This window comes from Panthera onca, chromosome E2 (genome assembly GCF_046562875.1).
Source record: "Panthera onca isolate mPanOnc1 chromosome E2, mPanOnc1 haplotype 2, whole genome shotgun sequence".
NCBI classification, from domain to species: domain Eukaryota; kingdom Metazoa; phylum Chordata; class Mammalia; order Carnivora; family Felidae; genus Panthera; species Panthera onca.
In genome coordinates this window covers 54,253,387-54,468,643 of record NC_138353.1, presented here as the reverse complement: position 1 = coordinate 54,468,643, position 215,257 = coordinate 54,253,387, and the positions used below count along the sequence as shown (strand labels likewise).

The window sequence follows — 215,257 nt, the reverse complement described above, 5'->3', positions numbered from 1 at the left end:
CCCTTTCGTTGTCGCATAGATCCTAGGAGACGGCTGCTATTCGAACCCAAACCAAGTAACTCGGAGACCCTTTCTCTAAGCATCATAACCGTGTCCTGCCCATGACCAATTAGGCTGTCAGTGTGTGGCAGCTATTGGGGGTGTGCCAGTGATCTGCTCATGTCATTTCTGATGCCACTGGCCAGCCGGGTGGATTGGATGACTCTGGGTGCCTGGGAGGCTGACCCCTTCTGTTCTCACCACAGCAGGAGAAGGTCTTGCCCAGAGAGAGGAGGAACATCCTTCATTCAAGGGTTTATGAGTAGCATCCTCTGCCTGAATGGCCTGCATCAGCTCAGCTAATTCAGATTGTGGTGACTAAGTGGCAGGCACTTCTTCTGAGGACTTTAAGAACCGGGATTTATTTCATCCTCATGGTACCCTTATGAGGTACATATGTTCTGTTCTTCTCCTCATGTCACAGATGAGGAAACAGAGGCACAGAGAAGTTAAATAACTTATCAAAGGTCCCGAGACTTATCAGGAGCCAAGATTCAACCTCTCGACTGTTTTAAGGCTCATTAATACAACGGCTACAGTTTATTGAGCAGCTACTATGTGTCTGGCACTCTTCGTGTACGTGTCACAACAACCCTTCGAATGAGGTACAAGTACTATCTCTATTTTATGGATGGTGAAACAGAGAGGATCAAAACCCAGGCAGTGAGCCTGGAGCCCCTGTGCTCATCATTGTCCTATTACTTGTATCTTCTTCGTCCCAGGCACTGTACTAAGCCCCGAAGGTGGAGAAGTGAGTAAGATTCAGGCAATAAAAGTAGTGGTCAAGAAGTCGGACTTCGGAGTCTCTGGAACCATCTGTGTGATCTTAGGCAAGTCACTTAACTGTTCTGAGACTCAGTTTTCTCATCCATAAAATGGGAATGGTACCAGGATCTACCTCCGGGGCATTATGAGGATTATATGAGACCCAGCACACGCAGTGCTTAGGCTCAGTGCTTGGCACAGCATGAGTTGTCAGTACATGTCAGCTGTTGTTATACAGTTGTTGCTGTAATAAGAAAGCTCAGTTCCTGCCCTTGCCTGAGAAGACCCATGAGTGATGTAGCCATCACTGTTCCTCCCATGTTCATTCCAACGGTAATTTAACAAACTTTGAACTAGGCTAAGTCTCTTTGCTCAACCCAATGGCGGACTGAAGACAAAATGAGGGAACTCATGCTTCTCACTAGCTTCAAAGCCGCCCACCATCTCTTTTTCCTCCTGGGATGGGCTAGGACCTCTAGGAAGACCAGTCACCCTCCGCCCTCCTGGAACACAGTGGATGTACTTAAAGAAAGAAAATACTGGAAAATCCCACCAGAGCATATGACTGTGAATTGAACACACATATGCTAGACTTACCTGGAAGTTTGCCAAGACCCAGTGATGAAGACGGAGGGAGGATATTAAGCCTCCAACACAGAGGAGCCATGGGAACCACCACTGACTGAGCCCTTCCATCTTGGCTTCCCTGTTTCTGAACCCAGGCCTCGCTGGGGTCACCGGAGAGCTGCCCTACAGCTCCTTCTTGCTGGCTGAAGGAAACATCTTCTACGGAATGATGGAAGAAAAGGAGACACAGTTTTATTTCCTGCCTGCCAGATTTATCAACCCTAAAAAGTGACTTTGATGCTGGCACAACCGGATATCCATACACATCACACTGTCTGCGAAAATTAACTCAAAATGGATCATAGACCTAAATGTAAGTGCTAAAGCCATCGAATTCATAAAAGCAAACAGTAACATATCCTTGGGACCATGGGTTAAGTAATGATTTCTTGGATATGACATCAAAAGCAGAAGAAACAGAAGAAAAATTACATAAAGTAGACTTCATCAAAATCTTAAAACTTTTGTACTTCAAATGGCATCATCAAGAAAATAAAGATCACCCACAAAATGGGAGAAAACATTGTAAATCACATACTTGATAAGGGATTTACATCTATAATATATAAAGAGCCCTCACAACTCAACAATAAAAAGACAAATACCCCAGTCTAAAAACGGGAAAAGATTTGAGTAGGTAGTTCACCAAAGAAGATATACAGATGGCCAATAAGCACATGGAAGGATGTCTAACATCATTAGTTATTAGGGAAATGCAAATCAAAATCACAAGACACAACATCATTGTATCCAGGATGTCTAACAGAAAAACATCAGACCATAACAAATTAGGAAGGATGTGGATATACTGAAATGCTCATATATTTCTGGTGGAAACTAAAACAGTGCAGTCACTTTGAAAAGCAGCTTGGCAGTTTCTCTAAATGTCAAATATACAGTTATCATATGACACGGCAGTTTTGCTCCTAGGAATATACATAAGAGGAATGAAAACATAGGTCCACATAGAAACGGGTCCATGAATGTTCATTCACAGCAGCATTATTCATGACAACCAAAGAGACTAAACAACCCAGATGTCTATCACCTGATGCATGGATAGACAAAATGTGGTCTATTCATAGAAGGGAACATTATTCGGCCACAAAAGAAATGAAGTGTTGATTCATGCAACAATACAAACAAACGTGAAAACATTATGCTGAGTGAAAGAAGTCTGTCACAGAACCTCGTACACTGTGTGATGCAATTTATACGAAATGTCTGGAACAGGGAGATCCATGGAAATAGAAAGTAGACTTGTGGTTGCCTAGAATTTGGGGTAGGGGTGTGGAAGGAGGAGTGATAGCTAATGGGGACAGGGTTCCTTTCATGGGGCAATGAAAATGTTCTAAAATTGGTGGTGATTGTTACACAGCACTGAATATACTAAAAACCATTGAGTTGTATACTTTCAATGAGTGAATTTTATGGTATATGGATTAGATCTCAAAAAAGTATTGTTAAGAAGAATGACTCTCAGTCCCCGATTGTCCTTGAAGAGGCTGCTGGAGATTTCTCCATTTCTTACCTCACTACAGATGAATTGGGGATCTGGCTGAAAACTTGTCTTTTCTGCCCGCTTTCTACTCCAAAGTTCAAGTTTTTTTCTAAATTCTCCAACTTCTCTTCTGATTCCAGGCCTAAGCACAGGGCTATTTCTTTATCTGGATTTTGCCCATTTCCCCTAGTTCCCTGCTGCCATTCTTCATGTATCAGCCAAACCAGGGGTGGGTAGGGATTTCAAGGTAGCATTGGGTGTCCCCGGGGGTGTTCCCTTTTCTTACCACCGTTCCACTGAAGTGTGTTGGTATGTTCCCCGAGGACAGTTCCCTGAGGACAGTTGCCAACATAGGCTTGGTTATCACTGAATGAATGAATAAATAAACGAATGAGTGAAGTGAATACATGCCGGAAAAAGAACAAGTGTCTATACAGAATGGAAAGATACAGAGAAGATAGAACAGGGAAAAGGAAGAAGGGAGGATTTGGATGAAAGGTATATTACCATGTACCCCTTTTTTTCCTGTTTGTTGAGAAATGTGGATTTCCCTACAGCCACTTTGACCATGTGAACCTCTCACATTCTATAATGGCTTCTCATTTTCCTGTGAATCAAACCAAAACCTTAGGCCTGTCAAAGAACACCCAAAACCTTGTTTTTCTACTCTTTGGCTCAAGAAATACCAAGTTGGGAACCTAGCCAAAGAAAACATCATTAACAAGCATTTGAATCCAGAGTGGGGAGAGGGGTGAACTCTGGAAACACGTGCACAAAGTTACCGATCTGGCATGATTTCTAATAGTCAGAAATTGGAAACAACCTAAATGTCCAGTGGTAGGATAGCACACATCATGCCATGTCCCAAAGATGAAATAATGTGCTCCCATTAGAAGAATTTAGTAGTTTGGGGCACCTGGCTAGCTCAGTAGGTTAAGCATCTGACACTAGATTTCAGCTCAGGCCATCATGGTTCCGAGCTGCCAGTGGGGAGCCTGCTTGGGATTCTCTCTTTCCCTCTCTGTTCCTCCCCCGCTTGCGAGCACATGATCTCTCTCTCTCTCTCAAATAAATGAACTTAAAAAAACCAGAATTTAGTAGTTTGAGAAAATACTTGTATCATATATTAAATGAAAGAAGGTTATAAACTGGTAGGTAGGTTATAAACTAACTGCTACTATATAATTTGTGTACAAAACTATTTTAACTTTTTTTAATGTTTATTTATTTTTGAGAGACAGAGAGAGCCAGAGTGCGAGCAGGGGAGGGGCAGAGAGAGACAGGGGGACACAGAATCAGAAGCAGGCTCCAGGCTCCGAGCTGTCAGCACAGAGCCTGATGTGGGGCTCGAACTCATGAACGGCGAGATCATGACCTGAGCCGAAGTTGGAAGCTTAACTGACTGGGCCACCCAGGCACCCCTGTACCAAAATATTTTATTTAATTAATTAATTTTTTAAAATGTTTATTTTTGAGACAGAGCATGAGTAGGGGAGGGGCAGAGAGAGAGAGGGAGACATAGAATCCGAAGCAGGCTCCAGGCTCTGAGCTGTCAGCACAGAGCCTGGCATGGGTCTCGAACTCACAAACCATGAGATCGTGACCTGAGCCGAAGTCAGATGCTTGATTGACTGAGCCACCCAGGTGCCACTGCACAAAAATATTTTAAGTATTGAAAAACAAAACCACAGCAGAATGATTTCAGGGGTTTTCCTTTGACAGTGGGACTACGGGTGTCTTTCTCATTCCTTCTTCAATGTAACCAGGTGTTCCATGATGGCACATGTGACTTTTATAACCCGAGAAAAATATTCACCTAATTCTCTCACTCTTTCAACTGCTCTTTTTTGGGGAATTCACTCTCCGAGTGCTTTGTTCACCCATCTCCAACTCTTTTCCTGCACACACCCTCCGCCTGCAAGGACAGCTGTCTGCCGCGAGCTCCCTCCAAACACTCCGCTCCTGAAGGCGCCCGGCTCCGGGAAGCCTTGCCTGAGCACCAAGAGGAAAGAAGGCTGGCCCATCCCCACCTCGCCCAAACATGGTGCCTCCACGTCTCTCTCTGCTCGCCTTGTCCAAGAAAATCCTCAGCCTCTTTGCTGGAGCTTGCCCTCAAGAGACTGTTTCCCGATGTGCCCCAACAGCTGGTACAGCCGACTGTTTGTGCGTCTGCACCTGGCAGCTGAGTTAAACGCCTAGAAGGAAGTTGAGGTAGAGGCCACAGGCCTCATGAGCGTTGGACGATGAGGAAGGTGGTGATGACTCTTCTGCATGTCCTGATTTGCCAAGGGGAAGACTTCTCTTGGCCATTTAAAAACCACCCAGTCTTTAAACAACTTAAGAAGTGATCAAAGGTGTGTGTGCTTAACCTGGACCAGCAACCCTTCCTAATGGCGTCAGCCCCATGCTGGGGAACTTTGGTTGGGAGGAAATGAATGTGAACCAGTAACGCGGATGTAGCACGAAAGCGCGAAGATTTCTCGTGAGTTGATTCGTCCAAGTATACACCCAGCTTATTCCTGAATTGGAATCAAAGTAGAAAAACCTTTGAAGGAAAAAGTCAGTGGGTCTGCAAACATCTGAGGGCTTACCCAGTACCCGACACATCTCAGGGCACTTGTGAAATGCTGTGGCTTTATCAAAGCAACAAACAAATCTGAGTGATTGTTCCTGTAAAACTTCCTGGTCATGCGTTACACCCACATGAAGCATAACAAGGAAGGCTCAGAGGATAAGACGGACCGCCTCGTGGCACCTTCAAGAAAGGCGAGTGCATCTTAGCTCCTGTGACATTTTGAGCTAATTACCCTGGCCTGTGTATGAAACACAATGGAGTTGAGGATCAAGATAAATCGGGTATCCTGCCACTGACCTGTGATGTTTTTGAAACTGGGGGAAAAAAGATTTGGTGCGCCAGCCTTCCTCATCAGTCTGGTATCTCACCTGTCATCTTGAACAAGGTAAACAAACCACGGACATATTTTTCTTCCCCGCAGAACTGCACCCTTTTTCGTGAGTAGGTCTGGATACTGTTTGGCAATTGGCATTGAGCAGAGTGGGGGTGGGGAAGCACTTTTTAATTCCACCCTCTTCTCAAATATCTGAAGTAGAATAATGAGTAGGTGAGTGTCACATCTGTTGACTCTTTTCCGTTCGTGCCATCTGAATGCAGACCTCAGTCGTACTGGTCTCAGGCCACCATGGCTGGCATTTCCTCCCAGCCCATCTCATGAAGGCTGGAGGTGCTGGGATCTCCAAAGGAAGCGTAGATGGTCTTCATTCTGCCATCTCCAGGGGTCACGTTTCTGTTTAATGGGATCCATGAGCTGAGGGTGAAATGGAAAGACTGGGGTGGTGGAGGGGATTTGAGGAACCAACAGGGAAAGAGAGAGAGGAGGGGGTCAGGGATGGCAGGGCAGGAACCTGTGTGTCGTCATTGGGGTCCATGTGAACTGTCTTCCTCGTCTTCCCAGGAGAACATTAGTAAAATATCCGTTTCTTGTTGGTACATTATCGACCAACAATCTGTGTGTTGAAGGAATTCACTCGTGCAATCACTCAACAAATATTTATTATTGAGAGCCTGTGAGGCACCAGGCAGTGTTCTAGGTGCCGAGGATACAGTAGTGAACAAAACACACCCAACATAGAACAATGTGGATGAATCTGCAAGCGATTCTGTGGAGAAGAGTCAATCCCCAACAGTTAATTCTGGTGATTCCATTGATACAGCAGTTTTCAAATGATAAAATTTTAGAAATGGTGGTTGCCATGGGTTAGGGATGGGGGAAGGTCATGGTGGGAGACAGGTAGGTATAGTGATAAGAAAGCACCCCACGGAATCCTTGTGTTGATGTGCCATTTGGTATCTTGATCATGGTGGTGGAATAAGGAATCTACACGCATGATAAAATTGCGTAGAACTAAGCATGCACACCAACGAATACAAATAAAACTGGGGGGATCTGAAAAAGATCTATGGACTGAATCAATGTCATATCCTGGTTGTGATAACTATACTATAATGTTACCATTGGAAAAAATGGGTAAAGTCCACGAGGGATCTCTTTTGTATTATTTCTTACACGCGTACATGAATCTTCAATTATTTAAATAAAAATGTCCAAAAAACACCCCCAAAACAAACCCAACCCCCAGTGGGAGCTAAGTATGGCTTCATGGTGTTTTTGCAGGGTAAAAGTCCAGACCATCCTTCAGAGCTCTGCCCGCTCTGGGGTATTCCATGCAATGTCACTAGAGATTCATTCCTTCCCGTCTCAATACAGGTCACTGAATCTCTACTGGTGACTGCGTGAAATCCAGATTTAGGAGAGGAGGCAGGTGCAGAATAAGGGTGGAATCCCAGCTGGCAGGGCTCCCTGCCCTGGTTCTCAGCATTAGGCAAGAACTCCTCATGCCAGCCCTGGCCTGGGCCTTGGTCCTGGATTCTAGCCCCTTGGCCATGGCTAGTTGGGTCACCATCCAGCTCCTTAACCCTCTCCTGCAAAGGGGACTGCCACACCAATCTGCTGTCCCAATCTGTTGTACTGGGGCATCTGGCTGGCTACGAACTGCACTCTATTTTATTGCCTTAGAAGAACTTCAGAGAAAAGAAGCCACGTAAAAATTAAATAAGGTTGGAACAGACTTTAACGCTTTTATTATTTTATATTATGCCATGCCTTGCATGGAATGACCACAAGGCAATATGCCTTCCTGGCCACAGATATTACTAACAACACATGGTTGGGAAATCCAGATCTCCCAGATGCACAGTCTAGTCTACTGGAAAGAGGGAGACGAGGGGCAGGAGGAAGGAGCAATGACAAATAGTTACCTGCCTCTTCTCTGGCACATCAGTGGTTGCTCATTCTAAGAAGGCTGATTATGTGCCTTAATACAATTTCTGGGCATGGTTTTATAAGAAAGGAAAAGGGCTTTCTTGGAAATGCTTAAGCTAATCAATACATATTTGATCCACTTTCAAACAATGGTTTTAGGGCCAAAATAAGACGAAAGAAAAGACACTATTTCCATACCTGTGTCTCAAAGCCACCGCAGAAAGCATAAGTGCAAAGGGAAATGAAGGATCCCCCTTCGCCCAGAGAGGAAGCGAGCCCACAGGCCCAACCCACTCAGGTCCGTGGGGCCACCTGGCAGTCTGGAACCCTGTCCGGCTGTTCCTGGGAAGGGGCCTGCTCCCTTGCGTCCCCATCTGCGTCCGGGATGAATAACCCGTGAAGATCCAGGTGCACCTCTGCGTCAATGGTCGCACGAGCCAGTTCTGTGAAACTTTTGGCATCCAGAACAAGCAGAAAAGGAAGCTTCTGGGGATCGGTAGAGACGATGGCCGATAAGATAATTCCTTTGGGGAAACAAAAAGAGACGTTTTGTAGAAGTGCAGACTTGAACTTCCTCCAGCTGGAGGGATACATTTCTCAGCTGTATCTCCCCGTCCTCTTTGAAGGTAAGGACGTAATCAAAACAAAAGGAAGGCAAATTTGATGTTCTGTGTGAGCAGGAGGCAACTAGGAATGAGGAACCAGAATACCTGGCTCCAGCCCTGCTGGGGGCCAGTTCCTTGACCTCTCCGACCCTTACTCCGCTCATCTGCAGAGTAAGGATGATTCTCGCTACCCTTGCAGGGCTGCTGGGACGATCTCTTGCATGGTGAATCGTGAAAGCATTTTGTCAAATATTGTGTGCACTGAAGAATGGCTATCGGACTACTGTTTAGAAAGCCTGATCATCGAGGATTAGTTTCGAGGCTACATTGAAGCTAATACATGGCACTTAGCTAGACTCAGACTAGTTGCACTCGATGGCATTTGAATGAGCCCAAGGGACTTCATGCCCAAAGCAGCACACTAGTAGCCTCCGCCTTCCCCTCTGTAAAGAAATAAATGGAAATATTCTAAGTATTCACCCTCAAGGGAGGTAGGATTAAATGAAAGAATGCACATAAACTTACAACAAGTGTTCGTGAGTCCTCCCAAAGCCTTCTGGGCTTCAGGGTGGTTCAGCATAGTCCAAGTTAGATTGGCGTGGATTAAAATTCTAACTCGGTAGGTACGGGGTGTGTGGCTGTAGGTAAATCACATCATTTTCTCAGCCTCTCCTTTGGTGGAATGAACACAATGCCACTCCCTGCTCAGCAGAGAATGTAGGGGGAGCACTGGCCCAGCCAGTGGGAGGCCAGCCTCAACAGGAGGTGCTACGAACAATCCCCCACCTCAGAGATGACAGCAACCTGGGCCCCCTGCCTGGTGCGCTGTGCCATGCATGATTAGTAGGAAGACACAGCCCAGGCAGAAAACCACTCCCCACCTCAGGGAAGCAGCTGGCAGGCCCAGTGGGGCAGCTCGCCCTCCCCTGCAGGTGTGGACAGCCCCACCCGTGGTCCTAGATGTCCCCGCCTTGGCATCCCCGGAAGTGTGTGCAGAGGATTCTGGGGCAAAGACCGAATCAAGGAGGGAAAAGACCATTTGGTCATGTGGAAATCTACAAAAGAGAGGTGGGCCACAAACGTGCATTTACCGGTGCTCCGAACAAAAGGTACACGCTTAGAGATGGTTAAGAATTGTGTCCCAGCCACTGCAATGAATTCTCAAGTGGAAAGGAAGTGGGCTTTGTGTAGTAAACAATTTAATGTCCCGCAAAGGGAGGTCTGACCTTTCCTCCTGGGAGGTGACCTCTAAGCCCCTGTAATGTCCTGCCTCCTAAGAATATCTTTATTTACCTGGGGCCAGTCTGATGATCTATCCTAGCAAAGCAATTTGGACGTCATCTTGACCTCCAGAGGGGCTGAAGGCTAAGGATCAACCACACAGCCAACCACCCATGTGTACACGACCAGGCACCTAAAAAGCTCTGACCCCAAGGCTTGGGTGAGTTGCCTCGGTCAGTGATATTCCATAGATACTGTTGGAGCTGGGGTGGGCCATGACCTCCTGGGACAACCACACACTCCACGAATGGAAATCTCCTGGATTCTGTCCCATGAGCCTCTTTTCTTTCAATCTGCATCCTTTCACTGTGACAAACCGCAACCCTAACAGTTTTCAGTGTGTTCTGTGAATCCTTCTATTGAAACCCAGGGACTGGGGGACCCCTGAACTTGCAGTTGGTGTCAGCAGCGAGGGTGTTTAGAGGGACTCCCTAACTCACAGCTTTGGACTCAGAAGGACCTGGGCTTCGAAGTCTGGCTCCACTGGCAGTGTGATGTGGGGGATGTGGAGGGAGGGTCACTGCCTCCACATGACGTCTCTGACTGAGGGGTGATCACAAGCAGAATGCAGCAAGCGGGCTCCCCTTCCTGGAGTCTTACCGTCATCCTCGTCCTTGGCACCCGGCATGGGGACAAACAGGGGTTCTGCTGGCCAGCAGTGCTCCTGTCCCCATTTTAAGGATGACTTTGTGAGAACGTCATATTTCAGGATCTGTATACCCAAAGAGGAGAGACATGTGAGCAAATTATTAGAGAGCATGGTCTTCCCCTGAAAACACACAGCAACAATTCCCACAGAGAGGATTAAGCCCCTCGAGTGCAGGCTACAGATGACATCTACCTGGGGTCCGTATAACAGCGGACACGAAAGCAGCTAGCTTCCTCCTCCACCTGTAAGCAGAGATCCTCCTGCCAAACCATAGCTAACACTATGCACTGAATTCTTTTAAAAATAAAAATCCTAAATTTATCTGGTGTTTGACACTACATTGCGACTTTTGTGTGTGTTAAATAAACTAGTGAACTCAATGCAAACATTTAAAGGATAATACTATCCTTTTGTTGTTTTAAAAGTGCAAGTCCCTAATCAACAATAGCCAAAGTATGGAAAGAGCCCAAATGTCCACTGATAGATGAATGGATAAAGAAGATGTGGTATGTATGTATGTATGTATATATATATATATATATATATATATATATATATACACACACACACACACACACACACACACACAATGGAGTATTACTCGGCAATCAAAAAGAATGAAATCTTGCCATTTGCAACTATGTGGATGGAACTAGAGGGTATTATGCTAAGTGAAATTAGTCAGAGAAAGACAAATATCATATGACTTCACTCATATGGGGACCTTAAGACACAGAACAGATGAACACAAGGGAAGGGAAGCAAAAATAATATAAAAACAGGGAGAGACAAAACATAAGAGACTCTTAAATATGGAGAACAAACAGAGGGTTCCTGGAGGGATTGTGACGGGGGGATGGGCTAAATGGGTAAGGGGCATTAGGGAATCTACTCCTGAAATCATTGTTGCACTATATGCTAACCTGGATGTAAATTTTTAAAAAATAGTAAAAACTTTTACTTAAAAAATACATAAAATAAAAAACTGAGAACAAACTGAGGGTTGATGGGGGGTGGGAGGGAGGGTAGGGTGGGTGATGGGTATTGAGGAGGGCACCTTTTGGGATGAGCACTGGGTGTTGTATGGAAACCAATTTGACAGTAAATTTCATATATTAAAAAAAATAAATTAATTAAAAAAATAAATAAATAAATAAACTAAACTAAACTAAAATAAAATAAAATAAAATATGAAAAAAAAAACCAACACTGAAGTTTGAGGGGCGCCTGGGTGGCTTGGTCAGTTAAGCCTCCAACTTCAGCTCAGGTCATGATCTCGCAGTTTGCGAGTTTGAGCCCCGTGTTGGGCTCTGTGCTGACAGCTCAGAGCCTGGAGCCTGCTTCAGATTGTGTGTCTCCCTCTCTGTCTCCCCCTGTTCATTCCCTGTCTCTCTCTGTCTCTCAAAAACTGAATAAACGTTAAAAAAAAAAAAAAAAAAGTGCAAGTCCCTGGACTTCTCTTAATCCGTAACAGACCTGTTTCCCCTCAGGGTGTGGGACAAGTGGGGAGTGGCTAGGGGTGTGTGTGTGTGAACTTTAATTGTTTGCTCTGTACATTTTTGCACTGTTTGCATTTTTTAAAAAAGGTATTCCATTTTATTATTAAAAAATGAAGATGTTAAAGACAAGTGACGCGTGTATAACACTGAGTATAGTCCCTGGGATACAGTAATTGTTCAACAAATCGTAGTTTAAAAAACAAAATAAATGCTCCGAGTTTCAGCCCTCTGCTCGAGAGGGTGAGTTCCTTGAAGGCAGAGGCTGGGATCCCCCTGTTCACTTCCTTATCCTCAGTGCCTGCACGGTGTAGCACATGGTTGGTGCTCAATAAACATGCTAAATAAAGAAATCAATGGATGAACCACAGCCGTGACCTCCTTCCTGAGCTTCAGCCCCTCAGGTATGGCTCCCTCCCTTGGCTGGCCTATCATTGCTTTCCCTGTATTTTGTCCCCCTGACCTCACTCTCTGATCTGCCCTCTGTCCCCAAAAAGACCTCCCTTTTCTGATCAAGTTCACCCAGTCTGAGATCCTGGAGTTCAGCTTTGCAGGTGGACACGATCATTGTTGGGAGCACCAGCCCAAATCACACAGGGATTGGTACCTTGGTTGGGATGGGACTCCAGTGAACTTCGGCCGCAAACACATAGCGGTAGGGCTTCCCGTTGTGAGCATAATTGATCCGAGGCAGCTCTAAGCCTGGAGAGAAGGACACGGCTGATGAAGTCCCCATCACCGCGGGCTGGGAACATCTACCCTTCATGCCAGGCTGGGCATCCTTTCCACAAAAATGGCTCCCTATCCAGGATCCCTAAACTTGCTTCAGGCCCTGTATTAGATCAAGGTTGGTAGCAGAGCAGGGGGAGGGAACCTCTGATAATTACTCTGGCTCTATTAGAAGGTTCCGGAGCAAGGTAAGACAGACCTAGTTTTTTAAGTGTGTAAGCATCCTTAATTATCCAAGATAGAAATCAGAGAGAATTGCATGATTAAAATCAGAGGCCACCGCAATTTTTTTTAAAGCTCTTCAAAAAAAAAAAAAAAAAAATACTCATGTGCATGCACATGTGTGGGGGTGTAGACCAAAAAGAAAAACCCCTGAAACCGTGGAAAGGAGTCTCAATGGGGAATAGTCAAACAAATCTGGTGAATTCACGTAATAACATACATAAAACTAATGTTTACAAAGAATTTTAATAATACAGGAAAGTGTCCATATCATAAGATAAAGTGTAAAAGGCTGGTTATAGAATTATCTCCACTATGTTACAAAAGAAGAGAAAAGGTTCAGAAGCACTGCTGGGGTTAGAACTTCCTTGTAGTTTATGTTTCATAGTGTATACCTATGGGTTTCATGTTTCATGAAATTTTTTTTGTACCTATTACTTTTGTAATCAAAAAGACCTGAAAATTTTGTCAATGTACATGCATACATACATGTCTGGTGTGTCAGGTTGAATCTCTAAGTTTAATGTTTATTTATGAGAGGAAGAGACAGACAGACAGAGTGTAAGCAGGGGAGGGGCAGAGAGAAGGAGACACAGAATCCAAAGCAGGCTCCATGCTCTGAGCTGTCAGCATAGAGCCCGATGCAGGGCTCGAGCCCACGAACCATGAGATCATGACCTGAGCTGAAGTCACTTAACCGACTGAGCCACCAGGAGCCCTTGAATCTCTAACTTTAAGTGCTGGGATAAAAGTCCCCTTTGTATGAAATATTCCAGGCAGCTGGAGCCAACTGCTGGTGAAAATATAATGTCTGGGAAAAGAGGAAGCAGGCGGGGAGCTTCAGTTATCAGGCTCTCGTGCCCCTGCATGGCTGGGAGAGGTGGGAAGATGTCCAGTCCCACAGGCAAGTAGTCGGGAGAGTTCCAAGAGATGTCCTGGTGAATGTGAAGAGGGACCACCCACATACAGAGATCAGAAAAAGATGCCCACAGTTGGCCCCAGACTTCCTGTGGTGCTCCTGGGCCTCAAACCTGGTCTAGGATCGCACCCCGCCCCCCCAATCTCCACCCTGTAAATGACTTGGTTATGTAAAATATGATTCATCCCTGCGAATTCCGTGAGGCTATTGAAGCCACGCTCTTGAAGAATCTTCAGGATGTAGGGAAGTTCTCAGGCTATATCCATTAAACGGAAGAAGCCATTTCTAAATATCCTGGATGGTATGGTATGCCTTTTGTAAAACTATAGATCCAGAGGGTAAGGGCTTTGGAGTCTGAGAGACCTGGGTTCAGATCCTGACTCTGCTGCCTATCTGTGGGCAGGTTACTGAATTATCCTCACCTTTGCCATCCTCAGCTCTAAAACAAGAATAACAAGTGCCAACACCTGCCTCCCAGGATTGTTCTGGTAACTTCTACTTTGTGCTGGACTCTCACTGGGGGCCAGGTTCTCGGTGAAGCGCTTCACGGACGCGAACTCATGTAACGTCAAGGACAACAGGATGAGACTGTCGGGGTGAGATGAGGCGATGTCTGGGGAGCCCTAGAAGAGGGCTGGCATATGCCAAGGAACCCACACCCGACAGAAAGACAATGGGGATTTCCAAAGGGTTGCCATGGACGGAGGGATTACAAGGGAGCTGTCTATTGCCATGCTTCTCAGCATTGCCCAAGTTTGCCACAATAAGCGAGCATTCTCTTCTCAGATGCAAAAAGACCCAGAACGTTTTAAGCCTCCGTCTGCCCATGCCATGTGGCGGGTGAGCAGAGATGGGGGTTAATGCCTTAAGAATTGGGACCAAGATCTATACATTCACTTCTAAAGATGACTCCCAGCGGTGGGGGCCCCACACAGAGCCTGTTCAAACATCCATAAGATGCCGTTTACAGCAGGGGGTCTTATGGGCAAAGCTGGGGTCATCCTAACAAAGTCCCCAGGACGGTGTCCCTCTAGATGCCTGAACCTGGTAGGGGGCAGCTGACGTGGAGAGCAAGGCAAAACCGCGCCCTGCCACCGTCTAGCACCCTCGTTCCTTGCCCATGTTGAGCACAGACCTCCCCCTCTAAGTCACGCTTTTGTCACGTGCTGGTGATACACTGAGCACAGGAACACAGTCCCTGCCTCATAGGCTCCTAGGGCAGCGGTTCTCAGTCAGGGTGATGGTGCCCCCAGGGACGTTGGCGATGTCTGGACATGTTTTTGGTCGCGCCAATTCAGGGTGCAGGTGCTACAGGCATCTGGTGGGTCAAGGGCAGGGATGCTGCTCCACACCCTAGTGCCCAGGATGGCCCCCGTCACAGAGAATGACCCAGCCCCCATTGTCAGGGGTGCCCAGGTTGAGAAGACCTGCCCTTACGGGTACGACTTTTATGGGAGGGGTTTACACGCTGTGTCGAGCCCAGCCTCTCTGAGCCATTTTCTCCTCCATAAAATGGGGCTGATGGCCCCTGTCCCGCAGGGTATTTTCAAGGGGTACAAGCAGAAATGCAGTAAGTCAGTAAGTCAGCCTTTGACAAATTGGAGCATTTACAGAGGCCAGCTGTGAAATCATCCAATGAGCACCCCCACTCCCAGTGCCCTCCTGGGAGGCGTTTGAAGATACGCGAAAGAGAACTGTCCCCAGATGCTTTCTACCGGGGCACTCCAAGAGCCTTTCCGTTTGCCCCGTGTCCATGCACAGCTCTCCTGCATCAGAAGGAGGTACTGAGAGGCCTCAGGGGATTCCTGAGGTCCTGCTCCTTCCCTGAGCATCCGGAAGGGAGGCATTTTACCTTCATAAAGCAGCTCCGGCTGGCAGTAGACTCGGTCATCTTTTTCCTTCAGGGCTCTTGCCGTTGTGGATGCCAGTTTGACTACATTTGATCCCACTTCTGCATTCTGAAAGAATCAGTTTTCAAGAAAAAAATCGACCACTTGTTACCCAGAGCAAACAAGTGCTATACCGTGTATGTTTAACAAAGTGGTTTAGGGGAGCCTGCTTGGGATTTTCTCTCATCCTCTCTCTTTCTCTCTCTTAAAGTAAATAAATAAACTCATAGCATTAAAAAAAAGTGCTTCAGAGGATGTCATCTTTCAAAAAAAATTTTGTAATGTTTTTAATTATTTTTGAGAGCGTGACACAGCACGCAAGCTACGGAGGGGCGGAGAGAGGGGGAGACACAGAATCCGAAGCAGGCTCCAGGCTCTGAGCTGTCAGCACAGAGCCCGATGCGGGGTTCAAACTTGTGAACCACGAGATCATGACCTGGGCTGAAGTTGCTCAGCCAACTGAGCTAGCCAGGTGCCCCTAGAGGATGTCATCTTCTTCTGGCCTCATGTAAACCACAGGAAGCAGCTATTATATTATTGGTATTCTTTTTTTTTTTAATGTATATTTTGAGAGTGGGGGGGGAAGGAGGAAGAGTGAACACACATGCACAATGGGGAAGAGCAGAGAAAGAGGGAAAGAAAGAATCCCAAGCAGGATCCACAATGTCAGCACAGAGCCCAGCATGGGGCTCGATCTCATGGACCCATGGGATCGTGACCTGAGCTCACATCAAGAGTTTGACGCTTAACCGACTGAGCCACCCAGGCGCCCCTGTATTACCAGTATTATTCTCATTCTCTGAGAGGGTGTAGCTGGTAGGTGGTGGGGTGAGCGTCCCTAAACTCCTGGCTCTTTTCTACTACTCTGGGCTACATTATCTTTCACAGGTGAAACTAATGTGCTGGTAGGTTCTCGCTTTTTAAATACTAGGTGATTCACCTGTACAAGGCTGCATCAGTCATTAAAAGGATGTTTATAAAGAGTTCATAATAACATGGGAAATGCTCATGAGAGAGTACTGAGAACCGCAGCAAATTGTATACGCAGCCTGAGCTCAATCAGGTCAAAAAAAAATGACACTGAAAAGAGCCTGGGGGAATACACCAAATACTAACAAGACAGCAGGCAGTGGAATTATGGGGACTTCCTTTTTCTACACTTCCCTGTATTTTCAGGACTTTCTTCTATGAAAACCACTGCTGAAATGAAAACAAACAGGCAATCATCATTACTTGGGAGTCAAAGATCGACCAAGGACATTCCTTGGTCTCAACTTACAATCGGACTTTGTTTAGGGTCTTACCTGTCGTGGTTGTAATCCAGGAGAGTGATTGAAAACAATCGATTATTTATTGAGCTTCTACTACTCCCCATTTCCCTACGTAGGAGCTACGGGGCCTTGAGCAAGTTACTTAGTACCTGGGAAGCCGCTGCCTCATCTTTATAGTGAGGTACAGCAGATGTGTATATGTGTAAAGAGTGTATATAAAGAGTGTATATGTGTCTCTAAATTATTGTGCAGGTTGAATAAAATAATCCCTGAAAACGGTTTACAGGAGGGTCTGGTTAACAGTCAGGGCTAAATAAATGCTAGTTGCAAGCTGATAACACCATCATTGTTTTATTATTACCATTGTTGTTATTATATTACTCACTATACCACTGGGGGCGAGCGCAGGTCAGAGAAGCAAGACGGAGTCCCTGCCTTCACGGAGTTTACAGGGCGAGAGTTATTGTTATGGCTGACTTCTCCTCATTTAAACTTTTCTCTACTTCCCAAATTTTCCAAGATGGGATTTTATAATTAAATGAAACCTGTCTGAGGGATAGCAGCTTTTTGCCGGGAAGCGGATGCTAAGGTACTGCATCCTATAGCAGCCGGGCTGCAGGGGCCCTTTGAGATTTGCTTAGTTCAACCCCTCAACTTACAGAAGAGGAAGCAGGCCCGGAGAAGGAAGGTGATTTGTCCAAGGCCACAGAGGGAAGAAGAGTTTGGGCCCTTCACACTGCAAGTCTTTCGCTCCAAAGCAAGAGCACTGCAGGCAGTAGGGCAAAGCAGGTACAAAGGCCCTGAGGCCAGTCCCTTCCCATCCTGCAGGTCTCTGCTCAAAACATCCCCTCCCTTGACCACTCAATCTGCAATGTCGCCAAGGCACAGCTCCCAGGAAGGAACAGCTGGATGAACGGAGTGGATGCATAACTCAGTAAGCTTTTCCTTCCACTGTCAAGGTGCAAAACATGTGCTTCACAGGGTGGCTGCAGGAATTCAAGGAGATGAAATGCGTGAAAAAGTCCCGCCTGGCACCCGGCACCTCGGTGCTGTCTTGTAAACTGAAGTTCTGGAATGCCTCCTCCTGCATCGAGCCACAAATCGGCAGAGGCTCTGCCTGGTGCCTTATAGTCACCCGACAGCAACAGGCCTGTTGTGCATGCCCTGGGCTTGTGTCTCGGGGAGTCGGTCTGCAGAGACTTATAATTCTGGCCTGAAACTGGTCAGACTGGTTGAGGGATAAACTGAATTTTTCCACATAGCAGTCACCAACGTGACTCAGCTGCTTTTTGTGGCCGGCGTGCTCAGCTTTGGGAAGAAACAGCTTTCCAGCCAAAATTCAACAAAATCCTACAGGTTTGTTTTGAAATCCCCCAACTCGAGGCAACTCTGTGCGAAGCAGCCATCTCGGTAATTCCCCGAAACACTGGCTTTGGGGTTCAGAAGCCCTGTGTGTGAAATCTGGCTCTCTGGCTTTCTGTGTGAACTTGAGGAGCCTCCCCCCCACCCTCAGCCCCCAGGCCTCCCTGAGGCTGTTCGGTAGTTTGTAAAATATGGGGGCGATTTGTAACTTTTTGAATGGGTGGTGAGCACAAGTGAGGTTGCTTTGACCTGCAGCTGAAGACTGTAGTTACAATTAAACAATGGTGATGAAAACACCTGGGCCAGGGCCAGGCACATTGTAGTTAGTAACTTGGAACCACAGAGACACGCATTCAAATCCCAGCTCAAAATCCCACTGATATTTCTGCAAGTTGGGCAAGTTACTTTCTCTCTCATCCGTAGTCATGGGGATAACAAGCAACTCAGAGGGGCGTCCTACTGATTAGATGAGAGGCTTGCAAAGCATTTAACAGTTCCACAAATTTTCAGGACCAAGAAGTAGAGTGGAGACCCACGTACCCTATGTCTAAATGCGTTGAGCAAACTGTTACATGAAATACCATTTTCTCCCCCTCCTCGATACACAGACCTTCATAACGCAGAAGTGCGCTGTCCGAGAGGGCAACCGCTAACCACATGTGGCTATTTACATTTTACTTACACTTAAGAACAATTACACATCTTCTTCCTCAGCTGCACAAGGCACATTTCAATGGCACACGTGTCTCGTGGCTACTGCCTCAGATAGAGAATGTGTCATAGCCGCAGTGGACTCTTTTGCATAGTGCTGGTCTGGAAGGATGTGTGAATTTGGAATTCTAGGACTCCTTGAGTTCTGAGTCAGAATAGGGTGGCAGACAAGGGCCAGCCTCTGGGCCCGGGTTCTTTGTCCCTGTCCCCCTTTCTTCCCACTGCACAGAAGCCCCAGCCAGCACGACCGAAGCCAAGAGCCAAATTCTGGCCACCTTGTGGGTCTGAGGCCTGTACACCAGGGGCACGGCCTGCCTTTAGGAAGACAGAGGCAGGTGCTGGAAGCAGTGTGGGGGCTTTTGGGGGAGGGAATTCACGGATCCCAGGTAGCTGGTTCGTGGCTGGGGAAGGGGAAGGCACCTGGCTGGGTGGGCATGGCCCCTTGGCCCGAAGAACCCCCGACTCTGTGAAGGAGGGACACTGCCAGAGAAAGTCTGGATTAGGGCCCCCCAATGCCCAGGCCAGAGCAGGGGCCCCTCTTGCCGGGGTCTAAAAGCAAAAACGACATCTAACACAGGTCCCGGCAGATAATGAGCTCTCAATAAATGGCAGCTTTTGAGGTAGGTGGGGGGGGGGGGGGGGGCGGGTCTTTGTTTTCACATTTAGGATCAAGACAAAAAACCAAACTACTGAGCCAGGAGTGGAAGCCACCCCTCGTAGGTCCACAAAGCCTCCTCCCACGGTGGCGGCTTATGCAAGGATAGCTGCCGAAAGGGAAGGCTAGTGCTCACGAACCCCCCTGGAGGCAGCCCCCCGGAGCCCCGCCGGATGCCCAGGGCGGCCACGGAGCTGTCTGTACACGCCCACGCCCCTCCCAGCCCGGCCCCGCCTGGGACAACCCCTGCACCGCCCTACAAAAACAGGCCACCGTGCCAAGGGGCCCCACCTTCCTCTGACCCCAGCTGGCCCAGACGCAAGAGAATCTGGGGCAGCCGGGACATCCCAGACTTTTAAGTATACTTCACTCTTGCCCATTCTCTGTGGAGAGCACTTGCCACTTGGGAAATGTTCCCAATGTTAAAGACAGACCCGCGTCCTTTCAGAGACCCACTCATTTCTCATCTGCACGTCACGCGTTCATTGAGTTCAAGTGGTTAAAAGCTTAACGAGGACCCTCCAAGGACCAGGCCCTGTGACGCGCGTGGAACAATCAGCTGACAGGAGGATGGGCTCTGGCTCTCAGAGCTTCACGGGTCCGGTGACTGAACAAGTTCCCTTGCCGGGGACAAGGGTTCAGCAGGAGCTGCAAGTGCCATTGGCACGAATGAGGTCCTCTGAGGGGAGCAATGACCCTGACACCTGTAGGGCCAACAGGAATTTGCCAGACTGAGGTTGGTTCTCCCTGGTTGCAAATCGAAAGCCTCTGTGGGCCGAGACCACGCCCCCCCCCCCTTCCAGGTCCTCCACCTCCACCCAGAGGTTCTGCCTTCACTGGTCTACACCGGGGTCTGCCCAGGTGTGGTCTCAGAACCCCCAGGTGAGTCCAACCTGCAGCCAAGTCAGGAGCGGAGGCCTGATCCGAGTAGGACAGGGTTTCAGGCAGGGGGACAGCCATGAGCAATGGCCCCAGACTGAAGGGTGCCAGAGGCAGGTGGTATCTCCTTCGGTCCGTCCTAATAAGCCTTTGGGAAGAACGGAATTGGAGCTGCCAGACTGGGACATGTCTGCCATGGGCATGTGCTCAGCTTCCCGATTTCAATACGCAGGCAGGGCAACTTGAAAGTGAAGCAAGGAGCCTTTTTAAGGGACAATAAACAGCAATTAAAAAGCGTGGCCAGAGCTACCCTTCCCAGGGCTCACTCTTCTTTGCTGGTTTCAAAGCAGTAGATGGTTCACACGGTAGCTTTTCAAAATCTACGTGCTGAACTTCTTAGCTTGGTTCCAAGGAAGCAAATCATTTTTCAAGCACGATAAAAGGCTATAAAATCCCTCGGTGTGTGGGCAGTGGGAGGGAGTGTTTCCTGTCCAGGTTTCATCCCCAGGCTGAGGTCGGCGTGAGGCAGGGCCGGGCCTCGGGATGTGCACCTGTGTGCTCTGTGACATCACCTCCCACCACTGCTTCCCGGAACCAGGACACCAAGACTGGCCCTGCTTGGCCCTGCGGGGCTGCCCAGAGTGGAGACCGCAGAGGCCAGGAGCCCATGTGACGACTTCGTGGAATGTGGCCACTCACTCAACAGCCCTGAACCCCGTGAGGAGAAAGTTCACTCCTTTTTCTCTTCCCGATCTTTCCGACCGGGTCAAGGAGAGTCTGAGTCAGGTGCCATTAGCTCTTTAACACCTAGTACTTTTAGGACTTTCTTCTTAACAAAGAGGTGAAGTCTTGGCAAGCCGCGGAGAGTAAGACCTCTGCTTTATTGCCACTGCTTCTCCCCGGCTTGTCTTCCGTTTGCAGTGAGCGATGCTCTCTTTCCAGTGACTAGTGTCGGGTTACCTCTCAAGAGGGAGATGGTTTAAACAAAACACGACTTTGTAAGGGTTAAATTGAGGTGATAAAAATGAAAATCGGGACAGAGATAAACCAATGACGGCAGATGGGGAAATGCCGACAAGACAGGAAAGAACCCCGACTCCGGGACCAGAGAAACCTGGGTGCACACGCAGGCCCCACTGACTGATGGGAGCCCGGCAGTGAGGTGGGAGGAGGCTCCCTGGGCCTTCTGTCGGAGCGTCTTCCATTTCCCAGGCCTGCAGAGGGGGACCCGTCTGGGCTCTTTCCAGGTGTTAGGCCTGCTGGGGAGAGCAGGAGAGTTGCACCTTTACCAGCTACGAGTATGCATGGAGAGACAGGCAGGTGCCAATCATGGCTCTGCCACTTGGGGCATGTTCCTGAACCTCTCCGGGCCTCGGTTTCTCCATCTGTAAAATGAGGCTAATGTGAGGACCTCTCCCATAGGTTGTTTTGCTCATTAAGTGAGGCAAGGAAAATAAAACGCCTGGCAAAGTACCCGGCACATACAGCGCATTTAGTAATAGGAGCCACCAAAATCGAGGTGAATTGGATTTGCTTTCATTTAAATTAATTAAGTCGTGAAGTCAGTGAGTTCTGGAGCCAGAAGTCTCTGTAGCCTCTGGGAGCATCACCCTAATTGAAGATAATGTCTGGCCTCGTGGTCATTTTTAATGCAAGACGCAGACGATTCAATAGCAGGGCATTAGGTGAGTGAATAGTGACGAATCCCGGCCTGGGAACGTCACACGAATATTTAAAATGATGTTGCAGAAGAGTATTTAATGTCATGGGGAGATGTTTAGATACACGTGTAAGTGAAAACAGTCGCACACAAAACAGTATGCACATAATCCTCCGTGAAAAGGAAGGAAGGGCTGACACACGCTGCAACAGAGACGGACCTCCGAAACACCGTGCTGAGGGAGGGCAGCCAGCCGCAGGGGACCACCTGGCGCGTGGGTCCACGTACATGACGTGTCTCCAACAGGCAGATCCTCAGAGAGAGGAAGGGGATGAGTGGTTACCTAGAGCTGGGGGAGGGGCGTGGCTTAAGGGGTGCAAGGTTCCTTTCCAGGGTCGCGAAAATGTTTTAAAATCCATCGTCGTGATGATCACACAAGTCTGTAAAGATACTAAAGGCAACTGAATTGTACACTTTAAATGAGTGAAACGGGTGGATGCTATGTGAAATTCTATCTCAATAAGTCGATTGAGAATTCTGCGATCTCCTCTAAAATTAAGCAATATATAAAATATACGTATATATTTCTAAATTTTAGAGAAGTCATAGTACACAGAATTTTTAACTGCTTTATCGAGAGACATATTCATGTGTATGTGTGTTAGAGCCACATATACACAGATACATCGACAGATGTACCAATATGTCTGTCTAGCGAGAGACTTTGGAGGCAATACAAATATATCTACAGTAGGTCTGTGGGTTTGTTTCCTTTTTATCTAATCTATATTTTAAGTTTTTTTTTTTAAATGTTTATTTATTTTTGACAGAGAGACAGAGCATGAGTGGGGGAGGGGCAGAGAGAGAGGGAGACAGAATTTGAAGCAGGCTTCAGGCTCCGAGCGGTCAGCACAGAGCCCGATGCGGGGCTCGAACTCACAGACTGCGAGATCATGACCTGAGCTGAAGTCAGAAGCTCAACCGACTGAGCCACCCAGGTGCCCCTTAAGTTTTTTTTTAACTTATTTTGAAGGCAGAGAGGGAAGGGGGGAGGGAGGGAGGGAGGCAGCGAGCGCGCACAGGCACAAGTTGGGGAGGGGCAGAGAGAGAGGGAGAGAGAGAGGGAAACCCAACCAGGCTCTGGACACTTAACCAACTGAGCCACCCAGGTACCCCTCCCTAATCTATATTTTCTAAGGCTTCTGCTATAAACACGTATCATTCTTGGAGAAACAATGAAAAGATGTCTTTAAGAACAGCTCACTTTGGATTTCAATGTCAATCAAGCCGACGCCAAAGTAACTGCCCACTTGGGCTCACGACGCCCCAGGAATGAAATGGGCCCCCGTCCCGCCCATTACCTTGTCCACATCGAGGGGCACGGCGAACCTCTGGAGGGTGGGAACGGAGGTGAGCCTGGAGTTCTCCTCAAAGTCCTGGTTCAGGTTGGCCAAGTGGAAGAGCTGATAAAGGCTGCCGTCCTCGTAGGCGATGACGTCAAACACAAGGCAGCCATCCTCTTCGTAGGCGTTGACGTGATGAAACACCACCACGGGGTCCGTGTAAAACTGGGTCGGCACGGGCTTCCCAGTCCTTTGGTCGATGATGTGAATGTAAGTCTGAAAGAAGACGCGCATCCAGGGGTCAGCCTTCCCTCTGCTGGCCTGGCGCTGTGGCATCGGGTACGGGACGGGATGCGGCCCTGCCCTCCACTAGCTCGTGACCCTGAAATGTCCCCTGTCCCAGAGCTCGGCCACGCAGAAGCTGAGGACACGGGAGCTGCCTGCCGTTACACGTCTGTGATCACCTCGTTCAGATGGATCGGAGGGAAGCTTTGCCGCTGGAGCCTCTGCACCACCAGGAGGACTGCCTGGAGGAGTCCCCGAGGGTGCGCTGTCCCCTCCCCACCCCCTTCACTCGACTGGGACTCCAGGTGGGTGGCAACTACCCAGCTCCCTGGCAACAAATGGCCAAGCTGGGGAGAACTGGCCAGTCCTCTAGCCCTCTCCGGGCTCCAGCCACAGCTGGATCCCCTAAAACCACACCAGCCCTTCGGGGGCCCCTCTCCCGACCTCCTGGTTTGCCAGCTTGTCGCAGCAACCTCCTTTACCCTGGGGGCTGCAGCGGGAGAGACCGTTCTGGTGAAGGAGCCCCCACGGGTATCTGCACACGCCTCCGGCTGTCATGAGGTGGTATCACTCTGGGTGGTAATTAGCCATATCTGCAGCCCCACTTGCCTAATCCAAAGTATGTGTGGGGGTTCTTCCTTCTGGCAGCTTTGGCCCAGCCACCCTCCTTCCGAAAGGCAGGGCGGGACTGCTCCAGGCTGTTCCCTGGTCACCTCCTCCCAGCGTATCCACCTCTTTCTCTCCTTCCCCAGAATCTAGCTTTGAACATTAAGTGGGAGTGCAGAAGAGGAAGGCTTTGACAGCCTACGGGCGGGGGGTTGGAACGGGCAGGTGACTACAGAGGTAATTATTTTAGCTCTTTTCTTCTCCATGACCCCAATTCCTGGGGTCAGGCACAGGAGCTTTTAAGAAAGCTCTCTTCTGAAAAAATTTTTTTAATGTTTATTTGTTTTTGACAGACAGAACAGGAGCAGGGGAGGGACAGAGAGAGAGGGAGACACAGAATCCAGAGCAGGCTCCAGGCTCTGAGCCGTCAGCACAGAGCCTGACGTGGGGCTCGAAGCCACGAACCACGAGATCATGACTTCAGCCGAAGTCAGATGCTTAACTGACTGAGCCCCTCAGGCACCCCAGAAAGCTCTCTTCTAAATGCATTCTAAAACCCTTCCCGGGGCTTTCTGCCCTGCCTCTGGGGGCTCGGTCTTCCCACTGTGGGATTCTCTGAGGGCCACGGGATATCCAGGGGCTGAAGAGAAAACCCAACTACTGCTAGCTTCCCTGCTGGCCCCCTTGGCCCACTGTTCATTCCAAAAATAGAGAGAGAGGGTCTGTGACATAGGAGACACTTTTTCAGTAAAAAGAGAATAAAAGCAAGCCCCTGCCTTCATGGAGCTTCTATTCCAGTGGGGGGAAAGGCCAGCAGTCAATGGTCAAGTAACGTGCCAAGGACAATGAGCACCACTGAGAAAAATGAAGCCGGGTAGGGGATGGAGAAAGCCTGGAGTGGGGTCTGTTACAGATTGGTTCATCACGGAAGGCCTCAGGAATCTGGACTCTGAGGAAGGAAGCGATCTGGGGAAGGATATTCCAGGTAGAAGGGACAGGAAATGCAAAGGCCCTGAGGCAGGAATGTGTTAGGCTGGTTTGAGATACAGGAGGACCAACAGGGAGGCTGGGTGAGCAGGAAGCCAGTGGTTGGGATGTAGACATGTGAGGATTTGCAGGCTGGTCAGTGAAGTCTTGGATCTTATTCTGAGGAAGGTGGGAAATCACTAGAAGGCTCTGAGCAGAGGAGGGACCTCACTCTCCTCGTGGAAAAGGACAGGTTTTAAAGAGGTGTCCAGCCGCAAACAGGATGCATAGTTGCATACGTACATAAAGACGTCCATAATGGGCAGAAAGGGGAGAGGGATGTCAGGGCATTGTAGTGGTTCCCTCTGGAGAGGGCACTGGCCGTGAGTGGGGGGAGAAGGGGCTTGATACGTTGCTTTCTATACTTGGGTATTGTTTGAATAGAGGACACTAAGAATTACTGGATATTTATCACAAGTAAACGTTGAGTTATTTCAACAGGAATTAAGTACACACACATATCCATGCATAGATATATTCATACGCATACAAATGTACACACATATGCAGACATCCATATATACAGGCCTGCATATACACAAGTGCAGACACACACGTGTGCACACATCCATGCTTTGAGCACGCAGGTGTGCCTGAATGGAAGCTGTTTCTGTTTACCACTGCTGGAACGCTCTATCAGTATGATGTCTAAATCATCTCTGGCTCTGCTTCCCTGACATTGTATAGTGGCTGCAGGATGCTGAAAGGGACAGTGGAAGCTGCAAGGAGCCCGGACATGGGTCAGGACTGAGGAGTGGCCCTCGGCTGAGGGGGCCGCCTGGCTGATGAGAGCCGGCTTGCCCAAGGGCACACACTCACCCAGGGACAGTCCACTCTACTGACTCAGTGACTTGGGACTTGGCTCTCTTGCCCTAACTCAAGACCACTCTGCAGGACCATCCAGCTTCAGAACTCTCTGGAAGCGTGGCTGATGCTTCCGGGGAGACTGCCCGGTAGCTCACTTCCTCCCTCCCTTGGAAACCCCCTGCATGCTAACCTCCATCTCAGCCTGCTTCCCGGGATACCCCACTCTGGCCATCCTGATGTTGTGGGCTCGGCCGACCCAGTGGGGGCTGGGGGTCTTGTCCAGGCCTTACCTGGTCCTCCCTGTGGAAAGCCAGGCAGGAAGCCCAGTTCACTCCCCGGATGTACGCAGTTGACATCTTGAGGACGTCCAGCTTGAAAGGCTGCTCGAGGAAAACGATGTAGTTCTCGGTGACTCCGAAGCTGTGGTAATAGCTCGGGGAGAGGAGCGAGCGGGAGGTGATGGAACCGAACACCTCTGTGTGCTTCAACGGGTTCTTCCCCTTCGCGTCCTCTAGAGAAAGGTAAGCCTGAGGAGCAGTGCGGGGCCTAGCTGCCCCCAGACAATGCCACGATCACCTGCAGCTGAGCCTTTCAAACTGACCCGGTCACTAAGAAGAGCCTTTGGGTAAGAGCCAACAAGTAAACCGATGAAGGGGTTGCTGTCTGACTGACGCAGGGGCTCTGGTCGGGGGTTAGGGCTTCTCACCAAGGCCTACCCGCCTCTCCTGCTCTGTAAGACCCAGTGCTACAATCTGCAAACACTGAGCCACAGAGCTAGGCTTCTGGGCCACGGCCCGCAGCGCAGCCTGGGGGCTAAGCCCAGCCTCCACCTGCTTCTAGCATCGAGGTTTCTTTGGAACACAGCCACACTCCCTTCTTTCACAGGGTCTGAGGATGCTCTTGCTTTGGAACTGCAACGGCGTTGTTCAGTAGTTGTGACAGAGACCACACAGCTGCACAGCGTCAGGTATTTACTCTTGGACCCTCTATGGAAAAAGCTTGTCAGCCCCTACCCTGGAACAATGCCTCTCGTGCACACGGATTATCCGGGATTGTGATGAAGTGTGGAGTTTGACCCAGTAGATGGGGCCGGGGCCTGAGGGTCTGTATTTCTATTACAGCGCCTGAGGGATAGGGCAGCTTCCCAGGCTTCAACTTTGCTTTTTGCCGGGGACCATCATCTGATACATATTTCGTAGGGTTTCCATGAACTTCTTTCGGCACTGCGCATTCCCAAACACCTGGGAGACTAAGTACCCGTTGTGATGTGGGGCTGCTATATACCTTCTGATGATCCAAGCAGGCTGTAGGGTTCCCATTTTACAGATGGGAAACTGAGGTGCGATGGAATGGGCCCATCATTATGGCCAAAGGCACAAGGTTAAGCCAAGAAGACCCGGCCCCCCGCTGAGCCTGACTGCCTCCTCTGTTATTAGCGAGAACAACACTCCCAGAGTGAAGAGAGAGAACAGAATGCAATAATGGGGCAGCCCAAGCTCCAGCGAGCTCTTATTCTCCTGCAAGGGTGAGTCACCATTGGCCAAAAGGTCTTCCCACCCAGGCCTGGGGCTCATTTATAATGAGTTACCTGCAAGCGTCCCCACCTTTCTTGTGGCCACCTGTGCACACCATAAACAGCTGGCTGGTGGGAGGGGTGCTGTGGGGTTGTGGGGTGGTTCTTTTCTTCACAAAACAAACGGAGCACAAAGCAGACCGAAATGAAAAGTACCCTGGCCTGGGAGGCAGGAGGCGGGCGTGAATCCCAGGGAAGCCGCCAGCATGGAGCAGGCGATCAGAGAGGAGCTGTTGGCAAGATGTGGGGGCTCCTGTGAGCTGTGTGGTGGTGGGCATGTCACCTGATCCCCCTGGGCCTCATCGTCCTCCTTTGAAATAGAAGGTGTTAAACTCAAATGCCTAGACCTCCCCTAGGTCTGACGTTCTAGGATTCTGACTAGGCCCTATATTCCTCTATTGGCTTAATTCCTGGGAGTTCCATTTAACAAGAATACACTCATTGTGCCTTCTGACCTTAGGGGCTCCCATCTGCCTGGAGCCTGGTAATTAGCTCAGGAGGTGCTACAGGACTATGACGGAGGGCACCAGCAGGGGTCACACATGGAAGCCACTTGCCCTAAACTTGTAAGTTCTGCCCTGTCTCCTGAGTCCTGTGCAGCCACCCTCGGGGGCCTGGTTTCCTGGGTGTGGTTCCCAGGAGGGTCCTGGACAAAGAAGGGCCAGGAGCCTCCTCCCTCGGGAACATGCAATCACAATGGGCCTGGGCTTTGCTCCACATTCCTGGCCTTAAATGGAGAAGGTTCAGAAGGCCCAGAGAATGGGGTGGGGGTCTGAAAGGCTGACAGTCTGAAGCAGGGCTGAGCCCCCACAACGACACTGGGAGCCTGGCTTCAGGGGCTGGGATGAGAGTGGGCAGCACAGCTTTGGCATACAAAGTTTTGTGAGAAAACTAAAAGATATCAATGGAAGGAAGGAAGGATGGATGGAAGGATGCTTGATGGGTGCGTGGATGGACAGACGGACAGTTGGATGATGACTGATAGGTGGATGGATGGATGGATGGATAGGGAAATGGGTGAATAATGGGTAAATTAATGAATCAATGAACTGGAGCCTAAAGAAAAACAGGTTAGAATAGTAAAGGAACTTACTTCTTTCAAAAGGAAGTCCAGCCACACCTCTTTTCTCCTTTAGGAAAAAAGATTCAAGGTCATCTGAATCACCCATGTAGGAAAGTGTCAGATTGAGTCTCAGGTCATCAACAAAAATCAGAACTCTTTGGAAGGAGCCACCCTTGACATCTGTGTTTCATCATATCCCCAGAATGACCTACCTGGTACTGTGGCAGGGATCTTAAAGATCACATATTTTGTCTTCCCCTTGTCCATGATGGATGTGCCCATATTAAGAACATTTCCAGCCGCATCATAATGAGGATGCGATGTTGCCAGATTTACCGCCACGTAATTGCGATAATCCACCTGCAAAATGACAAACACCTGGTTTTAAAAAGGAGGTGGGGAGGGTGAGATGATGAAAAGCTGGCCGCTTCTAGATTCGGAGTGATGATGGCTACGTTTGCATACCTCTTGGTCTGAAGGTAAGGCGACTTCACCTTTCAAGAGGATGTTTACTCTTGAAACCTGATATGACCTCAGGGGGAGCCTCCTACAGCAGAGAGGCTGCAGGGGAGCTGGTGAGCTGTATGCTCTTCCCTGCCCCCTGGCCCTGCCCCCTGGGTGTCCTCAGCATGGAGGCAGATTGCCTGGCCAGAGTGATGACCTAGGCAGAGAGGCAGCCTTAGCGCTAATCTTAGCCACTGCTCGGTGTCTTTCTGGTTACATCATTTAAATTCTCCCCTTTTGCATGCCACAGAGGCATAAATCTCCAGGCCTCTCCCATAGGATTATTCTGGGAACAGAGTTATAAAAACACTTGGTCGAAGGGAAACTCAACTAACGAGCTCCATAATGACCCCCCACTCCCAACAGGGCACAGCCATAGAATAATGTGTGGCCGGGGGAACAACTGTCTTCCTTTCCTCTCCAAGAATAGCACAACCTCCGGCCAGAAGTCAGCCAGTACTTCATGCTCTCTTAGTATTTCCTCTCTGAGGCTTTGTGGAGAGCATACGTTGGTTGGACCTATGCTGCCCAGCTTCAAAGGTGCTGGCCATAAGTTCGCAGCTATGAAAAGCACTCCCTTTACCAGATCGTTAAAATGTACTGAGGAGACAATGAGGCTTTGGCCAGCCAGCTGGAGAAGAAAGTGGGTCTATTGATTTTCGTGAAAATGTTGACTTGATTCTGCCCGGGAAAGGCATCTGCTTGGGGATTTATTTCCATCCCCTTGCTCTCTGCCTAAGGCCTCCCTCTTCAGGTCAACGCCAGGTAGGGCTGCTAGAGTCTGGGCACTCTGGTGCCATCATTCATTCCGACTCCCATTAAACTTCCCACTCAGTGCCAAGACGGTGGACAGTGTTATGGGCTGAATTGTGTCTTCCAAAAAGATCTATGTACCAAGGGTGAGGGCTTCAACATATTTGGAAACAGGGTCTTTGTAGATGTCATCAAGTTAAAATGAGGTCATTCTGGATGGAGGTGGGCCCTAATCCAATGATTTGTATCTCTAGAAGAGATTAGAGTGATGCATCTACAAGCCAAGGAGCACTGAGGATTCCTGGCAGCCACCAGCAGCTGGAAGAGGCATGCCAGAATCTTCCCCTAGAGCCTTCAGAGAGAGAGAGAGAGAGAGAGAATGGCTCCACGGACACCCGGATTTCAGACTTCCAGCCTCCAGAACTGTGAGAGGATAGATTTCTGTTGTTTTAATCCACCCAGTTCATGGTACTTTGTTTGGTAACCCTACAAATAAACAAGATGAACCCACAGAGTCCCAACCCTAAGGGAGCTTAGAATCTAGTGCTAAGTGTTGTGCTGGGGAAATTCAAGATCCAATGGCTTTAGAGGAGGGGATGCTCCTGTGAGTTCCTGCAGGCCACATGACCCCACTCAGGTCCCTTTCACAGACCAGGAACTGATGCTGGTTATACATTCACTGGTACCTTCTCCAGGGTTTCCAGAGTCTGTGGGTTGATTTTCCTGATGTAATTGGTCTCTGTGGTCGCATAGAAGTCTTCTCCACACTTCATGATGTTTATCAGGCAGTTGTCTGTGAAATCAGGGATGGTATGGGACAAGTAGGAAAAAGCTCTGTGGAGGAAAGCAGATCAATAGCAAATCACTGGCTGTGTCTACCCAGCTGGAAAGTTCTGCATAAGATAGCTTTAGTTTCCCTACCATTTAAAATGCTCTACTTCAGGGTCTCAAAGACTTGAGGAGTCTGGAGGGCTTGGGTATCAAGTTGCCCAAAGATACCCCCACATTGAGTTAGCTAAGACATGAGTCATCTGGGGAAAAGATGGCCACCAACTGAACCCTCCTGGGCTCTCAAAAATCCATTGGTCTCCCACACCACAGATATCAAGAGCTGGTAGGTTGTTCTGAAGTGTTATAAGAAGCTCTACAGAAATCGTATGTACCCATCCATAATGGCTCCCAAAGACTAGAAAAACAGCTAATTCTTGCTTTTGGCAGGAACGAGAACCCTCTGAATTTGTCCAGGAAAATAGTTTTCTTTTATTTTCTTTAAAGGAAAGCAAACAAATTGTGAGATTAAAAACTCATCATTAGTTTGATCAGAAGATCCGGGATCCATGTATTGGTTAGTGCTCCCCCTACTGGCAAGCAGTGAAGCAGCAAAGATGTCTCACAGATGCTGGTTTTGCATTCATTTCCTCCCCCTCCCCTGTTCCTGCCTGGTTCCTCCCCACACCTGCAAACCTGAGTTCAGTGCTTGCTGTGCGCCAGCCCCAGCACTGGATCCTGGAACTGGAAAGATGAGGTCAGTTCCGGAAAAGGAGAAGCAATCTTCTGTCTCTGGGCCAGCGTACTAACACATTTCCTAACTCTCCTAGATCTGAAGAATATCAGGAAGGAGATATGGACAGCAGGTCTGATTCCCTGGCCAACAATTTAGTTGTCAAGGGTGTGACACATTCAGAGTCATCAGAGCGCAGATGATTTGAAATGTAGTCAACAACAACAACAAACTCTTCCGTATCTCTTTCTCCCATTTGCCCATTTCCCTCCTCATAGACCCTACGAGTTTCTCTAGACACATTAGTACAAATAAATCTACATTTCTTCCTGCTTTTTTTGCACACTACACCACATATTATATGCTCTTTCTATACCTCATTCCGCCCCATGCTCACCACTCAACAATGTATCTTGGAAATTTTTCCATTGAGTACATAGAGAGCATCCTTATTCTTTTTTTTACTTCTGCCTGGTATTTTCTTGTATATTTTCACTTTTATTTAACTACCCTTCTGTTGATGAACATTTGGGGTTATTTTCAGTTCCTCATCACACAAATGACGCAACTGTGAATAATATTGCACGTTTGTCGTTCCAGATGTGAGCACGATTATCTCTAGATTGAAGAGAACACACGTTTGTGATTTTGAGACAGAATTCCAAATTGCTCTTCTACCAGCCATATGGAAAAAATACCTAATCATCTGTCAGACGCTCACTGCCCCTCTTGCTCTCAGTGATCAAGAATTGCATAGTATAGACGGTCAAAGCCCGGTCAGGTGGTTTTCATGTACCCTAAAGATGACTCTCAGGGAAGTGAATGCTGGTTGTTTTGACCACCAAGGATGTCAAAAAGCATCACCAGATTCAAAATGGACAGTTACTTAGAAAATATGTTTTTGCAGGGGTCTGGATGGGCCATCGTTCCAAACTCTGACACCACAATCCTGTTGGCCTTGGTGTTGGCATTGTAGGTATCACTTCTCAGGTATTTGCTCCTGTAATAGACTTCACCTGAAAAAAAAAAAAAAAAAAAAAAAAAGATGCGGAATCATCCCAGGCTGACACTTTTACAGAGTTTTAAGGTCAATTTCAGCCATTCTAGGGGTATTATGGGGGGGGTGGTACAGGAGAGGTGAGTTCAGTAAAGCAATGCCCTTTAACGTGTGCTGGATATAAGAGCATTTGCAGAGAGCTCTCACACACATTTTCTCACTTGAGACTCACAACTGTATGTCAGGGTAAGTATCCCGATGAGCTCCATTTTACATGGCAGGGAACAGGAACATTCAGTTGCCCGGCCAAATGTCACCTAACCAAGAGGTGCTGACCTGGCCTATTGACCATCTCTTCTACCATGTTGGTTTCCCTCCAGGGAGGTCCAGATTTGGAGGACTGGTTCAGAAGGCCTCATACTTGGGGGCTGGGTTTCCCCAGGGTCTGGTTCAGCCCTGGAAGCCTTTTAGCCCCTGGAGTAGTATTTGATGCCTATTACAACCAGAGGGTGACCTAGGGCCCAATTCTGTGTAGGTCAGTACGTGTGTGGATGTCTAATTCATGCAGTTACTGGAGAAAATCTAAGTCACTACATAAAATCAGGGACTCCTGGGGACCCTTGGTGGCTCAGTGGGTTGAGCTTCCGACTTTAGCTCAGATCATGATCACATGGTTTGTGAGTTCGAGCCCCGCATCGGGCTCTGTGCTGACAGCTTGAAGCCTGGAACCTGCTTTGGATTCTGTGTCTGCCTCTCTCTCTGCCCCCAACCCACTCTCATTCTGTCTCTGTCTCAAAAATAAAAACATTAAAAAAAATTTTTTTTAAAGCAGGGACTCTTGACCAGTTCATCAAGACGAACTGAAAATGTACTGGATGGTTCTAGACCTGTATTAGGTTCCTATGGCTATTGTAACAAATTACCACAAACTTAGTGGCTTAAAACAACACAAACTTGCTATCTTACCATTTTGGAAGATATAGGCTGAAATGGGTCTTAAGGGCTAAAAAGCAAGGGGTCAGCAGAGAATCCTTTTCTTGCTTTTCTAGCTTCTAGAAGTTGCCTGCATTGCTTGGCTTGTGGTCACATCACTCTACCCTCTGACCCTCCTCTTTCCCTTGTGATTACACCCAGCCTACTGGGATAAACTCCCCAACTCAAGGTCCTTAACTTAGTCACATCTGCAAAGACCCTGTTACTTTGCAGGCTGACCTGTAACATATTCACAGGTCCCTTCTGGGAGACAAAGGGGAGCAGGGGTGGGGGAGAAAAGAGGAGAGAGCTGAGTAGGCCCACCTGGGAGTGGATGGATCAGGAAAGTCTTCCTGGAGGAGGGAAGCACTCGAGAGAGCACTTGGAAGACGAATAAAATTGTTTGCCCACAATAGACTGGGGAGGTACAAGTAGGAGAGGGAGTAAGGCATTTGCATTCACTCTTCCTGGAAAGTGTGAAAGCACAGGCCTGGCGGTGTAAAGGCCAGCCCACCTCCTGTAAGAGCTGAGTCAAGATGGGCTTGAGCATGCAGGAATGAGATGAGGTCAATGGATGGCACCCTACTGGGCTACAGGAGGCCTCTGAACTTCATTTGCCAGACAACTTGAAACCTGTGGGTTTTTAAATTTTCATTTAATTTTGCTGTTAATTAGCAAGTGACATGTTGATTTTTCCACCCTAAAGAACACATTCCTTGCTGTAGTCAAATGTAGGTTTCCAATGCTGGTACAATTATATATAATATGCAAAAAAGGAGGGTGCAGGTCATACTGACATTTCATCCCCATAAAAAAAGTTGATCCGAGAAATGCCCATCACATATCCACTGCGAGTAATGGGCTTGGGAACACCTTCCCAAGAAATTCTGGTCCGGTGACTTTTTATATTCAAGAAAGGAAATCGTGCTAAGAGCTAACATTTATTGAGCATGGGTGTGCTAAGTGCTGTGTGGACATTAAAAAAAAACTATTTTATTTTTTTACGTTTATTTATTTTTGAGAGACAGGGAAAGACAGAGCACAAGTGGGGAAGGGGCAAAGAGAGAAGGAGACACAGAATCTGAAGCAGGTTCCAGGCTCTGAGCGGTCAGCACAGAGACTAACGTGGGGCTCGAACCCACAAACCACGAGATCATGACCTGAGCCAAAGTCGGATGCTCAACCGAGCCACCCAGGCGCCCCAACTGTGTGGACACTTTATGTGTATTTTCTGGTTTAATTCTCAGAACAGTGGAAGTGTATAGAATACATCAACTAGAAACGCGTTCTTTAAGGGGGAAAAAAAAAAATCAACCTAATGTCATTAGCTAATTAACAGCAAAACAAAATTTAAACAATGCAGGCAGGTTTCAAATTTCTTAGCAAATGAAGTACAAAGAGCCAAGGCACTCATGGCCCTGCAGACCCATTTCCAATTCCTAAAACCGAGGCACAGAGAGATTAAGTACATTGCTTGAAGCCACACAGGTAGTGAGGGGGTAAGCTGGATTCAGATCCTGACACAGCCACCACCATCAGGTTGACCATTCTGTCCGATGGTTGTTATTAAAAATACACTTAGAGAAATGTGCTACCGTAACTGCATGGCTTGATGAAGCCTCACCAAATGAACCTACCCATATGAGCTACCTCCTAATTGACAGAACAAGAATCTCCTTGGAAGCCCCTCATATCTTGTCCAGTCACCAGCTTCCCCCTACCCAGAGAACCACTATCTCGCCCTCTGATGGCCTCAATTAGCTTCACCCTCAGGATTGTATTGTATCCAAAGGATGGGAGTGTCCACTTCAGTGGTAATGATTCCCATCTGTGCGCTTAGATGGATGTAACAATAATGGTGACACTAGGCTTCATAAAATCGGAAGAGATCATGAAGAACCTTCTAGTTCTTTCTCCAGTCTTCAGGAGGTAAAGGGTGTGTGCCCAGGGGCAGATAACCATTCATTCTGTCCTCAAACATCTTTTCAGAGGTGGCTGCTGTGAATAAAGACCACTGAGATAATTCAGGATGGAAAGTTCTGTTCTGGGGCAGCAGGAAGAAATAGAGAGGAATTGTTGGGAGCTGGGGCTTTCGGTTAATCCAGCTCTGGGTTCACGTGTTCATCTACTACCCAGGAAACACCTCTGTGGGCCAGGAAGCGGGGGGCATGCAGGGCAGGCAAATCTCCACCCCTGAGGGGATTCAACTCTGCTTGGTCATCCACCATCCATGCCCTTGACTTGTGTCAGAGGCAAGGCTCTGTCTTCTCTGCTCTGATGTGAGGATCTTGGTATGTTCCTTACAGAGCTGCTATAACACTTAAGGCCTGTAAAGCACGCAGCACATAGTAGGTGTTCAGTAAAAGCTACATATGCTATTGAAATGCAGCAGGTAGAGTGGGCAGGGCTTTGGCTCCATGTTTAGTCCCAGTCCAAGCTGTGTGACCCTGGGTGAGTCTCTTTCTCTCATTGAACTTCAGTTTTCTCAACTGGAAATTCGGGATCACCCAACCCTTCCCCAGATGGGATTGGCTGTTTGAAATGAGATGGAATGATACAAGGAGTTCAGCCTGTTGGCACACAGCATGCACTTGCCAAGTAACGACTGCTGAACTTCTGAATTATCCAAAAAAAATCCTGGAGGCAGGAAGACTCAGCTGGGGGTTGGTGAGGCCACATGTACATTGGTCTTTGGTCACGTGTTACACAGAATCTGCTACAGGGCCATCCTGGCCTCCCCCAGAGCCAGCCTGTCCTTCACTGGTCGCTCTCTCTGAGGTATGCCACCCACAGACACTAGCTAAGGTGCTTCACCTAAAATGCTGAATTATGCTCACTTGAAATGTAAACATCCAATCCAGGCTGGCTGTCGGCAGGAGGCCCATTTCGTATAAACAACCAGTCCCAGAGCACCGAGGGCTCAGGGGCCACAGGAAAACGGGTCTCTGGAGTTGCTCAAGGCTGACACTCAACTCGGAGGCTGAGATTAAAGGCCACTGCACATTCCCCAGCACCCTGATCCCTGGTGAGCCCCAATTAGCCACACTCTTTCTAAAGGGACACAAGTAAACAGCTGTGCTCCTGCCTGGAATCTTCTAGAACTGGGTCAAGTTTGATATTCTGTGGGGACTGGGATCTTTATATATATATATCTCCCCATTTTAAGCAAACTTCTAAAAGGCTAACTTAGGGCTATAATAATTCAAAAAAGTCCGCTTCAGAAAAGGTTAAGTTCTCAAGAGCTCTTTTTGTCCCTAAACCTTGGTGATGCTGGCTCTTGGAATTCACATGTTCAAATCCTCATGGGACAATGACCTTGCCTCTTATTAGAAAAGTATCAAATGTACTGCTGAGGGAGACTTGGGTTCATTCTCCTCTATGCCTGCTTTATAAAAAATTTTTAATTTTCAAACAATTTTAGACTTACCAAAAAAGAGCACTCCTTTGTCCGTCTGGTTTCTCCTGCACTCTGCCTCCTTTAGTTAAATCTTTGTTAGGTTTTCATTTTATTTTATTTTATTATTCTTTTTTTAATGTTTGTTAATTTTGAAGGAGAGAGAGAGAGAGAGCATGAGCAGGGGCAGGGCAGAGAGAGAGGGAGACACAGGATCCAAAGCAGGCTCCAGGTTCTGAGTTGTCAGCAGAGAGCCCGATGAGGGGCTCAAACCCATGAACCGTGAGATCATGACCTGAGCCAAAGTTGGATCCTCAACCAACTGAGCCACCCAGATGCCCCAAATCTTTGCTAGGTTTTCAAAACATTAACTTTCACTGGCCTCTGCTGAAGGCCACAAACCATTTTTCTGTCTTTTTGCTTTCTTACTCCAGTCTCTTCTTACTGGTCTGGCTGATTCAGGTTCTCTGTGCTGGCTGCACACTAAATCACCTGGGGCTCTGAAACAATGGCAGAAGCTTGGGCGCCACCTTGGTCTTGGGTGGGACAGGGTGGCTAGGATACAGGTCCACTGTGGTGGTCTGCTCGAAGTTTTTTTCGAGTTAGGGTTTCTTTTGATTGATGTGATCTATCATCTAGGAAACGCATTAGAAACATTGATGCTCTGACCTTACTCTTTAGGATGATGACCCACTCAGGCCTGGGTGGGGTCTCAGGATTTGCAGCTTTAATCCTAGGGGAAGCTGATGTGAGAAGCACACAAACCACCTTTTGAGAAATACTGGCTCTGTGTTATCTGCAAATCAGAGAACCCTGCTCACTCTGTGTATGCCCTCTTGAATCATGTATAGTAGTATGTAATATATTTGGTTTACGTTTCCACTCTTGGGGAGTGGAATGGGGAGCCATTGGGAGTTCTATAAGGAGGAGACATGAGGCCAGGCTGTGCCACACCAGGGTTGGCAATCTGGCAGCCTTGAGAGGACTGAGCTGGAGAGATGAAGAGTGGGGGGAGGTAGCTGGCAGGAGAGGGAAGGGGGACAGAACTGCATAAAGCTTAGGTCTTTGGATTCTGGATTATACCTGCCCTCCGCCACTTCTTAGCTGTGTGTATTTGAGTAAGTTACATGTCCTCTCTGGGCCTCAGACTCTTCTGTAAAATCGAGAGGTACCTTCCTTAGGAGCTGTAGAGGGGGCTGAGTTGTGGGTAGACCTGAAGCACTTGGGCCAGTGGCCATCAAGCACTCCCTGTAGTGAGTGGTGAAGAGATGGGCTGGGAGATTGCTTCCTTCTTCCAAAACAAGCTTTACCTCGTTCATGCTATTTTGGCTCCATAAAGAGTTTTCTAGTGTCCCTTAGGGCCAGGCCCTGTGTTGGGTGATGAAACACAATTTGAACAGAAACCCTGTGCTCTGGGCTTCCAACCACAGGCTGGAGAATGGCGAGCTGACCACTGCAAAGCAGATCAAGTCATGTACGCTTGACACCAGGTTCAAGAGCAGCATGGGGAAGGGTGAGTAATTGGGTGGACTCTCCATACTTCGCATTTTCCATAGTTCCAGATTATGGATACAACTATGCTATATACATTTTTATTTTCTGTATATTATGATGTTTAGACATCTTTAAAAAAAAAAAAAACAAACCTTTCTGGTTGGGGGAAACTATCTTTCCCTGGACTAGCCAGTTCATAGAGGTAGCCAAGGGCCCAGCATATCTTTGAGATGACATGGGAAATGACCCAATCCAGAGCCAGACCTCCTCTGTCTGGCCCATGTACTCTGGAATGCAATCTACCTCCACCTTAATCACCCCAGGGCCAGGTGCCAGGCAATCAGGGAGCACCCCTATAGTCCAAAGCCCACCAACCCTATTCACACCAGCCATTCTATGCTATCTACTCTGCCCTGTCATGTCTTTCCCTCAGAAACCCCAGTATACAGCACAACAACAGACACTTAGATCAATGGGACAGAATAGAGAACCCAGAAACGGACCCACAAACGTGTGGCCAACTAATCTTTGACAAGGCAGGAAAGAACAGCCAAGGGAATAAAGACAGTCTCTTCAGCAAGTGGTGCTGGGAAAACTGGATATCAACATGCAGAAAAATGAGCTTGGACCACTTTCTTACACTATACACAAAAATAAACTCAAAATGGATGAAAGACCTAAATGTAAGACAGGAAGCCATCAAAATCCTTGAGGAGAAAGCAGGCAAAAACTTCTTTGACCTTGGCCGCAGTAACTTCTTATTCAACATGTCTTTGGAGGCAAGGGAAACAAAAGCAAAAATGAACTACTGGGACCTCATCAAAATAAAAACTTCTGCACCGAGAAGGAAACAATCAGCAAAACTAAAAGGCAGCCTGACAGAATGGGAGAAGATATTTGCAAATGACATATCAGATAAAGGATTAGTATCCAAAATCTATAAAGAACTTATCAAACTCAACACCCAAAAAACAAATAAGCCAGCAAAGAAATGGGCAAAAGACACGAATAGACACTTCTCCAAAGAAGACATCCAGATGGCCAAATGACGTGTGAAAAAATGCTCCACATCACTCATCCTCAGGGAAATACAAATCAAAACCACAATAAGATACCACCTTATACCTGTCAGAATGGCTAACATTAACAACTCAGGAAACAACAGATGTTGGCGAGGAGGCGGAGAAAGAGGATGTCTTTTGCATTGTTGGTGGGAATGCAAACTGGTGCAGCCACTCTGGAAAACAATATGGAGGCTCCTCAAAAAACTAAAAATATAGCTACCCTACAACCCAGCAAGTGCACTACTAGGTATTTATCCAAGGGGTACAGGTATGTTGTTTTGAAGGGGCACATGCACTCCGATGTTTATAGCAGAACTATTGACAATAGCCAAAGTATGGAAAGAGCCCAAATGTCCATCGACGGATGAATGGATAAAGAAGATGTGGTATATATATACAATGGAGTATTACTCGGCAATCAAAAAGAATGAAATCTTGCCATTTGCAACTATGTGGATGGAACTAGAGGGTATTATGCTAAGTGAAATTAGTCAGAGAAAGACAAATATCCTATGACTTCACTCATAGGAGGACTTTAAGATGAACATAAGGACAAAACAGATGAACATAAGGGAAGGAAAGCAAAAATAATATAAAAACAGGGAGGGGGACAAAACATAAGACATTCTTAAATATAGAGGACAAACAAAGGGTTGCTGGGGGGATTATGGGAGGAGGGATGGGCTAAATGGGTAAGGGGCATTAAGGAATCTACTCCTAAAATCATTGTTGCACTATATGCTAACTAACTTGGATGTAAATTAAAAAATAAATAATTAAAAAAAAAAAAAAAGAAACCCCAGTACAGGCCATGGCTTATGTGCTTCCCCTGCTCAGTCTTCTGCTTCTGGATCCCCCTGGTGCTGTCCCCTGTGGGCCTGTGTGACATGGTGCCTCCTAAGACCTGTGAGGATAACAGCCTTTGTCCTCCCAAGCCTCTCTGGGTGTCCTCTTGTGGTCACATCCAACTGACCATCCCATAAAAGAAAACAAAATGACTACTTACCTCTGACAACAATTTTTGAGTTTGAAAATCTATGACAAACTTCTAGAGTGTCTAAGCAACATGGGACAACTTTGGTCACTTGCCTGTGTAGCCCACTCAAGGGTCTGGGTGGATGGCAGCCATGCTTCTGCAAGACGGCCATAGCTTGGTCATCCCTGCTGGGTCCCTTGTCCCTGGAGTCCCTATGGAGGGATGTGGAAGCCACCACTCAGTAAGCTGTTAGGGGTCACTTAGGCTACCTGCCATTTCTCGGGGAGTGATGTGGGGGTGGGGTAGGGACAGCAGGGATTGTTGCAAACTTTAACCCTAGAGAACACAAATCAAATCCCAGCCCTACCTCCGTAACCTCAAATAAGTCACTCAACCTTTCTGAAGTTCCCATTACCATGTCTGCAAAGAGGGGACAAGAACATCTCCTACACAGCGCTAACGGGCCACAAGGACCTGGCAGTCCAGCCAAGCTGGGCCTCATGGGAAGGAAGCCACTGTACCTTTATCTTTCATGCACCTTTATTTCCCTAGGAATCACTGGTAACTGTCATCTAGAAAAGGGGATTTTTAGGCTTAGGGCTGTCAGGAAATATGGAACCATCCACTCTGTAGCTCAGTCTTGGCAAAATCTGTTCATTTTTGTAAACTCAGAGCTCATGGTTTTCACACACGGGGTCTCTATTTGTGAAATCTTGGAGCAAGCCACTGGCATAGAGTCTGCACTCAAAAAAAAAAAGTAATTGCTGAATGGCTTAAAAGAACTAGTAATTAAGCAAAAATAATGGTAATGTTTACTGAGCATATGTTATGTGCCAGGCATTATACAATGTTCCTTACACATATTAATGCCTTTAACTTGCACAGCAACTGTATATATAAAAGATCCCACTGCCCGCAGAATATCTATGACATATGCTGACATCTCCATTTCACAGATTGGGGGGGGGGGGGGATAGATACAGAGAGGGTGAGTAACTTGGCCAAGGTCACACAGCTTGGGTCCATGTTAGTTAGGAAGAAGATGGGATTCAAACCCAGCGACAACGATGGTGGTTTTCAATCTATTTTCTACCTACCATGTGTCACACGCTTGCTAGACACCCAGGACTTCTTTTTTTTTTTTAATTTTTTTTTATTTTCTTAATGTTTGTTTATTTTTGAGAGACATAGAGCATGAACAAGGGAGGGGCAGCAAGAAGGGCAGACACAGAACCTGAAGCAGGCTCCACACTGTGAGCTATCAGCACAGAGCCTGACTTGGGGCTCTAACTTATCAACCGGGAGATCCTGACCCAAGCCGAAGTCAGATGCTCAACCAACTGAGCCACCCAGGTGCCCCTAGATACCCAGGACTTCTAATGATCAGACAGCTCTCCAGAGGGAATCATCAAGCTCTTTATGCTGAGGAGGAAACTGAGGCCAAGTGAGGTGAAGTGACCAGTTTATCACGCTGGAATGCAGGGGTTCAAGAAAAATGTCACCAAGCTGAAGAAGCACTTGGACGTGAACATGCCCAGCATGTGACTCTGAGCCTGTGAAAGCCTCATGCCACCCATCCCGGATGTCCGTAAGAACTCAGAGTGTGCTGTTGTGACAGCACGGCCAACAGCAAATAGCCTACAATCCACCTCTCGAGCCAGGCACCTGCACTCAGAATTCTGCCTTGTCCAGCCATTTCTATTTGCCCCCAGGGAAGAACCACTGAGCTTGGTGTTGAGCGACTGGCCTTGCCTGGTGAGCAACAGACTGACCTCTGTTCTTTTCAGCTCTATGCTCTTCCAATTTTGACTTGAGGCATGTCTGATTCCAAAGCCAGTAATCTCCTGTTCTTGCCCACCTTCTTGAGAATGCATATCATTTTGCAGGTTGGAATCTTCGAAACAGAACTTTGGCCACCTTTCCAGGGAGGTTTGTGCTTTGTGGTTGGCTGAATGATGGCCTCCCCAAGATGTCCGTGTTCTAATCCCTGAAATCTATGAGTATGTTACCTTACAGGGCAATGTAAATGTGATTAAATTAAGGATTTTGAGAAGGAAGGTTATCTTGGATTATCTGGGTGGGCCAAATGCCATCACAAAGGTCCTTATAAGAGGCAGACTCCAGGGTCAGAGAAGGAGATGTGATTATGGAAGCAGGGGGGTAGGGTCGGGGGAGAGTGAGGCAGAGAGCATGCACACAAGATGGCCTGCTGCTGGCTTTGCAGATGGAGCTGGGGCCCCAAGCCGAGGAACGCAAGTGGCCTCTAGAAGCGGCAACAGGCAAGAAGACGGACTCTCTCGCTGGAGTTTCCAGAAGGTACACAGCCCTGCCAATGCCCCGTTTCGACTTCTGACTTCCACCACTGTAAATCTGTGCTGTTTTCAGCTACTCCACTTGTGGTGGTCTTTCATCAGCAATAGCAAATCGACACGGTACTCTTACCGTCTCTAATCGTGAAACTGTGGAGCAAAGCCAGGCCATCAAACCAGTGGTTGTATCTGGTCTCCCCCACTGTGTGCATTCCGGGCCCATTGCGAAGCAGAGTGCCCTGCAGCCATGATGGAATCCTGCCTGTTAAGACAAAGAAAGTTTTGTTTCTTCGTCCCCACCAGAAAACTACGAGACATGGCCACGGAGAGGAACGGAGGCCATAGTCCCAGTGCCGCTCACCGCACCCATTCGTTCATAGAGTAGTTGTTTCCAGAATGGGTAGGACATGCCCAGATTGTGCTAGCACTGAGGATACAAAGATGAACAGATATCACCCCTGTCCTCAAGCTGCTCACTACTCACAGAGGAGATGGATGAACAGACGCCCAAACCACACTTGGATAAAGGTGACGTCACCAGCTCTACAAGAGTGCTGCATGGAACAGAACCTCACCCCAAGGTGGGGTGAGAGCTGGGAGGGTACCTCCTGAAGGAGCCACTGGCTGGGTCTTGAGGGAAGGTAGGTATTTGTCTCACAAAGGCACAAGGAAAGAACATTCTAGAATTGTGCCGTCCGATATGGTAGCCACCAGCCTCGTGTGGCCACTGAGCATTGAAACCTGGCTAGTCCAAACTGAGATGTGCTGTAAGTATAAAATGCACATTGGATTTCAAAGGCTAAGCGTGAAAAGAAAATTTAAAATATCTTATCAGCAATTTTATTTTTTCATGTCTTTTCTTTTAAATGATGTTTAGTTTTTGTGGGCAGGGGAGAGAGAGAGTGTGTGAGCAGGGGAGGGGCAGAGAGAGAGGAGGACACAGAATTCAAAGAAGGCTCCAGGTTCTGAGCTGTCAGCCGAGAGCCTGACACCAGGCTCGAACTCACGGGCCGTCAGATTATGACCTGAGCCGAAGTTGGACGCTTAACCGACTGAGCCACCCAGGCGACCCTCATCAGCAGTTTAAAAAATATTGATTACATGCTGAACTTACAGTATTTTGGATCTGTTAAGATACACTATTAAAATAAACTTTACCTGGTTTTTACTTTTTTGACTGTAGCTATTGGAAAACTTGAAAGTGCCCATGTGGCATGCATTTTATTTCTGTTGAACAGCTCTGCTCCAGAACTAGGGTGCTGGAACGTGGTTGGTGCCCCACCCTCGTCCTCCTGGCACAGACCTCTCCCCGAAGGCTGCCATCTGCAACTACCTGCAGCTCTCTGCCGGAAGGCTTTGTTTTCACTGCGGGAGCTGCCCTGCCCACACGCTGGGCAAGCTGCAACACCTTGGAGTCGATGCCCCTGGAAGTGGCTGTCACCCGGTGATGGATGGGGAGGAGGGCGTCAAATGCCACCACTTCCTTGCCCTCAGTCGGGACAATGTGAGGCATGCTTTACACTGCGTCCAGAGGGTTCAGCTCTGATGGCTCACGGTGGTCGGTGGCTTCACACTGCCACCTTTTCCGGTTTCCCTCCCGGTGTTTCTTGAGATCACGTCCCGGATAAACTACCTACATCTGAAGTCTTCTCTCTGGAGGAACCTGAACCAAGAGATTCCAGACCAGCTGAAAAACCAGCTGGTGTGTCAGTATTTCGCAAGACTGGACTGTAATTTTCGAGTGAGGATGCCCCAAATATTCAGGCTGGAGAGTTAAGCGGGGGCCCCATGATAAAGGTCAACAAGACCATACCGAGGGCTTTGCTTTAATGCTCAGAAGAATAGGGACAGCTTGGCAGGTCAAAACAGGGTACAACAGGATCAGAGCTTTGTGCATTTTTTTTTGTTTTTACTGAAATAAAATTCGCATAAAAGAAAATTTTAAGATTAAAAAAATTTTTTTAATGTAAAAAATTTAAAATTTTTAAAAATCTAAAGATTTTTTGTAACGTTTCTGTGTAAAAAATTTAAAAATTTTTAAAATCTTAAGATTTTTTAAAATCTTAAATCTTAATGCTGTGTCATGTTTGTGTAATTGTAAGGTTTGCAAGAATGCAAGTGGGGGCGGAGCACAGAGAGAGGAGGACACAGAATTCAAAGAAGGGTCCAGGTTCTGAGCTGTCAGCACAGAGCATGACGCGGGGCTCGAACTCACAAGCAGTGAGATCGTGACCTGAGCTGAAGTCAGAGGCTTAACCAGCTGAGCCACCCAGGTGCCCCCCAAAATCCACCATCTTCAAGTGTACAATTCAGGCGTTTCTAATATATTCACAATGTTGCACAACCATCACCATCTAGTTCCAGAACATTCTATCACCCCAAAACAAAGCTCTGTACTCCTGACAACCACTAATCTACTTCCTGTCTCTAAGGATCTACATCTTCTGGACAGTTCATACTGATGGGATACGCTCAGATTTGAGGTTTCAAAAGTTGTTTCTGACTGTGGTATGGAAGGTAGCAGCAGGAGGAGCCCAGGGGCGGCGGCAAGACCAGACAGAGGGAGGATGGAGAGAACCAGCAGAGATTTGGAGGACCTGGAATGGAGAGGACTGGGAGTCTGGGTGAATATGGAGGAAGGGGAGACACCACAAAGGGCCACCGAGTCTCCTGCCTTGGACAACTAACAGAATAGCAGGGCTATTCACAGAGACCCAGACGCAGGAGGAGCAGGTGAGGCAGAGAGAGATGAATCTGAGCACACAGTTAAAGCCCTCGAGAGAAGGAAGACACTGAGCACCACGTGCCAGGCACTGGGTTGCCGGTGCCTTAGCTCACATAGCCCTGGCAGCAGTCCTCTGTTGGACATAAGAGGGAACTGAAGCAGGAAATTCTTAAGTAACTGGCCAAGGAGGGTTCAGAGCCAATAATGCATAGCCCGACGTGAAGCCTGGCTATGGCCTCTCTGGGCAGACGTGGCCACAGAGACAGAATCTTTAGTTAGCGGTTGGCCAATGGACACTAGTCAACTGATTAGACTTGACCCAGGACTGAAAGCCTGGAATGAGGGTCAGGAGCCCGTCCTCCCTCTGCTGGCTGCCTGGCTTTGGGCAAGTTGCAGCCCCTCCCTGGTCCCTCAGCTTCCCTCGAGGAGGGAGGCGTGATGTACAGCAGTTCTCACACTTGGAGGCAGCCAGAGAGCGTGTAGAAACACAGATTGCTGGGCTCCACCCGCAGAGGATCTGATTCAGTGGGTGTGGAGAAGGCCCAGGATTTCCTGATTCTAACCAGTGCCCAGGTGATGCTGAGGCTGCTGGTCTAGGGTGGAGGTGGGGAGAACAGCTGATCTAGATCGAGGGGTCCATTCAGATCTGTATCAACAATTCCGGTTTTCCAAAATTTCCAAGGTTTCCATGTAGTCATAAACAGAAGGTGCATGAGTGATGTGTCCATGGCAAACCAGATCATAAAAGGTTAGGCTCTCATTTTTAAAACAGAAAATTAATAGGGGCGCCTGTGTGGCTCAGTTAAGCGTCCGACTCTTAGCTCGGGGCACGATCTCAAGATTGGGGAATTCAAGCCCTTCATCGGGCTCTGCGCTGACAACGTGGAGCCTGCTTTGGAGTCTCTCTTTCCTCTCTCTGCCCCTACCCTGCTTGTGCTCTCTCTCAAAATGGATAAACTTAAAACAATTGTTTTAATAAAAAATTAATAGTAAATATACTTTTGTTTTTAGAAAAAAAAAACTTGCAGTCCATCTTTGTACAATCTAGATCTTTTAAAACCTTAAAATCTTCCAATATTAAGAGTGCTTAAGAGATGGAAATACAGCTGATTTCACTCTGTGCTCTCATGGGTACCTCAACTTTTTTATCTGTGTGCATATAGACTGAACACACACACACACACACACACACGCACACACACTGTAGGTGACTTTGGTAATCAGAGAAAAACATACACAGAAGCTGTTTTTTCAAGAGCCTTCCAAGGCCATCCCTCAGTTGAAAAGCTCCAATCTGACTTTCCTTACGGAGAAAAATGCTCACTTGTGGAAAACCTCCAGTCTGCGTATCTGAGGATGAAACCACTTGTGTGGCCTGAGATGGCCAGCTCGCGGTTCTCAGGCGGGGGCAGCACGGAAGAGGAGAGGGCCAGAGAAATAAGGGATGAAGAAATCGAGACACAAAGCCCACTAAAGGAATTTCCTCGTTGTGGGTGGTGTGGGGGGGCTCCCACTCAGGTTCTGTTAGGCTTATGGCTCTACAGGAACTCAAAGGCCAAGATGACACCGTGGGCGCCTGGGAGGGAATCCCGCCCTGTGCTCTGCATGTCCTCTAGTGTGCACGAGTCCAGGGTCACCTACGCCTCCATGCCACTTTGAAATTAACTTAGGAGGTGCACAGTTTCATGAACGTGTCGCCCACTTGTGACGCATCACATTTTGCAGACTAATTCTGCTGTACGTAGGCCCGTCACAGCATCCCCAGATGCTTCTCCTGTCAAGAGGGAGATCTGCTCTCTCTCCTTGGAAAGAGTTTCCGTGTATAAAAGCACACCTAGATGTTCACAGACAAGATGCCTGGGTTATGGATCATTCCCCTCTATTGTTTTCCAGGGTTTCCAAAAATAATGCGCAATACATATTACTTTTATAAACAGAAAAAAGTGCACGTCTAAACAGGATCAGAAGAGCCAGTCATCTGTACAAAACACTCACCTGTCACTTGGGCCCTCACAGGTTCCAGCTGCTCCTTCTTATTTCTGCCAAATATGACATCCATCGCATGGGGCGCTGGGCGGTGGCGATGGGGACGGTGAGCAGACACTCCGATGTGTTCCAGGCAATTGCTCGGCTCCTCCTTTTCTCTCCTTTCTGCTTTCCTGCAGCTTCCTTCGTTTACATCTCTTTTCCTCCAGATGCCACAAGAGCCTGGTGTCTCTTCGCACTGTACTGGCCTTACTTATCTTTGGTCAAAGGTCAAATTCCCCAGCCGGGAGTCCTGGTCAGTCTAACCGTCTTACTCTTATCTCCAGCTCCCTCTCCAGCTCGGCTTCTGGCTTAAACAGGAAAAGCTAGTGTTTTTTGCTGGGTTTAAATCGGCGGGATAATTGAGTGGGTGCATTCAGCATAGGTATGCAGCCTGAAATACCCCAACCCAGGAGGTGAACACGATTTACGATCAGAACAACAAGAGAAACGATCAGGACACAGGACACCTGGGATTAAGGGAGCTGAGCGCATGTCAATCATGCGAATTCCTGCTGCACGTGGTGGGAACGTCTTTGGCAGAGAGAGGATTTTTGCTTTGTTTTGAATAAAGATCCTAAACCTCCCCTTCCTTAGAAAAAAAAAAAAATCATATGCAAAGAGCAACTTAATTTATTATATTTCTTTTTTGGAACAATAAACATAAGGAACCAAAAATGCTACTCAAGGACATTGGAGAATGGTTAAAAAAACAAATGTCAGTTCGACTTCTTGGTCTAACAGGAGGAAGAAACGATGCCTGAATGTGATTTCAGCGATGCTCATATGTGATTTCAGGGCTCCCCTGTATTTGTGCCTCTTGCCGTGATGCCCAAAATCCATACCCAAGTGGCCAGAATGTTGAGTGATGAGTTAATGGACTCCTCTCTACTCCTATTGCTTACAGAAAGGAGCAGCTATTTCCCCCCCCCCCCCCCCCCCCGGGGTAGAGGAAGGCAGGGTGTGGTGCCTGCCTCCCCACAGCTGCTGAGGACAGTTCTTGCCAGGTCTGGGCTGAGACCACGTTCCTGGACTTCAGAGCCCAGTCGGGACAGCCTCCTGGTCTGGCTGTGTGCCCACCCCTGGCTGGGAGCTCCCGAGGGTCCAGCACCCGGCCTCCCTCCATACCCACTGAGGCAGGATCTCTGTGGGAAGCCCAGCCCTCACTCATCTTACAAATGTCTCAGATGATTCTAATTCTCAGCAGGTGCTGAGGGGCCCTGGTCCAGGACAAGAGGTGGCATATTTGAATTGTTAAGAGATTGACTCTTCCTTTTTCTAGGGGTCTGACTTATCCTCTCTGAGCCTCCATTTCCTTAAGTGTAAAATGGGGGTGCAATGATGTCAAAATCCCCAAGTGTTTGGACTCAAGGGCCTAGCAAAAGCACCTGGCCCCAAACAGCTCCCAGTCAGTTATTAGCCTTTCTTCCCCAATCACTCAGGAGGCAGTTCCCTTTGACCCACATTTTCCATTAAACCCCATTACTTGCCAGTTTATTCTCCTGTCTGGTCTAAACATGTGTATCCATGTCGGGGTTATTATTCTTAGGCTGTGAAAGCTGTGTCCTCATGGGGATTAAGTGAGAGTTTCTGGCATAAACTATGGGCTCAGGAAAAAATGCACCTCCAGGGGCAGCTGCTCTGGTGCAGGAAAGAAAAAAAAAAAAAAATCAGAAGACCCTGTTGGGATCCCAGCCCTGCGATTAAAACCTGTGACTGTTGTGGGGCACCTGGGTGGCTCAGCCGGTTAAGGGGCCGACTTTGGCTCAGGTCATGATCTGGTGGTTTGCGGATTCGAGCCCCGCGTAGAGCTCTGGCTGACAGCCTGGAGCCTGGAGCCTGCTTCGGATTCTGTGTCTCCCTCTCTACCTGCCCCTCCCCTGCTCACAATGTCACTCTCTAAAAAGAATAAACATAGAAAAAAATTTTTTTAAAAACTGTGACGTGTCACCTGTCCCCTCGGAACCTCACTTTACTCTTTGAAACAGGATGGCAATACCTAGGTCGTAGGGTTTGTGGGGAGGACAATATTCAAATTATGGAGAAACATGGCTGTGCCTCCTTTTTTGTCCATTTCATATACCCATCAAAGCAATGGCTGCCACCCACCCAATGTGTTCTCAGAGTCAAGTGCTTTGCCAAGCACTCTACGTGCACTGGCTTGCTCCGACTTTATATAATCCTAGGAGATGGGTACTCTTGGCCTCATTCTAGAGATGCAAAAAGTCTGGAAAGAACCAGCTTTCCCTTAGGTCACATAGTGACTAGGAGACAATTAGGAAGCCAAGCCAGGCAGCCTGACTCCAAAGTACACACTTGGTGACAATTCCACACAGCACGGACACACGACGGATGTTTGCTAGATTCCTGTTGAACGAAGCAATGGGTGGATGTGTCCGTGGGTGGCGGACCCAAGAGGGCCAGTCATGGGTTGATTTCACTGCCTTGTTATTATAATAGTGAGGAGCTAAGTCCAGCTTTCTTTATTCAGCCCTGTACCCTGGGGGCAATTAGATGGCGAGGTCAGGATTTTTTGATAATGGGGATAATAAACTGATCATAACAATGGGTAATCTGTATTAGTTTTCTAGGGCTGCCATAACAAAGTCCCGCTGGACGGCTTGAAGAGCACACGTTTGTTTTCTTACAATTCTAGAGGCTGGAAGTCCAGGACCCAGCTGTCAGCAGCACTGGTTTCTTCTGAGGTTTCTGTGCCTGGTGTGTCGATGGCCGTCTTTTCTCACCGTGTCCTCAGGTGGCTGTCTGTCTGGGCTCATGCATCCCTGGCTGTGTGCCCAAAATTCCTCCTAGGAGGACACCAGTCAGGGTAGATCAGGGCCCACCCTAATGGGCTCATTTTAATGTTGTCACCCCTAACAGGCTCTACCTGTGAACACAGCTACAGTCTGAGGTGCTGGGGCTCCAACATAGGCATCTTGAGGTGGGGGAGGGGAAGACACGATTCAGCCCACGATAATGTCATGAAGGTTCAATGAGTTAATAGAAGATGCTTTGGCTGGAAATAACAATATCTCTGGAAACCCTAAAGATGTGCATTTATCTCAGACATCAAGTCGTCTGGGGGTCCTGGGTGGCTGGGAATTTCATCGGGACCCTCTGGCCAGGCACCCCTGTACCATCGTCAGGGGGTTGGCTTCCCATCCTTAGACTTGCTCAGTTTTGCTTATGAGCGACTGCCTTCACTCCAGGAATGGTGTCCCCCCACAACGAGGTGCCAAAACAGAGACACAAGGTGGGGAAAAGAAGGCATTTCCCTCTGACAGCTCTCTTTATGCTATGGAACAGATTTTTCTCTTCGTCTCATAGGCTCAGTGGTGTCACATGACCACCCCTAGACCAATTCCTGGCAAGGAGGAGCAGGTGTGCCCTGATTTTCTTAAATCCATCGGGAGTCCTCCCGGGCAGCACGTTGCCACCAGATTCACCCCAGGATTCCATTAGCAAGGAACAAGGAGGGGGTGGCTTGGGATAGATAAGCTGCAGTGTTGGCTCCAGGCAGTACGACGTTCATGCAGTCTCACATTCACTTACTCACACAGCACATATTTACTAAGCATCTACTGTGTGCTGCAAACACAGCAGCAAGCAAAGCAGGAAAATAATTCTGTGCCTTCTTTGAACTTACCCTGAACTTACGCCGAGTTCCGGGATTACAGAGGTGATTAATGAGACTCAGTCTCTGCCTTGTTCTTTTCCGTTGGGAGGCGGAGTCTTTGTGTCCCAAAGGTCATATATTTCCCAAAGGGGTTAGGGATTCCTGCCGTGGTTCACGGGACAGCTTCCATGTTGAACCTCCATCCTTCCTTTTTGTAAACAGAGATAACAAGCAGCAGCTGCTCTTTCTCAAGAAGCTCTGGCACTGCTCTGGACCCATGGGAGCCTCAACCCTGCTTTCTAGGTCTTTGCTAATAAGGGGAGAGTGGGACACGAGACTCGTCGCCAGTGGGAGCCGTGTCCTCCAGCCTCTCATAAACACCATTCGCTGGATGCCTGACATGTGTCAAGTGCCATGCTAGGTGTCTGCTTAGCAGTATGTTATTTAATTCCCACACATCCCTGCAAGGGAGTCATTAACAGCCTTATTTTTACAGCCTCAGAGATGTGAAGGAACTTGATTCACGCACTAGGCAGTGTTAGTTCCTCCCCACTACACAGGAACGCTTACCACTTTCTGAAGTTGCTGGCTGAGGGACAGGAGTAGATATGAGAGCAAAAGTGGGTGTTCCACAGACCACTTTTAGAATGCATTTGCTGCCTTCAGATGGACTGAAAACTGGCCAGCGTGTAAGAGAGCAGGGCAGTGGGAACGTGGACAGGAGTAGCTCATCTTACACAAGAGTTTTGTTCATCTCCTGCTGTGTCACAAAGTGCTCCAAACCTTAGTGGCTTCCAATAACCACCACTGTCATTATCTCTCTGGGCTCAGTTCTGTGGGGGGATTGGGCTCTGTTGGGCAGTTTTCCTGCTTTTGCCGCTTGGCGTTCCTTACATCGTTGCAGATCTGCTGGTAGTTGACTGACACACTAGGAGGGCTGGGTCTGGGCCTCTCCCTGTCTCCATGTGGTCTCAGGGTCTGTCCTTGACCCTCTCCATGGGATCTCTCCAGCAGGATAGCTGGACTTCTTCCATGGCAGCAAAAGCCTCCAAAAAAGGTTTCTAGAGAGGGGCACCGAGGTCGCTCAGTCGGTTGTGTCCGACTTTGGCTCAGGTCACCATCTCCCAGTTTGTGAGTTCAAGCCTTGCGTCAGGCTCCCTGCTGTCAGCCTGTCAGCACAGACCCTGCTTCATATCCTCTGTCCCTCTCTTCCAACCCGTCCCCCACATGTGCTTTCCCCAAAATAAATGATAAAATTTTTTTTTAAAGTGTTTCGGGGGGGTGCCTGGGTGGCTCAGTCGGTTAAGCGTCCGACTTCGGCTCAGGTCATGATCTCATGGCTTGTGAGTTCAAGCCCCACATCGGGCTCTGTGCTGACAGCTCAGAGCCTGGAGCCTGTTTCGGATTCTGTGTCTCCCTCTCTCTGCCCCTCCCCTGTTCACACTCTGTCTCTGTCTCTTTCAAAAATAAATAAACATAAAAAAAACTGGGTGGGTGGCCCAGTCAGTTAAGCTTCTGACTTCAGCTCAGGTCACAATCCTGCAGTTCATGCGTTTGAGTCCCATGTCAGGCTCTGTGCCAACAGCTCAGAGCCTGGAACCTGCTTTGGATTCTGTCTCTCTCTCTCAAAAATAAATAAACATTAAAAAAAATTTTAAATAAGTGCTTCAAGAGAAAGGAAGCAGAGACTACCAGTCTTCTATAAAGGTGAACCCAGGACTGGCATAGTTTCACTGCCTGCTATTGGTGAGCACAGATCCCGGACTAGGTGAGAGTGTGAATACGGTGTCTAGATGGTGTGGTCCCTTGCTGGGCCACCCTTGGCCCTAACAACCCAACAGATCCGTCTGCATTGGAGCCTCAGCTCTTGTGCTTACCAGCAGAGTGTCTGAGCCGCTTGCTTAAATCTCAGACCCTCAGTGGTCTGATCTCGAAAATAGGAATTATAATACCTATCTCGCCGGGTGGCTGCAAAGTTTAAACTGTAAAGACTCCGATCATGTCCGTCGTGGTGCTCAGAATAGTTCCTTGCCTTTCTTTTCTTGGGAAAGAGAAAAATTGGAAAGATCAGGTAATCTGATAATCAGAAATATCAATCTTTTTGACCGGTGATGACGCACACATCTCTGGCCTGCCAGTGAAGGAGAAGAGACGTCTGTGACCTAGTCTAGGATCTTGAGTGGGTTCTAGTCTGGCTGTGAAGACGCATACACAGTAAGTAACAGCTAGGTGCCCGTTACGGCTGCTCTAGAAGAGGCGTGGGTAGGAAGTATCATGGGACTCCGAGGAAGGAAAGTTTGCTCAGGCTGGGGAAGGCTGGGAAAGAAGGCTTCCCAGAGGATGGGTGCCCAGCGGAGCCCTTGAGAGTGGGACGTGTTTGTAGGCAATGAGGAGGACGAGTGTGAAAGAAGGCATGGAGCTGGACAGTTCTAGTGGGGGGACAGTGAGGAGGACAGGCTGGCTCCACCAGGGACACGAGAGAAATAATGATCTTTATAGGTGCCACTTATTGAGGGCTCCCCAGTGCCAGATACTCTTCTAAGCCTTTGGCACAGGGGAGCACACATCCTCCTCACAATACCCCCGAGTGTGGGTATTCAGCCCATTTTACAGACAACGAAAGCGACACGCAGAAGAGTTAACTCACCAGCACCCCGGAGCTGAGCTTCGAACCCAAGCTGCTTGGCCCCCCGAGGCCATACTTGCAATCACGGTTGGTCTCCACTACTGCCAAGATGGGAGCGGAAAGTGGTTCAGGGGTTGGATCGCACAGGGATGTAAGAATTTGGGCTTCATATTGTGGACAGTGATCTCTCAGTCAAGAGACCGTGTGCAATGAAGGCATTATCGTGGGAGCTTAGCTGTGCTGTCCAGCACAGTAGCCACTCGGAGCACGTGGCTGTGAATTTAAATATCAATTAATTACAATGAAATTAAATTCCTCGCTCATCCTAACCACATTTTGAAGGTTCCACAGACACACGTGGCTAGTGGCTACCATACTGGTATGTGCAGACAGAACATCTCCGTCACCAGGGGAAGTTCTACTGAGTGCTGAGCTATAGCAGGAGAGTTGCTAAGATGGCATGTGTATATGACCGAGGTGGACAGAGGCAGCGATGGCCGCGTGACGGGCCAGCGTAGAGGGTACAAGTGTCGGAGGAGTCCATGGTTGGCAGGATAAAAACGCGAATCAGCCCACGTGTTTGTTCATTCACTCATTCGTTCACCTGTTCCTCAAATACGGAATGCCACTCATCCAACGGGAGCAGTGGGACATCCCAGGTGACACAGGAAGATCCTCCAGGGCCGAGGGGCATGATGAAGAGAGGCGATGTCCACGCTTCCTGAAAACGGTGATGCTGAGCCAGAAGCTTAAGGGTGGCTGGGAGCTGGCCAAGTAGAGAAGCCAGGCAGCACGCTCCTGGAAAGGGGGCAGCCCCAGAGGTACCACACGGCATTCCATCCCACACGGCTCCGGATTATTGGAGGGGTGGGGCTGTGGCAGGAGAGAAGCAGGAGAGGCGAGGAGGGGCCAGAGGAAGAGGGCACGCAGGAGAGGGAGAGGGGGGATGTCCACACACTTGGGGCCTGCAGGCTGGGGTTGCTGAGAGGGAAACAGGAAGACGCAGGGAGCCAGAGGGCAGCAGGGGATCCACGGAGGTGCTGCCCGGCAGGGCTTCGGCCCCAAGTCGGGTCAGGTATCTCCCAGGCTTCCTCCCAAGTCACACACGTTTGCACAAGTTGGCCATGCCCACTCCGGCAGCGATGCAGAGCCTGTAGGAGAGGATTCACTTCTAGACAGTGCATGGTCTGCCCTCTGAAGGGTCTGAGATGCTCAGTGGGCAAGCAGGAAGGCTTCGTCTCGCCCCTTCCTTGGGGAGAAGGAGAGGCATTCGCTGATGTGCGCCCCCTCATCTGTATTTTGCACAAGCCGTACCTTCTAATGCTGCCACAAACCTGGCAGGTACTGTTACTATCCCTCCCCCACTTCCTTTTTTATCAAGGAAACAACTGACGCTCAGTGAGGTGGTGTCCCTGGGCCACAGGTCACACAACATGTAGCAGAGGTGAGAGATTTGAAAGTGGGATCCTCTTCCCATATAATTTAGGGAAGAAGCACGGAAGAGAAGGCTACCTTTCCTGAGGCCACTTTCTCCATGGAATGTGTTGCATCCACATACAGTCACATCCACAAACAGTCCACAAAGCAGTCATGAGGCGAAGAAGTAAAACCTGAATTCAGAAAGAAAAGTTGTGCTATTAAAAAAAAAACAACAACAACAGCAAAAAAACCCAACAATCTTATTTTGCAATTCTGTATCTCCTATTACAAAGTTACTGTCTAGAGTGAGTTAACATTTCCCTTTTGGAGTTAATGTTATCATATATGAATTACTTTGCAGTTTTCTAATTAAGTTGGCTTCCAAATGGTGCCTTTAGTTAGCCAGGGTGAAAAACCGAGCAGGTAAAGTGGAAATCTCCGGTGGCGGGTTTCCAGGGGACAGGCAAAGCCCCAGCACCGGGGGCAGCTGCCTCCCCAAGGGAGACGGGTCAGTGGTGAGATCCAGAACACCATGCTCTCCACGGCCCGTCCCGGAAGCAGGATGCAGGGAGTGGAGGGAGAACCGTGCTAGGATTCCTGGAGGGCACACTTCACCGCTGAAACCGAAGACCACAAATTACCCCATTAACATTGAGGAGGGTTCATTAATTCCACTAAGCCCTACAAGAGGCCAGAGACTAGCGTCCTGTTGGGTATTAGAGACAGAAAGACAGGAAGTCGTAACTCCGGGACTCCATGAAATGCCAGCCTAACAAGGAAGGAAGGAAGGCAAGCAATCATTATTATAATAATATGCCACGCTTGGGAGGTAGAAGGGACAGAGTGAAATGCAGAGGGCACTACTGGGAGAAAGGGGAGTGCCTTCTAACGCCGAAGCAGGAACACTTTAATTTTCCACCGTGTTGCACTCAGAGCCTGGTCAGTGAGGCTTCACGAAAATTCAATTTAAATAACAACCACCAGGTTAGAGTCTGGACCGTGGTCCTGATGTTTCTGCTTCCTAAATAATCTTTCAGATTGTTCCTCTTTCCTCCAGCCCCACCTCCCCAGCCACCATCCTCACTATTGCTCACCTCTTGGGAGCAGCCTCCTCACGACCTCCCTGCCACAATCTACCCTCCCTGCTGCCACTAGGTGACCTGGCTGAAATGCAAGCCTGATATTGTCACTCTCCTGTTCCAAATCCAGAGTTTAGCACAGTGCCTGGCATGTAGTAGGTGCACAACAGATATTTATTGAATGAATGAATGACACACAGCCTCATTGTGCTACGCCATCATTGTATTGACTTGCTAAGGCTGCCATGACAAAAATACCACAACCTTGGTGGCTTACACAGTTCTGGAGGTCAGAAGTCAGAAATCAGAGTGTCTGCAGAGCCAGGAGCCTTCTGAAGTCTCTAGGGAAAACCCCTCCTCGCTTCTTCTAACTTCTGGTGGTCACCAGCAAGCCTTGATGTTCCCTGGCTCCAGGCTCTTCTTCTGTTGCCACATGGACGTCTCCCTCTGTGTCTGTCTCTGTGTTCAGCTCGCCTTTTTATAAGGACATCAGTCACTGGGTCTGGACCCACCTTAACCCCAGCATGCCCTCATCTTGATTAGATGTGCAAAGGCCCTATTTCCACGAAGAAGGCACATCCTCAAGCACCAAGGGGTAGGACTTCAACATGTCTTTTTGGAAAATGCAAATGAACCCACAAGAGCCATTCAGCAAAAGCAAGTTAAAAGTAGAAATTTAAGCCTGGATAGCTCAGTCGGTAGAGCATCAGACTTTTACTCTGAAATGTCCAGGGTTCAAGTACCTGTTCACATGTTTGTGGCTTTGGGATGCTTGGATGGCTCAGGTGGTTAGGCATCCAACTCTTGGTTTTCGCTCAGGTCATGATCTCATGGTTCATGAGTTCCAGCCACATGTCTGACTCTGTGCTGACAGCGTGAAGCTTGCTTGGGATTCTCCTTCTCACCCCGTCCCAAGCTCATGTTCTCTCTCTCTCTCTAAACAAACAAACAAACAAACAAACAAACAAACCTTAAGGAAATAAAAATAGAAATTTAAAAGGCTATCAATGGACTTAATTTTACAGCTAGGTTCTCATAGTTTCTCTCTCATTCTCTCTTGCTCTCTCTCTTTCTCTCTCTTTTTTTTTTTTTTAGGGCTAAATACTCCTAAACAGTAGTAATGTGGAAGCAGATTAAACTCCTATGAGAACAAAGAAGACACAGCATTTAATTCCTGGAGACCGTGAGGCAGCTTCAGAGAAGCTATTCTTGAAAAAAGGATACAGGTGTTCAGGCAAGCACATAAGAAGAGGCACTTTTGTAAAGAAACAGCACATGCAAGACTGGTGTGACGGGCTAGGGCAGACCCAGGAGGGGGGGATAATGCTGGGGGTTGTAGTTTATGCTGGTTCTGGGGGCACTGACAAGGATTTAGTATTATAAGGCCCCTCCCTGAGACGCCCCTTCTACCAGCTCTCCCCACCCCTACCTCCACCCCCACCCCTTTCTTCCTGGCTAATCTTTCAAGATCCAGGTCACCAGCCACTCTGGAGAAACCAACAACTTAGCATTTGAGAATAACACAGAGGACCCATCTACATACACGTCTACAAAACCAAGAGAATATCACCCACCATCCCAACGACTGAGGTCATTATTAGTTGCTCAGAGATGGTCCCCAGGCACAGAACTGAAATAATCAGGGAAGTATGCAAGATACAGCTCAGCTGTGTGAGCGTGTTTCTCGGGATTTCATCTGGCCGTCTGAATCTTCAAGGGGGATCAGCGACACAAAAAACCAAGATAATTGATCTGGTTTCAATAGGCACTGAGTCCATAAGCAAGAATCATGAAGATGTTTGCGCCCTGTGGGCCCAGGCCTTCCAGTCTGGGGAAGAGACCTGTCTAAAGTTGGGCTCTCCCAGAAGCACACCCCGAGACAAGGATTCAAGTGCCAGTGGTTTATTTGGGAGGCGAATCCAGGAAATGCCAGCAAGGGCATGGGGAAGTGGAACAGGGAGGGAAGATATTGACAGTGCATTATCAAGGCTGTTACATCATGGCCAACAGCAGCTCAGCCTGACTACTGGACTGTGAGATGGTGTGAGCATTCTTTAGAGTTATCTTGAGGGATCTGGGCGATGGACCCACCAACCCTGGCCAATCAAGGGTGAGAGTTTCTCCCAAGAGGCACAAACTGCCAGGCACTTCCATCCTGTCTCTTATGTGCAGGGAAAGGCAAGGAGTTATAGGTGCTCGTGTTTAGAAGCCTTACGTGGTAAGTGTGAGTGGTTAAGACGGGCCCTTGACAATGTCTGCTGCAACCCTCAGGAGATAAGTCCGCTCAGGCTAAATGGCAAGTGCAAGAAGATGTTCATAGCAGTGTTGACTGAATTGCAAAACTGAACACATAACAAAGAGATGACAAAAACCACACAAAGCATCTAGCACTGTGGGAATGGTTTAGTAAATATCCATTCAGGGAAAGGAAGCCCAGCCCTCACCATGCCAATCCCAAAGCCCTTTAACATCATGGAAAAGGCCTACCATCTAAAGTTAAGTAGGAAACTGTAATACGAACTAATTACATGCACGCTATGGTTGTGTCTGGGTAAACATCTATCTCCAAAGCAAGAAGCATTTAAAGGAAACGCAAAGAATGAAAATGCTTTGGGGTGAGGGAACCATGAGAATTCTTTTGCTATGTTGTCTTTTTAGTTGAATGGAGGGCAAAGATTCAATTCAATTTATGACCAATAAAAATACCAATTCATATAAAGCAATGTAGTCCCCCCTCCCCTGCGCCTGTTTCCTGTATGCCTTCCCAAACAAATTGTTTCTCTTGAATTCTTGGCTCAGTTAGCTTCTGGAGGAACCCAAACTAAAAGAGATCCATTCCCAGGATTGGGGTGACTGAGCCACAGGGTGTGAACATCTTTATGGTTCTTTTCATGGACTCAAGGCCTCATTTAAACCAAATTTGCTCTCTGTTTTCATTTGCTGGTCCCGAAAATCAGGGTTTAGAGGCTTAGGCAGCTGGATCAGATCACTGGAAACAGGCTCGCACGGGTCCAGCCATGTCCTGCTTCCTTTCGTCACGTACACAGATTAGTTTAAGCCACATTGGGAGCTGACATCACCAAGATGAATTCTGTGCCCAGGAGTCTGAAATCCATCAGAACATAAAGACTGCAAAAGTAGAATTCAGCCTGCACATTTGCATTCATTATCAAATGTCTCCAAGCATGTTCCATGAGGGACATAAATTAAGCCTTTACCCAGGAGATACATTATCACTGCATGAGGGCTTCCACATAGTTTTCTAATAGAAGTCATTAGAAGCTTGGCCCCCAGAGATAAGAGACCAGTATTCTCTGTGCTCCCACCAGTGACTCAGCAATGACATCGAGTCCTACCCTGGGCTCTGTCTGGCAGGGCTACTCCAGAGGGCTTGGAAGGGCTTCTGGAGAAAGCGACAGGGGCCATGGGTCAGTCTCAGTGTTGGTTTGAAAACTGGCCTCTGGACACATAGAGCAGGGAGAGACCGAAGAAAAAGCAGATCACCCCAGGTTGGTAGGTGGCAGGTTTAATAAGCAAGAGAACTTAACACACAAGCCTTGTCTTGGGTGCTACAAGACAAGTAGATCTCTGTACTCGCTGGCCAAGTCTTAAAAGTTTATATATGGGGCTTTAACTGGGTTCAGTTATATATACTGTCCAGATGATTTCAACACCACATCACTATCTCAAGGCTGTGTCCTTGGGACAGCTTCTGGGAGCCAGGAAGGCAAACAGAATGCTCATTTCAAGGACAGGGCAGGGGTGAGGATCTTCTGATTGCCTGGGTCCCGTTCATGGGTCAACCAGCAGTCATAGCCTCTCAACCTCCCCCAACACACAAGGACGTGGAATATGGGACCAGGCTGGCAAATGTTCATTGAGTCCTACTGTGTGCCAGTCATGCGATGGACAGAGATTAAGAAATATTATCCCTTTCCTGCAAGAAACTCATAGAATAAAACAACCTAAATGTCCATCAACGGATGACTGGATAAGCAAATTGTAGTGTATCTATACATGGGACATTATTTAGCTATAAAAAGGAATAAAGAGCTAATAATGCATGCTCCAACGTGGATGACCCTTGAAAACATTATACTGAGTGAAAGAAGCTAGACACAAAAGGCCACATATTGTACAATTCTATTTATATGAAATGCCCAGAATTTGTAAATCCATACAGACAGAAAATAGTGCTTGCCAAGGACTGAGGGAGAAGGGAATGGAGGGGGGAAAAAAGATGAATTATGTCAGAGCAGGTGAATAATTTAAAGCCAGATAATAGACACCTGTGGTTCTCTACAGTCTTTGGCCACTCTGCTGCAAGAAACAATTTGCCTAATACCTGTTTTGAAGGTTCTAGAGTCCCACCACATTGCAAACGTCCCTCTCCAGTTTCAAATCACTAACTTCTTATACAGACCCGTCATCCAGTATTGTGTTTTATTGTTAACAGTATAAACCATACCCTTGGCATCTCCCCTGTCCCAACCCAAATGGCCTATATAGATATATCTCCAAAGAGAAAGAGCTCCCAAGAGGAACTCTGGTGTTAGTAGTTAAAACAATTTTTCCCACCACCGATGGGACTTAGTAATTTTGTCAAACTCAGTTAACTTTGAAAGTTATCATGAACAACAAACATTCCTCAAACATTACTCGGCAAACAAGGAGCTAAGGTGGGGAATATATTAGTTATGGAAAACTCTTCATCGAACAGTTATTCTATAAACTTTTACTGAGTGCCAAAAAAGGAAGGGAGGGGTGAAGTAGTGGAATAATGGTCTGTGCTACAAGATGGATGAACCTTGAAGACACTATGCTAACAGAGCCAGTCACAAAGACCACATATTATGTGATTCTGTTTATATGAAGCATCCAGAGTAGGCAAATCCACAGAGCCAGGAAGGAGATTAGTGGTTGTCAGGAGCTGGCAGGAGGGAGGGCTGGGAGTGAATGCCAGCAGGTGAAGGGTTTCCTTTTGGGGTCATGAAAATTTTCTAAAATTGGTCATGATGAAGGTTGCACAACTTTGTGGATATACTACAAACCACTGACCTGGAAGTTTTAAATGGGTGGGTTGTATGGGATGTGAACCGTGTGTTAAGTGTTTATCAACAAAAAAAGAAAAATGAAACTCAGAGGAGAGAGGAATATTATGTGGGGCAAGTTCTACAAAATCCACAAAGGAACTGACCTTTGAGTAGAGTATCAAAGGTGGACAGGGCAGGACTGAGAGAAAAGGGCTCCTGGCAGAGGGAAGAACACAGGCACACAGAGGTATGAAGCAAGGTTGCTAGCAGTGAACCAGGATAGTTAGAAAGAGCTGTGTGTGACTTTGACCTAATGGGGGATGATGGGCCCATGAGATTTAAAAAAAAAAGTTTTTATTTTAGAGAGGTAGGAGGAGGGGAGAGGAGCAGAGGGTGAGCGCGCACGAGAGAGTGAGCGCCCAACACAGGGCTCAATCCCACCACCCTGGGATCATGACCTGAGCCGAAATCAAGAGTCAGATGCTCCATCAACTGAGCCACCAGGCACCCTGCCATGAGATTTTTTAAAAAAATAATTTATTATTTTTGAACAGGTAAGATATTCACCACATGGTACAAGATAGAAAAGTTTCAAAAATGTGGCCAATGAAACAAAAGTCTTGCTCCTTCCTCTGTCTCCCACTCACCTAGCTCCCCCAACCCCTGACCCAAGCAATCACTACTGCCAGGCTCTCGTAAGTCCTTTATGAGATACATTCAACACATACAAACAAATCTTCATAGATGTTTTTGTGCAAATAGGATTGGACCATTGGGGCACCTGGGTGGCTCAGTCAACTAAGCGTCTCTTGATTTTGGCTCAGGTCATGATCTCATGGTTGGTGGGATTGAGCCCCACACTGGGTTCTGTGCTGACATCACAGAGCCTTCTTGGGATTCTCTCCGTCCTCTCTCTCTGCTCCTCCCCCTACTGACACACATGCGAGAAAGCTCGCTCGTGTTCTCTCTCTCTCTCAAAATAAGAAATTTTAAAATTAAAAAAATAGGATTGGACCATCAACAATGTCTCATACTTTGCTTTTAATATTAGCAAAAATCTTAGATATCCTTCTAAATTTGTATATAAACAATTTGATCATTTTTTGTATGTGGGTATAGAGGACGTACCACATTTTGTTGACCACTTTCCTATCAATGAACATTTAGGTTGCTTCCAATTTTTCCTTCTTATAAAATTCTGCAATAAATAACTTTATATGTATGAGATTTTGTGCATGTATGAATTTATTTATCAACTTCCTAGAAGTTGAACTGCTACATTATAGAGCTTGTACTTTTAAAACTTTGAGAGATATTGGGATGTCTGGCTGCCTCAATCAGTAACGCATGTGAGTCTTGATTTCAGGGTTTTAAGTTAGAGCCCCACAGTGGCTATAGAGATTAGTTTTAAAAATATCAAAAAATAATAATTAAAATTTTTACAGATATCACCAAACTGCCCATAATGGAGGTTGTACCAATTTACACTCCCATGCAACGAGTGAGTCTGTTTCCCCACATTTGGGGAGTGTGTTTGGAAATATGGTCACTGGCCAATTCATACAGAGCCTTGTATACAAAGCTGAGAAGCTTGAACTCGATCCATAGACCATGGACACCCACTAGAGGGTTTAAGGCAGTGGGTGAGGATGGGCAGGTCTGAGGTTTTAAAAGCTTATTTTCATGATGATACTAAAACAATTTTGTAGGAAATCTGTACTCTCCAACAGGCATGAGTGGTAATGTGATGAAGCAGAGAGGGGGAGACATATCCATTAGGATTTAAGCCACGTTGGGGAGAATGTGATTATCATGTGGGCACAGCTGTCGCTCTGGACAATAGGATTGCGGATGAGTGCTACTTGGTTCCTTGACCATCTCATCACTCCCACTTTCCTGCCATTTTTCTTTTATCACATACTTCTCACATGCTGATGGCTTCTCGTGAGACATGTGGCCCTCCAGGGTAATAACATCAAACCAATAGCAAGGAATTGTTATCAGAAGCTAACAGTTGATCGAATGACAAGCAGACAGGTGAGATAGCGGCTTTATGTTTCTCTTGAAGACTGTTTTGCAAATTAATTGGATTTGGAACAGGCATTGAACAAAGAGCTGGGGAAAGCAGAAATGTAGACACATTCATCCTGAGCCTTTCGTCTCTTAAATAAGAGGCAGGAGCTATTATTGGATGCAAAGAGAGAAGGAAAGATCTCTGGCAGACAGCTGTGAGCCACAAGCATAAGAAGGACCTGAGCACCAGCTCCATCCAGATGCTCCAGTGGTGGTTCAAGGATGAATGCGGTGGGCTTGCTCCTCCTGGGGCTTGCTCTGAGGTTTAGGGCTGCAATCGCTAAGCCAGAAGAATCGCTAAGCAGCTTTTGCTCAAAGAGCCAAGTGGCTTTCAAAGACTCTTGCTATGAATTTGTGCCTCTCAGCCACACCTTCTATGGTGCCCAGAGCTGGTGCGAGGGGCAAGGGGGCCATTTGGTCTTTATTCGTGATGAGGACACCCAGAAGTTTCTGCAGAAGCATATCTCCCAGGACAGGGAATGGTGGATTGGACTTGTAGGAAACTTGGCTCGGAATGGAACCACAGAAGGTAGGTGCTGTGGAAGCCGTATTTTACAGGAAGCTGGTGGCCGTAATTCTCACCATTGCTTCTTAATCCGGAACCGCATGGAACAATGTAGTATATCCTACTTCTCATGGGAAGGACACCCTCCTCTTTTGTGGATCAAATGAAATGATTCATGTACAGTATCTAGCACGGAATCTGACACGTAGAGGACACTCTGGAAACGTTCATTTGTTTGAATGTGTCTAATAATAATATTAGCTATGGCTTCTTCAGTTCTTGCTAGAATAGTGCCCAGCACTATCCTTAGTACTGCTTGCCTGTTATCACCTCGAATCCCTACAATAACCAGTGAGATGATATTGTTGCTTCTGTTTTACAGATGAGGCAACGGAGTGTCAGGAAATAATGACTAAGCTATTTTCAAAGCACCTCCATGTGGCTTTCCCCATTTCTTATGAGAGTAAAGCAGGTTAAGAGCTTGGCACCACCCCATTCACATTCGATGGTCTCGTTTTAATGGTCCTCCTAGAAATCCTTACTTACCTTTGACTCTGTGAGGGCAACTTCCTCCAACCCCAGCACGGTCTGCTGAGTCTTCTATGCACCTGTAGGGCTTGTCCACACCTCTGTGAGGGTATTTTTGGCATGACTTTAAGTTTTTAGGTGTCTGTCTTCCTTCCTAGACAGTGAACTCCTCGAGGGAAAGAACCACATTCTGGCCACTTTTCTTTTCCCAGTGCCTGTACATAGCAGAGAATGGACAAATGAACATTTGTATTCAATTTTTGCACCTGTCCCACGAGGTATACATTGCTACTCATATTTTATGGATGGGAAAATGAAGTCCAGGGGGAGAAAATGGTTGGCTCAAGAGAACACTGCGAGAGGACTTCCTCTTGAGTCAGCAGCCTGCCACATCACATTGTCCTGTTGAAGCCACTGGGTTTCAGAAATGCGTAACTTGGTCTGGGCTAAGCACTTAATACCAGAGTGGATGGAAAGGCTGAGAGAGCAGTTGGGAACACTCATTTTAGGAAACTCATAGCCACTGGATTTGAATTCTAAAACTCATTTTCAGGCAATATCTATTGAATAGTTTCTTGATTTGTAGATGTAGCAATTGTGGATTTCTGTATATTGAACACCACTTCCTATACATTTAAAGGAGTTGTGTGTATTTGAAATCACCAAGGGATACCACATGGCTCATTTTACATAAAATGAGGTAGATCTGTGTAGGCTGACATGTAACAACCCCCAATATTTAATGTTATTTAAGAAGAAGCAGAGCGTCATGTGGAGTATGATGGCATTTGTGTAGATTTCAGGCACTCAGAGTTGCTGATATAGGGATAAAACTCAGTCTGGAACAATTCATAAGACACATAATAGTAATGGGAGTAACCCATAGGTTGGGGGGGGGGTGATGTTTTCATTTTATGCCCCTTTTCACTCTAAAAATTTTTTAACCATTCATATGTATTTTAAAAAATGAATAAATACACTTTTGAGTCTTTAAATATTTGCTTTTTAGTGTTTTCTACATTTCTAGTGTCCTTGAAATGCCTCTGTATTACACACACACACACACACACACACACACACACACACACACACACACTTCTTCAAGAGTCACATCAGTGTGTTCATGGGGCTGAGGAGTTCTGGACATAAGGAAAATTTCCATTTTAAGTGAGTGTGCCCAAATATGTTTGACAAGGGCCCCTGCTGCTCTAAGGAACACCTTCAAATGTCCCGAGGCACACTTCTGTGTTCTTTTCTAGGTTATGGTAAGACAGAGCTACAAGCATCATGTCCTTAATGAAACTATTTTGTCTGGGCTCCCTGACTTGGCGCCCCGGTTTCTAGGTTGAATTCTTACGTCTGGGTGTTGAAAGGTAACAGCTAGCAACGCCCCTTCGTTGGCACGGGAAAGAGAGGCCGTCAGCCTGTCGGTCTTAACCGGGCACCTCCTGCAGCACCAGGAGCTGAGCTGAGGCAAGCCCTGTGCATAAAAAGGGCCGGAGGAGAGTCTGTAAGTCCTGGTGCTTGTGTTCCCATCCCAGGGCTGGGGACCTGGCTGGACACCTCAAACGTGAGCTACAGCCACTGGCGCGGAGGGCAGGCCTCTCCTGCCCCCGACGCCTGTGGTTACATCGGGAGAGACGCTTCCTTTGGGTGGGTGGCCTCAGACAACTGCACGCAGCCGTCTGCCTTCATCTGCGAGTTTGGTGAGCTGGCCTCTGTTGTGGGGTCTCCCTCCTTCTGTCTCTCTGTGCCCCTCTATGTGTCTCTGTTTCTATCTCTTTCCAGTGTCCCTGGGTCTCTCTCTCTGTCTCCACGTCTCCTTAAATGCCCGCCTGTCTCTGTGTCTGTGTTTGTGCCCCTCCATGTGTCTCTGTTTCTCTCTCTTTCCAGGTGTCCCTGGGTCTCTCTGTCTCCACGTCTCCTTAAATGCCCACCAGTCTCTGTGTCTGTGTTTATTTCATCTCCCCAGCTCACAACCCCGACTCCCTGTCCACTTACCTACCAGCCTCCCCTGCATCCCTCTTTTACTCTCAGACACCTGCATCTGGGGGCAAATACCCAGCCCTACTTACTCTCCTTTCCAGTCTTCCTAAAAGGAGACATGGTCCCAGGAGGTTGGTCTCACTCACCCTTGACGACTACCGCCCTGGCCGGCCGGGTCTGAGCCTCCGGTGCTCACCCTCCCTGACTCCTGAACGTCCCTGCACTCCGTTCTTGTGTCCTTTCCAGCTGCTGTCCATGGTTGACCCCCTTTGTGCCCTGGGAACTCCTCCCTGGGGACTCCGTGTAAGAGCCCCGGCATGAGTGACCCATGGCCCCACGATGGGTCCTGCATGCCATGCAGGGACCCTGGCATAGGGGCCTGGTCTTGGAACTGAGCTACCCCATGTTCCCCTGACTTTCAAGCGAGGCTTAAGGGAAGCTTCCAGGCTTCCTGGGCTCAGCCCCTTCCGTATCCCCAAGCCCGTCAGTGAAGAACCCCAGCTCCTGGGGGCCCATTCTGGATTTGGGCACTTACAGGCCCCGTGCCTCCTTTCCCCCATCTGGTTTTAAACAGGTGCCATGTAGGGTTCACTTCTCCAGCCTGGCCGATTTTGGAAACTTGGAGCTTCGGGGACCTATGGGTCATACAACTTCCCTCTCTTTTTATCACAGCTCCCCAGTGCCTCGCCCTCTTGTGCACCCCAACTCAAGAACCTGTCTCAGAATCTGTCAGCCCCAGGGCCTTGGAGCCACTGGTACAAGGTCACATCATGAACAGCTAACACACACCAAGCAGCACTTCCAAGAACAGACTCGCGTGCGTTTATTCATAATAGAAGCGCCTCTGCTGTTTGAGGCGAGGCCTGTGATAAAGCTAAGAACAGTGGGGCTCAGAAAGGGTAAGCTCCTTGCCCAAGACCACACAGCTGGGAAGTGACCATGGTAAGACCTGAACCCAGGTTTGCCTGTGGTCAGAGAGAGACTGGCAGATGCTGGCTGCTGCCGGCTTTGGAAAGGGAAGAAGGGGTCACAGTCCAACAACTGTAGCTCCTCTGGAAAAGGCTCGGGAGCAGACTGTCCCCTGGAGGCACCAGAAGGAGTGAAGTCCACACCTTGATACTAGCCCAGGAAGACCCACTTTGGACTTGTGACCTTTATAACTAGAGGATGATAGATTTGCACTGTTTTCAGCCATGAATTTGGTGGTAATTTGTACAGAGAGCAGCTGTAGGAAACTAACACAGATTTTTGGTCTCATCCTCTACCCTGTGGTGTTCCCACCAGGCAGATGGGCCGGAGTTTGGATCCAGAGTTTCCTTTCTGGCTGTGCTCACCTGAGCCAAGTCATTGTTTTCCAACAAACGTTCACTGAATGTAGACCACATGCCAGAAGCCGGGCTGGAGGCGGTGGGGTGGGGGAGGGTGTCTCGGCACAGCGGCCCCCCTGAGCCTGATGTTCCTACCGGGGAGGACAGTCGCCCAGCTTCTAGGATTGGTAGGAAGATGCACCCAAGTCACTCATTCATTCAACAGGTGCTTGTTTAGCATCTGTGACGAACCAGGCATTGTTTTCAGAAAAGACTCAAGTTGCCACTTACAGCTCTTACTCTGCATGTATGAACTCATGTAATCCTCTTAAAGACCCTGTGCGGGTGCAGTACGGACACTCCCCTGTGCTGAGGGGCGCAGAGAAGCTAAGGCATTTGCAGAGCACACAGCCAGTGTGTGGCTGGTGGCACCTGAGCCCAGGCAGTCTGGCTCCAGAGCCACTCCCACGCCCGCCCCGTCTATTTCTCACTCCTGCCGGGTCCCTCCACCTCAGCCCTCACCTCCGACACCCTCCCCCTCCCCGTCAGCCAGGCACTTGCCCAACCGTGACCATGATTTCCCCCTAAGTGTTGCCTTCCCTTTGTCACAGGCGTTGGCCAGAGTCTGGCCTGTGACGGCCTCAATGCCACCATGCACTGTGGCTCAGGGGAAGTCATCCAGATCCAGGATGCCTTCTACGGGCGCCAAACTCCCCATTACTGCATCCAGGATGCTGCGCGGCCCTCGGACCTGGAGGAGGGATGCGGCTGGCTCAGCGTCAAGGACGAAGTGGCAGGTAGGCCCCAAGGACAGCTCTGGCTGTGGGGGCAAGGCAGCTCATGGTGCCCCATGCCTAGCAAAGGGTTTTGGAAGGCTTGAACCATCTTCACATCTGACCTTGGGCCTCCAACATTAGGAAAATGGGGCCGTCTCTGCCCACAGCACCATGCAGGGAAGCAAGGGGGCCAGGGCTCACCTCCTCACCCAATGCCACACCCTCCCCTGCGGGCCAGGGGGGCATTCTTCTCCCCACTCCACTTGGTCGCAAGAAACATTGCTTGCTTGCTTGCTTTTTTTTTTTTAATGTTCATTTTATTTTTGAGAGAGAGAGAGAGAGAATTGAGAATGAGCTGGGGAGGGGGAGAGAGAGGTGAACAGAGGATCCAAAGCAGGCTCTGCACTGACAGCAGAGAGTCCTATGTGGGGCTCAAACTTAAAAACCATCATGACCTGAGCCAAAGTTGGATGCTTAACCACCTGAGCCCCCAGGAACCCCACCTTCTTTCTTAAAAAAAAAATTGTTTATTTCTTTATTTTTGAGAGAGACAGAATGTGTACGAATGAGCAGAGAGAGAGGGAGACAGAGAATCCTCAGCAGGTTCTGTATTGTCAAGGCAGAGCCTGACTTGAGGCTCAAACTCATGAATCATGAGATCATGACCTGAATGGAAATCAAGAATCAGATATTGAACTGACTGAGCCACCCAGGCGTCCCGCTTTCTTTTTCTTATTTAATTTTTAAAAATTTCTAAATACTCCAAACATATAGACAATAAAAGCATTTTGGGGTACCGGGGTAGCTCAGTTAGTTGAGCACCCTACTTTTGGTTTCAGCTCAGGTCATGATCTCACGGTTCGTGGGTTCGAGCCCTGCATTAGGCTCTGGGCAGACATTGAGAAGCCTGACTGACATTCTTTCTCTCTGCCCCTCCCCCACTCACACATACGTGTGTGTGTGTGTGTGTGTGTGTGTGTGTGTGTGTGTACATGTGCTCTCCCTCTCTCTCTCAAAATAAATAAACTTAAAAAAATATCGCGGTGAATTCCCATAGACCTCCTACCCATTGTTGTTAAATCCTGATGACATTATTCCATATTTGCTTAATGTCTCCTCATTACACAAATGACGTGACTTTGAATTTTGTATTATCCACAGTGATACACATACCAGTTCGTTTCATCTATTGTATAACTACACCGTAATTCACCTCTTTCTCTGTTGAGAGTTGAATGGGTTGTGTCCTAATCCCTGGCTATTGTGAATAATGCTGAAACACACAGTCGTGGTGGCATCTCTTGTCCATGTGGGAGAGTTTCTCTATGGCCTTGTTTCTCTAAATCACATTAAATCTGCCTGTGAGCTGCATTTGCCTGGTGACAAGGGCTCAGTTTCAGAAATTACAGGGGCTCCCTGCACCCTCCTGGGGGACACAAAGGTCTTAGAAACCTTTATCGTCCAGGACGTAGGGATTCCCCTCCTCTCTGCTGTTATTAGTGTTGGGCCTGCAGGGTCCCGGAAAGGCATATGGTCTGTTGCTTTCTTGGCCAAGTGAGGACACAATAGTCTGTGCCCAAGCTGGGAGCTCTGGGGCCTCAGGCTGAGTCTCCCCACATACGTCTCTCGGCAATTCCCTGAAGGCCTCTGCCTCCACCCAAAGGCCCTGTGAAGATTCCAGGAGGAATGCCCTGTATTCTCAGAACCTGCCAAGCGGCCTCGTCCCCGACTTGGGGAAGATGCTCCCTCTCCCTGGAGAGCGACTTGCTCTTCTCCCCCGACGTCTGGCCTGCACTGTCCCTGGCCCCCCGGGGCAGGTGTGGGGGAAGGAAATACTGACATCAGCCATGTGACTCCCACTCACTCTCCTTGTTGCTCTGGCCTTCCTGAGGCTGTGGCCCCTCTGAGCGGGAAAGGCCTGGGCTGGATGGGCTGACAGATGTGCCTCCCTCATGGAGGTGTGGAGGGAGCTGAATGGTCTATTTCCCCAAAGGCCCAGATGCAAGTTTCCAAACCTTGCAGCCATACCCCAGAGAGCAATTGGAGGGGAACCCTGCATCCTCTTGGGAGAGGTCAGAGGAACAGATGTGGGCAGGGTCTGGGGGGATCCGTTTGTATCTAAGTGGTAGGCTCACTCATTCATTCAGCCAGTTAGTCAGTAAACATTCGTTCAGCCCAATCTCATACCATGCTCTATCCTGGGCTCTGTGGATAAAGGGATGAATCAAACAGTTTGTTTTTCAAAGAGCTTGCAGTCTAATGGGGAGACAGATAATGAATACAAGCAACGGCCTAGCACTGTGCTCCATGCCATAACAGAAGAGAGCAAAGGTGCTTTGGATTTACTCATGCAAAACTCATTTTGTACCTGCTAGGTGCTGGGTACTGTTCTGTGTGCTGGAGATACAGCAGTGAACAAAAACAAAACAAAATGCTCCCATTCTCTTGGACAGTGAAGTACACGGCTGTGGATGCACATAGTAGGGGCAAAGAACTCTGAGGGGTATATCAAGCCGAGTCCCATTAGAAAAACAGAAATCATGTTAGGTCTTTCAACAGAGGGAATTTAATGCAGGGAGCTGGTTGCCCAGTCATGGAAGTGCTGAGAAGTCAAACAGGGGATAATGATACCACCCTGACACAAGCAGCCGCGGAAAGTCACCACTACCCCTAAGGGCCAGAGGGACAACCTGAGTGGATGGTCTCACCAAAACCAGAAGTGAGGGCCATCCCACAAGGGCTAGAATCATGGTGGAGGCTGCCCTGTGGGAGCGAGGTCCATGAGGGAGGGCCTATTCAGAGGGAGCTGCAGTCAGAGAGAGGATGAAAACACAGGATAAAAAGCCCTCTGCCCTCTTATGTCTTCCTGTCTGGGGAAGGCAGAAGTATGGCCCCCAAGATTTGCCATCCTAATCCCTGGGGCTCTGGGTGTGATGAGATACCTTGCCTGTGAATGTGTTAATTTGCACGGCAAAGGGGCTTTGCAGATGTAGGTTCCTAATCTGGATTATCCAAGTGGGCACAATTTAACCACATGATCCGTTAAAAGCAAAGAACCTTCTCTGGCTAAAGGCAGAAAAGAGATGTGGCCAATGGAGAAATCAGAGTTTAAGTGTGAGACAGGTCTGATACCCTATTGCTGGCTCTGAGATAACAATGGAGGGCCACGTGCAAGGACTGGAAAACGGCCTCTTAGAGCTAAGGGCGGATCCAGCTGACAGCCAGCAGGAAATGGGAACTCATTCCTACATCCTGGGGCACCTCACCCACCTGTCGCTCCTCCCAGGCTTCTGTGTAGGCATGTAACTCATCTGCATGGGCAGGAGGGAGAGACGGCAGGTGACCTGAAGTTTCTGGTCTGGGCTCTCCACACTTCTCCTTCCTGTGGGCACCTGGACAGGATTCCTCATCTTTTCCCTCTTTGCCAGTTCTCAGGATGAAAGTTCCTACTTCAGGCCATGTGACTGGATGCTACTGGACCAGTGGTTCTCAAAGTGGGGTGCCAGGGCCAGCAGCATCAACATCACTTGGGAGCTTGTTCGAAAAGTAAACAGTTTTTCATAAATGTTTACTCATTTTTGAGAGAGGGAGGGAGTGAGGGAAGGAAAGAGAGAGAGAGAGATAGAGTGTGTCAGTCAGCAGGGGACAGGCAGAGAAAGGGGGACAGAGGATCTGAAGCAGGCTCTATATTGACAGCAGTAAGACCGATTTGGGGCTTGAACTCACTAACTGTGAGATCATGACCTGAGCTGAAGTCAGATGCTTAACCAACTGAGCCACCCAGGTGCCTCTAGAAATTCTAAGGAAATTCTTAAGCTGACATCTACACCCACTGAATCAGAAGCACTGGGGGTGAGACCTGGAAATCTCTATCTTCCAGAGCCTTCCAGAAGATTCTGGCATATTCTAAGATTTGAGAACCCCTGTGCTGGCCCCTGAGCTGCTTGAGAGAAAGAATCCTACTTCTCTCTCCCCCTAGGACCTCGGCCCCTGCCTGGTCTTCAGTGGACACCAGGACATATTTGTGGGATGGAAGGTGGGTGAATGAATGAATGAGAGGCCATTCATCTCTGTCTGAACCTGTCCCTTTCTGTCCTTCCTGCTGTTCCTGCTCCTTCTGGGATTCGGGCACTTCCCAGGCCAGTGCCAAGGGCTGCAGGTGTGCCAGGTGGCCGCAGATGGGACCTACTTCGGAGACCTGTGCCCCACCCAGGGCAGCTACCTGTGGGTGCAGTACGAGTGCCAGGAAGGTGAGTCCCCAGCTTGCCTAGCCATGGGAATTCCCCATTTCCACACCAGGTCCAGCCCCACTTGGAGCACTGGGACCAGACACCCCTGGACGTCGATCTGTGTACTAAGACTTCCTCACCCACCACTGCCCTGCAGCCTGACCTCCCCACCCGGCTTGGCCTCTTGGGGTAAAGAGTCTGAGGCTCCTGTTGCAGAAATGAGCCATCAAGCCAGAAGTTCAGTTTCCTGGAGTGGCCCAACAAACACATCAGATAAGGCCAGCATTGCTTGACAGAAGAAAGCCAAAAGATGTCTCACTCCCCGACCCCACACCCACCTGGGCTACCGCCCTGCCCTGCCCGTAGGCTGCATTTTAGATCACACATGAACTTTTAAAAACTTGAAAGATCTAAATGTAACACGTATAATCACAATTTATAAAACTGTCATAAATCAAGAAAGAAGAATTCCTCCCTTCAATTCTCCGGTCCTACTCCTCCTAAGGAAACCACTGCCAAATGTTTACTGTAAGTTCTTCCCTGCTCTTTATTTTTTTTAATGTTTATTTATTTATGAGAGAGACAGAGAGAGAATGAGTGGGGACAGGGTGGGGGGGTGGGGAGAGAATCCCAAGCAGGCTCCGAGCTGTCAGCACAGAGCCCAACATGGGACTTGATCTCATGAAACGTGAGATCGTGACCTGAGCCGAGATAAGAGCTGGATGTTTAACTGACTAAGCCACCTGGGTGCCCCTCTTCCCTGCTTTTTAAACTGTTTTCAGACATGGCTGTGTATGAGTGTATATACATAAGTTATAATCATTTAAAATATATTAGTTTACAGCTCAATTTTTTCTTTTTTTTTTTTTTTTTTTACTTAATAATATATTCTGGACATCTCTCCAAGTCACTACCTTATTCTTTTAATGACTGCATAGTATCCCATCATAAGATCATGTCAAAATTTATTGAACCAGTCCCCTGTTGACGGACATTTAGGCTGCTTCAGATTTTCTGTTGTTAGGTGCACCCTGCAGCACTCATTCTCGTGCGTGTATCTTGACATGTGCCGGATTCCGTTTAGAGGAGAGGTCCCTAGTACAGGGAATGCTGGGTCACAGGGTATGTGCACCTTAAATGTTCAAAGATGCTGCTAAATTACACTCCAAAGTGGCCGCGCTGATTTGCACGCCTACTAACCGTGTATGAGAGCTCTGCTTCCCCCTAAGGCAATGTTCTGCTACCGTCCAGGGAATCGGTCACAACACACTTTCCACTGAGAACGTGAGTTGACGGTGCAGGGAGCTCTGAAGGGGAAGAGCGAGTCAGGGAATGTTGGGGTCCCCAGGGACGATCCAGGACAGCAGGGTCCATGGGTGTAGAAGGGGGGGGGTACTACAGAGAGAAGGGGACAAGTTTTACCAGCGCCATTAGTGTCTTGGAGATGCCTGGGTGGAGTAAGAGGGAGACGGACGTCTTCATTCTATTTTCTGGGAAGAAGAGGCCACGTGTTTTGGCAGTGCTTTCCGGTTGGTGGTTTTGCTAATGGACAAAGGGTGCCCTTTGGAGATCTGCCAGTCGCAGTGTGGCTGTCATTGGACAAATGCATCGCTTAGGCCAGGGGGTGTATTGGTCTGGCGACCCCGGACCAAATTTTCTGCCCCAATTTTGATTTCAAATATCCTGCCCCCATGTGAACTGGTGTGCTCTAATCACAGTGTTTCTGATTTGTAAAGGGAGAGATTCTATCCGGCAGTCCCCCCACTGCCATGCCCCCCCGCCCCCCCGCCACAGTGCCCAGAAAGGCCTCACTGCTGCCTGCGTGTCCTCAGGCAGTTATGAATGAGGACCACGAAGACTTTCCGACTAGCTCTGGAAAGTCCTTTTGATGTGCATTCAGCTTCTTCTATCTTTTCCTTCTTCATTTGTGCTCAGAAACTGAAAGATTCTGCTGTGCAAATTAGCCGGGGGCTGTGTGAAGCCTCAGCAAATTCTATGCCCCTCCCGATCCTCCATAACAGTTTTGAAAGCTCAGGTTTTGTAAAATGTAATGTGCACGAAATGGCTTACAATGAATCTTTGGCCACCTTAGCCAAGTAGATCTTCCTAAAGGTGCTTGGCTTTTTTGTCTTTTTAAACATGATGAAATACATTTAGACAATCAATAGAATCCTGGTTAAATAAATTAGAGTACATTGTGCAGCTATTAAAAAGAACAAGGCAAGGGCACCTGGGTGGCTCAGTTGGTTGGGTGTGTGACTTCAGCTCAGGTCATGATCTCACAGTTCGTGGGTTCGAGCCCCACGTGGGGCTCTGTGCTGACAGCTCAGAGCTTGGAACCTGCTTCGGATTCTGTGTCTCCCTCTCTCTCTGCCCCTTTCCTGCTCACGTTCTGTCTCTCTATCTCTCTCAAAAACAAATAAACGTTAAAAAATTAAAAAAAAAAAAAAAAAAGAACAAGGCACTTCTGAGTTTATACAGAACCATCTCCAAGATATACTAGGTGAAAAAAAAAAAAAAAAAAAAAAAAAAAAAAGGAAGATGCCAAGTAGTGAACACAGCATGAACCATTTGTAAGAACAGAAAAGTATGTCTGTGCTTAGAATGTGTAGGTATCCCTGGAAGGTGACCCTGGATACTGGTAACAATGATTGCCTGTGCAGACACTGCAGGATGGCAGGGGAGGGGGGCTTTCTTCTCACTCTGTACCCTTTATACATTTCAAATTCTGTACCTTGGTCATGTATTACCTATGAACGAAAGATAAAATTTAAAAGAACTTTAAAAAGTAAAAACAGGGGTGCCTGGGTGGCTCAGTCATTGAAGCGTCCAACTTTGGCTCAGGTTATGATCTCATGGTTTATGGGTTCGAGCCCCATGTCGGGCTCTGTACTGACTGTTGAGAGCCTGGAGCCTGCTTCAGCTTCTGTGTCTCCCTCTTTCTCTGCCCGTCCCCTCCCCTGCCTCTCTCTCTCTCTCTCTCTCTTTCAAAAATAAATAAACATTAAAAAAAGTAAAGATAAAATTATAAAAATTTTAAAAGCCCCACCTAAAGATAAAGGACAGGTGGATAGAAGAGAGTATGTTTTAAACAGAAGCATGCAATTTTGCTTTGTGATGGCATATAGCATTTTCCTTTTTGATCTGCAGGCCTACAGCTGACGGTGTCCAATGGGAGTTTCACCTTTGACAATGTCACCATCTCCCTGACATGGCTCCTCTCTCCTTACATTGGAAACCTTTCGTGTATAATTAGTACAGGAGATGGCCACACTTTTGATCCCTACTACCCTCCCAGGTAAGAGGAATCTCTGAGCCTTGAGTCAGGATGTATCAGTCAGCTTCTGCTGCATAACAAAACATCCCCAAACTTAGTAGCTTAGAATATTATTTATTATTCCTCATGGTTCTTTGGGTCAGCTAGGTGGCTTTGCTTATCTGGGCCAGCCTTGCTGGGGGCGGATGGCCTCAGAAGTCCTCACGTATATGTCTGGTGGTCAGCTGAGTGTTGGCTAGGGGCATGTATTGCATAATAATCACCCAACAGGCTAGTCTAGCCTCACTGGCATGGTGGCAGAGGGTTTCTAGCAGCAACTGAGAACAAGGCCTACTGTGCAAGCATTTTTAAAATCTCTACATGTATCACATTTTCTAATGTCTCATTGGCCAAAGCAAGTTCCATGGCCACACCTAGGCTCAACAGGTGGAGAAAGAGATTCCACCTGTTGATGGAAGAAATGGCAGAGCCACAGTACAAAGGGGCATACATACAGAAATGGCATGCACAGGTTTTCTCACTACGGAGGCCACGTGAACAGTCTTGAAGAGCTGGGTCCTTATGGCTTTGTTCTATGTAGAATCTCTCCTGGGTTACCGTCCAAGGAGTTGGTAATGATGTGAAAAAGATGCTCGCATGGATGTGGGAATGTTTTCTGTTGGCAAGAATAATAAACAATAATAGTAGCAATATTCATAACAGTCCAGCCAAGCAGCTTTCACATATAATCTCATTTAGTCCTCACTACAAACCCTATCAGCTAGATCTATGCTATCTGGCAGAACAGCCACTTGCCACATGAGCTATTGGGTACTTGAAATGTGGCAGCTCTTAATTAAGATATGCTGTTAATTAAAACACACGTGGGATTTTGAAGATTTCAGTCGCCCCTCACCAACCTCTCATAAAAGATGTAAAGTATCTCACTAATTTTTAAATATTGATTACATGTTGAAATGAAAGTATTTTGGATATATTGGGTTAAAGAAAATAAATTATTAAAATTAATTTTATGTATTACTGTTTCAATGTGGCTCTTAGAACATACACATGGGTGGCTCACACTGTACTTCTATTGGACAGTGTTGAGCTAGGCAACTGTTATTTTGTTTTCATGGACAAAGCAGCTGAGGCTCAGAGAGGTATAGTGGCAGTACCCAAGACACACAGCTTGTGAGTGGCAACATGGTGACACAAGCCAGGACTGTCTGGCATAAAAGCTGAGGCCCTCAAGCCCCTGGCAGATTACACGGCATGAAGGCATTATACTCTGCATCCTCTAGGAGAGCAGAACCTCCCCGGCCTGATGGCAGCTGAACTCAATTCATAACATTTCCAAGTCCTACTGGGCCTGGGGTAAGCTCCATTCTGGGTGCCCCCAGAATGATCCAGAATTTCCAGATCCTCAGTGGGTTGGGGGCTTCTTACAGGGGTCTTCAGTTCAACATGAATCCCCAGGGAAATAATGGAGGCTCGTAAGCCCCTTTCCTAACCCTAAACATCTGCAGTTCTACCCTGTGGGGAGCTAGAGGTTCTGAATCCAGTCCTGCACATGCTCAGCATTGCTGGAAGCCCTGGCTTGGGTGGGGCCAAGAGAGGCCAGCCCTGTCCCTGGCCCAATTCTGCCCCAGCGAGGGAAAGTTTCACACTCAACAGTCCTCTGAGGCCTCAGACATTGTGCTGTGCCGCCATATAAAATGGCATGTCCAGAAGCTAAGGTTCTAATCCCAGCTGCTGCTAACATGTGTGAGACAATTTCTGGTCTTGGGTTTCCATTCCCTTCGCTGTCTCATTAATATTGGTGGCTGCCTTGTTTCGTGGAGTAAAATGAGAAATTACATGTGAAGATGCTTTGGGGGAAATGTTACAAAATGTTACAAAAGTGATACAAATACCCATGACCTTGTTGTGCAGGTTTCTTCCTGCTTGCTACCATGGCAATGAAAAAACAGCAAATGCTAAGCTATACAATCGCCCGGCCCCCAAATTTTAAACAACTTGCATTTGGCATTCGTCAAAATCGACTGTCTGTAGCCCTGCTAAGACCTTTAGTTACACAAAGACATTCCAGTAATAAACAAACAGTAGCTACAAATTGGAGCAAATGAGCCAAAATGCTAGTATTAGTCAACTCTGGATGGTGAGGCCAAAATACTCAGCTTCTGTCATTTTGGTTAACTTTGGGAGATCCATTTCCGATGCTTCCTTATCTGCAATAGCAGCCTCAGCACTCAACCTAGAATATTAAAAATGGCATGAATTTTAAGTTCACAGAAGTCACATACCTTGCGTGAATGTCGCTGTGCTTTTATGTGTTTGTACGGCATCCTACTTTTGCTTAAGTCATGATAAGCTAAGGCCTAAATGGGCCACTTCTTCTCTACTGCAGACAAACAACATGAGCTAATGGAGAATCCAATCTGAAATAGAAACAACATAATAAAGTCAAAGGATTTCTCCTTTAGATTCTTCTTGCCTTGCACTCCCGATGTATTGTGTTCATTTGAATGTCAAGCTGTTTTACTTTACTGTTTGTTGTAGGAAACTTTACACGTTTCTGTAATTTATTGTGTGCCTCCTGGACCAATTTGCGAAAGTGAAATTTGTCCTTGTCCAGCGTTGGGTGTCTCAGCGCCACCTACCGACAGATCAGGGGATTGCCATCATTTTGGGGTCTATTCAGAGCTGCCTCCACACATAGCTGAATCTGGAGGGGCCGCTTCCCTGGAAATCGGTATTTCGTAAGACAGAACAACATTTAGAGGGACCTAGATGTACACAGGATGTTGGGAAGCTCAGAGGAATTATGTGGAAGGTTATGGTCATAAAGGACCGAAGTCTTTCGGGGGAACCAGGCAGGAGCTATGGAGGTAGAGAAAGGGACAACAGGGATGTGAAGGGGCGTGGCCTCCTCAGGTAACTGCGAGCACCTCGCGTTACAGCAGGAGTTCGGGGTATGTGGGGGAAAATGAAAGATGCTGCTGGAAAACTCAAAAGGAGTCTGCTGATAAAGAGCCTTGATATGCCAGCCAGTTTGGAGAAATTGTTTTTAGGAGAACATGTAGGTTGGGTACCAGGAAGCTGATTTGGGGTACAGCAGGTTTCCCGGGGGATGGGGGTTCCAGGATGGAGCAGGGGCAGAAGGTACAATGGGATGCACTAGCAACACAGGCCCTTCCCATCCCCACAGAGAACTCTAGAGCCGGGACCTGACGGGACTGAGGCAAGAGAGTGGAACCTCAGTGCTCTGGCACAGAGCAGCCATGGGATGCAGGAAGGTACCCTGCAGGGGAGGAGGGGGGGAGGCTGCTCCCTTTGGCCAAGGGGAATTCCTGGAGATGGGTTCATCTGTGAGCCCTTGGCCACTAACACACCAGAGTGCTGGGGAGGGGCAGACCTCGGCCTTGAAGTGCAGAATCTGGGTGACTCACATCCACTACTGAGGATACTTAAGAATATTTAGGCCATTTGGCTACATGATCTGTGATTGTTAATACTGTTGCAAGAGTTACTAACAGTCACTGGGTAATTTTAAGGGCTAAATGGGACTACAAAGAAGAAAATAATTGGCACAGAGTTGATTCTTAAAAATGGGTAATTGTTGCCATTATATTAATATTACAGAAGTATATACTACTTTTATTTTTAAGAGGCTAAGTGGCATAAACGCCATCCTATTATACACACATACACACACAAAACCCCACAATATTTGAGCCTATCACATACCAGGTACTTACTCAGCCATGGTCTCATTTAAACCTCACAACGACCCAGCCAGGAATGGCTCTCACCTCATTGTATGGACAAGGGAGCTGAGACTCAGAGTGGTTGAGTCATTAGGTTACACAGGTGACTGACTCTGGAGACCTTACTTCCGGCTTTCTACCCTTTCCATTCTACCACACTGCCCAATTTGGTCAGGTGGCTTTATCCACCAAGCTGGCTGGCAACTTGTGAGTGACATTAACAAAATGGTACAGACCTTGGTATTCTTAACAATTGGACATTCTGAGCAAAGATACAAAATGTGAGCTCTCTTCCCCATTTTCTTTCTTTTTAAAGAAAAGCCACATCCCATTAATGTAAACGATCAAAGCAGCGTGTGCAAATCAGTGAGTGGCAGTGTCTTAGACTAAGTTTTAAACTTTTTATTGAGGCATAAATATGTACAAAAAACTGCACAAAAAGATACAACTCAGTTAACTTCTACAAAGTGAAATGTCTACACCCATGTAACTCGTACTCAGATCAAGAAACAAAATATGACCAGTCTCCCAAGAGTCCTCCCGGGGCCCCCAAGTCTACCAATTTCTACCACTGTCGATCAGTGTGACCCGTTCGAAACTTCTATAAATGGAATCATAAAGTGTATTCTCTTTTCTGTCTGACTTCTCAACAGTACATTTTTGAGATGTATCCATATTGTTGTGTATAACTGTGACTTCTTTGTTCTCATTTCTGTAGAACATTCCATCACATGGATATTCCTTGCTTTACTTATTCCTTTCTAGTGCTGGTAGTCCTTTTGGGTGGTTTCCCCTTTGGACGATTACAAACTATGTGGCTGTGCACATTGGAGCGCATGTCTTTGCTGCATTTCTGTTGGGTTTGCACCCAGGAATGGCACTGCTAGCTCGTAGGATCATCAAAAAATGTTAGGTTGTTGCCTCTGTTGCTTTGTACTCCGAGCAGATCTTCCCTTTGTTGGCAGCAGTTTCTAAAAGCACTTTGCTGTCTTCTGCCTCCAGTGAGATCACTGGGAGACAAATCAGGAAAAGTCCGTTTCTCTGCCTTTCGTTCCTGAGCACTTTCAGTTGGCAGGAGAGCTCAAGGAATGGAATGAGTCGCTTTTCCCAGCAAGATCCCTGAAAAACAGCCCAGATTTTGCTATTCAAAACCATCCTTCCCGTGACTGAAAAGAGTTAGTGTTTTCTTGTTCTGAAATCCACGTGGTCTGTTATTAGAGCCTACTCCAGCGTCCTTTTGATTAGTGTTTGCTGGTGAAACTTTTATACTTTTACTTTTGACCTATCCATGTCATTATATTTATTAAATTTTTTTTAAGTTTATTTATTTATTTTGAGAGAGAGAGTGAGGGTGAGAACATGAGCAGGGAGAGAGAGAGGGAGGGAGAGAATCGGAGAGAGAGAATCCCAAGCAGGCTTTGTGTTGTCGGTGCAGAGCCCAATGCAGGGCTCAATCCCATGAAACATGAGATCATGACCTGAGCTGGAACCAAGAATCAGCTGCTTTAACTAACTGAGCCACCCAGGTGCCCCCTTATCATTATATTTAAAGTGGACTTCTTATAGACAGTCTATGGTTGAGACTTTTTTTTTTTTAATCCCATCTGGCACAACAATTGGTGTGTTGAGATCATTTATAAGATCATTTTCCCTCTGTTCTCCTCTCTTGCCTTCTTTTGGATTATTTGAATATTTTTAGCATTCCATTTTAACATATCTATCAGCTTTTTTGGTTATAGATCTTTTTATTACTTTTTTAGTAGTTGCTTCATGGATTACAATATACATATCCAACCTTTCACAGTCTATATGGAGTTCATATTTTACTTCATTAAAATGTTGAAGCTTTACTGGCATATAGGTCCCTTTGCTCACCCTCCTCTATATTATAGTTGTCATATGTAGGACATTTACATATATTGAAAATCTCTCTTTTTTTTTTTTTTTTAGTTTATTTACTTTTGAGAGAGAGAGAGAGCAAGCACAAGCCAGGGAGGGGCAGAGAGAGGGAGACACAGAACCCAAAACAGGCTCCAGGCTCTGACCTGTCAGCACAGAGCCCAACGAGGGGCCTGAATTTACCAAAATGTTACCAGTCTATGAATTTACCAAAATATTTACCATTACTTGTGTTCTTCCTTCACCCTTGAAATTCAAAGTTTCCCTCTGGTATCATTTCTTTTCTGCTGGAAAAACTCCCTTAAACACTTCTTTTATAGTAGATTTTTTGGAAACAAATTCTCTTAGAGGATTTCTTTATTCCTGAGAACGTCTTTATTTTGCTTCACTTCCTGGAGGACATTTTTGCTGGATATAGAATTAGGTGTTGACAATTCTTTTCTTTCAACATTTAAAGATGTTGTCACTGTCTTCTGACTGCCATGCTTTTGAAGGGAAATCTACAATCAGTCACATCGCTGTTTTCTTTATATGCAATGTGTCATTTTTCAGGCTTGTTTTGAGATTTTTTTTTTCTTTACCTTTGATTTTCAGCAGTTTTATTACTGTATGTGTGGGCATGGTTTTAACTTTTCCCCTTTTGTGGGGGATCCATGGAGTTTCTTGAATCTTTACATGTATGTATTTTGCCAAACTGGGTAAGTTTTCACCCATTATTTCTTCAGTGTATTTTTCTACACCGATCTATCTCTTCTCACTGGTCCTCCCATGACACAACTGCTTTCTTTTTTGATATTGTCACACAGGTTGCTGATGCTCTACTCATTTTTGAAAATTTAATATTTTATTAAGATGTCAATTTATTTAATCTTTTCTTCAGCTCGGATACTTTCTCTTGCTCTTTGTTCAAGTTCACTGACTTTTTTCTGTCATCACTATTCTGCTATTGCAAGCATCCAGTGAATTTTTTATTTCAGATACTGTTTATTTCTAAAATTTTCATTAAAAAAAAAGTTTCTGTTTCTCTGCTTAGAATGTCTGGCTTTCCATTCATTTAAAGAGGGTTTACCTTTATGTCATGGAGCATGGCTGAAATGGCTGATTTCAAGTCTGTCTGATAATTCCAAGTCTGTCTGATGTCACCTGAAAGCTGACATCTATTATGTTTTCACTTGAGATTGGGTCAGATTTTCCTCATTCTTTGGGTATCATCAAGCAATTTTGGATTATATTCTGGACATTTTGATAGTAGGTTCTGAGACTCTGGATCCAGTTAAAATCCTCTGGAAAATAGATTTTTGTTTTGTTTTAGCAGGCAACCCACCTGGTTAGGTTCAGACCACACTTTATGACTTGCCTTCTGTGAGTGGTGGTTCCCATGTTGCTGTCGTTTCCAAACCTGTTTGGGTTGGCCCCACTCATGGGACACTCAGGATGGTGTTATGTTGTAGTCTGACTCAAACAAAGCCTTGGCTGTGTGTCTTTGGCTCTACTTTGCACATGCATAATATGTGAGTGAGCTCATAGTTTGTGCTGGGTTGTTCATGGAAGTGGGGGCCCCTCCTCTCCACATCTCTCATTTTCAGGGTCTCCCCCACAATCTTCAGCTCCCACACATCTCTCTTCACGGCTCCTCTGGATACAAAGATGGGTTTTCTCTTGGGAATTAGGTGTCTGCATCACCCTACACTGTCAGTGCAGCTCCAAGAGGGAGAACAGCCTAGGGCATGGCCAAAAGAGAAAAAAAGAGAAATGACACAAAACAAAACCAGGTATTATTTTCTGTGCCCTCAGACTCACTGGGTCTCTTTTCCTGGTTCTCTTGGCTAAACAGAGGGGATTTCTCTTGGGGTTTTTGTTTTCTTCATTCATTGTGCAGTTCCATGACCCTAGGTCACAAACATGTACCCTAGGGACAAAGCCAAGATATAAAGGAGATTAAAAAAGAAAAAAGACACAAAATAGGAAAGTCCCATCTTTACGGGTACTTCTTAAAGCCTGGGCTTTCCTCCCCAATCTGTCTGCTGTTGTTTACTTTTCAGAGTCCTCACCAAGTTTCTTTTTGAATTTTGCCTAAAGTCGTAATCAATGGAAGAGACAGGTGGTGGCTTCACTCTTGGCAGGCACCAAAAATCCAGCTACTGTTTTGCAAGCCTTTTCACAAATATGCTCATTTGTCAAATATTTGTCAGCACGCCCTCCATGCTAGGCGCTGTGTTAGGTGCCGGATTTATAACGGAGATCTAGACAGACACCGTCTGTGCAGACGACCTAGTGGGGAAGAATGCCAGTGGCAGAGCAAGCACAGAAGGAATGAGTGTCACCCAGGAGAAGCAGCCGAGCTACAGCATTGCCTTTATGGGGAATCTAAGGGGGGCTTCCCTGAGGAGGTGATGTTTAAGCTGAGCACCAAAGGAAGAGCATGAGTGTGAGCAGACAGACGAGCGGAGAGCCTTCCCAGCAAAGAACAGCACACCTGCAGCCCTTGAGGCAGACGGGAGGTGGCACATTCCAGGAACCAAAAAGAGGGCAGAGCAGACATACAGCTGGGAGGGGTGTGGCAGGAGATGGGGGTGAGGTCAAGAAGGGAGGTCTTGTGGGTCTTTATGGGCCACATTGGAGATTTTCAATCAGTTCCCTCGGCGAAATGAGAAGCCAAGCATCTATCATTCTGATACATTTGGAATATGACCCCATTTTACAGATGGGGAAACTATGGTTCAGAAAGGTAGGCTGGGGCATAGCATTTTACAGACGAGGGGGATTTATGTGAGCCACAGAGGGAATAAATGGCAGAAAAAGGACGTGTAACCGAATATTCAACTCCCTGATTGGTCACTGCTATTTCTTACACTCCCACCTGCTCTAGACATCTCATCGTAACCTTTGTGAACACCAAGGGCTTGGTCACGTAGCATCTCTTTCTTTACCTGTTTATCTTTGCAGGGCAGGGGAGGTGCAAGGTAGGTGAGTGCATATGTGCACACGTGTGTGAATGCATGTGTTTGTGTGTCCCCAACATGGCCAACACTAACTATTGCTGGCAGTTTATCCAGCAACGTGACCCACCAGTTCACAGCCCCTGGGGAATTTATTGTGTTTGCCGAGTGCACAACCAGTGAGTGGCATGTGATGGCTCAGAAGCACGTGACAATCCGAGACAAGACGGAAAGGCTCAGCGTGACTGGGTGCTCCGGCCTGTCGACGTTGGGAGCCAGCCCTCTCTGCCGCACTGTCTTCGGGGAACCTCTGTGGATTCAGGTGGTACTTGATGGAGGTGAGTCTACAGAAATGGTCAAGGTCAAAGCAACCTCGATTTTCCCCAGATCTATCCATCCAACTCCCAGGCTTTAATAAATACTAACAGCACTCATGTATCCAGTTAGTTTTTTAGCTATTCAACTTATTTATCACCTCGTGCATGCCCGGAACTGGTCTGAGTACTCCACGTGTGCTAGCCCACCCAGTATGTACTATTATTATCTCCATTTTACAGATGAAGAAATGGAGGGAAGGTTCAGAAATTGGCTTGAAGTCACAAGGCTAGTAAGCTAAGTGAAGCTCTCTGCCTTCCGATGCCCTTCTTTACCCACAGTCCCATCAGAACAGAATTTCCAAGTCACTCCTTGTTAGGGAACCTGAATAGGACTGGGAGAGCTACCAGCTGGGCCTGAGCCCATCTCAGTGAGGCCAGCGTTGACCAGCCTGGCACAATGATGCTGCCCCCAAACAGGACTGATACGGAGCAACACGTACTGCCACAGCCATAGCAGATGTTATGGCTGGTGTCCCTTGTGATTGGTCAGTTTCTTCTCTGATTGGTCAGAGAGGCCATTTTAATTGGTCACGTCCATTCTGATTAGTCAAAGCGTCCTTTCCGATTGGTCACAGCATCTACTCTGATTGGTCACGGTGTTCATTCTGATTTATCACAACATCCATCCTCTTTGGTTGGGACCCATGTAGTTTCAGTTGTTAAACATTCTGAATATCATCCCTCTTCTCAGTAGAGACCCTACCAACGAAGACCCACCCGTACCTGAGGCAGCATCTTTATCCCAGGCACAGGTCTGGTTTGACATCCGGACAGAAGCCTGCTGGGCTAAACCGCGTGGCACAGAGCTGCAGAGGTGAGGACATGGCTCAGTCCGACCTCACAGCTCCTGGAGCCTCACCCAGCAGAGATATGATGGAGCTTAAACACAGGGTCCTTAAACAGTCCTCGGGGCTCCTCTCTGTCTCGGTGTGCTTGTTGGCCAAAGACGGCTGCTATGTGCACCAGGGAAACCTAAAATAATCCTTCATTTATGTTTTTATCCTACAAACATAATTGCCTACTGTTTGCCAAGTGTGGGGAGAGGGAGCAGGAAGCATGAGTGTCAGAAAGTACCATCATCATTGTCTTTCTCATCGTCATTAGCATCGTCATCGCTCAAACAAGAAATACCCTAGCTTGGCTTCTGTTGCAAAGAATCCTAATTTGGTGGTTCAAACCAGATTTTTAGAGTCAACCACGGTATTTAGCATCCAGGTAGGACAGCCGGCCCCAACCTATAAGGGAGCCGCATCTTAAGGTGAACAGGCTGAGTGTTCCCGTGGAGCGGGATTTGAGGCGGTCTTCCACGGAGGTGGAAGGAAATGACTTCACCTGCTCCTGCTTAGGACAAGACTCGAGGCTAATTCTCAGGCATAAAAATCAGCCATGCCTCGGGAGACGCTCCTGTGTTAGCCTTCCACCCTCCAAGGACAAACCTGTCAACAAAATGTCCTCATATTTTCATTACAAACCTTTAAGTTTATGGGTAACACACGCAGAGCACGGAGCAGAATATGCAGATGATCAGAGAGGACTCAAAAAGAAAAATCGCTCATGAACCCCGTACTCAGAGATTATCACTGTTAAGACCTGGGGGTGGGCCTATCCTTCTGCATGTCTTTATGGCTATATCATCTCCATGTCTATGTCCAGAATCTGACCTTGGAGCTTGGGTCTCAACCGTCTCAGTACAATCTACTGCATGGCTGTTGCCAACATTCTTAAATATCTCTCACCCCACATAGGAAGAGGGGTGACTTACACTGTGCTGTTGGGTAATACAACCCTGGCCGAGTTCACCACACCAAGCGGCCTGCTACCCTACAGTCTGACCCTGGACAGAGCAGCCCAGCAAAGGATGGGCCCAGGGATGCACCACCTGGAGATCCGAGCCACCAGCAACACCACTTCTGCACCCTCCCGGAACATCACAGTCTCCTTCATGGAGCCTCTGTCAGGGCTACGGGCCTCCTGGGCTTCTGACCACTTGGAGCTTGGACAAGACCTACTGGTCAACGTCTCGGTGGCTAGTGGCGCACCGGAGAGGCTGACCTTTGAAGTGGCAGGACTCAATGCAACCTTCTCCCATGAAGAAGAGAGTCTCCAGGGACCATTTGGGATTTACCCTGTGGCAGTTCCTCTTGAAGGTATTTGGGGTGGGTGGGTCTCCTCCCAAATTTCCCTCCTCTTTCCTTCCCGACTCAGTGTCCAGAGTCCCGCCAGCCCGTGTCTGTGTGTCCTGAACACAAATGGGGTTCACGGCATCCAGCCTGGGGCACACAATAAGAAGAGACATCTGATCTGCCCTCAGAGCTTAGAGTCACAGGGGTTCTCACTTGTGGCACTTCTAACGTTCGGGGCTGGATCGTTCTTTGCTGTGGGGGTTGTCCTGCACATTGTAGGGTGTTTACTGGCATGCCTGGCCTCTACCCACTAGATATCAGTAGCGCCAGCCTCCTAAGTACAACGAGAAATGCCTCCGGACATTGCCAACTGTCCCTGGGCAGCAAAATCTCCCCCACTGAGAACCACTGGAGGAGAGTTGGAAGGATTCCAATTTTTCCATCATTTCTAGAGGACAGTGTGGTTCAGGGGGGACCTGCAGTCCATGCCCTTCAGGGAGCGAGAGATAAAAACAAGGGTGGGAGAGGGAGGGACAAGAGAGGAAGAGTCAAGATGCCGGGTGGAATAGAGATAGGGTGACAGACTGGCTGGCACCACCAAGGGAGGAGACTAGAGGAGACATTTGCATTTAATCTGGAGAGAACAGAGAGTCCTTCAGGGCAATGTGGTGAAGTCAGCAGCCAGGAATGTGATGAGGGTCACAGAGTCCCCAGCCCACCCAGAACCCTGCCTACCTTCCCCGCCAAGGATCTCAGAAGTCTGTAAGAGAGGTGGAAATACTGTGCCGGGGTGGGGCTACAGTGCCCTCAAGCAGCAGATTTAGCAAAAGAGACAGGTTAAATGACAGATTTGAGAAGAAAACCATTACAACTTTGCCAGGTATCAAAGGTCCAGCTTGGAACAAGAGGAATCCAGAGTGAAATGAAATGACAATGGAAAACATACACACTATATAGGTATAATTCAAATGCAAATTAATTATTGTTGTCTACAAAAGCCGCTTGGCAGGGGATAATAGATAAAATCTCTACATGCCCTGTGAAGTTTTGGCTCACTCTTAGATGGTAAGTAGTCTTCTTTTCCCCACAAGAAAAACAGATTTGGATGAGATAAAGGGGGTGAAGAGGAAGGGAAGGGCACCAGGTAGGGCAGGAAGACCCTCACTTGTCAGTGCTGGCCCGGTCCTGGCCAGCCTTGCTTGCCAACCAATGGTCACCAGCCCAGCAGATGTTTGCAGCTGCCTCTTGCAGGAGCTTCTGTGGGATTCTGAGGCCCCTGCTAGGTCCCTGAGTTGGGGAGGGGACCAAGACAAACATCTGGTCCTCAGAAAATTCTCACCTTTTCTTTGGCCAGCTACCGGTAGTTTTCCAAACACAGGAATGCAGCCGTTTCCTGCCCCCACTCTCCCTCTCACTCCACCCCGTCATAGACCATCCTTCAAGAGTACGAGAAAGGAACCTGTCCATGGGGGTCCCGGATCTGAAAGAGCACATATCCACCTTTCCCAGGGTCCCCTCTGATGAGCTCCTCTCTAGGCACGAGAAAAGAAGGTAGCACCCACCACCTTTCCCCATGAGGGAGGAGGGTGGGATACACACATACCCTGAATCTTACAAATCCTTCTCTCCCCTCTCTGCTCCTCAGTCTTTTTAAAGTCCTGTCATGTCCTTTCTTCTGCTGGAATCTCCTCTCTAATCTGACCAATGAGCACTACTCCTCCTTTGAACTTTAGCTTTAGCCTTGCCATGAACCATGATCAGTGCAGTGACTCCCTACTACATGTCCACATGCCCCCGTGCCAATTCTTGCCATGGTTGGCACTTGGTCTCCTACAAGCATACTAGACTATAAGGACCTTGGAGACAAAGACCATGTTTCATTCACCTCTGTGTCCCAGAGCCTTGCACCATGCCTGGTATACAACAGGGGTCCATTAAATGCTCAGGATGAAAGATTCAAATGCCGCTGTCAGCAGACCAGGAAGCATAGCTTGGGAGAGCTGTCTCAACACAAGTTAAACAATTTATTGCAACACCCTAAGTCTCTACCTTTTGCATTACAGGCACCTTTCTGGTCACAGTGACGGTGAGGAATGCCTTCTCAAACCTGAGTCTGGAAATTGGAAGCATCACTGTTTCAGGCAAGGAATTTCTGCAAGGGGCTATAAAACTCAGGACCAGCAGTTTGGGTCATTGCACTTGCTCGGGATCCAGGGAGGGACTCTTCAAAACAGAGCTCTGAATGCTTACCTTGCTCTGTAGATTTTAAGAATTCTCTGGTTATTCTAAAGCACTGTCATGTACACAGTAAAACATTCAACCGCTGTTACAGAATTCTAAAACATCCGAGTTTGCTGCTTTAGGCTCCAAGCAACAGGAGGCCCAACCTAGGTGGCTTTAAGTTTGGTCGTTATGATGTCACATACTGAGAAGTTAGGAGGTAAGTAGTTCCAGGATTGGTTCAGCGGTCCAGTGTCACCGGCAGGGACCCAGGCTCAGTCTGCTATTCTGTTCTGCCACCCTCAGAGTTTCTGCTTTGCCCATAGGGTTGCATCTCATCAACATGGCTGCTGCGGTTCCAAACATCGCAGGTCAACCCAGAATCATCCAGCAGCTGCACAAGCCCGTTTCCCCCTCTGTAGCTCTTGTTACTAGGAGGGAAGTTTTCCCCACAAGTCCCCAGCATTCTTCTCCTCAGATGCCATCAGCCAGGGTCATGTACCCTAGCTCTAAGGGGTGCTGGGAAGCAAGTATCCAGCAAGTATCCACCCTGGCTGTAAGGGGTGCTGGGAAGCAAGTATCTAGCACCTCCAGCTCTGTGGGAGAGGGTAGATTCTGGCAGCCAAGAAGAAGAGTGGGGTAATGGCTGGTAGGTAGGCAGCCAACAGTAGCTTAAAGTCCACAGCAAATGTGTTTGCCAGGACTCTTTGCGTAGTAAGGGACAGAAAAGCAGTTCAGACTGGCTCAACTCAAAGGGAAATTTTATCAACTCACAAAAAGAAAAGTCCAGGGGCGCCTGGGTGACTCAGTCGGTTAAGCGTCTGACTTTGGCTCAGGTCATGATCCTGCAGTTTGTGAATTCAAGCCCCACATAGGGCTCTGTGCTGACACCTCAGAGCCTGCAGCCTGCTTCAGATTCTGTGTCCCTCTCTCTCTGCCCCTCCCCCCGCTTACACTGTGTCTCACTCTCTCAAAAATAAGTAAACATCAAAAAATTAAAAAAAGGAAAAGAAAGAAAGAAATGGAAAGGCAAAGTCCAGGGTTTAGGCACAGCTAGATCCAGTCACTCAATATTGTCAGAAATCTGCCTCTTCCCATCTCTTGGTTCTATGTTGGCTTTATTCTGATTCCCTCTTCCCATCAGTAGCAAGATGGCCCCAGGCTTCAATCCTTACTTAACCCTAGGGGAGAAGGAGTCCCTCTTTGCTGACATTTCTAGCCCAAGTCCTGAGGCCCCCCTTTACTGGTCCAAGCTTGGTTCATGTTCCCTCCTGGACCCAGTACTGAGACCAGGGGAAAGTGGTATTCAGTTTGGGGAGACCAGGATCACATGCCCACCTGGAACATGCTGTAGGGGTGGCGTCACCCAAACCAAGGACTGAGAGCAGGGGAGGGATGTTTCCCGGGGGAAAGAATCGCCCGTAAGTGCTGTTACCAAAACAAGGGGGCACGGATGCCTGGATGGGGGACAAAACCATCAGATGTCTGTGCAATTGTCCACAGCCCTCCTTTTCCACTTATGGAATGTGAGGCCCAGAGAGGTGAGCTGACTTTCCAAAAGTCACTCAGCTAATTCATGGCAGGATCAGAGGCAGCAATTACTTCTCTTGATTTCTTCCTTCCGGGTTATTGGCCCATCTGCCTTAAGATTAAGAAGGAATCTCTGTGTCTGGCATCTTAGCTTTGCTTTACATAATTTTATAGACCTTCAAAGTGAGAGTTCTCAGAATGAGAATTCACTGGGAGAGAATTTTGTAAAGATCAACAGTACCCAGATGTTAACCAGGACACGAGAGCCTAATGACTCCCACGGATCTGCCAGTGCAGATAAAATACATTCCTGTCTTAATCATTACACTTTAACTAGACATTAGCATATTCACATTTCGATGATTTTTCAGGGCATATCAACTGAGTGTACATGTTCCATTTTCTTTTACCTTGCTATACTAACCCTCTTTATAGACGTACACAGATTACAATGCAATGGTATAGAAACACAGCAGTCAGCTCTCCTGGAGCCTTGAGGATAGGGATTGCCTTTTGTCGTGGGTGAGGAACCCAGAAAGAATAACTAACCTGCCTGGGCTCACACAGCCAGTAAGAGGCCAACAGGAAGACCCAGAAATACACTGTGGTGTGCTGAGGCCGGCCCCTAGCAGCTTGCCAGAGCTGGTTCTGTGCATCTCTTGCTCTATAATCACTGAGGTCAGCTCGGTAGCCTGAAATCTGCCTTCGTGGGAATACAAACACCACCAGAAGTAGTAAATGGTACATATCAGGGCTCCCCATCCCCACCCTTCGACTGGTAGTTAAACATTAACAGCATACAGCCACATGCTGATCTCTAAATCTCGTGTTTTATTTGCACTGGCAACTGCCTGACTCTTTCTTAATAACCGAAGACGTGTCTTCAGTCCAGTGGTGGACATGATGGTTTGGGTGTTTACCCATTTTGATGACCTGAATGTTTGCCAAATTTCCCTAACTCATTTCCAAGACAGGTGGATCTCCCCAGGGCATCTTCAGCACACCCTCTGACTCTGCCCTTTGGTAACCTTATAAACACCTACCAAAGTCTGACGCCTGTTCTCATTGTGTTCACAGCTCCTTCCAGTGTGCGAGAACCATCTGGAACAAATGCCAAGAGAAAGAATGTGAGTTGTTTTGTTTTGTTTTTTAAACACTTAACCTCACGAGAAAAAGATATCTGAAAACTCTGCTTTAGTTTTGAGTTTTGGCTTATTGGTGCTAATAGCCAGAGTACTAGGAGGCATGGAGGTTTCTTCCATTTGAAAAGAGATCCAGAAGGACTGAAATCACAGAAAGCATCTTCTCCAACCAGAACAGTGTTATATAATGAATCAGTAATAAGATATCTGGGATACGTACACACCTTTTAGACATCTCGGAAATTAAAGAGCACACTTAAAAAAAAATCAGTAGGATCAAAAAAAAAGTTCACAAGGAAAATTAAAATATATTTGAGTGTTAATGATAAAATAATCTATCCAAATTTGTGGGATGCAGCTAAAGTAATGTTCAGAGGGAAATTTATAGCTGTTAATGCTTAAATGAGGAAGCAGGCCCATGTTCCTCAGTTTTTACAGCAGGACTAAGGCCCGACTCCTTGCTGTTGACATTGTCCATGCATAACAAAGACTATGCGTTTACAATGTCAAGGCTTGGTGTTAGGGACTAGGGACACAAAGGTGAATAAACAGCTGTGGCCCCTGCCTTCTTGGAGCTTAGTGGGTGAAATTACCAAACAAATTAGCATGTAATTAGGAATTGTGGTAAGTGTTTAACTACAAGCAACAGGGTGCAGTGACAACCAACACAGCATGGCCTAGCAAATGTGATCGGATGAGGCCTCGTAGAATGGGACATTCAGGTGGAGACCTGAAGATAAGACGGTCAGCCTTGCTGGAAAGCAGAACAAGAGCTTTCTGGGTGCACAGATATGAAAGCCCCGAGGCTAGAAGTATCCTGAGGCCTGTGGGTGGGGAGGGAGAGCATACAGGAGATTACAGAGAGATGGACAGAGGCCCGATCACATGAGGTCTTAGGTGCCAAGACAGGGGTTTGGGTTTTATTCTTAGGCCATGGGACACTACAAGGGGTTGAGTTTTGCCATGTAGCCTCCTGTTACACCAGACTAAGCCCTTTAGGCCCAGCTGTTTGATAGGTCCTGCCAGAACTTACTCCAGGAACACACCATATGCCTGCCAATCCCTCCTCCTAGAACCCACAGACTCCATTACTGCCCAGCTCACCCTCACTCCTCCTCTTTCACAACAGCTCTGTAGTCTTTTTCTCTGGGGAAGCTTGTCCTGACACTGGCTGCCCACCTTACAGAGGTCACAGCTCTGCGTCCTCCTCTGCACCAGATGAAAGAGGAAGGACATCACTAGCTTCTCTCACTTAATCCGCAGCAACCCAGGCATCAAATGCTATCAAACTTTCTTCAGAGGAGCAGATGTTCTCAACCTACTGCCTCCGTCTTACACGTTCTCATAATTCTCTGGGCCCCCCTCTCCTGTAGCAGCTAGAATTCTGTGTTTTAGTCATCAGTTTCTTTGTCCATCTTCCTTCCTAGACTGAAGAGCAAAGCCCAGGTCTCTATTCTTGTATCTCTAGGCATCAAGCATGGGGCCTGGCCTAGAGCAGGCCCTGGTAACAGTTGGAAGCATGATGGACACTCAGCACTGAGCCCATGTTCAGACTAAAGTTACTTACCCAGTGACCCATCTCCAGAGGAGAGCCAGGTGGATCAGATAGGGTCTGTCTCCATTCTGTGCCCTATGCTGCGACTACCCTTGGCACAGACTGCTGTGGGGAAGAAGGCAGGGTACCAATTGTGGAGGGGCATCTCACCAGCCAGCTGCTTTTTCTGCAGAGAGAGAAAGGGGACAGGCAGGTGTACGCGGAGCCTGGCCAGTATGTGGATCCTTTCACAACCGTGACTCTGGGCTGGCCAGACAGGGACAAGGATTTACGTTTCCAGTGGTCATGCGGTAGGTGGCCTTAGAGCTCTGGAACTGTCCTATCTCACCACAAAGTAATGGATAGAGGTCAGCTTTGCTTTTTTTTTTTTTTTTTTTAAATCTTCACACAGGCATTACTTATCCTTGACATTTTGTGTGCTTTGCATGTGCCAGAGATTGAAAATCCCATGGAAATGGGAGGTGGTGGGTGTGGGGTGGGGGCGGTGGGGCGGGCTTGGGGGAAAGCAGTGGCAAACCAAGGCAGAGGGAGCCCTAAAGGCAGCAACACAGAGATGCATTGAGAGAATTAACCCTAAAAGTCAATAGGCTTTATTTTCCCCACAAACAACATCAGTGCTAAAAACAAAGCAAAACAAAACAAAACAACTCCTCCCTTTTGGGTGGATCCCTCCTGTCACCTCCTTGCCCTTGCTGGGTATGTCACTGGGAGAGTCTAGAAGCGAGGAGGCATTTTCTGACAAACCACGAGGACAGCACCAGTACCCACTTCTTAGAAATGGTTGTCCTGCTTTATAGGGATACATCCTAGCTACGTACACATTCTTTTGGAAATGAATGCCATCCATATCACACTTACTATTTTTATGAGTTTTTTCTTTGAACAATACATCCTCCATATTTTAATGCCATGGTATCTTCTCTATCTTGATTTCATAAGAGAGTAAGTGCATAATAGACTGTCAAAGTTGATGTATGGTCACTTATTTACTGGTACCCTGTTTTTGGACACGTAGGTTATTCGGAATTATTTGCCCGTATATAAACAACATTGTAATGAACATCCTTGTAGTTCTGCCTTTATCTGCATCTGTGGTTACCTTCAGAAGTAAGTTTTGAGAATAAAAAATAAATTTCAAGAAATGGAATAACTGGGTCAAGTCATATAAAATGTAGAGCCTTTTGATATCCACTGGTAGGTGCTCAGGACATTCTTTGGAATATTAGTTTTCACTATCTGAATTCACAGAGGATACAAGTATACAGTTTGCGTGGTTGAGCTGATGGCCTGACCCTAGGTCACATCCCGTGAATGACTACCAAACTTCGGGGCAGGGGGAGCAAGGTGACTGATGGGTAAACATCGATCAACACAGATGAAGGGCGAGGGATAGAGACTTACTGAGCCAGTATCATAAAGCAGGAGATGGCGTGTGTCCTCCCAGATGGGGAGAACGGCCCGCCGGATGCCTAGTGTACCCACAGGGACATACAGTTTAGGACAGTTGTTTCCACGTGGTATGAGAGGTACACCAGGGACAGGAAGCTGTCCTGGATGCTCCCCCAGGCAGAGCTGTATATCCCCGCCCCCCTCCCCTACTATATGCCTGCCTGTCCTCAGTGCAGGTCGCTGGTGCCGAAGAAGCAGACAGACCCTGCAGGTCTGCTCAGGGTCAGGGTGAAGGGCGGCTCATTTCCCCAGAAGCATCCTTCTGCAGTGGCATCCTTGCACCCTGCAAGTGAGAGTGTTTTTAAAAATCAAACTCTCTCTTTGGAGCTGCTTTTCTTATCTATGATTCTTTTCTTCTAAAAACCCAGACCGGAAGCGTCCTTGGATGATCATAGCCTTTGCCCCTCTCTCTCAGGACGTTGCTGGGCCCAGTGGAGCTACTGTGTTGAGAGACAGCTGCTCCGTGTGGACCAGGGGGAGCTGGTGCTTCCTCCGTCCTGCCTGCCACCACCCAGCTCCGCTGTCACCCTGCGCCTGGCCACCTGGAGGGGCGGGGAGCTGGAGAACCGGGAGGAGCAGTGTCTCTACGTGTCTGCACCCCTGGAACTCAGGCCTCGAGTCAGGTGGGGGCACGAGAGCAAACTCCCGCAGCAATGATGTCCCTTCGGCCACCGTTGACCGAAGAGCCAGGGCAGGGAAGGCTTCCTCAGCCCAGATGTGAAGGGGGAAGAGGAATTAACTTGGCAGCAAAAGGGAGGCTGGAGAGGGAATATGGGTGACAAAGGGAGGAGCACAGAATAAGCCAGAAGTGAAAGAGGCTGGTGTGGCTCATATGGAGGGGGACAGAGGGGCAAGAAGAAACGAGGAGAACAGGCAGGGCTTGGCTCTGGTGGGACCGTGTGGGTTATAAATAAAGACATGATTCTGAAGAGTTCTGGAAAGCCACCCAAGGGTTGTAAGCAGGCTGGGGACATGATCTGTCGTAGTACAGAACGCTGTGGCAGCAGGGTGGAGAGCAGGCTGGAGGAGGGCAGGAGCGGGCTCAGGGAGATTGCTTGAGCTCTTGCATCAAAGTGAAGGTTGAAGGAGGCTTGGTCTATCGGGTGGGGCCCAGACAGAGAGACGTGGGCAGGGATAAGGGAACAAGCCAGGGATGACAGTTCAGGACTACAACAGGAGGAAGCCACTCTCCCTCTGAGGACTACAGAGGTAAGCAGGGGGATGGTGTCCCGGGAACCCTGGGAGCTGCAGCTGTAGGGGAGGCGGCCCCCAACAGGAGCTGTGGGCTTGGTTGGAGGAGCACAGCCACTGCCAACAGCAGCCCACCTGCTAAGGAGCAGGGACCGTGGTGAATAAATACCCTCCCGCCCTCCCATTGTTACCTTCTGATCCCCAGCCAATGCCTCCCATTGCTGGACGCAAGTAGAAGCCACCTGGCACAGGAATGTGGGTGACACAGTCCACAGAGATCAGCCTCCTAGTGCCCAGGGCCACGGAGTTGATGGAGAGCAGGCTGTGGGGACAAATAGAGAATGTCCAGCACACCGGTGTTAGGACAGACATGAAGACAGGAGGGAGATTGCCAGCTGCTATGCAGTTACAACTGAGAGGTCCCAGGGATGGGCTGGACCCACGGCAGGTGCCAAAGGGATCTCTCACTGGCTCAAGGGAGGGAGCGGGATGCTATAGAGAAGGCCCTGGAATCGAACCTAGACATGCTGGTTTGTGTTACCCTCCCCCACTCAAGAGTCGTGTGACCGGGAACAAATCACACCAGCTCCATGAGCCAGGTTTTCTGGCTCTGACAAGGGGATTCTAACATGTGGCTCCTAGGGTTGTGGTAAGCACTGGATGAGGGAGTAACGATGCAAATCATTTATAACCTGTGGCACGCAGGCAATAAAACCACAGTATTCCTTTATTATTGGAGCTAGAGGGAGTCACAGAAATCGTTCTTAACTCCCCATTTTGCAGGTGAGGAAACTTGGGCTCAGAGAGTTTAAGTGACTCATACAAGGTGACTGTTCACAAGAGACAGGGACATGGGGCGCCTGGGTGGCTCAGTCGGTTGAGCGTCCGACTTCGGCTCAGGTCATGATCTCGCGGTTCGTGAGTTTGAGCCCTGTGTCAGGCTCTGGGCTGATGGCTCAGAGCCTGGAGCCTGCTTCCGATTCTGTGTCTCCCTCTCTCTCTGCCCCTCCCCCATTCATGCTCTGTCTCTCTCTGTCTCAAAAATAAATAAACATTAAAAAAAAAAATTAAAAAAAAACAAGAGACAGGGACAGGATCTGAGGACCCTGGACTTCATGCACGTTCCACACCACTGTCCTGCACACTGAATGAAGTGGGAATTCGGTCAGGCACAAGTCCTCTCCTTGACCAACACTAGGTCCTGGTTTGGGTTGGGGCAGGGGTTGCCTTTATTCCATCTTCCACCAGAAGAAAGGCCCTGTGCCACCTTCTCAAAGGACTTGAGAAGAACTGGACAAAAGACCAGCCCAGGAGGCCTGAGTGAGCTTCCGCACTGCGTTCTGTCTCCCTTTCAGCTGCGAGGAGAACTGCAGACCTGGGAACCCCAGGGAAGACACTGTGCTCAGAGTCACCATGGGGGACGGCTCCCCAGGGGCCGTGTTCAACTGGTATTTAGATGACACCTCGCTGGAGAAGGTAAGGACACTGGCAATCACCCACTCTGACTGACCAGACCTGTGTCGCATGCCCAGTACTGAGCACCCCGGAGGGTGGGGGTTGGGGGTGTTCCCCAGAGGAAACCCAGAGCATTGGTCAGAAGGGAGAATGGATGCAAGGGAGCAAAAACAATGGAGAAACATCACAGCAGACGCTACGGGTGCCCCAGCCTGGTCCCTCTTACAAGGCTGGTGCATGGTCCCCAGCTGCTGTGGAGTGACCGCTGGCCAATAACCGATGGCTGGGGGTGTCTAATGGCCCAGGCCCCTTGCCTCTGACAACCTCTGTGGTGTGGCTGTCACTTCCTGTGGGATCGGGCTGAGGCTGGCTGGACACCTCCTGAAATCACTTCCCTGCCTAGTTCATTTTGTGCCCTACTCTGCTTCCCTCTCCCCTCTGGTTCTCCCAAGGGCCCTCCCGCAGGAAATGACCTGCCCATGAACCCCCATCTCAGGTTCTCCTTCAAGGGAAACTGACCTCAGACAATCACCTAAGCAAGGCTGGAAATTGGGTCTTTGGGCTGACTTGGGGAAGTGCCTTTGCCGCAGAGACAGATCTGGAAGGCCTCCCCAGGGTAAGGAGCCACTGCCTGCGGAGGTCCAGCAGCCTGGCTGCAGCCTCAGGGACTCTGGGTGGTGTTCTCTTTCAGGCGGAGCCTCTCCCACCCGCCTGCAGACTTCAAGGATTTTGGCCCAGGGCTTTAATCCTCCTTCAGAGCAACACGTCCACGCTGCGGCTGAACAGCTCCTTCCTGCAGACCTGGGGCCAGGCCCTCCGCATCAGAGCCACAGGTGCAGAAGGCTCCCCGCAGGCCCCAGCATGGGTTCTGCCTGTCTGCCGAAAGCGAACCAAGGCAAACTCAGAAACCCAGAAAAGTGGGACATCAGTGCAGGGTCAAGGGCCACATGCAGACTCTGGTGTCAGCCCCATCGCCACCACTTTCTAGCTGGCGGCAAGGCATTTAAACTCTCCGTGCCTTCATTTCCCGCCTCCGAACTGCACTATGCAGGGTGGATGAGACAGATGATTCTGGTGCGGTCTGCGTGTCCTGCCAGGTGGTTCTCACCTTAAACAAGCCAGTGCGGTGGGAAATGCAGATTCTCAAAAAGACAAACAATAGGGGATTACTCGTCCAGATGGATTCAGTTGGTTCGGTTTTTCTCAAAGTGGCCCACGGACCACCCACACTGGGACAACCAGGGATACTGGTTTAAAACGCACACTCCAAGGCTTGCCCCAAACTTTCTGAGTTAGGTCTAGGCTAAGGAATTCATTTTAACCGATTAAAATTCTCTTCATGCCCAGCTCTTCCAGGCACATACTCTTTTTGAAGTATCAGGTGGTGAGGGATGCTGGTGCAGGTAACTGTGGGCTCTTCGCGGTGCTGTGGAGGCCTGGAAAGAGCGTGGCTTTGGGTGGGGTCAGCCCGTTTCTAGATTCTGTCTGTGGCCCTTCCTACTAGCTCCGTGATCTTGAGCAAATCCTTTCATTTCCCAATATACTTCCTCATCACCACAACTGCAAGGAAGCTGCTAATATTAGCCCTGTTTTACAGATGAAAAACTGACATTCAAAATGTGAGATCCTGGGGTGCCTGGGTGGCTCGGTCAGTTAAGTGTTCGATTTGGCTCAGGTCACGATCTCACATCACGGTTCTTGGGTTCAAGCCCCACATTGGGCTCTGCGCTGAACGGCTCAGAGCCTGGAACCTGCTTTGGATTCTGTCTCCTTCTCTCTCTGCCCCTCCCCCTCTTGTTCGTTCTCTCTCCCTCTCTCTCTCTCTCTCTCTCAAAAATAAACATTAAAGAAAAAAAAAAAGAGTCCCACAAAAGTGAGACCCCAGGATACCTGCATTAGGGGGAGCTGTCAGATGTGCAGATTGCTGGGCTCCACCCCAGAACCTCCAGAGAGGCCTGAGGCTGGGGGTCAGGAGAGGAGCCTGGGAACCTGCATGTTTAACAAGCTCCCGGGTGATCCTGAAGCATGGTGGAGTTCGGGTGACTCACACAGCCCCCCAAACACCCTCTGTCTTCACTCCCCAGCAGTGACCGGGCATGCCTATGGGGAGGACATCTATGTGATCGGCTCTGTGTCTCCCCCCGAGGTGCCCACCTGCACCATCACTCCCGAGGAGGGTACCGTTCTGACAAGCTTCGCCATCTTCTGTGACACATCCTCGGCCCTGGGCCCCCTGGAGTACTGCTTCTGTCTGGAGTCAGGTACTGGCCCAGGGCTGTGCTCTCCCCTGAGCTGCTAGGCTCCGTTTCTCCCAGAACAGGGGCCTGTCTCCCTCTGGGAACTGCAAAAAGTATGTTCCATGTGTGAGAGACGTTTGCAGAATGAAGACCTCCCCCAACTACACCTTAGCCCCACCCCAGGCACACTGACCCAGTCACACACCCAGGGAGAGGCGAAGCTGGCCCCATCGATATCTCCTCAATGGCTATAGAGGCCAAACTGACCTCTGCCCTGGCATAAAAGACATGGAGGGGGTTAAATGGATGAGAATATGCAGAGGTGTGACCACTGAAGGCCTCGACTAGAGAAAGGTGGACACAAGCAATCCTGAGACCCAGAGGAGGGTGGTTTTCTTGGGGTGCCAGTTAAGCAGATGTGGAATGCAGGGATGTTCAGATGGCTGTGACTGGGTCTGAACCTGGAGGGAGTCAATTCATGGAAGGCAAGTAGATTCCATGTCGAACCTGCATCCCCCCCAGATGGAGGCCGGCTAGCTGCTCTAATTCCAACTGGTTGTTCCAACTGGTTGCTCACACAGGTGAGCAAAGGGGCAGGGAAGTGAAACCATGTAAAACTCAGCTCTGAGTTAAAATTCAGTAACTTCATGATTGTCTGCACATTACAATGATTAGTGATTCCACTGAGGGGGGAGGTCTCCTTTAAGGATAGGAAAGATGTGCATTCATTCATTCATTCATTCATTCAACAATAAACATTTATTACACGTCAGGCTCTTCCAGGTGCTAGATACATAGTAGTAAACTCCACAGGGCAAGTCCCTGACCTCCCTGTGTTACAATTAGTGGTGGAGACCATTGGTAAATAAAGACATAGGACAGGGGCGCTGTTTAGATACACCAATCTGGGAAGGCTTTGTACAGGAAGTGACTTTTGAGTGAGCTTCGATGTTTTGAGATAATTTTTAAGATCGCCTCCTGCCCTCTTCTTCTTCCTCCTCCTTTTTGTAACTTGGTTTACCTCTTGAATTTCTTTGTAAACCTGTAAAGAGGAATTTTTTTTTTAATTTTTTATGGATTCTAGTAAAATTATTCCAAAGTCATAGCAGCACGCAATTACCTACAGAGACTAGGGGATCAGTATAGATGGCTGTCGTCTCTCTGAAAGCACAGAGTCGTTGAGTGCTTGCCACGTCTTTATGAGCTGTGGCTTCTGTGTCCTTGTCATCAGGCTCTAACTTGGTAGGTTTCCTGTCTCCCCAGGGCCTAGAGATGCCACCCTAACTGTTCAGTTTCCATTTACCAGGTTCTTGTCTACACTGTGGCTCTGAACCTGCCCTCCAGTCAGTTTATCTGCCACTTGGAAAAGTAAACAATGACTTCATGCTGACAGTGGTCATTTTTGTGTCCAATCGGGCAGGGGACAAACAACAGGCCCATGCACTGGTGAAGGTAGGTGGCAGCAGCCTTTGTTTCTTTCCTGAGAAAACTTGTTACCCAACTGAACTTCCCCAAGAGGGTGGCTGGGTTGAAGGGAGCTAAGGGCATGACCATATGAATCACTGATCCATTCATTCCTTCAACTAGTATTTTCAGAGCACCTGCTCTGTGCCAGGCCCTGGGGACACAGCTGTGAACATGGTCACTACCTTTGTAGATCTTATATCTCAGTGGCCAGAACAGTGCCCTGGAGTAATGCCCTGGAGGCTTGGAGCAGGGGGACCCAGAGATGAGTCAGACCAGTGCCATCAGAGTCCAAAGGGAGGAGGGCCAAAATCAGCCATCAGGGCTACATGGCAGAGACTGGATTAAATCTGGGTAAATTTCAAGGGTGAGAGGCCAGGAGGAGCAGGAAGGGACTGGGGGAACTATAAGGAGGGCAGTGAGGGGGAAGCAGCGACTTGACTTGCCCAAGGCTTGGTTTCAGTGGCCGTTGGATGCCTGGTACAAGCGAGCCCAGCTGCCCTCAGCCTCGGGAGAGACCCCAGGCCACGTGCAAAGCCTTCCCGTCTTGCTCTGGCCTGCCTTGTGGAGACTGCGACTTCAGGCTCCGGATTCTGGAACAAGGACTGGTGAGTTCAGGGCTTCCCTGCGCTGAGCATGTTTCCTGTTTCCCGGTCAGGTGGGACTTGGAGACACCCACGTTGAGAATGTGGCATTCCAGGCTGCAGTGGTGGAGAACATCACCACCGCTCTGCGAGGCGAACGGGACCCTGAGCGGCTCTTCCAGCTGGCCAGGGCCGTGGCATCGGTGCTGGACCAGGAGTGCCAGGGGCGGGGCTGCAGGCGGCTGCTGAACGTGGATGTCAGACAGAAGGTGCTCAAGATGGGCCCCTTTTACACTGTCCACTGGGGCCCCGGAGTCTGGGGTGGGGAGTGGAACTTATGGAGCTGTGGAGAAGACTTTGGCATCTCCTGAGCTGTTGATGTCACCTCCCTCTTCTGGTCCTTTCACTAAGTGACCTGAAGTGATGGAAACCTGCTTTCCTTGCTCTTCCTGGAGTCAAAGCCTTCTAGGGAAGGAAGGAATTTAAGAGTCTTGCTCCAATCCCTCCTGTTAAAAGGCGACAAAACCGAGGCCAGAGGAGAAAAGCGGCCTGGCCCCAGTCATATGGTTAATGGGTTGGGGTCAGACGTTAGACGTCATCCCACTTCTGTCACTTTCCATCTACATTGTCACAGGCTGGTGAATGAACTTCTCTAAGCCTCAGGTTCGCCACTGGAAAATGGGGATGATAAATAGTGTTTACATGATAAGGTTAGGTCAAACCATTTGAAATTACCAACATTCAACCATTTTTAACCCACAAAATGGCCATTTCATGTGTTACAACCTGACTCGATAAACAACTATTGTAGAACATACGATTACCTCTACTCCTGGTGCCTGCTATATGAGTGCAGGCACGTGTGGGTGCAGGTACACACAGGTGCACGTGCACGCACACGCACGCACACGCACACGCACACGCACAGTAGCACATACACCTGCTGGGCATGAAGAAGAAAAGAAAGACTTTTCTGGTTCCCTGAAGGGTTTGCAAGAAAAGTACTTAACATGGTGCAGGACACGTGGTAAGGACTTAGTACAAAGAAGTGGTGGTTGTCATAGTGATTACTTATAGATAAATGACGTTTATTGGGCACCTACTAGGTGCTGTCAGCCCCAAGAGCTTCATGGATATGTAATCCTCGTTAAAGCCCTACAAGGTCAATGGTGAGATCCCCATCCATGTTACAGAAGAGGAAACAGAGAAAGAGGATTTGAACAGCTTGCCCAGGCCCACATTTCTAAGTAGGTGGTGAAGACGGGGTTCCAACGCAGACTGACTCTTCCCCAGTCTACCTCCCACCCTCCCAAGCCTCTCACCCCTTCCGAATTCACATTAGTACTTCCATACACCCCCACAACCCACCACCTGGTTCTCAATCTTGGTTGCTTTTACTCTGAACATTACCCATGGTAGACTTGCATTTGGATGTCCTGTGGTCCCCTGAGCACACAGACTAGGCAGCCTGACCCAGGGTCTCCTCGTGAAAAAGTGGGGTCCTGGCAGCAGGCAGGTGTGAAACTCTAATGGGGTAACTGAGAAGACTTTAAGAAGGGCTCTGTTGATAAAAGTGGGGGCTCAGCCTGAAGTGAACAGAATCCAGAGGGAGCCGCTGCACGTGGAGGGGCTCCCTGGGACAAGCAGTGGCTTCTGAAGAATGAGGCCATTGACCAACCACAGTGGACTGGCAGGGAGGCACCGGGAGTATAGCTTCTAGCTGTCTCTCCTCCAGTCCTCTCATCTCCTGCTGCATGAGTCCACTGACAGAGTCAGGAGCCAGGGGCATCTCCATGGAAGCTGCCTCCAGGACAGTGACCAAGGAAGGAGGGAAGATCCACAGAGGCAAACATGACTTAACCTTCCAGAACATCTGACAAGAGTCCCCTCATATACTGGCCTTTTCTTTCCTCCATCCAAGCCATAGCCTGGATGCATCCTGACTTAATAGCAGGCAGGCTCAAACTCTGCAGCTGCCATGAAGGGCCGTCAGACAGGTAGGCTGAGTGAGCCGTGAGAAGCAGGCCACAGAGGACTGTTCACTCAGATCCGGGCTGTGCCAAATGGTTGCCCCTCGCTTATCTAGGAACTCACAGCTAAATTAAGTGGATTAAAATGGGGCGCCTGGGTGGCTCGGTCAGTTGAGCATCTGATTCTTGATTTTGGCTCAGGTCATGATCCCAGGGGTTGTGGGAACTCTGTACTGAGCAGGAAGCCTGCTTAAGATTCTCTCTCTCTCTCTCTCTCTCTCTCTCTCTCTCTCTCTCTTTCTCTCTCTCCCTTCCTCTGCCCCTCTCCCCTGCTCATGCTCTCTCTAAAATAAAATTTAAAAAAGAAAGAAAGAAAAAGAAAAGAGAAAAACTGAGATGAATTAAAATGAAACAAAGTTTAAAATTCAGTTTTCCAGCTGCACTGGTCATGTTTCAAGGGCTCAGTAGTTGCATTCGGTGAGTGGATGGTGCAGAGACAGGACCTTCCATCAATGCAGAAAGTTCTATGGGGCAAGTGCTGAAATTATATTCTTAGTTCTTGTGTGTAGCTATCAAGGCCGGCCCCTGGCCCCTGTAAGGGCTCCGTGGCTTAGGAGACACAGTCCCCAGAAGCCTCTCCACTCCTCCCTCCAACTGCAAAGCCAGCACCTCAACATCTTCAGACCCTTCCTTCCCTCCTCCCTCCCTCCCCAAATTTCCCCTCCTCACTTCCTTTTCCTTCCTCCCCCGCCCCATTCTCCACCTCTGCCTCCACCCACACATCTCCTTCTCTCTGACCCTCCTACCTCCCTCTTACAAAGACCCCTGTGATGACAGTGGCCCCACCTGGTTAATCCAGATATGCTCCCATCTCAGAACCTCTCACTTAATTAAAACTCCAAAGCGATTTTGCCAAAGTCCCTTTTGCCATGTGACGTGACATACTGACAGGTTTCAGAGATTAGGATGTGGACATCTTTGGGAGGCCATTCTTCAGCCCACCACACAACCTATGAAGCAAACAGAGGTCTGCGGGCTTTGGAAAACCCCAGATGAGCCTGGTCACTTGCTGTGACCCCAAATCTTTCTGAGACAGAAATTACATTTCTTCTTCCTCCCTCTGCATCAGGTCAGAGAGCACGTGCTGGGGTCACTGTCTGCGGTCACCGCCACCCTGGGGGACATGCAGAAGGTGCAAGGGCTGGCCCAGGTTCTGAGAGAGGTGACCCACTGCAGTGAGGAGCTCACACCCCCGGCCCAGGTGAGTGAGGCCCCCTGCTGACCCGGGCCAAGCCATGGGACACACACCTCTGCAGTGGGTAACTGGCGACTCTCCTCAGGTCGACGGTCCCTCAGTCACGGGGCCACCAAAGCTCCCACCATTTGGTTTCCAAGGGTCCTGCATGGGTGGTGCCCAGAAAGAGAAGACGTCCTCCCGCAGCCCCTGTGTCTCATTCTGGTGTCCCAGCCGGGGTGCTCACACACCCCACTCCCCGACCTGCCAGTGGCACCCCAAGGGAGCAGCTGACTCTAATCACTGAGGGACACTCAAGTGTGTGCCCAGATCCCGCTGCTAACCCACCCATGTTCCCCGTAAATACACCACTGACGTCCAGCTGCCAGCTCCTGCCCTTCTTTCTTCTTCGACCCCCGCCCCACCAGCCCACTCTGCCTGCCCACACCTTCAATCCTTGCCTCAGGGTCTGCCTCTTGGAGAACTCAAATGAAATCGCCATGCTCCCAGTGAAATGGTAGCCAAGGGTTCAAAATGGAGCCCTAAGCAGGGAGGGGAGAGCTACTCTGGCTGTGCTTCACCTACTGTCAGGAGGTGGAGCCCCTCACATTCTCCAGCCTGGAGCCAGCAAGGCTGACCTTTATTTCTGAGGCCACGATGCTTTTAACATCACACTTGCCATTTACACACCCATTTGCTCATCCATCCGTTCCACACGCAGGCATTGATTCGGTACCTGTGTACATCCGCCCCTCCATCCTTCCATTCGCTTATCCAGGCACTAATTTACTCATTCATTCAACAAATGCTTCCCGAGTGCCTAGTATATACCAGGTACTGTGCACATACCAGGCATTGAGAATTCAGCAAGTCACACAGACATAGCTTCTACCCTTGCGGCATTTTCAGACTACTGGGGCAGCAAGAATTTACACAAATACACACAGAATCACAAAACCGGAATAAGTGTCTTGTCCATTCATCTATCCATCCACCACCCACACATCCGTCCATGCACCACCCATCTATCCATCCATCCATCCATCCATCCATCCATCCTTCCATCCATCCCCCCCAGTTAGGGAATGTTTACTGCTATGAGCTAGGCGTGTGCAAGGCACTCTGGAAAGACTCAGAGATGGACTAGGGTACTCTCCTGAAGGAACTGAGCACATTGTGGGAAGGAGAAGCTGACCTCAAGTGAGTGATACAGGCAGCCTGTGCAATGGGCCCAGATTTCCCCTAGTTTATCTCCCCGCCCTGCTCCCCTCTATTGCAGCCCTTGTCCTTGGAATGGTGCAGGGGCCGGTCTGGCTCAGGAGGGGCTCACGTTGCTTTCCCTTCCCCTTTGGGTGAGCCCAGCGGGAGGCCACCTGGGTTCTGCAGGATGCCAGTGAAGCTCTGCTGGCAGCGAGCTCTAAGGCCCATCCTGAGGACCAGAGGCGCCAGGCGGCCACCAAGGACCTGTTTCAGGCCGTGGGCAGTGTGCTGGCAGCTTCCTTGAGGGATGGACCAGAAAACCCTACCGGGGCCAACGGCAGCCAGGTAGGTATTTCAGCCCAGATGCAGGCTTCCTGGCTACCACATGCCCTGCTCACACCAGCCTTTCTAGATGGGTCTTTCTCTTCATCTTGCAGATGAGGAAATTGAGACACAGAGGTTAAAGTCCTCTCTGGGGAACTGGAAGAAAAGTTCCAGAGACCAGAGCTTCTGGGAGCCAGTGTGGTATACTAGGCAGAGCACAGGCTTTGGAGCGAGGCAGCCTGAGTTCACATGCTGCCTCTGTCACTTTCAAACCCTGAGACTTGGGCTGGGTGCATGACGACTCTCAGCCTCATTCCTCACCTGTAAACAGAGGCAACCCGCCACCTCCCAGATAAGCCACCAACTGGTGAGATCACATGTCCACCCTCCCAGTTCTCAAAACACAGAACGCTGTTAGAACAGAGGCAGCCTCTGGAGTGAGAACGGACGTGGCACTGTCTCCTGCGGCCCAGCACCCTGACGGGCCACCAGGGGAAGGGCCTTCCAGGATGGCCTCACGATGGAGCTGAAGGCCCATCACCTTCACCAGGTGGGGCTGTGTCACATCTACTCAGGAGCGCACATACACACACACACACACACACACACACAGACATTTATGTTCCAATACTTATACTCACATACCCTCAAACACACATTCATATGCAGACACACAATCACACATATACTCACAAATACATACACACTTAAGTCTTTATATTCACGTCACCCTTAAATACATACATTCGCATCCACTCAGTCATATCCTCTCTCTCACACACACACACATGCACGCACACGCGTGCACACATACACATACACACACACGTGTAATTTGTGCCCCAATAGGAACTCTTTGCAAACGTCCAGTCCTTCCCGGGTCCTTGACCTCAGTGAGGCCACATCCTCATCTGGGGGTTTGGGTGGGGTGAGCAGCAGTCCAAGCCCAGGTGACCCTGTAAAATGGCTCTGCCTGTGGCTTTCCATTTCCCCACAAATAAGATGTGGGCTGTGGGTGGACGGCAGGGTCGGACAGAGCAGCACAGCGAGGCACAGAGCGTGACAGCTCAGCGCACAGACTCAGGAGCCAGATGCCTCGCCGCCTCACCATTGAGTCCTGGCACTTGCCTTTTTCCACATGTGACCTCCACAAGTCACTCATCCTTTACGTGCCTTTGTTTCCCTGTCTGCCAAACGGGTAAGTGAGAGCACCTGCCTCACGGAGTTGTCGTGAGGATGAAAAGGGTTCACATAAGTGCTGGAATCCTTGCAAGTGTTACTCTTCATTCCCTACAGAGCCTGGCGCTCAATGAACGGCAGTGTTGTCCCTTGCTCACTCCTCTGCGCGCCCCCCACCCCTGCCCAGTCCCTGCTGAAGGCCCCACACTAGCCTGGTGACAGTGAGCACAGGTGGCATATGGACACGGGTCACAGCAGCATCCCCTGCTTCCTCTTCCAGATGGCCACTGTGCCCCAGCTGCTCGGAGTTGTGGAGCGAGTGCAGGCTGCCCTCCTGCTGGGGACACTGCCTGGGGGCCTCCCGGCCACTCTGGCTGCCCCTTCCATCTCCGTGTACACGAACAGGTAACCAGCAGCACTGGCATCCCCAAGACAGCCTGTCCCCTGACCTGGCTCGTTCCATAGCCACATCCCGAGACCCTGTGACAGGCAGAGCCCAGGCAGCCAGCCTTGGAAGTGGGAGGGCTTTTCACCAAGAGAAAGTCCCCACACTGGGTGCTTGTGCAGCGTAGGAGGGCAACGGCTGGGTCCACACCCCGTCTTGGAGCCACCCACAAGTCCTGAGAGTTGGGTCATGTTGGAGCCATGCAGGCAGGGAGGCTGAATGAAGGGGGCCTGCCCACCTTTAACCACATCCGGGGTGTGCCTGGCCAAGCCCGGTGCTCCCCAGAGCTGTGGACTGGATTCAAGAGCACTTGCCTTGGGAGTTCGTGGACCTGAGGATGCCCTCCACCCTGCACTCCTCCCCCTGCCAAGCAAGGGCTGGACCACACTGCAGGCCCTGCTGGGACACCTGCAGTGAGCACCCTTCTCCGATTCTCCATGCCAGGGTTACCCTCCTGGGTCCCAGGGGCAATTTCCTGAAGCAGCACTCTGACCAGAGCTAGGGTCTGAAACCAGGTCCCCAGTCTAATCAGACAGGACAATGGCAAGGGCCAGAGAAGATGGGGCTGGGAACCCATGACATCAGAGATCAAGTAGGTAGGGGAGCTAAGCCTGGAGAAATGCTCACGTCAAAGCTCACTTATTCATTCAGCAAAGGATGTGTTGACCCCCACTGTGTGCCAGGCACTCTTGTTGGCAGGGGGGTGCGGCCTTAAACAAAGCTGGCTAAAGCCCTGTCCTCACAGTGTGTGTGTCGGGGGGGGGGGGGGTGTCGGCTACCTTCCATGCTGTTCCACTGACACGAGCGTACAGAACCGCCTTTGGGGACTGAAGCAGAGCCGCCTGCTCTAATGGCGATACCGGGGTTCCCTGCAGAGCAAGAACTCTTCCTCTGACACTGACTTTCCTCTCTCTCTCCTGGCACCTCTGCTCTCACCCTGTGGCCAGAATACAGCTCTGGAACTGGCGGGGCTCCTCTGTGCACACCGCTGCCACTCACTCTGCAACCTTCACCCTGCCCGCGGCCTCCTCCCTTGGCTCCATGGAGGCCAGCCAGGAGCCTGTGGACATCAGGGTAACAACAGTAATGCCCTCCTCGGGAGCAGCCCTTTACAGCTTCTATGGCACTTGCACTCGCATGCCTGTTTGCTCAGTTATGTTGATGACGGCCCTTTCAATTACACATATTACTATGCCCATTTTACAGATGAGGCTCAGTGACCTGCCCGAGGCCACAAGCAAAATGGCAGGGCTGGGATGCAGAATCCCAAATCCATCCTTCTTCCACTGCATGGTGGAACTTCCCCGGAAGCCTCGGTTCAATTAGTTCCTGGAAGTAAAGTTCTTCAGACTTCGTTCCATAACTAGGAAATGGCAAGCCCAGGGCTCTTTTCACTCCCAAGTTAGGGCACATCTCTCTGTTCCTTCAGCCCCAACAAAGACAGACAAATATCTTTCTCTTGGGGACTCGCTGGCTTTGCCAAGAAAAAAGGCTCAGATGGCTTTACAGTCCAGCAGCTGCACAACTCTAGCGGGTCTGAGCAGGCCCTCAGCCTTGAGAGGCAGACACACACCCAGAAAGCCAGAACAACAGGGTCCCCCATTCACCCCATAGAGCAAGGGCCACTTGTCCATCTCATCTTGGGAAACCCTGTCATTCACACAGGGACGCAGTCACCTTCCAGCCTTCAGGGGCCTTGGCCAGCACTCTGTGTTCTTGGTTTCAGATGATGAGTTTCCCAATGAGCCCTTTCCCAGCCCGAAGTCACTTTGATGTCAGTGGAACTGTTGGTGGCCTCTGTCTGACCAGCCCCAGTGGACATCTCATACCCGTGAAGAATCTGTCGGAGAACATCGAGGTAGAACTTGGGGGTGCTTTCAGAAGTCAGGTGTCACTTCTGTTTTCTTCTTCAACTTGGTTGGGACCAACAGTTGATTAAAGAGGAGAATCATTAAGAATGGTCCATACCCTGTCTTACATGTTGTATTTTAACTTAAAACTATAAATGTATATCATTGTCAATCTTGGGGTGTACAATTGAAACATTTCTTTCAATCTGTTGATTGGAATTTTAATCATTTTCATTACATTAACCACCATTACCTTGCAGGCTCTGAAATGTCCAATTTTCTCTAAAATGAAGCAAAAACATCAGGGCGCCTGGGTGGCTCAGTTGGTTAAGCATCTGGTCAACTCAAGGGGCTGTGCCGTAGCAAGTACCAGCCATTAGAACAATAATAATCAGGCTTATTATTTTTTGTATGTTTTGATGTTTTGATATCTTGAAAATCTTGCTGGTGAGGAAGAAGTCTACACCTTTCATATGTAGACTAACCAACCCCAAGTCCATACCCCCAACAAGCCCCTTTATCTGACTCACACACCAAGTCAACATTTCCCCTGTCCTAAACCATCCCGAGGCCAGGTACCAGGCCACCAGATGAGACCATTCCTAGAGTCCCAACCCTGTTGAAACCATCCAAATGGGCCTATCTGAAAATGGCTTACTCTGTCCTGCCGTGCCTTTCCCATGGAGATCCCAATAACAGCCCTGACCTGAGCTTTCCCCTGTGCCTGCCCCTGCCTCCTGACCCCTGTGGCCCTGCATGGCATGGCAGTCCCCTCCTCTTAGGAAATGTAAGTCACAAGATTCTTTCAATGGCACTGGCCCCTCCATATCAGCACTCAGTCGCCTCCATAAATTAAAATCCCTCGTGTACAAATGAGACAGATGTCCCACAGCAGGCTGCTAAGTCTTGGCCTCATACCCCTTCTTCGCCCCCTGGATGCAGGTGGCCCCAGGGAGGGTGTGCCTCAGACGAGGTGGAGCTCTGCAGCTGGGACCGACCCTGAAGGAGCTGACAGCTGGAGCCTGTCTGTGAGTGGGGAGCAGGCCCTTCCTGGAAGGGGGCACATGGTGGACCATGCCCATGTCTAACACAGAAGGCCACCAGAAATAAGAGTGCACAGTGGGCATCAATCAGTCTGTTTTAAGAAGGGAACACAGAGCATCAGTTAATGGAGAATGGTTATGAGAACTTCTAACATATTAGTAATAGCAGAATAATGATAGCTGCTAATTTTTTAGTATTACTCTGTGTCTGGCACTTGGCTAAGTATTTTGTATGTAATATCATTAAAATTTTTTTTTAATGTTTATTTGTTTTTGAGAGACAGACAGAGAGCACACACGCGCACAAGTGGGGGAGGGGCAGAAAGTGAAGGAGACACAGAATCCAAAGCAGGCTCCAGGCTCTGAGCTGTTAGCACAGAGCCCAATGCGGGGCTCGAACTCACCAACTGCAAGATCATGATGTGAGTTGAAGTCGGACACTGAACCGACTGAGCCACCCAGGTGCGCCCCCCACCCCCGCTTTAAAAAAATTTTTTTTTAAATATGTGATATCATTTTTTAAATGATTTTTTTGTACTAAATGTTTATTTATTTATTTATTTATTTGGGGGTGGGGGAGGGGCAAAGAGAGAGATGGGGAGAGAGAATCCCAGGCAGGCTCCATGCTTCCAACACAGAGCCCGACGCGGGGCTTGAACCCACAAACCGTGAGATCGTGACCTGAGCCAAAACCAAGAGTCGGAGGCTTTAACGGGCCACTCAGGCACCCCCAAAATATTTTATTTTTAAGTAATCTCTACACCCACCGTGGGGCCTGAACTCACAACCCTGAGATCAAGAGTCACGAGCTCCACCGGCTGAGCCAGCCAGGCGCCCCGTGTATGCGATACCATTTTTAATACCCTGAATGAGTCTACGTGGTCTACTGACGACAAGGAAGCAGAGGCTCCGAGTGGCCTGTTAACTGGCTGGAGGTCCCACAGCTGATACAGGACAGAGCCGAGATCCAAACAGAGGTCTCTCCGCCTCTCTGGCCTGTGCTCCTAACTTAGACACTTCACTTGCTTCACACCATCGTCAACATGACCATAGCACACTTGAGCGAATGGGAAAAGTCTGTCCTCTTTCCGTACGGATGCAGCCCAGTCCTTGGTATGCAGTTTGAGGAGTGTGGTGGGTGAATATCAGCCCCCCGGGATGTCCATATTCTCATCCCTGAGCCTGTGGATTTGCCGCCTTACGTGGCCAAGGGGACTTTGCAGGTATGATTAAGTTAAGGATCTTGAGACAGAGAGATGACCCTGGATGATGTGGGTGGGCCCAGTGTCATGTCAGCTCCTTACAAGAGGCAGAGACAGGGAGAGTTAACTACAGAAGACAAAAGGCTGATCTGATGACAAAAGCAAGAGGTTGGGGTGATGTAAGGAGGGGCCCTGACCCAAGGGACACGGCACCCTCAGAAGCTGGAAAAGGCAAGGTTCTCTCCTAGAGCCTCCAGACGGCATCAGCCCGCCAACCTTAGCCCCGTGGAACTGATTCTGGACTCCTGGCCTCCAGAACTGTAAGACAGCAGATCTGTGGTATCATAAGCACCAAGATAAGCAGCCCCAGGAAGCTGATAAGATGAGCACAGCAGAGTGGATCTCGGTTCCCTGGGCACTCACCCTGCCCTGCTCTGCACAGCAGCCCTGATGCTTACTGGCACTCCCATCCCGGCACACCCCTGATGTGACTGTTTCTGATGACAGATCCTGCTGCCCCGGCTTTCAAAAGGACACAGTGAGCCAACCGTGTTAAACTTGACCAGTCCTGAAGCTTTGTGGGTGAACCTGACTACAGATGGTGCAGCTTTGGGGATCCAGCTGCACTGGAGGCCTGACATCCCACTCACGCTCAGCCTGGGCTATGGCTACCACCCCAATGAGACCAGCTATGACGCCAAAGTTCACCTTCCGCCAATGGCTGCTGCAGGTAATCCATCAACTGGGCCAGCTTCTTGGGCAGTGGGGAGAGGGTAACCAACTTAAAGCTTGAGAATCAGAAGCCATGGGGAAAAAAAACTTTTTTTGCTACATTAAATGCCTATTTTTTGGTGTTATTACTACTACTACTATTGTTATCATCAGTATTATTTATTATCTGGCAACATTAAGTGAGCACCTACTAAACACCCTGAACTGATATGCACTTACAGAACTAACTTCACTGTAATCCTCATTACAACCCTTGGGATGGGCACTATGGACATTTCCTCTTGCCAGATAAGAACAGAGAGGTTAACTGGTACAAAGTCACACAGCCAAAAAGGGACAGAGTCAGAATTTGAGCCCTCATCTACCTTACTTGGCAGTCGTGCTGACTTGGGAGTGCCTCCTATTCTCTGCTCCAGATCTCAAGGGAAGAGGGCTTTCTTAGGATATCAGGGAGACCATCAAGGTCAGCTCCCCTGACCAGTCACCTTGGTCTTTCTCTCCCATGACATTAGCCCCAGTCTCCACAAGGCTTCGGGCTGACCTGGAACCCTCTCTCTTGCAGATGGACTGTCCACATGGATTCTGAACCCAGAGGACCTGCATTTTGGAGAAGGCATCTACTATCTGACCGTGGTCCCTGAGTCTGACCTGGAGCTAACCCCCACCAGGGACCTCACAGTTGGCATCACCACCTTCCTGTCCCACTGTGTGTTCTGGGATGAAGTCCAGGGGACTTGGGACAACTCTGGGTGCCAGGTAAGGAGAGGACACAAAGAAGAAGACACAGCAAGCTTGGTTGGGTGTGTCCAACTCATTTGGGGTCCCCTTTCAGTGCCTCTCGTGGCTGTTCTGCACCCCTCTACAGTGTCTTTGCATGTGCTGTTCCCTAGGCCTGGAATGCCCCTCCTCCCCCAGTATGGTTAACTAGATCCTGCCTCCAGTATCACTTCCTTGAGAAAACTGTTCTTAACCCCCAGGCAAGTCAGATTTCCTGCTGTAAGCTCTCCCAGTACATACATCCATTCCTCCATAGCACTAAACACAGCACTAAGCCATTTCATATCTACTCAGGAGGTCACTGGGATGATGTCTGTTCCCTCAGTGCACCAGGAGCCCCATTAGTCAGGAAGAGTGTGCTTTGATCACCATTGAGAACAAATGACCATTGAATGAATGGACATTCATCGCCAAGGAACTGAACTCAGAGTCCTTTATTCCATGCCAGGTGCTGTGTTCCGTGCTTTACTTGTATTACCTCATCAGACCTCCACAATAACCCTCTAAGACAGTAGGAATTCCCATTCTAAGGTGGTAAAACAAAGGCTCAGGAAAGTCAACAAATTTACCCCCAGATCCCTTGCCTAGTAGGTGGGAGAGCTGGAACTCAGACTCAAGCCCGTCTGTCTCCAGCGCAGGAGCCTTCTGTGAGATGCAGCACTGCTTGCCCAGCCCCCCACCCAGTCTCGACAAGCCCCTGGATGGCACATGGCTCTATTAATTGCAATCAAATCCCTGTCTCAAGTTAGCTCAGCTCTGCCCATGACAGTGTCCAGACATTAGCTCTGAGGTCATCAGAGGCCATCTCTCATGCATCAGTGTTCCTCTTCCGCCTTCCATGCCTTTGATCTGCTGTTCTGTCCCTGGGCCAAAGGCCCTTTATACCTACCCTGCATAGAAAACTCCTGTGCTATTCACCCTTCCATCTCCCACTCCAATGTCACCTTCTTGGAAGCATCCAGACATCGGGACTCTTCCTTTCTGGACTTCCACAGCATTTCATACTCTCCCCCAAACAGCAACCTCCACATCTAGCTGAAATTTATCACCTACCTGTCTCCATCTAATAGACCGTACCTTCTTTCATTTATTTAACCAATATTTGCCGTGCGCGAGGCAGTGGGGATATGATGGTTAGAAAAACCAGTGAGCTCTCGGTCCAGCAGAGGACACAGCCAAGAAGCAAATGCCACACATAATCAAATGACAATGGTCCCAAGTAGTGTAAGAAGCCAGGCCCCAGCAGAGCCACAGAAGGGGACTCAGACCCAAGCTCCTTCCGGCTTTGTTTCTGCTATAACTTCAGCTCCCTTGTCAACTCCTGCCCTGGCTTCTGGCCACCACACAGAGGGAGTTCCCCAAAGTGCCAGGAAGAAACGGGTGCATCGCGACGTCCAAGAGACAACATGTTCCCCGTGCCCGCAATAGAGCCCTTTGTACCTCGTGAACAAGGCCCTGGGTGTGCTGAGACCTTCCCCGAGTCCTCACTCCCGGCAGCTGTTTGATGCCCACGCTGCTGGCCTGGAGTGCCCGGCAGGCTGTCCTCAGAGGCCCGAGGCTCAGAAAGAGGGATGGTGTAGCCGATGGGGGCGTGGGCTCTGCTGTTGGACGGACTTGGGTCCAATCCCACTTCATCAGGACTGGGCAGGTGACTTTGGGCAGGTTGCCGCACCTCTCTCAGCTTTCCCATCTGAAAATGGGGATACAAGCTGGTTACCACTTACAGTTGGGGCGGGGCCTGGACAGGAATAGGGGGATCAAGTAGTTAGTGTGGGGTCTGGCACAAGTGAGTGCTCCAGAGAGTCAGGTGGTTGTTGTGTTGGACAATCTGAACACGGAGAAGACAAAACTATATGTAAAATGGAAATCAAGGAGACAATGAACATGGGACTTGGGTGGCGGTTGGGTGCCTGAGGACAGCCCAGGGGAGGACTACTTATCTAACTGTAAGTTATTGGAAAGTTCCTAGCTTTTGAGTAGGGTAGGGGGTTCTCAGGACTTATTATGTTATTGAAAATATACACCTACTAACACATGTGTACATGAATGCGGGACATACAAAAGTCAGATGTGGGAGTGTGTCGGGGATGAAAAGTTATATGAATCCAATATATACGCGATGCTCATTATATAGAAGTAGATACAGATAGCTATAGCTATAGCTATAGATAAAGATCCCTGGGGAGCCATAAATAAATAAATGGGTGGAAAAACACCCCCCCATTCTCTAAATGGCTAAAGAAAGCTCCAAGTCTGTAGACCGCAGACCTTCTCAAGGGGTAAAAGCAGAATTATTGCAAGGGGCCTGAGAATCTGTATTCCTGCTTAAATATTTTCTCAAAGGTTACTAAAGGTGCAACTATTTTAGCAAGGGTATGTGTAGATTTACTCCCGGAGTTCAAGAGTCTCTCACGCTGGAAGGGTTGGGAAAGCCTGGGAGGACAAAGATGTAGGCATAAAAAGCCTGGTCCCTGGGCACCCAGCGCTGACATGGTCTTGTCACTGGCACCTGCTTGGTTTCTTCTCTGAAACCATCTCCACTCCTTCCGAGTGCCCCAGGCGTTCCCGTAAGGCCCACAGCTGCATGACAAGCGCTGACCAGGATTGGGAAACAGTGAGAAAAACAATGAAGCAAACACGGAACTAAGGGCCATGTGAAATCTGTCAATAAACACTTGGTGTCATGCCCAAGTGACCCCTCTGCTGGGTGGCTTGTTAAGGAAAAGAGACAAGAGTTACCTGCTGGGGCAGCTTGGGCTGCAGCAGGTCCTTCCTCATGCGCTGAGCTGAGCGGAGAACTTTCTGCATGCCAGTGTTTCCTGCTCCCCACCCCTCCCACCTCACCACCTCCTGGTAGACCCTGAAGTGAAAAGTGGCACTGAGTTGTGGGGTTGAACATAATCTCTGCCCACCAAATGGCCCTGGGGGGTAACTGAAAGTTGACAGAAGGATTTAGGAAAGGACTTAAGTGCAAGGTGTGAATTAAGAACACAGATGGGGGCCCCCAGCCCTGGTCCATTCCTGTCTCCACCCCCACCCCTGGCCCCAATGTTATGGTCCTGTACCACAGGGGCCCATGTACCCAAGCTCCATCCACACACCTTGCCCCCCATAGCCACATCCTGCCACCCTCATGCCAGAGGGTGGGCACACCGGTGGCCAGTCCACCAGAGAAGAGTGATCCTGAGGAACAGGGCTGTGCACGCCCTAGAAGCAAGGGATTCCAGGTCCAGGTCCCCAAACCATAGTCGAGAAGGGGGAATCCCAGGGCCAGGACTAGGGTAAAACAAGTGAGACATCTACGCTGCAAAATTTGAGGGCGTCATCCTCAGGGTCACCTAGAGCCTTTCCCTAGACACGGTGAGTGCTATGTGCTGTGGTGGGCACGTCCCTGGGGCCCCCGAGCTCCCTGTCTTGTGCAGACAGGTGCTGCCTGAGGATAGCTAGAGCAGCACGCACTCAAAGCATGAGCCCAGGCGAGGGGCCCCTGGTGCCTAAACCTAAGAGGGGTGAAATTCAGGGAGCGCATTCCTGGTGCTAAGACACCAGTTCAGGATTTAAACATTTGCCCTTCCCTTTTCTTTACATGATTCTCCAGTATCAGTTTTTTGTTTTTTTGTTTTTGTTTTTTATCTTCAGTGTGAGATGACCGACCACCCTAGCGTGTCCCAGGACTTGGGACTTTCATTTTTAGAAATAGATAAGTCCCTGGAAACCTGAGATGAGTTGACTACCCTAGATGGCCTCTCAGCACCTAGCCTATTGCCTGGCACAGATTTTGCACTCAATACATATCTGTCCAACGAGTGAGCATCGGGCGGAGAATATAATGGAATCATGTGCACCCAAAGTTGTGACAATGGCTGCTAATGGAAGGTGGGGGATAGAGGGAACTTCGCCTTCACCCGTAATAGTTCTTTAAAAGGGCAAAGATGACTCATGAGATACAAGGTGCCCACTGAGAATGACGGGTACAAAGATACTTGTTATAGATAATATTGTTGACATTTAAAGATTTTTAGCTAACTAAAAAATCTCAAGAGAATCCTAGAGCTGGTCTCCCCAGGCCTCCTCAGGGAACTTTCCACCTCCCTTGGGCTTTAGTGAGCCAGAGACGTGCTGGCATTCCTACCAGGGCCTCTTTGGGGTTGCAGGTGGGGCCACGGACCACCCCCTCCCAGACACACTGCCTCTGCAACCACCTCACCTTCTTTGGAAGCACGTTCCTGGTGATGCCCAATGCCATCGACGTCCGCCAGACCATCGAGCTCTTTGCCACCTTTGAAGACAACCCCGTGGTTGTGACTACCGTGGGCTGCCTCTGCGTGGCCTACGTGCTGGTGGTGATCTGGGCAAGGAGGAAGGACGCTCAGGATCAGGCCAAGGTGAGGTTGCATGGTCTGCAGGAATGGGAGGAAGGAGCAGGGGGTGTTCCCTTGCAGGAACTTCAGGGGATGGAGCTCAGGTGGGGAGCCAACGGGCCAGCAGCAAAGCCAGGTCATCCCAGGCAAGCCAGCTTCTCAGCCTCATTGTATATAAAATGTCCATTCTCATCAAATTGTCAGGAGGATTATTCTACTGACCATTTATTGAGGATTTACTAAATGCCAGTGATTATCCCATTTAATGCTCACTTCACCTCTAAGAAGAAGATTGAGAGGCCCCAAGACCAACCTCAAGTTCAGCGATTTGCTGGGAAGACTCTCAGAATTCAGAAAAGCTGTGATACTCATGATTATGGTTTATTGCAATGAAGGATGCAGATGAAAATCAGAAAAGGGAAGAGTTCAGGAGAGATCTGGCAAGAGCTTCCGACTACTTCCCCAGGAGAGCTGTATGGACAGACGGCATTCTCTAGCAATGGCGTGTGACAGTTCATACGAAGCTCACCTGAGGCCTGGGGTCCAGGGTTTAATGGGGGGTCAGCCACAGACATATGGAGTGCCCACTGAGTAAGTGAGGTCAGTCACTCAGTCTCCAACAAATCACCTATCATCACCACCACCACCCAGAGGTCAGACTGATACAGCATGGCCCAAAGCCCTCATCATAAATCAGACTGTTAGCAGAGACTACCTGGTGTGGACCAAGGTATTCAAAGACACTCATCACTTGGGGCGCCTGGGTGGCTCAGTTGGTTAAGCAACCGACTGTGGCTCAGGTCATGATCTCACAGCTCGTGAGTTCGAGCCCCGCGTCAGGCTCTGTGTTGACAGCTCAGAGCCTGGAGCCTGCTTTGGATTCTGTGTCTCCCCCTCTCTCTACCCCTCCCCTGCTCATGCTCTGTGTCTCTCCATCTCTCAATAATAAATAAACGTTTAAAAAAAAAAAAAAGGACACTCATCATGCAGGAGATTCCAAGCACTCAGGGGTTATCTTTCAAGAGCTGGCCAAGATCCAGGTCTTTCTTTGAAATGTGTAGGGTATGGACAAGCCGGGTCTTCTGAGTCCACCCTTAACCGGACAGTGCCTCTATCACCTTACAGAGGAAAAGACCAAAGATCAGGGAGGGCAACTAACTGGTCCAAAGTCACCTCCAAGAAGCCAGAATTCAGACCCAGATCTGCCTGACCATAAAACAGCTCTGAGGATAGAAACGAGAAAAACAAATTGCCAACAACAAAGTTCTGATTACTTTTCTAATATGTGCACCGTATCTGACATTTAAAGAGCCTTCAGTAAAATTCTGTGTCTGAGTGAGCACATAAATGCTTGCAAGGATGCACTGTCACAAAGTTCTGAAATATTCTCCATTTCCCGCCCTCCCCACACAAAGCAACACCTCTCAGGATGTGAAGGTGGCACAAAGCTTAATAAGCTCAGAGTTACAGCATTTATACTGCTGTCTTCGATTCACACGAGGGATTCAACATTAATACTTTAAGCGCCTCCCCTGTCGCTTGGTTCCCAAGAAAGAGACTCTGCAGCGGAGCTGAGTGTGCAGGGTGTTTCACAAGGAGTGCCTGCGCTCAGCCCTGGAAAGGGAGGGAAGGAGGCAGGACGAGCAGAAAGAGAAGCAGCACTGTCCACAACAGCCCAAGTACGGAAAGAGCCCAAGTGTCCACCGAAGGATGAATGGACAAAGAAGATGCGGTGTGTATGGACAATGGAGTATGACTCGGCAATGAAAAAGAAGGAAATCTTGCCATTTGCAACTACGTGGATGGGACTGGAGGGTATGATGCTAAGCGAAATGAGTCAGAGAAAGACAAATACCACAGGACTTCACTCATGAGGACTTGAAGACACAGAACAGATGAACACAAGGGAAGGGAAGCAAAAATAACATAAAAACAGGGAGGGGGACAAAACAGAAGAGACTCTTAAGTATGGAGAACAAACAGAGGGTTGCTGGAGGGGTGGTGGGAGGGGGGATGGGCTAAATGGGGAAGGGGCACTAAGGAATCTACTCCTGAAATCATTGTTGCACTATATGCTAACTAATTTGGATGTAAATTAAAACAATAAAAGTAAAAAGGAAGGAAGGAAGGAAGGAAGGAAGGAAGGAAGGAAGGAAGAAAGAAAGAAAGAAAGAAAGAAAGAAAGAAAGAAAGAGAGAGAGAGAAAGGGAAGCTGGGCTGGGAGCTCCAGAGATGCCCTGGGTTGGGTCGAGATGCCCAGGTCTTGAGCATGCCCAGATACCACATCAATCTGCCTTCACACGTCAGCCTCCCCAGGAGGGCATATGACCTCAGTAGAGGTGGCTGTCACATCCCAGACAACTGGAGCAGACAACCGTCCACTGCTGGGAGATCTGGACGGCTCACCACAGAGCCCACTGCGACCTCTAGTCCAGCTTTGTTTTGTTTTGCTGCTAAACCACCTTAGCCTTCCTTCCTTTTAAATTCCCTTAGAGTCCCAATCTGGTTACCAATGTTAGAAATTCTAGATAAACAGAGTTTGTATCATTCTCCAGATCAAACACTGAACGTTCTCACCTTAATACCAAGTTCATTTCCAGTTTGACTACTTTGAGTCATAGTTAATATGAAATGCATTTTGTACTATTTTATTTTAAAAGTTTTTTATTTTACTTGTTCTCACCCAATGGAATGAATAAATAACATACATAATTTTGCTCTCTTCCCTTGTCATGAATGCCCAGCTCACTCTTGGCTGCTGTGTAGTGCATGAACCCACTGAACAGGGCCCTCCTAACGCCATCCTTCTGTCCAGGTGAAGGTCACAGTGCTGGAGGACAACGATCCCTTTGCCCAGTACCACTACCTGGTGACAGTCTACACTGGACACCGGAGAGGGGCAGCCACTTCCTCGAAGGTACCTGTCCATCCAAGACTACCCCCCCCCTCCGCCCCGGTTGATCAGTGTGCCACTCCCAGCAAAGCCCTTGCTGGCCCACTGTTGAGTCACGTTAGCATAGTGAATACGGTATTGTAGGATTTTTTTTTTTCCTCTTCTCATTTTTTTACAGGAAAGAATCTTTTTGGCAAACAAAACATCACCCCAAGCCCCAATATTTAAAAAGATAAAGTAGGAACTTGTTAAGGGAGAGATGGGGCCTAGCACAATGACACTGGTCATCTCCCTTATCCCTATCAAAGAATAACTCAGACAGTTAGTAACCTGCATGCAAATTTGCTCACATAAGAAGAGTCAGCAAACTGTTATCAATGGGTAGAGCAAAAACAAAATTCTTCAGAGAGAAGGGAGAAAGCAAAGAAAGGAACAATGCCTCCCATTTGAAAACAAGGAGTCTTAGATTTTTGGGGGTAAACTGATTAGCTGGCATCTAGCTAAAAGGTCAGGTTGAGCCATCTGTCCTGGAGCAGGCTGACGAGAGGTAGTAAAGAAATTATTTCACTTACTTATCAATTCTCTGAGGTTCGTGAACATTTGGCTGTGGAGCATACAGCAGGTGGTCCCTGCAATGCTTCGGCATCCTGAGTTAAGTCTGGCCTGTGCGATGTTCCTCATCTCGATACACTATCTTGACAGCAGCCTCCAAGATTCCTTTACTCAAACTGAGGGCTCAATGGAACACACTTTGAGAACCACTGGCACTGTGTCTACTATCTCAGAGGAAGCTCCATTGTTTTTTCAAAAATGATATCGAGCTTCATTACAGTGGGGCATCTGTCTGTTACTTTTTAAATCTTATTTTCATTTATGTTTGCATCTGTTTTATTTTTATTTATTGCTGTGTCTTAGGTCCTCAACCAGGTGGCTAACATAAAGTAAGAGCTCGGTAACTGTTCACTGAATAAACATAGGAATTAATTTCATCCATCGAATGAAACATTCATCTTATTTCTGTTTGACACTAAAGAGACTACCTTATAGGAAAGACGTGAAAACCTACGATCCACAGGCCATTTCTCTTTCTGGAGAGTTGGGCCACATGTCCGTTTGACATCGTCTTAGTTTGGATGGTTAGTAGAGGCCAGGGGTGCTGTTAAACATCCTACAATGCACAGGAAAGCCCCCAGAGCAAGGAATCATCCGGCCCAGGATGTCTATAGTGGATGAACCCTGCTGTGGAAGCATAAGTAGTTGCCTTGAGAGGGGGACCCTAGGACACCCCAGTAGGGGACTGGGAAGCTGATAGGGAAGAGAAAGAACTGATAAGGGGTGCATTATCAAATCCGTTACCTCTCTGGGCAGCTGGAGCCTAAACCCACTATGGAACTTGGCAAAATGGTAAGCAACATGGGCCTCAAAGTCACCCCACTGATGGCTGGGGGAACTGGGTCACTTACCCACGAATCCCATCAGTCACTGGTGGAGAACAGCATGTATCGCCATTAATCCTCTGGCACTTCCAGTCTCTGTTCTAACAGCCCAAGAAACCCCAGGAAAGAGACAGCTGCTGGCAGTTGGACGTGGGTGCAGGGATGCTGCAGTGGTGAGGCTGACAGACGTGGGCAGAACACAGATGGCAGTATGGTGGCTGTTTCTGCTCAGGAAATCAGCCATCAGTATCACCTGGACAGCTGCAGAAAAACAGATTCCTGGGCCCTGGCCCCAGGATTTTCAGTTGAGTGGTCTGGAGGGGGGGCCTAGGAATATGCATTTTCAAGACAATGGGCACTCATGCATTGTCTCAGGGCCAGGTACTCTGGGAGACACTGGGAATATAACTGTTAGGGGGAGAAATCAGTCCCTACCCTAAAGCCCTTACAAATAAGTACATGGGAAGTTTGAAAAAGTTACCAGGAAGCGTTTTATAACTCACGCTGAATACATAAATGCAGACAGTGTGACCCCAAATCTTCATACACCTGAAAAATAATTCAGTAGGCCCAAGATGGGAGGAGAAGAGAGAATGAAGGGGCCGTGCTATGTTGGTTTTCACTGGTTTTTGGACACTTCCAAGGAAACACGGCCAGCAGGGCCTGGTTACCAGGGGGAGTCGGCCTCTCCTAGTCTCTGGATTTCAGGTGACTATCACCCTATATGGCCTGGATGGAGAGAGTGAACCCCACCACCTGTCAGATCCTGACATCCCAGTTTTTGAGCGAGGAGGAGTAGATGTCTTCTTACTCTCCACCCTGTTCCCCCTGGGGGAGCTGAGGAGTCTGCGGCTGTGGCATGACAACTCAGGGGACCGTCCATCCTGGTAAGTCACGGGGCGGGGGGGGGGGGGGCGGCACACCACGAGAACCCCCTAAGTGCCAGCCCAGGGCTGTGCAAGTGCCACCTGGCTGATCCACACAAGCCTCCGCAAACACATAGAATGGATCCCCACTTCACCGATAAGGACAGTGAGGGCTGGAGAGGCCCACCCATCCATGAGCCACACAGATGGGATCAGTAGCTACAAGGACTGGAAGTTGCAACCCTGGCGTCCAGTGTTAGCTCACCCTTGGCACATTGCAGCATCAACCTGTCATTGAGCCCCCAGCTCCCCATCTGTAAAATGGGGATAGGTACCCGCTGTGAAGACAAACCTTGCCCAATAAGAGGGGACTAATGAGACACTGGGCTGATTCTTTAGTGGAAGAGGCAGGAACAGCCGCCCCTGCTAAGCACTAGACTAAGCCTTCCTGTTTCTGTGCCCTTTTTCACTGGCTCCTCAACAATGACCAAGTACTCTCATTCAGGGACAAGTACCCTCATCCTTGTTTTGCAGGTGGGAAAATCCAAGCCCAGGGAAGGTAAGTGACTTGCCCAAGGTCACACAGCTGGCAAGCTCAGAGCCAAGAATCTGCCCCTTCTGTGTGAGACCAAAACTAGCCACCTAGATGAGTCATTTCCAGCCTGACCCCCCCATCAGAGGCTTGCAACTTTAGAAAAACACAGCACTTACATTGCTGTCTTTAATTTACCTAAGGGATTACACATTACTACTTCAAGGGCTGTACATTGGACTCGGAGATAGAGTTGAATATGCAGGGTGCCTGGGACCGGCCCCTGGGCAGGGAGAGAAGGAAGCAGGAGGAGCAGAGGGGGCAGAGCTCTGATGCAGTACAACAGCATGGCTGACCCCCACGGGGAGCTCTGGAGTGTTCCGAGTCGGGCTGAGATGCCCAGGTCTTGACCACACCCAGGCACTGCACCCATCAGTCACTGGATGTTGGCCTCCCCCGGAGGCTGTGTGACCTCAACAGAGGAGGCTCTTGCATGCCTGACAGGGCTGTCCTCCTGGAAGCGAGAAGACGCGCGTCCAGAGCCTCCGAGCACAGTCCGCATTACGCAGTAAATGCTCAGCAGAGAGTGGCTGTTGATACCTATCACTATTCTTACTGGCCATAAGGCAACAGGGGAAATGGCTGCTCCGGCATCTCCCATCCCAGCAGAGGCGAGATGATCTCATTCCTTACGTGGGCCTCAAAGACCTAAATCAGGTTAGATGATTGATATCCATGAAGTCCTGAGTCCAAAATAGACGGCTCGTTCTCTGGGTGGAAGCCGGCAGGAAGACGAGGTTTTGTGCGCCCGAGTCTGCACCTCCCTGAACGCACACAATTTAGACAACGTGGCTTTCCTCACTTGCATCTGGATGCTGGCCCTGGGCCTGCTGCCCTGCACTAGGGTAAATAGTTTCAGAAGGTACCCTCTTGCAGCAGCATCTCCGTGAGCTCCCCACGTGAGGCCAAATTCACCCGCTGATCGGGGCATTTTGGCCAAGGCGCCAAGGAAAATGAAGAAAAATACAGTTTCTCTTTTCAGGAGCTCTCGTTCTTGGGCTCAGGTTTGCAAAGGTGTTACCTTCGTGGTATCCAAAGAAGCCTCACCTCCCAACCTTGTCCTCAAAAGCTCGGGTCCCTTCTGCAGGTACGTGAGCCGGGTGCTGGTGCATGACCTGGCAACGAACCGGAAGTGGTATTTCCTCTGCAACTCATGGCTGTCCATTGATGTCGGAGACTGCGTCCTCGACAAAGAATTTCCGGTGGCCACAGAGCAGGACAGGAAACAGTTCAGGTACTTTCTTCTTTTCAAGCAAATGCTGTTCACCTTATTCTTTCATCTTTAGGGAAGGTGCACTGCAATCCAGGTGAAGCCAAACAAAAGCATGTTTCAGCTATGGGGACTGGATAGCTTCAAATGTGTGACGTTAATGACCAATCAGTTTTTCTTGTTGGGACTGAGGGGCCCTGGAGGGACATGGATCCTGTGACACAGAATGATCTTTGACGTGGTGAAAACGGTTAGAACGGTTATCCGTATTTCTTTATATGTGTCGTACAATAATATGTTTTATGTGACTGAACAGCCTGATTTTGAAAGGCAATTCCATGTCTGGCCATCTGGCGCTCCTTCTTCATGCTGTTTTACTCCACACGGGTGTTTCAGCACGTGTCTCCCTTAGCTTTACTTCCTTCTTTCCACATCTGCCCAAACACATCAACGCAAATACAAATGTACACACACATACACACACACACACACACACACACACACACACACTCATGTGCACACATACAACACCACAGACCATTTATTTCATATCTTTTAAAATGGAACTACTCCTACTATGTCACCCTTTTTCTTTGATGGTACACCATGAACATCCTTCCAAGACAGTGTGTTTGAGTCAAACTCTTCCTTATTGGCTGCATGATAATCCACAGACCAGATGTCCCACAACTAATTCAGCCATCCTCCTATTGATGGACACTCAGTCTGTTCCTAACCATTATTAGAAAATCAAGAGACTCCACAAAAACCCGGCAAGTATGAAAATGCGGCAAGTATGTTCCTGCATGGCACCAATCTGCTAGAGCTGGGGACCAGCTTTCCTCTTATACAGGCCATGTACACTCTGTTTTGCCACAATCCCCACCCACTCCCTATTATCTTTTTAAAAAAAATTTTTTTTAACGTTTATTTATTTTTGAGACAGAGAGAGACAGAGCATGAACGGGGGAGGGGCAGAGAGAGAGGGAGACACAGAATCGGAAGCAGGCTCCAGGCTCTGAGCCATCAGCCCAGAGCCCGACGTGGGGCTCAAACTCACGGACCGCGAGATCGTGACCTGAGCTGAAGTCGGACGCTTAACCGACTGAGCCACCCAGGTGCCCCCACTCCATATTATCTTACTCCCAACTCACTTCACTCATTTACTTCATTTGTTTGTGTCTACCCAGGTCCTTTTAGGTATGTGAATTTGTCACCTCTACTTTATTTTTGTTTTATTTTTGAGAGACAGAGAGAGAGAGAGAGGGAATGAGTGAGTGCATGAGTGGGGGACGGGGAATGAATCTTAACTGGGCTCTATGTTCAGTGCAGAGCCTGATGCAGGGCTCGATCCCACAACCCTGAGATCATGACCTTAGCCGAAGTCAAGAGTCAGACACTTAACTGACTGAGCCACCCAGGCGCCCCGTGACCTCTACTTTAAATGGCTTCTGAGTTAGGTTCAAAAACAAAGTCTGTTTCCAGTGCATTTACTGAAAGGTGACTTTCCCTCCTAGCTGCCACTCCGAACAGCCCAGCCTGCAAAGAGAAAAAGTCTGAGTCCGAGAGACTTGGACCCCAGGAGAAGTGTAACAGATGTGGGCACACTGCACAGTTCCACATGCTGCTACTGACTTGCTGCACGACCTTGGAAGAGTCACTGCACCTCTCCAGGTCTCAGCTTCCACATCTGAAAAAGGAGTTGTTTGGTGTGCCTACCCCACGGGGACCCGTGCGCGTCCTGTGAAATGATGTGGGGAGCAAACTTAGCACGGCGAGCGCTCAGAGTAAGTGCTCGGTCACAGGAGCAGATCATCAAACGTGCGATGCCTGGAAATGAGACAAAGGGGTGTCTGAAGGCAGGACTGTGTCACTTCCCCATGAATCCTGGTGCCCAGCAGAGCACGGGGCACACAGCACGAGGCTCACCAAATATTTGGTGAGTTATGAATAGAACGATGGAAAGAACAACCACGTGGAAAATCACTGTTGTTGGCAGCTGACCTATCTCTTTATGCACCTTTACTCTGAGTCCAGTCCACTCACGAATTACAGAATGACAGTCAAAGTACAACTCTGAGGGGTGCTGGCACTGGCCACCAGAATGGGCGCCAGCTGGGAGCATCAGTTCTGCACACTCAGGAGAAGCAGGGCCCCTGATTAGATTACATTCTGCTCACAGGGAAATAACACAGATTCTTAAGGAGAATATGGTGCCATTTCCAGAAACCCTGTCTTGCAATTTTTATTCTCTCAAACTGAGCCTGAACCTATAGCCTGGAATTTTTAACCAGTATCCTCCAATGCACTAATTATAATTAACCTAATAGTATAGCTAACTACTGTATGAAAATTATAACAAAAATAATTGCTAGGGGCACCTGGGTGGCTGTTGGATAAGCATCCGACTTCAGCTCAGGTCATGATCTCATGGTTTGTGGGTTTGAGCCCGGCATCAGGCTCTGTGCTGACAGCTCAGAGCCTGGATCCTGCTTCTGATTCTCTCTCTCTCTCTCTCTCTCTCTCTCTCTCTCTCTCTCTCTCTGCCCCTCTCTCTCAAAAATAAATAAACGTTAAAAAAATTATAACAAAAATAATTTGCTAACACTGATGAACACTCACATATATGCCAGCTACTTTACCAAATGCTTGACAAATATGATCACAAACCTTTCAAAAGTCCCATTAGGCAGATTATGTTATTATCCCCATTTTACAGACCAGTAAACTGATGTGGAAAGAGTAAAGTAACTTGCCTAAGGACACACGACGAGCAGCAGGGCCATCTAGGATTGCAACTCACTCTGTGCAGAGCCCCCACCATTAACTCTGAATGATGCTAAGGTGCCGTATGTCTCCCACACTAGAGACAGTAGAGGAGAAATCTTGGAAACAAGCCCTTCCCTCGCATCCCAGGACTGCTCCGAAGAGACCAGCCTTCTCCAATCCCTGTTCTTCTCTCCCTGCCTCTTCACAGCCACCTGTTTCTCATGAAGACCTCCACAGGCTTCCAGGATGGACACATCTGGTATTCTGTCTTCGGCTGCTCAGCTCGGAGCAACTTTACCCGCGTCCAGAGGGTGTCCTGCTGCTTCTCCATGCTCCTCTGCACCATGCTGACCAGCATCATGTTCTGGGGTGTTCCCAAGGACCCAGCTGAGCAAAAGATGGACTTGGGTAACTCGCACCGTCATGACGGTCAGGGGTAGTGCCACATCATTCCCGAGGTCCCACGACCACCCTCCAATTCAATAATTCAACAAGTACTCACAGACATCAGAAACACTGTTACACTCATTACGGAGGAAGGATACGGGTCAAAATCAGGAAAGGAAAGAGGCGCGTGGGGCTGGGGCAGGGGGAGAGCAGGTACACAGCTTCCAGTTGTCTTCTCCCCACAGGTGATCTGTGACCATGCTCACTCCTCCTGACAATGATGTGTGACAACACACATGGAATACTGCCAACCAGGGACACTCCCCTGAGCCCTGGTATCCAGAGTTTTTATTGGGGCTTGCTCACACAGACATAGCTGACCTCCACATGGCTGACCTTGGCCTCCAGCCCCTCCAGAGGCTGAGGTGATGCTGTGTGGCCAAGGCCCTCACCACTAATCACTGTTAACATAGACTACAGAGTGTGGCCCAAGACCCCAGGTAAACAAAGGTGTACCTACCGGGCAGAACAACCCAAGAGCTTAGAGGTCACCTCCCAGGAGCCACTCTAGGGCCAGACGTCTCTGTGGGCAATGTGAGTCCTTACTGCACAGCCCCCTTCTGGATGTGGTGGTGGAGACTCTCTCACTGACCCCTTCCCTCCTCTGTCCTAGGTAAGATTGAATTCACTTGGCAGGAAGTGATGATTGGACTGGAGAGCTCTCTCCTCATGTTCCCCATCAACCTCCTGATCGTTCAGATCTTTCGAAACACTCGTCCTCGGATCACCAAGGAGCAGAATGCTGGGAAATGGGACAGGGGCTCCCCCAGCCTGGCCCCCTCACTGCAGTCCATGGAGGATGGCCTTCTGACACTTGAAGTGGTGACCAAGGCATGTCTTCAACCTTGGCGGTGGAGGGGTGTTCTAGCCTGGGCAGAAATGGCGGAGGGAGAACTGAGGCCTGAGGCCTGGCGACCCCACGTTGTCTGACAGCATCAGTCACCAAGATTCATCAACTACACACACATGTGTGCACGTGCACATACACACGTGCATGTATGTTTACATGTGCACACGTGCACACACATGTACACCACGTGTGCATGTATACACATGTATAGGCATCACGCAGGTGCACATGTATACACGCACACACCTACAGACATGTACACGTGTGTGCATATACATATACAAAGACATAAACAAACATATACATACACTTGCACACATGTATATGTACACACACGTGCACACATACATACACAAAAACACCTACATGTATGCACCTACAATTTCTGGGAACCCTGTGTGTATGAAATATTACACCTTTATCATAGAAACCCATGGAAGTGACTCTTCTGCATTCATGCACCAATAAACATTTACTGAGCACCTACTACATGCCACACTTTGAGAAATACAGCCTGGAATGTATCAGTTCAAATCCTAGAAGAGGGACTCTATAGGTGACAAAATGGAAGCTCAGGGTGGTCCAACGTCACATCTCAGCGGGCAAAGCTGGGATTCAAAGCCAGACCGCCAAGCCCTGGGGTGAATTCTCTTGACCACTATCCTGCCCCATCACCTATAGCTCACGTTCCCCTTACCCAACCTGGGCTCACTTGCAGGATATGTGGAGACTCGTCAGCTCCCTGTTTAAAGCTCTGAAGGTGCCAGCACCTGCCTCTGGCTGGGAGTCAGTGACCTTGATGGACATCAACCAACTGTTGGCCTTGGTGGAAGATGTCATCTGTGTGCAGAACATGGTAGGGCAGGAGTCCTGGGAGGAAGCCAAGCAGAGAGAGGACTCTTTAACACTCACTCTTGGGTCTGTACAAGTGGAAGGTAAGTCCTGATGTTTCTGATCTGGGAAAGGAGACCGGGTGGAGACAGGTCTTTGGGCTGCATCTGGATCACTAGGGAGTCGAGAAGTCCTATGGAGTGTCTCTCACCGACCTCCCCTGCAACCACCTGCCGTCACCTCCCTCTCTGTACACAGGCAACCCCTTTCTTCACAACGCCAAGCTGCCTTCCCGCCAAAGGCCTTCATGTGTGCTTGGTCTTTCATCTAGAATGTGTTTTCTCCTCTCTTAGCTAATTCCCAATCAGGCCTTAGTCTTGGTTTAAGCACTCCTTCCTCAGGGGAGCAGCCCCACCCCCAGTGCCACAACGGGGCCTCCAGACACATACCCTTTAGCCCCTAAGCTTCTCTTGCGTCGCTCTGACAGTGCCTGCTGCCACATTGTGACTTGTGTGAAGAGCTATTTAAAATCTACAGCAACCTTGCTGGAGCGTGAGCTCTGTGAGGTGGGAGCCTGTCCCTGTCCTGTCTCCATCTGCCTCATGCCTGGCCCCATGCAACACATAGAAAGCACACAACGAATGTGAATGGGATGACGTCAGCACAGCAGGTCATGATGGAATGCACAAAGCAGAAAGGGGAGCATTGGCCTATGTGTTAAGGGGAGCATTGGCCACCCTGACAACTCTGGGTATTGGCTCTGCGATTAACGGGCTGTGGGATGTGGGGCAGGTTACTTCAATTCTCCACGCCTCAGTTTCCTTTCTGTGAAGTGCTGGGGGGTGCAAAGTCAAACCAGACCCATTTCCAAATGTAAGGGGCAGGGCACAAGATGGTGGACAGGGCAGTAGAAAGACAGTAAAGAACACGGAGTGGCAGGGTGAGAAGTCACTCCTCCATTCTCTTCCAACCCTTCTGGGAGCAAATCTCCGTTTGGTACTTGTGTGTCTTTAACACCCTTTTAATACTGGGTTAATTCTCTGGCAGAAAAACAGCAGGTCTCAAACTCAGAGCTTTTTGAAACAGTATTCAGCTAAAATTTAGTAACATCATTTCATTTTTATTGAGTTCTATATATGGCACATTATTCTGGTTTGGACTACTCTCTCTGACTCCCCACTTGCCCCTTTTCTGTTCATCTTCCACCCACATCGATGTTGCCAAGGTTCGGAACAGGCTGTCCAATAGAACTTCTCACAGTGCTGGCAATGTTCTGTATCAGTGCCATCCGGTATGACAGCCACTGGCCCCATTTAGCTCCTGAGCACTTGAAATGTGGCTAGTGTGACTAAGGAACTGAATTTTTTAATGGTAATTTTAATTAATTTTAATTTAATTGATGGGGCCAGTGGCTATCATACTGGATAGCGTGGGCTAAGAATGCTGCCATTTTTAACACACAAGGCCGATCACTGTGTAAATCTTGTTTAGAATACAGACACGGAGTCTACAGAATGGGGAATTTGAATTCATAAACTCTTGGTCCCACCACTGATATAGTGAATTAGCTTCTGGCTGAGGCCAGAATCTGCATTTTAACCAGTCACTTAGGCAACTTTTGAGCACACTTCGAGTGTGGAGAGTCAGTGCCCTCAAGACAAGATCCCAACTCCTCACTGTTAACACTTACGGCCCTCATGGCCGGGCCCACGCTGACCCCACGGTCAGCCCCACCTTGACCCCCATGCTCCAGAGAGCTGGGCTTGGGCTGCCTATGAAGGCCGACTCTGCAGGAGCTCCACTGATGCCTGCACTGGACGTCTGGCCTTGAGTCTGGGGCTTGGTCTTCCTAGCAGAGGCCTCAGAACGTGGACTCTGGAGCCAGCCAGGTCCTGGGGCTCTCACAGCCGCACCAGCAATTGTGCAACTTTGGGCAAGTTGCTCAACCTGCGACTTGGCTTCCTCCCCTATGAAACGGGAGGATTGATCCATCCAGCCTCTTGGCTCATTTCAAGGACTGAATGAGGTCACAAGACACGTGTTCAGCCTGATACAAAGCAGGTCTTCAGTGGTGTTATGATTGATAGGGAGTGATGGTATCTTCCAGAAACACTGCCTGAGGGCTTGCAACCTGAAGGCTGTTGATGTCAGAACCCGTAGCTGTGGCCTCGGCTAGGCAGACCCAGGAAGGAGGGTGAGGGAGGAGGCCTGAGTCAAGGAGACAGAGTCGACATTGCCCCAGACCTTCCCCTGCATCTAGCCCGAGCCCTGCTGCACCTTTCTTCACACGGCGGGTTACCTTCCCGCTCACTTCTCACTGGTGACTGCCGGGGAGCTGAGGGGCAAGGGTGCTCTCTCCTGTCACCTCCCATATCTGGCTTCACGTACCCTTTGCAAAGACAAACGCTGGACCTGCGCTCTTTACTGTCCCAGGAGAAGGTGTCCCTGGGTGCCCGCCTCCCAGCTCAGGGTCAGAGACCCAGACCTGGTTCCGCTGGAAGAGGCCATGCGTCCCTTAAATACATGGACAACAGTGGAAAAGTCAACGTTGTTTCTTTCTTGCAATGAGTCATTTAAAACAAAAAACACCTTTATGGGTTTTTTGTTTGTTTAACTTTTTAGGAAGCCGAAATGTGAACAAGCCAACTGTAGGAAAACATTCATGAGATGATCAAGGGAATTTGGCCAGTGACTGGCTATTTTGTGCTATTAAGGGATTATCATCACTCGTTTCAAAGGCTGACAATGACACCGTGGTTTTATTTTTAGAAGCACACTGTAGCATTATAGCACATCCTAGAAGCACATGGAGAAGCATACTGAGATATTTAGGGACATGACCTGGGCCTTGGAATTTGCTTCAAAATCATCCCCGTGGAGAGAGGGCGGGCTGGGTGCAGGTGAAGCATGAGTGGCCACGAGTTGGTAATCCTGAGCCGTGGGTGTGTACAGGCTCATGTCCTCACACTCTCTGCTTTTGTAGGCTGGACCCTTTTCATGATTAAGAAAAAAAACAAAGTTGAAAACAAAAGGCTAAGACCGACACCAGGCAAATCTTGGCAGGAGGCAAATCTTGTATATATCAAAATATTTGCTGATGAGATACCACCATGTCTAGGATTTGCTCTAAAGTATTCCAGAAGAAGAAAAAAGTGGGGGATGTTGGAGGGCGGGGCAGAGACAAAACAAGATTAGCCCAAGGTTGGCTCTTGTGGCAAGTGATGGGCATTTATTCTGTTCTCTTCTGCCCATGTGGAAGGAAGCTTTGAGAGTGCCCTTGCTAAAAGGTTAAGAGCAGCCTACGCGTGCTAACTGGCCATGGGAGCCTGGTACCTCTCCCCATCTTTCTGAGCCCAGATCTCTCACGGCATGGCACACAGCAAGCGCTAGATACAAGAAAGCCGTCACTAACACTGCTGTCATTTTGGCAGGCTGTCCGCTCTGTCCTTCGGCACCAGCTGAGGCGCTTTCTCTCCCTTGTCCTCCAGGACAGGTGCCACGCCCAAGTGACCCTCGGAAGGACAATGCCTACAGGCGGTGTCTCTACCTTCAGCTGGAGCATATGGAGCAAGAGCTTCAGCTGGTGGGGCCCCACGGCCTCTCCCAGTGCCAGAGCCACGCCCGGGCCCTCAGCCAGCTGCAGACCCTGAAGGGCCGCCTCGGGGGCCGGCTGGGCACCCCGCCCCAGGCACGCACCAGGTAATCCATTCCCCCAGGTGCTGAGTGGGCACCAGAGGAGGGGCCTGCAGAGAGAAGGCAGCCCAGGAAACCTTGGAAGGATGTTCACCCAGATCTTTGCAGGCAGAAGGGATTCAGGATTCCTGCACAAATTCAGGGAGGAAGGCCTTGAACAGGGCAGTTTGCCAAAAGGCAGTTTTTAGCCCTTTGTAGAGCACCTCACAGTGTATAGCCATATTCACGTGGGCTGTTTCCTAACTGTGCACCCTTGGACAAGTCCCTCAACTTCTCTGCGCTTCGGTTTTCTCATCTGTAAAATGGGAATGATAATTCCTATCTCCTAAGTCAAACTTAAAATACATTTTTAGGGGTGCTTGGATGGCTCAGTCAGTTAAGCGTCCAACTCTCATGTTCGTGGGATCAAGCCTCCCATTGTGCTCTTTGCTGGAAGTGCAGATCCTGCTTGGGATTTTCTCTGTCCCTTTCTCTCTGCCCCTGTCCTGCTCACGTGTGCACACACTCTCTCTCAAAGATAAAACATTTTTAAAATACATTTTTAAAGATAATCAGTGAAATGTGAATATAGACAGGTTATTAGACAACATTAAGGAATTGGTAATTTTGATAGGTGTGAAAATTTATTACTGTCATTCAGCAAGAAAATGACCATTTTTGAGAAATATTCTGAAGTAATTAGGGATGCTTTTATATTAGGTCTGGAATTTATTTTTAAATATCCCAGAGAGAGAGAGAGAGACAGAGACAGAGACAGAGAGGAGAGGAGGGAGAGAGAGAGAGAGAGAGAAAGAGAAGGTAGATGAAATGAGTCTAACAGCCATCCCTTGGCTGTTGAAACTAATTGTTCAGGGTTTGTAGTGCTAACTGATTTTTGTAGGATGAGAAATTTTCATAATAAAAAAACGTGCGGGGCACCTGGGTGGCTCAGTTGGTTAAGCGTCAGACTTCAGCTTAGGTCATGATCTCACGGCTCATGGGATGGAGCCCCATGTCAGGCTCTGCAACGAAGGCACGGAGCCTGCTTTGGATCCTCTGTCCCCCTGTCTCTCTAAGATAAATAAACATTAAAGAAAAGTTTAAAAAATTATATAGTACCAGCCATCTAGGCTTCCCATGAGTAATGGGAGCAAATCTGTGTAAAGCACCGAATAAACGTGACCTCAGTAGAATAAAAGTATGTAAACCGGATGGAATGTAGAATGAAGCCCTTTGAGGCGGGTACGAGATACAGAGGAGAAAACTGAGGTCTGAGAGGTCAAGGAGCTCAGCCACAGTCATGCAGCTGGTGGGTGAGGTGGCATGTGAACCTGAGCCCGGTAGGTGCGCCACCCTGATCATACCCTGCTCCTTTTCAGCTCCCCGATGGCGAGCAAGCCTCCTCGCGGCCTGCCCTGGTGGTGTGTCCTGGGGGGCTGGCTCCTGGTGGCGGCCACCAGCGGCGTGGCGGCCTTCTTCACCATGCTCTACGGCCTGCACTACGGGCGGGCCAGCTCCCTCAAATGGCTCCTCTCCGTGGCCGTCTCCTTCGTGGAGAGTGTGTTTGTCACCCAGCCTCTGAAGGTCAGGCTGTCCTGGTCCCCTGTGCCCACACTTTCCCTCCTGCCAGCTGACCTGTCCTTAGGCTTCTACCATCCCTTTATCTATTCATTACAAGCTTACACAGCACCTGGTTGGCAATGATGACATTAACTGCCGAGACAATCCGAGTTTGGGGACAGAGGCTCTGGGACTGAGACTCTAGGCCAGGCCTAGAGGCTTACCAAGATGTGGTACGTCCCCGTCACAGTCACCCTCAGGAGGGTCCTTGCCTCCGTTGTATGAGAACCCAAGGTTAGGAAGGTAAGGTCACAAAATCCTGCCCTAGGGCACACGTGTAAAATATGAGTAAAACCGTATTTCCTCAGTTCTAAGATCCTTTTAACTGTGAGACAGGCTAGCAATTTACAAGAACTTTACCTTGAGAAAAGAAAAATACCAAGTCATTAAATGTGTGCATCAATTGGAAGATGCACTCCTATTTCTGAAATGTAAAGTTACTACCAGAGTTGGAGAAATACTGAGCCCCGGCCTGCTGGACAGAGTCAGGGAGGAGGAATGCTGTGTGTGTCAGGGGAGGTGGGGCACCTGCAAAAGGAGGGGACATTTACAGTGATTCTTTATACTTACAAGATGTGCCAAATCCCTCATCCCCATTTTGCCAGTTAGTCCCCAGTTCTGCCCCAAATAGCCTTTATCAGAAGATATAGGGTCCCCTGGGGTGGCCTAGTCCATTAAGTGTCTGACTCCTGATTTTGGCTCAGGTCAGTATCTCACGGTTCGTGGGTTCGTGCCCCGAGTGGGGCTCTGTGCTGACATTCTCTTTCTCTCTCCCTCTCTCTGCCCCTTCCCTGCATGTGCCCGTGAATCAGTGCAGGAGGAAGGAAGGAGGGACGGAGGGAGGAGGAAGATGTAACTCAGTACTTGAGGTAGTAGGAGAGATAAGAGAGAGCTCTGGCAGCAGGAGGGCGCAGGCGGAAAGGCTTTGGTCTGAAAAGTACGGAAAGCCCAAGATCCACTATCTGTGCCTGCTTGGTGGCCAGGTGCTGCCACCCCCCTCCGCCCCGCCCCGATCCTCTCGCCTCACAGCCGCGCCCCCTCCTGGCACAGGATGGGCTGGTTCCCACTTGACTTCCCCAGAGCAAGGTTTCTACAGATTTGACCCCGATCCTCACTCCTCCCAGATCAGGAGTTGATAGGTGCCAGCTCGGGCCTGGGATTCACAATGGGTGTTTCCCAGGTGCTGGGCTTTGCTGCCTTCTTCGCGTTGGTTTTAAAGAAAGTGGAGGATGAGGACGAGCCCGTGGCCTCCCTCCCAGGACATCCGTCTGGCCCAGGTAATCGTGCACAGGTAGAGGCAGGGACCTGGAAACTGATGAGGCTGAGCCCTACAGGGCCCAGCCGCTGACCTTCTTGCTCCAACATTCCTTCACCCCTGATTGGGGAAGTACCCCTGACCCATCCAAAAACAAATGACTCCTTCCCTGTCTCCAGGGCAACCTTGTTTCTTCTCTACCCCAGCCCTCTCTCTTGCCCCCAAGCAGGACCCCTTGGCCAAAAGAGGCCCCTTGGGGGCCGTGCTCTGCATGGCCATCATTCTCTGTGTAATCCCAAGAAAGCAGCTTTCTCCCCCAAGGCCCAGGCCCCTGGCCTTTAGAAAACAGAACATGCTTGCAGCTGGGCTGCAAAGAGTTCCAGGACAAGGGTCTGCAAGCTACAGCCCAGGGCACAAATGGAACCCACTACTTGTTTTGGTAAACAAAGTTTTATTGGAACAGAGCCATGCTGACCCTTGTTGGAGGAGGGCCACGGAGCACCACCTTTCCCTGCAACCTGATATCTCACTTCTCAACCCACACTCCAGAGAATGCCTACAACAAGACCATCACACAAAACAAGCAAACAGAACAGAATCAACACTCTAATAAATAGTCCCACGCAGAGACTCTGACTTTCAGGGAAAAGAAAACAGAAACAAATCAACCAAAGACATACCTACATTCTTGTACAGACATTATACAGCGGGGTTACCTCCTAGAGTATCCTTCCACTCTGGGGTAGGGTCTGCAGATCCAAAAGGTCCATTAAAATCTTCTCCCCAAGATAAAAGAGTAATTTTTGCCCAAGGAGACACCAGCTTCCAGAACAATTAAATATTCATTTAGTCATTCCTTTGGCAGCTACTCAGGGAGTACTTGCTGTGTGCCACGCAGTTCGATGGCTCAGGAACATGATTTACATAAAATCCACTCACTGTAAGTGTGTAATTCACTGATTTTAGTAAATGTATAGAGCTGTGCAACCATCATCTCAATTCAGATTTGGAGCAGCTTCATGACCCTGAAAAGGTTTCCTCTTGACAATTTGAAGCCAATCCCTGCTCCCACCCCAAGCAACACAGCACTGGATGGAGCAGCTTGCCCTTGGAAAGCACAGCCCACTGGGGGAGACGCATTAAACAAGTAAACAACACAAGCAGACATGCAAGTGTGCAATGTGAGAACTTACGGAGAGAACTGGAGAGTACAGGCCTCTCTGCTGAGGTGGTGCCTCCATTGGTTCCTGGAGCCTGGTGCAGGGAGGGACTGCACATTGGGCACGTGCAAAGGCCCTGAGGTGGGACAGGGCTTGTCATTTTGTAGGACTACTGACAGTGTAGCCAAAGCATAGGGAATTAGGGGCAGAATGGTTCAAAATGAGGGCAGGGACACCTGGGTGGTTCAGTCGGTTAAGCCCACGACCTTGGCTCAGGTTATGATCTCACAGTTGTGAGATCGAGCCTCTAATTGGCTCTGTGCCAAGCATGGAGCCTGCTTGAGATTCTCTTTCTTCCTCTGCCCCGCACACTCTCTTGTGTGCACTCTCTCTAAGAAAGGAAGGAAGAAGGGAGGGAGGAAAAAACAAAATGAGGGCAGAGAGGTGGGTGGGGAGCAGGGCCTTGTAGCACCTGGGTCAATGCTGGGGTTTTGGAGGGCTAAATACGAGAGGCATGATCTATCTTATGGTTTGAGAAACATTACTATAACTGCTTTTAGGAGACCAGAAGTGTTGGGTCAAATGAACAAAAGACTACTGGAAAGGTCCAGACAAGAGATTATAGGTACTGGTAGTGGGGGTGGAAAGAAAGGCACAGATTCAAAAGACAGTGGGGACAATACACCCCTATCAGGATGAAAAATGAAAAATGGTGATAATAGCAAATGCTGACAAGGATGCAGAGAAACTGGACCATTCACACAGTGCTTCTGGGAATGTAAAATGGTACAGTCACTCTGGAAAAGAGTTTGGCAGTTCCTTTCAAATCTAAAAACGGTCTTACCATATGCCCCAGCGATTACATTCTTGGGCATTTATCCCAGAGACATGAAGACTTATTTTCATGCAGGAACTTGTAGCTACATGTCCACAGCAGGTTCATTTGAAACAGCCAAATGGCCACTCCTAGGAATCTACCCAAGAGAAATGAAAATCTATGTCCATACCAACACCTGTACACGAACGTTCATAGCAGCATTATTCATAATAGGCAAAACTAGGAACAATCCAGACATGAGTGGATAAAAACGTACAGGAGTATATCCATACCAAAAAAAGGAACGAAATACTAATTACACAACAACATGGATGGACTCTAATCCATTATGCTAAGTGAAAGAAACCAGACACCAGAAACAATGCGCTGCATGATTCCATTTATATGAAATATCCAGGAACAAAATCTATAGAGACAGAAAGCAAATTAATGGGGCTGAGGGTGGGAGTGGGGACTGACTTCATGGGGATATGAGGGAACCTTCTGGGCTGATGAAAATGTTGTACAATGAGGTTGTGGTGATGGTTGCACAACTCTATAAATCTACTAAAATCACTGAATTGTAGACTTCCAATGGGAATATTTACGAAAATTATAGCTTAGTAAAGTGGCTTGGAAAAAGAAGATACTTAGAATTAGACATGACAGGACTTGGAAATATTAGTTACCCTCCTTCTTCCATCCATCAAAATTTCAGAGCACTGGGATCTATCTCAGAGTCCAAGAGCACGGCGGGGGTGGGGGGGGGAGCATTGTGCTTTCAGTACAAGGAGAATTCTCTGTGGAAGGAGAAGGGGCAGAATTCTGGGTGTGGGGATGGAGGGGCGGAGGTGTGGAGGGCAGTGTTGGGAAATGGCTCCTGGCTGCAAAAGCAGAGGGCAGCTCCACCACCCCCTGGGGGACAGTCCTTATGTCCTTGCTTTCACAGACCCCTCTGCCTTGTTCCGAGCACGAAGGTGCAGCAGAAAGGACATCTACCAGCCACCTTTGGCCACTGACATCGAGAAGATGAAAACTACACACCTCAAGGAACAGAAGGCATATGCCTTCATCAGAGAAATCTTGGGTAGGCAGCAAGGTCACCCACAGGCAGTCTCCCCACTCGCTGGTTGTCAGCAAAGACTTGAACAGCCAACGGTGCAATCTTTGACAGACCCACACTGCCTCTGGGCCTGTTTTCCTAAATATCAACTCGCCCCAGCTTCTCCCCCATGCTGAAAATCCTTTGGTGGCCTCACATGAATCTTAGGGTAAAATCTGAGCTCCCTACTGTGGCTCTGCCCACCCTGGGTCACCTCTCTTGGCCCGTGTGCCCTGAGCTCTGTCACACCGTGTTCTACAGCTCCTGGGACTCCTTGCCCTCTGCGGACCCCAGGCCTTGGCACAGGCTAATCTAACCTGCCTGGAATGTGCCTCCCCTCCTCCCTACCTTTCCTTCTGGCTAATTCCTTATTCTTTTATTCTCAGCCCAAAGATTGGGTGTCTTCAGAAAAGCTCCCCAAGCTCCTGTTGACCAGGAGCTTCTGTATATCTTAGTCTGGGTTCTCCCATAAGCAGATTTGGGTACAAGCAGTTGGTTGGGGAGGTGATCCTGGGAACCACTGGCAGAGAAAAGGAAAGTACAGAAGAGAGAAGGTGGGCAACAGAAGATGTGGTGATGAGTGGGTTCCATGTGGGAATTGGAGCCCAGTCCTGCTTGGGACCTCTGTGGGAGTATGTAGTACACGCCCCCAAGTTGTCACTCGCAGGTCACTGGTGAGGGCTGCTTCCAGGGAGGACACTGACCCTGCAGCACTCCCAGCCTGCCTTCCCACTGGCTGAGCACATTACGGCCAGACAAATGGAGAGCAGGGAAGCTTGCATAGAAGTAGCAGCATGTACGGAATAAAGAGAGCACAGGGGTACGGGCGGAGTTCCAATTCATCCCAGGCAGGGGCTGCTGGAATGTATATTCCTAGGCTCTGGACCCAGAGATTCTGGATCAGTAAGGCTCTGCATCCCCCTAAGATTTTGGTATGTGGCATCCTAAACAAAACCTTTGTACCTAAAGGGCCCTTACATCACACTCACCTGTCTACAGGTAACCTCCCTGAGGGCAGGGAACACAATGGTCATTTTCATTGCTCTGTCCTCAGCATTGCAACATGGCAGAGGCCCATTTTTAAAAGACTCTTTTTAAGAAACATTTATGGAGCATGAATTCTGTGCAGGCACTATTTTTAAGTGGTTTATAAATATTGATTTATTGACTCCCTCATCACAACCCTGTGAATAGAATTGTCCCCATTTCACAGACAAGGAGAGTAAGGCAGAGGGGTAAGTCACTTGTGAAAGTCACATGGATAGGAAGTGGCACAGCCAGGATTGGAACCCAGGCAGGAGGCTTCTGCTCTGTGGACTTTACTCCTTTCTGCTGTCTAAGGATTGGTTCCACTGTCACTGGGGGGTGGGGGGGGGCTGGCAAGTAGCTGGTCTACAAGGCCTTGCTATGCACCATTCTATTTCCTGCCTTGGGCTTGGGGCTGGGGCCCCTGTGTGACCAGGGCTATGCCTCCCTTCCCAGCATATCTGGGTTTCCTGTGGATGCTGCTGTTGGTCGCCTATGGGCAGAGGGACCCTAGCACCTACCACTTCAACAGACACCTCGAGCACAGCTTCACCCAAGGCTTTTCGGCCGTGCTGGGCTTCCGGGAGTTCTTCACATGGGCCAACACCACCCTCGTGAGCAACCTGTACAGTCACTACCCAGGTACTCTCCCCTCTCCCAGGACGTGTGTTAGCCCCTTGTGCATATTCCTGAGAACAGGCATGGGTCACTGTCACCATCAGCATTACAGACAACCGATAACCACGGGACGATATGCTTTGAAGGAGTGACCCTCAGAGGGCTGTGTGTGCACAAGACAGGAGCCCTAAAGCTCCCTGGGTGCAGAGTGGAGGACTTCCCGAACGAGAGACAACCAAGCACGAATTGGCTACATGGAGGCAGAACCCAGGCAGAAGGGGTAACATGAGAAAAGGCAAGCCTGAAACGCCACAGCACATTCCTGGAATTATAAAGCACTGGGTGTAGGCTAGGAGTTGAGGACCAGTGAGAAGCAAAGCAGGAGACAGAAACAGGGGCAAGATCGTGAAGGGCCTCAGAAGTCCACAGTTTATGCCTAAGCAAATAGGAAGCCACTGACAGTTTCTCCATGAGAGAATAACAACCAACTCTGTGTTTAAGAAGGATCATTCTGGAATCATGTGGAAGTTGAAGCGGAGAGTCGTTAGGATGCTAGGGAGAAATGATGGGGCTGATGCAGGAGTGAGGGGCTAGGGTGACGGAGAGAGGGGCATGGCTGCAGACAACACTGAAGAGGGAGAGTTGACGGGCCTTGTTGACGACTGGGATGTGCGCATTGAGGGAAAGGGCACAAAGGGTCTCCAAGGTGATGACTGGATGGAGGCTGTACCATTCCTCAAGAGAAGTTATGTGGGAACTGGATGACGCCCAAGTAGGGAGATGGTGGTGAATGTGTCCTATGGTTGGCCATGAACTACTCTTGACTATTTCACCACGGCTACACTGAAGTTCACGTTAGCGTCCAGGCCGGGGAACTTGGAATGCGCGAAAATGATTTTGATGACCACACTGACCTACTGGATTTTCATCTCCAGGCTTTGTCACTGATGGCAACTCCAGGCTGGTTGGCAGTGCCCAGATTCGCCAAGTGAGGGTCCGGGAAAGCTCTTGCTCTCGTGCCCCACAGCTGCAGGCTTCTCGTCATGGGTGCCGCGCACCCTACTCCCTGGATGTTGAAGACCTGTCAGACTATGGGGAAGGCTGGAATGCCTCCGTCCTCAACAACAGCAGCGGCCTCTCCCGGGCTTGGCAGTACGAGAGCCAGAGCCAGCGCCGAGGGTATCCCTTCTGGGGCAAACTAACCATGTACCGGGGAGGCGGTTACGTGGCCCCCCTGGGGACCGATCGCAGAAGCACATTGAGGTAAGACTCACTTGATTCACATGTGGCCAAGGAAAACCAGGTGCTAGAGTCCAGGTCTGATTGGGGGGTGTAGCCAAGTCCATTCACGCTGCTATGGGGAGAGACTGGGGGGTCTCTGAAGTATGCAGATGGGATTTCCAGGCCCCTGGACACTGGAGTCTCCCAGGTGGAGGGGAGGTCCCTCTCCAGCACCCTCAGGCTCGTGGGCTGAGTCCCGTGGCTTCGGCCAGTGTAGGGATGGGAAATTCCACCAACCACACAAAGCTGTCTACCACCAGGCAGATGGGAAGCGATTAAGGCTCTTCACCTTACCCAGAATTCTGCTATGCACAGTGAATTACAGGACCAGAGAATAACACAGAGTTTGGAGAATTCACTGTTTTTACGGTAGCAGAAGCAAGCCTGCTCTTTGTCCGAAGGATGCCATCTCACCTTCGTCTCCTGAGGTTGCTCACTATAAACACAGCCTCGAGAAATGGCTTGGGTAAAGCCCAGAGAGGACCCTGCATTCCTGGAACACCCAACATGGTGGTGCAAGGACACGCAGGGCACATGCAGACCACCTCTCCCGGCACGCTCGAGAGTTCGAGCGTCAGAGGTGTTAAACCCTGGCACAGTTTCCTGTTAACTTTGCAGACCCAGGCAAGTTAGTGAATCCACGTGAACCTCGGTCTCCTCCCTGTATTCTTACAAAACCGAGGAACACTGGTAACAAATCCCCAAGGGGAACAACTGGCAGGGGACCCCTGGGATTAAGGACAGGTCAGGGATAGTTTCTTTTGGCACAAAAGGTGTTTTCCTGCCACTTGGAACAACTGATACTCTTTCTTCTGCACACCAAGCAGGATACAGACCCACTGGAGACAGGGCATGTTTTAAAATATTTAAAAATAGTCCATCATTATTGCTGTCACACACACACACACACACACACACACACACACACTTTCTCTTCACAATGTTCCTGACAAGCTGGTGTCAACACCATTGTAGAGGAGGAAACTGAGTCATGGAGAGGTTATTAGTTTCCCTGCAAGGCAGTCAGGGTTTGAACCCAGGTCCATGTAATACACGCTCTTTCCGCAGCAGCAGTGGGCAGACCTCCAGAAACTGGTCTTATGTGAACTGCCAGCCCAAGAGAGATTTCAACAGCGGCGGCTGACTACCTAAGCCCCTGATTTTCTACGCACTTCCTCTTACTCGGTGATCCTCGAACTTTAAAAAGAATCACGATAAAAATTAAAAAAAAAAAAAAAGCATCACAATCCCAGGAAGGGCTCATCAAAGCACAAATCCCCAGGCTCTGCCCCCGGAGTTTCTGTTTTGGGAGATCTGGGGTGGGGCCTGGCAATCTGCATTTCTAACAAGTTTCCACATGAGGCGGATGCAGTACGGGGACCACACTTGGAGCACCTCTGCTCTGACAGCCAGGAGACCATGGGTGCCAAGACACTGCACCATGGGTGGGAAACTGTGATCACTCCCAGGAGCAGTCCCAAGGCCCTGTGGCCCAGGGCACGGAGCTGAGTCAGAGGGAAAATTTTCCACAGGAAGCCCTGGCTTTCTCCCGGGGCACAGCGGGTAGGGAGCCACTGCAGATGGAGAGGTCTCTAAATGCTCCTCTTCCTACAGAATTCTCCAGTACCTGTTTGACAACACCTGGCTGGACAGCCTGACCAGAGCCGTTTTTGTGGAGTTCACGGTCTACAACGCCAACGTCAATCTGTTCTGCATCATCACTCTGACCCTGGAGACCGGCGCCCTGGGTGGGCAGCCTCGCCTGTGACCCCACTTGCGTTCTGGAAGACAGACGCCCCTCCCTCTGGGCCAGGGCTCCTGACCAGGCTGGGCCTCGGTGCCCCAGGGCCAGAGCTCCAGGGCAAATGGTTGTTTGGGAGATTCGGGGCGGGTCTTAGTTCTCCCCGGGCACCCAAAGGCCAGGCTCCAGGGCTGCACCAGCCTTATTCCTAGTTGCCCTCACTTCTCTCTGGCCTGTCTCCCAAGACACTCTAAGGGAACGCAGTTGGGGTTTGAAAGCATCTCATATTCTTGAGCTTCCCAATCTGGGGGAGGCAGGTTGAGGGGCTGGCAGGGAAGAGCTGGGGAGGGTGCAACCTGGGAACAGATAACTTCATCTAAAATAATACTTTACTACTCTGTACCTCAACCTACAGCATAAAGTACATTTTACATCATATTCCAACACACACACACAAATACACGTAAGACACAAGAGCTTCAAAAACATTTCCCTGAACTAGATGTACTGTGCTCTGATCTTTTTCCCCATTACCTGCCCTCCTCCCTCTTAACGCTTTCAAAATCTACTGAAAATGCGGCCCTAAAGCCTCTTCAGCTAATAAATCAATTTTCCTAAAATTCAACCACCTCTCCTTTAAAAATTAAATGATTTTTAGTATCAAATTACATTTTTAATAAAACTAATACATGTCTATAGTTCTTTAAATTTCACAACTGTGTAAAGTGAAAAGCAAAAGGCCTTCAACTTCTATGATCACTGGCCACTGTCAACATCGTCAAGCACTTCTATCAAATCCTTATGGGGGGGATGGTTATTTGTATACTTATATTCTATTTCTTTTTGCCACCTTTGCAACTCTTAGGACCAATTAAACAGTTTGTTCCCAAACACACCTGATTAAATTATATGTTTCTAAAAGATGAAAAGTGAGGGGTGGTTGTCAGGTCTGGTTGGTTCAAGCAGTCCACCGATGTCGGCAAGGACTCAGGTTGTTTGTGTCTCTCCATTCTGCCATTCTTGGGGTTGGCTTTGTCTTCAGAGGCAGTAGCCTTATTAGTCAGATTGGTTTTTTTCTTAAAAGATAACTAAAATATCATTACAATATCTGCCAAAAAGAAAAGATACACAAATGGATGAAAGTTGATTCAAAAGAAGGTTGAATTTTAGGCATATTGGTCAATAGATGAATCGGTCTTTAGTGAACTCTTTTTAGGTGAACTGGCTTTAAGTGAGCCAGCCTTGGGGCACCTGGGTGGCTCAGTCGGTTAAGTATCTGGCTCTTGGTTTCGGCTCAGGCCATCATCTCACGGTTTTGTGGGTTCGAGCCCCGTGTCAGGCTCTGTGCTGACAGCACACAGCTTGCTTGGGATTCTTGGTCTCCCTCTCTCTCTGCCCCTCCCTCACTCGCACTGTCTCTCTCAAAATAAATAAACTTAAAAAGTTAAAAAAAAAAAAAAAAAAAAAAAAGGGAGCCAGCCTGGAGCAGATTAATGTTAAGTGGGCAGTTGTGCTCTGGCTGGAGGTGACTGAGGGCACAAATGGAGGCTACCAGATGCAGAGGGTAGGGGACGGCTCTCCCCGTGCAGCTCCCGGCATCCTTTCTGACAAGTGCATTGTCGTTGGCATCCCCCGTGTGTCCCTGTCCAGTTCCTTGGGTTTTTGGGTCTGAAGGACCTTTATCTTCTCTTCTGCCCTGGCCAGTCCTAAGAAGGGCCTGAGATTGCATCATGGCACAGATGACTTCCGGTCAGAAGCGGTGGCTCTGAGCAGGCAGGTGACCAGGAATGAGCAGAACGTGTTTTGCTTCCCAGGAACCTTCTTTGCACATGCGAACCTGCAAAGCCTGCGCCTGTACCCCTTCACTGACAGCTGGCACCCCTTCGTGGTAGCAGCAGAGGTCATCTACCTCCTGTTCCTTCTCTACTACATGATTGTGCAGGTGAGGGGTAGACTAGGGCTCCCTGGGCTGGAGGTGGCAGTGCGCCTGTCCCGTCTCACACACCTTCCCTGGAATGAGGCCAGCGGAAGGGAGAGGGAAAGGTTCTGTCTGCCTGTTTGCCATGGCAACTTTCCGGTCCTTCTGTAGTCATGAGGACCCACCCAGCTCAAGGACCAACTTTCAGCACCTCTCAGGAACTAAGATCCAGAGGCTGGTCCTTCCCGGATGCGTAAGGGAGAGGAACTGAGACCTTCCAAAAATGTCATAGGTGGGAGACAGAGACAGGTGACTATGCTCCATGTGGTCTGGTTCACCTGTGGTCTCTGGGAATTAGGAAAAATCCCCTTTGCCACTTTTACAACCATGTCACAAAATGAAGGTACAGACATTGATAATGATGGGGATTTGAGGAGGCGGGGAGCTCATTTGAAGCTTGGGATATGGCCTGCCCCTTCCCCCACCAAAAATGCAAATCAGGTCTCTTAAAAGGACATCCCCAACCCCTGCTCAACAGCCACGACAAACACTTGAAAATAAGGATGATACCTTGAGCGCCTACCACGTGATTCGCATTGCGCTAAGAATGCTGCATGGATTTTCTCCTTTAATACCAATAGAAAGGTTCTATTGCCTCCATTTCACAGAGTAGGAAGCTGAAGTCCAGAGACATTAAGTAATTTATCCAAGGCCAAAACTGAACCCATAGAGTCTAACCCCTGAACTTGACACTCTGCCTCACCATGAGGCTCATAAACCTGGATCCCACAGGGTCTCTGAACATCGCCAGTTCAAACCAAACAGGGAACAGTTACCAAAGAACAACCTAAGTCTTTGCATTTTTCTAGAACATCAAAGGAGGCGCATCTGCCTACCCACCTCCAGGCTGCCCTCACCCTCTGCCTGAAGTTGCTTCAGAACGCTTCTTTCCAAAACCCTTAAATCTTTCTCAAAATCCTGCTTAAGCAATTTTTAAAATCTCTCTCCGTCCCTTTATGATGGAGGTGTACTTAGCCAAACAGGAGTCCTTCCTCCATAAGAGTGAGTAGGAGGAGGGAAATAGAAAAAACAATAGAAGATTCTCTTTAGTGGGGGTTGGGGGGGGGGGGACAGTGGGGGAGGCCTAGAACTTGCACAGCACAATTCCTTTTGACTTGCAACACCTGATGAGGAAACAGAATTAAAATCAAAGTCTCTGGCCAATCTAGAAAACCTCTCCACAAAGGCACAAAGGTCAAGAAAAAAAAAAAAAAAACCAACAAAATTATTTCTAATTTATTTATTTTTATTATATTATTTGTTATTTCTAATCTATTCATTTATCTCTAATTGTGGTAGATTATGTATACCATTGTGTATGTTCTATGTTATATTATATGTTATTTTAATTGTGTATATTTTGTATTTTACTTATTATATATACATAAAGACATGTATATATAATATATAACAAAGTTTGCCGCTTTAACCACTTTTAAATGTACAACTCAGTGGCATTAAGGACATTCACGTTGTTGTGCAAAAACCATCACTACCATCCATCCATCCATCCTTCCATAACTTTTTTCCTCCTGCAAAACTGAAACTGTACCTATTAAACAATAACTCTCCACTTCCCTCGAAGAAAACAACTTTTCTTATTGAATAAGCATTCAACTAGAAGTTAGGAACATCCCAGGCAATCCACTAAGAGATTCCAAAAACAGAAAGGAATCTCACCCTTGCATATTGCTGGGCAGACAGGACCCATTACATACTCCTTCTTAAGATAAACACTAATTAATCCTCAAGAGGATTTATGGCATATCTATCCCACTAGTCCACTCTAAATTCACCTGGTAATTGGGGTGGCCACTTGTGTTTGCTAACTATCTTTATCAAAAGAAAAATAGGGGCACCCGGGTGGCTCAGTTCGCTGAGTGTCTGACTTCGGCTCAGGTCATGATCTCACAGTTCATGAGTTGGAGCCCCATATCGAGCTCTCTGCTGTCAGCACAGAGCTGGCTTCAGAGCCTCTGTCCCCTTCTCTCTGCCCTCCCCCGCTGACACTCTCTCAAAAATGAATAAACATTTAAAAAAAAAAGTAAAAATAAACATATATATTCACAACAGGAGGTAATTTTGTAATTTGAAGCCAGGTGCCTGCCATTTGGCTCCTACCCTCCCAGGGAAACTGGGAGTGAAGGCGCTACCTTCCTTCATGATCACATGTCAGACAGAAAGCTCCCAGGTCCTTTAGAAAAACATTCTTGAGGCTAGCTGAACTTTTAAAAAGATAGACATGCACCTCAAAGGGGCAGAGAAAGAATTCACAATTACAAGTTTTCTGAAGTAAATACCCTGTGAAAGGGTGGGAGGGTCTTTCTCCTTCCCCAATTTTTTGCATCAGAGAGAATTAAATGTTTTTCTTATTTTTGCTGTATTTACTCTTCTGTGCCTTCCAAATCCCGCAGCCTGAGTTGGTGATGGGGCAGATGGGGTCTGTGCACAGTGCTGGGGAGAGGCCCCAGGCACTCTAGGCACGTGGGGCCAGGGCTTTAAGGAGCCTCTCCAGGATACAGTAGACCCCTGCTGGAGGGTCATCTTGGATGGCTGGGAGAGCTTTGGTGGAAGGGGTGGGGAGCCACAATTCTGGCCACAGCATTTGGTACAACCTCCAGCTCCTTTCTCAGGGCAAGCTCATGAGGAAACAGAGGTGGCGCTATTTCCATAGCAAGTGGAATCTTCTGGAGCTGACCATCATCCTGGCCAGCTGCAGCGCCCTGGCGATGTTTGTGAAGAGGGCTGTCCTGGCAGAACGTGACATCCAGCGCTACCGGAACCATGGGAAGGAGTAAGTGGCTCTGCCTCAGCTCCCAACTCCCACACTAGATCTGCTTCCTCCAGCTCTGTGGCCCCAGGGTCAGAGGGAGGCTTTTGAACAAAATTTTTTTTAACATTTATTTATTTTTGAGAGACAGAGAGAGACAGACCATGAGTGGGGGAGGGGCAGAGAGGGAGACACAGAATCCAAAGTGGGCTCCGGGCTCCCAGCGGTCAGGACAGAGCCCCACACGGGTTGAACTGACCTGAGCCAAAGTTGGATGCTCAACAGACTGAGCCACCCAGGCGCCCCCAGAGGAAGGCTTTTGAAGTCCTGTTGATCCTCAGAGGATCACGGGTCACTCTTTAAAAAGTAACTATAGCTACCACTTAAATTCAGGTTTAGGGCCTGAAGCATACACAGTTGGAGAGGGCTCTTTTAAGACAAAATGGAACAAAGCTTACTTTTGCAAATCCTACCAAAACAAAAGACCTTGTGACACCATGGTAAGGTCCCTGCCCAAAAGCTGTAGCAGAACGCCAGTCAACCTACATCTGCTACAAAGTGTCTTACATCATTTACAACCTACATCATTTACAAAGGGTCCACTCTGTTAGGCAGGATGTACTAACCCACCAGATCCTCATAAGAACCCAAGGTGGTAGATGTTATTATTACCCAAAAGTAGGTTCGCCTCTTGGGAACCATCCAGCCAAAAGACATGACCAAACCAAAGAATAGGAAAAGGAAGCATTTTACTTGCAATAAAGGAGAACATCAAGGATCTTTCCCAAAGTGGTCTCTCCAAATAACAAAAATGGGGAAGTTTTAAGGGAAGGGTGAATACATATTCTTGAAGGGGCTACGCAATGGAGAATACAGCGTGGAATTGGGGCAGAAGTCATCTTAGTGTAACTGAGTCCAAGTCAAAGTCACTAGGACTGGCAAAGGTCAGCATTGTCAATTCTCTGGCTTTAGTTGGTCTGGTATCTGAGTACTCAAGGGGGTTTAGATCCTGCAAAGATAACTCAAGAAATGTGCGCCAGGTCAGTCTTCACTTTATCATTGTTGATTGTCCTTCATAGGATCAAATTACCTCCTGGCCTGATAATGGCTGTTTTGTCCGTACATTCATTCACAAGATGGCAGAGGGCCTGAAATGACTTCTGAGGTCAGGAAAGCTATGCCTCGGGCCACCTGGGTGGCTCAATCAGTTAAGCATCTGACTCTGATCTCAGTTCAGGTCTTGATCTCAGTCAGGGTCGTGAGTTCAAGCCCTACATTTAAAGGTGGCAGAGAAGTAATTTAAACCTACCTTGTGTGAGAGGTTCAGTCACTAGAGCACGCAACTCTTGACTTTGGGGTTGTAAATTCAAGCTTCATTTTGGGTACAGAGATTACATAAAAATAAAATCTTTGGGCTCCATGCATGCCCAGTGCTGAGCCTGCTTAAGATTCTCTGTCTGGTCCTCCCCTGCTAGCTCTCTCTAAAAAAGTTTTAAATAAATAACTGTTTTAAAATCTTGAAGGGATGCCTGGCTGGCTCATTTGGTAGAGCTTGCAACTCTTAATCTCAGGGTCATGAGTTTGAGCCCCACACGTTGGATGTAGAGATTACTTAAAAGTAAAGTCTTAAGGAAATATATTAAAAAGGAAACAACAACAACAAGAAACCTAGCTTGTAAGTCTCCAGGATCCCAATCCTTACATCAAACCACTGTATTTCTTGACTCAGTGATTTTATTGATATAGCTAACATTTATTTATTGTTGGATGCCATATACTGTTATAAAAGCAGCACTTTAAAAGCATTATCTCATCTACTTTAATCTTCCTAAAACTTCTAAAAGATAATACTATCAACATCCCTTTTTTACAGATAAGGAAACTGAGGCTCAGAAAGGATGTCTGTGCAAGGTCACAGAATTTGCAAACGGAAATGCAGGGCCTATAAGAACTCTGCATTCCTAACCTCCACCCTAGATGGTCTCATTCAACTCCCAAACCCTCACTGAGCTCTTCTCTGTACCACGCCCATGGCGCCAGCCAAGTCAGGACAAAAGTTCCACCCTCTCTCCAGGCACCCTTCCACAGAAAGGTCTCCGTATCAGTTGAGTTCTTTGAGTTCAGAAATTATCAGAAGTGCTTTTATTTTTTACTCAAGCTGGTTGTAAATCTTATGCAGAACAGCATTTCTAAAACTTAAAGGTGTTTGAACTCTTGAAGGGATCTGCAAAAGATGACCTGGGGTCCAAATCCAGCCCGCCACCCGTTTTTGTAAATTAAGTTTTAATGGAACACTGCATCATCACCTGTTCCTTACATACTGTCCACGGCTGCTTTCCTGATAACAACTGTCAACGGAGTTACTGGGACAGAAACTATCTGGCCCACAGAGCCTCAAATACATACCATCTGACCCTCTGCAGAAAAACTCCTGCTTAGAGAACAAAGCCTGAGTTCTAGGAAGAAACAGTGGTGAGTTTAGGTTATACATGATTAAGACCATTAACAGCCAGTGTGATTTGTAAATCATCACTGTCCCCCTACATTAACCACGCTTTATAATTCCTCACCGTGACCTAAAACATATTTGGTTCTCAATATCCACATAGATAGGGTTTTTACTCAGATGGGTTATAAAACAATCTTATAGTAAGAGAGTTCTCTTCACACTGTCAGAAAACATAAATCTGCCACTTTTGACAGAAACCAGAGTAAAATGTGGAATTACATGAAACCCTCAGTTGCATTTGGTTAATCAATTAACCAAAGCGTTGTGTTAATTTCAGAAACTTGCAAACTTCGTTTGCTTGTTGGAATAGATAAGTCATTCTATAACCAGATCCTGAATTTTCCAAGTATTTTTTAAGACCAAGTGATTTGCTTCATAGTCTCCTTTCAACCCAGTGCTTCCCAGGCCTGGCTCCTCAGCAGAATTGCCCAGGGAGATGATCAAACCCTGATGCCCAGGCCACATCCCAGACCTACTAGGTCAGTGCTGGGGACAAGCCCGCTCTAGTATTTTCATTGTCTCCCTGGTTATTCTAACCTGCAGCCAAGGCTGAGAACCATGCTTTCATTAGAGCCGTCATCACAAAAGAGGGCTTACGTAGTTACTTTTCCACGCATATGAGCAATTAAATGGCGCAAGAGAGGGTTAGGTGTTTTAAGAGAGACAGGAAAAAGATGCTGCGGGAACCAAAGGAGGAAGCTGCCATCCATACCAGCAGCCCCATATGCTCAAAGGGAAGGAAGATTCTGGAGGGCAGGAGATTAGGGAAAAGGACAGCTTTCACTCAGGCGTTATATATGTACATTAAATGCATTTAAAACCTGAGATCATATAATTTTGTTCTTTAACCTGTGCTCCATCCATGTCACTGGATAACGGTCTACACCATTTGAACGACACACCGATATTAAGACTGAATTTAAAGCACAAAGACACAGAGGGGAATTAAGGGCAGGGTGGGATGGCGGGAAGAACCAGGCTTTGGAGTCAGGCCTGGATCCAACTCTTTTTCTTCCACCATGAGTTGTATCGCTATGTCACTAGCTGGGTGACCTGGTGCCAACTCTTCCTCGTCCTCATCCATGAAACAAAGACAGAAACACTTGCCTCAGCCAGTGGTCTCGAAGGCCAAACATAGCTGAGGTTCATCAGGCCCTCAGCACAAAAACCGAATGATCCTTCATCCTTCCTTCAAATGTAAGGGTAATGTGGACACACACTCAGACAAATGTGAGGGAGGAAGTGGCACCTAGTAACCCCAGACCAGGAGGGGAGGCTCACAGAACTCCCTCAGTTCCATCTTCTTGACCCTGGGAGGATTCTTCCTTTGCCATTCTTCCATAGCTCTGCAGCCATTAACCAAAACTGGTAGGTAATGGTCCCATGACCCCCATCACTACCACATCACTACCATCATCACCATTACCCTCACCACCACCACCAACATGCTACCACATCACCTCCATCGTCATCGTCGTCGTCATCCCTATCATAACCATCATCCCCACCACCATCACCATCACCCTCGCCACCACCATCATCGTCCCTACCACATCGCCTCCATCACCATCATTGTCGTCATCCCTATCGTAACCATCATCCCCACCACCATCACCATCTCTACTCTCATCTCCATCATTGTCATCCCCACCTCATCATTACATAGCTGGGGAACTGGACTAGCCTTATATCTCCCAGATCTGTTGTGGGAAGTGATGGGCTCTGAGATCATGACAAATCTAATCCTGCATCCTGGGCTGAGGATCCAGCATCCTGACAGCCCAGATGAGCTCTGGCTGAGCTTCTCACAGTCTCTGAGACTCACCCTCCCTTTTGGTCCTACAGGGGGATCAGTTTCAGTGAGACAGCAGCAGCCGATGCTGCCCTTGGCTACATCATTGCCTTCCTGGTACTGCTGTCCACAGTGAAGCTTTGGCATCTGCTCAGGTTGAACCCCAAAATGAACATGATCACATCTGCCCTGCGCCGTGCTTGGGGGGACATTTCAGGATTTATCATCGTCATCCTTATCATGCTTCTGGCTTACTCCATTGCAGTGAGTGGTTCCTTTGGTAAAACCTTCGGGGCTGGTCTCCTTGGAAGCAAAGGCTTCTCAGTGGTGGTGGTCGTTGGGGGGAGGGGGGGTGGAGGGGCACATGCACTGAGGGTTAGCGTTAAGACTTTGGAACCTGGGGGAGACGGTGGATATTCTGAGTCCAGGGCTTTGCAGCTGGGGGCTCATAAACTGGCCACCCCAAATGGCAAGGGTGGAGACATCGGCTGGATAAGAGCAAGGAGGTATAGTCTCTAAGACCAAGAGGGCCAACTACCTCCAATAAAGGATTCCTTTCTGTACCTGGACCCTGCCTGGAAATGCCACTTCTCCCGACACTCCACATGCTCAGACACGCTTAGAGCATTCGCTCTGTGCTCGGGGGTGGAGGGGGGAGCTGAAGATGAATTGGGCAGAGATTAGCCTACATATGGGTAGGCTATGTCACTGCTTGGTGCCCTACACGAGGCATGAACTTAACAGGGCCAAAAATCATTTCATTCAGCCCCTTGACACTGAGAGCATTTTGGCAGTCATGTCTCTTTTGCGAATGAAAAAAAAAAATACTGCCAACTCTTTTATTACCAATTATGTGGGAAACAAAGACCCTCTGCCACATCTTGCTCTCCATCTAAATATAACCCCCATCGCCTCCAAGTCCACGTTCCCCATAATACCACAGCTCTCACTCCTCCGTGCCCCTTTACCCAATCCTGACCCACTGTCCACCCCAGCCCCTCTCCCAGTTCTTGCCTTGGCCCCATCCAGTCTTACCTTCCACCATCCCTGAGCTGCACACCACACAGTGGTCTCTCTTATCCTAGTTACCACTCTCTCTCTAGCCCTCTCCCCATTCCTTAGCCATCCTTTTCCTGTCCCTATCACCTCCACCCTGACTCCCCACTACCTAACTACTGCCTCTCCCTCTCCCACCCTTAGAAATGGGGTAAGGAGCACTGATGGAGTGATGGGGGGTGTATGCTAAAAAGCTGGAGTTTGGTTTTATCACAAGTACTTCACTGGACCCCTTAATTCACATGGATTTATTCAGTCCTCCATCTGCAGTATAGGAGCTACAGGGACACTGGCCGTGTCCGGAGATGAGAAGTCACCAATTCAGAGCAAAGGGAGTGCTGGGCCTCCCTGACATAAAAGAGGCAATCTTTGGAGGGAAGCGTGCTGTGGTGAGGAGGAAGTATAGGGGACGCCCTGCCCAGGCAGAAGCCTCTTGTCATCCAACCCAACTCCCCCAAAGCAAAGAGGCTGGGGCCTCAGAGAGCCCAGTTTCATCACTGAGTCACCTGAGTGAACTGCAGCCATCTGAGTGAACACAGTAGGGGCCTAGTGGGTGGTGCTGAGCCCCAGAAGGGGATACGCATTCCTTACAGAACTGGGTAGGTACACACACACTCACTTGCAAGCCCCCATAGGTACGGTTTTGCGGGGCCAAGGATAAGGCTGACCCAGAACAGAGACTCTGTCAAACAACAGGCTTTGGGGGTGGGGGGTGGGGAGGTTCACTTGGTTTCTTTTCCTGTTCATGAGGACTCTTTCCATTACAGTCAAACTTAATATTTGGTTGGAAACTCCGTTCCTACAAAACCCTCTTTGATGCAGCAGAAACAATGATCAGCCTTCAGCTAGGAATCTTTAACTATGAAGAGGTAATGGGGTGGGGTCGGGGGAACATGGACACGGCCATCTACACCAAGCCTTTATGAAAATGAGAAAAAGCACCCTCCTCAAATGTCTCTCCCTGAATGGATGCACCCCTTAGGTCCATGGCCTGGCAAGCACAAGGCAACTTTGGACAAATAAACAGTCCCCTTCCTCTAGGCAGACAGCCCCATACTAGGGCCCATAGTTTGCCCTGGGAACCCCTGCTTACAGGAGAACATCATGCACTGAGTACTTAGGAGAGGACTGGGCTGGGAGGTCTCTAGAAGGGAATGCTCCCAGCCCTGGCCAGAAATGGTGCCTTATATTTGGAAATGGCGGCAGTAGGGAGTAGGGGGTGCTATCTTTTTCTTTTCCTGGCAGCTTGTTTTGTTTTGTTCTGTTTACTTAGAGACAGAGAGAGACAGAGAGAGAGAGAAAGAGAGAGAGCAGGGGAGGGGCAGAGAAAGGGAGAGGGAGAGGGAGAGAATCGAGAATCTGTACTGTCAGTGCAGAGCCAGGTTCAGGGCTCAAACTCACGAACTGTGAGATCATGATCATGAGCCAAAGTCAGCTGCTTAACCAACTGAGCCATCCGGGCACCTCGTCTCTTGGCAGCTCTTGAGAGCAATGCCCGTGCTCTCAGCTGCCAGACAAAAGGGATCCTTCCTGGTTCCAGGCTCTGCCTAGTCTGAGAACCAGTTTTCCCTCTGAGGATGGCTATGGGGAAGTGGCTACTAGGACACAGGACTTCTGGGGGTGACTCTTGGCTTTCTTCCTGACAGGTCCTGGACTACAGCCCAGTGCTTGGCTCCTTCCTGATTGGGTCCTGCATCATTTTCATGACATTTGTGGTGCTGAATCTATTCATCTCTGTCATCCTGGTGGCCTTCAATGAGGAGCAAAAATATGATCAGGTGAGTCCCTTTGGCTTATTCTTCAACAGTCATTGACCCTGAATTAGGAAGTGACTGAGCAGCACTAGACATGCGGAGGACGTGAGAGACCTCTGTAGCTCAAAGCCCTCATTTCATGGGAGGGGAAATAGGTCCAGAAGGAGGAAATACCTTCCTCAAGAATACAAACAAATGAAGGGCAGACTAGAATCGGGTCTCCTGATTCCCAAGGTGGCACTTGGTTCATGACCCCAGTGATGCTGAGCCCTGAGTGTACATTAGAATCACGTGGGGGCTTTTGGGATGCCTGCTGCTGCATTGAGACCAATACACACAGAATCCTTGGGTGAATGAGCCAAGCACGTGTATTTCTGAAATCTTCTCAGGTGATTTTAGTATACAGCCAAGGCTGAAACCTTTTAAAAAGTTATTAAGGCAGACAAGTTAGGTGATACAAACCTTAACACTCCATGAAGTGGACAGTCTCTATTCAGAGAAGTACAAATGGGGTGGAAGGCAGGAAGCTTTTATAGGATAAAAGAATAAAGAACAAGGAAGAGAAAAATGAAAATATATCTGACTGACTGGGGCCACACAGTCAATCTTGTTTGTGGCGAGATGGAAAAGAAAAGAAGTATAGGGCTCAGAGGTGGCTTGGTGTTTGGAGGTTGGCTAACCTGATATACTGCATTCTGATAAAGGGAAGCATTTACAGGGACACAAAAGTTCTCTAAGCTTCAGTCTGCTGACATGGCACCCCAGGCTGGAGCAGCTCCATCTTGGGCCCAGACATTTGTTTCAACAAGTCATATGGTAACAAGTTTAAATTTTGAGAAGACGGCAAGCTATTTCCCAAAGCAGATGCACCAATTCACGTTCCCAGCAGCAACGCATGAGGGTCTTTGTACATACATTCCTAACAGCCCCTATTGGGGGTGGTAGAGGGAATACTGTCATTCTCATCACAGGGGAAGAAGAAACATCAGGGTAAAGGTGGGAGCACACACCCCTGGGATTCCCAGAAGAAGGGGAATCCCAACAGAAAACTGACTCTACACAGTGCAGTGACTTTGGCAGAGACCAAGTTGAACAATAAAACCATGGTTTCCCCTTAGGAAGGAAGAAACCCCCCAAAGAGAATGGTTCTATGTATGTCGTATGGTTCTTTTTCCCTCAACAGCTGTCGGAGGAAGGAGAGATTGCCGATTTGTTGCTGGCGAAAATACTCGGTTTCCTGGGCATTAAATGTAAAAGAGAGGACCCTGGCAGTGGCAGGGAACAGCCCGAGTTGCTGTCAGAGGTCCGGCCTCCCTGTACCTGTGTCAGCTGCACCCAAGCTTTAAGCTCTTCATCCACACACGAACATCTATAGAGGGGGAAGGCCAGAGCCTTGGGCCTATGCTTCCCAGTGATTCTACAGTCTCTCCAGGCCAATGTTTTTCTGTGTCCACAGAAAAGTCACCAAGCCTGGCAAGTAAAAAAAAATAAGAAAAATATACACTTAAGTACATTCAATTGCCACTATTGTCATAGACTGTTCAAATGTATTTCCTCCTAGAAATAAAACAAACACTGTCTGGAGTTTGGGGAAAAAAATGACCTCTACGGACTATTTCATCTTCTTGGTTGGTCGGGGATTGCTTCTGAATGATTCTATTTCAGGGTTTCTCAAATTGTGTCCAAGAGGTGTTAATGGCCATCGCTCTCCCTCTCTCTCTCTCTTCCTCTCAAGAGGAACACAGTAGCATAAACTGGGTAGCTTAAACCAATTGAAATTTATGGTCTCCATCCCAGAGGATAGAAGCCCCAAATCAAAGTGTCAATGGGGCCAGGCTCCCTCTAAAGACTCTGGAGAACAGTCTTTTCTTCTAACTTCTAGTGTCCTTTGGTATTCCTTGGCTTGTAGATGGATCATTTTAATTTCTGCCTATGTTATCACATGGCCTTCTCCCTGTGTGTCTGTCCCTGTGTTTCTTTTCTTCTTCTTATAAGATCTCTAGTCCTACTTAGTTTTTGTTAATGTTCATTTATTTTTGAGAGAGAAAGAGAGTGTGAGTGGAGGAGGGACAGAGAGAGAAGGAGACACAGAATCTGAAGCAGGCTCCAGGCTCCTAGCTATCAGCACAGAGCCCGATGCAGGGCTCGAACTCTTGTACGGAGAAATCATGACCCGAGCCAAAGTCAGACACTTAACCTGCTGAGCCACTCAAGCACCCCTCTGGTCCTAATGAATTAAGGGCCCATCCTAATCCATTATTACCCCATCTTAACTAATCACATCTGCAACACCCCTATTTCCAAATTTGATCACATTTTGATTAGTAGGGGTTAGGCCTTCAACATTATTTCTTTAGGGGACAAAATTCAACATAATAGGTGTCATTCCCCCAGAAATGTTTCTGAATCAAATAAATATGACAAACACTAGATTATAAATGTTACACAAGTTCTTTAGCATGGGAACTGTGAGAGTTTTTAACATGCTAAATATGCATTGTGAGTCTCATGGAATGAGGCGAGCACGCAAGCTCAAGTGTGCAATGATTCCTAAAACTTTTTGACCAAGGCATCCAGTTTTGAAGCACCCCAGTCAGGGCTAGTGTTCCTTAGGTGATACTTTGGGAACTGGTAATCTACATCAGTAGTTCTCAAGCCTGGCTGCATGCCCCAGACTTCATCCCAAACATCAGAATCTCAGAATCTTTGACCTAGGACCTAGGCATCAAAGTTGTTGTTGTTGTTGTGTTTTGTTTTTAAAGTAGGCTCCATGCCTAGTGTGGAGTCCAACACAGGGCTTTAACTCAAGACCCCAAGATTAAGATCTGAGTTGAGATTAAGAGTCAGATGTTTGGGGAACCTGGGTGGCTCAGTTGGCTAGTCTCTTAGTTTCTGAGTTCAAGCCCCGCGTTGGGCTCTGTGCTGACAGCTAGGAGCCTGCTTCAGATTCTGGGTCTCCCTCTCTCTCTTCCTTTCCCCTATACTCTCACTCTGTCTCTCTCTCTCTCTCTCTCTCTCTCTCTCAAAAATAAATAAACATTGGGGCGCCTGGGTGGCTCAGTCAGTTAAGCGTCCGACTTCAGCTCAGGTCACGATCTCGCGGTCCATGAGCTCGAGCCCCGCGTCGGGCTCTGGGCTGATGGCTCGGAGCCTGGAGCCTGTTTCAGATTCTGTGTCTCCCTCTCTCTGCCCCTCCCCCGTTCATGCTCTGTCTCTCTCTGTCTCAAAAATAAATAAACGTTAAAAAAATAAAATAAGTAAATAAATAAACATTAAAAAAAAAAGAGATGCTTAACTGACTGAGCCACGCAGGTGCCCCCAGGCATCAATAATTTTAAAGCCTCTCCAGGTGATTCCAATGTGCAGTCAGACTTGCTAACCATGCCCTAAATTCTGAGAACCACAGATCTAGACAATAAAAGGTGTTTAGGTGTCTGTGTGGATAAGGGCACGTTTCCCCTCCCCCGTGCAGGGGAGTGCACCTCACATATCCTCTCTAGCTCACTCATCTCCTGCCCCCAACACACACACACACATACCTCCTCTAGGTTGCCTGCCCCAAATCCATTCCATGCTTTCCTCTTTGCTATCAGAACCCAACTTTGATCAAGTAGCCATATACTCCTTTCCCAGGAGACTCATGGGAAAGTGCCCCTGTAGCCACATCAATGTAAATCCTGATTTGGATACTAATCCATTTCCCTTGACAATGAGGGATTTGGGGTAGTCACACGACCCAGTTCCAGCCAATGAAAACTGAAGTCTCTAGGACACTTCCAGGAAAGGCCTACTTGCCAATAAAAAGACACAAAGAGATGGCATCTTATGCTGCTAGACATGGTCTGGCCTGAGCAACACTCCAGGAACTTGTGCAGCTACTCTGACACCATGGGGAACAATCCAAAGACAGCAGAGCAGAAAGATGAGAGGAACATGAGTGCTTGATGACTGACTTCATCAACCCTGGAGCTGAACTACTGGCTTCTATCTGGATGAGAGCTTATCGCTTCTCCGCCTTTTGGCTAAGATCAAGTGTATCTGGATGAGAGCTTAAATGTCTTTTTAGGACAGTTGAATCAGGATCTTACCCTGAATATAAAAAAAGGATCGTTCACAAGGAGCCACATAACATGCAACATACACAAAACCTTGGGGATTTCATCATCTTCTATCCAACCGAAAGCCCATCATCCATTGTTTATTGTGTCACGCATGAACGTGAGCTAAATGTGCAGGGATGCTCATCAGACAACCCATAGCACGGTATACACACAGTCCCCAATACACTGGTACAGAAACCTACCCAGATACACAGTCTGTTTTATTTATTTATTTACTTATCTATCTATCTATTTTTAAAATGTTTATTTTTTTAGAGAGAGAGAGAGAGGGAGAGAGAATCCCAAACAGGCTTTTGTCAGCACAGAGCTCGACATGGGGCTCAATTTCCTGAAATGGGAGACCATAACCTGAGCTAAAATGAAGAGTCAGATGCTTAACCGACTTAGCCATCCAGGCACTCCAGTCTATTTGTTTTAAATATGAAAAGCTCTAAGATCTGGAGAAGTTGTAAGTTATTCATCTAGTCTCCACTCCTTTTCTGACTGTAAATATCAAACTGGCAACTCCTTCAACTGTATTGCTATGAGAGGAAAAAATGCTTAAAGAGATGAGTGGACCCCTTCTGACACACTTGAGAGAAAAGATCACAGGCAATTCTCAGGTGGTTGTACCAAACGTGCAGTGGGATGACGTTTTAAATCTCAAGCCATGGATGTTACAATGATTATCAATTAGGAAAAAAAATAATTTGTGATTAGCCTCAATACTTATTAGATTTTAAAAAATGACACACTGCCTATTGTTTTGGTGGAAGGGCATGTGATACAGGTCACAGACTGACATGTGACCTTGTTCTTCGCACCAAATACATCAGTAGAGCTGGGAATAAATATTTTAGGGCATGGTTTGCATTGTGCTATATTGGCTTATAACAAAACAACAATAAAAACAGAGTATTGATATGAGAAGCTAGCCAAGATCTGCAGTCTGGAGTAGACCACTGTGAGCCAGTCAGCATCCCAAAGGGAGGCAAGTGGCAGACCTTACAAGCAGTTGACCGTGAGCCCAACTAGAGGTCAAGTCCTGCTACTGCCACCTAGCAGCTGCTAAAGCTAGACATGCCTTCCCCATTCCACTCCCAGGCAAGTCAATTAACTTTTCCGAGCCTCCCGTTCCTCATCTATGCAACGAAAGTAATACGTATCAGAAAGGGGTTTGGAGAGGATTAAAAAGGTAATGTTTGCACAGTCCCAGGCATATGGCAAGGAAAAGGAAACTGGAGCATGACAGCCCTTGCAAGCACTGCACAGATGTGCTAACAATGCCCATTTTGTAAGTGGGGTGGAAGCTCAGTGCAACAACATGGAAGTCTCCCAAACATCCCTTCACGCACTCACATACACACACGCTTTAAGGTGTGTATAATAAGGAATATGTGATGATGACAATCTGTAATAATGATGTGGAGCTTGAGGTGTTTTTCACTCCACTGTTTCTTCACTGATTCCTGCCCACGCCATAAAATTTGTGTTGACGGTGAAGTCTTTCCCAGAACTTAATTATTTTCTGTCTCCTTGGATGGGGACAGGACTTCTGTTTTTCTGGAAAGGCTTTGGTCCCAGGGCTGGCTACTTAAGCAAGGAACTGACCATGCTGGGTTTCCACTTTGCCCTTTGATTGCTCCTCCATTAGCTAACTGGCTCCCATCCAGTCTCCACCAAGGAGACACTCCCGACCCTTGGACAAGTCTTTGCTTCTCTAGGAGCTTCTGTCTGTCCCTTGCATGGGGGTACCCAGGCCTCTTGGGATCGGTAAAGTAATAAAGTGGGCTCCTGGATTGTTTCCAGTATTTCTCAAAGTCAAACAGAAACTATGTGTCAGAGCTACCTGGGCCAATACCCAACGACAGTCTCCTTTGAGAATGATTCTGTTTAGACCTGGCTATGAGTCCCGATCTGGGTGACCTTGATCCTCTGTAGAAGCACGGGAGCATACTTAACGGGAATGGGGACACTCTATCTTTCCCAGGACCTCAGAGACCCAATGGCACGAGAATGCCCGCCCTGCGAAGCCACCTCTGCCGGAACCCTTCTCACTGCCTGGGCGGGTCCCCCAGGTTAGCAAAGCTGGAGCTGCTGACCTTGCACTTTCACTGCGGGAAATTGACTCCGGGGAACTAGGCCCCGCCCATTCCCCCCCCCCCCCCCCCAACCCCGCCAGCGACCCGCGGCGCCGCCCGGTAGGGCTCGGCCTGCTGCAGTAGGCCCCGCCCCTGACCCTCAGCCCCTCCCGCAGGCCCTCCGCCCGTCTCTAGCGTCGCCCTATCCGAGGTCGCTCCCCGCCTGGAGTCCCCGCCCCCGCGCGCTGCCCTACCAGGCCCCGCCCCTCCACACCCGGGCCCCGCCCCCGCCCCCGCCCCTCAGACCAGCCGGCTCGCTCCGGCTCGCTCCAGTCCGGGGCGCCCCCCGCCCCGCCCCGCCCCCTTCGGCCGGGGTTCCCGAGACGTTGCACCGCGACCCCGCACCTTTGCGAACATGGCGCTACGAGCGGTGCGGAGCATGCGGTCTGCGGCCTGCAGCCTGCGCGCCGCCTCCGCGCCCGCCGCGCCCTGCCTGCCGCGGCCCTGGGGGCTGAGGGCGGGCGCCGTCCGGACGTTGCGCACGGGCTCCGCTCTGCTGTCTGGTAAGCGCGGGCGGGCACGTGGGGTGAGCCCGGACGCTTCGGGGGAATGGGCTGGGCGTCTCCGTCCCCACGTCAATGCTTACCTCGACTTTCCTGTGCTGACCACCCGGGTCTAGCGAGGTGACCACTGCCCACGCTTTCTACTGCTGGGATCTCCGGTTGCGTGGCCACTGCTGCCTCCCTAAGTGGCGTGGCCGACACCGCAGCCTTTGTCCTGCGGGCTGGGGAGCCAGGAGGAGGAAGCCTGGCACACACGCGCGACCGCTCGCTGCTGGAGAACCGGGCAAGCGTCGCTTGGCTCCTTCGCGATCTTAGGTTATCTTGCATATGTGTGTATCGTGGGCCCTAAAAGTGGAGACATAGTGGGCTTTAGTTTGCTATGTGGGCTATCACTGAGAACTCTGAAGTCAAATTAAAGCAAGAGCACTTAGTGAAATTAAAGCACGGGAGCTAGATTTTTACCAGCAAAAGCGAGCATATCTTTGAAGATTTGGCCATTTCCCAAAAACAGTGAGATAGTCTTTTGGACTCATACATTCTGCTCAAGTCTATTGAATCGTGGATGTGTTGGGACAGAAATGAGGCCTCACACGGACTTGAAACTGAAATAACCAGGAGCCCTGCCCACAAATATCTTGGTCATCTCTGATACTTTATATTTTAGCGCAATTATCGCTGCAGAAAACGTTTTCTTACTGCCTGCGCAAATGCTTGAGACACTAACTGCACCTCCAAGAACTGAGGCTTCTTACTTTAGGGTGAATAGGTCTGTGATGGCTCTTGTCTCATTGACTGTTTCAGAAACCTGTTTGGAACTGGAAGAATTGATAACATTTATTTATTCCACTCTGAAACATAAAGCTGCTACTCTCTCGTTGCTAATATATTCCTTTAGTTCTGTTTGTGACACATATCAATAATTACCGATTTGCATACAAGAGGAAAGCATATCTCAGATAAGAATTGAATTTAAAGTCTGTTTTTTTGGTTATTCACTGTTACATCTAGTTAAATATTGTCCAGAATATCAACACCCATGATCTGGTTGAACACCAAGGTTTTTAAAACCGATACCCAAGTTCCAATTTTGATTCTACCTCTTATTAGCTATGTGATCTGGGGCAGTCACTTAACTTCTGAGTCTCTTATTAGAAAAGTGGAAATGATAATGCCTACCACACAAAGTTGTTGGGAGGCTGAAATGAAATGAAATGTAACCTCTCTGTACAAGTAGCCTGACAAATAGTAAGTCCTTGGTAAATGTTACTTGTTATGAAATATTATAGGATCAAATAATAAAAAATAATTGGCCAATATTAATATAGGTTATCTGGCTAGGGAATTAGAAGGGACTTTTTTTTTGGGGAGGGGGGGGGAGTCTCCATGCTCAATGTGTGGCTTGAACTCGTGACCCTGAGATCAAGAGTCATGCTCTACTGACTGAGTCAGCAAGGCACCCCACATAGTGACTTTGAAAGGAAGAACATGCAAACACATAAATTACTGAAAACACGTCATTTTGAGGCCCAAAACGATGTTTTTAAATGCTCAGTAAGAAAGTAATTACCTAATTTGTCCACTTTTTCCCTTTTGGGCCAAGGGTTAAAGGAGAATTAAACTAACTCTGGTCTTTAGCCTCAACAGCTTGGTCTACTAAAATGTCTTAGGGACTTTTAAGTTAAGTGGACGTTCATGCATTTACCTTACTAATGCTGCCTCTCCTCTAAACCTGGGGTCGCTCAATTGCTAAACTGAGTGAGGGCAGCCTTACTCCTAAGATTATCTTTACAATTAGGCAAGATGGCAAGGCCCAAATCAAGACAGTTGTCTCAGAGAAGTCACATTTGTTGTCCAGCCCTTACTTTAAAAAGGTGTATTTGGATTTGAACTGCTCATAATTGGTATTGTAATCAGCCAGTTCTACAGCTGTAACCGGGAGAAGTGAGTGTTGTAGCCAAACACCTACGTAGATATTTTGTTCAAAATCTCCTTTACTTAATAAACTAAACTAAAAAGTTATTTTACTCCCTCAAGTTCTGAGTGCTGTTTGCCAAGCACGGTGTTTAGAACTGGGAATACAAGTGAAAGTGGGATACACCATGCTTTTGCTTGCTTTGTACTTAGTCTCCTTCCTGGGGAGAACTGACAAAGGGGCTGGATGCGTAGCTCCTCAGGTGCTCTGTGCTTGTATGGTCAGGACTCAGGGAGACTGGTGCAGCGTTGTGGGAGTAAGTTGGATGGCCCCCGAATCCAAGCTTGGAGGGCTAGAAAGGCTCCTGGCAGGAAGGAGGTTCTAAACTTGAAGTAGTCCGGAAAAAGCAGTGCCGGGAGAGAGTGGCAGGCAGAGCACCAAGTATGAACTTTACATGGAGAGATCAGATTGACCTGAAGCAGTTAACTACTTGAAGTGGAATGAAGCAAAGCAAGTTCCTTTGTGACAGATTCCGACTTCTTCCAGTGAAGAATATGAAATTGAAGTTTTTTCATGATTAGGGGAAAAAGAAAGTAGTAGTTACATTCTGCTGCATTTCAGAGCTGTGACATTAAAGCAATTTAAGCACAACTATCTTTTGGGTAAGGGGGAAGAGTGAACCAGCAAGGCTTACTCTAGAACAGTATTTGAGGTAGTGAACCATTTTCCCATTAGCTTCTGATGCATTATTTTTGGAAAAATGCTTGGCCTCAGAATATGATATATATATTTAAGAAGATAGCATATGCTTTAAAAAATTTTTGTTTCTTTAAATGACAGTAGCCACTTTCTTCAAGGACAAGGTTATTTCAATTAAAATGAAATCTTAAGAACTTAGTCAAGTTATATAATTTGATCCAAGTCGTTTTCATTCCTGTAAGATTCCCCTTTATAACCAAGTTGCAGTGAAGTCCTCTTAGGTCAACTCTACCCAAAGAGGCATTTTTTTTTTTTTTTTAGGTTAAGTCATTTATGAGCATTTATAAGTATTATAAGCATTTATGTTCCCTCACCCACATCCGTCTATAGAGGAACAGACTACATTCTGTAACACAGATCACTAATAGATAAGTATACTTTGAAATGTGCCCCAAAATAGTTTATATGTGTGATTTAGACTAATGTTGGAATAATCAAATCTCCAAAAGATGCACCAGGTGTTCACATCGAGCCACCGTCGTCTAAATGATCCTATTGTTGAGAAGATGTTCTGTCTTCACAAGATCTGGTTTTTCCTGGGCAGTGTACTGAAAGGCAGGGTCAGTAAGTCAAACACAAATACTGGGAAAGTCTTGCCTTTAGACAGCATTGATATGAAAAGTGCTTTTTAACAAGTGGTGCCACTGCTTTTCTGAAATACTGGTCTTCTGTTTTAGTGCGTAAATTCACAGACAAACATGAATGGATAACAACAGAAAATGGTATTGGAACAGTGGGAATCAGCAATTTTGCACAGGTACTGGATTGTCTTGAAATATTGAAAACAGTCTGCGCTTGCCTAATTTGGATTGTCTCTACCTTTAAAAATTGTTTATTCTGCCCCTTAGTATTTTGAGTTCTTTCAAGAGCATCAATCATAGGTGAAGCAAGTAAAAATGTAATTTAGTTAGGGCAGTATATAGTGTTTTAAGAGATTATTGAAAGGTTAACACTTAAAAGTAAACACACCTTATTCAGGAAAGAGATGTTTGTTCCATTTGGGGTCGTTAAGGAGAGAGTAAGAGCAAGTAAAAGGCTAGAGTGTTGACAGTGTTTTGTAGATCCTGTGGAGCACCCACGATCCATGATCCATGTGAATACACGCTCCAGAAGGAAAACCTAAATTGGCACAGATTGGACCAAGGCGGAACCCTTTATTTAGCCAATCTTTTTCTCTTAATCTCCCACTGATCCCTTGTTGAGAAATTATGCAGAAGAAAATGAGAAGGCAAATAACAGTATGAGTCCATGATTTTTCCACTGGGTCTGTGTGTAGGGTGGGGCTGAAAGGGGAAAGGGGGCACTGAGAATCAATGGCAGCTGTATCTTCACTGGCATTTCTGTGTACCTACTGAGGCCCGGTACAGCAGCGTGCTGTGTACAATACTGTACAAGTGTCGTCTTCCCCTCCTGGAGTTTATGAGGGGAATCTCCTACATGGAAGACAACGTACAAAGCATCGCAAGATGGATGGCATGAATAGTGCACGGTTGTAACTCACTGACCTGATGGGGAGCTCACTTCTTAACAAACAGAGTCAAGGTCTTCATGGAGTACAAGGCTTGAGGACTATGATTTGCAGATCAGTAGGTAGGATTTCAGCAAATACAGGAGGGGAGATGGCCTAAGCAAAACTGCAAAGGTGAAAAAGCAGCACAAGGTGTGTTTCTTCTCGGAGGAGCTCTAGTATATGGGGGGGGGGGGGGGGGGGGGGGGTGGAGGTTGTGACCGGAGTCACTGCTGCCTGTGGGCCAGTCTAACTGGTGGCCTGTTTTTTTGCAGGTCCTGAGCTAAAAACAGTTCTGCATTTTTAAAGTTGTGAGAAAAACCAAAGAATGCAGCCCCTCAAGTGTAAAATATGCCCTATCTGAATGATAGAGTATTGGTGTTTGGCTTGTTTCTATTCACTAGGAGGTTTAATTTGATTTCTTAAAGGTTATTGTTTTGTTTGTTTTAGGAAGCTTTGGGAGATGTTGTTTACTGTAGTCTGCCTGAAGTTGGGACAAAATTGAACAAGCAAGGTATTTTTCTCATCTTGGTATATGATTCATGCCTTAAGTTTTCTTTACCTTGAATAGTAACTTGTTTGCGCCTAGGGTCAGTTAGAGTGCTTTTTACTCAAGTAACAGAAAACTCATCTAAAAGTAGATTTAACAGTTGAGGTTTATTATATCTCCTTCAAGAGGTCTGGAGATAGGTGGATACAGGATTGGCTTATCGGCACAGTGAAGGTTCATCAAGGACATGACTTCTTTTCCTACTGTTTCTGCCTCTTTGTGTCAGAGGTCACAAAATGGCAGCAAAATCTTCAAGTATCACTCTCTCAAATGGCCAGATCCAAAAGTAGGATGAGAAGATAAAATCTGTTTTTCTTTAGAGGCAGTAAAGAATATCAGGAAAGAGTGGGCTCAGGAGTCAGAACCTCATTCTAAATCCTGACCCCACAATGTATCAGCTGTGTAATTTTGGTGAAATTAATTTGAGTCTCATCTTTAAGTTGGGATGATAATAATAATAATAGCTACCTCACAGTTGTTTAAAGATTAAGGTGAAATTAAGCATAATGTTTAACATAAGATGAGTGCTTGATAATGTTAGTAGAACCAGGTATATTATTCATGGGCTCTGTGACATACAGAAGACAGCCCTACAGAATTTAAGTATCTGTTTTTCTAAATATCTTTGACAGTATTGGCCATAAGTTTTTCTGCTGAAACTTTCCCCATTATTTATCTTGCTTGAACTTTTTCTGCTTCCTGGCTCTCAGTAGTCCTATCCCTCTTTTTGAAGGTCTTCGTAGGAACCTTTTCCGATATCATAATAAGACCCTTGTGATTGATAATCTTTGTCCATTTTTCTTCATTCTATACAGACAGCAGTTGTTATTTTCTTTTATGGTGTTTTATTTACTGTGATCCACTCTGCTGCTCTCAAGCAGGAGATCCTGTTTCCAAATATCTCTTCCCAGCAAGTGAGCAGCATGACCTTGCTTTCTGTGCTGAAAAAACTTCAATTAACATAAGTATCCCTAAACTAATGAATGCTCTCTTTAAACTTTCTGCTAAAGGTCCTTATAAAATTAATGCACAATTTACATACAGTGAAAACGCACGATGTATGTACAATTCCATGAGTTTTGACAAACACTTTATAAACCTTGCCCATTAAACCCCTTCTCAAGACAACCTCTTCTCTGATTTATCACCATAGATTAGTGTTGTCTATTTAACTTCATTCAAAAGGAACCACAGTTTATGTCTGGCTTCTTTTGTCCAGGATCATGATTTTGAGATTTATTTATATTGTGACCTACTGTTCATATTTTGTTGAATAGTGTACCATTGTGTAACACTTTAATCTTTCCCTTGTTGATGGATGTTTGTATTATTTCCAGTTTTTGGCTGTTAGAAATAAAGCTACTATAAACTTTTTGTATAAGTCTTTTTTGTAGATGTCTTCATTTCTCTTGGGTAAGTATATGTAGAAGTGGAATTTCTGGCTTACACGTAGTAAGTATATGTTTAACTTTGGGAAACTGGCAGTTTCTTATAAAGTGGTTGTACCATTTGACATTCTCACTAGCAGTATGAGAGTTTGTAGGCACTGCACATCTCACTGTGGTTTTAACTTATCTTTCCCTAATGACAAATTACTGTTGAACACCCTTCCACATGCTTTTTGCCACTCACGTTTTTTTGTTGTTGTTGTTTAGTCTCTAGTCAAGCCTTTATCAAATTTATTTGGGTTCTATATATTCTAGATTCAAATCCTTTTTCGGGGCTATTTTTTGTGAGTATTTTGTCATATTTTGTGATTTTGCCTTTTAATTTTCTTGTGTTTTTTTTTTAAAAGCTTTTAATTTTTAACAAGTGCAAGTTATAATATTTATATATAGAACATTGTATCTTCTCTAAGAAATCTTTGTCTGTTTCCATAGTTCCCATCTTATACACCCTAGTGCCATGGGGGTGCTGTGGGACATTTAAAATTTTTGACCTCTCTTGGACACCACACAACTGATAGCTCAATGGAATTAACAGTTCCAATATTAGATCTCACTGTGTTACCTTGGGTAATGTGTCTTTGAAGCAAATACTGCATGAAAATAAGCAAGGATCATCAAATAAGGCAGTGGTTGTGTTCAGGCTGATTCTGTGGTGGCGAACTTGTATAGCATGCAGCAGCCACATATCACTAAATAGTTGTAGTTAAAAATGAAAAGTAAGTTACTCAGATACTTAGGGCACTGGGAACCAAGAAAGTTTGAGCAACTCTGGCATGTATCAAGTTTGCAAAGGTACTCTCCGTGTGTTTTTTTTCTTGAAACTTCACAATAGTTTTTGCTTTCATTTTCAGGCCTTATTAAATTCACTGTTCTTATAGTTTTGTAGATTCCTTTGGATCTTCTATGTAAACAATGTAATCTGTAAATAGCTTTATTTCTTATTTTCAATCTTCATGCGTTTTATTTCTTTCCCTTGCCTTATTGCACTAGACCAAGCCCTCAGTGTAATGTTGAATAGAAGTGGTAAGGTAGACATCATTGCCTTGGCCTTGTTCCTAATCTTGGGAGAATGCATTGAAGACTGCATCATTAGGCATGATAGTTTGCTGTGGGGTTTCTGATGGATGCCCATTATTAGATGAGGAGGTTCCTTTCTATCTAGTTTGCTGAGAGTTTTTATCATTTATGGATGTTGAATTTTGTCAAATTTGTTTTATCCATCTATTCACGTGATCATAGGGGTTTCTCCTTTATTCTGTTAATGTGATTAATAAGATTTGTTATTTTAGAAAGAGGGAGCACGAAAGCAGGGGAGAGGGTCAGAGGGAGGGAGAGAGAATCTTAAGTGGGCTCCATGTTCAACCTGGACCCAGATGCAGGGCTTGATCTCAAGACCCTGAGTCAGAATCAGATGTTCAACTGACTAAGCCACTTTGGCACCCCAAGATTGATTTATTTTTAAGTGTTTAATTAGCCTTGCATTCCTGGTAGACATGATGCAAAAATTGTCTTTTAAAAATACACTACTGGATTTGATTTGCTAATTAATAATTTTCATATTAATATTCATGAGAGATACTGGTCTTTTATAATGGCTTTGTCAAATTTTGGAATTAGTTATATTGTTTGGACTAAGTTTGGAAATGTTCTCACCACCTATCTTTTTCTGAAAGAATTTGCAAGATTGGTATTATTCTTTAAATGATAGAATTAACCAGTGAACTGTGAGTCAGATGATTTCATTGTTGGAAGGTTTTTGACATGTAATGTAATTTCTTTAACAGGTATAAAGCTGTTCAGGGGCGTCTGAGTAGCTCAGTCAGTTAAGCTTCCACTTCAGCTCAGGTCATCATCTCATGGTGTGAGTGGGTGGCTAGTGGTTCGAGCCCCACATCGGGCTCTGTGCTGACAGCTCAGAGCCTGGATGAAGCCTGCTTCAGATTCTGTGACTCCCTCTCTCTCTGTCCCTCCCCCACTTGTGTCCTCTGTCTCTCTCTCTCAAAACAATAAACATTAAAAAAAAATAGATATAAGGCTATTCATATTTTCTACATCGTCTTACTTTGGTTTTATTATGTTTTGGGGGGAGTTTTTCCATTTCTTGTTGTGAAATTCAGTGTAAAAATGCTCATTTTTCATTTGTTATCCTTTTATTTCTGCAGGATCTACAGTTAAGAACCCCTGTTTTGTTCCTTCATATTTGTAGTGATTTGTGTTGTTTTTTTTCCCTTGATCATTCTTGGTAGCTATTTATCAACTGTATTAATCTTGAAAGAAGCAAATTTTCATGGTTAATTTTCTCTACAGTCCGTTTCATGCTCCTGTCTTTGTTTTCTTCCTTCAACTTAGATTTAATTTGCTCTAATTTTTCTGACTTCTTACTAAGTATTTTCTACCCATATGGTAAAATGCTGTCTCCCTTGTGGTGGATAGCAGCTAAAATAGAAGTTTAATTCTTCTGGCCTCAGCTGGGACACTTGGGAGTCTGCCTGGTGCATGCATGGCTGAGGGATAGTTCATAGACCTGGGCAGAGTTTATACACAGGATTTTTGGTGCTCCCTTTTAGTTTCTCTCTTTTGGATTTCCCACCTCGCTTTCCAGTAGCTGTGGTGGCCTCAAACACTTGTCTTCTGGTTCCTTAACGCCAATTAAGACTGAGATTTTCTTTCAGAATTTTGGCTGCCCCACATAGCACAGATTGGTGCCTCTCTTCAGGCTAAAAGCCATTGGAAAAAAATCACTATTCCTTCTTTCAAGTGTTGTCTACTTTCCATAAATTAACTGCTTTTGTTCGTGTTTTTCTAGTATCTTTAGAACCCAGGTCATTTGTTTTAAGATGTTCTTTGTAAATGAAACCCAAAGATATTAATTAATTTCCAGCGCTATTTTAGCTATAACCCACAAATATGGGCATGTTGTATCCTTATCATTCACTTTAGATCACTTGATGTTGTCCCACACGACTGAGGCTGTTTTTTCAGTGCTTTAAAAATTTATCAAAAGACTGAAATAACCAATCTAATTGGTTAATTTCAGATGCTCTTTCTTCACATTCCCTGACCCTTCTGTTATTGCCATCCAGTGAATTTTATTTTAGATATTATACTTTCCAGTTCTAGAATGTTCATTTAAATTCCATTTCTTTATAGGTATTCCCTCATGATGAACATAAGATGAACTTTTAAAAGATCTGAACATGTTTATAACATAACATATTTATAATAGCTACTTTTAGGCTCTCTGCTTATTCCAGTGTGTGGGTCTATGGGTCATTTTGGGATCTGTTGACATTTTCTCTTCATCATGGCTCTCTTCTTTTAAGGATCTCAACCCTCAATTTCCAGCCACCTTGGCAGGCCCACATTCTGTCCTCTGATCCCTCAAGCAATTAAGACTGGTTTTCTGTTTGTGTTCTAGTTACACTGTGCACTTTGAGGCAACGCTGTCGGCACAAATTATGCAAATCAAGATCACACCCAGTTTGGGCCCCCTTTAAGGACTGACTTCTCTTTTAGTCGCTCTACAGAGCCTTCATATCATTGTTTTTTTATGTTTTGTCCAGAGTTTATAATTGTTATGTGCAGGAAGGCTGGTCTGATAAGATACTTCACCATTATTGGAATCTCCTAAAATTTTCATTTTCAGAGCTACAGTAAATTGAAAGAAAATTTTTACTGAAGTTATTAAATACATTGGTATTCAGATACATCACCATTTGTTGTCACTCTAAAACAGATAGATCCACTTTACTGAGGATATTTATACCCTTCTCACAGGTGACAGGACTATGACAAAAATCTGTGGTTTTATTTTGTTCTAGAGAGAGAGCTGGGGAGAGGGGTAGAGGGAGAGAGAGAATCTTAAGCAGGCTCCACACTCAGCGTGGAGCCCAATGCGGGGCTCAATGCTACCCTGGGATCATGACTTGGGCCAGAATCAATAGACCCTCAACCAGCTGAGCCGCCTAGGCACCCCTATGGTTTTATTTTTAATTAAAGATATTTAGAATGTTTTATCATGCCTGTATTAAAGGTGACTACTCCATATTTTATATGTTCAGGTTACTGACTTGTGATATTTGATATTTTCTTTAATTTTCTCAATTTAGAGGAGTTTGGTGCTTTGGAAAGTGTGAAAGCTGCTAGTGAACTCTATTCTCCTCTATCAGGAGAAGTAACTGAAATTAATGAAGCTCTTGCAGAAAATCCAGGACTTGTCAACAAATCTTGTTATGAAGATGGTAAGTTGTTGCTAGAACTTTTTCAAAGGATTATTGCTACAGTTAACATTTAACCTAGATTTATAAAGCAAGCTTCAGCTGATTTTAACTTCATCTTTTTGCACTTTTGGATAGTAAATAGGGATGTTTTGCTTTAAAAAAGGGAAAGACAGATTAGCTCAGTATTGAAGCTTATGTTTAAGATCTCTGTCATTGAAAACACTGCCTTATTTTGGAGTTCTTGGTGTCACCGTTGGGACTCTTTATTTTCCTCTTCAGACACGAAGTACCCAGTCACCCTGTGTGGTGTGGGTGGCGGCAGAGGAACACCCACTGTGCCAGGTGCCAGTTTTCTCATACGCTCATCTTCCCAATAACCTGGGGAAGTATGGGGGGCAGCAATTTTCTCCATTTTGTACCTGAATTGAGGCTCCAAAGGTTTTATCTATTAAGGTCGCACAGCTAATAAATGGCAAAACCAGGATTAGCTTGCAGTTCTCTGTTGCCTGTCACCTGCCCCTCCAACTCAGCTACTGCTTTCTGATGCCATTCACCTCAGCAGTTACAGTGTTTCTTCTGTGAGAGAAAGCTGTCCCTGGTCTGCGTATCTGGATCCTTCAATGTTAGTTGTTGATGGTTATGACAACTTAAAGTTTTTGTTTTTCGCTTTTCATTTAAAAAATGTTAATTCCGGTACTGTTAATATATCGTGTTATATATTACTTTCATGTGTACAATATAGCGATTCAGCAATTCTATACATTACTCAGTGCTCATCATGATAAATGTACTCCTTAATGCCCGGCTCCTAGTTCACCCATTCCCCCACCTACCTCCCCTCTGCTAACCATCAGTTCTCTATAGTTAAGAGGCTGTTTCTTGGTTTGCCTCTGTGTTTTTCCTTTGTTTGGTTGGTTTTTTTCTTAAATTCCATGCTAATGAAGTCATACGGTATTTGTCTTTCTCTGACTTATTTCAGTTAGCATTATACTCTCTATCTCCATCCATGTTGTTGCAAATGGCAATATTTTTTTTTTTTTTTTTTTACAGCTGAGTAATAATCCATTGTATATATACCACAAGTTTGTCTGTTCATCTATCAGTGGACACTTGGGCTGCCTCCATAATTGGCTATTGTAAATAATGCCGCAGGAAACCTAGGGGAGTGCGTGTATGCTTTCAAATTCGTGTTTTCGTATTTGGATAAATACCCAGTAGTGTGATTACTGAATCATAGGGTGGTTCTGTTTTTAATTTTTTGAGGAACCTCCATAGTGTATTCCACAGTGGCTGCATGAGTTCGCATTCCCACCAGCAGTGCATGAGGGTTTCTTTTTCTCCATATCCTTGCCAACACTTGCTGTTCCTTGTGTTTTTGATTTTGTGTTTTTGATTTTAGCCGTTCTGACAGGTGTGAAGTTGAGTCCTTAATCCATTATGGTGGAAACTATTCCAGCTTTAATTCTTTTCAGTTGTGATATGCAAAGATATTAACTGAATTGTTAAGGCTAAAATATAACTCTCCTTGAACAAATAATGAGTGATTTATGTCAAGAATACTAAATTTTGAGGCACTCAGAAATTTTTACATTTTGAACACATTTGACTTTGACACTTTAAAAAGATAGTTTGGAATATGATAACTGTTTTTTGGTTGCAGGTTGGCTGATCAAGATAACACTCAGTAATCCTTCAGAACTGGATGAATTGATGAGTGAAGAAGCATATGAGAAATACATAAAATCTATTGAGGAGTAAAAATGGAACCCCTAAATAAACTAGTATGAAACAACTTAATCTAGCATAGTTGTCTTAAATTAATGGTGCACAGAGGATTTAAAATGGCAACTCTTAGCAATACCAGTGCAAAAAGAAACTACTTGCAACAATGTTAATGAAAGAAAACACCCCTTAACTTTCTAACGATTGCCTATAAACACAATATGTATATTTTTTGCAACACCCTATGATTTTTAGGCTAGGCTCCAGTTATACTATTCAGAATCCTGAAATTAGCTGTGGTTAGAAATTAGTTATAAAAACTATGTAATTCCAGGATAACAATGTCATCTTAAACCTTTGGGAATTTTCACTTGCTTACATCTATACCTGGATTGGGGTCAAAATACTTAAATGATCTGTCCATTGGAAATAAATGGCAGTGGAGAAAGGTCTGTTAGTTGTATAGTGTCAGATAAAGAACAATATTATCTTAATTTTGTAATATACTGTGCTTGCTGGTGCTATTTTTATATGGTGAAGCAACAGCCTTGAAGGAAGATAGTTTAATAAAACATTCAACTTCATTAATCATGTATTTTGTTTTGTTGTTACTATTTCATTTACTGACTCTGCTAATATTTGTGAAAATGCTAATTTTAACTTATGGAAATTTATTTAAGGAATTTATTATTTATTTTTTATATGTATCTTTTTTTTTTTTTAAGCTTATTCATGTATTTTGAGAGAGTGTGTGAGTGTGCATGTAAGCAGGGGAGGGTCAGAGAGAGGAGGACAGAGAATGCTGGCAGGCTCTGTCCTGTCAGCACAGAGCCCAACATGGGGCTGGAACCCACAAACTGAGAGATCAAGATGCTTAACTGAGCTACCCAGGTGCCCCTTGTAAAGGAAATATAGGGGCACCTGGGTGGCTCATTCTGTTGGGGGTCCAATTTCAGCTCAGAGCGTGATCCCACTGTTTGTGAGTTGGAGTCTCACATTAGGCTTTGTGCTGAGAATCCCGGCTTGGGATTCTCTCTCTCTGTCCTTCTTGTGCCCTCTCTTTTTCTCTCAAAATAAGTAAATACACTTAAACACTAAACAAATAAAAAATAAAAGGCAATTTCAGCCATAACAATGAAGAGTTCCAGGAAAATGTTTTCTTTTAGTCACAAATAAAACAGACCTAATTGCCTGATAGTATTAAGTACCATTTTTTGGTTATCTTTAACATAATCAAAAGGAGAGCACTGACTTATTTTGTTTTTATCCTGCTAAGTTAGAAGAGAGAAAAGGAAAACAAGGAAAGGTAAAAGTTTGATCAACATAGCACACAGCATCCTTAAGTAAGTAAACCACATTCAGGTTTCCATTTCAAGTAATGGGAACAGCAGTAGACATAGTGAAACTTTATGAGCTCCGACACTGACTTACTGAATATTCTTTGCAGCTTAAGCAAGTTTACAGTGCCCAGTGATAATTTTAGGTTGCTAATATAAGTACACGCAGCGAGAGCAAACACCTCTATCATTTTTCCCAGTTGGTGCAGGAAAAGGGAGGTATTCAAATACTACCACCTTCTGACGGTGAATAAACAGCAAAGGTGAAAACCTAAAGGAAACAGGTAAATCTTCCCTGCTCCTCAGTAGAAAGAAACCATCCTTTAATGGCCATGGCACTGCTGAGCTGTATCTCTGCACCTTTATCAAGAAAGTACCCAAAGTATCTTGGATGACTGTCTCCCTGTATGTATAATTGTTAGTTTTTAATTATTAAAAATTAATTTGACTCTCTGCTTAGGAAATAAAAAGGAATGAGTAAATGAGTAATAATTACATAGATTTACTCTTTTGTTTTGAAGATATTCTCATACATTACCTGTGATGATCAAAATAACAGCCAGAGCTAAGAAGGACAGACCCGTAACTACCACCATTTCACAAAAAAAGGTGGCGGAGAGGATAAGACACATAAAGAGCTGGGAAGTCATTTAAGATTTTCACATTTTCGGGTTCATTCTTCAGTTCTTTAGTTCATGTTACTACAAAGATACTTAAATTGGAATCGGGGTGGTGAGGAGGGAAGATCGATGAGCTAAAGGAGGGGGGAAGCAAGGAAAAATGGCAGTCCTAGAGTGAAAGTACATCAGTGATTGTAATCTCAAAGAGATGGGCAGTTTATTCTCTCTCCTGTCCTTTCCCAAAGACACACACTTGCCTTATTAGGCTCACTCTGAGTTTTCTTAAAGAGCAGAACATTATGGCAACTTACTCTTGCTATTTAGAATACAGAACCATTTCAACCCTCGTTTCTATTACAATGCTGCCAGAAATAACAGGCATCGAATGGCCCTCCATAGAGTAAATCAACAGAATTTAACTTTTCTGATCTCCTATTCCTTTTGAATGGTTTTGGTCTTAATAGGTCAGTTTAATAAAAAGTTTTGAATAATGCTTGCTGATAATTAAAACTCAAGAAATGGAACAGGTTACCCAAGAAGTATTAAAAATTTTGTTTTTATCACCTCAAAAATTTTATTATCACCTCTCAGAGTTTAAAGAAGTTGAAGTGTTAAGTTTTAAGAAAGAAACTGCTAGAGGGCTCTCTGTATAGGTGTGCCAGTATGAAAATTAGGCAGGTATTTCAGATAAGCTCTCAGCAAATCAGAATTCCTGAATTTTTCTGGATTTCTCCAATTTTTCTGGGGCTAAAATACCAGCACTGTTCACCTTCAGTTTTAAAAATTATGCTAATTGTAACTGGCTTCACTACTGCTTAGCAATCACTGTATTGTTTCAGACCCAGTCACACATCTGCCTTCCTCACTTTACATCCAGATTAAATTTTCTTCCCTGCAAATGGCTTTACTACTCACCACCTACCTCCATCAGTGTTTTCCCTTTCTCTGTTGTTTTCCCTTTTAAATGGACTATTTTTCAGAGTAGATTTAGGTTCGCAGCAAAATTAAATAGAAAATACAGTTTTCAAAGATGTCCTGCCTCCATCTTTCTGTTTTTGAAACCTTCCTTTGCTGACCCTGGGATCTTACTCTACTAGAGTTTGTGATATCTTGATTCAGTCTATATTGGCTTTTTGTAAGCATGACTAGCTAAACACACTTTTTCCTTAATGTCTCTACTGAGTCACCCTATCAGGTTTTTACCTGCTAAACTTCAACAGTGATTACTGCTAGCCTATTTCAAATGGGGATGCAGGCACTGTTCTGAAGGAAATCAGTTACCAGATCTTCCAACTTCCACGTGTTTATGAGAATGTGCTTACAGTCAAGTTTAATTAAGAGTGGGGCACCTGGGCGGCTCAGTCATTGGGCATCTGACTCCGACTCAGGTCGTGATCTCATGGTTCATGAGTTTGAGCCCTGCATCAGGTTCTGTGCTGACAGCTCAGAGCCTGGAGCCTGCTTCAGATGCTGTGTCCCTCTCTAGCTCTGCCCCTCTCTTGCTCATGCTCTTTTCTTTCTCTCTCTCTCTCTCAAGAATAAATAAAACGTTAAAAATTAAAAAAAGTCATTTAGTAAAATACTTAGTTTAAATGTTTGGTATACTTCCCAGAAACAGAAAGTAGCTTTAATGATGGGGTAACAAATCCTTCTGCTAGTCAGGTGATTTCAAATTTTGTTCAAAAGAAGTGAAGACCTAACCAAACTGTCAGCTGATCATTACATGTTTTTTGTTGGTGAATAATTATGTGATTTCTGTGTGTAAAGAAGTTAAAAAAAACTTTGGGGGAAACTGGTGTAACAAAACCTCTTTCATATGCATCTTCAAATGAACAAGGTATCTCAGGTTACATATATTTAAAAGGGGGGGGGGGGGGGGTGGGCACTTGGGTGGCTCAGTCGGTTGAGCGCCCAACTTCAGCTCAGGTCATGGTCTCATGGTTTATGGGTTTGAGCCCCAGGTCGGACTCAGTGCTGACAGCTCAGAGCCTGGAGCTTCCTTTGGATTCTGTGTCTCCGTCTCTCTCTGCCTCTCCTCCCGTGCAGTTCTGCCTCTCTCTCTCAAAAATAAACATTAAAAAATTAAATAAAATTGGGGATGAATCTCATTCTAGCAGTATGTGATATTTATGCACAGATACATGAATTGGGGCTAGGGGAGGAACAGCCCCACCCATTTCACTCTGATACACTTCCAGTAATGTTTAGTATTTATCAACACGTAATACATTCCTACTGTCTGTCAGATGAGTAGGAATGGAGAGAATTCTCAATCCGGAAAAACAAGGAACTGTTTCAGCCTTATGGTCTTATGAAAAAATTTAAGTTTGATTTTCAAATTATTCTTTTATTGAACAGGAAAATGACAAGACTACTTACTCAGTGAATCTTTGACCATAAATGTCAGAATAAAGTTCTGTGTAGTAAGAATAAAAATACAAATATGAATAAATAGAAAAAGGAAGAATTTACATCTTTTAATTCGTTTATATTTTTAAGTATTGGTGGGTATCAAACTCATTAAATTTACATTTCTTTCAATACTTTTCAAAAAGTGGTGTAACTTTTTAATGTTTATTTTTGACAGCGAGCATGAGCGGCGGAGGGGGAGAGAGAAAGTGACAGGATCCAAGCAAACGCCACACCCCACACCGTCAAGTGCAGAGCCTGATGCGGGGCTCAAACTCACCAACTGTGATACCATTACCTGAGCCACCCAGGTGCCTCTGAAGTTACGCAGTTTTGTACAATTGTTTTAGGCATACCATTTACTTCCAGGTTGTGATATACAACAAGATCCAAATATGCATATTGTAGGTAAAGAAATGATACCCAAAAAAGTCGTATCTAGAAAAGTATTTGTTGTAACATCCTAGAGCAATGTTACACAAGTCTTTCCATAGGCTCCCTAGACTTTCTAATACGGTATGTTCGGTGCAAAAGCAGTAATACAAAGCCATCTCTCCAAATGCCTCTTAATCACAGTGCTGTGAAAGACATTCTAATGCATTTATACAAGACAAACATTCACACTTGAAAAAACTAGAAAGCAGACAAGCTTTGGAATCAGACTTGAGCTGAGTCCAGACACAGGTTCCCAGCCTTGGCTGCGCCTTGAGGTGCCCAAAAGTAACAGGACCAAAGGGAGAGGAGGAGGGGGTGGCTAGCCTTCCACTGTTCCAGTTCCTCATCTGACTTCGGGATGTGAGCACGGCCATTTCCCTTCGTTCGTTTACAAGATGCCCATGCCCGCCTCACAGCGCTGTACCGCGACAAGTCCAACGGGTGCTACCCTCGTGCCGCCGGTGGATTCAAACTAGCACCTACCCGTTGAGCAACTGGGGGCCAGAAAGTTAAGGATGAGGAGATTCCACTAGAAACTTGGCCCGCATCACCCTCCCGCAGTCGTTCTCCTGGAGAAGGGGCGGTCTGGGGACAGCTAGCAAAGCCGGGAACCTAAAGAGTGGCGGCCACGGATGCCGCTGAGCATCCGACAACGCGCAGGGCAGCCCCCGCCTCCCCCCAGCACCATCCCGCCCAGGCCAGCAGTGCGCGCCTGTGAGTGGAGGCCGGTCCTCGTTACTAACTCCAGCGTCCGGCGGGCATGAAGCCGCTGCGTCTACTTCCCTGACTCGCGCTCGGGCTCACACCTTACCTCAAACGCCGCCTCGGGCGCCCACCTCGGGCCAGGGATCCTCTCTCCCTTGGAAGGTGCGCAGCCGCGCAGAGCCTGCCGGGAGCACGTGCCCAGGGCCGTCAGCCAGCAGCGCCTCCCGCGCTCAGCTTTGTTACGCCAGCGGGCTTGGCGTCACTTCCGCCACAGACCCCGCGGGCCCCGCCCACCGCCCCGCTCCGCCCCCAGCGCGTCCGTAACCCGGGGCAACTGTCGCCCTCGCCCGCTGCGGGGGTACTTGGTTGTCCCGGAGCCTTCCATCCTGTGGGCCCCACAGAAGGGTGTGAGCGGCCGCGGCCGCTTCCCCGCCTCCCGGCCAAGGCCCCGGACCACTGCACGGGCGGCGGAGCGAGAGGCCCTGCCCAGTTCGAAAGGAAGCTGCGCACCGAGGCCGGGAGGCAAAAGGGGGAGGTAGTGTGGGCCGGGGGAGGGGCTGGAATAAGAGTGGGAGGGGCCTAGGGGGGCGGTGAGTATGTGGGTGGGGCGGTGGGAGGAGCCGCAGAGAGGGCGGAGCCCTGTGGGGGAGAGGCAAAGGGAGGAAGGGGAGGGGCTCGTGGGCAAGGGGGGACGTTTTGCTGGAGAGGACAACTCTTGAAAGAAGAGTAGGCATCTTTTGTGACACGGTAGGAGCTGCTGGATGCTGGAGGAAGAGAAGGAGCTACCTAAGGAACAAAGAAGGATCTTGGAAGAAGGGAAGGAGGCTGGGGGAAGGGGAGGGGCTATTCTAGTAAAGAGAAGAGTCCGCTGTGAAACGCCTAGGCTTTAAGAGCAACAGGTGGATTGGGTATATTTGATGACTTGTGCTTTCGTGTAGACTTGTAAACTGGGTGATACCCAGAAGACAGGCGTTGCTTTACTCTTTTATCCCCGGAGTTAGGCATCTAATAGGCACTGAATGAGTGAATGGGTGGAAAGAGCGGAAAGCTGGGAGACTGGGACTGCAGTAAAAAAGGTCTGATCTGGAGGGATGGTTCCCCTAGGAATCATTCTATGCATCATCAAAGCTGCTGTGCTCTGTGGACGCATAGTAAGTATAAGGCACAGATAATTAACATGGAGAGATAAGATTTATACTCTTGAAAACGTGAACAAATTGTGCGAGCGGTGCATGTGCTTCGCTTTGAGGCAAAGATTCAACTCCCCGCCAAGTTGTGTTCTAAAACTGTAAATTAGATTGAAGTCTTCAAATCATTTTCCTTTAGAAACTTTATTACCAGTGATCAGCATGCCCAAGCCAATCTTCAAGACGTATTTAACGACTTCATATGCCTGAAGCTTAGCTCTGTATTAAGAAACTTCACTTCTACCACGCCTCACAGTGTTTCTATTCATTGATTTCTTCTTTCGATACACTGTTAAGGATCCACAGAACATCCATTCAGAATTCCAGCTGAGGCTGCCAGGAAACCATCTTTCTCTCCTGGCTGAAATTCTGACATAGATTGAAAATTCCTTTAAACCTGAAACTTCCAGGAAGATGGAGGTGGGCGTAGGGCATGGTGTAGAGCCAAGGTGGTGGCAAGGAGTTTTGAGGGATTATAGCTTGCTTTTGACTTAAACCCCCGGCCAGGGCTTTTCACCTCCTCTCCTGGCCCATCAACATTCCCCTCACCGTTAATTGCCTGGGAATGTGTCAGCCAGGTGTAGGAATCTAGAGTAAGGATTTGGAATCTTTTTATATAAGCCATGGCAAATAGGTGGCGCACATGCTACCTCTCTTTATTCCCTGGCTGACATCGTTAATCAACCACACACCCCTTCCCTCCAGTGTCCAAGTCTTATCATCCTTCTCAACACAACCTTCCAGTTGTATTGGAACTGTTTGGAACTGACAATCATCCCTAACATAGACAATAAATTTTTTAAAAATTAATGTTTGTTTTTCAGAGAGACAGAGGGTGAGCAGGGGAGAGGAAGAGAGAGAGGGAGACACAGAATCCAAAGCAGGTTCCAGGCTCTGAGCTGTTGGCACAGAGCCTGACTTGGGACTCACACTCATGGACTGCCAGATCATGACCTGAGCCGAAGTCAGGCACTTAACCAACTGAGCCACCCAGACACCCCTAAATATTTTAAAAATAAATAGACATCAATGTAAATGTAAATTCCTCTAACGCCTGGTAAAATTCCTTTTTTTAAGAAATGGGTGCACCTGGGTGGCTCAGTCGGTGAAGTGTCCAAGTCTTGTTTTTGGCTCAGGTCATGATCTCACAGACATGAAATCGAACCCTGCATTGGGCTCCAGGCTCAGCATGGAGCCTGTTTGGGATTCTCTCCCCCCCACTCCCTCTGCCTCTCATCTGCCACCCCTCGTCACGCTCATGCACGGGCTCTCCCTCTCTCTCAAAAATAAATAAATAACCTAAAAGAAAAAAGATTGCCTAAATTGATAGATCAAGAATGCTGTAGATGAGATTTATACATGTAGGCCAGATAATAGCGAGGTGAATTTACAGCTGGTTGGTACTTAATAAACGTCCAAGTACAAGGCATATCCACATGGCATTGTCCTTTACCTTCTCCTCACCAGCATTTTATCAATGACTTAAATAAAGAGGACGTATGCCCCTCAAATTAATAGAGTGTTAAAGTGGAAAGGAATGGCCAAACTATGGGGTGTCACAGTCAGATTCACTGTTATCTAAGCAGGTTGGATTGGTGGTCCAACATGGAGAAAATTTTAGAAGGATCAGATCCATTTAGAGGTCTATATCTAGCAAAAAAAAAAAAAAAAAAAAAAAAAAAAAAAAAAAAAAAGAAGAAGAAGAAAAGAAAAGAAAAAAGAAAACAATTCAAAAAGAAAATTAACGGCATGTATGTGGAGTGAAGAAGACAGGGATTATTAACAATTCATGTGGGGGAAAAAATGTAGAAGTTATAGTTGACCCCAAGCTCAGTGTTAATCAAGATTGTGATATAGCTTAAAAAAAATGCAGCAATCTTTGTTCAATTAGTAGGTGTGGATTTTAGAGCAGAGAGAGTCAGATTTCAAACTAGACATTTCTCACCAGACCACATTTGAAATATTTTTCAAATACTCATTTGAAAGGTACTATATTTCCTCATTTCCCGGTACTATATTTTAAAGACATTGACAGGCAATGGGGCGTTCTTAAGATGAGGGAATTTGAGATTCCCATCTGAAGAAATAATAGCTGTCTTCAGTTATTTTCAGGATTATCAGATGTTGCTTTTGGGAGCAACACCAGGAACTGAGAGGCATAATTTTCAGGCTTGCAGATGTCTTGTTTTGAGAACATTCTAATCTTTAGAGCTACCAGTGGAATGAAAAAAGATGCTTTTAAAGTAATGAGCTCTCCGTTATAGGAATGTAAAGCTCCATGGAAGTGAGGAAAGTGGAATAGCATGACCTATTGATTTACCTCACATCTGTAAACTAGCCATAATTTTACTCTCAGAAAATATGACTCTTACAGCCATGCAAATCTTTACATTTCAACATCAAAGTAAGAGTGCATACAATTTGTAAGAAATCACATAGCCACTCTTTTAGCTGATCTTTAATTGCTTCTTGTACGTTTCTTTTCTTTTAAAAAAATTTTTTAATGTGTATTTATTTTTGAGAGAGAGAGAGAGACAGAGTGTGAGAGGAGGAGGGGCAGAGAGAGAGGGAGACACAGAATCCGAAGCAAGCTCCAGGATCTGAGCTGTCATCACAGAGCCCAATGCAGGGCTCGAACTCACAAACCATGAGAATCATGACGTGAGCCGAAGTTGGACGCTTAACCAACTGAGCCACCCAGGCACCCCACTTCTTGTACATTTCTATTTGTTATCTCTTACATGAGCTGGAAGACAAGAATGGGCAATACAACTTGAAGGCACGATTATTGGAGAAAAATTTAACACTAAGACTGTTCTCTCCACTGACTTTTTTTTTTTTTTCTAATTAGAAAAGACCACCAACATTCTGTTTTAGTAGTGGGGCATCCTGACCCAGCTTGAACATCCGTGTCTCAGAGGAGCATCGCAATCTGGTATGCAGTAATCTGACCATTTGACTAAGGATACTGTGGTTACTGACTTCAAGATGATTCTTCACTTTTGGTCACAAGGAGCCAATATTGTTCCCGTGATCCTCCATGAAAGGGGTCACGTACTCACAAAATGCGGTATTTATAACAAACATGTAAAGTGCTTACAACAACGCCTGGCGCGTAAAAAGAGCTATGTAACAGCTTATTTTTATTATTTAATATTACCGTCACCTGGGTTTCTTTTGGCGCTTTGGAATATGATGTGACTGGCACTTCTGGTACCCTCACTGGGTCCGACTTCCACTGACTCCAGAACAGGGCCTTCCCCGATACCGCCTCTTTGGCCCCCGCTGTTCCTTTGTCTCGATATAGACATACGTGGAGATAATCTTGTCCTCCTCTCAGATTTCACAGTTCCTCATGACCTCCAACAAATAGTCGGAAGAGCTGGAGATGGTTAACCTGAGAGAGAGAAGAGCACGTGCAGCCTTTTCACAGGGCTGTTGGAAAGCTGAGGCATCGGGCAGCCTTCGGATCGATGACTCTTCAGCCTTTTGTAGCCACAGACGGCTTTGTGACACTGATGCGGGCCCCTTCCTGGAAGAGTGCTTGAGCATCTTCAGAGGTGTCCTAGACCTCGTGAAGCCCACCCATGGCTGGGAAGGCTTTCCCTCACAGAGCCGTGCTCTGGAGCACAAAATGAGGATGCCAAGTAGAGGATATTGAGGGGGCAGGGAAACCAGTGCTGGTTCCATATAAGGAAGATCTTCCTCAGAGCCCTGCTGCGTTGTACGTCGCCCAGGGTGGTTTTTACGATAGTGATGGCCAGACTTGGCCCAGTCCAATTAGAATCAGGATCTCTGTGGGCAGGATGTGGGCCTGATGATTCCAAGGTGCTGCCAACTTTGAGAACCAGTAAATTAGAGCTCTTTGCCATTGAACAGACTTTCTAAGTAGTGAGCACCTCGCCAGCAGAGATACTTCAAGCACAGAACTTTTTTTTCTTATTGATTTGAACATTCTAACGATACTTAATGTCTCCTGAACAATATCTCTTTTCTCTATTAACCTCACGCGTACAGTTATCGTTTAAATATGTGGCTTTGCTTTGGAATCTGCTTTTTTCCTTCCGAACTGCATACTTGTTAAGTCCTTTGGGTTGTGAGGCATAAATGTATTTGTAATTCAGAAGAGAACAGGACCGAGTCCGGAGCTTCTTTGGCCTGAGCCGTGCCTGAAGTGGAATTTTACAAGATGAAAGGACCGGGCTGGTTTGCACAGTCTGGCCCTTAATCATGCTTCTGTTTCTAATGAGAATAGCACTCCTGGTTTTCAGTCACTTCTTTTTCCCTTTTTTTTCCTCCCCCTTCAGATTTCATTCATTTCCTCTGATGTCTCACTGGAAAAGATCAGGATGTCCAAAGATATCTGACCTTCCGTAGGTAAATGGAACTTTATTAGCATCAAAATGCCACTTTAAGACTATATGAAAAAGCCAAAATGGTAATTAAACAGATATTGTTATACGAAGTTACCTCAACAGAAAATGTTACAAGTGGGCTTCTGGCGGGGATCGCGTCAGGGTGAGAGAAAGCAACGTGTGTCATCCCAGTGGCCTCTGTGTCATTATAAGCAAGGAAAGCTCAAGAAGGCGCTGGCTGTCCCTCAGCATTCAGCTGGACCATTGGAGGTCCCCAGGCTCTGAGTTTCATCTCTGCCGCTTGCGGGGTCCCCAGGAGGAGCATCTGTCTGTAGGAAGGTAGTATAAGCACACCCGTCTTCTAGATGAGCAAACAGACCCAGAAAGGTAATTGGCCCAAGGTCGTGCAGCTAGCAATAAGATTGGAACCCTGGCTGTTTGGCAACCAGATCTGTGCTCCTGATCAGGACGATGACTTTCCTAACTCTTTGACTGGGTTACCAATGCCAAGTTCCGTTTTTCAACCTGAGAAAACATCAGTTAAGGATAGACAGCATCACCCTCAGCATCACTGCCGCCACCGCCGTCACCACCACGCGGGGTACTAGTGTGCACGGGGGCTGCCATGACATGGCATCACCACAGACCGAGCGGCTTGAATGACAGAAATCACTGCCTCACAGTCCCGGAAGCCGGAAGTCCAAAATCAAGGTATCGACGGAGTTGGTTCCTTCCAAGGGCCGTGAGGGAAGGATCTGCTCCAGGACCCCCTCCGTGGCTTGCAGTCTTCAACCTGGGCCTCCTCACACGGCCTCCCTCTCTGCGTGTCTGTGTCCAGATCACCCTTTTCGTAAGAACACCAATCATCCAGGGTAGATTAGGGTAGATGAGTGAGCAGACTGACTTAGTCTAGACCACATGCTGCCTAGCCTCTGCCTGGTGTCCAGAGTTGCCGTAGGGAAAGAAGAGGCTGGGCTGCACGCGGGCTCAACACATTTCCCATGGTGTTAGCACAGTAGCATCTGGACTGTTTTGAAGTGGAGGGTAGGGGTGCTTGACCCTATATTCCTTGCTGTGCTCTATGCCATGATCCGGGATAGAGACTGAGCTAACATCTCCCTGTCTGCTTTTCCTCGATCCCAACTTTGGTCTTTCATTAAACCCATTAGTCTTTCGAATTGGCCATATGTTTTATAATATCGATAGCTGGCAATGGATGCTTTTGTAATATTTCTTCTCGGTCTCTTCATGAATGTGTCTTGACGTTATTTCGCCCGAGTTGTCGAGTTGATTTTTCAGAAACCAGTATTAAAAACTAAGTTCAGCCCTCATTTCATGCTGCAGGAAGAAGATGTTAAAAACCTTCAGCAACTATCACGGTGATGGATCTCTGTCAGGAAAATGAGGCTGAGTTAGAAAATAGTGAAAACGATGAGACGGAATTAACCTATACTTGCCCAGATGAAAGAAGCGAGAAGAATCACGTTTGTTGTCTTCTCAACATCAGCGACATTACGCTTGAACAAGATGAAAAAGCCCGTGACTTTGTCATCGGAACTGGATGGGAAGAAGCCGTGAGTATCTTCTTCACTGAGGTGTCTCACACGCCTGTGTTTGGTGCAGGCCTTTCGCTTTTTTCAAAAATAGTTATTACCCAAAAAATCGATAAATGATCAAGACAGGAAGTTTAGGAATAGAGGTACAATATAAATAATGATAAGAGCGGTACCTTTTATTCGGTGTTTGTGGCCAGTTAGTACTGGCCAGCACAGGACTCAGTGCTTTACACACATCAGTTCATTCAACCTGCCCTATGAGGCAGGTATTGGGACAAGGACAGTGAGGCACCCAAAATGTGAAAGAGTGTGCCGGTGGCCAAGGCAGGGCTTGAATCCAGCTCTTCTGGGCTCCAGACCCCAAGCCCTTAACTGCTGGGCTAAGCTCCCCAAGAGACGTGAGATTTCTGTCCTAGTGGTTCCACTCAGAACTCCGTGGGTTTATTCTTAAACTATTCTTAGAATCAATACTAGAATCCTAAATTTAGAACTGTAAGGATGTCACATTGGAAAAGATTAGGATGTCCAAAGATATCTGACCTTCCATAGGTAAACGGAACTTTATTAGCATCAAGTTCAGTGATTCCTAGGTGATGCTTGGCAATGTCCCACAAATACGGATGAGGGGAAGGGGGCGCTACTGGCATCTACTGGGCTGAGGCCAGGCGTGCTGCTCCATATCCTGTAGTGCCCCGGACAGCCCCTGCCACAGGGAATGGCCCGGCTCTGTGTTCGTTCAGGAGTGCCATCACAGAATACCACACACAGGGGAGCTCACGCAACAGACATTTCTTTGTCACAGTTATGGACGGTGGGCATCCAGGATCCGGGTGCCAGCATGGCTGGGTTCTGGGCAGGGAGCCTCTTCCCGGTTTTGTGCTCACATGGCCCTCCTTGGTGGTGCAAGCAGAGAGGGACCCCTTATCGCCTCTTCGTCTTATAAGGGCACTAATCCGATTATGAGGGCCCCACCGTCTTGACTTCATCAGCCCTAGTTACTTCCCAAAGGCCCCACCTCCAAATTCCATCACTTTGGGGACTCGGGCTTCAACACAGGAATTTGGGGAAACACAATCATGCAATCCATAGCACGCCCTAAATGTCAGAAGTGCTGAGGTTGAGAGACCCTGATCTAATTATGACTATGGAAATGGAGGCCAAGACACGGCAGAGCAACTCCCCCAGCCCACTTGGCGGTTGATGGAGCCGTGTCTGCAGGACCCTTGTCTTGTGCTCTCTCTGCGGCACCACCCACCCCTGCCTTGCTCCCGCCAGATCAGTCAGTGTTACAGACAGTTCTACCTGAGGATCTGACTTTCCAAGTTTAGAAGGTTCTGTTCACCCCTGGAAAGTAACAACTTTGCAATGTGTACATATCCAAAGGCTGTTCAGAATTCAAGAATTTTCTTGAAAGAAATGCCGCACGTGCCCCGTGCTCAGAGTATGTTTGCCGCTCACGGTCTGTCGAGGATGATCGTGCCACACCATCTCCTTCCACTTAACCACCTGCTGCCCTTCACTCTCTCCGGCCACCCAGCCCTGCCCGGCTCCTTGGGCGGCCTTATCTCAGCAGGTGTGACAGAGACCTGTCCTGCACTGGCTTGTGGCCCTTTGGTACTTCCTGTGCTGGTGCCGGGGGCCTGGCTGCCAGCACATGAATGAGGACGGAGAGCACTCTGCTGGCAGCGATTTATGAGCGGTTCCTGTGTGTAGAACCAAGGGATCTCACAGCATGGGGGGCCTCGGGACTGTTCACTTCTGGCCCAAACCGGCCCAACACAAGGGGCCTTTCCTGTCACTATGTTGGTCTCTCCCTATTGGAGCCCTGGGGGCACCCACACCACTTGGGAGCTCTGTGGGGACTCCGGAGGGAGGCACAGTCACCTTGCAATTGCAGCTTGGCTCTTGATCCTGGCAGAAATCTGGACCTTTGTGCCAACACTTAGCCTACTTGTGACAGCCTACCTGTGAGGATCAAAAGAGCCAGGTGTCATTGACCCCCATCTCTGGACTTGGATCCCCTTTCAGGCCACCTGAACACCCTGGAGATACAAATGCTTTGTACCAGCCTCAGCCCAAGGCTCACGTGGGGTGCTTTTTTAAAACCCCCTGCCCAAGTCCATCTTTTGAGTATGGGTTTAGTGTGTTGGGGTGAAGCTCAGGGATCTGGAGTTTACGCAGCAGCTCTGGTGACTTAGGGTCAAGGAGGTGGAGGACATTTGCTGACTCATCAGGCACACCTGTTTAGTAGATGAGACAGAACATCCGTAAACATCCGTAGAAAGATTAAAGTTCCAGATTACTCTGGGATGGTGACCTGAGCCAAAACCAAGAATGGGATGCTTAACTGACTGAGCCACCCAGGTGCCCCATAAATACAAACAGTTCTGATTTGAAGAGCTCTGGCTTTATTTTAATGTGCATCTGAAAAAGTATATAGCCAGCACATCGAGATGCCCACGTATGGTATTTTTGCCTAGTATTTGAGTATTAAACCCCATTGCTAGGGTTTCAGATTAACAAATACTCCTACAAATGCTATTACCAATACTATCACTTAGTATGAGGCTAAAATAGAGTGACAATTTTTAAAAGGTGGTGAGTCAGTTTTAAGAAAAGTATCAGGTCAAATAGGACGGCCCAAATAGGGATGTGTCCAGAGCTGGGGCAGCTAGATTTGAGCAGCTCGGCCGGGAGTAACATGCTGCTGTATTTGCAGGTACAAGGCTGGGGAAGGACATCTCCAACCGCCTGCATCTGGTCCAGGAAGAAGCTTAAAAAGGCGAGGGTGAGAGAAAGTACCAGCAGCTGCTTACTCTGTGTCAGTCTCTCCCAAGGGAGTTCTGAGGCCGGGCCTCAGTCGGAGGTGGGGAAGCTGGGGTCCGTGGGTCCGGAGAAGGCTCGAGGCAGCCCCTCCCAGACTCAGGGGACCCGCCAAGGCCCCACCACTGCCTCCAGGGAGATTAGCAAGGTCTGCTTTCCCACTTCCAGTCAGGGAGAGAAAAAAAGTCTGCAAATAAAGGAGTTTATTTGGTGCAAGGAAGACTGGGCCACCCCTGAGGCTATTAGGGGCAAGGGCCCGGGCCAAGGTCCCTCCATCTCAGACTCCTTGACTTCCAGGGCCCTTTTAGTCCTACCTCCCCTGAAGGCTTCACCCCCATACGGCTTGGATGTTCTGGGTAAGAAGAGTAAGAACTTTTTCTTGCAGCCAGAAGAGAAGGTGCTGAGTGTGGAAAAGGATGAGTGTGTGGCTTGTGCATGTGGACTGAAAAGGGTTGACGGGAAAGGTGAAAAGAGACCTGTTGAGCTGGCCAAGCACCCTAAGGTCAATGACACATTGCCTTTCCCTCCCCGGGCGGCCCCCGCACCCCTGCTGGCGGATCACGAGAGGGGCTGCCTGCACTGGTCCCTCCTGCCTGAGAAACACCTGGTGTGCCCTCCCAATCCCGGCAACGTGTGCTGTCTGGCCACCGTGCAGCTTTTGCAGAAACAGGGGGCGCAAAACTACAAAGCCAAATTCAAAGCCAGGGAGCCAAGACCTGCCGTGAACACCCAAAAGCTCGTTCTCACAGAGGCCAAGCAGGAAAACAGGTCCAAAACGTTGGAGACCAAAGTGTTCCCGAAAACTCTCTTGCCCTCCCTCACAGTGAGCAGAGTTGTTATTCCTGTCTCCACTCACAGACTCCTCTGAGTTGCCACAATAGAATTCCCTGGGAATGACCACTGTTTGAAGTTCATTCATCCTCTCCCTGTCTCTCTCCCGCCCCGTCCCATCCTTCTTTTCTGCCGTACTCTTTCCTCCCACCCTCCCTTCCCCTGTCCTTTTTTTGGTAGTAGAACCAGGGGAAATTGAACCTCACTCTATGGGTTCTGAGTTATTCTCAAAGCTCCCATATGTATGTGTCACCTGCTTCTGCTGCCTGGCCACTTACAAAACGCAAACGGGTAATGCCATTGTTGCCTCTGCCTGCCTCGTCTCTCTACTCCCCGCTGGAAGCCATGTGGATGGCGGGGACTCTGAAGGGCCGTCCCTCAGTGATGCCCATGTCAGCCCTGAGCCAACTGGCAGGGGCTCTCTCCTCCCCACCCCAATGCCTTAAGCTTAGTGTAAGGGCTTGTTTAGACCACATTATTTCCTGATCTTTTGAACCAGGCAGATATCGATTTGTTGCTTCATTTTCTCTTGCAACAAAGATCTGGAACATTGCTTTAATAGATAACTCCAGCCTATGTCCAAATGAATATCCTTGTGTCCAAGGTGTCCTAACCTTACATCCATGGATATACCATATCCACGACATGCTGCGTGTGCCAGGGTTTCATATACTTATAGCCTCGTGCTAGTCTCCACGTCTGGAAAAGTTTTAGCCACAGGTCTATAAAGTCCATCTTGGGAAGCAGGTTAAGAATAATTTTTTTTTTAAATGTTGCTGTGATTATTATTGCCACCCTTCAAGCTTCCTCCAGCCTTACCTTCGTCTAATATTTGGGAACTGTACAACTCCAGACAGACACGGAATAGGGATGTTACTTTCTCCCTTCCCCTGTCCTCCTTCTTCCCTCATTTTACCCCAATGCATATTTCCCAAAGTTGTATATAAATTAAACATTTGTAAATGAGTTATATTTTAAGTGCCAAGTGACCATGCTATGTAGAGAAATGCTCTGAAAAACCATTTTGTAATATGAGTAACCACTTAGCTGCTCTGTAATTACGTAGTTTGCATTTGCTTAAGATAGGTTGTACTTGGAACTCTGGACTTCCTGTCCCCCCACATGATAGGTAGACAGAACATATGACTGTGTTTGTAAACATCTGCTTTGGTCTTTGTAATGTCTCTAGTTTAGGTGTTTGTTTCCTTTTCTGTTTCGTGGTTTTTGCAGAACACTGGACATGCAGAAATGGTTGTAGTACAGCGGTCATTAAAAGGTGTATTTTGCCTACAGAGATTGGACGCTTCTTTATACTTTAGAGGCAGTTTTTAGGTGCTGCCCACCCCTTCCCTGAGTGAAGAAACCATTTGGATTCTGCCCCCAGGAAGCCACTCTGGTTTCCCACTGTGTCTGGACCGTGGTGGTGTTGGACCCGATGTTGTGTGAGGGCCCTCCGGCTCTGGCCCCTGCCCACCTAAGTCAGTGGGTCTGCAAACCCCCTCTTTTCAAGAGCAGGATGAGGACTAAGCTCAGTACACGTAAAACAGGCGAGAGTGTCTCGGGAGGGAAGCCTCTACCAGCGCAGGTGAGGGACAGAGCCTCGCCCAGTCAGCCCAGAGGTGTTTACATTTTGAGATCTCGAGGCAGTCTGAAAACACTGATCTAAGTTAAAACAGAATATTTTTTTCCTAAGAAAAATTCTTTTGCTGAGATAAGGGTTATAAATTCTATAGATTTGGGGGTAAACATAATAATTTAAAATTAAGAGGAGGGCAGGTCTCAACAAAGGAAGGGCCCAAATTCAAAGATTTGTAGTATCCTTCCTTTTAAGCAAATAATTAGTTTGGCCAACAAAATACTGACTAGGAGACTCCTCTGTGAATAGATAGGCATGTTTTGCATTTGGCATCTCTTTAGGTAATTTTTCAATTAACCTGATTAAACTCCTCTGGGACCTTATTTGCATTAGCCTGGGCTTAGCTTGTTTTCTGTGGAGAAAAAATCACTCCAGGTTTCGCCTGTTTCCATTCAGATTAAATCAGGACATCCAGACTGGTCTTTGATGTCCAAGTCTAATGTTTGTTTATTTTTGAGAGAGACAGAGCATGAGCGGGGGAGGGTCAGAGAGAGGGAGATACAGAATCAAAGCAGGCTCCAGCCTCCCAGCTGTCAGCACAGAGCCCAATGCGGGGCTCGAACCAACAAACTGCAAGATCATGACCTGAGCCCAAGTCGGATGCTCAACTGACTGAGCCACCCGGGTGCCCCCATGTCCAAGTCTAGATAAAGGCTAAATGTTTAATAGAATGCAGTCCCGATTAGGGTCCTAGGTCACCAACAAAACTTTCAGGGGGAAATCCCACCATTTAAGGGAGTTAAGCATGTTAACATGGGCTCAGTTGGGTTTTGGATCCTCTAGTCTTCTCTAAACCAAGCACAGAGCGGGGCTGTGTTTCATTTCTTGTTGTATTAGTTTGGGATGTGTCATTAACAAGACTTTCCAAACTCCTATTTTTCTCGAAACCTTATAAATCACCTGATGGAACTGTGGCAGCACCTGACCCAGGGCTCCTGCAGGGCCCGAGGTCACCTTCTGGATGAGGCCAGGCTGAGGCCTGGGGGTGCTGCTGAGGGTCTGGGTGAGGCCAAGGGAGGGGCTGGAGGGGTGGGAGACCTGGGCAGACAGATGTCCTGACAGAGAGATGAGGGGGTGGCACTTTTGAAGGGCAAAGGGAAGACTTTAAATCAGAAGGTCTGGCTACATTTGGACGAGTATGCGGGACTTTGGCTACTCAGGGAGACTTACCCTCATTTTTAGCTTTATTCTATTTATCCTTTGTATTATTGTGAAATTTACCCGTACTTCAAGCACCATGTTATGAAACTATTTGAACCCAGAATCACATTGGTTTTCACTCTCCCTCCCTCCAAGTTCAAGAGCTTCAGGACCTAGAGAGACCACAGAAGCCCAGCCTATCTCTCGGTGGGTACCCCCAGCTGGCCAAGAAGGCCAAGTTGCATAACTCGAGGCTTCACATCTGGGGCTCTTTGGGGTCCAGTGCTTGTGCCATCTTGGTGCTGCATTTGGGGGGTATTGAGAAGCAAGGTGGGGAATAAACTGAGGGGCTCCTATGGCGGTGACCAAGGGCATATCAGGGCTATCCCTGGTACCACAGGGAACACTCTCCCACTGTCTGCCAGGCTCATGGGACCCTGGTGCCAGGAGACCCTCAGTGCCACGCTCTTGCCGTCCAGACTACTCGGCCCGGAGTTCTATTAGCCACACGATGCAAGAATCCCCTTGAATTTACAAGGCACTGTTCTAAGAGTTCTAAGCCCCTTCTGGGTATCCGTCTCTTTATCCTGAGCAAATGCACGGGTGTCAAGGATCATCTTCTCCCACAACCCAAGGAGAAACCAATGAACAGAGTGTGTTCAGTCAGGTCAATTCCCAGGTATGGAATAGCTGGAGACCACATAAGGCAGGAAGAAGGCTGGAGAATGCCATTCCTTCCTCTAAGCTGGAAACAATTTCAGACACAGGACGTGGTGAAGAGGTAATGTACGTAAAACGCCAACAGAGATACGTGATTTTTCTGAATGTATTGATCAAATCAAATATAAATAAGTGGATCATTTCCCTTTAATGAATGACTGTCCTCTTAAAATTGTAGAGGGGTGCGTGGGTGGCTCAGGTGGTTAAGTGTTCGACTCTCGAGTTTGGCTCACGTCATGATCTCACAATTTGTGGGTTCGAGCCCTGCCCTGCATTGGACTCTGTGCTGACAGCACAGAGCCTGCTTGAGATTCTATCCTGCTCTCTCCCTCTCAAAATAAACTTAAAAAAAAAATTAGTGCCATTGTTCAGAAATCTTTACGTGTAAGCGATACTCCTAACATCCACTGCTCATGCTAAATCAGTGTGAATATTAAGAGGCTGCCAATACCGTGGATACCACTCCTTACTAGCCCCCGGCAAAACGTGGCACGTATATGTGAAAATAGTTCTTGTTCCTGATTTAGCTCAACCTACAGACATTTCTTCCCTGTGTATCTTTTAAAATCAAACTATTTGTCTGCTTATGAAAACTTCTACTGTTAACTTGAAAACATACTGTAAGCCAGTCATATTTTCAGCACTACAGGACTATTACCAATTTTATTTGTTTTAACGTGCATGTGTTCTGAAGAAAACTAGAAATCAGACATTTAATTTGGGATAAACACCACTAGTTCTGATACTGTTTATGACTCTGTAGGCTTAGTTTCTGTGCCTATTCACCCAACCCTCATGACTGATTTCTGTAATGTAACTTCAGGAAAATGGAATGTCAGAGAGCTACTTATTATGGTAGTTATTTAGAGATCACCAGGAAGGGAAGGATAAAAAGCTGTAAGCAAAAGCAGGAAGAAGATTCCAAGCTTGGAACAAGGTCTTATTGACATTATACCATGCTAATAAGCTCAGGGCTTTATGCAAAAAAAAAAAAAAAAAAAAAAAAAAAAAAATAATAATAATAATAATAAATAAAATAAAAAACCAAAACAAAAAAACCTTGTTCACATTGAAATGACATGTATAGTTTTGAGAATGATAAAGTCACGAAGGAGATACATTTTCCTTTCAAAGGTTTTTGTTTTTTCAAATATTTGACCATTTCGCAATAAACTAAAAAAGATATCACTTATTCTGTTTTGTTGTTTCTTTTTTGTAGCATCCTGACCTATAATATTAACCTGCTTTACAATCAAGTATCAAAAGTTAGTGGGAGGGGCCTTGGCAAAGTTTCTCCTATGCAACCATCACTACTTTGTGGACTTAGAACAAAGTTACAAATGTGTGTATTTTGTTATTAGTAAGGCAATATAAAACATAGAGGTTTTTTCCTCAAGCTTGTTGAAACAAATGAATGACTATCGGTACTCTTCCAGTTCAAGTACTATAGACAATGCTTTTATTTACTCACATGGTTTGGACATTTGCTCCTTTCAAACGTGCACGTTTTTAAGTGTACTGCAGGCACTTGGGTGTCTCAGTCGGTTAAGGGACTGGCTTGATTACGGCTCAGGTCACGATCTCATGGTTCATGAGCGTGAGCCCCACGTTGGCCTCTGCGCTGACAGTGTGGAGCCTGCTTGGAATTCCCTCTGCCCCTTCCCTGCTCGTGCTCTCTCAAAATAGTAGTGTTAGTTTGAGAACACTCATAAACTGGGAATCCCCTTCATCTTTAGCCTGCCTCTCCTAATACGTAAGCTAATACATCAGGGTGTCTGTTAACAGTGTTCATACAACGGAAAGACCTCTTTGGATTTAAACGCTGAAAAACAAGGGTATTTAGTTGACTACCTTCTTGGCCATAAGAACATTACACTAGCCAACATCTTGCTGAAGAAACTAGAGGGAAATTCCTGTCATCTGACAGTCTTTTAGATGATGGGAGTATGAAACCAAAAGACCGATCTGCTTTCCTAGCGACAGATCTGGTGACACTATAACGCACTTCCAATGGGAACACACACACGTATACTGTGAAATGTAAGGAAACTGAAACTGCATAAACACCTGAGACTTCTTCATCCCTAAATCCCCAAAGGTACAAGTTCCTCCTCCTCTTTCTTTAAAAGCCTTTGGAAGACCAGTGTGAGAAGCACTGCTTTAAATATACCAGATAGTAAATGCTCCTTGGAGTCAATAGTAGATGGCAGGTTTTGGTGAGGTTTGGACTGGAGTTAAGATAAACCATCTAAAACTGAGGCCATAAAGGATTACACGAAAGTATCACCCTGTCACTTGCCACTATTAATAAAACAATTCAACTTCACTAGACTGACATGCTTACATTATCCTCTGATCAAAAGTAGCCTCAAACCTTACTCAGCATCTTTCAGGTAAGTCCACAAATTTTTCTATTTTCATTTCCCCTTTATATCAAGGAATCAGAAACATACTGATCTGGCTTTTCACAAATCAGTGACTAAGCAAAGAACTACTCATGTTGTAACCCTCTCGTTTTTGCTCTTAAGCTAGCATTACATTATTTACAAAGATAAAAGGGACCCCATTATAAAATGGCCGTGACTTGGGGGCACCCGGCTGGCTCAGTTGCTCGAGCGTCCCACTTCAGCTCAGGTCATGGTCTCGTGGTTTGTAAATTCAAGCCCCACGTCGGGCTTTCTGCTGTCAGCAAAGAGCCCGCTTCGGATCCTCTGTCCCCGCCCCTCCCTCATTTGCATGCTTTCAAAAATAAACATTTAAAAAAAGTAAATAAAACGGTCATGAATTGGCAAATGCATGAATTGGGGGTAATTCCCTTCAAAATTCTCCAACAAATGAAATCCTAAGGTATATAGCTTTTCTCAAATAAAAACTCTACATCATAATAGAAAGTTTGGTAATGGATTGTCTTTTCATTTTCTACGAGGAAAATTAGTATATTGTCGCTAACAAAGGTAAAACAGTAATGAACATAACTAGGCACAACCATTTGATCCTGTGACTATCGGAAGCTAAGGGGTCTGTGAAATGTCAAGGCAACAAAATAGGTCACATTATGCGTATGTCAAAGAATTCACAAAAAAAAAAAAAAAGGTAGAATTCTCACTTCTCTTTAATCACAGGATTTCATTTTTTACGAATAATCATAGGACAATTCAGGTAACTAAGGTTTGGGAGGGAAACAGTTCTTACTTTACATGAAGATCTACGACATGCTCCAATTTTCTGTAAGTAACTCTACTGGCTGAATTAACAAACATTTCCACACAGACAAAACAAAACAAAACAAAACAAAACACATTTTTGTTTAAAGCCAAACATCACTGCATTTGTATTTACAAAAAGCCATAAACGAACATGCATTTCTCCCTGACTAGGAGAACTTAAATAAATGTTTGAACATTAAGGCAGTGACAGTTCTAAAACATAATGAAATTCTAAGTTAAGGCTTTATGTCTGTTTTGAAACCCATATTCATAGGCCACTGTGACCACAGCAAACTTTTATCTATCAGGTTAGGTTCATCCGTCCTGGATAAGTTATTGATTCACTACCAACTATTCTATGGGACAGGAATTAATACTAATATCATCCATTTAATGAGTTATTAGTCTACTCCTTAGGTTTTATTTTGAGGGTTTAGTCTTCAGCAGCATAAGCATGTGCCACAGAAGGAACTTTTTTTTTTTTTTTTTTTTAAATAAACTTAGAAAACTTAGGGGCTGCACCGATTTTTCCTTGACTGAAAGTTGGCCAACAACCAAGAATTCCTGATTTCCTGAAGAGAGAGAACCTCCAGAGCGTATCTGGCCATGCTCCCAACTAAAAACGTGGATGTTCTTGATTACTGAAGTAGTTGGTCTTCATCTTCTTTGAAGACTGGTATTGCTGTCTAAATAAAGCAACAAAATGTGGAATCCCATAGTGCGGGTGGATCTGTTACGTACTTCTTATCCTCAAGGCACAAATACTACCCTTGCTGGGCCAATGTCTTTCCTTACTCCAGGAAAAGATGAGAGGTGGATGAAGATTCACTTGAGAATAATTGATTGCACTCTTGCCCTATTCAAGCTTACACAAAGTACGGAGATTTAGGGGGGAATGGCCTCTTCGCTCTCCATTATTGTTTTTCTTAACATTTAGACACAACTCAGATCCAGCCTATGGGTCCACTTTGAGAAGCAGCTCTGGAGCGCCCCCCCTCGCCTACTGGGGAGAGCAGCAGGGGTGTTCACAGGGCACACTCCAGGATGAGCTAACTGGGCACGATTCCACAACGCGGCGTTTCCGCGGCTGGGATGACGGACGGTCACTTAGACCAGAAGGATCTCTATTTACACTGAGGGCTGGCCGCTACTTCTTGAAGCAGTAATTGTTCAGAAACGCATCTTGTGAGGCAAGTACGGTACACTTACGTTGGGATCACTCCTGGTTCGTGTGGAGGAAGAATAAGCATTGGTTACTTGAAGACGGTCTCAAAAGCTAAAGCTGGCTGTAGTTTTCCTTCGTCTCCAAGTCAGAAAAAAAGGGAGAGGTCAAAGCCGACGAAGCTGCAGGCGGCAGGAGCCCCACGCCACCTAAGCACTCGTGCCCAAATCTGCTGCGTGGCGTCCGAGTTCTTTAGATATACTCTCAGGAAACAGGAACTTCTCTCCAACACCGTCAGATATTTTAGGTGCAATTTAAGTCAAGCGAGTCACATTTCAACTGAAATGTTTTGCGGATTTGAAAAGTCTGTACCCTAGGACCTGGTAAGCTTGGCTTCAGCTAAGTGCTAGATGGGTTTTACAGGTGTGAGACACTCTTGTTCTTTTAAGATGAGACAACTAACTGTGAGAGGGCAAATGGAGGCAACACAGAAACAATCATTTTTAGATCAACATCTTACGCTTTATAATACACTCACATTTATACACAAATTTCATGTTTACAAGTACAAAAGGCAAAGAACCTCCAAGGACCCAAGTAAACGCATCAGGAACTACATTCAACGGCGTTAACACTGTCGTCCTACCCTCCATTCGCTGAACCCGGAAGGAAACTGTAAAGGCCGACCCGCGCACAGACTTCACGTTTAGAAGTTGGAGACCGTGTGTGGTTCCGCACACGTCTGGGTTTCTACAGAGCTGAACTGAGATTCCATTGTGTTCCAGGCCAAATCGGCCAGAAGAAAGTCGTCCATGGCGGTCTGCGTTTCGTTGCTGGTGAAGAACAAACTGCCCAGGGTCTCAAAGCCAGAATTCATGGTCTGTGTTTCTGTGCTGTTCAACTGAACTTTACTCTCTACGGCAGGTATGCTTTTAGCAGCGGACATTCCTTCGGTCTGGGTCTCTGTGTCAGACGAATCCGTACTCATGGAAAAGCTGGAGTGTTTCAGAATACTTCCCAGAGGCAGATGGGGGCTACTGTCTAAGAAGAAGTTTAGGTCTGTCTGTGTCTGCGTGTCAAACATTTCGAGGCCTAAGAAGTTCGAATTTCCCCTACAGCTATAGGACTGGGCAGAGGTGTCCGCAAGGAAGAAGTCAGTTTGGGTCTCTATGTCCAGAGATTCCAAGACCGGCTCAGTGGTCATGGTGTTAAGCTCACTCTCTTCAGTTTGAGTTTGGATATTTGAGGCGGAAAAGAACTCCTCGATATCAAAATCGATTGCGGGATTCTGGGCTGGGCCAGATGGGAGCTGGGTGTCAGGTCCAGTATTCGGGTCAGACAAAAGACTACGATTGTCCAGTGTCTGACCAGGCAGGTTACTTGACAAGATGTTTTCTAAATCACTTAATAAATCCATCGTCTGGGTCTGATTATCCGTCATGTTCTGTGAAGGAAGCATACTGTGCTGTGCGCCGAAGTTTATAATCGGTGCAGATTTCTCAATATCTTGATTTAAAGTCTTAGGGTGGTTCTGAGGTAACAAACCATGAGTGACAGTCCCTGCTACTAGGCTGCTGCTTATGATATTGTCTGTGGAAACACCGTAGGACGAATGGACGCTCTCAAAAATGTCTCCACACATTACAGCTTGGTCCATCTGGACTCGGCCATCTGTCAGACTCTGCATCCCGCTGGTCTGGGTTTCTCTGGAGATCCCACCTGGCTGGTAACAGGCATCTGCGAACGTGTCAGTCTGAGCGGCTATGGAAGAGGTTACCTTAGAACCGGGTAAGAATGTCTGAGTGTGAACACTAATGGGAAGGGAGACTTGGGAACCAAACGTCAAATCCGTTTGAGAACAGGAAGATACGGAGGAATCAGGGCCGGCCCACTGGGAGGAAGGTATGAAGTGCTGTGTGGCGTAAGACAGGTCCGTCTGCACGTTGATTGAAGAAATGCCATTCTTCTGACATGTGTTTCCTAGTTCTTGTAAAGGATTAGACAGGCTCTTACCCAAGTTCACCTGAACACCTGTACTAACTGGCTCCAGAGCAACAGGATTCACGATTTTTGAAAGAGGGAGGCTCTCCTTGAGACAGCCAGCCTCTGAATCTAGGCCGAGGATCAGGGTTCCGACCGACAAGGGCAGTATGTGCACAGCGCCCGGGGCGGAACCCTGATGATCCACGCCCAACACCACGGGCTGGGCCGAGGAGTCGGCTGTAGGCACAAAGACAGGCGTGGGAGAAAACTGCAGAACAGGAAGTTTCACCAGAGCCACTCTGGGCTTGGGTAAAAGCAACTTCTGAGGGCATCTTGGAGGTGTCGTAAGAGTCTGCTTTCCGGCATTAGAGTTGCAAGAGTCTTCAAAAGTAGTGACTAGTTTTATTTCTGAAGTTTCTAGTTCTTGAGTGTCTGGTCTTGGAGCTGGCTGACTGCTCAGTGACTCGCTGGTCTTACCGGACAGCTTCTGGCTGTGCAGGCAGTTTTCCATTTTCCTTTTCTTACTAGGTGGGTCCCTGAAAGCAATGACAGAGTGAAAAGAGAAAAATGAGCGTAAGCTGCAGCTGTCTTCAACCCGGGGGCCGTCTCCTCAGCTGCTTCCAAACACTGCCCCCCACACCCACGGCAGAGGTCAGACTTCACCGGGTGAAGAGGAGACCTCCCTCCGCGACTCTCTGAGAACTCGGCCTGCTGTGATGGCGGGCAGAGAAACACGTGAGTAGGGAAGGAGAAAGCGCCTCCTTTTTTGGGTATACGTCCAAGTACCAGAACTCAGCTTAGCTTAGCTCTGGAAGCATAAGGAAGCGAACAGATTATATAATGCAACCTTTACTGTTCCTAAAGTAGGAAGCTATTACTCCAAATATAAAGCTGACCTTTAAAATGAGGTACAGTTTTATGGTAAAACTGAACTCAACACTCTAACATCCCTCTGATAGAAATGCTGGAAGTGGATATTTTTAACCGGGAAGGAATAAGGAAGAACCGGGTTAGGCGGGTGCGGATCCTTTCCTAGTCCTGCCGAAAAGCTCTGCTCTCCCGAAAGTTCCCTTCTTCCACATCACGTCTTGTCTCCGTCCTTCCTCCTCTCTGCCCACGACAGCGGCTCTCCAGAAGTTTCACCTGAAACTCTTCCCACAGCCACTGACTTGCGGACCGGCACTCCTTCCCCTTTACCTGTGCTCTGCAGGGATCTCGTGGCCAGTTCGGTAGATGTGGGACTGTAAGGCGGTCCTGCTGGCGTAGGGACAGCCGCACGTGCACTGGAAGGTCTTGCCACAATCCTCGGCGTGCCTTTTCAAGTCCCACTCGGTGCCGTAGGAGTTGCTGCACTTACCACACTTATGCTTCTTTTCGGCGTGCATTTTCATAAAGTGCTGGGGAGAACACAGGGGGGGAGAGTGGGCAACCGCAAGCGCTCAAAGCATTCCAGATGCGACCCGCACGCCCGAATTAGCGCTGACCTCACAGGACAGACCGCAGCCGGTCTGCGCCAGGAGAACGGAGAAGCGGGAAGGCTGCGGTCTGTCACGCGCCTCTTCTCCTAGTCACTCCTGCTCTGGGAAAAGCGGGAGACGGTTTGGCAAAAACTTCCTGGGACCACCGTTTAGGGGTTCCAGACGAGTGTCGCAGGCGGGGGGGGGGGTCCGCCACGCGTTCCTCGGGACCCTCCAGCAGATGCTGGGGGAAGGCTCGCAGCCGCCAGGCTCTGCCAGTCCTAAGGCACCTCTGTCCCCACTCGCCGGGCCCCCTACCTAAGGTGGCTGCTGCTGGAACTCTCTGCCTGACCTCCGCGGCTACGTGCTCCCTCAGGAGACCGTTTCCTACGTGCCTTTGCGCCTCTGGCCTCAGAGGCACCCGGGGTCACACGAGACAGCTGGACACACATTTCTCATTTGCTGAGGAAGCAGTCTTCTGGTCTCTCCTCCAAACCCACTCCCGGACATCTTCACCTCCACAACAAGCTATGTCTCCTCCACTCGTGGTACCCCCACTCACGCTTTCCCCGCCAGGGAGACTCTTGGGCAGCCGGCTATTCCCACAAGCAGCTCTCTCCCAGAGTTCTCCAGTTACATTTGGAAAGAGATTGGATTGCACGCTAGGTTTACGTCACCTGTGCCTCATCCTCAGAGAAGTACATTAAGACAAGTAAAATACCTGTTTTACGAGAGAAAATTGAGAAAATGGTCTGTCAGGGCCTCTGGGGCATCCTTCAATTGGACAACAGTAGAATTTCGGTACGGTTTTCAAATCTTTTCTTATTGTTGGATTTACTATGCCATCCTGCAAAAGAAAAAGTTACTTTGAGCGCTTATTTTCAAAAAAACCCAATAGAACTGGCTGGGAGCAGAAACAAAAAATGACTTTTTCTTGGGGATCTTTTAAGGGTTAATAACGCTCTAAATTGGATCGTGGTGCTTGTGGCACAACCATGTGAATCTACTAAGTAACTAGATTATTCACTTAAAATAAGTACACGGTGAAGAAACTGTAGCTCAATAAATCTGTTAATTTTTTTCCTTAAGTTTATTTATTTTGGGAGAGAACGAGAGAGAATCCCAAGCAGGCTCCGAGCTGTCAGTACTAAGCCTAATGTATAGCTCGATCCCATGAACAGAACCGTGAGATCATGACCTGAGCTGAAATCAAGATTTGGATGCTTAACCTACTGAACCACCCAGCTGCCCCTGTTAAAAATTTTCAAAACAAAAAACCTATGTTGTTTAAAAACCTTCTATCCGTTCCTTTAGAACTCTTCCTTCTAAACTCAAAATCTCTCTCCTTAAAGCCAGGCTCTCTGTTCGTAAGTGTATATTCACAGTTTCTGAGGCTCAAGATTTTGGTATCATCCCTAATTCTTCCCTTCCCTTTCATCCCACCCTCAATTAGTGGGAGCCCCTGAAAAAAACCTCCTTTGATTGTGGTCTAGGCCTTCCCGACAGCATCCTGACTTTCTCGGGTCATCACGCTGCCCCCTGAAGTAGCTGAAGCTAGTTGACACAACTTTTTATACAACAGCGTGAACACAGGCACTGTACTATGTGTGAAATTTAATAACCATTTTAATCATCTGTACTATTAGAGCTTTTGTTACTGTGTCAGGCACCGTTCTAAGCACTTTATATACATCATGTCGTCCTAATAATCCTTTGTTATTAAGTACGTGATTAACTTTTTGGCTGGGAGTTTAAAATAACGGGTGACTTCATTTAAATTGAAGCGTTCTGTCTCGGTGCCCTTGATGAGCCCACATACCACAGGGGTAAGGTACCCATGACCTCCAGTGTAATTCCCGTCTGGCCCTAAAGGAAGGGGATGGTGGTGGCAGTGGTGGGGGTAGGGGGGTGAGGGGTGGGGAAGGACCTCTCTATAGGTCACTGGAAACAACAGGACTCATGGGTACAAGAGCACCTGGCTCTGGGGGTCCCAAAGAGATCAGGTCGGGCCACTTGCCACTAACAAAATCCACAGGCAGAGAGCCAAGTGGTGGAGAAACCAGAAAGGGATTTATTTCAGTGAGGCCAGAACTGGGAAGACAGTGGACTAGTGTCTCAAAGACTGTCTCCAAAGTGCTGAAAATACTTCCAGGTTTATGTAAGGAAAATGTGAGACAAAGGTACGTGCGGGTGGGCAGTGAAGGTCAGGTTGATCACTGTCCTGGGGTCAGTCACGTGGGGGTCTTACTGGTGTGAAGGCGGTCCCTGTTGCTAGGGTCTCCATCTTGGGATGCTATGCCTGCTGGGTCTTGTGCCCGGGTGAAGAGATAAGCTGGAAAGAAGAACTTAATCACTTAAAAACTACAGACTGAGGTCAAAGTGGACGTGGTCGAAGTCCTCATTCACTTGGGCCTCACGTGCTGCTGTAGCACACAGATACTCTGCTTATCTAGTGTTCTGATGAGAAAGGACTCATACTTGTGGAACATGTCCACTTCCTTCTCTCCCATCCACATTTCGGGAGAAGGGAGGAATGAATAACCAGGTGGCTAAGACTCCTCTTTGCCTTCCCGGTGGATCCCAAGAGGAGCATGTTGATCTTGTTGAGTCTGTGTCCACTCATTGAGAGGAGAAAAGAAGCTATTTTTTTTTTTTTTTTTTATTTATCAATAACATAATTTATCTTTCCATATTAAATTCAATTCGTTCTCCAGGTCTTCCACACTGGTCCATCCTTTTATAATCCTACTGTACTGTCTAGACATTCATATGCATTTGGGTTAAATGGTCCCTTAAATAGTTTTCCTTTGTTTTCTAATTTGGTAGCAGACTTGATATTCCAAAAACTTGTCTGTATCTCTCACCTATAGGTGTGTTATACCTCCAATCTCCAATTACAGACGTGTCTTTTTCTGCTCCCTTTTCATCCACCACCCTACTCAGACTCGTACAGACTCGTATTATTCTCACTTCCAACTGCACTTTCTATGAAGGCCCAGTTTGTCCCATATCCCCCTGGCTCCCTTCAGGCAGGATGCAATGGTAGAAAAAGCCATTTGGCATTGAAAGCCCTGTGTACCATTTTTACCAGCAATTAGGGGCGTGGCCTTGGACAGGGGATTTAACCTCTCTGAACCGGTTTACTCATTTTTAAGACAGATACTATAGTTAACTCTCAGGATTATCTTGTACTAGATTAGCATAAAGCCTAGGCCAGATCACATTCTCAGTAAATAACATTCCCTTGTTCTGCTTACCACCCAGATCTAGGGACCTATTTCTTGTTTGAATTCCAAGATAGTAACTAACTTAAGCTATCTTAAATACCATCCTTTTCTCCTAGAGTTCCTGTCTCCCTAACTAAATTTCTCTCTTTTTTTATAGTTTATTTTTTGAGAGACAGCAGGGGAGGGGCAGAGAGGGACAGGGAGAGAGAGAATCCCAAGCAGGCTCCACAATGTAAACGCAGAGCCTGACTTGGGGCTTGAACTCAACAACTGTGAGATTGTGACCTGAGCAGGGATTAAGAGTCAGAAGCTTAACAGACCACGTGACCCAGGCGCCCCTCCCCAACTAAATTTCTTAAGGGCAGAAACTAGTTTGTACACCACCTCCTATTGCCTTAATGCTTAAAGAAGAGAGCAAGTGCATGCTAAATGCAGAGCATTTTTAGAAAGGCAGTCCAGGGTAGGACAGGTTTTCAACCCTGGGGGGGCCTCTGAAAAATCACGAGATTCAAAAAAGTATTTCTGCCTGGTTCCAACTCCAGGTATTCTTATATAATTAGTTTGGGATGCAGATTAGGGATCTATCTACCTACCTATCTAATGTTTTACTTCATTCATTCATTCATTCATTCATTCATTCATTCATTCATTCATGAGAGAGAGACTGTGTGCAGGCAAGCGGGGGCAGGGAAGGGGGAGGGAGGAAAAGAGAGAACTTAAGCAGGCTCTGTGAGGAGCATGGAGCCTGATGTGGGGCTCGATCCTACAACCCTGGGATCGTGACCTGAGCCGAAATCAAGAGTCAAATGCTCAACCGACTGAGCCACCCAGGCACCCAGGGATCCATATTTGGTTTTTAAATCTTCCCATATGATCCCAAAGTGCAACCTAGCTTAAGAACCTTGGGTGTCGTGGTTAAGCCCACAGGTTCTGGAATATTGACTGCCATGGTTTGAATTCTCTACCTTGTCACTTTCCTGTGACCTTGAGAAAATGAAGGTTTCCTTATCTGTAAAGTAGGCATAATAGGGTTTAGAATAGTGCTTATCACATGATCAATTAGTTATTATTGCTGAGTTATTTGCTGTGGAGAGTTTTGTTTCTTCTTTCGGTTTTTGCCAACTTAATGCCAATGACCTAATCTAAACAAGTACTTTACATTAAATATTGTACTTGTGAAAGTATGACTGAAAGGCTCTTTTGTTAGAACACTGGCATCTGGCAGCTTTAATGACAACTGATGTCATCTCTCATCACCAAACTCATCCTATTCACCAATTCATCTAGTGTTTTGTTTTGTGTTTTTAACGGCATACTTTCAATTAACTTATATTTTTTCCACCTAGTGTTATCAGCAAAAGAAAACGAAATGTGGGGAGAATATTAGGAAGACTCAAAAATCCTTCATTCACCTGACCATCATCAAATTCCTCTTAGTGATATGCCAGGAAGATGGTCCCTTCCAATGCTCAGGCTGTCCAACGTTCCACAAAACTGCCTGCAGGGTCACTACAAAATTCATGCTCACTTCTAATCCATACTCAATTCTGCTTAGCAATCCTTTTATTATCCCTTTTCAAACTCCCAATCATGTTCTCATATTCCTGTTCACTTTTTAAAAAATTAATGAACTTATTTTTTAGACAAGTTTCAGGTTCACAGCAAAACGGAGTAGAAAGCACGAGTTTTCAGCTACCCCTACCTCCCCAAACACGTACAGTCTGTTCCACTATTAACTATTATTCCCCCATCAGAGTGGTACATTTATCACAATCAGTGAACCTACAATGACCTATTATTATTATTACCTAAAATCCAGAGTTTATATTAGAATTCATTCTTGCTGTTGTATATTCTACGGCTTTTGACAAATGTGTAATGACATGTATCCACTGTTACGTTCTCACAGAGTATTTTCACTGCCCTAAAAATCCTCTGTGCTACACTTATTGATAACTCTCTCCCCACTTTTAAAATTTATTCATTTTTTTAGAGAGGTAGTGAGTGGGGGAGAGGGGCAGAGGGAAAGAGACAGAAAGAGAGCGAGAAAGAAAGAGACAGAGACACAGAGACAGAGAGACAGAGACAGAGAGAGAGAGAGAGAGAGAGAGAGAGAATCTTAAGCAGGCTCCATGCTCAGTGCAGAGCCTAATGCGAGGCTTGGTCCCCCAACCCTGGGATGGTGACTTGGGCTGAAATCAAGAATCAGACGCTCAACCCCCTGACCTGTCCAGAGGCCCCAACCCTCTTCCCCTTAAACCCATCCTGACGACCACTAATCTTATTTGCCCTCTTCAAGAATGTTGTATGGTGGGAATGATACGGTAATGCAGCCTTCTCGGATTGGCTTCTTTTGTTTAGTCTACACGTGTATCTAAATTTCCTCCATGTCTTTTCACAGCTGGATCGCTCACTTCTTTTTAGTGCTGAAGAATACGCCATCCTCTGGAGGTTCCACAGTTCATTTTCCACTCACCGACTAGGAAGCATCTGGGTTGCTTCCAAGTGTTGGCAATTACTTTTCTTGACAGGTTTTCTACCATCTCCCTCCCTTTCCTTTCTCGCTGCCATCACCATTAGTTGATGTCGTCCTGACTCGCGGTTTGCACTTTTATCATTGACCTCCCAACCAACTTCTAGAACCTCAATCTCTTTTTCATTCAGTTTGCCAGATTCATTTTTCTACACTACAGCTCTGATTATGTCATTACCTCACTCCGACATTTCTAGCGACACCCAAATCTTCCCGAGTCTGAATTTCTCTCACTTGAGACATTCAAAGTCCCTTACTATATAGCTTTGCATTACCTCTCTCTTCTGTCATTTACCTCTTTCTGCTTTTTACCCGTCTTGTCCACAGCGGCTACTTAAAATCTTCCAAACTTTTCAAGGGGAGGAATGTTTTTGTATGTTCTGTTGCATGTGAGAATGCTTTGAACGGAGTAAACGGTCCAGAAAAACCTGGAGCGTTATACTGACTCTGTTCAAGAGGCCATCTAAGCCAAATCTGTATCATGCACCAGGATGAAACACTACAGAGAGCCGCACCAGGATACCTGGAACCCCCAATGCCTTTTTACAGGCACAGCAACAACGTGATACTGTTCACTTTCCTGCTTTCTGAGGGCCAACCCCTCAACCCTCCCCATCGCCACCTCTCCCCCCAGCTCCTGGGCTTTCTTCCCATTCCAGCCGGAGACAGAAAGCTCAAAGGGTAGGAAGGCTGAGATGAGAATGGAGAAGATGAGAAATGGTGATGGCACAATACCACGTGAACTGCAGTGACAAAGTGACGTTTTGTTCTGGCATTCTCTATATACGTTCAAGAACAAAATTCACCAGACTCTTTGTGATTTATCTTTTTTGTGTTCTTCCTTTTTTGGGTAAATGTTACATACAAAGTATTTGAAAGTAAAAAAAAAAAAAAAAAAAAAAATTTGAAAAATGTTTATGAAACACTTTACGTAAAGAATTTGAAAAAAGAAAAACTTTGAGATGAAACAATCAAAAAATAAGGCGGAAAAAAGTAAACAAACAGAAGAAGAGAAAAGGAGGAGGAAGGAAACACTTTAAGGAGAAAGGATAAAAGGAAATGACTAAAAATAGTGGCAAAAATTGGGAAAAAGAGGCAAAAGTATTCTAGCACCTCACTGCCTTCAAAGAAAGCATCCAAGGAAACAATTAGTTTGCTCTCTTGTCTTCCTATTGTAAACTTAAAATTGGAAGTCTTTGTACAGTATAGTCTATAGAGCAACTTGGAACCTTTCCTTCCCTTTGCTTTAAAACAAAAACAAAAACAAAAACAAAAACAAAAACAAAAACACCTTCCTGGCAAATCATTCAAAGCAAATCTTGCACTGAACATAATACAAAATCCTTGAAGCCATGCTTTAAAAATATAAATGCTGCTGGGCAAGAAAATCTTCAAGGGCCCTCCTGTCCCCTTCACTGCTTTCAAACACAAGGAATAAAAGAATCTCTAACAATTGAGAAATGCCCATTTACTACTCTTCCTTTCCCTCAAAGCCCCAGCTTTCATTTCCCAAGGATAACCCTGTAGGCAAGGCTGGACAGGGTATTTCCAATTTCTTCCAGCAGATGGAATATAGACATAGGTCGTAAGAACTCACATAACACCAAAAAGCAGCACGTCCTTGCATCAGTCCCCATCCTTACCCATCACCCTTCAGAAGCACTCGTTAATTATTTACATTAAGAAGGGAGTTATTTGGTTGAGTGCAGGGTATCTTGTGAAGAAATTGTAAAAGAAAATAAGAACCATACAGCAACAGATGGGGAAGGGAATAAAAGATTATCAAAATCTAGAAAAAAAAAAAAAACACTAAGAAAGAACTAGAATTATGCAAGTAGCTGTAACCAAGAGAACGTGAAGGAAACTTTCCACGGACTATTATGCAAGCCCACCAAGCGGATACACTCAGACCACCCTTAGGGCGGAAAGTAGGCACATGCACTTGACGGATACTGGGGTCTCTCCAAATGGCTTTCAAAACCACAGGGATCTCCCAGTCAGCTCCCGTCCCCGGGCCTCCCCTCCTCCCTCCCTCCTTCTAATACTCTGACAAGCGTCAAGAGTGATGTTTGAACTCAAGAGCCTTCTTCTACTCAGGATGCAGAGCAAGGGTAAGATTCACCACACTGGGGCTGGGGCACCCTCGTCCAGATGCGGCTGTTCTGTCCTACAGGTTGCCTTCGTGAGAGAACGAACCCCTTTCCCCCGGTACAGCAGATGCTCGGAGGTTGCTGGGTGCTATGGTTAGAAAGGCGGAACAAGGCAGCAGAGTGAGCCTCTTTGATGAGGGGGCGGGGCGGGAGAGATGGTTCTGGGTGAGATTTCTTTAATTCCTGCTGAAACGGGTGTCCCTCGTGACCTAGGAAGGAAACTCAGCAGAGACCATTTTTCCCTTCAACATTTCTAGTTTGGAAAGGGATCTTGAGTTCACTGTGCTGTCTTCAGACAAGAGACATCCGAAAAGTGCCTTGCAAGTGGGAGAATGACCTCACGCAGCAGAAGCAGCAAGGGAAGATACGGCTGCTTTGACAAATCCAAGTAGAGATTTGACTATCAAAATCTGTATGTGCCTCAAACATACTCCTTAAGCCTGTTATATTTTGTATTTTGTACATTGTGTTATACATCACATATGTGTTGGTATGTTTTGTGTATGCACTGGTATCTTCAGAATTCCTAAACGTCACGTGTTTTAAAAACATAATTAGAAATAAACCTGTTATATGCTATCAAACTAGTCCTGGAGAGTAAATGCCCTTTATGCTTCACCAAGTCTAGAGAAGTAGAGAGCTGCAGACAGCAATTCCAGAGAAAAGAACAATAAAACTGTTGACAAGTGCTTGTTAGAGTGATATTCAGGCCAACACGGGAGGGTCCTGGTCGGACCGGTGGCTTCTCTTGTACTCCAGACGTAATGCGTCTCGGCTGTCGATCGCTGAGGACATGACTCTAACGGCGGGTGACGGCTGTCCTATACGAGCTCAGGGAACCAAGCTGACGCAGAATTCCTAGCAATACACAGTTCACCCACTGAAGTGAAAATACGAAGACAAGGAAGGATTTCGGTAAAATTTCGTGCGAAAGAGAAAACACAGGACTGAGGACCACTCCCAAAGACCACTGAAGAGTCACTACCCTCAGGTCCTGGAAGAAACCCCAAGCTATTCTGAGGGCCTCCAGGGTCCACCCACTTTTCCCGACTGGGCTCCCCCATCTTCCCAGGAAAACGATGGTGGCTAGACGGGGATTGCCTCTCCTGGGCCACACGTCTGCCCGACTAGGGACTATAGCCTCAAACCTGCTGCTCATTCAATTCTCATCAGAGGCCCGACTCTAAGGAAGTTTCCAAGGACGATGCACCTGAAGGACAGACAGACAGGGACGTGCAACACGCCAGGTAATTCAAACTTACTCCCGAGTGAATCCAGACCATCAAAAGCTACATATTCACCAAACTTTGCTTTGAGTGTCATGCTGTGTAACTATGTCGCTGTTGGCACGGAACGAAGTGAGCGAGAGGTGGTGGGAAGAAACTTCCTACTGTAGTGACTGAGAAATTATAACTTGAAAGGCCTAGGGTGCGGCCGGACATCTGGATTTCCCATAAATTTTCCGCAGACGTGCACTAAAGGTTAAAACGCACTGCCCCATTTTACAGACGGTGGAGGCGATGTTCAGACTACTGTCATGTTGACGTACGGGTCCCCTCTTAAAGAAGATCTGCGGGGAGAAATTTCCCTTAGGTCTCGGTGCAGAGCCAACCCAATACCGTGATTCTACCAATACCGTGAAACTCGTAACTGGCGGTGCCTCGAGGCAAATCTGCAGCTCCCTCCTAAACACCGGGCAGAACCCGAAGGCCCCAGGGAGGCATTGTGGGTGTGGTGGAAAGAACTCGGGCTTTCGAAGCAGAGACGGGGTTTAAATCCCAGCTCTCGTCCGGCTGCGCAACCTGTTTCTCATCAAGAGGCTGGGGATGACGGTCCGGGCCTCACGAAGTTGCGGAGGACCACCGAGGTGCAGGGGTCCAGGGGCCGGGCCGCCAAGCCCGAGGCCGGGAGTCCCGGCACGTCCGAGCCCGGCAGCAGAGCCACATGACACAGTGTTTTCCGACTGCGCGTTCCTGCGTGCTAGCTCCCACTCTGCCCCGCCGGGACTCCCTGGCCGGTTTGGCCCGTTCTAGGGCTGGATGCCCGCCGGCCCGGCTGCGCGCGCGCGCACACACACACACATACACACACACACCCCGCCGGCCGGGCTGCGCACACACGCGCGCGCGCGCACACACACACCGCAATCCCCGCCGCCGGCCGCGCCGCCCTGCGCGCCCGAGCCCCCGAGCGCCAGGCCCTGGGAGGCGTCGTTCCGCGGCGGGCTCACCTGCAGGCGGTGGCTCTTGACCAGGTGCATGTTGAGCGCCGGGCTGTTGGGCAGGATCTTGCCGCAGCCGCGCACGGTGCACAGGATGTTGGTCCGCACGGCCCGGGACAGCTCGCTCACCGACGGCTGGATCAGCTCCCGGGCCGGAGGCGCCGGACCCGCGGGCTGCTGCCTCGCCGCCGCGGGTCGCGGCCGGCTGCCCTTCACTCGCCCGGGAGGCCCCCACGGGCCCGAGGCGGCGGCGGCGGCTCCCCTCGCGGCCGTCGGGACGGTCGGGGCGCCCGAGGCCAGAGCCGCGGACCCCGCCGCCGCCGCCGCCTCAGAGGCCGCCATGGCTGCCGCACGGCAGAAGGGCCTCACCAGCAGGCCCCGCCTCCCGCCGCAGCCACTTCCGGCAGGGGGCGGGGCCTCCAGCCTCATTAGCATCCGGCGGGGCCGGGACGGCCGCGGCGCCCCCTGCGGGCCGTGGAGCGCGGGTCGGCTGAGGCCGGAGGGTTACAAAATTTCACCGGGGTCCCTTGCGAACGCATCGAAGGGGTTGGTCCCACTTACTGGTTCTTCACCTTCCCAGAAACTTAACCTTGGGCAATAATTGTATGGAAGACAAATCAGTATAGTATGTTCAGGAACTTTATTTCCCAAAGATTAGAAACAACCCAAATATTAGCCAATAGTATGTTAATTACATCTATTGTCTGCTGAGGACTTACCATGCGCTAGACATTTTGTATCTCATTTTGTCCTCGCAATAGGTGTAGCGGGTATGTACTATAAGCTTTCCCCCAATTTTCAGAGAAGTAACTAGCCATAGGTCACATTATACAAATTAATTGCTAATAACTGAGTTAATCATTTTAAGAGAGGGTGGATTTATATGCCTGTATCTTAAGCGCTGAAATTTGATTACTGTTTGGGAAACAATATAGTTCAGGTCAGGGTTCCAAAACCTAAGTACCTAGAAGGGCTAGCTGGACCACATAAATGAACACACATGAGACCAGGTGTAAATAGAAGAGAGAAATGAGGACTGCAGAGACATGGAAAAAAACATCCTTTGTTTAAAGGGGGCAGCTGTCACTCGTGTGTGGTATCACTAGATGTATTTTTCAATGTTTTTATGTGAAAACTTCCAATTTATATACCAGCAGCTGTGCTAGCTTTCTATTGCTACAGGTACAAATTGCCACAATTTTAGTGGCTTAAAACGCCATAGATTTGTTATTTTATAGTTCTGTATGTCAGAAGTCTGACATGAGTATGAGACTAAGCTGGAGGTGTGGGCAGGGCTGCATTTCTTCTGGAGGCTCTACGGAAGAAGGTGTTTACTTGCCTTGTCCAGCTTCTCAGAGTCAGTAATGGTGAGTTGAGTCTTTATCACATCACGGACTTCTCCCTCTGCTCTCTCCTGTTCCTCTTCCACTTTTGAGGACCTTTGTGATTACAGTAGGTCCATTTAGGAAATCCAGACTAATCTCCCCTTTGCAAAGTCCCTTTGCCTTGTAAGGTGATATATATTTACAGATTCTGGGAATTAGGATGTGGACATCTTTGAGGGGAGGGCATTATTTTGCCCATCATAGAAGCTAATTCTGATTTTAAAAGTACTGTGGGACCAAAAAAAAAAAAAAAAAAACCCGCATCTATGTGTGTGGCATAGCATCCACAGGCTATTGTTTCTTTTGGCATGGGGTCTCAGAGTCCAATTGCCTCGGGTTATTGTGGGTACAGCCACTTACTGGCCTAAGAGCTGGTACTCACTTCAGTAGAATTAGACTGGTAATTCTGCCTGCCATATAGGATTGTTATGAAAATAAGATAATGCATACAAAATACTTAGCGGGGACCTAGTAAATATTCCATAAGCGTTAGCTATTGAATTTTGCAGACTCTACCTAAAGCGCAATAAATTCCTTTGGCTGTAGCGGTCCTCGGGTCTGCATTTACCGCTCCATCTGTTCCTAAGACTGCATTTGAACGCAGTATGCGTCTCTGGATCGTCAAGTACATGACAGAAGTTCCAGTCCAAGACAGTGACATAAGAAGACATTGAACTCACCTCCTCCATGGAATTCACCAAATTATACCTAAAGACTAATTCCTCCTGAAGAAGAACAGAGGGCAGACTGAACACCAAGTACACAACAGAGTTCCATGTGTTCTCATTTCCTTAAGCAGGAGCCTGTGTCTGGGGGGGGCTACAGGATGAGCCTCAAGTGATTCCACTGTAGGGTGGCTAATACGGTTAGTGTCTTTCTCATTCAGCCTCCATTTGCACATCACTGCCAAGCTCCAGCGAGGGCTGTGAGCCTGCGAGAAACCATCCTGGGGAGACTGCAGGGCCTCTGTGCAGACCCAACAGAGGCATTCAGGCACCGGGCAGAAGCTCCTCCCACATGTGTGCACATGGGGACAGATGCTCTATACCGTGACTATGGTCTACAAGGA

The 215,257-nt window shown here is 47.5% G+C and overlaps 7 protein-coding genes and 3 long non-coding RNA genes across 25 annotated transcripts; 6 read left to right on the top strand and 4 right to left on the bottom strand.

Annotated features, from left to right (window-relative positions):
* Window positions 1-7,093: 7,093 nt before the first annotated feature.
* On the bottom strand, window positions 7,094-47,963 carry BCO1 (beta-carotene oxygenase 1). 3 transcript variants are annotated; one of them, XM_060650058.3, is made up of 11 exons: window positions 47,489-47,955; window positions 42,902-43,030; window positions 32,449-32,578; window positions 30,748-30,895; window positions 29,017-29,164; window positions 26,459-26,679; window positions 23,463-23,720; window positions 15,527-15,632; window positions 12,412-12,506; window positions 10,260-10,371; window positions 7,094-8,297 (listed from the first exon to the last, which is right to left on the bottom strand). In XM_060650058.3, exons 1-11 carry the CDS (start codon window positions 47,550-47,552, stop codon window positions 8,068-8,070), a joined length of 1,641 nt encoding a protein of 546 aa, XP_060506041.3. In that variant the 5' UTR covers window positions 47,553-47,955; the 3' UTR covers window positions 7,094-8,067. The 3 variants fall into 3 exon arrangements, with proteins under 3 accessions (XP_060506041.3, XP_078295140.2, XP_060506042.3); XM_078439014.2 differs by lacking the exon at window positions 47,489-47,955 and adding an exon at window positions 43,253-43,487; XM_060650059.3 differs by lacking the exon at window positions 42,902-43,030 and having other exon boundaries at window positions 47,489-47,963.
* Window positions 47,964-55,336: 7,373 nt separating this feature from the next.
* On the bottom strand, window positions 55,337-99,939 carry LOC132690103 (uncharacterized). Of its 4 annotated transcripts, none has more exons than XR_013552545.2 (10): window positions 99,756-99,939; window positions 96,338-96,468; window positions 95,160-95,238; window positions 93,519-93,672; window positions 91,853-91,910; window positions 78,258-78,392; window positions 76,467-76,627; window positions 64,416-64,612; window positions 57,002-57,192; window positions 55,337-55,370 (listed from the first exon to the last, which is right to left on the bottom strand). It is a non-coding gene; the product is annotated as an uncharacterized LOC132690103 (long non-coding RNA). The 4 variants fall into 4 exon arrangements; XR_013552547.2 differs by having other exon boundaries at window positions 64,416-64,566; XR_013552548.2 differs by lacking the exon at window positions 57,002-57,192.
* LOC132690101 (polycystin-1-like protein 2) lies at window positions 91,768-129,452 on the top strand. 2 transcript variants are annotated; one of them, XM_060650073.3, is made up of 21 exons: window positions 91,768-91,936; window positions 93,679-93,796; window positions 95,371-95,578; window positions 97,502-97,622; window positions 98,293-98,434; window positions 99,686-99,862; window positions 101,145-101,290; window positions 101,961-102,155; window positions 104,986-105,117; window positions 106,453-106,635; window positions 108,074-108,198; window positions 109,186-109,312; window positions 109,965-110,096; window positions 112,841-113,063; window positions 113,628-113,821; window positions 117,997-118,227; window positions 121,019-121,120; window positions 123,241-123,419; window positions 125,078-125,224; window positions 128,178-128,377; window positions 129,030-129,452. In XM_060650073.3, the coding sequence occupies exons 4-21, from the start codon at window positions 97,560-97,562 to the stop codon at window positions 129,344-129,346; spliced, it is 3,015 nt and encodes a 1,004-aa protein (XP_060506056.3). In that variant the 5' UTR covers window positions 91,768-91,936; window positions 93,679-93,796; window positions 95,371-95,578; window positions 97,502-97,559; the 3' UTR covers window positions 129,347-129,452. The 2 variants fall into 2 exon arrangements, with proteins under 2 accessions (XP_060506056.3, XP_078295138.2); XM_078439012.2 differs by lacking the exons at window positions 91,768-91,936; window positions 93,679-93,796; window positions 95,371-95,578; ... (3 more) ...; window positions 101,145-101,290; window positions 101,961-102,155 and adding an exon at window positions 101,310-101,910.
* Window positions 100,750-180,876, bottom strand: LOC132690102 (uncharacterized). Of its 3 annotated transcripts, XR_009615243.3 has the most exons (5): window positions 180,723-180,876; window positions 163,076-163,337; window positions 118,050-118,190; window positions 115,283-115,532; window positions 100,750-100,880 (listed from the first exon to the last, which is right to left on the bottom strand). It is a non-coding gene; the product is annotated as an uncharacterized LOC132690102 (long non-coding RNA). The 3 variants fall into 3 exon arrangements; XR_009615245.3 differs by lacking the exon at window positions 118,050-118,190 and having other exon boundaries at window positions 180,723-180,869; XR_013552549.1 differs by lacking the exons at window positions 115,283-115,532; window positions 118,050-118,190 and having other exon boundaries at window positions 180,723-180,855.
* LOC144614670 (polycystin-1-like protein 2) lies at window positions 129,988-145,275 on the top strand. Its single transcript, XM_078439225.2, has 8 exons — window positions 129,988-130,201; window positions 133,586-133,796; window positions 135,149-135,353; window positions 136,570-136,666; window positions 139,571-139,708; window positions 141,206-141,391; window positions 142,303-142,630; window positions 144,263-145,275. The coding sequence occupies exons 1-8, from the start codon at window positions 129,988-129,990 to the stop codon at window positions 144,414-144,416; spliced, it is 1,533 nt and encodes a 510-aa protein (XP_078295351.2). The 3' UTR covers window positions 144,417-145,275.
* Window positions 154,862-162,573, top strand: LOC144614669 (polycystin-1-like protein 2). Its single transcript, XM_078439224.1, has 5 exons — window positions 154,862-155,093; window positions 155,262-155,363; window positions 156,141-156,272; window positions 157,432-157,551; window positions 162,427-162,573. The coding sequence occupies exons 2-5, from the start codon at window positions 155,325-155,327 to the stop codon at window positions 162,571-162,573; spliced, it is 438 nt and encodes a 145-aa protein (XP_078295350.1). The 5' UTR covers window positions 154,862-155,093; window positions 155,262-155,324.
* GCSH (glycine cleavage system protein H) lies at window positions 162,709-175,185 on the top strand. The gene is made up of 5 exons (XM_060650070.2): window positions 162,709-162,992; window positions 166,341-166,420; window positions 167,621-167,684; window positions 173,278-173,409; window positions 175,049-175,185. The coding sequence occupies exons 1-5, from the start codon at window positions 162,845-162,847 to the stop codon at window positions 175,144-175,146; spliced, it is 522 nt and encodes a 173-aa protein (XP_060506053.1). The 5' UTR covers window positions 162,709-162,844; the 3' UTR covers window positions 175,147-175,185.
* A 73-nt stretch (window positions 180,877-180,949) lies between the features above and the next one.
* CE2H16orf46 (chromosome E2 C16orf46 homolog) lies at window positions 180,950-191,434 on the top strand. 8 transcript variants are annotated; one of them, XM_060650063.2, is made up of 5 exons: window positions 180,950-181,151; window positions 184,655-184,738; window positions 186,111-186,180; window positions 187,503-187,732; window positions 190,434-191,434. In XM_060650063.2, exons 4-5 carry the CDS (start codon window positions 187,541-187,543, stop codon window positions 191,403-191,405), a joined length of 1,164 nt encoding a protein of 387 aa, XP_060506046.2. In that variant the 5' UTR covers window positions 180,950-181,151; window positions 184,655-184,738; window positions 186,111-186,180; window positions 187,503-187,540; the 3' UTR covers window positions 191,406-191,434. The 8 variants fall into 8 exon arrangements, with proteins under 8 accessions (XP_060506046.2, XP_060506047.2, XP_060506050.2 ...); XM_081791565.1 differs by lacking the exon at window positions 180,950-181,151 and adding an exon at window positions 181,306-181,363; XM_060650064.2 differs by lacking the exon at window positions 184,655-184,738.
* Window positions 191,435-197,958: 6,524 nt separating this feature from the next.
* ATMIN (ATM interactor) lies at window positions 197,959-213,182 on the bottom strand. Its single transcript, XM_060650055.2, has 4 exons — window positions 212,813-213,182; window positions 203,394-203,519; window positions 202,413-202,612; window positions 197,959-201,751 (listed from the first exon to the last, which is right to left on the bottom strand). Exons 1-4 carry the CDS (start codon window positions 213,143-213,145, stop codon window positions 199,939-199,941), a joined length of 2,472 nt encoding a protein of 823 aa, XP_060506038.2. The 5' UTR covers window positions 213,146-213,182; the 3' UTR covers window positions 197,959-199,938.
* Window positions 201,748-204,127, top strand: LOC145713234 (uncharacterized). Its single transcript, XR_014136280.1, has 2 exons — window positions 201,748-201,950; window positions 202,175-204,127. It is a non-coding gene; the product is annotated as an uncharacterized LOC145713234 (long non-coding RNA).
* Window positions 213,183-215,257: the final 2,075 nt, after the last annotated feature.

What these genes read in the sequence shown, in the direction of transcription:
- BCO1 (XM_078439014.2), bottom strand. Translation starts at nt 43,328, where the DNA reads ATGCAGCACTCTTGTAGAGCTGGTGACGTCACCTTTATCCAAGTGTGG. An exon ending in TGCAAAAACATATTTTCTAA is followed by an intron (nt 30,896 to 32,448) that starts GTAACTGTCCAT and finishes TTTCCTCCACAG; the next exon opens with AGCTTTTTCCTACTTGTCCC. An exon ending in CTCTGGAAACCCTGGAGAAG is followed by an intron (nt 29,165 to 30,747) that starts GTACCAGTGAAT and finishes GTCATTTTGCAG; the next exon opens with GTGGATTATCGCAATTACGT.
- LOC132690101 (XM_060650073.3), top strand. Translation starts at nt 97,560, where the DNA reads ATGGGGGACGGCTCCCCAGGGGCCGTGTTCAACTGGTATTTAGATGAC. An exon ending in ATGACACCTCGCTGGAGAAG is followed by an intron (nt 97,623 to 98,292) that starts GTAAGGACACTG and finishes GTTCTCTTTCAG; the next exon opens with GCGGAGCCTCTCCCACCCGC. An exon ending in AGGAGCCTGTGGACATCAGG is followed by an intron (nt 109,313 to 109,964) that starts GTAACAACAGTA and finishes TCTTGGTTTCAG; the next exon opens with ATGATGAGTTTCCCAATGAG.
- LOC144614670 (XM_078439225.2), top strand. Translation starts at nt 129,988, where the DNA reads ATGTGGAGACTCGTCAGCTCCCTGTTTAAAGCTCTGAAGGTGCCAGCA. An exon ending in CCGCCCCAGGCACGCACCAG is followed by an intron (nt 133,797 to 135,148) that starts GTAATCCATTCC and finishes GCTCCTTTTCAG; the next exon opens with CTCCCCGATGGCGAGCAAGC. An exon ending in AGGACATCCGTCTGGCCCAG is followed by an intron (nt 136,667 to 139,570) that starts GTAATCGTGCAC and finishes TTGCTTTCACAG; the next exon opens with ACCCCTCTGCCTTGTTCCGA.
- LOC144614669 (XM_078439224.1), top strand. Translation starts at nt 155,325, where the DNA reads ATGATCAGCCTTCAGCTAGGAATCTTTAACTATGAAGAG. An exon ending in GAATCTTTAACTATGAAGAG is followed by an intron (nt 155,364 to 156,140) that starts GTAATGGGGTGG and finishes TCTTCCTGACAG; the next exon opens with GTCCTGGACTACAGCCCAGT. An exon ending in AGGAGCAAAAATATGATCAG is followed by an intron (nt 156,273 to 157,431) that starts GTGAGTCCCTTT and finishes TTCCCTCAACAG; the next exon opens with CTGTCGGAGGAAGGAGAGAT.
- GCSH (XM_060650070.2), top strand. Translation starts at nt 162,845, where the DNA reads ATGGCGCTACGAGCGGTGCGGAGCATGCGGTCTGCGGCCTGCAGCCTG. An exon ending in GAATCAGCAATTTTGCACAG is followed by an intron (nt 166,421 to 167,620) that starts GTACTGGATTGT and finishes TGTTTGTTTTAG; the next exon opens with GAAGCTTTGGGAGATGTTGT. An exon ending in CAAATCTTGTTATGAAGATG is followed by an intron (nt 173,410 to 175,048) that starts GTAAGTTGTTGC and finishes TTTTGGTTGCAG; the next exon opens with GTTGGCTGATCAAGATAACA.
- CE2H16orf46 (XM_060650064.2), top strand. Translation starts at nt 187,541, where the DNA reads ATGGATCTCTGTCAGGAAAATGAGGCTGAGTTAGAAAATAGTGAAAAC. An exon ending in GAACTGGATGGGAAGAAGCC is followed by an intron (nt 187,733 to 190,433) that starts GTGAGTATCTTC and finishes CTGTATTTGCAG; the next exon opens with GTACAAGGCTGGGGAAGGAC.
- ATMIN (XM_060650055.2), bottom strand. Translation starts at nt 213,145, where the DNA reads ATGGCGGCCTCTGAGGCGGCGGCGGCGGCGGGGTCCGCGGCTCTGGCC. An exon ending in TCAAGAGCCACCGCCTGCAG is followed by an intron (nt 203,520 to 212,812) that starts GTGAGCCCGCCG and finishes TTTCTTTTGCAG; the next exon opens with GATGGCATAGTAAATCCAAC. An exon ending in AATTTTCTCTCGTAAAACAG is followed by an intron (nt 202,613 to 203,393) that starts GTATTTTACTTG and finishes TGTTCTCCCCAG; the next exon opens with CACTTTATGAAAATGCACGC.